Here is a 288,358-nt window from a genome sequence, read left to right on the forward strand (position 1 = left end):
TGATAGGAAGTGAGGGTCAGACGTGCCTCATTATACCCTGTCCCTTCTGGAGTGTTCAGGCACAACTGACTAGCATTAACATTAAAACAGAGATATTAAGACTGACAGAACAGACTCTTTGTAGCAAGAAGATACTAAATTCCAGCCTGACTCCAGTGTAGCATTACATGACACATAGCAGACCCTGGAGGAAATGTACATCCCAAAATATATTTCTTTGTCATATTTTGGAATGGACCTACAGAGCTGTCTCTTGTGAGGGAAATTTGAATTCTGTAAAGACTCTCCTTCCCTTGTTAGGTCTTTACCAGGGAGTCTGGCACCTTTTAAGGCCCAATTAGAGATATTCACATCTATTCTCTCTGAAGCCTGCTACCTGGAGTCTTCATCTACATAAGAACCTTGGCTTCCACAACTCCCACCACCCTTACCTTAACTCAAGCAGATTTAAACTCTTTAGACAAAGCTTAATTCTTTCAACCAACTGCCAATCAGAAAATCTTTGAATCTACCTATGACCTAGAAACTCACCCTGCACCCCCTTCCCAAGTTGCTTCAAGATATCCCACCTTTCTGGGCTGAACCAATGTATACCTTACATGTATTGATTTATGTCTCTGCCTGTAATTTCTGTCCCATTAAAATGTATAAAATCAAGTCGTAATCTAATCGCCTTGGGCTCATGTTCTCATGGCCTCCTGAGGCCGTGTCACGGGTCATGGTCCTCATATTTGGCTCAGAATAAACCTCTTCAAATATTTTACAGACTTTGACATTTTTCATCAACAGGATCTTCTTTAAAAAATTCTCTCACCCACAGGTAAGATAGGTACCAAGGCAGCTTGATCACAGTGGTTTGGAATACTTTGTTTTCTGACTATGTTATTTTTAGATATGTGGCCTTTAGATCACATTATACTAGCGAGTAATTATGCTTATATGTAGACTGAGGTTGGTTTGAGGGAAAACAATCATTAACAAAATAATGCATTTGTTACTTGGAATTCTAGAAGTTTTCTGAGCTCAAAGTACAGGGCAAGAGAAGTGGAAAGAGGTCAAATGTAGACATCTGAAGGTATACTCATCTCGCCACAGGTATGCTGGGATTTTAAAGCACCATCCTGCAGTTTACACTTAAGTTCAACTACCTGATAGGAGGTATATAGTAGGAAGAGCATGGAGAATACATGTTCTAACTTGGGATGAGATTGGGAATGTTCAGGAGATGGAAGAAGAGGGAGGTAAAAATGAGAAAGCAAGGAGGCCAAATGTACTTTTAAAAGCCAGAGGATTGTGCTCATACAAACAACCGGGCAATCCTCCATTATCAAGAATGCAAGACCCATTGTCCTTTTCTTTCTCTTTCAAGTTCCTTGTAACTTAAGCTCCAAATTTTTTCTTCGTATCTTAATTTCCTCTTTAAGTTTTTCCTTGATTCTCTTCGTCCATTGTCTTCATGTGAATGATATGTCCTTGCTCTGGCTGTATTTGCTATACACTCTTGAGAGATTTCTGAATTTATCCTCCATTTCTAACCTTGGAAATCTACAAAAAGAGGCTTAAATACAACTAAGCCATGCCATATAATGACCAAAACAAACAAACAAACTAACAAACAAAGCATGGCTAGGAACTGGTTTGTTTTGTTTATGTTTCCAAACAATTTTAGATTGTTTGGAAATTATGGTTTTATAAAAGGAAAATGAACCAACAGTGCTTTCTAGAATTTGTAAACATGAAAGACTTCTCAATGGAAATCAGTTTATAACTGTAACTACCCAACGGGTTCACCTTGCCCACTGCCTAGACAGAGCCATTTATCAAGACAGGGGACTTGCAATGGAGAAAGAGTAATTCACACAGAGGCGGCTGTGTGGGAGACTGGAGTTTTATTATTACTCAAATTGGTCTCCCTGAAAAGTCGGATACGGAAGGTTTTAAGGATAATTTGGTGAGTAGGAGCTCGAGAAGTGGGGAGTGCTGATTGGTTGGATTGGAGATTAAATAATTGGGGGTCAAAGTGAGTTCTTGATGGCTTCTGTTCCTAGATGGGATCTCAGAACTGGTTGAGCCAGATTACCCTTCTAGGTGGTGTCTGTCATCTGCTGCATTGGAATGCAGGGTCTGCAAAAGATCTCAAGCATTAATCTTAGGCTTTACAATAGTGATGTTATTCCCAGGAGCAATTTGGGGAGGTTCAGACTCTTGCAGCTGGAGGCTGTATGACCCCTAAACCATAATTTCTACTCTTGTAGCTAATGCGTTAGTCCTACAAAGGCAGACTGGTCCCCAGACAAGAAGGGGGTCTTTTCGGGAAAGGGCTGTTATCAAATTTGTTTCAGAATCAAACTATAAACTAAATTTCTTTCCAAGGTTATTTAGGCCTATGCCCAGAAATGAAAAAGGACAGATTAAAGGTTAGCAGGAAAATGGAGTTGGCTAGGTCTGACCTCTTTCACGGTCATAATTTCCTCAGTTATGATTTTTGCAAAGGCGGTTTCATAACTTTCAAACTTAATGCCCATATGCTTCTGTCAGATCAACCGTATAATCAGGGAAATAGTCTACTAACTAAGAATGCATGTCACTCTAAAATGGTACCTGAACCTTTTGTCATCCACAGCATAATTTTAACAGCTTTGATAAGGGACATTTTTCCCAATCAACCTTTGCTACTCTGAAGACATGATACAAATTTTTGAGTAAACAATGTCTAAATCAAAGTGCAATGTTTATTCTCAAATACATATTTAAGTCAATGTAGTCTTTTTAGTTTGATTAGATGTGAATTTCTCATACTTTGTGCTATATTAAGGAGTAACCATCCAAGTTTTTCTCTTTTTGTTCACTTAAACATTTTCTTCTCCTACATTAAGATACACAAAGGCAGTGAATTATAATTTGTTAATGGTGATCATAATAACTCAATACATGAGAAATTCAAATTTTTTTTCATTTCAATACAAATAAGTTTTCAGGACAGGCATACAGAGAAAAACTTGAGTGCATTCTGCTTTGTTTGGCTCATTTAGAAGAAAAACTGTAGCAGGTAAAATCGGTGGGGAAAAATTAGACAAGTTTATCTTTTAAAAATGATTTTCATTGTGGAATAATACATGTTCACATATAAAAGCACAGAAAGGCCTAAACAAGAAAAGAAATGTCTAGAGAACCATTATTAATATTTTTCTATTTCTGTACAGGTTCTTCCCTATATATACATACATATAGTGTGTACTTGGGTGCCTGTATTTCATATATATGCAAACACATAGATATACACAGAAACGCAGGATATGTATGTGTGTATATATGCATTCCTACAGCTATATATTCTGTTTTACAATTCTTAAAAATTAACAATGAAAGATTAGTATATTCTAATGCTATAATATACAATCTGGAAAAAAGAAAAATCAACTATTCCTTTACTGCACATCTTAGGTTATTAAGCATTTACTATATGTTGCTTCTGTACTCAGTGCTGTGGTCACAATTTCTGCCCTAGAGAGCCATCAATTTAACAGAAAGATTAAACAGACAATTTTGCAAGAATGATAAATTCTGTAGTAGAAGAATGCCCAGGATGATATGGGAACACACAGCAGGGAATTTAATTCATGCTGGAAGTAACCAGGATGTTTTTTCAGAAAAGGTTCACATCTGAGCTACGTATTTAAGGGTCAGTATGAGTTTTGGTGAAGGAGGTGGGTCTAGATATGGGGAGGTAGGTGGCAGATCAGCTTGAAAGTTATGAGAGTAGAGCACATTAGAAAAAGTGAAGGCAGTCTCCCATCACCACAGGATAGGGTAACGAGAGAGGTGTGGTGAAGTGATGAGTGATAAGGCTAGAGAATTAGGTAGGAACGGATAATTAAAAATCAGTGTAAGTGTTTGAATTTCATTCAGAAAGTACTTGAGAGCTAAGGAAACATTTTAAACTGGGGAGTGGTGTAATCAGATTTGCAATTTCGAATGCTCTACTGAGCAGTCTGGTGAGTGCATTGGAAAAGATGAAGTATAGAGTTATGGAGAGTAGTGAGAATTGATAATGATTCTGTGAAAGGAGATAAATACATACATATACTGAAGAAGAGGCAGTGGGGAGGAAGGGGAAGGGGTAAACCTGACGGTTAAGTTTTGACAGTAATATTGCTGGGACTGAGTGATTGTGTGTGAAGTATGAAGGAGAGGAAAAAGACAATGGTAATATTTGGATTTATAATTTGAAATCTAGATGGATGATTGAGCACTGTAGAGAATAAGATTTTAGAAAGAAGATGAGTAAAGAAGATGAGTTTCATTTTGAACAGATTGGGTTTGAGATTCATGTGGAACATTCAAAATAAGTCATTGGGTAGAAGGGCTGAGTTGAAAATTTAGAGTGGCTTGGATAACAGATCAGTGTATCTCAACTTTGCTATACAAAATAAACAGCTTTTAAAAAATTTTATCGTCTATGCTACATTCCACACCAATTAAATCAGAATCTCTAGGGGCAGGAACCAAGCATTGACATTTCTTTCTTTTTTTTGTTAACTTTTAAGTTTAGGAGTACATGTGTAGGATGTACAGGTTTGTTACATAGGTAAGTGTGTGTCATGGGATTTGTTGTACCAATTGTTTCATTACTCAGGTATTAAGCCTTGTATGCATTTGTAATTTTTCCTGAGCCTCTCCCTCCTTCCACCCTCCACCCTCCAACAGGCCTCAGTGTGTGTCGTTCCCCTGTATGTGTCCATGTGTTCTCATCATTTAGCTCCACTTGTAAGTGAGAATATATGGTATTTGGTTTTCGGTTCGTGCATTAGTTTGCTAAGGATAATGGCTTCTAGCTCCATCCATGTCCTGGCAAAGGAAATGATCTTGTTTTTTTTATGGCTGTGTAGTATTACATGATATATATGTACCACATATTCTTTATCCAATCTATTATTGGTGGGCATTTGGATTGATTCCAAGCCTTTGCTATTGTGAATAGTTCTGCAGTGAACATACGGGTACATGTATCTTTATAATAGAATGATTTATTTTCCTTTTGGTATATACCCAGTAATGGGATTCCTGGGTCAAATGGTATTTCTGACTTTAGGTCTTTGAGGAATCATCACTGCACTGTCTTCCACAATGGTCGAATTAATTTAATTTACACTCCCATTAACAGTGTATAAGCATTCCTTTTTCTGCACAACCTCTCCACCATCTGTTATTTTTTGAATTTTGAAAATAGCCATTCTGATTGGTGTGAGATGGTATCTCATTGCGGTTTTGATTTTCATTTCTGTAATGATCAGTGATGCTGGGCTTTTCTTCATATGCTTGTTGGCCACAGGTATGTCTTCTTTTAAAAAGTGTCTGTTCAGGTCCTTTGCCACTTTTTAATGGAGTTTTTTTTTTTTTTTGTACATTTGGTTAAGTTCCTCTTAGAAAGCACTGACATTTCAAAAACTCCTTGGATGGTTCCAGTGGGCATCCCAAGATTTAGAATCACTCTCCCAAAGAGATGACATAGACCAGTGGATCTCAATGTTGATTCCACAGTAGAATCATTTGAAGTGCTTTAAAAATTCTCAAGATGCAGGTCATGTCGTGCAAGCATTAAATGGGAGTATAAGGAGACAGAGCCCAGATAGTAATATTTTTGATACCAGCTTTATTGAGGTATAATTTGCATAATATATAATTCATCCTTTTGAGGTGTACAATTCGATGTTTTTTAGTATACTAAGTTTATATGGATAATTCATATCAGTGCTGTTATACGATATATGTTCTCAAATGTGGCTTTAATGTTGAATTGAAATAGGAATAACAAACATCCTTGTCTTGTTTCTGATCTTAGAGGAGAAGCATTCATTTTTTTATGATTAATTACAATGTTAGCTCTGGGTGTTGTTAGTTTGTTGCTATGGATGCTTGTTTGTTTATTGAGTTTCCTGAATTAATTGTGAAGAGTCTGATTTTCTGTCACACATACCCCTCAATATCTCTGATCAGTTAGCTTAGCGGTCAGCTGACTTCACATAGATTTCTTTGAATGCATTGAACCAGTAAGTTGCTGTCATTTTGCTGAAGGGCTTTGGGCGCGTGTGTTTGAGGGGAATATTTCAACACTCCAGCAGGCAGTTTGAAAACTCTTCTTTAGCCTTCATTTCCTGCTTGTGCAAAGCCTCAGACTTATCCACAGGTGAGAGATTAAGGCCTTCCCAGGTCTTTTCTGCGCTTGTGCACATCCTTGCAAGTGTATATGATCTTCTAGAGTTCCAGGAATATGTTAGCTATTTTCAACACTCCATGTGAAAATCCCATCCCCTGGTTTTTTCTTTTAAAGTTTTTGGTCTGTTACTTAACCCAACTTGTGTCACTGCCTCAGCTGCACAATTGAATAATTGCCACTGATTGATTTTAACAAATTCCTTAAGGACAGGGCTGTTCATACCAAATGAGCTGCTGCCTCAAATTTGAGTCAAATGTCAGTCACATCAGATAAAAACAAGCCCTGAGAATGAAAGTGCTAGTGAGGTGAATAGTGACAGTTCTATAGGGATAGGATTTTCCAGGAACTCCAAACCCATTCACTCCCTCCCAGTGGCTCCTAAGCTTCTAGAGTTTACAGTTTGTGTAGCTTTTGGTTGGAAGGCTACCATGGACATAGGGAGGGGGAATGGGGCAGATTTAAATGCCACACAGCTTGCTGTTTTTACCAAGGGTCAGTTGATTTTCTGGAATAAATGTTCCTCAAATTCTCGCAAGCCTTTGCTTAATTGCTAGAGTTCTGGCAAAATTAATTTTTTTCCTTTTTTAGTAGTATTTGCTGTCTTTTTTTTTTTAATGGAGGAGAGGATTTATGGAGGTCTGTACTTTGCCATTCAAAAAGGTTTCCAATTATAATTTGTATACCACCTTATAGACACCCATGTTCAGGAGAAGTTGAAAAACACTGGTTTTTACAGAAAAGAAGATCAAGGGCCAGATTCTAGAAAACACAAACATTTAAGACCAGGAGGAGGAGGAGGAGCAAGAGCTTATAAATAAGGCAGATAAGGAATGGTTCTGAAATGAATGGGCTTATAAAAAGTAAAAGAGAAAAGAGTTTTAGGAATAGAATAATTAAAGCTATTGAATGCTGCCTACACAGATTAGAAAGTTGATTGAAAAATACTGATTTGAATTATCTACAAAAAAGTCACTGAGATTTTTTTTTAGAACAACTTCAGTGGAGTGATGGGGCAGAATCCTGACTATAGTTAAGTTGTTACATAAATAGGAGGTTAAAAAAGAGAAAATAATTATAGGTAACTCAGAAGGAGCTGGACTGAGAAGGGAAGGGGAGAGAATATAGGCTGGAACAAGACATGAAGTAAAGAAAGTTGCATTCTCCCAGGGCTCAGTTTAACTGCTCTATTTATTATTCATAAATTTTCTTTTTGGCGTCTGTTCTAGACCATAGGGCTATCACTAGTCATTTGGACTTGTGGGTGAGGAGAGTGACCTTTCTCCCATTATGTAATGAAGAAATGTAATCCTAGACATATTAGTCATGGCTCTAAACAGATTCTCAATGAAATGGTGGCGACAAATAATAACTGGACCTATGAGGGGCAGTAGACTGAAGCATGCATGAAGTCTGAGAAAACTGAGATTAAATCCCTGCTTCACCACCCTGCTGGTGCCAGCTGTATGACCTTGACCTAAAATTACTTAGGCTCTCTTGACTTTGCTTTCCTCGTGTGAATAATAACACTAATCATTCAAGATTGTCGTGTGGGTTAATTGAGATAATGCCCAGTCTTGGCAATAAAGAGAACTCCTAGTTCTGCCTCTTGGATGCTGTGTTAGAATGGAAGAGTTAGCTTTTTAATATCTCCATTTTCTCATCTGTAAAATAAAAAAGTTGGGTTATATAATCTTTATGCTTCTTTTCAACTTTAACTATATGAGCTTCCAATTTCTTTTAGTTCAGAGATATTCTTCATGTACTTTGTGGGCTAGATAGATATTTTGAGTTGGCCTAGGACTTAAACCATTCTGTAGATGACAGTTTCCACTGGAAAAGGCATTCCAAAGAACTGACTTACAAACTGTGGAAGATAGCTCTGCCAAGCTGGGTAGTAGTTTTAAATAGATGGGCTCAACCTAGGATATATAATAGAAAGGGCTTACCAATGCATAGTTCAAATCCTTTAGAAATGAGCTTTGAAGAGAGGGGCAAGTGGCATAATATCAGATTTCAAAGTTAAGTCTCTGTTTTGGGGGCTCCTGGATTGATCATTATAACCAAAATCTTTCTTTGTTTATGAATGTTTATAAATGCTAGCTTTTGGCAGTTGAGGAGACTTTGAAGCAGCAAACCGCACAAGGAAGAAGGACAAGTTTGAAGCCAGATAGGGTTCAGTAGGGGTAAAGCAGAGAAAAAGAGTAAATCGTTGGATGCAGGATGATTAGTAAGACCAGCAAGTGATATGAGTACCGAATTGGATAAGGGACTCAGAGACTCAGGAAAAGGGAGAACTGGAGGCCCGGTAAGGCTGAGATGGGCCAGAACGGGAAGAACAAACCAAAAGGATTTGCCTTCTCAGAGACTGATTTATTTTTCCCACCAATGATTTCAGCTTGTTTTGTTGAATTCACCGATGCATTGTGGTAGAATTTTATCTGAGTAGATAGTATGTAATTTAACCTCCCATTTCAGGGCAATTAAAGACGTGCTCATTTTCTTTTAGCAGATTAGTGCTTTAAAGGTTAAGGAAAATTAACTTAGAGATTTAAAAGGAGATGAAATAATTAGGAAATAAAAACATTGAAAAACAATACCACATTCACTGTGATTTTATTAAAAATCAGTTTTTACACAACTTTTAACACATGGTGTCCTATCGTTTCTGTCTAAATTGTAAAACTATGTCTGCTTTGACATTTTTTTCTCCCCCTGCTTATTTCCTTCAGGTGGCCTGTCACATACATTTATGTTTAAAATTAAAGATGGCCAATTTTCCTTTAAGGCTGTTCCAATTCCACACCACTTCTCGAAATAACTGGAGCTGTCCAGGATGGGCTGGGAATACCCCATCTATGTTGTCTGCCTTACTGGAGGCTTCGCATTCTCTCAGAGACATTTTGCTCATGTATACCATTTGGCAAGAAAGAGTCATTGGCATGTCCTTGGATGACCCCTTGTCTAAGTGGACTTTTTGGACGGTACTGTTGATCAATGGGGGCTTTGTAGGCGGGCAGGCCCCACTGCTGCCCTGAAGATCTCTTCTGCACCCTGCAAATGACACTAACATTATGAAAAATTTCTCCAAAGACAGACATTTTCAATTAGCCAAATTACTCTAACAGTAATTTAAATCAGGAAGATTTAAGGCAGAGCTAGTTCCTATGCCAGCCAAGAAGACTGCTCTGCCAGTTGAAAGGCAAGCATATCCTTCCCTGCCAACTTGCAATGAGATGGTTCTTGCAGTGACAGCAGATCTACCATGCATGTTTGATTTAAAGCCCTCCATTACCATACCTTTGTAATTATCATCAGGCAATGATGAGTCCTGGGGAAAGTATGGATCTTAAATTCGAGGATCCAGAAGCCTAATCGAAATGCAGCACATGAAATTAATCTTTCTTCTTGGTATATCTCCTCTTTTCAACCAATTGGTCTTGATTTAAGTAAAATTGTAGCAAAACCCTGTGCCAATATTGTGATTCATTTTCACTTTGCCAATCAAAATGTTGTTTTGCAAGGCTCTGATGGTGTTCAAGACACCTTATAGGAGGTATGATTTTTCTTTAAGTTGGCTGGCATAGATCCTTTATTTCACATGAAGTCATGAGAACGATTTGTAAAGATTCCTTTGATTGGTAAATTCGCTTATTCTGGGATAGTGCTCTCACAATGATTCTATGAGGCAAATATTATATTGGTGATTTTTTTTATTTGCTGTTCCTTAAGGTTAATGATATGTAGATTACTCTAAATCTACCTTTTTCCTACCTAGGGACCGTATGTTACTTAGGAAACATAAATTTCAGAGGATTTGTAAGGATGAGCGAGGTTGCTTTTTCTTTATAAGATCTAACTTCAATTAGCAACATTTTGTTAAATATCTAACTTTGCCCATTGCCCTGTGCTTTACTTATAGTTAAGCAGCATGGTGTGAAGAAAGAGGCATAGGCTTAATTCCAGATCTCAGTACAAATCTGAATTCTTCTTTCTTGTAAATTGGTGTGACCGTGGATAGATATCTTTACCCCTCTACCATCCCAAATCTCTCCTACAATATGGTGGTATTGAAACTGACCCTCTCTAGTTCCTCTCCATCTTTGACACCTATGATTCTATGAATATGGGAATTCTCCTCTTGAAGAATTAACCATCAGCCCCCATGTTTAGTACTTAGTATATAATTTTGTTTAAACAGTTATTTATGACATTCTCGCAATGCAAATTTAGGAACCCTTTTCTTCCAGGACTTCTCTTCCACCTGTCTTTTATTATTTCAGATAATGGAAATTTGAAACCAAAAAGTGATATATCAGCATTATTCTTATATTCATAGACTCAGGGTTAGAATGGAATTGGTTCCTTTTGGTTTGGGGAATAGTATCCTTCACTGGGACACCTTTATCTAATAGGCTCATTTAGCCTTTAACACTTGCCCACTTTGTATTACTATATTAAATACAGAGTGCTGCCTTACCAGCTAGATGATAAGTTCTTGTAGGTCTGGGGTCATGCTTTTGGGCTCCAAATATCTCTAGCAGCTAGTGTGTAACAGCTAGCCCTCAGCTAATCACTTAATAAGTTATACACCATGATTTTTTTTTTCTAAGAAAAACCTTATGGAAAAATTGTACTAAAGATTTCCTTTTAATCACTGAAATGCAAACAATATTCCACAACATCCAATGAAAACAGAATGTATAAATGAATCATTTGGTGTACTGTAATCAACAGAAGTCCAATTTGGTGTAATTAGTGTCAATTTATTTTTAATTGACAATTCCTCTTATACATCATATAGTATATAGCTAAGTAGTTCTACTTCACAAATAGCTTACCTAGTACCTAATTTTATGCTAAGTATCTGTGTAGTCTTTCTCTTCTTAAAACAATACAATAAAAAAATAGAAAACACACACACGCACATACAACTGTATACTTTGAAAACCAGAATATCTCAGTTTAGAAGGCAAATATCCCAGTCTCATGGCTTTAGGGATGTCTCCCTTCACTGGGCTCTTCAGCTATGATTTGGCTCTATTGGTTCGGTACTGTGATGCATATGTTGTGATGGCATTGGGTTGCTATCATAGTCTTTGATATTGGTACTGCTTCTTCAGCTAGATTGCAAATTTATTGACAGAAAGGACTATGTATTTTATGTTTCTTTGTTCCAAGTGTCTAATAGAGTTTTATTTATTTAGAAAGTTCTCAATTAGTAGTTGCTGCAATCATGCAGGTAGGGCAATAGACTGCTTATTGAAAGCTCGCAATAAAATCAACAAATATAAATCTATTTATTAAGCTTCCTAATTTACAAACAAAGCAGAAATAGCTATTTTTATACTAATTAAACTACTGTAAATTTTGTATCCTGTTTGTCTTATGTGAAGAGGTATATTTTGATCTTTTAGATGTTGCCATAGAGTTTAATCTGAAATCTTACGTGGCATAGGATATTTCAAGAGTTAAAATGCTTTTAATTCAGCTAAAATAACAAATGTATTAGATAATTAAATGTTTCTATATCAACACTGCTGCACACATTAAAATGGGAGGCAGCTTTGAAATTATTGAAGAAAAGACAGATTTTTATTATAGTAATTTATATGATGTCTAACTCATGTCTCAGAAATGCACTTATAAATAATCCTTAAATTACATCTTTCACTTATATTTGAAGAATTTTTGGCTTTTTTCAGAGGAAAACTATCCTACACCTCTTACAGCACAGTAAATAAAACATTTATAAAGGTAGGTAGTAAAAAAGGGACAGTCTAGAAAAATATATATAAATCAGGATCCTGAGAGTTCTTTTTAAGATTGAGGATGAGAAGTAATTTTTCTCATTAAAGTCCCTTGTGTGAATAAGATAGTTCAATATTTTATAAATATTTAATAAATTATTATTTCCTACAACTTATGAGTGTTTGGACAATTGAAGCTATGTTTGGAATATGAGTATATGTCTGTCTATGTGGGGAAGAGATGATGATAAATGCCTGACACTATGTGTCTTGAAAAAGACTAGGCAAAAGAATTTCTCAGTTTTCCAGAAGGCAGAAAGGATGCTTCGTGGGATTCTTTATGGTACAAATTTGAAAGTGCCTGATGGAAGTGCTTCTTGATGCTTAAATCTTAAAAGTATTAATAATAATATTATATGATACAAATAATGAGCTGGGCAGAGGTAAAATCTTGCAGAAATCATGCTAGATGCTTTACTTGTTTAAGTTTCCCAACAACACTGCAATGTGGACATTAACCTCCCCTTTATAGTTGAATAAACTGGATCTTAGATGCTTAAGAACCTGAAGTAATAAGTGTTGAAACTAAGCATGATCCCAAATCCCTCACACGCCAAACTTTACTTTCTTGTATTGCATCATGTTGATTTCCTGTGCTGAGGAAAAAGTTATTTTTCCTTTTACTATCTATAATATAAGTAGTTATTTGCATACTGGTTCTGGCACTGTCTTACACAGGACCTTCCAATAACTGCCAGTCACATAGTGACGATTATGCTTGATTAAGCAGATCCAGTAAGTACTTGATCGACTTTTTCCCATAAATGCTGACATTCTGCAGCCAAAGGGAGAAGAACACTTGCCATTATTCTGAGCACTCTGTGCATCTCCCCTCGTCCCTCCCAATAATACCAGGCCCTGAATTTCCTAAGATCAATGTTCCCAGATTATTAGACTCAGCCCAGATTCCAGGGTTTCCATCAAATTCTTCCTGGGTAATTTGAGATTTTGAGTTCTGTAAGTACTACAGGCAGACGGGTAACAATTTGTGAGATTTGAGGGTATGTTCAGCAGGTATCATTGTTGCTATTCGTCATTCTATCCCAGATAATTCATTGTTAGCAATGTTGAAGTCCTCACAGTGCTCCAGAATCCTCTAGAAATACATAGGAAAGAGTGCTTTCAAAATTGTTAATGCACACTGTTATAAGAATATAAATATCCCCACAAGATAACCTGATAGCTATTGGCTAGCACATTGTTTTATAGTCTGCTGATTGGATGACTTCAGCCGTTTCTCAAAAGGTGGCCCAAGGTCCCTGTGTATCAGAATTGCTTGACAATCTTGACACCCCTCTGGGCCCTATCCCCCTGCCTCAGATTATCATACCCTCTAACTTAGAGTATTAGAGGAATATAAGTAGCTTAATGTAATAAAGTTTAATTTTATGTAGCGCTGAAATGGGGGTCAAGCAACATTCCCGAATGCTTTCCTCTAAAAATGACCCAGGGATTTGAGCTCTTCCTTTGGTGGGCTCCCTGTTTCAGTGTTCCTTGCTTGCAGCCATATAGATGAAGAGATGAAGGTAGCCAAAGAAAGAGTAAGGAAAACCTAGTGAGAGGAGGACATGAATCTCAAAGCAGATATTATGAGTCAGGCCCTACCATTGACGTGAACTGATTACAAGGACCCAACTGAATGCAAGAGGGCTGGGAATATACCCAGGAGGCTAATAAACACGGTTTGGGGAACACATAGCATTTTCTCTGCTTCGTAAGTTATGTGAGTAAGGCTGATTAGAATGGAGAAAAGCAAAGTCAAGTAAGCATGCCACGTTTTGATTGAAATGGAATTTTAATGGGTACTCAACAATGCCTTTATAGCTAATATAAGCCTGTGCAAAGAAGATGTGATCATAATGTGACTTTTAGGCAGGTTGTTTTCATTTCCATACATCTTCATTATGGTCTTTGGGAAAATTCAAATGGGAACTGTTGACAAGGAATATCTGAAATCAGGGCCAGCTTCATGTAACCTGTGTTGTTGCACAGGGCTGTGCTCTCACAAAGGTCCACATTTGGCTTAATGCTCTGCTACTGTATTGCTGTCTTAAAATTCTTAATCATTTTGAACAAGAGGTTGTGCATTTTCATTTTGCACTGGACCCTTTTTCTAAGCACTCAGGCTGTCTCCCATTACGTAGCTGGTCCTACCTGAAACTTGTGCCTTATCAGTGATTAAAATTAAGGCTTCAAGGATAAAATGAAGACACAGTCTTTAAGATGCATTCAATGCTAATTGACCTTTTAGAGAAGACAAGTTACAATAATAAAGTTCCAAGGGTGGGGGTGTGGGCTCACACAGGTGCATGTGAACATGGGCCTGTGCAAAGTTTATTAGGAGCAATTTGTTTTAATTGATATTCATTGGGCATCATTCCACTGTTTATTCTTACCTACTCATGTGAAGAGTTGGTTGATGTCAATTGCACAAACATTTGTTTCAGATAAATGGGTGTTTCAGTTGGATAAATTTTAATTAAGTAACCTTTACTGTACAAGTAGTTGCTTTTGAAGCCAGGAAAAAAATGACTATAATTTATTAATTCTATAATCCAGAATCTGAAGATATTGAATCTTGTCTACTCTAACCTTGAATATAATTTTCACTATGAATGTCCTAAATATCTGGCCACAAGAATAAGGAATACAAAACATTTCCAATGTATTGTTAAATTCTTCTCCTATTGCAAATGCCTAGGCACAATTTAATTATTCTCAGGCTCATATATACAGGACTTGATTGCTGATGCTGGTAAGCAAAGTAGCCAAAAGTCTTGAATTTCCAGATCATTTGGTTCTGAAATAATTTATTTGTGATTGCTGCTTCCACACCACTTGTATACATTACTACTGTAGTATATCACATTTCATAGGGATGTATTTATTTACACATATGCCAAAGGACCACACTGAACTCTTAATTCCTTGAGAACAGGTGCTGTATCTTATTTTTCCCAAAGCTTAGCAGATTTACCAGGTACCTAGAACATATTCAATGAAGAGTTGATGAGGGAGTGGAGAAACAAATTATGATATAAAAAATCACTTTTCTTTCAGGGAGTAGCAAAGTGTAGATTTACAGGTCTTCAAAGAATCTTCTGCTCTTAATAAAGCCAAAATCACAGTGTTTTTGCTTTGCAAGAATATTTTAAACTTGTATAATGCTCTTTATTTAGCCCATAACAGCTATGTTACACAGAAATTTAAAACATCTGAGGGATACAAATAGCATATACTTAACTGTTATATTCATAAATTCATTTTATTGAAGGAGTTTTCTGTCCTGTTTAGAAAAAATTTGTTGATTGAACACACACAACACATATACAAGAAAAAAAGAACAGGTCAGGTGCGGTGGCTCACGCCTGTAATCCCAGCACTTTGAGAGGCCAAGACGGGTGGATCACCTGAGGTCGGGAGATCGAGACCAACCTGACCAACATGGAGAAACCCCATCTCTACTAAAAGTACAAAATTAGCCAGGTATGGTGGCGCATGCCTGTAATCTCAGCTACTCGGGGGGCTGAGGCAGTAGAATCGCTTGAACCCGGGAGGCGGAGGTTGTGTTAGGCCAAGATCATGCTATTGCCATTGCACTCCAGCTTGGGCAACAAGAGCGAAACTCCATCAAAAAAAAAAAAAGAAAGAAAGAAGGAAAGGAAGGAAGGAAGAGAGAGAGAAAGAAAGAAAGAAAGAAAGAAAGAAAGAAAGAAAGAAAGAAAGAAAGAAAGAAAAGAACAATACACATAAATTTTAAGGGATATGGATGTTTATATCTATTTGTATTAAACTTACTGCTAATAATCTACTTTTTCTTATGGTCTACTAATAAATGCCAAGAATAGGGGGAACGATCCTCTTATTTAATGCTGGAGATAGCTTATTTGCTGTCTTAGTTTCCTGTGGTTGTTACAGCAAATTCACCACCAACTTGGTGCTATAAACCAACAGAAATTAATTCTCTCTTGGTTTTGGAGGTCAGTCAGAAATCGGTATCAATGGACTAGCATCAAGGTGTGTCTGCAGAGCCACACTTTCTCTAGAGGTGCTAGGGGAGAATCCATTCCTTGCCTCTTCCAGCTTCTGGTGGCTTCCAGCTTTCCCTGCTTCACTCCAATGATCAAGGCCAGCATCTTCAAATCTCCCTTTGCTCTGTCTTCACATGGTCTTTTCTTTTCCATGGGCTAAATCTCCCTCTGCCTTTCTCTTATAAGGACATTTGTGGTGGCATTTAGGGACCCACTCACTCCTTACTTTAAAATCCTTAATTTAGTCACATCTGCAAAGACCATTTCCCCAAATAAGGTGACATTTACGAGGTTCCATTGATTCAAATCTGCTGTCTTTGGGGGACAATGATTCAGCCTCCTACACTTGCTCTGCCCACTGTTTTCATTAATGACTAAGTAATGGGATTTTAGATGATGTACCCTAGTGTACTTTTCTCCACACTCCCTGACACAGGAATAATGATACTGTGTAATACTTGAGTGCTGGAAAACTATCAACTAAATAACACTATCAAGAAAACACTGCCTAAAGAAGCAGGCTTTGGCAAGTAGGGCTCAGAGAGGGAGCTCATAACTTCATGATAATACTTCCCATAAATTATAGTAATGTTAATTGTCTCCCTCAAAGCAAGGCCATTAAGCTGCTTACTGCTTCTACCTTAATAATTTATTTTGATATTTCTTGTGGCCCTACCTTTTCAATGGTCTTTTACTTTTTACCCAGAGGGGATGTAAACACCTCCCTGACAGTCCTTTGTTGTATATTTCATCTCTAAGTATAACAAGAGAGGGAAACAAACGACCAAATAGGTCCTGATAAGCTCTGCAGCCAACCAAGACAAAAGGCTCTAGAAGACTACAGTAGGAAGAGCTTCATTGGGAAATACAAATCCTAACACATGGAAAAAAGTAAGTAGATCTACATGCCCTATCTAAACAACTGAACTGTCAGTGACCTTGTCACTAACCAGGAAGAGATTTTCTATTTTATTTATTTCCACTGTGCTGAGGTAAGACCATCCTCAACATGAAAGAAGGCGTTTCATTCCTTCAACACATTTCTATGAATCTCCTACTATATGCCAGATATATTATGTGCCAAGCACTGATTAATTTAGCTGCTTTCTTTCACCCTCTCTGACTATAGTTTTTCATGTAATTTGCAGGGTCAAAACTTTGCAAAGTCCTATGCTTGGCCATTTAAATCTGAGCCAAGGTCACATAAGGACAATTTAGTTAGAGTGGGAGAGAAAGGAAAAAACAAGAAAGCTAAAAAGTTACATAAATGTCCTCTAGCAAGCAGGTTCCTTGTTCTGAGGGCTAATGTACTGTAGCAATTCATCAGTCATTCTAATAATCTTTTAACTTCTGTCAGAAAGTCTACTGAATGCTAACATTTTAAATGTTTAATATTCTAAAACATATTTTCATTAATCATGCAAATTATCTGGACATCCGTATTTTACAATAACCTCTTTTGAGACTAAGAGGCCTAAGAGTTTGTGTATGAGAGCCTGATGTTAGCAAGTGATACTGTAGATGAAGTATAACTTAGAATCAAAGAATTTTAGATGTGAAAAATTGCTAATGTAATTTCAGTATCTATGTGTTATCATATTTATACACACCCTCCAAAATGCTATTAATGTCAGATATTTCTAATTAGGTAGCAAGCAGCCTAAAATATGCACTTCCTTCATTCTGCTTTATCATATGGTTGCTGGATGCACATTAATATTGTTGGGTGGTACATTTTCCCAATAGAATTGACCCTGTGTTTCATAGTAAAGTGGACATGGATTTTGTTATTAGTAAAGGAGAAAAGAAGTGTTAATTGCAGTTAGGTTGGTCTGAACTGCAGCATGAAAACCTCCATTTATATGCTGCCAGTCACTCCAATTCCAGAAATTCTTAGCTTCTTGGAAAAAGGAGAAGTATGTGTCTGGGCCCCATGAAACAGGTGGATTAAGAATTGAAAGGGTACAAGACATGAATTTTGATGGAGTTAGTGGAAATTCTTTACCCTTTTTTCTTTTCTTTCTCCTCTCCTCTCCTCTTCTTTTCTTTCTTTTCCTGAAGCAAACTGATTGCCAGCAAGGCTGGTGGCTGGTAGTGAAATAGAAAAAAATGACCTGAGACCACATAAGTGTAGTTATACCAGAGTCATAGAGCTCACTGCTTTCAAGAACATGGCCTAAGTAATTCAAAGCCATGGCCGGGCGCGGTGGCTCACGCCTGTAATCCCAGCACTTTGAGAGGCCAAGGCAGGGTGATCACAAGGTCAGGAGTTCAAGACCAGCCTGACCAACATGGTGAAACCATGTCTCTACTTAAAAAAAAAAATACAAAAATTGGCCAGGCTTGGTGGTGCACACCTGTAATCCCAGCTACTCAGGAGGCTGAGGCAGAAGAATCTCTTGAACCAGGGAGGCTGGGCAACAGAGTGAGACTCCGTCTCAAAAAAAAAAAAGAAGTCATGAGGTCATGAGGGTTGGTGGATCACTGTACTCGTTCAGCTACCAGCAGGAAACACAATCAAATTAGGAAATCCCAGGAAGGCTTATTTATAAAGGGACTAATTACAAAGGTGTGGGCAGAGTAGAGGGCAGGGGAACCAATAAGGGCTGCACTGGTAGTGGGAGCTAAGAGCTACAGAGCTGTTACTCAATCTAGACCCTAAGAGATCAGGAGAAAGAGCAATTACTAGAATCTCAAGGAAGGAGAATCATGTAAAAGGTCACCTTGAAAGGACTAGCAACCTTTGATTAAGGGAAGCACCAGCACGAGGTGACCTCACAGGGAAAACAAATACCCTGACCTCACTCCTTAGGGAATGAGGGGACTTTCTGCTCACTGAGCCCAACAGGAACCTCAGGGCACAGAACTGGAATGTAGTAGCTTATACAGGTGAATATATCTGAGTGAATATCCAGGCATCACAAGTGGAGAGTAGATTGGAGAGGAGAGTCGGAAACATCTCATTTTGGTATGAATGCTACTTCTTTCATTGTGTGCTACCAAAACTCACAGCCACCCTTCCAATGATTTTATACAGTTTCACCATGTTGGCCAGGCTGGTCTTGAACTCCTGAGCTCAGGTGATCTGCCGGCCTTGGCCTCCCAAAGTGCTGGGATTACAGGAATGAGCCACCATGCCCGGCTGTACATATATATATATATATATATATATATATATATATATATATATATATATATATATATTTTTTTTTTTACCATTTCCTATCTTTTCTTTTCTTTGTCTAAACTAAATTTCTAGCAGCATTGCTGTATCTTCAGTACACCCGCATGAACCACCTTAGCCCCTGAGTAATCAGATATTTTTTTAAAACATACAAGCTTGATCCAGACAGTTCATTATTCTCCCTATATCACTATTTCAGTGTAGCAGTGTGCTTTTAAACGTCTGTAGTTTGTATTGCTAAAGGAACACTTAAGACTTCACTTTTTTACATTGTTTGCCTTCTAATTATATTTTTCTAGTAAAATATTTAACCATTACTTCCTGAATCATGGATTCTAAGGTGCAATAAAAATCCAAAGGGAAATATATTTGTTTCCTACAGAGACAGATTTTTTTTCCCAGAGCATTTTCAATGACTGCTGCAGAAACGAATGAGTAAAGGTTTCCGAAATGAATAGTTGCAGAAAACCAACTTACTGTCATACAGAAGTCCATGCAGCCCCCGGGTAAAAGTACTTATGTATCTCCTTTTGTTGAGTTCTCTATTTTTTTATGAATATGCATATTGGGGGATAAACTTCCATCTGCTCTCTTTTAGCTGATTCTATCACATTTTTGAGCTTTGCATCATTATGGAGCTTCAGAGAAAGATGATCATTTACATTACATATGGATATAAAGGAGAGAGGGAGTTGATGAATTGCAAACAAGTGTAATTTATATGGACAAAGTGTGCCAGAAGTGCTTTTCACCCCATTTTACTCTGCAACTGGAATGATTCCTGCCCATTCACTTGGCCTAGTGCCCAAGAACTCAGAAAGGAAACGATCCTGTTAGCCTTACACATCAGGATTCTACTCTTGCTCTATGAGGAAATGCTGCTTTGCACTCAGGCCCATCAGGGACCCCAGAAGGTCAAAAGAAACCACTGAATATACTAATGTCATTTTTTTACTTTCTTCCCTCATGGTTTCTTAACTTATAATTTATGTCACACAGACCTTCTGATACTCTAACTGTTGGTAATTCAAATGTGAGAAGTTTGCATGACGAAGATAGGGAAGGGAGAGTTATGAAAAGGTCATATATGTTCCTGGTAGCTTCTCAGCCTCTTTCTGCACTTCGATTTCTCATGGCAGATTATTTGCCTAAATGCTCTTAAGCTTTATAAATAGGTAAATATCTACATTTGGGCGGCCTTCCTGAGGGCTTCTCTGTTGCCTATAGCACAATGAGTTGTGACTCCATAATTTGTCAGAGACCAGGGTCCACGGTGCACTAATAGTAGTAATAACCCCAAAACTTTCATTTTTTCACTTCTTCATTAGGCATTTATTTATAAATCCTTCATTCTTCAAAAATGAGTACTCCGGCTGGGCACAGTGGCTCATGCCTGTAATCCCAGCACTTTGGGAGGCCAAGGCGGGTGGATTCCCTGAGCTCAGGAGTTCAAAACCACCCTGGGCAACATGGTGAAACCCGGTCTCTACTAAAATACAAAAGAGTTAGCCAAGCATGGTGCTGCCCACCTGTAATCCCAGCTACTTGGGAGCCTGAGGTGGGAGAATCACTTGAGCCCAGGAGGCAGAGGTTGCAGTGAGCCAAGATCCTGCCACTGCACTCCAGTTTGGGTGACAGAGTGAGACTCCATCTCAAAAAAAAAAGAGTACTCCTATCATGAGCTAGGTGTGAGGAATGAAAGCTAAATATAGCACAGCCTCTTCGTAAGCTGGTTAGGAGTAAACAAAGAAATATTCTTTCATGAAGAAATGGTCATTCATCTGAGAAGTTCTCTTAAGCCAGCTGACTCTCTCTCATTGCTTCTGACAAACACAGTTGTCATAGCTCTGAGACAATTTGCGTCTTAAGAATTTCAAATGCCTGCAAGTCCATGCCTGCATTGTGGCAGCATGTGCACTGTTTCCACTGAATGTCCAGACATCAATGAATAAAAATGAAGTAGTGGATATAATAGCAGTAGTTGTTTTTATGCACATACTACATGCATCGTGCTGTGTGCTTTACACACATTATCTCATTTAATTGACAACATTTTGTAGATTAAAAAGAAAAAAGACTAAGCTCAGAGGATAAACGACCTGCCCAGTCACACAATTCTCAAACCAGATGCTTCAACCCCATGATCTCCTCCAGTCTCCATGTTTAGGCGAACACTGGGTGTGATCAGAGGAATTCGGCAGTTAAATAGGAGGTAACATAAAAAGAGGGTTGCTTTTATCTCATTTCCATAGCCAAAAAACCTGGTCAAGTTTAGAAGCTGCTGTTCTTTTACCTACATTTAGTCCCTATTCGTTTTGCTCTCAACCTTTACATGATTGCAGCGTGATTTCCCACTCTATGAAAGAGTACTTAAAGTCTGTATGCAAATTAGTTATTCAAGTTTTTTGATGGTTGTGGGGAGGATGGAAGTGTGTGCGTGTGTGAGGTGATGGAGTATCTAAAATTTCTTCCTATTATTTTTCTCAGAACTTCTGCTTGTAACGGAAGTTTCTCAACATGAAATGTCATCAATTTGGCCTCACTCAGGAAGTTGCAGGGCACTTGACTGTAACCTCAGTAAATTGTACGTTTTCTGAAATCCTGATAATCTTTAGCTGCCTATCATTTTGAAATTTTAAAAGTTATTTTATTTCTGAACTAACTCCCTTGGCAATTTAATTGATTAAAAGAGAAAAGATTATAATGAAATACTTCAGAATGTAGATATATTCATCTTTACATTACAAGGGGAACTCAGAATTTAAATGATCTGATTTTTGTATTCATCAAAAAATTATTATGAGGATTTTATTTATTTATCTGGAATAAAATTCCTCTAACCATGCATATTGTCACAACATACTTGAATTTGCAAAGATACGGAATCTCTGGGATCAGAATAACGGTATATTCTGATCTGTGTATATATGACTCAGTGGGTTCCAATGAGAGAAGCTATGGTATGATTCTCATGCGGTTATATAGTTAAAAAGACCTTTGTTGGCATAGTCTTGGACAGCATACACGTTCCAACTTTAAATATTGCTGAGTGAATAAATAAACATATGAGACTGGGAAATGTCGTCAGAGTTCAACCTAGAAACACAAAGCCAGTATCATGATCTTGTAATTATTATAATGTTAATCCTTTAGCCATCTTAAAAGGCTTGGGCTCATGTCTCTCACTCCGCCAAAAGCAGCAGAAGGTCCAAGTTCCTCAGCTACCTCCCAACCTTGGATGAGCCGTTTCTTATCTTTCCACTGCTCTTTATTCAGCTTTCCATGGCCAAGGGAAAAACCTGTCTTCCTTCTGTTGATGTTCCCTCCCCCACGTTGAGGGAGCTGAGGCGAGAGCTGCAGAGGATCCGTAAGGAGCTGTGGGTAAGGTGAGGACAGCAGCCCTCCCTTAATGTGGAGTATACGTCCGCTATGCTTGTGTCCTTTTTAGTGCGGAACTCCGTGATGAGGCCTTCTTCCTGACCACTTGAGCCTCATGGTGTCTCCTCTTTTTAGGAATCCAATCTCTCTTCCTGTGCTTCAATCTCCTCAAGGGCTCTGCAGCACTTCCCCTCAAAAGCATTTCCCTAAATCCTTGACTGGGTACCAGACCTTCATTTTTAAGTGATTGAAGTTGTGGCTGAGTATGCGTCATGGGCAATTGCCACCGTTTTAAAGTCAAGTAGTTTGTTAGTTGCTCCCCAACTTATAATTTCCTGGCATCTCCATAAAGAAGCTATCCTGTCTTGATCTCCCTGAGGCAGCAGGTTGATTAAAGTTTTAAAATCATGGTTAGTGACTGCTGTGTTTAAGGAGGCCCCAGAATAATCGATTTGGAGTGGTAGCCATAGCAAGAGTGGGGTCATGATGGAGGCAGGACCTTGGAAAACTGAAATGAAACACCATTTCATGCTGTGAAGTGGGAGGAATAGAGGTAGACATGTGCTTTAGCTTCACCTGGGCACTGCATATGCGGTTAAATCTCAGGGGTCTGGAAAAATATGCCAGACGTTAGCAGTGTAATGTTGTCCTCCAGCATTTGAAATAACACTTTGTGTTTCCTGTTTTTTCCTAAGGTATTACGTTGTATTGGTTAAAAAAAAATAGGTCACTTTGGAAGGTACTTACCTACAGTACCTATATAAATTGAATGGATCAATTTAAATAGGAAGATGGAATCTGTTATATAGGAATAATCATCATGTTCAATGCCCTCTAGCAAATATTTCCTAAGTGCCCACTGTGTGCCAGGTATTATGTTAGGCACCAGAGATTAAAAAGGCTAAACAAAATAATCTCTGTCACAAGGAGGTCACAGTCTTACGGAAGGGCAATTGTCATACAAATATATAAAGCATAATATGACAAGTGCTATGACCCACAATTTACAAGTTGCTATGGAAACACAAAGAAGAGAGCACCAAAGGGAATCATGGAAGGCTTCACAGAGTAAGCGACCTTTAGGATGGAGGAAAGAGGGAGACTTCCTAATGTGGAAAATAGCAGGAGACACTCCAGGAAAATAAATAGCATATGGAAAGTCACAAAGGGAAGAAAATTGCAAGTATATTGTTATGGCTGGAGTGTAGATTGAGAGGTGTGTGTGTATGGTGGTGGTGGTGAGGGGGTAGTTACAATTCATAAGGTAGGTAAAAAGCAATTGGGGAAGACCTTATGCAGCCTGGAAGGAAGTTTGGATATTATACTAAAGACAATGAGAAGCCACACAAAACTTTCAAGCAGAAAAGTACCTGATTTGATTCGTGGGTTAGAAAGATTTATCTGGAGGCTGTGTGGAGGATGGATGAGAAGGTAGGGGGTCAGTTGGAAAGCTACTGCCGTATTCCGTGCATGAGATCATGAGGATCCAAAGCAAGACAACAACCATGGAAATGGATAGAAGGCCATGAATATGAAAGCATTTTTAGAGGTAGGATCCATAGGGCTTGATTACTTATTGAATTTGTATGAGGAGGATATATGTGAGATGAAGCAAGAAGTGATTTTCTGCTTTGATGACCGGCTGGGTGTTAGTAGCAGTAAAGAGGAGTTGGCAATAAAAAAGCAGAAGCAAATTTGTAGAGAAAATCGATGGTTTGGTTATGTTGAATTGAAGTTTCCTGGGGGTATCAAGTGAGTCAGATAAACATCAGCGGACAGAGGAGGTTGAGGAGGTTGAGATTATTGCTATGGGATGCACTTATATTACAAAAAGTGAGGGGTGTCTGGGAGGAGATATTTTCTCTAAAGTCCAGTATTAAAACCCCTAAGTAACATTACTCTGGAAAATGCAATATGCAAATAGTTCTTTTTATTATTAACATTAGGGTATGTCAAATTTTAAAATATTTACACTTAAAGACAAAACATCTGCACAATTATTACAATTGGTTTCACTAAATCAGAAGTGACTACGCATTATCTATACTTTTATACCAGAAAACAAAATGAAGAAATCAACAAAATATAATTACTGAAACTCCACTGTGGATCAGGATAAAATGTGTCCAATATTAACTCACACTTTCCCAATAAGTATAAAAATGAATATAACATTGCTTGGACATCTTGTTTCAACAGCGAATCCTCTATTACTATTTGTTCAATAACATATACAAATTCAAAACTGGCAAGTATGAAAAAAGGTTACTTTGTTTTTTGCAGATATTGTACTTGTAAAAAAAAGCCAAATAAAGCATATGCCACACATACCAAAGTCTTACATTTTGCCTTTCTAATACAGGCAAGTGAAATATTAACGCATAGCATTTAAAATAATAAATATATATTTTATTGACAGTAATTTGGAATGTTAGAGATACAAAATTTTATGTACAATTTTTCAGATTAAAACATTTAAACTTTAGGTTTTATTTACAAATATTTATCTTATCTTCCTCTCCTATTTGATGTTTTAGCTCAAGAAGAGTTAAAACGGAATGCATCTGTAGATATATAGTTGGGAATGTGTGTTCAGTCACTTGGCTCTGCGATAGTAATCTTATGTACCATGTCAGACAGATTTTCAGACTCCAGATCCTCTTTGCCATTATCTGAATTTCCTGATGAGATATAGCAACCAGAGTCCCTTGGGCAGTCATCTAACTGTGACTTATTTAAGGAGATGTCTGAGCTCAAGGATAGGGGCTCAGGTTCATTTTCTTGCTCTTGAATAACTATAAATGGAAAAAAAGGGCAGGAGTTAGGTAAAGCAACACAAAATCTTATTCATGTACTCATTCACTTTCAAGTATTATCCCATTTTAACTGTTCTAACCATGACTTCATTACAATGGAAAGTTCTGCAAGTAAAAGATATCTTTGTTTATTACAAAAGAGATATTTGCACCCAAATATTCAAGCTACTGTTTTATTAGAAGCCAAAATTTGCCCTTCATTGTTCACTTGCAGTTTCATGGAATTCATGTGAACTTCCTGCATAAGCAAAGATCAATATGGACTCTCATTTTACATTAATAATAAGTTGCCAGAGAAAGCAGATTGTATCCACAGTGTGACTGATGCCTTGCCCAAATACTCCTTAAAGTATCATTAGAAAAAGGCATTTAAAGTTTAAATGCACAATCCAAGTCAATAGTGATCTTTGTGAACAATTTTAGATTCATGATAATCTAGATTGATTAATAAATTATCACTATAAGTAAGAATGTACAGTAGGACTTCAATTATTTGGAAGTTAACTAATAAAACTTTAAATATCCAGAATTTTCCTATGTTTGCATGTATCACAAAATAGATATAAGAAACCAGGTTGCTTTTAGAAAGTAAAACACCAAAATTTCCACTGAATCTACTTTATGAATATTTAGTCTTCCATATCTTTGTCTGTAGTCCTGAAGAATAATCATTTATTTTCAGATTGATAATTCTGCATTCTTAAAGCAGTGTTCTATATTCAACAGGCATTATCTTTTAGAAAAAGATTACTATTAGGGATATAACAAAATATATTTTGGAAGAACCCCTAAGCAGCCTGAAGTTCACATGTTACTCTTCTCGATTCCTTTAGCGTCAACTTTCTCTCTGTCCATGTGAAGTTTCTTGATGGGTGTTTCTGCATCCTGAGCTGAGCTCCTCAGAGAAGAAATAGATCTCAGGTACTGCCTCTTAGCTGCAGTACCATATCTTCCTCTTTCCCCTTCTAACCTTGGGGCTTCACCACTGTAGGCATTTGAATAGCTCCACGTTGAAAGAGCCAGACACACATTTAAGGTTGGGACAAGAACTCTGCCTACAGAGGCTTTGCACTTCATCCCATTCCAGTGAGAATAAAGTAAATCCAAACCTCGGAATCCTTCAAAGGAGGAAAATGTATAATTTTCTTCAATAGGCTATTATAATGCTAATTAATTTATATCTAGGAAATCTCTATCTTATTTATTATATATATATATATCTTGCTTTAAAATGCATTTTGTAGTTTCCATATGTTTTGCTAACATTAGTTTATGATCCACTGTGTGTCCAATTGCCATCAACTTCCATTACAAATGAGAATTGTGCTGTAAGTTACCCTTGTGTTAATGAATTAACTTCTCTTTAATGTTTATAGAATGGTACTAGTTAAGCATCATCCATGGGAGAAATTGAAAAGTGTTACTTAAAATATCTCCTAAATTCTGTAGTTTAGAAGAAGAACACTGGTTGAGAAAGGCTGGAAGAAAATGATAAAAATTGCTTCTTAGTCTACCCATCTTCAGAATGAGTCATAACAGTTCTTTTAACCTTTTCCTTAAGGCTTGTATTTGCAACAGTGAAACCGTATTTATGCCATTCTTCTGAATCTTCACATTTGCCCCACAATTTTAACTACAGATTCAAATATCAGGTATTTGCCTAGTGATATTATAACTACTTCTAGATATAAGATGACAATTTTAATAGGCACCTATTGTGATTGTTATTTTTAAATTTTAGCTACCATGGAAGCATTTTGTGTGCATTATTCATGACAATCTTTAAGTTTGGGAGGGTTTACTTATTATTCACTAGTCTTTCTGAGTATCAGTCATTCACTCTTCTTTCTAAGCCCTTTTTTTTTATGAAAAGGCAGCACTAAAATGGGACCTCATTCTCTGAAGAATTGCTTTCTATCCTGCCTTGGCTTTTCTATCTTATTGCCACTGAAATGAAATGAGCCAGCTCTGTGTTCCATTATCCAAGTGTTTCTAGAAAAGGCCAGAGGAATTAGTGCTTTTGTATGCATTCTGCCACATCAGCAATGATCATCCTATTTGGAGTGTGAACCTCTTAGTCATAATGATTGTGGGGATAAGGCCAGATTTCCCCAGATTATGTTTGGGCCGATATTACCTCAATGCAAAATTAAAAGAACTGATCTACTTCCCTTCACACTGATATCCTAAACAAGACTTGGCATAATAAAAACTCTTTGTTCCCAACACTCTGTTCTATTTAGGTTGATTACCAATTGTGGGGCTCTCTTCAGGATATGAAGCAGAGTCTTTAAGAACTGTAATTTCCAAAATTAGTTCTTTTCCTTTAAAAAAATAAATATTTAGCTTGTTATTTCACCCTCAGAAGCCTCTGTGCATTCACCTCAATGGGGAACAAAGTAAATAAATTAAAAAACTGTCTTTACTAGAGAATATGTCATTGTGTAATATTAGTAATAAAAATGTATTTGTTTTTATTTCCACATGAGAAATGCTATATCACGTTCTCTAAATTCTAGGAATGGTTTTGTTTTAAACACAGGCCATTTATTGTAGAAACCTTTCATCTGCAATTTTTATGGAAAAAGAAAATAGTTTCTCAGTATGAAAGTTATGCAGCACAGTAATTTACAGAACAGCAGTAATTTGCTAAATGATTTCCTCGTGAAATGAAAACAAGACTGTGCCTCCTCAAATGCTTCCTACCAGGCTTGCAATAATTTCAGGCAGGTGATCAGCTGGAACTCTCAACTGTAACTATAAAAAGGCAGGTCATTATGTTATATTACGGAGATGAAAGCTATATTGCATTCACTTTTGTATTTGGAGGATCGAGATTTTCCTCTTCTTGTTTCTTTTCATCCTGACACTAATGACAGGGATTGACGCAAACCTAGGTCTTGTGTTATGGGTGTTTCTTTCCTGCAGAGGAGATGAATTCACATTAATGCATCCACATTTTCTTTCTAAGTCATTTGGTCCCTTCATGTGGCCATGAAACAGAGTAAAGCTAACTGGCCTACCCAGAAATTGAAACCATAACCTTCATCAGTTTTGTCCCATGGTTCAATCATCTGGGCTAACCAGGCAAGTAACACATTGGAATAAGAAACAGGTTTGCCTACAAAATTACGGACTTCCCATAGGATGTTTCAGTGCATCTTTTTATACTAAAACATTTCTGATAATATGCTAGGTTTAAAAAAGTATACATAATTCATGTATTCTATTATTACAATTATATGAAAACATACACATATGCATATAACTTACAAACAAAAGTGTTCAAATTTGTTAATTTTCCCTCTGTTTCTCAGGTCATCCACATTGTTTTTAATGAAAGAATTAAAATGGTATAATTTTTCAGTAAAGCCCCCAAATGGTTTTTAAATATCTTAAAGGACATACGTATCTAAATTAGAATACACTGAAGAATTATTAAATAATTTGAAAAAGGGTCTTTCTTATTGCTGCCAGCTGACAGCCGGCATACTAGGAACTCCAGAAAGCTGTATAATTCTGTAGTCTACATAATAAAAATAAAATAATATTAAAAAATTACTTAGGAAATATTTTATCATGAAGAGCTAATTTGCATATTAAAATAATTTATTTCCTACCAAAATTGTTACAGAATTGTATAAAGCCCATGTAAAAACATTTTAAGATAGTTATCAATGTTGAAAGAAAAGGGTGGCATGGTGATGAAAACAGAAGATGTCTAATATAATTATTCACAAAATAATTATATTGGAGTTTTGACATTTAATTAATTAAGAAAGGCAATCTCAATTATACTAAAAGTGAAGATAGTTTTAAGGAAATAAAACTGGATCCTTATTCTGGGAAAAAGTTCTACTCTAAGAAGAGAAATCTGCCCCACCTTTACATATTAAAAAATTAAAGATTCAAAAAAATGAAAACTAATTTTTGCTTGACTTTTCCAGATTTCTTTGCCCAAATCATCCAGATTTTGTCTTTACCATCTTGCTTGCCTTAGCTTTGAAGCCTCTCTTTCTTTGGGCGAAGTACTATAAAATAATGCAACCTTAAAGGCATAGGAAAATTCCTGGCTAAAGGAATTTCTCAATAAATAATTTTTTAATAAACACAATGATATTTAGATGAATTAAAGGAAATTGGAACTAAAAGAGAGCAAAAAAGGAATTTTGTTAAAATTCAAATGAGAATACCTCTCAGCTCCATCAATCATCTTCCCGTTTGTCTCTATCCTGGGGCCATCTCCAAAGAGGCAAAACCCAGGGATACACATCTTAGGATGACTCAAAACCTCAATCTCACGTTTTAACCTCACTGGAGTCACTCAAATGAAAACCCAGCCACTGTTCAGGTAACTACGGCTATATTTATTTGTCCAGAGGCAGCGTTATCCAGGGAGGAAATTTTAGTGGACAACATGGCATGTCTCTCAGTTATTTTTTATTTCATCTAAAGCCCATTCTTAAGTTACCTGAACTCTTTAATTCTAATAACAGTGAATATTTGGTGTTCATTTCACTTGAATACTAACCCACCTTTTGGAAACACAACAACAAATGAAAAATAGGATTCCGTTCATAGGAAAATAACTGGTGGCTTCTGTTCCCCTGAGGCCATGAGAGGATATGGAGTTGAAATGACTTCCCCTCCTCTTGCATATCTCTTTTTGGAGCCTAGCTTCTAACGAGATGTGTACCTGGAAATAGACCTTTTCGCTTTCAGCTAGGGCAATCTCCACTTCCACTGTGCTAGGAACTTCAGCAGAGGCAGAGGCATACTCACTCAAGATCACGATAACTCAGCACCTACCTGGGCAATCTCGTTAGACTGCTACTCTCCCCAACCATACACCATATGGAGGGCTTTGGTCCCAGGAAATATTTACCCTCCTCAGTTAAAGTTGTCATATTGTACTGACTATTTTCGTAATGACCAAATAACGTTTAAAACTGTCACACGTTATTTAATTAGGGGCCTTGGAAAGTCAAGTTCATATTTCTTATAGGTTAATTAAACCCATTTACATGATGAAGGAGTTAAGAACACATTACCCCAAAATATGCTGCTCTGGCATATTGACTATTTTGAGTTGAAGGCACTTGAAGAGAGCAGGTGCAAGAATATCACTCTGGCTTTCCCTTTTTTTTTTTTTTTTAAGAGAGAGAGAAATAGGGTCTGGCTAGGTTGCCCAGGCTGGTCTTGAACTCTTGGACTCAAGCAATCCTCCTGCCTCAGCCTCCCAGAGTGGTGGGATTACAGGCATAAGCCACCATGCCTAGTCTGACTTTCCTTCTGCTTCTTAAAAGCAGATGGCATTTCCATGTGAAAGCTACCTTCCCTCTACCAGAAGAAAAGTATCATTCCTATCATCAAGGACAGGAAGTTGAGGCAGAGGGAAATCTGTACAAACAAGCCATGTTAGACAAACCCTTATCTATCTAACCACTTCACCCAATTAGCTAGCCTATTTCAAGCTTCTGTGACTTGTCACATTTTCACAACTTATTATTCTTTGTCTAATTCAGTATACAAGTGTTCAACTCTAACTGCATCTTTGGGTCTTCATTTCCCATGAAGCCTCCCTTGCCACATGAAATTTGTGTTAAATAAATTTGTGTGATTTTCTCCTGTTGGTCTGTCTTATATCAATTTAATTTTCAGCTGTTTTAAAAAGCCTAAGAGGGTAGAGATAAAATTTTGCCTTCCCTATATAGATATGATAAAAAACTAATCTAATTTCACTATGTCTAAAATTATTACTTTTGACAAAAATAGGAATACCCTGCATATTATTGATCTACAATTTGCTTTCACATTTAACATATTTTTAAAAAACTTTAATATCAGTAAACAGCACGCTATATCATTTTCTTAACATCACACCTTCAAAACTACTTTATTGTTTGGGTATATCTTAATTTATTTAACAGGTTAATTATTGATGGAAGTCCCTATTGTTTTTAGTTTTTACCCAAAACTACTAGATTTTTAGCTAGTATTTTTGTGCATTTGTATCTTGAATTTCGTAGGACAAATACTTAGAACTGGAATTTCTGGATACAAAAGTGTGCATATTTTAAACTTTGATTGTGTTTCACGTTATTGCCCTCCAAAAATGTACTTATTTACACTCTTGCACACATGCATGCACACATGCATGGTTAGCATATTCATAAACTAAATCTTGACAACATACTCAAATACCGATCTGCTTATTACAAATACTTGTATGTGTGAGATGGGATTGCAGACAACTTTATTTTTATAATAATAGAATACTGACTTACTATTTGGGGATCTTTTGACCTCCTCATTCATCATTTACTCATTTTATGTTAACCATCCACTAATGCAAAGCACAGGACTAGGGGCTTTGGGAAAGCATATGGTAATAGAAGATTTGGTCTTGTTTGGCCAGGGTAATCATTACAAAACTATGTGTTGTATACAATCACAATGCAATATAAACACAGGTACAGGAGTGCTCTATATATACGGCCATTAGAGAGGTCCTTATGTGGCTAAAGTGAAAAATCTGTGAACACTTTTCACTGGAAATTTTCCGGTAGAAAAGTGAGAATCCTTATACTTTATTTTATAGTTTTTTGTATGATATAGAATATGGCATCCATCATAAGTGAAAGTTTGGAGGTAAAATTAAAAAGAAATTTGAAGAAATTAAATTGCATGAGGGCAAACAACTATGACTATAGATATTAAATACATACAAGTAAAATGCCTGCATGCTTTCTCTACTTTGTGTGGACAGGTAGCATAGCTTTTCTTTAAAGCTGTATATTTCTTGAATCTAGATGCAAATCATATGGCAAGTGGGTTGGAAACTCCAGGTACACATGTCAGGGGCTAGGCCCAGGCTATGCTGGCACACTGTTAGGCCAACTGCTGGACTGCTGCTTGGCATAAATACAAATCTCCCCTGCTGACAGCTCGTGTTCCAGGCTCCTGGCTGCGGCCCGCCATTTGCCCTGCATCGATTTGGGCAGGCAGGCGGGCAGGCAGGCAGGCAGGCAGGAAGGCACAACTGGGGATGCTTGAGCAATGAGGGGCTGCTGTGACCACAGCTGGTATCAACATTCTGGCACACAACCCACCCTTTCCCTTTCCTCCTCATTTGGCACTGCAGCCAGAGTTTGCAGGTACCTCAAATGCATTGTATACAGATTCTGTAAAGTTTGCTTATTCTGTTACTTTGTTTTCAATTTTAAATTTAATTATCCCTGTAATCTAGAGCAAACAAGGTATTTCCATCACCCATTTTCCCCAAGGACAATAGTACACATTCTCATAGACACAATTTTAAGACACATTGGAGTGCTTCTGAATGTGAAAAATGAGGAACAAGTGCAGAATAAAGACAAGATGTTTACTATAAACAACAGTAAACCAGCTTATTATTCTAAAGAGGTCTTCAGAGTAAGGCAAAGGGGCCTTGAAGATTGTGTTTATGGAACAACACACACACACACACACACACACACACACATATTCTCTGTTCTCTTTTTTATTTGGGAATACTGACTTCCAAAGTAAATGAAACATTTTTAAATTCAGATGATAAATAGAAAAACCTAAATGTGCACAAAATAAACAGATCCTGCTCTCTTGTCCCTTCAAGAGCTGCATCTCACCCCAATTTTTCTTCTCCCTATAACCTTATCTAGATTCCCAGTTGAGGGAACCGATGACCTAATTCCTCTCAGTTTAAATGCAACACAGGAGCAAATTCCAAATATCTATGCTGGTCTTGCTGGGATTGCAGAACCCCAGGGTGGTTATCCTCCTCCAGAGGTAATCCTGTGATCAGCACTAACACCACATACCAGCCCTTTCATCAGCTTGTTGGAGAAGCATCTTTACTTCCCACCGAGCAGTGACCTAGATACCATCTCACACCAGTTAGAATCAGGATCATTAAAAAGTCAAGAAAAAACAGATGCTGAAGAGGATGTGGAGAAATAGGAATGCTTTTACACTGTTAGTGGGAATGTAAATTAGTTCAACCACTGTCAAAGACAGTGTGGCGATCCCTCACGGATCTAGAACCAGAAATACCATTTGACCCAGCAATCCCATTACTGGGTCTATACCCAAAGGATTATAAATCACTCTACTATAAAGACACATGCACACATATGTTTATTGCAACACCATTCACAATAGCAAAGACTTGCAACCAACCCTAATGCCCATCAATGACAGACTGGATAAAGAAAATCTGGCACATATACACCATGGAATACTACACAGCCATAAAAAAGGATGAGTTCATGTCCTTTACAGGGACATGGATGAAGCTGGAAACCATCATTCTCAGTAAACTAACACAGGAACAGAAAACCAAACACATGTTCTCACTCACAAGTGGGAGCTGAACAATGAGAACACATGGACACAGGGAGGGGAACATCACACACCACTGCTTGTCAGGGGGTGGGGGGCTAGGGGAAGGATAGCATTAGGAGAAATACCTAATGTAGATGAAGGGTTGATGGGTGCAGCAAACCACCATGTCATGTGTATACCTGTGTAACAAACCTCCATGTTCTGCACATGTATCCCAGAACTTAAAGTACAATACAAAAAAAAAAAAGTGTAATCCAGTTTACATTTTCAAGGTCAAAGTGGGTACACTGCTGTCTATCTTGGGCTAAGAAGAGAAAAGGAAAAATTCTTGCTTTAAATCTTAGAAGTCTGGTTTTTTTCCATGTTTTGTACCCCATCCTCTTGGTCTCTTCAGATATATTCAAGACTCACATAGGACTTGTCTTTTCTACATTATCTCAAAATTTTAGCTCTTATCCTCAAGATATGTGCCCATTTTGCTCAACTTTTATATTGCATGATTAGCAAAGCAAATCCTTTTATGTTCTCAATCTAACAATGAAACACCAAACTAGAAATTTATGGCCATTCCTCAAACTGACATCATTCAATGATCAAAGTAAAATGCATCCATAATATCCTAGAAAATTTACATGTCCCATTCTTAAAAACAAAAGCAAACTATTTTTAACCTTTAACGTGACATGCATTTGTTTTTAAATGTCTCAGTTTTATATAATCATATACTCAAGGTCTTTATCATTCAAGGTACAGGAAGGTTGTGCGTTTAATCTTTAGCATGGTTGTAGGAGATATGATTCACAGAGTAGAAAATAGATAAAAATAAGCATGCAGCCAGTATGGTGCCAAATCATCAGAACTCAACATCTTATTGACAAATGGAAGTCATTCTTCTTTATTTCTTGAGCAAAGCAGTTTCATATAAGATAAATAGCTTTCAGTCAGAATAGCCTAACCTGCAATATGCATCTTTTTGACATGTATATTCTAATACTACTCTAGACCATAAGATTAAAATAAGAAAAATCTCAGGGTAGTGTGTTGACAAGAAGCACTGGTTGAATCTGTATTTTTTTTCCATTTTTCATCTCCCAGAATTTGGCTCTGTGTATGTTTGTACCTTACTGGCTGTCATTAAGTAATCAACTTCAAGTGACCTTCAAGCATCATTTTCTAAAGTTTTATGCAGGGGAATAATTTCTGGGACATGTCCTTTTTTATATCAAACATCAAAAACCATTTAATGCTTTGGAGATACTATGTTTTGTTTTCAGAGACCAGGATATGGCAGAACATGTTTCTGATAGATGTAAGAGACTGAATTATAGATTTGTGAGCCTGAGAAAGCCACTTAGCTACTTGGATTTTCATCTTCTCATCTTGCAATGGACGAATTTTGCATCAGGTGTTTCTTTTCTTTTTTTTCTTTTTAATTACACCGGCTCTATAAATAATTTTACCATCTATGAATAATTGTTCTTTTGTTAGCATAGAAAGGAGACAGGTGATGAGTGAAGTGGAATGAAAAAATTAAGGGGACGCAAGCCTTTGGCACTGAACCCATCTTCCCTCTGTGGGCCCCTGGGGATACTGTTTATTGCTGAAAGTGCTGCTTGCCCAGGTTCCCAGCCCCTTCTCTCCACAAACCCTGTTGACAGGCAGCCATGGAAGCCTCTCGCCTTTTACCTTCTGATACAGAAAACTGAACTAAAGCCCTTGAGAAAATTGGTGAAGTAGCAGAAAACTTCAATTTTCAAATATTCATTGCTTTCATATTGGCCAATTTGCACATGTGGAGGAGTTTTATAGTAGACTCCCTTTGATTAAATCTCCATCTCTGCACTCATCTAGCTGTTTGACTTCTTTGAAATTCATCTCCAAATTTTTGCCTCGTCTGCAAATTGGGCAAAATACCTAGATGTGTGCTATTATGGAAGAAAAGCAATCATTTACAAGTGCTCAAAAAATACTCTTCTCCTCCCTGCACTTCATGGTCAAATCATTTTGGAGAGTATTGGCAATGACACTGGACATTGTCCATAATAAAACTCTATAGAATCTACTTCTAAGCCAAACATTGTTTAGTGAGGAGCCATGTCTTCAAATGACAAGATGTGAATGAAACTGACTCCTTTACCTGAAAGAACTTACTATATCTGTTTACACTGATCAATTTTGTCTTGACTTGAAATATTGATTAAATTGGCTACTTTCTGAAGCTTGAACTTTGTCTCCCTCTGTGACCACATGTCCCTCTCTTTTGCATCTCCCAGCCCCACAACTTCAAAGAAAGCATATAATAACCTAGGCTTGATGATGAAATCAGTTCTGCTGATGTCAAATTAGTTATGCCTGTGAAAGCTCTTGGAAAAGGATGATAAGAATAAAGTAAAAACCAGTTTCTTAAAAAGTAAATGACTTTTCACTAGATAAAAAGCCAGTGTATAGGAAACATGTGCTCTACCTCAATTTTGTGGGACTTATGAGAGAGAGTGTAGAATAGCCCACAAAAGGACAATCAGGAGGCCTGGTCCCTAAATAACGCTTTCCTCCCTCCTCACTCTCCATCTGGGCTGTTACTTGTAGTGTTAGAAAGTATAACACAGCAGCACATACATTGGGTTGGAATCCTAACTCTACACTTCACTAAGGGAGTGTTCTTAGACAAGTTACTTGCTGTCTCAATAACTCATCATAAAAATGAGGGCAGTAGTGTCTAACTCAAAGAACTAGGGTAAGTACTCAAGAGAATAATCAGGAAAGACCCTGGCCGAGAGTCTTGCTCAGAGCACATATATTTTTAAAATGTAGTTAATAATTACTAGTATTATTTTTACTGCTGGGTGTGGTGGCTCATGCTTGTAATCCCAGCACTTTGAGAGGCCAAGGTGGGCGGATCACTTGAGGTCAGGAGTTCGAGACCAGGCTGGCCAATATGGTGAAATCCCATCTCTACTAAAAATACAAACATTAGCCAGGTGTGGTGGCATGCCTATAATCTCAGCTACTCGGAGGCTGAGGCATGAGAATCGCTTCAACCTGGGAGGCGGAGGTCGCGGTGAGCCGAGATCGCACCGCTGCGCTCCACCCGGGACAGCAGATTTAGACACCATCTCAAAAACTAATAATATTAATACTAGTAATTATTATTAGTAGTAGTATTTTTTGATAGAGAAGGCTGGATTTGATCATCTAAGTTCCTTTTTATCTTTAAAGTTAGACTTTCCCCTTTTGGTTGCTCACAAAATACTCCTTGCAGAGTTTGGCACACCCTAACCTCAGTGTTTGGGGGCCTGACCAGATTTGGCAGGAAAGGCAGTCTGGATGGATAATTATAAAAAATAAAAGCTATCCTATCTTTACAAGCCTGGTTGCTGTAGACAGTATTCTGTAAATCTCCATGATTATTTCATCTTCAGTTAATACTTACAAATACAGAGAACCATCTCAGATAATAAAGGTGAGTGCTGAATATTTTTGCAAGCTATTATAACATTTTGAAAGAGTACTATAAACATGTACAAGATGTGACTATGTGGTCATGAAATGAGTTTTCCTGTGTGCCATGAAGGCTCATTATCTTAAAGCCTTGTGTTGTTCTACAGAAGCCATGTGTGACATTTCGCACTAATGGCTTATGCTGTTACTAAATACTTGTCTCTAACTCCCTCAGTCTTTGGGAATGCAGGCATCCACTTGCATGTAAATTAATAGCTTTGCAGAATGGAAATGAGGTACCCAGAAAAGTCCTTTCATTTCCTGAGTCCAATAAGGAAATAAGTCCCTTTTCCTAATTACATATTTGACCAGTTATTGTTTTCAAACTTATATGAAAATACTTATTTTATAGGAAAGCGTGCTTTCATGATCTCAGTAAATAAAACTGGGGCTTTGTTTCTAATGATTATACTATTTACATTAAACTGATTATCAGCTGGGGAGAAGAGTAGGTGTGTACACTTACTTTCTTCTTCAGGGAAGTTTTCAGCAGCTGATAGTAACCTTCTTCTGTCGTCTGGGTTTTCAATATTTAATTCAATGAGGTGACTCTCTTTTATATCCTTTAAATCTTCTAGAGTCTCATAACCATTGAGCAAAAGTGTTGAGGTATATTCCTGTAAGACAAAAAATATAATGCAAATTAGTCAGATTCAAATATTTTATTTTTAGTTCTCTTTAGATTTAAAGAAAGTATAGAGATGGATATAGGAACCAAAGGTGCCAATAGAACTTTTACTTAACTTCACTTGTATTCGTTTCTGACATATGAACTCCAGGGCTCTTAAATGATTATGTTGTATAATTCTCGCCTTTTGGAAGGCCAAATGTAAAGAAGAAATAATTACCTTAAGCTATACAATTCCAAATCATGGATAAATTAAATAGTTGGGTCATGCATCCCATTTGGAAATGTTTCACTTCTCAACTAACTAAATTGACAGAACTAGCATTACTTTAAGTCTATCAGTAAAATGCCTCTAGCAGAGTAGCATGCTACAGTAATATTTCAGAATCTACATCTCTTCTTGTTTTCATGATTGCAAAAGCATCTACTCTCAAAACGTTCTTGGGGTAGGTTTAAAAATGAGTTTGAAACAGATGTAATTCTATACAAAAAAGTGGGTGTAGCATTTTGATTGAAAGGCATTATGTAAACCAAAGGAATTTGAGATTTTCTATTTAATTGGAAGCTTTTACTAAGCATAGAAGCATTGTAGTTGGGGAAAGAATTGTTTTCTCAGCATGTATACTTTGTCCATCATTTGAATCAATATGTATTAGTTTAAAATTCATAGGTTTCTGATTTCAAAGTCTGTATGTTATTTTGAAACCTCTATCCTCCCAAACAAAATAAAAATATTAAGTGAAGTTGAGTGCTTTTTCAACTTCCTCAGATTCCTCCTATTTTACTTGATCTAATTTCAATATCCTTATTTTAATTACTAAAATAGAATAAGAGGAAGTCTAAAAGTTTTAAGTAATCAGGAAGAACTTATGACCACCCGTTTTTAACAAAAAAAAAAAAAAGGAAGAAAAGCAAGAAGAGTGACAATTCTTTCTTTAAAAAAGTATATTCTTAGCACTGAATTAGAATAAAGAACACAAAATTTCCTGTTCTGACATAAAACCATTTAACTGTGCGTTCTTAGGGAAGTCATTTCATTCTCGTAGACCTTGGTTTTCTCGCAGGTCACAGAATGAACAAGATTCAGAGGCAAGATGCTAACCCGTACATTCTCATAGGAATATCCCATTTGAGGTGCACCAATAGTAATATACGAAGTCTTAGATACTGTGTTTACAGACAGGAACATAACTAGATAATTCAGAAAAAAAAATTAAGAAAAGTGTAATTGACTATTGTCTTGGTGAATTTTGAAAACTATCAAAGTGCTGCTGAGTTAATTTTAGAAATGGATTGCAAAACTATAAATTGATTGATACTAGGTGTATTGTATGTACACACTATTTAACAAGGTAGATATTTCAAAAGAATTTTGGTAATATAACAAGAAAATCATAATTGGGTTACAGATACAGACAACACGGTTTCCTTAACACAATCATTATGGGGCTTGATGATCACCGTTTCCCTCAAATTACTTTTAAAATGATTATATTCAGTTATCTTCTCTCAACTTGATTTTGATCTCTGCTTTGTAGAAAATACAATTCCCTTCTCATTTTTCCTTTCACTTTTTTAGACTTACTTTATTCCTTATACTCTCTTTACCATTCTCATTTAGACATTTTCTGAGGGCTTTTTATTCTCCTAGATATTTTTCATTTTTCACTGCATTTTCTCAACATCAATCTCTATTGTCACTGCTAAATACTATTAAGGTATAATCCAAGGGATATTATATCAAGACTTGTCCTTGCATAAAAAAGTAATAAAAGAGAAATAAGAGCTCTTCGAAAAAAACAGGTTTTCCTTTGCTTGTAAGTCTTGTATTTTTAAGCAACGCAACACAAATACTGATCCACTCCCTTCAGTGTTTCCATTTACATGCCGCCAAAAGCAAACAGGACACAGATTTGCTCACCTGCAGATCAATCCTCTCTAGGAACTCCTGCAGAGTCTTGGATTTTTCGTTGTTACTCCTTCGGTTTGCCTTTATTTTCTTGGGGGCTGCTTCCTCTTCTGAGATGACATCCACATAAATGAATTTGAAGTTTCCCACTTTATTGTTCAACATTCCCGTCCACATCCCCATTGGTGTTTTGCAAATAATGTCTATGATGTCTCCTTTCTAAGGGCAAAGAAATCCATACACATTAGATTTCAGAGAACCTCATTGATAGAAAGAATGAAATCATAGAAAACTAGAATAATGAGGACATTATGCTAAAGGGGTTCAGATATAACAGAAACAAATCTAAACATTCACTTGCTTCAAAAGTTCAGGCTGGTGGCATGGTGGGTCATGCTTATAATCCCAGCACTTTGGGAGGCCAAGGCGGGAGGATTGCATGAGGCCAGGAATTTGAGACCAGCCTGGGTGACAAAGTGAGATCCCATTTCTACAATTTTTTTCTTTTAATTAGCCTGGCATGGTAGCATGTATCTGTAGACTGAGGTGGGAGGAGTTCAAAGCTGCAGTGAGCTGTAATCATGTCACTGCACTCCAGCCTGGGCAACAGAGTGAGATCCTATCTTAAAAAAAATTCAAAGAAGTTACTTACTAGTTATAATGAAGAAAACTTCAACATTCTTGACAAAAAGCTCTCACATAGTTTGATGACATGTTTCTGTTTCTGTTATTGTATCAATTTATCAACTTATAACTGTAGAGTCTGCAGTATAATTTACAAAACACTTTTGCCTACTCTGTTATTTTTGCTCACAACACACCTCTTAGATACATAAAGGAGGTATCATCATTATTAATGTAGTTATTACAGAAAAAGAAACAGAGATATTAAATGACTTCTCAAGAGCTTGCAGGAAGTTAACGGCAGAACCAGAACTCAAGTCCAAGTTATCTGAACTAAAAAATGATGCTCTTTTTGTTTATACTGTCAAAGTAATATATATGTAACAAAGCTCAAGTTATCATTCCAGGAGGTGCTCCCCAGCTGGGGAAGGAGATGAAAGAGAAGTCTGTTACTCTATATATTTCTAGTGCATCTGAAAAATTTATCTATGGTATAAAATAAACCCATTTCAAGTATTTCATTCATCTAAAATAAAGAAATTTTGTGGAATTCACATAAAAGTATGTGTACACTAAGGATAAATTATGCTACTTAATTCTTTTTAAGGTATTCATGCTCTCCTCTTATTAAGAAGAGATAACATTTAGATTGAGCTCACAGCAAAGTTTAGATTGAAGTATGAATGAATCATATTAGTATGGACAAACCAATTGGTCTTTTTCTTTACTCACATCTAAGACTATAATTAACTATAGGCTGCCAGTTATTGGCAAGGGTAGAAAACCTCACGGGGATATTTATTTGTAAAGAAAATTTATTTCTATGCAAATATGATGCCTATGTTCAAGAGTTATAGTTCCTCCTTTGAGACTTAAAACTTTCTGCCCCAGAGAGGACTTTACAGATTCTAATATTTTTGCCCTTTTTAAGTGTCTAGCCTCAAACAAACTAAGCATCAAGCCTGCTACTAAAAATATTTTTTCCTGCTGCTCTGGGAATGTGTGTTCTTCCATCTAAAAAACAAGTTTTACTTGTAATGGTATAATTCACCATGACTGAACTATCTGGTCTACCTTGTGATCATCTGTCTGTCTAGTCCTGTGATCTGTTAGGCTGGGTCTTTCTGCCTTTAATGAAAGGGAATCAAATCATAGGTTGGATGGTATCAGCTAGGGAGACTGAGAAGCTCTCCTGAAGCTCTGGAAAGTTTCTAGGCATGGAAACCCTTCACTGCATCCTTCCTATTATCCTTGAAACTTGTAAATTTGCAACTTTATCCTTTAAAGGTATATACCTGTGCATTCCAGGAAAGCCCACAGGTCATCAAGCAAAGACTCAATTTCATTTTGGATAAGACCCTTGATGGAAATAATAGTATTTCAATTTTCATGGGTAACTGGGGAATTCCTACTGCGTCCTGTAACAGCTCCACAGAAACTCACCTCAGGCAGCAGCAGAAGCAGTGATCCCCTGGCATGGTATTGTAGGGAAGTTGAAAGGCTATCCTGAGTCAAACTGTGTTGTGTTTATTTCCTTCTACTGCTCTCTCCCACAGTGGTTACTAGGTTATGGGTATCCTTTCCCCAAGACTTGAACTTAGACATCAAATCATTCCATATACATAACTAAGGAACTTACTATGGGGAACAGTGCGTTTTTAATTCTCCAGTTGAGCTTACTCTGATTCAATAGCATGGAAGGGATCAAGAGAAGGGCTGAAGACATTAAATGTTAAATAATAATATAAATACTCCATAGTATAGCATAATTATTAGTTAACATTGGTTTAGTGTTAACAATATAGAAAATTCATACTTTGTGTCCTTTGACTTTTAGCACTTTGTGATACTAGAAAGGAATAATTTAACATCTATGAATTCTTTTAGCACAAAACTTTCTTCTCTTTGTGCTATTGTAACCGACCCCTCTCCTTGAGTGTGAGCAGGACTATGAAAATGATGGATTTCACACTCATGCTTATGTTACCCTTATATAATAGGAGGGACTTTGCAGATCCAATTAGTTTACTGAATTATTTGATTTTGAGTTAACTGAAAGGGAGATTATCTTGATGGGTCTGACAAATCAGGTAGGATCCCTTAAAAAAAAAAGATTAAGGCCTGATTGAGCTTTTTCCTGCTCATCCTGAAAGAGCAAACTGCCGTATTGTAGAGAGGGCATTGGCTGGTGGAAACTAGAGGCTGAGAATGGACTCCAGTTGATATCCAGCGAGAAAATGGGGTCCTCAGTCCTACAACCACAAGGAACTGAATTCTGTCAATAGCCAGTGAACTCAGAAGAGAACCCTGAGCCTCAGGTGAGATCACAGCTTTCTTAGAATTCAGTTGAGCCCACAATTATGACCTACAGAAACTGTGAGCCAACAATACATTTGTGTTGTTTGATGCCTCTGAGCTTGAGGTAATGTGTTACACAACAATAGAGAATGAATACAGAGGATAAGAGTAAGAAGAGGGAATTCAGGAGGGAATATCACTGGGAGAAAGGTCTCTGGTTACTCATAGCAACCAACTTAAAAAGTACTAGACATTTCCGGGGCATCATGGCAGATGGCAGGCAGGACCAGATTGCAGCTCCAACTCGAGCAGAGGAGTGTGTGGATGCTCACATCATGAATTTTGGCTCCAGAACGATTGCAGAAATAAATCAGAAAACCTGGGAGGACTCACAGATCCCCTGAAGGAAGTGAATTCCTCCTTCAATAAACAGGAGACAATCTAAATACTGTGCTGGCATCCACAGCTGAGAGGCCCACAGACAGTTAAAATCATAAGACTCTGTACAGACAACCCCTAGTACCAGCCTGGAGCCTGGTAGACTAGTTGGGTGGCTAGATGTAGAAGACAGGTAACAATCATTACAGATCGCTCTCAGGAAGCCTCATCCATAGGAAAAGGGGGAGAGTACTACATCAAGGGAACACCCCGTGGGACAAAAGAATCTGAACAACAGCCTTCAGCCCTAGACCTTCCCTCTGACAGCGCCTACCCAAATGAGAAGGAGCCAGAAAACCAACTCTGATAACATGACAAAACAACCTTCTTTAACACCATCAAAAAAAATCACACTAGCTCACCAGCAATGAACCCAAACCATGAAGAAATCCCTGATTTACCTTAAAAAGAATTCAGGAGGTTAGTTATTGAACTAACCAGGAGGCACCAGAGAAAGGTGAAGCACAATGTAAGGAAATCCAAAAAACGATCCAAGAAGTGAAGGGAGAAATATTCAAGGATAGATAGCATAAATAAAAAACAATCAAAACTTCAGGAAAAAATGGACGCACTTATAGAAATGCAAAATGCTCTGGAAAGTTCCAGCAATAGAATTGAATAAGTAGAAGAAAGAAATTCAGAGCTTGAAGGCAAGGCCTTTGAAATAATCCAAACCAACGAAGACAAAGAAAAAAGAATAAAAAAATATGAACAAAGCCTCCAAGAAGTCTGGGATTATATTAAATGACCAAACATAAGAATATCAGTGTTCCTGAGGAAGAAGAGAAATCTAAAAGTTGGGAAAACATATTTGGAGGAATAATCAAGGAAAACTTCCCTGGCCTTGCTAGAGATCTAGACATCCGAATACAAGAAACACGAACCTAGGAAATTCATTGCAAAGAGATGATAGCCTAGGCACATTGTCATCAGGTTATCTGAAGTTAAGACAAAGGAAAGAATCTTAAGAGCAATGAAATAAAAGGACCAGCTAACCCATAAAGGAAAACCTATCAGATTAACAGCAGATTTCTCAGCAGAAACCCAACAAGCTAGAAGGGATTGGGACCCTGTCTTCAGCCTCCTCAAACAAGACAATTATTAGCCAAGAATTTTGTATCCAGCAAAATCAAACTTCATATATGAAGGAAAGATACAGTCTTTTTCAGACAAACAAATGTTGAGAGAATTCGTCACTACCAAGCCACTAAAAGGAGCTCTAAATCTTCAAACAAATCCTGGAAATACATCAAAACAGAACCTCTTTGAAGCATAAATCTCACAGGACCTATCAAACAAAAATACAATTTAAAAAACACAAAAAACAAAAAAAAAATATATACAGGCAACAAATAGCATGATGAATGGAATAGTACCTCATATCTCAATACTAACATTGAATTAAATGGCCTAAATTCTCCACTTGAAAGTTACAGAATTGTAGAATGGATAAGAGTTCACAAACCAACTATCTGCTGCCTTCAAGAGACTCATCTAACACATAAAGACTCACACAAACTTAAGGTACAGGGGTGGAAAAAGATATTTCATTCAAATGGACACCAAAAATGAGCAGGAATTGTTATTGTTATATCAGACAAAACAAACTTTAAAGCAACAGAAGTTGGAAAAGACAAATAGGGACATTATACAATGATAAAAGGCCTTGTCTAACAGGAAAATATCACAATCCTAAACATGTATGCACCTAACACTGGAGCTCCCAAATTTGTAAAACAATTACTAATAGGCCTAAGAAATGAGATAGACAGCAACCCAGTAATAGTGGGGAACTTCAGTACTCCAGTGACAGCACTAGACAGGTGATCAAGACAGAAAGTCAACAAAGAAGCAATGGATTTAAATTATACCCTGGAACAAATAGACTTAACAGATACATACAGAACATTCCATCCAACAACCTCAGAATATACATTCTATTCAACAACACATGGAACTTTCTCTAAGGTAGACCATATGATAGGCCAAAAATGAATCTCAATAAATATAAAAAAAATGAAATTATATCAAGCACTCTTTCAGACTACAGTGGAATAAAACTGGAAATTAACTGCAAAAGGAACCTTCAAAACCATGCAAATATGTGATCCCTGGGTGAAAAATGAAATCAAGATGGAAATTAAAAAATTCTTTGAACTGAACAATAGTGACATGACCTATGAAAACCTCTGGGACACAGCAAAGGTGGTGCTAAGGGGAAAGTTCATAGCCCTAAACACCTACATCAAAAAGTCTGAAAGAGCCCAAATGGACAATCTAAGGTGACACCTCAAGGAACTAGAGAAACAAGAACAAACTAAACTCAAACACAGCAGAAGAAAGGAAATAACCAAGATCAGAGCAGAATTAAATAAAATTGAAACAAAAAAAGAAAGATAAATGAAACAAAAAGCTGTTTTTTGAAAAGATAAATAAAATTAATAGACCATTAGTAAGAATTCAAATAAGCTCAATATGAAATGAAACAGTGGATATTACAGCTGACACTACAGAAATACAAAAGATCATTCAAGGCCACTACAAACACCTTTGCATGCATAAACTAGAAAACCTAGAAGACATGGATAAATTCCTGGAAAGATACAACTCTCCTAGCTTAAATCAGGAAAAATTAGATACCCAGAATAGACCAATAACAATCAATGATATTGAAATGGTAATTTTAAAATTACCAACAAAAAAAGTTGAGGACCAGACCTATTCACAGCAGCATTCTACCAGACATTCAAAGAAGAATTGGTACCAATCCTATTGACACTATCCCACAAGATAGAGAAAGAAGGAACCCTCCCTACATCATTCTATGAAGCCAGTATCACCCTAATACCAAAACCAGGAAAGAGGATAACCAAAAAAGAAAACTACAGACCAATATCCCTGATGAACATAGATGCTAAAATTCTTAACAAAATACTAGCTAACTGAATTCAACAACATATCAAAAAGATAACCCACCATGATCAAGTGGGTTTAATACCAGGGATGCTGGGAGGGTTTAATATATGCACTTCAATAAATGTGATACACCACATAAACAGAATTAAAAACAAAAATCACATGATCATCTCAATAGATGCAGAAAAAGCATTAGACAAAATCCAGCATTTCTTCATGATTAAAACTCAGCAAAATAGGCATACAAGGGACATACCTCAATATAATAAAAGCCATCTATGACAAACCCACAGTCAACATAATGCTGAATGGGGACAAGGTGAAAGCATTCCCTTTCAGAACTGGAACAAGATAAGGATACCCACTCTCACCATTCCTCTTCAACACAGTACTGGAAGTCCTAGCCAGAGCAATCAGACAAGAGAAAGAAATAAAGTTCATCTAAATCACTGAAGATGAAGTCAAACTGTCACTGTTTTCTGATGATATGATCATTTACTTAGAAAACCATAAAGACTCTTCCAGGAAGCTCCTAGAACTGATAAAAGAATTCAGCAAAGTTTCTGGATACAAAATTAATGTACACAAATCAGTAGCTCTTTTATACACTAACAGTGATCAAGCTAAGAATCAAATCAAGAACTCAACCCCTTTTACAATAGCTGCAAAAACAAAAACAAAAACAAAACTTTGGAATATACCTAACTAAGGAGGTGAAAGACCTCCACAAGGAAAAGTACAAAGCACTGCTGAAAGAAATCATAGATGGCACAAACAAATGGAAACATGTTCTATGCCCATGGATAGGTAGAATCAATATTGTGAAAAGGACCATACTGTCAAAAGCAATCTACAAATTCAACAGATTTCCCATCAAAATACCACCATCGTTCTTCACAGAATTAGAAAAAACAATTCTAAAATTCATATGGAACCAAAAAAGAGCCTGCAAAGCCAAAGCAAACTTGAGCAAAAAGAACAAATCTGGAGGCATCACATTACCTAATTTCAAACTATACTATAGGCTATAGTCACCAAAACAGCATGGTACTGGTAAAAAAAAAAAAAAAAAAAAAAAAATAGGCACATAGACCAATGGAACAGAAAAGAGAACCCAGAAATAAATCCACATACTTAACGGCCAACTGCTTTTTGAAAAAGCAAACAAAAACATAAAGTGGGGAAAGGACACCCTTTTTAACAAATGGTGCTGGGATAATTGGCTAGCCATATGTAGGAGAATGAAACTGGATCCACAACTCTCACCTTATACAAAAATCATCTCAAGATGGACTAAGGACTTAAATCTAAGATGTGAAACTATAAAACTTCTAGAAGACAACATTGGAAAAACCTTTCTAGACATTGGCTTAGGCAAGGATTTCATGACCAAGAACCCAAAAGCAAATGCAATAAAAACAAAGTTAAATTGCTGAGACTTAATTAAACTAAAGAGATTTTGCATGGTAAAAGAAACAGTCAGCAGAGCAAACAGACAACCCACAGGGTGGGAAAAAATTTTCACAATCTATACATCTGACAAAGGACTAATATCCAAAATCTACAATGAACTCAAATCAACAAGAAAAAAAAACAAACAATCCCATCAAAAAGTAGGCTGAGGACATGAATAGACAATTCTCAAAAGAAGATATACAAATGGCCAACAAACACATGAAAAAATGCTCAACATCACTAATGATCAGGGAAATGCAAATCAAAACCACAATGTGATACCAGCTTACCCCTGCAAGTATGGCCACAATCAAAAAATTAAAAAATTGCAGATGTTAGCATGGATGTACTGAAAAAGGAACACTTCTACACTGCTGGTGAGAGTGTAAACTAGTACAACCACTATGGAAAACAGTGTGGAGATTCCTTAAAGAACTAAAAGTAGAACTACCATTTGATTCAGCAATTCCACTGCTAGGTATCTATGCAGAGGAAAAGAAGTCAGTATACGAAAAAGACACTTGCACACACGTTTGTGGCAGCATGATTTGCAATTGCAAAAATGTGGAACCAACCCAAATGACCATCAATCAGTGAGTGGATAAAGAAACTGTGGTATAGGCTGGGCGTGGTGGCTCATGCCTGTAATCCCAGCACTTTGGGAGGCTGAGGTGGGTGGATCACGAGGTCAAGAGATTGAGACCATCCTGGCCAACATGCTGAAACCCCATCTCTACTAAAAATACAAAAATTAGCTGGGTGTGGTGGCCTCCAGCTAGTCGGGAGGCTGAGGGAGGAGAATCGCTTGAACCCGGGAGGCTGAGGGAGGAGAATCGCTTGAACCCAGGAGGCGGAAGTTTCAGTGAACCAAGGTCATGCCACTGCACTCCAGCCTGGTGAAAGAGCAAGACTCCATCGAACAAGAAAAAAACAAAAGAAAAGAAAAGAAAGGAAAGGAAAGGAAAAGAAAACCATGGTGTATATATATACAATGGAATACTACTCAGCCATAAAAAGGAATGAATTAATGGCATTTGCAGTGACCAAGATGAGACTGGACATTATTATTGTAAGTAAAGTAACTCAGGAATGGAAAAACCAAACATCGTATGTTCTCACTCATAAGCAAGAGCTAAGCTATGAAGATGCAAAGGCATAGGAATGACCCAACGGACTTTGGGGACTTGGGGAAAGGGTGAGAAGGTGGTGAGGGATAAAATACTACAAATAGAGTGCAGTGTATACTGCTTGGGTGATGGGTCTCACAAATGACCACTAAAGAACTTACCCATGTAACCAAACACCACCTGTTCCCCAATAACCTATGGAAATAAAAATAAAAATAAAAAATACTGGAATTGCCCTGCCAAGTCTGGTTCCCAAGGCCTTTGCTCTGCTGGGCTCTTGCCTGACATTTGCACCTTCTCTCCCTTTCTCTTCATTATTTCTATTCCTGCAAGTATCAGGCAGAGTTGGGCACCTTCAGCAACTGTGAGGCTTTTGGTTTTCAGGAAAATGGAGAGAATTCCTTCCTCCTTGATAGACTCTGAACCTCAATCATCTACATAATAACAACTTACACTAACAGCCTGAACAGACTGATACCCCGACTCCACCTCACATATTTTATTCAAATTCTTAGCACGGGGCCAGGCGCGGTGGCTCATGCCTGTAATCCCAGCACTTTGGGAGACCGAGGCGGGCGGATCACGAGGTCAGGAGATCGAGACCATCCTGGCTAACACGGTGAAACCCTGTCTCTACTAAAAATACAAAAAATTAGCCGGGCGTGGTGGCGGGGACCTGTAGTCCCAGCTACTCAGGAGGCTGAGGCAGGAGAATGGCGTGAACCCGGGAGGCGGAGGTTGCAGTGAGTGGAGATCGCGCCACTGCACTCCAGCCTGGGCAACAGAGTGACTCCGTCTCAAAAAAAGAAAAAAAAAAGAAAGAAAAAAATTCTTAGCACTGTAAGCTAGCCTCCACTTCTACTGTTGGGAAGAACACACTCACACTGTCTTCCCACTGCTTATACTTGCTGAAACAGATCATATAATCAGCATTTGACAAACCATTCAGAAGGTGGGATATGATGTCCTCTCACCTTGATTTTGAGGGAGTCAGTGTCATAGGGACTTGGCGTGAAATCCGTATGCACTCTGGCACGGCCACAGAATGGTCCTGAATAGGGGCCATCGTCATCCAGTCGAAAGCTGTCCCGGTTACTTGTACCATCTGAACAGCTTGTTATGCCACCTGATGAAAGCAGAAGTTCACAGTTGTCATGGAAGACTTATAACATTCTGAATCATCATCTGGACACAACTAAGTATTCATAATGCTGGAACACTGAATGCCAGGCTCATGAGGAAGTTCTAATTGACCCATCCTGGTGTCTGTCTCCCAGTTACTCTCCATCAGTGACATCTGTCCTCCGAGCCATTTCTAACCTTTTTCCTGCCAATCTGGCCACTCTCTCCTCTACCACTAACCCAAGTACCCTCTCACTTCAGTCTCCATAATCGGATCCAGTACACAATGTACTTAGTATTGCACACTTGCCAAAAGCATCACATTACAAAGTTCCCTACAATTTCTTCCCCAGAGTTCCCACTGTGTACCAAAGGCCATTTTCAGGCAATATTTCTGTCATAACAGGTGGCACTTTTGCTTGTTGTATGAGTGTAAGGGAAGGAGAAAGTGTGTCTGAATGTCTGCATCCCCATGTGGTTTGAAACTTCTAAACTGGGCCTTTAAAACTGCTCCAAATCCTTGTTGTCTGGTCCTCTTATTTTTGATCTTAAACTTCAGGAAACAGAGAAAAGAGATAGCAATTTGTCACCTGTCTGGGAACAAGAATGGCTCCCAGTGGAAGTAATTCTCCTCCCCCACCCTCATACTCAGTCATCACTTCACATCTTCCTTCAGTCAACCTTTCATCACTCTGTTCAGTGAGGGAATAGCCCACGTTTCACTACCATGCATTGTGGAAATAAGGTATAGCTCCTTCAAGATGCTCCACATTGTATGTGAACTGATGTAAAACACAGATGAGTTGCATCTAATCACATAAATTAAGTGGTATACAGTAATGGTAAAATGGACCACCATCTCTTCACACCCTCCCTTCCATGACAACTCCAGACCAGGGCTTTTCACAGTCCATTCTAGTTAATAAAATTCTCCCCACATCCAGCATCACAATATAGAGTTTTTAAACTTCCAGGAGAAATTAATACTAATGAGATCTGAATTTCATACATGCAAAAAACATTCTTTAAATGTTTCTGTCTTAGCTTTTGTCACAAAATAACTCTTCTACAGCCAATAGGAAAATAGGAATAAAACTCAGGATATTTGAAACATCTGGTCTTGCCATACATCTTCAGATAACAGAAGCAGTTGATTTAAAAGGAAATGGGAAACAAACTTTGCAAAAACATTTAAAAACCCTGAAAAGATTAGAGAGATGTACAGCAGTCTACATACAAAAAGTCATAAGGCACCCTGCAATATCAATCGTTTCATCCAAATATTGTAGCTGGAAATTTGACTAAATCCTGAGTGATTTCCTTCTTAGAAAAAATATTAATCTTCATTAGAAAACTCTTGTTGGTTACTTATGGATCCCTTTTTGCCATCTAATTGGTGATAGTCCTACCATTTATTATTTGCATATTGCTTCACTCTTTACTGATTAATGCTGGGTTAAGATCTAAAAAGTAAATGTCAGTAAAAGTAAATTGATGCAAATGTGCTACATTTTTCAGAGTACTTCAGGAAAAAAGGAAAGTGGTGGGGGGAGAAAGAATGAGGGGGACGCAGGGAAGAGGAAGGGAGAAAGAAAGAGACAGAGAATGGAGCAGAAAATAAATTTCATTTATCTGAATACTTCAAGTCATTTTTAAATATGTTGACTCAAGATAAAGCTGGCTCGCTCCAACAAAGGTTTTTATTTTAAAGATGCAGATTTAATCTCCTAATATGACTTTTTTTGAGGCATATCCCCAGGAGCCCCGTTGACTACAGTGTTAAAAGTTTTAACACAGTATATGACTGTGTCAAATATATTATGTATTATTTAAACAATAGCAACTCTATATAGATTTAATATATCTTACATTTTTACCATTTCTCTTATCAAGTAGCTGGAACCTTGTGGCTGATTTAACCTGTTGTTTTTTAATTAATTTAACCCAGACCTCACACCCAGGATCTTGTCCCTGATTCATTAACCTTACTTGATGAGCTCTGTCCACTGTAGAGACTATCCATGGAGTCACTGGCTTTGAGGGACACCTTCTCTGTGTGGGTCCCAATCACAGGGTCACTGTTTCTATATGGGTGGGCATTCTCTCCATCTTCCTCATCCTTCAGAAAACATATCAGAGGTTAGGTACAGAGAGAAGATTTCCACAGAGATGTTCATTGTGCACATTGATTTAATAGACAGGACATATTTTAGCAATAAAATACTTAAGGATATATAAGGATAAAATGCGAAAGTAGTTCATCTTCAGTTCAATTTCTAGCAAAACCTTTTATAATATACTTGGAAAAATTATTCAGATGACACATTCTTTTTGTAAAATTCAGTTGAAATTATAATGGCTCATTTTTACAAACGAGGATGAATATCATAGCAATATTATTTAATCAAAAGTGTTAGATTTTTTGACATCTATGGTTTATCTTTTAAAGCACTTTTACTTCTTCATGTTGTCCTTATGCTCTATTTACCACCATTACTAATCCATTGAGATCTGATCCTACAAGCTTAAACTCTGCATAGTTGTTTCATGTCAGTTATTTGCATCCTACCAGATCACTAGATATGAATAAAACATGTACATTTTGCAATTCTAAAGCAAAGCTTATCTAAAAAGCTTTACAAATCTAATACCATGCTTGCCACCTAGTCAAGTGAGAAGCAAATCTTGCATAAAATTAGAAAAGACAGACAATTTCAAAACAAATTATATTTTCTTGAAAACATCTCCAATGTTTTCCATATTTCAATAGTTTGGATTAAACCTATGAATTTCTTAATATTCATCAGAATGTAATTCAACATTCTTTATTTGTGAGCATTTCTAAACATTGATAAAACTTCAGAATATACAAATGATATACACTCAGTTTGATTCTCCACTTTTATCCATTTCCTTTTTCATTCAGTCATTCAACACAATTTTATAGAACACCTCCTAGGTACTGAGCAGTGTTCTGGGAACTGGGGATTTTCATGGTAAACAAGATAACAGGGTGCTTGCTATAATGAAGGATATTCTATTGTGTTAGCTGTGTGTGTTTGTGTGTGTGTGTGTGTGTGTCTGTGTAGAGTATTTGGGGAGGTGTGTCTAAACACAATAAGACAATTTCAGAGAATAATAAGTGTTACGAAAGAAATAAAACTGGGTGATGTGAGAGAATTTGTTGCTGAGGTTAGGGTTAGGGGTTGGCTGATTTAAATGGAGTATCCTCCAAAGACCTCTGCCATACAGTAATATATGCCCTGAATTATTGACCTAAAGGATAAGAAGATGTAACTTATGTGAAGCTTTGGAGACAGTTTTCCAAGCAAAAGGAACAGCAACAGCAAAATAATTGAACTCAGAATTATCTTGGGTTGTGCAGGGAAAACAGCAAGGCTAATGTAGTGAGAGAAAGGAGAATATTAGTGTGTGAGTTCAGGGAAGTAGACTGGAGCCACATCAAGAAAAGCTTTATAGACCATGTGTGGTGGCCATGGAAATGTGCCACTTAGATCTCTTGCTGCGGGACCTTTCTTTACTGACAGCCCCAGGACTGCCCCTCTGTATCCATCACTCCATTTGCACTAAAGCCATGCTCCCTTTCAGTAACTGAAAAAGTAGGGGTATTGTTTGAGCCCGTTCTAGTGGAATGTAGGGTTCCTGTAATGGAAAACTTTAGTATAAGAATCCTCCATCAATCTGACCAAAGCTTTCTCAGTATTCTGCTGAAGTATGAGACTCTCTCTACCTGATTCTTCTTCCTTTTCCTTATCCTTTTACAGATGTCAGATTTACGTTGCAGTCTAAAGACTTTCTCTTTAGCCTTCCTAGCATTTCCTGCCATAAATCTGTGGTGTTTCTACTCTTTTTCTTGGGATCTAGAATGAACACACCAAGTAAAGAGGTGCACTATGAAGACACTGAAATTTTAACCATGACCTGATTTCCACTTGTCAGAGATATTTCTGGCTTTCATATGGAGAATAAATTTTATGGGGGAAAGAATAAAAAGAATGGAAAGCAATTAGGGGATTATGATAGTAATCCAGGGAAGAAAGGTTGGTTATTTAGTCTAAAGCAGGAATAGTTTACATGGAGAAATTAGGGAGTTTATATATACGTGGTAATACAATTCAGAGAATTTACTGATGAATTAGTGTGAAAAGTGAGAAAAAGAAGGAATTTAGGGTGATTCTTAGATTTTCTTTTCTTCCTCTTTTTTATATTTTTATTTATTTTGGGGATCAGTGTTGTCTGCTGCCACTGGGAATACTGGATGAGAAAACCATTTTTTTTTGTAAAAGTGTAGAGAATAAATATATTAGCTTTGGATATATTAGGTTTTGGATGTCTACTGGACATCTAAATGAAGATATCAAATAAGCAATTGATTGTATTAATATAGCAGATAAGCGAAGAGGTCATAGCTAGAGATATAGTTGTGAAAAACAAAATCATGAGAGTAGATGAGCTGACTTAAGGGGAGAATGTAGATTAGTGGAGCATCCAGGAACAAGCCTCAGGAAGATGTTTCAAGGGATGAGAAAGAAAGCAGAGCCAAGAAAGGAAGCTATGAGGAAGAAGAAAAGCCAGAAGCATGCCCAGTCAAAAAAAAAAAACAAGAAAAGTGGATGTTTTATATGTAAGGAAATCAGCACTTGGGTCAAATACAGTTGAAAAGTAGTAAGGAGAAAGAAAAGTGACCATTGGACCTGGCAACACAGAGGTCACTACTGACGGCGACAGCTATTTTAATGGAGTACTGGGGACAGAGCCCTGTTGAAGTGGATTGAAAAAGAGAATGGACATAAGACATAAAAATCAATAAAGTAGAATTGGGAGTCCATAAGTAAACTCACTTATTTATGATCCATATATTTATGACAATATATTTATGGTCAATTGATTTTTAACAAGAGTACCGAGACAATCAAATAGGAAAAGAATAGTCTTTTCAACAAATAGTGTTAGGACAACTATATATCTACATGCAAAAGAATGAAGGTGGACTCTTCCTATATACTGTACAGTAAAATTATCTTGAAATAAATGATACACCAAAATTTAAGAGACTATTGGCCTCTTAGAAGAAAACATGGGAATAAATCTTCATTACATTAGGTTAGACAATGGTTTCTTAAATATGTTACCAAAAGCACAAGTGACCAAAAAAGATAATTGGACTACAATAAAATTAGGAACATTTCTGCTACAAACAACACCATCAAGAAAATAAAAATACAATCCACAGAATTGGAGAAAATATATTATATTACATGTCATATATCTGATAAAAAACTTGCATCCAGAATATATAAAAAACATTTAAAACTCAACAATAAGAAGATAAATAACCCAATTAAAAACGAACAATGGATTTGAAAAACACTTCTCCGCAAAGATAGATAAATGGCTAAAAAGCACATGAAAAGATTCTTGACATTATTAGTCATCAGGGAAACGTAAAGTACAACCAGATGTAAATCAAAATCACAATGAGATTCCACCTCACATCCACTAGGATGGCTAGTATTAAAAAGACAGACAATAACAAGTGTTGGCAATGATGTAGAGAAATTGGAACCCTCATACATTGTTGATGGGAATGTCAAATGACGCAGCTGCTTAAAAAAACAATTTGCCAGTTTCTCTATTACACATGGAGTTACTATACATCCAAGAGAAATGAAAAAATATTTCCACACAAAAATTGAACAGAAGTATCTGTAGCAGCATTATTCATAATAGCCAAAAAGTGAAAGCAACCCAAGTAATCACTAAGTGATAAATGGATAAATTAAATGTGATCCATCTATAAAAGGAGAAATATTATTTGGCAATAAAAAGGAATGAAGTACTGATACGTGCTACAAAATTAATGACATGTTGTTCTTCACATTGTTCTTCACATCACATTCGAGATGCATGATCTTTTTTTTTGTTTTGTTTTTTGAGACGCCATCTTGCTCTATTGCCATGCTGAAGTTCAGTGGTGCAATCGGGGCTCACTGCAACACCCGCCTCCCGGGTTCAAGCGATTCTCCTTCCTCAGCCTCCCGAGTAGCTAGGACTACAGGCGTGCACCACCATGCTCAGCTAATTTTTGTATTTTTAGTAGAGATGGGGTTTCACCATGTTGGCCAGGCTGGTCTTGAACTCCTGACCTCAGGTGATTTTCCTGCCTCGGCCTCCCAAAGTGCTCGGATTACAGGTGTGAGCCACTGCACCCAGCCGATGCATGATCTTTCTGAGTGTCAGTTTCTTCTGTTAAAATGAAAGTAATACTTCCTTCCACCCAAGTTCTGGGCATAATGACTGAGGAAGAAAACAAATGCTTAAGTACTTCATAAAGTACCAAGCACTTCTATAGTCTAGTTGAATAGTTTAAGAAAGTTTTAGTAGAAAAATACAAATGATTATCAGAGAATATTTACCTTTTCCTCAGAAAGGGCTTTGATGTACTTTTTACCCACTTTTTTCTTCATTGTCCATGAAATAGCTCTCATTTTTTTACCCAAACCGCCTCCATTATTTGAAGTTTTACTTTGTTCTCCACTTTAATTTGTGGGATCTCCTTCACGTGCCTAGTTTAGAATTGTTTACAAAAGACAAAATAATAAAGCAATTAAAAACATTGATCTGAAATCACTGTTACAGAGAACATTCGGAGTTTGTGGATTTTGCATGCATTCTGTGCAGCAGCCTCCAAAATTTCTAACAATCTGGACATAACACATATTTTTAAAGTTGTCCAGGCCTGGTTGCTTGTGTTACAAACTCAGAAAGTAAAATTCGTGATGTTAAAGGACTTGAGCCTCACATCTGCAACTCTTTTAGAGAATTTTGACTATTTTTTAAATAGCTGTATTGAAGAATCATTTTATTCCCTCTTCTTGAGATGAACAAATAATATTAAACACCAGGTATAAGGAGTTCTTACGTCTACATAGATGAAAAATATTTTATTGGAAGCTTTAGATAGGCTGTAGCATCTATCTGTGTTGAATAGGCCTTAAAATATCCTCTTGCTTCTCATAGAAATTGAGATGATTGTGGTTATTTTAAAGAAGTTTTGGTGCTAATTAAATCCACTGAGAAATGTTAGAGTTTTTTTCATCTTAGCGTGCACATTTCCCATATTCTCAAGCAATAGCAAATAGGAACTAGTTCCAGCCATTAGTACAGAAATCTTCATGTAATTCACATGCTATATTAATCAAACATCTTATTTGGACTGCTTCAGTCTGTGCTTAGGAATTTTGTTAAACCAATGACTCAGAATAAAACACACTGTTCACAGCCACAAGACTCTATATGTCATAACATAAAATAATGTTCTGTCAATATAATTAATATATTATGTGATATATATTACATTATATAGAATCTATATGAAAGAAAATATCCTCACCACCCACCTTGCCCCTCGCTACTTCTCAAGTCTCCCTCGCTCACTAGATCAGTGGTTCTCAAAATATGATCCCTGGACCAGCGGCATTAACATCACTTGGGAGCAGTTTGTGCTTTGGCAAGCTCTTCAAGTGATTCTGATACTCGCTAAAGTTTGAAAACAACTGTAATAAAGTATTGCCATGCTAGCCCCCTTGCAGTTTCTCTATCAGGTTCTCACCAAGTTTGTATTTGCTTTTGCCATTGGCTTCCGCCAGATATCCAAGAATTTCTTCCTTCAGTCGTCCAGGTTTCTATTCACATGTCATATAATAGGAGAGTAATTTTCTGATAGATCACCCTCCACACTTCCATACATCCTGTTTATTGGCCCTGATTAATTATTCCTCTAAGCAGTTAACATTACCTGATAATATGTTTGTTCATTTGATTATTGTCTGCATCTCCCACTAAGATGCATGCTCCATGAGACTTGAGACTTTGTCTGTTTTCTTTGAGTGTCTAGAGTACTTCCAAGCACAGAGCTGGCACTTGATATTATCTGAATAAATGAAACTTCTCATGTAGAACGTTGCAGATTTTTTTTTCTTGGAGGACATGTTTGGGTTACACGTCCTAAAATACCTTATATTTGCAAGAAAGGAAACTTGAAGGACATCTAGTTTAACACTGCCCACCATTACTGATAGGTGGACAGGTAGTCATTCACTGAATATAAAAAATGATGGGAAACTTCTCTTTAGTGAACTTGAATATTTTAATATAAAAGTTTAACCACATAGTTAACATCATTATTAATCAATATTATATTTTGCTTCATATCTTACCCAAAATTGCCTATGATAAATAAGAATGGACAGCCAATTTAAACCCTCATTGCACTTTATTAATTTCTACATTCAAGGTTGAAATCAAGGCAAAGATTCTTTGCTTAATTCAAAAGCCCTGAATAAAATATAATTCGGAAGCCCTTTAAAATTTTAGAGTTAGCCTTTTTCTTCTCTCTACTTCAACTTTCTCTGTCTTCATTATAAAATTATTTTGCTAACATGAATAAGAAATGTTAATTACTACTTGTGTTACTCTACCATTTCTAAGCTTCAGAAAAATGTACCACACATATTTTTCAGGTTTTTCTAGCATTATTTACAGAAGCTACAAAGAAATTATGTTTATGTCTTTTGAGTGTTAACATTTTTCTATGCCTTTCTCCATAGCCTGAATTAAATTTCTGTTTAAATATTACTTATGGTTTTGTTCTTGTCTTTTTAAGATTTGTCTTCCCCTATAGACTCCAGGCATGAAGTAAGGATTTTCATGTGTTGTTGCAACAGTACTTCCTGAGTGTCTAACGGAAAACCTGTCATAGAGTAGTTATTTTTTGAATGAGTGCTGGATTGTTGAAAAATATGCACACTATTTTATTAGGTTCACTAAATTCTTTTACAAATTACTAGGCCACCATTATTAACCAATGAACCTGAATGAACATGAGCTATCTTGTACAGGTTAATTCCAGAATTATAAACTAAATAGCAGTAGAATATATGTATGATTGTGGAGAATTAAAAATTTATACAAAATGCCAACTGAAAATAAAATTATATACAGTTTCTCTCTCTCTCCATATATATACACACGCACACACAAACAAATATATGTGGCCAGAGAGAGATTTATATGTATATATTACATTTATTACTTACAATTATGTAAATGTTGATTGACTATATAGTTATGTACAAGTTTACTCATAAATGTGAATATATACATAATAAATTAATAAAAAGGATCATTACTGAAATTAAATTATTTTAAAATATTACAGATAGTTATATTTGAAAATAAGCATAAGATCTAAAAACCTATTGATCTAAAAAGAATATATTACCTGTAAGGTTGCTGAATCAGGTTCAATGGTAAACAGTATTTTCAGTTTTCTTAGTAGACACCCCTTCTCTGTACTATTTTATTAGTTGTTGTTGTACCTGTCATTAATCACTTAGCATATGTGGCCCCTACTTTATGAGATAATATGGCAAACTTTGGAGTCAGAGAAAAGGTTGAGTTCTGCCTTTGTCATTTACTCACTCTGTAATTTAGAAGTAATTTTATTTGATGAAGCAAGCATATTTCTGCAATGGCAAAATAGATATACTAATAGTTCCTATGTTATAAATAGGTAAATTGTTATAGATAGATAAAGTTAGCATTGTGCTTATTTCATCGTGAGTGCTCAACTAAATGAACATATTATTGAAATTATTATCATGTAAACTTAATTTTATGGGAAGTTTTTCTTAAGCTACAGTTAAAATGTTCATAGTGTACAAATGTGTATGTAGCACTCACCAATGGGATGTTTCAGTGTACATTGAAGTGTGAGAGTCCAATTGAGCAGCCGTATGCTCTCCTTAACAAATTTACAGTTGGGCCACTTAATCTTGTTCTAATTTAAAGCAATTACAACTTACATAACATTTTATATCTATCTATCTAATAATGTGTATAAATACAATGTGTGTATATGTGTACATATATGTATACTCACATTGTTTTATAGTAGAAATACTCAGGAAATTTGGAATTGTCAGTGTCAGTTTGAATTCTATCTTTTCGGGTTCATGTTTTGCTTTCCCAAACATCTGTTAGGCTTCTTAAAATAAGATTTTACTTTTAATGCCCAGCACGGTACTGGGTACTGATAGAGACAGGAAACAGCCAACGGTCCCTTGCGAAACCTCCCCTTCGAGCCTAAAACAGTTTGAAGGCTGAAAAACCAGACTGCTGATCCTGGATGAAGCCCACCCTTTCCCAACCGATTCTCTCTTAATAATGCCCACCTGTGCACTGGGGGAAGGGGATGGAGCTATGGGAAGGTCGTGTGGTTTGCTGCAGGGAGGAGCCTGGCCTCTTTTGTTGTTATGTGGTAGCCTGGGATTCAATCTGTAAGGTAGGGGCCTGCTAGCAGGACTCGTGCTTTGCTGAGAGTTCCTCTTTTTTTTTTTTTTCCTTTTCACCCAATATACCCTGCCCTACTCACCCTACAATGTGTCTGTGTGCCTAAATTTTCCTGGTCATGTGACAAGAACCCACTGCTTTCCACAACGGTACTAAATAATGGTTTGTTCATTTATCACAAAAACATATGCAAGGCTATAATTTTAAAATGTATTCATTTTTCTTATTTTACTTTGCAAAAGTGACATTGTCTTCATAATATTTCATGATGTGTTTGCATAACATTCATAAAAATGGAATAAACTACGAACCTCAGTTGAATCATCTGGTTTTGATAAAGAATTATTCCGAAAACGATCGAAATTCCCAAAACTGCTGCTTCGCTATAAAATAGAAAAGAAAAAGGAAAGGAAACTTAGAGTTTATTTTCACTGCCCAAACTGATAAGTATATTAGATTATAGTTTAATAAGCACCGTCTCTTGCAAATACAGGGTTTAAAAAGCTCTTCTCTCTGGAATATCCACAGGCTGTGAAGGTATACCTATTAACATTTTTATATTTACAGTTGATCAAATGTCTTTCTATGCTCTTTGTCATAGCGTTAAGTAGGCACCTTGGAGAAAATCTTGGTTAAATTGTTTTAAATTTTTTATTTTAATTTTGCTCTTTGAAGTGGCAGCTGAAGAATCCATGAATTCCAAACTAAAGCTTCTTGAAATGAGCTAACCACAAACTTAACAGCATGTAGTACTAACCAACCAACCAATAAACAAATAACAACAACAAAACACAAACAAAAAGCAAGCATCTGAGTAGATCCACCATTACGCCTCACAAAGATCAAGTTTGTTCACACACTGGGGCCTGTGGGGTGGAGGGCAGGGAGAGGGAGAGCATCAGGAAAAATAGCTAATGCATGATGGGCTTAATACCTAGGTGATGGGTTGACAGGTGCAGCAGAACACCATGGCACATGTATACTTATGTAACAAACCTGTACATCCTGTACATGTACCCCGAAAATTAAAATAAAAATGAAAATAAAAGATCAAGTTTGTTAAAAAAAAAAAGAACATAAGTGCATTCTCTATTACCAACTCTTGATCATTTGAAATTCTCTGCTTGGTATCAGAAAAAGAAGGCACACACAGACTTACTAATAAATTGAAAGCAGCATTTAGGTATGCACAGTCCAAGGTTGGGAGTAAAATGGAATTTTTCCACATTTAACATAGAATTACAATGAGATCTCTGGGTGAGTTTCATTCACTGGTTTTGAGAAAAAGCTCAGTATGTTAATAGAAGATGTTGCCTTGAATACCTTTTGCTTACAAAGCTGCATTTTTATTATGCAACTCAATGTAGGCAGGCAATTATAAATAATTTCTGATATGCAACAAAATAAATGAATCCCTTAAACATATTTTAAAATTCTTTTGAGTCATTGAGTCAAAAAATTGATATTTCCTCACTATCTAATTTTATGCATTGTTTGGGATGGTGGATATCTGATGTTGGGTTCTTTGTGTACTCATAAACCCCGAGACTATTTTCTTTCTAAAGGACTTTATCTTATTTCAAGTTTATCATATTTTAAAAACAAACTGGTGGTACTGACATATAATCTGATAATTTAGAAAATTAATAATGGGAGTCAGTAATCTATAAAACCTTGTACAACAAGGCCTCCCTTAATGCTCTCGATGGGATCTCGGAAATCGCTACCTTAAGCAAAACCAGGTGTAACTAAATCCACTTTACCATAGGCTACTTGAAATCACAAGTTCAAATAACAAGTTCCTGTGATCTACTTCTCATCGCAAAAACATTATCAAATTTCTAAATAAAGACCCAAACACTTCTAATGGTAAACACTGAAACAAATGCGATCCATACATACATTTAAGAAAAATTAATTTAAAAAATTAACATAATTATTTCCCCAGTTATTCCAGCTCAGGGTTGCTGTGAGTGGCCAGAGCCTATCCCCACAACTCAGGGCACAAGGCAGGAACCAGCCCTGGACAGGGTGCTGCTCCATCGCAGGGCACACTGAAGCACACATCCACACTCATCATTGTGGAACAATTTGGACACGCCAATGCCAATTGACCTGGAATGCACTTCTTTGGGATGTGGGAGGAAACCCACACAGAAATGAGAAGATTGTGCAAACCCTGCACAGACAGTGACCCTGGTCAGGAACTGATTGTTTTTTCTCCATCAATATTATAACAAAATGATGTTGGAGAAAACTATGTTTTTGGAGGACCTGCTATATTGTCCTTTCAGAAATCACAGCCCATTTTAGTACAAGGCAACTTCAAGGGCTCCTAGTCCCTAGAAGTTCTTATGTCTCCCTACCAGCTATCTTTAAAGATTTTTGTTTCCCTTTTAAAAGAACTGAAATGAAAAGATCCTGACCTCTGGCAAGGGGTTAGCTTGATAGACGGTGTGATACAGAATATTGCCCCAAGGATGATAGCTGTGTTAGACACAATTAACGCCTTTTGCTGACTTGCCACCCCGGCTGAACGAGCCCTTCAGCCTGTGGTGAGAGGAGCAGAAACGAAAGCTGAAACTGAGAACCACACTGGAAAATACAAACTCTTCTTATGTAGTACTTACTAGCCTACAGTGGCTTCCCAGAATATGAATCACTCCAACTTGCCTAGGAGGTGTTTCCATCTGGCTGTCATTGCTCAGCAATCACAGAAGGGAATTGAGCGTATTGTTGTCCTGCTTATAAACAATCTGAACACACAGAAATCTATTACTCTTTTATATACTTGAAACCATTGTATGGCTGATTGGAGCCCATGCCCAAGGCAATTTTGTAGCCTACATATAGCCTGTTAAATATTAATGAGAGTAAGTGTGTGATTTCCACAATGGGATAATGGGTCCTGTTGCACAGGAGGGCACAGAATAGACTCGTTTCAGCATTTTGCTACACTATCTTCTTCCATTAAGTGATCAATAGCCACCACCTTTTAAAATTAATTCTCCCCTCATTATATCAATAAAGAAAAGCAGATTTAGGAGTCGTGGTTTAAGAAGGACACTGGACTATTACTTTGGGTTTTGTCAGTCATCTCATCACTAATTACTCAATAGCTTTATGCCATAGGAGCACATCAATCCATGTTAAGACACCCTTAAGAAGAAAATCTAAATATTTAAAAGAACATTTACATTTGTTCATTATTCTCTAGTTTAAAAGTTAGTAACTAACTTTCTCAGATGGTTTTATGATGTATAGATTATGGCTTATGACAAAAAAGGACTAATGTCTACTGTGAGGTCTGGACAATGAACACATTTATGACTTCTGTTCTTGTAAAGTTTTATGATAACAAGGTGAATTATGTGGAAACAAAGCTTGCTTCCTAAATAATAGTACTTAATAAATGAGAATGTGTTTGAATATTGATAATGTTGTTTATATAATTGTAATGTATTAGACTTAGTAAATATTATCTTATGACAGAAGTTCTTATCAAGACAGAGTTATTATATAAATAAGCAGCTGTCAAAAAGAAGATGAGCTTAAATAAAAATGCTATATATATTTTATATAATTCTTTGTGTCTGTTGACTTTAGATCATATTTAGTCTTTATACTCTACATGAATGTTTCCAGTCTTTCCTTATGCAATTAGAAATGCATTTGTAAAATGGCACAATACCTATAGAGGGAAATTTGGCAATATCTAGCAAAATTACATTTGCCCTTTGTCCCAAGAATTACATTTCTAGATGTCTTTATCAGCAATATATTTGTATATGAATTGTTTACATTTCCATATTCACTGTAGCACTTTTATATTATCAAAAAGCTGTAAAGCCTAATGTTCATCAAGAGGATACTGATTGAATAATATATGGTACATCCACACAATGCAAATGTATGAAGCTGTAAAAAATTAAATACATCTTTTTATATGCAACAGAATAACCTCTAACATACAGTGTAAGTAGAAAAAGTAAAATGGAGAAAAGTGCAATATATTGAAATACATCTAATGTCAAAATTCATGAGTTCATAAGGATACTAAAAAGAAAAATGCATCTGTTACAATGGGAAATGTTATAATTATATTCTGAAAACTAACAAATAAAGGGACAACTTAGACATTTAATCTGCCTTTCCTGTATGAAACCTATTTCATCAACTAAATAGTTCATCAACTAAATAGTTGATGAGGGGAAATTGTTCTGTATATGTTCATACTTCAGCTAATCAATTAAAAATGATGAAATAATAAGATTACCATTTTGCAAACCCCTAATGCAATGTTGGATCCAGGCAATGATCATCAATGGCCACTAAAATCACACAAAAGGAGATAACCAGAATATGTGCTTTGTGATGGAAGCATTAAATACAACTAATGAGATATTGTTTATAAGAAAGAAAGGAAGCAAGAAAGCAATCACACCAAGCTCTGTATCTAGCTACCACATTTAAGGAAAAAAAGAGACAGAAGAGCATGTTAAATGTTACCAAGAAGATACAGTCAGTCGGAAAAAATACAGACAAGAAAATACAGAGCAAAACAACCCAGCTTCTTCAGCAAATCACTATAAAAAATTTTAAGAAAGAGTTAAAGTATAAACTAAGAGACTTCAGAAACATATTATCCAAGTATAATCCATGAATCTTGTTTAAATATAGATCAAATAAACCACTATACCAAAAACATCAAAAGACAACTGGGTAAATTTTTTAAATGACTAGCTATTTGATGTTAAGGAAGTAATGTTACTCTCTTATGTACAATTTGAAATAATCTAGTGAGGAGCAGCAAATGTGCGGCTATGAGGAAGAAACACAATTGGCCATTCTTGAATCATTAGCTGGACGGTGGCTATATGGGGGTAGATTTTACTACTCTCTAATTTTACATATATTTAAAATGTTCCATAATAAATTGTTGGGTTATCAAAAGAAACATTTCTATATAATAGCTAAAATGATTTATAAAAGTTAGTGGTCTCATAACTTTATTTATTTATTTACTTATTTTGAGACCGAGTCTCCCTCTGTTATGCAGGCTGGAGTGCTCCATCTCGGCTCACTGCAAACTTCACCTCCTGGATTGAAGCTATTCTCCTGCCTCAGTCCCCCCGAGTAGCTGGGATTACAGGCATGCACCCCCATGCCCAGCTAATTTTTTTGTATTTTCAGTAGAGACAGGGTTTGACTGTGTCAGCCAGGCTGATGTTGAACTCCTGACCTCAGGCAATTCGCCAGCCTTGGCCTCCCAAAGTGCTGGGATTACAGGTGTGAGCTGCCATGCCCAGCCAGTTTCATAACTTTAATAAGGAATCAATTTGTTTAAAAACAATCATAATATGGTTTAGGTCATGGTTGTTTGGAAGTACAGAAAGGGAACAAAATAAACTTGTGTTTCCTAAATTCATTTTAATACAACTAACTTTTCTGATATAAATATGTGCCCTTGGATTGCTGTTTTCAAGACCATCTGCAATCACATGGTGCAGTTAACCTTCTTCCACACAGTCCACTTGGCTTACCCAAAAATAGTACAGAACCAGGGTCAGCTGGGGTGTTTGAACACATTTGTGTATGTGTGTTTCTATGCAATCTAATGAGTAATATAGAAGAACTTAAGGCGATTCTTTTTTTTATTAGTCACCTCTCCAGTTTTGCAAAACAATCCTAATTATTACAGAATATTGTTTCATGATATAAAGCTGGCAGTGTTCTTAGTTATCATCTAGCTCTTCTCAATAAGGAAACTGTTGAAACCAGAACTTGCAAAAAATTTCTTTTTAAAAATTCTCCACTCTGATATACTCTTCCCTATGCCATTCCATTACAGAATCTAGATCCTGTCTTCTTTCCAAGAGGCTTGCTTTCTGAGCAGAATAAAAATTATGGCAAAGTTAGTTTGATAGAAAGAATGAAACTAACTCGGTTTCCTAGAATACTGACCAGCCTGCATTTACGAACATGAATGAAAATTAGAGGGTCTCTATGTAGAAATCTGAATCAAGCTTCTGATCAAAACCAGAAGAACTTGACCCTCATTTTCTTTCTTAGCCAGCCACTAACTTTGGGAGTCTTCAAATGAAATCTCATCTCCAGCATGACTTAATATTTGGGTAAGGTGCTGGTGGAAAAGTTTCACAGTCTATTTCAAAGAAAAAATTTGCATATGTGAGTCACACATCTGCAGTACTTTGAAATATACTGGCAAATTAAAAATTACACACACTCTCCCAACAAGTTCTTACCTCTTCTAAATATTGCACAAAGAATGTTGGTTAGTAATGTACTCAAAGATCAGAATTCTGTTTCAGCACAACCTTGTATGAATATTCTACTATAATAAAAGCTAAATCTCAATAAGCTTGTCAGCCTTTATCCAAAGACACTCGAAGATTTAATTGTTCTAACTAACTCGGGTACTCAGATCTTTTGAAGAGGTGAAACAAATTTAACTCTTAAAATAATCAGTTAGAATTGCCTCAGTGTGATGTGGTACCAGTGGAATACACTTCAGTGGGGTATCAGGAAACTGACAGCTAAAAGACAACTAGAGCTGTAAAGCCTCGTCTTCGACACTCACATTTTATCCAGGGATAAAGGCAACCCAAAGCTCAAACATATATCAATGCTTTAAATATTTTCAATGTACATCTGGACTCTAAGAACAAAAGCTGGTCTATTCTATCTCTCTGGTTCAGTAACTTTTCCATCAACTGCAAAATAGCTTCAAGAAGTGCAGATTCTGATTCCACCACGGTTTTACAATGTTTTGTCAAAATTTCCATGCTAAAGATTTGCTTTCAGAAGTTGCTGTGACACTAGAAATGTTTTCTGCAAATTGAAACCATCTCCAAGATTACCTGAAGGAAAGAAACTAGAACTAAAAAAAAAAAAAAAAAAAAAATGCAGAATGATCCATAACCTCTAAAAGTGGTTATTCATACCAGCCTATTTTATGCAACAAGTTTGATGAGTAAAAAAGACTCAAATGTACAACCATATCTCATTCTTATTATTTACATTGTATCCATAGACTGTAAGTCATGCTACACTTCTGGGAAATGAATAGAAATTATGATATTCTATTTTACTCGAAAGGAGTTCTTAAATAATATTTTGATATGTTTTAAATATTAAAATTAAATAATACTGTTACATGTTTTAAATATTGCTTTTTCAGGTAGAAAGCATAAGATGGCCAAAGAATTGGTATAATCAATTCTTTAAAAAACTATTAAAAAGGAAATGAAAAGCTTTAGAAAATGTGCCCATGATGACACTACCGTGAACTGCTCAATTTGTTTTCCGTATTGTGAAACTTCTGCTTGGCCTACTCACTCCTATAAAATTATGTTATTGTGCACTTTCTATTCCTTCTTTCTCTTCTTCTCTAGCTAATAAGCCCATAAATAAGTACCACTAAAATAAATACTAAAATAAATAAATGGTACTTCTTGGTCCTCCTGGAATTCTTTCATTATGCCAACACTTCCTTAAAATTCTCAAGAATTTCCCCAGGGAACCCAGTTTTATGCCTGCCCCAGCCCATAAGGCACCCTCTGCCTGCCTCTGGGCTGCAAGGCAGATGTACTAAAAAAAGGCTCTGTGCTTATGTCCTGCTCCCCTGAGGATCTGTTTTGGCCCAACCTCTGAACCTTTACCAGCCCCATTGGAAAATGGTATTTGCTCATTGCTCTCTTTGGAGAGTTTGGACACTTAATGTAAAATGTAACACACCACAAATGCACATTCTCCCAGCCTGTACATATGTTCAATTATTTCTCCAAACTTTATTGAAGGTATTTTTTTCATTACTTTTACTCAAGTGTGTGCTAATTCCTTAACCAATACAACAACTTTCAGATTATTTGTCCCCAAATTCTTGCCCCTCTAATCATCTAAAGTACCATGTCTCATCATCTCATTCTTCTTTCCAAAATGTAAAGCTTGCTCCACATTGCCATGACCGTTACCGAGAGCTTTCCATCTGCCAAACTCCATGCCATGCTATTTATCCGTAATTATTTCATTAGATAAACACAATCCCCCTCTGAGTTAGGCATTAACTTCTCCAATTCACAGATGATGAGAACTGAGGCTCAGAGTGTTTAAATAGTTTTTCCTCAGTCAACAAAATAAAGCTCATACTCAGCATTCAGTGCATGTGTGATTCTGTATAGTAACAGGTAACGCTAGTCAATCTGATTTAGCAGAATTTCTAACACTTCTTGCTGGCCACTGTGGACGAACTCACTTATATCTCTAAGCTTTTGCTCCTACTGTTTTTTGTTCAAGGAATATTGGTCTTCTTTTATTCCACCTACTCAAACCCAGCGCATTCTTCAAGGGCAGGATTAAGTCTCACCTCCCTTAGGAAACCCTTTTATGATGCCATTTAGTGAACGTTTTAGTGCATATTGATTGCTGTTATTACATGCTGTATCTCCAATGGATAAAAATCCTACAGTCGTGAGACCTGGGCAAAACCATGGCAAATGACAGATCCTACATTACTTTTCAAGTTAAATGTCAAAAATCTTACATCTCACAGTTACACAAAACTAAATTAGAACTTAATCATGTTGCAACTAATGACAATAATTTGTTGATGTTTAAGGACCATAAGGGTTTGCATCATGTAATTTAACATAAATACACTAAGTGGCTTCTATGGCTCAACTTAGTACTCAGAGTAAGGGCTGTCGGTATGAATAAATAAGAATCAACCCTGAGAGAAATGTATACTATATTAGTACCATGGACCAAATCATTTCAAACCATAAGAGCTAAATAGAATCCTGTTCAAATGAAAGATACACAAATATAGAATCAATTCCTATAAGCAGATTATATTCATATAGAAAATAAAAGAAGTTAAAATGTATAGCAGATGTCAACTTGGAAATCTGCATTCATTCATTTACAAATACTCATTTGTATTGACTACTTAGTACCTGAAAGGCATTTTGTGTGCCTATGCCTATACCTACTTAATTTATAGTTTGTCTACAGAATGGTACACTAAAATAATCACAGATTTTGGGAGTAAAATTAGCTGGAATCAATATAATTTGAATTCACTTAACCATTTTCAAAAATTAGTAGATTTGTATAATTGTTAAACAAGAGGCTCTTTAGAAATAATCACCAAATCTGACCAGGCGCAGTGGCTCACGCCTGTAATCCCAGCACTTTGGGAGGCCAAGGCAGGTGGATCACGAGGTCAGGAGATCCAGACCATCCTGGCTAATACGGTGAAACCCCATCCCTACTAAAAATACAAAAAAATTAGCCGGGTGTGGTGGCGGGTGCCTGTAGTCCCAGCTACTTGGGAGGCTGAGGCAGGAGAATGGCGTGAACCTGGGAGGCAGAGCTTGCAGTGAGCCGAGATCGAGCCACTGCACTCCAGCCTGGGCAACAGAGCGAGACTCCGTCTCAAAAAAAAAAAAAAAAAAGAAAGAAATAATGACCAAATCCGAAGATTGTGATTGCTAAAGTGATGATAAGTAAGAAAGGTAGTGGAACACATGCTATGTATAAGATGGGTCACTGGATGATAAAAAATGTGTCTAGTATCTAATATAATTCTCTCCCAAACTTTCATAGGAGAGAAATAAATACTGTCTCTAGTAAACATAATCATTTAGGTCACTATAAAAATGTTTTTTATTTGTTATAGGGATATTTCACTGAGATTTTTCATTGTCTGGATGAACTATCTCTTGAAACTAAAATTGGCAAAAAGTTTTCAACTCATGCACTAGCATGGATAGTTTGTCGAAGTTTCATGAAGAGCTGTGTTGAGAAGCGTTCTAAAGCCACTTTCAGAGTTAAAAAGTCATGATTAACTGTGTCCACAGTGGTTACAGAAGATAGTGGGTGTTTAGGGGAAGAAGAGAGGAACTGCATTTGCCACCTCTACTCAAATTATTTCCCTGAGCATATTTTGCATTACTAATTTTGTTATCTAGGTACCTTGATACAGGGAGGGCAATTCAAAAGATGGATGACTGAAATTTTCAATTTGCAAAAAATATACATTATTCTTCCATAAGTTTGGAAATTAACTGTCTTTTCTATGCATATTTTATTTTTCTATTTACTATAGAATATTAAATAATATTTTAACTAGCCACATCATTTTCAACTATTTTAATTCTATAACTAAACTTCAAAAACAAATAATTCTACAAATAAATAATTCTGCCTAAATAATACTGCTGTATAGGATATGGCAAATAGACAAAAGGTAATATTGAAGATGATGGTTTAAAAAAGCAACTATTAGTTAAGAGAAGAATAACTTTGAGTATTGATCTCAATAGACCTTACTACATTAACCATAAACTTAAATACCAGATTTATTCTGGTTTTCGTAATAAGTGACTGATTTTTCTGTTTGTTGTACTGTTAATAAGATTTATCATACGTATTTTGCATAGTGTGATTAATCTAAAAGACAAACTATTAAAAGTATAAAAGAGAAATTATGTCTATTCAATTTTATCATCAAAGGAGTTAAAAAAGAAAACCCAAGAATAACTTATTATTAGCTAAGTTAAATTGAGCAATTTCTTTCAGGATCTTAGATGTAAGCTTTTTTTTTTTTTCTTTTCAATAATCAGAGAGAGGAAATCTTGAAAATTTTTTATTATCTAACATGATGGAAGAATGTGCAGTACTTTTAAGCCCCAAAACTTTTAAACATATGTGATCATTGAGTATGCTAACAAAACTTTAGTTTCCTGAAATATTTCCTAACAGTTTACCCATCTCATCTTTACACTAGTAAATTCCAGTCACTCCAGTTTTTAAAATAAAATAAAATTATCACCAAGAGGCAAACATTTATAGTACTCATTACTTTGAAATTATGGTTAAATAAAGATGTAAAAATTAAGTTGGGAAAACAAAATCCTTTTAACCAACTTTCCTATCAAATTATCTGGAACAAAATCTCCCTTTTACTTCCATTAGTCTTAAAAGTCCTCTGCATTCACTTGGCCTCTGGGTACACAGCAACCTTTCTAAAGGTCTGCCCAAGGGATATTTTAGTCATTCTGTGATCTCCTTGAACACAACTAATGACAAACAATAAGCTAATTCTCAAAAAGTTTTTTTTTTGAGTCATTTTTACTACTTTTAAATGAATGTGTCTGATACATGAATTTGGGCCCCCTGATTAATGGTCACCGCCAGCCCAGCTTCTGGAGTTGTAATGTTTCCGTGAGCTTCCCTCCAGCAGAGCTCGACCATTAATCCAGTGGCATATGTCAGCTCAGCAGAGCAAGGTCACTCTTCTGCTTCAAGGGGAACCTTTTTAGAAATAATAAAACTGACAGAAAGTTCTTTTTTGCATGCTTTATGCCACCTGAGGTTGAGTGCTGCAGTTAATATCATAAAGCTTATAAACATTCCCATCCCAGGAAGCACCCGCTGCTGCTGGTCTTAGGAATTTAAACACTTTTTTTCTTAGTAAGAACAGACATGTTTATGTGGGGGCAAATATATGGTATGTAATCCCAAATAGAGGAAGAATGGGTGGGAAAATAAAACAGTAAGTTCATGTTAGGAAGTTTGGAAGAGATGTTAGTGTCCTATAACTATTTTTATTGTCAATTACATTTATTTACCTTTTAGCAAACTGGGATTTGGTTAGATGAATACTTCAATCTCTTGAGGGGGTTAATAGCAGAGTTGAAATATAAGAGTAGTGGTAAAAAGAAACTCAGTTTATAATCACTCCTTGACCTATAATAATGTAATGTTCAATAATTGTAGAACATTTATCTTTGAAGGAACTGTATTTTTAAAGTTATAAACATTTGTTTTATTGGTAATGACTTTTTCATAATTGATAATTAAATACAGTGAGATAGTCATAATCTTAAAGTAATTTGAAATTTTTAGATGTCCTAACATACAAATCAAACAAAAGATAAAAGATGATTGCTATGTAATAACTTACAATATAAAGAAACTATAATCATAAGTATTACAAAATGTATATATTTAATATTTTATTACTTTTATTATGTAATTATTTATTTATTTATTGAGACAGGGTCTCTTGCTCCAGGGTTGCCAAGACTGGAGTGCGGTGATGTGATCATAGCTCACTGTAACCTTGAACTCCTAGGCTCCAGCAATCTCCTACTTCAGCTTCTTGAGTAGCTGGGGCTACACATGTGCACCACCATGCTCAGCTAATTTTTATTTTTTTTATTTTTTGTAGAGACAAAGTCTCACTATGTTGCCCAGGCTGGTCTTGAACTCCTGTCAAGCGATCCTCCCACTTCAGCCTCCCAAAGCATTGGGATTACAGGTGTGAGCCACCATGCCCAGCCACTCTTATTTAATTAAAAATAGCAGTAGCATAACTGTAACCACGTAAAGTATTCAGGGGAAAAAAAACCCCAGATAATTCCAATTTGCTCTTTTTAACCAAATACTGAGACGAATGCCATATCACTATGTAGATTTTGATACAAGGTAAATTTGACTTGACTCTTACTCCAGGAGTTTAAGCTGTTAAAACTATAAAAAATATAGTAAAGAAACTGAGTTATTTAATTGTATTCATTTTCCTTTTGTAGAGAAAACGCACCTGGAAGTGAAGCCAGTTAGCAACTTAGCTCAATCCTTTTAGGAAGCCAATACATTGGTCAGGTATCACGTCTCTATGTCCAGGGTCAGGCCCTCACCTCAACAAGTATGGGAACTTTATTTTTTAAGCTTGCAGAAATATACAACTTCAAGGTGACTAATTCATAAACCAAACTGATAAGATATCAAAAATGGCAATACTAACCAAGCGAGCATTGATTTGCTGTGGGAAATTCATCTGCCAAGAAAAATGCATATTCATGTTGACTGATCAAAAAATTGTTTCCCCTGAAAGAAACACTACACAGGACACCAGATCATTGCTGGAAGTTTGCTTGATTCATGTGGTGGTCAAAGTAAAGTCAATTAAGTGGTATTAAGACTAGAGACATGAAGTTCTTCTCCTAGCCTTAGGTACACATCTTACCTAAGAGAAGTCTGTCCAGCCAAAAGGGATATTTGCTTCAGCTGTTTTGCATGATTTGCAGACACGGTGGCAAATTTCTACTCTCCCACCTATTTCTAGGCTGTCTGCAAAGCAACACCCTTTTGCTAATACTTTTTGTCTTTAAGGCAGATTACATTACAATGTGTGATTATTTTGATTCTAGGAATGGTTACTTTGTTTTGATGTGGGTGTTACCCAGATCTTTATCAGTGACGCATCTACAAACTATCTTCTGGAGTAGACTACTTCTGTAGATGACTAATATTATCCATTAGTCATTTCACACTCATTATACATATATTGAGAAATCACTACTATGTTCTATACTATCAATGTTTTCAGTGGTAGCCAAAGTGGTATAAAAAGCACACAGAATCTGAAAGTCATGTAGACCGGGTTAAATCCCTCTTGAATCCTCAACAAAAATCCCAGGGATGCAAATATGAGTCAGCTACATCCCCTGATCCTCTGTTCTTGATGGTGAATCTAGTTGGGAGCACATACTGAAAAACTGTGAGTTTAAACAACAACAACAACAACAACAACAAACAGAGAAATGTGGAACAAGCACAATGAAAATAGAAAGGAGGGAGAGATTTTTTTTTTTTTTTTTTGAGACGGAGTCTCGCTGTCGCCCAGGCTGGAGTGCAGTGGCGCGATCTCGGCTCACTGCAAGCTCCACCTCCCGGGTTCACGCCATTCTCCTGCCTCAGCCTCCCGAGTAGCTGGGACTACAGGCGCCCACTACCACGCCCGGCTAATTTTTTGTATTTTTAGTAGAGACGGGGTTTCACCGTGTTAGCCAGGATGGTCTCGATCTCCTGACCTCGTGATCCGCCCACCTCGGCCTCCCAAAGTGCTGGGATTACAGGCGTGAGCCACCGCGCCCGGCCTTTTTTTTTTTTTTTTTTGAGACGGGGTCTCTCTCTGTCTCCCAGGCTGGAGTGCAGTGGCGCGATCTCGGCTCACTGCAAGCTCCGCCTCCCGGGTTCACGCCATTCTCCTGCCTCAGCCTCCCAAGCAGCTGGGATTACAGGCGCCCACCACCAGAAGGAGAGATTATTAAATGGACATGTACTACCAGCTAGGAAGCTTACATATGGTAATTTTCTTAATTCTCACATCAACCGTATGTGACATGCTTTAAGACTTCCCCTTTTCCTGATTACCACAATGAGGCTCAAGAGGCTTAAGAAAATGTTCAAAGTCCCCTGGTTAAGAAAGATCAAAGTAAGACATTCACACTCAGGTCTCTATGCCTTTAGTTCACGTTACCTACTGCTCTGCTAGACTGACCCTAATACACTACCCTGGGGTAACTGATGGAGGCTTTCTTGAGGAAGTGACAGTCCACCTATAAATTCGAATAGATAAGAATTCATGAGTTGGAAAAAAAGCACAGAGCATTTTAGGCTAAGAGAAGCACAGACAGAAATGTATGAGAGTGGTCAGATCATCAGGAACACGGGCCTCACTCTACCAACCAAACCAGAAGATCTGGTATTAGGGCCCAGAAATAGGTATTTTTATAAAACACCCCAGATGATTTTAATATTAGGTTGGTGCAAAAGTAATCACGGTTTTTGCTATTATTTTTAATATGCAGCCAGAAAGCATGGGTCAAGGGGGCCAAACAGATGTTTTACTTTTTAGTTTTCAAATGATTCCTAATAGAGGTCTAGTGGGTTGTGGCAGAGTTACATTTGGATGCGAGGAAGGAAAGAATAACAAAGACTGGAGAGTGTAGGTAAAGGCAGTCAAGTCAAATGTGGGGCTGGCAGCATGAAGGGATTGGTCAACTGGAAGTGGAGAAAGATCTAGAGTAATTGGAAGGAAGGAAACAACTAAAAACCTAATCCTCACTTCCAATTAGTACAAGCTCACAGACTATGTTATGAGCTGAATTGACTCCCACAAATTCGTATGTTTGAAGCCCTAACACCTTGTACCTCAGACCATGACTGTATTTGGATATAAAGCCTTTAAAGAGAAAATCAAGTAAAAAATGTGACCATTAGGGTAGGACCTAATCCGTTCCTACTGGTGTCCTTATAAGATGATGTTTGGACACACAGAGAAAGACATCAGGAGCACACAGACACAGATGAAGAGGCAATAAAAGGGCAGCCATCTACATGTCAAAAAGAAAGGCCCAGAACAGATCCTTCCTTGAAAGTTCTCTGTGAAACCCACCCTGCCAGCACCTTGATCTTGGGTTTCCAACCTCCAGAAGTGTGAGAAAGTGGATTCCTGTTGTTAAAGCTACTTAGACTCTGATATTTTGTTATGGCAGCTCTAGCAAACTAATACAGACTAAGTGAAGGAAGGAGGGGGACTTAGCCAGCTGTGGTGACAAATGGCTCTCTCTATCTATGCAAGAATCACTTCATCTACCAACAGAGATAGTTTAAAATCTTCTGCTATTATTAATCAATTCTTAATGGAGGACATTTTTATTTTCTACTAAGAAGCTAATATGAATGTCTTGTTTCTTTCTGAAAGTTCATTGAAATCTTTAACACTAGAAAGGAGGAGAAATGGATCAGTTTGGTAATGATAAATTTGGAAACGGATATGTAAAGCATGGACTTGATTCCATTATTGTAAAAACAAACAAACAAACAAAAAAAACAAAAAAACACAGTTTTCAGGGATTTTGAAACTATTTATGTCCAAAGCAAGGCAAAGAAAGACTAAAGAGATAAGTGTCTGATTAAATTGATTTTTAACAAATCCAGCATCTTGGTAGTCAAGGTAGTGACCTTATAAAGCTTCCTATAAAATATAATATCCAAATTTCCAAACAAAGGGGAGGCTACACTTCTGTCATTTCTCTAGCTATTCATCTGATCTTTCTGAATATTATCTGAACACTTTTCAAGTATAGCTAATACATTTGGCCCCAAACATTTTGCTACCTGCTTGGGATAAAACTTGATTACAGATTCATATTCTGTAAAATGGAAAAGCTAAAATGTATTAGTGCTTTGTTTGGAGAGAAGTGGTCAAGGCTAAAAATTATTTAAAAGGTGCACTACAAATTAAAATAAAATCCAATGGAAAATTATATGTTTAAGAAAGAAGAAGAAGCCTTTGGAAAGTGAGACATCAATTTAGGGGTGAATTTCTGGTGACTGTAAACAATGGAATGAGGCCATTTCTCCTTGGCATGCAAGCACCAACTGGAAGCAAGAATGGGACAGGACAGTGGAAACTTTCTGTCTGCCATCTTTAGACAGCATGTAGTAAGTTACCTATAAATATCCAAATGGATAAAGTAAGTACAAATATATCCCAAATTTAGAGTCTTCTCAACACCCAAGTCAACTGGGCCGTTCCTTTGTCTGAACCACAGTTATCCCTTGCCTGGTTTCTGCAATAGTCTGTTAACTGGTCTCACTCCCTTCAGTATATTTGAAACACAAAAGCCAAAATAAACCCACTAAACTGTAGGCCAGATTCTGTCACTTCTCAAACATCTTTCAACACTAGCTAAAATTCTTTTAATGGCCTAGAACGCCTTCAGTGATCCAGCTCTTTGCGGCTGCTCTTCCCGCTGTGTACTCTGCCCCACTGCTTCTCAAACACACCAGAGACAGTCCCATTTCAAGGCCTTTGCACTTGCTCTTCCCTCTGCCCAAAGTACAGTTTCCTTCACCAATCCCAAGACCAGCTCCTTCACTTTCTTCCGGTCCTTTTTCCAATGTCCCATTCTCACCAAGGCTTCTCTAGTTCTTCATATTTCAAATCCTTCTTTTCTGTTAATTTTTTTTTCTTCTTGGCACCTATCATTATCTAGCATACTGTATATTTTACTTATTTATCCTATTTATTGTCTGTCATCCCCAGTAAATATGGGATCTTTTGTTCACCTTGGTATCGCCAGTGTATTGTCCATAATAAGCATTTAATAGACATTTGTTGCACTGAAGGATAAATGAATGAATGAATGCATGGATTAGTGAATTAACTTTTAAGTCTTTTGAAAAGTAGAAAAAAGTGCTGCCAGGTTGGAAAACTTTAAAAATTCTTGATGTCCAGTCACATTTTATATTAGGTATATAAGAATATTTGGGGATGGAACCCAATCATCAGTTTTTTTTTTAAAGCTCTTTAGTGATTCAAATATTCGGCCTAGCCTCCAAAAACCATCGACCTAGAGCATCATTTCCAAATTATGAAGTGCTCACAGAACTGCTGAGTATCTTGTTAAAATGTATGTTTTCATTTCATAGGCCTGGGGGAGACTGGAAAATGCACATGGCTAACAAGCTCCTGGAATGCCCGTGCTGTTGCTCTATAGGACCACAGTGAGTAGCAAATTCTTAGATTCAAGTCAGCCTTGATGAACCTTGAGACACATTTTAACATGTTCTAGACTTCATTTTCTCCTGACTTGTCTTATTTGGTTTTATGTTTGCATTATAGTTTATCAAAAATACTTTTTAAAATGCTATAAATGCTACATAAACACAAAAATGAAGACAACCTTTTGAGATATCTGGTTTTTTGTTTTGTTTTGTTTTTGGAGCGGACGGAGGTAATAACTAGAAGTTAAAATAAATATTTACTTATAGCCACCGTTTTTTAAAGGGGAAAAGAGTAAATCTAACATATTACCTACATTTTATATCACGTATTTTATTCCAGAAAACTCTGTTTGAAAAGGCAAACATTCAACAAAAATTGTACCCCAGATGAAGAAGTAATAGAGAGTAGAAGGAGAGAGACACAGGCTTAGAAGCAGAAAAACTGTGCCATAAATCCCAAATCTTTTAACTTGTGGAAAATTTTTGCATCTACAGGGCTTTTTTCTTCTTTGTAAATTGGAAATAAAAATAATGTCTACCTCCTGGGGTTTTGAGAAGATTAAACATAATAATGGACATGAGCACTTTGGACAAGTACCTGGCCTCAAGTAAGCACCAGTGCATATAAATACTTCTTCTCTTTCTTATACCTGGTTAGATAAGAGTTAAAAATGTATCCTAGCAGTCTTGATACAAAAAAACAGTGAAGAAAGCTCTTTAATGGTACAACTATGTGTCATCCTTGTCTAGGAGCATAAATTTGCACAGCAGGCAGTGCAGTGAAAACAGCTCATAATCAACTCATCACCTCTCATCATTGCTAGGATCAAATGCAAATGGGAAAGAATGCCACTTCAGTCATTGCTAGTGAAAATTAGCATCTGTGACACTAATGGTGTCTCATTTAGTATGCACTTTAGATTAAAAAGAATGGTTAAAAAAAAGGCTATTTCCAGAACTGTCATTATTCTAACGTTTCCCTCAAAAATAACAATGGTACTTGAATCTCCTTTACTCAAAGAAAAACCTGCTAAAATTTATTAACACTGATCATTAATCCCTCTCAAGTAAAGGCCAAGATGTTCTAATTACAGTCACTAACTTTAATTTGTGGGATCCATGTCTTTCTATTTTCAAAATTTCTTCCATATTCTTTAACCTGGACCAAGGTCTACCCTTAGGTAACAATGGGATTCTTTCATAACATTGGGTATATTAGAGTTCTTAACATAAAGCTTAAAATGAGTTACAGTTGTACTTATATACAAACATTTTTACACACATATTAACAGACTTGCTACAAAGAAACAATAAGACAGGGATGCCCTCTCTCACCACTCCTATTCAACATAGTGTTGGAAGTTCTGGCCAGCGCAATCAGGCAGGAGAAAGAAATAAAGGGTATTCAATTAAGAAAAGAGGAAGTCAAATTGCCTCTGTTTGCAGATGACATGATTGTATATCTAGAAAACCCCATTATCTCAGCCCAAAATCTCCTTAAGCTGATAGGCAACTTCAGTAAAGTCTCAGGATACAAAATCAATGTGCAAAAATCACAAGCATTCTTACACACCAATAACAGACAAACAGAGAGCCAAATCATGATTGAACTCCCATTCACAATTGCTTCAAAGAGAATAAAATACCTAGGAATCCAACTTACAAGGGATGTGAAGGACCTCTTCAAGGAGAACTACAAACCACTGCTCAATGAAATAAAAGAGGATACAAACAAATGGAAGAACATTCCATGCTCATGGGTGGGAAGAATCAATATCGTGAAAATGGCCACACTGCCCAAGGTAATTTATAGATTCAATGCCATCCCCATCAAGCTACCAATGACTTACTCCACAGAATCGGAAAAAACTACTTTGAAGTTCATATGCAACCAAAAAAGAGCCCACATCGCCAAGTCAATCCTAAGCCAGAAGAACAAAGCTGGAGGCATCACGCTACCTGACTTCAAACTATACTACAAGACTACAGTAACAAAACAGCATGGTACTGGTACCAAAACAGAGATATAGACCAATGGAACAAAACAGAGCCCTCAGAAATAATGCCACATATCTACAACTATCTGATCTTTGACAAACCTGAGAAAACAAGCAATGGGGAAAGGATTCCCTATTTAATAAATGGTGCTGGGAAAACTGGCTAGCCATATATAGAAAGCTGAAACTGGATCCCTTCCTTACACCTTATACAAAAATTACTTCAAGATGGATTAAAGACTTACATGTTAGACCTAAAACCATAAAAATCCTAGAAGAAAACCTAGGCAACACCATTCAGGACATAGGCATGGGCAAGGACTTCATGTCTAAAACACCAAAAGCAATGGCAACAAAAGCCAAAATTGACAAATGGGATCTAATTGAACTAAAGAGCTTCTGCACAGCAAAAGAAACTACCATCAGAATGAACAGGCGACCTACAGAATGGGAGAAAATTTTTGCAATCTACTCATCTGACAAAGCGCTAATATCCAGAATCTACAGTGAACTCCAACAAATTTACAAGAAAAAAACAAACAACCCCATCAAAAAGTGGGCAAAGGACACTTCTCAAAAGAAGACATTTATGCAGCCAAAAGACACATGAAAAAATGCTCATCATCACTGGCCATCAGAGAAATGCAAATCAAAACCACAATGAGATACCATCTCACACCAGTTAGAATGGAGATCATTAAAAAGTCAGGAAACAACAGGTGCTGGAGAGGATGTGGAGAAATAGGAACACATTTACACTGTTGGTGGGACTGTAAACTAGTTCAACCATTGTGGAAGACTATGTGGCGATTCCTCAAGGATCTAGAACTAGAAATTCCATTTGAGCCAGCCATCCCATTGCTGGGTATATACCCAAAGAATTATAAATCATGCTACTATAAAGACACATGCACATGTATGTTTATTGCGGCACTATTCACAATAGCAAAGACTTGGAACCAACCCAAATGTCCATCAATGATAGACTGGATTAAGAAAATGTGGCACATACACCATGGAATACCATGCAGCCATAAAAAAGGATGAGTTCATGTCCTTTGTAGGGACATGGATGAAGCTGGAAACCATCATTCTGAGCAAACTATTGCAAGGACGGAAAACCAAACACCGCATGTTCTCACTCATCGGTGGGAATTGAACAATGGGAACATCTGGACACAGGGCAGGGAACATCACACACCAGGGCCTGTTGTGGGGTTGGGGGAGGGGGGAGGGATAGCATTAAGAGAAATACCTAATGTAAATGACGAGTTAATGGTTGCAGCTCACCAACATGGCACATGTATACATATGTAACAAACCTGCACAAGTACCCTAGAACTTAAAGTATAATAATGGAAAAATAAAGAAAGAAACAAAGAAAGATAAAACAAACAAAATCCTGTAAAAAAAAAAAAAAGTACATAGCTTGAGTGAGTATCCATACTTGAACCAGGCTGTATGTAGTAGACCAAGGGTGTATTACCCTGTAGCCCATGATGGCTTTGAATGTGGCCTTGACGGCTTTGAATGTGGCCCGACACAAATTCATAAACTTTCTTAAAATATTATGAGATTTGTTTGTGATTTTTTGGTTTTTTGTTTGTTTGTTTGTTTGTTTTTAGCTCATAAATTATACTTAGTGTTAATGTATTTTATATGTGGTCCAAGAAAATTCTTCTTCTTCCAGTGTGGCCCAGGAAGGCCAAAAGATTAGACACCCCTAGAGTAGACTGAAGAAACTTCATTCACTTTACAAATATTTATTGAGAGTCTACTACGTTGAAAGTATTATGCTAGCTGCAGAGGGAGGATATGTGGTGCTTACTTCAATATTAGGTCATTTTTTAAAATATTTGAATATTAAGAAAGTTGTTAGCCTGGACAACCTAGCAAAACCCCCATGTCTACAAAACATATAAATACTAGCTGAGCATGGTGGTGCAGGACTGTGATTCCAGCAACTCGGGAGGCTGAGGCAGGAGAGTCACATAAGCTCAGGCATGCTGACGCTGCAGTGAGTGGTGATTGTGCCTGCACTCAAGCCTGGGTAACAGAGTGAGACCCTGAAAAAAAAAAAAAAAGGAAGGAAGGAAGGAGAAAGAAGGAACGAACAGAAAAGAAAGAAAGTTTTTTTACAATTGTAGGTGTTGACATGTGTGTGGACGCCTAGAGAGATTTCTTTGATGAACTTCCTGCATAGTCAGAGACAGGAATGACGATTTCTAAACTTACAGACGCTCTTACAGACATGGTTTCCCTGATCTCCATAAACTTTAGCTGGCAATTCAGGTGGAAATAGAAATAATATCTACAGTCCTGTTGCTTATAAAGGCAGTATATTAAGAACAGAAGTATTGGAAATTAACATATTTCATGTCAGTTTCATTTTTCATCTAACTCTGTGTCTTCTTCAAGGTAATTGACCTTCCTTATGCCTTAGGCTCTTTACATATGAGGCTAAATAAGAGTCATTCTCTCACAGTTGTTACAAATATTAAATAAATTAGCGTACAAAAAGCTGTAAGCACAGCAACTGACATGAAAATAAACCAATGATAAATATAGAAAAATAAAATATTTCAGTTGGAAAAACAGACAAGGAAAATTGTTATGTTCTATAATTTAAGCATTTATAGAGTGTAATGCAATAACATCTCATCAAATCTGAATACTGTATATGCTTAAAAGTTTTTAAAATCACTATCAGTAATGGGCACTAGTAGTAAGAGGTAAAACAGCCAGTTGTGGTTGCTCATGCCTGTAATCCCAGCACTTTGGAAGGCTGAGGTGGTTTGAGATGGGAAGATCACTTGAACATAGGAGTTTGAGACCAGCCTGAGCAACATAAGGAGACTTCATCTCTATAAAAAATTAAAAATTAGCTGGGCTGGTGGCATGGTGCCTGTGGTCCCAGCTACTCAGGAGGCTGAGATGGGAGGTAGCTTGAGTCCACCCAGGAGGTTAGGGTTAGGGTTAGGGTTATGTGATTGCACCACATCAACTCCAGCCTGGGTGACAGAACAAGACTCTGTTTCCAAGGTAAAAGCAAAATTCAAGAATAAAGATAACAGTACCTTGCATGTATGTTAAGCAAGCCTATTTTTAACTAACCTAAGTACAGAATACTTAACAATTATTCTCCTATTTCTTTTTTAATTTGGAATTTATCTGTCTACAGTAGAGAGTTCTGAGACACACATTAAAGCCCTTAGAAGTTATTAACATTCCAGTACATGCAATGGGTTTCTTTTGTAATAATTCTGCAAGAATTTACCAGTTCCTGTTATAGAATATCTCTGGTCTCTGCCTCTCAGCCTATACTGTAAATGTCTTACAATAAATTTGAATGCTACTCTTAATTATGAGCTATTCAAAGGAGAGAACCTATACTAAAAATAGAGAAAGAGACAAATAAAGGATGAAAAAGAGGGTACACTAATGATAACACTACACATGGTAAAACTGTATTTTAACATGTATTTGGATTTACTCTTTAAATTCATGAACATGTTTATCAATAAGTTTTAGGAATATAAGAAAATAATAAATTATTTTTGATATAGGACTGAAAATCTATTGCTACATATTATATAAATGAATGTTTTGAACCTTCTCATAACTGTAAGACCTATTTGAAAATACTAATAACAAAATCTTTCTCCATTAGCTTTCAGTTGGAAAGTTTGATCATTTTTAATTGAGGTAACATTAGTTATAATATGCATTGCATTTGAATTGCCCAATAGGTCACTTGAAATAGAACCAATGACAGTTAACAAAAGCTAAATGGTTAAATATTTTCTTCATTTTTTATATTGTCACTTTTTACCCTACTATAGGATTTACAATTAAAAAAACCCCACAAAAACAAGAAAATCCCTTTCACAAATTCTGAGAGTATAGTACGAAGAGTTTATGTTTCTGGGTTAGGAAATTTTGTAAACTAATATCTCGTATGTAGTTAATCAGTGAAGACAGTGATTCTGTATATTTCAGACCAATTTCTTGATGGTTCTGTTTCTAAACATAGACCCTTTCTAGACACAATTTCTTTTCAGTAAATGAAAGGATTTGCACTCCTTTTTCTATGAGCCTTTTATTTGTAGGGATTATCACAGCATCCACCTCTGCCAATTTTTTTTTTCTTTTTGGGAAAGGGTCTTGCTCTGTTGCCCAGGCTGAAGTGCAGTGGCACGAACACGGCCCACTGTAGCCTTCAATCTCCTGGTCTCAAGCAATCTTCCTGCCTCAGCCTCCTGAATAGCTGGTACTACATGCACGTGCCACCATGCCCAGGTAATTTTTGAATTTTTTGTAGAGATGGGGTTTTGCCACATTGCCCAGACTGGGCTAGAACTCCTGAACTCAAGTGATTCACCCGCCTCAGCCCTGCAAAGTGCTGGAATTACAGGTGTGAGCCCATGCACCTGGCCAGATACTGCTCTTTATTCATATAATATGCAAAGAAAATTACCCACCAAAATAAATGTGAATTATGAGGAAAGAAGAGTTATTTTAAGACATAATTACAAATGGAAAAATATCACTTCCATGTTAAAAGGAAATAATCCAACTGAATGTATGAAAAGCATGCCTGTGCCTCTATATTCACATCTCTTTAAATTCATGCAGAATGAAACCGTCTGTCTAATGAAAATAAGAATTAATTCACAACAAAACTTAGCGTTTCCAATGTGACCATTTTCTGTGATATGTTTTGTTCAAAGATGTATATTTTTTCAAATTTTTTTTTATTTTATGAATAAGGAAGTCAAGATCAACAATATTCCAAGTGTATTATAATAGTTACTGCTCTTAAGCCAAATGATAATGATGGAGTAAAGTATCATTTTGACAATAGTTTAATGTCGTAAATATGACTCTAACTCACTATAAAATACAGGCTTTATTAAATACTCTCTCTTTAGATTTTAAATACTTTGAGGTATATCATTCTCCATATTAACTTTTATGATCTTCCCTAAACCTACTATTGTTGTACTTAATCAAGTAAATATCATATAAAATTAATCTTAAATGGAAGCACAAGCCATGCTTTTAAAAACTTTTCTGTATTATTTAGAAAATGTTACTTTGAGTTTTTCTTATATTAGGGAAAAAGAAATCGTGATACGTTATCTAGCTACATTTTAAACTAAAGATGCTTGTCTATCCATTATTATGTATATGTGTCAGAAAGAATTAATATTCAAAATCATTTATTCTCAGTTTCCAAAGATAGGAAATCATTTATTTTTGTTTCCTTCAGAAAAACTTGGATGGTAAGTTCCAAAGAGTTTCAAATATTGACCATTGTTCAATGTCTCATCAATTCAAAAGGTCATAACAAATGAAATAAACCAATCTCTTTCTCTGAAAATGGGTGCCTAACATATAAAGACTGATAGACAATAAATCAATCCTTAAAAAAATCTGGACTCAGCTATTGTTTATCTCAGAAAGAGACTAAAAATTGTATTTACCTGAGAAAAGAAATGTACAAGTATTGGAGAAATTTTCTGACATTGGTACTTTGTAAATAGTTGTTTTACATTATTAATAAATCTAGAGTTCTACAATAGAATTTGAACTTTATCCCATGTTATACTTTTTTTTTTTAAAGTAGCACTTATTGCCAAGACAAAGAACAGAGTAACATTCCACATATTACCAATTTGTCAAGTCTACCATTATATGGTGTTTTGATGCTTCTCAAAACACAGCCCGATTTTTTGTGTAGTAATAACATTAGTTCGAGAGAATAGCAAATATACATCTTTACAACAAGCTATCATAATTTAACATTCAAAAATGAGAAAAGTCTTATATTTAATCATAACATTTCCATTGTACAACTTTCTTATAACTCTGTTTTGAAGAGCTAATTTCTTAAGAGAGAAAATTCATTCAGTAGACTGTTCAACAGACGTTGACAATCTCATAGTCATTAAAAAACATGCAAGAAGATTTTATAATAACAAACACTCAGAGACCACTAAATTGATTTTCTTGAAGTTGAACTGAACTCAGACTTCACTTACAGATGTAAATGTTCCAATATGCACCATAAGACAAAATTACAGAGACAATAATTGCTAGGTGTGATTGAAAATCTAACTTTGCAATTTAATTTTTCCGTATTTGCCATGAGGCATTAAACCCTATGTTTGACTTATGACTGACAGATGAGAACATTGTATGTGTTCAAACACACATATGTGTTTATTTTCTATTAAATAGTTTGATTTTATTTAACTATGTATGAAATTACCTTACCTTTGGTTTTTGATGTTTCTCCTTCTCTGAAACATTGGATGGCTTTCTCTTGAGCATTTTGAATTCTGACTACTCCTAGTGAGTGCACTTTCTGCTGTTACAGAAACAACTGAAAACAGTCAGCAGTGTGCTGTCTAATGTACAGCATCAGATAAGGTTGAGCCCAGGGACCTGCCACTTCCTCCTTCGGTCAGGATATGACTTCAACATTTACATGGGTAATTTTTTTTTTCTTACAGTAATTCTTTGGTAACTCTTTATTGTCTTGCTATTTTCTATGAGGTATGTTCCATATCTCATATTTAGACATGCCTGCAGTTATGAGAGCCATAAGGATTTCAAAACAAAACTCATTTTCTTGGTTTATATAAAAGTAAAAATCTACAATGCATTCCATGGGTAGAAAAAAGAAAAAATCGGAGCCAATAACTGAAATAAAACTTGAGATGTTGGCGTTCTATTATTTAAAAAAAAAAAAAGAATACTCAAGGTAGTCAATTTTGTATATATTTTTTCTTTTTTTGATACGGAATCTCACTCTGTCACCCAGGCTAGAGTGCAGTGGCATGATCTCGGCTCACTGCAACCTCCACCTCCCGGGTTCAAGCGACTCTCCTGCCTCAGCCTCCCAAGTAGCTGAAATTACAGGTGTGTGCCACCACGCGTGGCTAATTTTTTGTATTTTTAGTAGAGATGGGGTTTCACCATGTTAGCCAAGATGGTCTCGATCTCCTGACCTCGTGATCCGCCCGCCTCAGCCTCCGAAAGTGCTAGGATTACAGGCATGGTATATTTCTAAATAAACGCAGTTAGAAGATAAAATAAATAAACAATGTTAGAAGATAAAATAAGTTAGAACTTAAACAATACTAATTCTACATAAAGCATGTATGCATATATTTTAAAATATGGATTAGACCCATTCTAAATATAAATGGGAACATGACTAAAAGTAAATGTTTATCATATGTTACTTTTCTAATGTATTAAGATGTTATAAAGTCCTGGTTAACAAAGAGATCAATTAAACAGAACCCCCAATTAACCATATGTCTTTGTGCTACAAACGATGCCATATACTGATAATTGCTGCCCTGGTGATGAGCCAATGGATCAATGGTTTCTTCAAATAAAACACCCAGAACCTCTATTTAATAGTCCTGGTAGAGCTAATATGACTTATTAAGAGTTTCCCCATGGTTTAAAAATGTTTATGATAATGAAAAAAGCAAAATACCCAGAAGTAAAAGCAAGAAGTTCAAGCTTTATTGTTAAATGGGGATTTACCAAAGGGAGACTTGCAAAATATATGGAACTCTGGTTCCATTTGAGCAACCCAGATTACGAAAATAAACCTAGATTTCTGTTTATAAATCCTCTGAATTGAAAAGTGTAGTGCCATATTCTTAATCAGCAGTTTTTCCACATGACAAATCAACTGACTCTATTTCTCAAACTTCCCTCACACTTCTAAGCTCCACCCCAAGGCCCAAATTTTACTAATTCATTTAACAAATGAGATTCAAATTTCACTAATTTATTTAATAAATATTAAATTGATTGTCTATTATGTGCAATTTGACAATATTTCAAACCTCTTGACTAGCTAAAAACAACCTGTTTTTGTTCTATAACAGAATTGAAAGAATATACTTTTCAAGATTATGGTTAATATGCCTATTATTTTATTACCAGATAATAAAAGCAGACTTTTATTTTTGAGAATTATTGAGTTAGTGTTTTCAAAATACTGACACAGACAGAGAACACTGGAAAACCTGAGAATGTTGAGGTGGGGTAATTCCCCAGAAATACATCTTTTAGACTTTCAGTTTGGGCTTGGGTTAAGAAAGTTGGCTAGGCAGATCTTTTGCTTCATCTCTTAAGAAATTGAAAGTCATAAAAATACGTTTTTAAGTGAACCATTTGCACCCTCGACACCCTCTTTTCTTCATCTATGAATAAAAATTTAATTATGGAGTTCAATCAGTAATAAAATGGAAATGATAATGCTTGCACTTATTACATGGTAGAGTTTTGTTGATAGTAAAATGAAATATCAATAAAGGACATACTTATTAGATGATTCATCATTTCAGTAATGTTTTATGTCAAAAAATGTTTTGAACTCTAAAAAGGCATGAAGTTTCAGTTTGAGGTGGTGCTTGCTATAGATTATATTTCTCCAATGTTTCTATAATACAGTGCTAAAGAATAGAGAACACTCACGTTTATGAGACCCATATCTGGACTAGATGCAGTTTTTAAAAGTGTTATACTCAAGCAAACAAAATATATATATCCATTTATGGATCTCTAGGCACTTCGCAATCTTTAACATTACAAGAAATATTTAAAATGTAAACAAAATAAATATTTTCCTTCAAGTACAGGTGGAAAAGGAATTTTCCAATCTTTCTTTCACTCAAGAAAAATGTTTTCTGGGGCTTAAAAGACAGATATGACATTTGAGGTCCCATTCATTATCTAACTATGTTAAACTTCTTGATCCCCAAAAAGATCAAGTGACAAGGTGACAAATGTTTTTATCAATTATCTACTATTTTATGGTATTTGGAGGACACCGAGATATTTAGTGAGTGACACAGAGTGACCCAGCAAGCTCAAAAGTCACAGATGGACAGAACAAGAATGAAGCAGAGAGTCAGTACAGAGCACACCTAACTACTGACCATGATTAAACCACTAGGAACCCTGTTGCTTAATATGTATTCTGAAATAGGGAAATTGCAAAAGCACAGTCTTGGTGCTTTACAATACCTTAATGGTCTTACATCCCAGACAGAATGGAACTTTGTGTACTATCTCTGTGTCATGAATCATGAGTAAAAATTTTAAAGAAATTGCGGTCAAATGACAAAGATTGAGGTGTATTTTTCGGGAAAGTAAGGTGAGCCATAAAAGGATTGCTTCAGCAATCCAACAAATATTTATTTAGTGTATTGCTAAAACACAAATCATAAAATTCGAAGCATAGATAGAAGGAAATTAGAGATCATGGGACATTCAAAGTGATGTCCTCGATTCTGAGACATTGAGGATCTCCATCTACATCTCTCTGCCTTCTGCCATCAGGTTGAGGAACACAATTAGATAGTAGTTTGGATTAATCCTACTCTACATTTTATTTTAGGACATGTACACTTGTTCAATGGATGAAGGGTTTTAAAATCAAATCTTTTAGAATGAAAGTAGATTCTCTGCATTGCTTTAATAGTTAAAACTTCTCTAACATGAAATGTTGGTTGGGCACAATCTTATGCATGCCCCTGTGTATTGCTGGGTCAACCAAGACCAAGGGATATTTTATTAACTCTAACTGAAAATACTCCTGACTATACCTCAAGTGTTTTGTTACAGGAGGAAAACAGAGAGACCAATTTCAAGAATTTGAAAATAAGCAAAATAAGGTTGACATCACAGAACCCAACTCTGAAATTAAGATTTAATGTAAGAATAATCATTTTATAGAAAAAAGAACTGTATTCCATTCAAACCTGCAGAATTTACTCATCTATGATTAAGAAAAGGAGTCAATCATAAAAGTAACTTAACCTTGATAATTCCTCTCTTCTTTTTGGCCCCCTCAGAGTAGACTTCTTTCTATAGTACAGGGAAGAGAATTTTATTCAAAGAAGTTGAGTGAGGATATTGTGTTCCTACCTGTTTGGGGTTTCGTGGAAGTGGAGATCCTACAATATCAAAAAAAAACCTCTTTCTTTCTCAGTGTTTCCTGAAATAAGTACACATTGCCATCTGATGACGTTCTCTGCAATTCTGTATTTAATAATTCAGATGTTGGTGCCAAGTTATATAGAGGGGCCTTGGTGTTGTACCCTCCTCTAGTTATCTAGCTTATTCTTACCATAGGTGGATTAAACATCTCAACACCTCCTTGTTTGGATTTGGGAGTTTAAGAGAAATGATGGGATGGATATTCCCCCTGGCCTATGGGAGGAGTTAAGGAAGTGGGGGGACTGTTTCTTCCTTGTGAATCTCCTATATTTCCTAACTCTCTAAAGTCATTTACCCATTCTATGTCTGGAGTTCCTGTTTACTAATTCCTTTCTCTAAGGGACCCAGCCCCTACCCAGCTCTTGAAATCCCTTCTAATGTGTTACTAATTGAAAAGCTGTGCAGTGACTTTTCTGCTTCTCCTGGTGACCTGCTCCAGGAAGTGACAAGCTCATGTTTTGGGGAGATTAGGAGAAGATAAAATTCTGATTCTATTAACAGGAAGTGGCAAGAAGATGGGAGCTACTGAGGTTTGCCGTTTCCAACAAGACGTGAAATCAAGCATATCTATCACCAGGATTAATTTCTTCTGAAAACGGACCTGAAGTCTACATGATAAATTAATATTCCACCTGTTGACTTCTCCTTATAAGACCCTGCCTGAGTTTCATTGCCTGAGTTCCCATACATTCAACTAACAATGATGAGGTGATGCCCAAACAACTTCTAAATAATTAGGAAGGTTAGGGAGAATCTGAATTCATTTTACCTCAAATAGAAAAAAGACAGTAACACAGACAAATACTGGAAAGTTCCTTTCAAGTTGCTGAGTTAAAGGAAAAGAGAGCTTAGTGAGCTGTGAGTATCTTAATTCTCCAGACAAGATAATCTATTGCATGGAGATGAACACATCATGCAAATTTTAGCTGGATTTCAGTAAACAAAAAATGTGTTTAACTATTTTCCTTTGTTTTTATTTTAAGCTCTATGCATAAATGATGATTTGGCTCCTTGGGTAGATATGTCTATACGAGACAAAGGCAGCATTCATATGGACATCAAGTACCTGGAATCTGAGATTGTTATTTCTCATTACAAATTTAAATACTGCCATCGTGTTTAATTAGAATGTATTGCCAGAAAAGGATCTACCCTTGATGTGCTCAAAATATTATGTTTCTGAGAGGTTAGAGTTGCTAGTCATACTCTAGATATCTTGGGAAGCCTCTTAGAGAGCCTGGCCTGGCGAAATTACTGCTTATTTTAAATTTCCAAAGAGATAATATAACACATTATCTTGTTATCTCGGTTATAGAAGAAACAGATCATTGGGATAAATAGAAGGGACCAATGACCTAAGATGAATGGTGAACCTAAAGAATCATACAGGATAAAACTGCCTTGAAGAGACAAAGAACTTCATAAATTACATCTACGTCTTACAAGATGTTTGAATGTAAGAGAAGACTGGGTACCAAGAATGAGTAGTATCAGTTCAAAGTGACTGGAAAAATTAGGGAGGCTGATGAAGTTTAAGATTCAAAATAAATGCAAATTACTCAGATTACTTCAATAAATTATAAGTATTTCCTTTCTAAGTGGTTTTAAAGTCATATAAGGGCCATATTGTGGTTGGCATAACAAATAATGATAAAATTTAATCCATTTATGATTAAAAGTTATCATTTTCATGAAGTAATATTATTCTCCAAGTTAATAAGATTAAGAATAATGACTGTCATCTTGAGTGTTTATTACATAACAGAAATTATGCTGTGTGCTTTATAAATATTTTCAATATAATCTTCACAAAAATCTTCATGAGCTGGTACTAATATTATCATTCTCAGCTTCCTGGTGGGGTTTGGTAACGTGTCTAGTTTGCACAGCTAGGAAGTGGTGGAGTCAGGATTCAATCCAAAGCCTCAGCTCATAACCATCACTCTATGTCATAAGTAGGTCTTGGCATACCTAAATACCTGGCATAAAATGGGAATGATTAATTTGACTGTTCGGGTCAGGAATGCTAAGGGCTAGGGGGAGGGTAATGTTGAGTTGCTGGCTTCTGGTTGAAAAGAGAGTTGGTTCAATCATTACATGTGTAAAAAAATTTGAAACCAGTAAATCTGCAACCAATCCAGAACTCTTTTCTATAATTAAGATTCAGTATCATGGGGACAAATCTGCATTTCAGGCCCCTCTCCAATCCAAGCTACCTTGTTGAGACACTTATTGGCCCTCAATTCTACCCTTGATAATAATCATTGTCTCTAATTTTATGCTTACAAAAATGGGTGTAGGTAATCAGAGTAGAAGCACAAATGAGACTTATGCACACTTTATGAAATTCCTTTCTATGAAGTTCCTTGGTCTGACTGTTTGTGTGGTCCCAAAATTCATATGTTGGAATTCTCACCCCCAAGGTGGAAGGCAATAGTAGGCAGGGCTTTTGGGAGAATTAGGTCATGGGGACAGAGCCTTTATGGATTGCATTAGTGCCCTTATAAAAGAGGCTAGAGAGACATCCCTCCACTCCCACTTTTCCACCATGTGAAGACATAGCAAGAAGGTGCCATCTATGACCCAGGAAACAGGCCCTCACCAGAAGAGAAATCTGCTGGTGTCTTCATCATGGACTTCCCAGCCTCTAAACTGTGAGAAATGAATTTCTGTTGTTTGGAAGCTACCCCAAGTTTATGGCATTTTATTATAGCAGCCCAAATGGACTAAGTCACCTGTTTTTGATAAGGCATCTATCCGTAAAGTTACTACCATAAGCACATTCCATTTGCTCGAGTTGGAGGTTTAGCTCTCCAATTTCTATTTCTAAAGAGCATTTATTATTCCCTCAATCTTTTGCTCTTAATTTTGTGTTTTTGCTTGCCTCAATATCAAATCCAAATTGTGGTTATCATCTTCTCATTTCTACAATATTGTTCTTTTCTATATTTCTAAATGTCACTTAAAGTTTTGCAAATATAAAAATGCTTACACTAAAAAAGTTAGAAAACACAAGCACCCTCTCCCATCCTTCTCTATTCCTAGACTTCCTATTTCAACTCTTTTTCTGATCCTTCCAATATTTAAAAAAAAAATGTTTCTAGTTGGTTAGATTTATTTTTCTAGATAATAGACCAGTATTTTCTTGATTTATGCATTAGGCATTATCTATTTATTCCTTTTTTTATCCTTGAGGATTTTGTACTCTTCTTACTTCCCAACTCCCTTATAATTATTTTGTTAAATCATTAGTCACTATTAACATTATCATGGTATAAATAATATTATTCACGGCTGAGTTAAATATTGTTTAATGCTTTATGTTCCTCTTTTGCCCATTTTTGGAATTAATAACTGTCTTTCTTTTTATATGAGTGGTTCTCTATATATTGTTAATATTTCACCAGTAAATACTCTGACAATTATTTCAAGTGATTTGTTTCAAATATTTAATTTCAAACATCATACTTTTCATTTCAAATGCTCAAACACTTTAGATGTTTTTTCTGTTCTAATGTGTTCTAATGTGGTTTAGCTGTTCTCCGTTGAGGATAGAATGGAATTTCTCCTTAATCACTTCCAATTATCTCTGGTCTAAGTCTCACATCATGTTTCTTTTTGTCTGTTCTCTCATTTGCAGAAACATATCTCCTTAACAGAAAAAGGGCACTTACATCCTTTTAGAACCTTCACATTTGAATACTATATTGACTTGAAATCGAATTCTAGCCTGGAAATCATTATTTTCTCAATATTTAGAAGGCTTCTCCAATTGTCTTCTAGCTTTCAGAGTGTTGAGAAGTCTGCACAAGCAATTGTGATTCCTGTTTTGTTGTGTATGGACTGTTTATTCTTTCTTTTTCTCTGCCTCTTTCCTCTGGATTTTCTTCGAATCTTTGGTATATCCTAAAATGTCATATTATGTGTGTTGATATGCGTTATTTAAAAACTTCTCTTCAGGCCTATGTTCCCTTGGTAAGTTCTTCATCTCTCTTTGTTCTCTCCATCTGGAAACGGATTAGTCCAATGTTGAACATACTGGATTGATACTCTCATTTTATTATATTGCTCTCTGATTTCATTTATTTGACCTTTTATTTTCCAGGAAAATTCCATTACTTTTTCTACTAATTACTATAATAAATACAATAAATATTTTACTTTAGCTAGATTTTTAATTTGCAGAAATGCTTTCTGATTGTTCACTTTTCATAACATTCTGTTCTTAAGTTTTGGAAAGGCAGTGGCATGTAATGGTTATGAGGGTGGACTTTAACCACACTGCCTAGGTTCAAATCCTGACTCTGTCATTTACCTGGGTGCCCTTGACAAGTTATTTAGCCTTTCCATAAAGTGCACACGACAGTAATGCTTGAAAGATATTGCTATGAGAATGAAAAGAGACACTATTATGGTGTTGTTGGAAAAGTGCCTGGTACATAATAAATACTAGATAGTAACAAGCAAATACTTGGAATATATTCCATTATCTTTCTGAAGTTATTAATTATCATTTTTACAATTTTCCTTCTATTCCCTTCATTATCTTGTTTTATTCTGACTTCTTCTGTTTGCTTTGATTTCAGTCTTTCATATTTAAGCTGTTGTCATATGTCTGGAGATTGTGCTCTCTGGATACATTACTAAGATCATGGTATGAAAAAACCCGACTGGAAGTTCTATGTAAATGGGTGGGCTTGTCAGGTGATCAAGTAACACGTAAGTCTTTTGTTTTCTTTTTCTTTTTCTTTTTTCTTTTTTTTTTTTTTTTGAGACAAAGTCTTGCTCTGCCACCCAGGCTAGAATGCAGTGGCACAATCATGGCTCACTACAGCTTTAAACTCCCAGGCTCAAGCAATCCTCTCACCCCAGTCTCCTAACTAGCTGGGATTACAGACATGCACCATAATGTCTGGTTTATTTTCTATTTCTTGTAGAGATGGATTCTCACTGTCTTCCCAGGCTGGTCTTGAACTCCAGGACTCAAGAAATTCTCCTGCTTGGCCTCCCAAAGTGCTGGGATTACAAGCATGAATCACCACACCTACCCCAAGGAAGCTTTTTCATCAGAAGACCCTCAAACGACAGTTTCTGGAGTTCTTTTCTTTGAGACTGTTCAGGTCTGCAGATACTAACCTTTCCATGCCCTGCTGGGCTGTGGGGAAAAGAAAGTAGTTTCCTTGCTGCCTTCAAAGGCTGAGCCTCTCAGGGCCTCTGTGATGCATACTGACTCATTTCATTGCAGCCTCCTCGTCTACAACTTCTGAGATTGCAACGTGCTCCAACTCTCCATTCACCTTTTATTATCCAAAACATTAGTTGACATCCTTTCTATCCTTCTCCCAAATCTCTTTGTCTCTTTAGGTTTGCATCTTCTTGGTAAGTGTATGTAGCTATTTAAACAAAATCTAGTTTTGCCAACTATATTCCTTCACATTTTTATTAACTCCAAGTCTCTTCCTTCACCCTGCCTTTTAAAACATTTGGACATATTTATCTTATTTGCTCAGCTCCTAACTATATGAAACATATAGCAGGTATTGATTCCTGTCAATACCACCCCTACCTTACAGTTTTCAGATTGGCATAGGGACATGGCAGAATGACACAGTAGGAAGAAAGCAACACACACAGATGAAGCCTTTCCATTGAAGCCCATTCTTACATGTGATTGTGCTCTCTCCACGTTTTCATATTCTTCTCACAAGCACAAAAATACAGTATTCTGTGGAAGAGCTTGCCTTTTCATTCTTTATAAACAGGATAAAACAGTCAAAGCTCAAGTTTTTATTAAAAATCTTCAAAATAACTTTTAAACTTAAAATATTATTCAGTACCACTGAATCGTGCCTCATTTGGCAGAAAGGCAATTCTGTCCATATTACAATACTGACAGAACAAATTGATCTAAATTTTGCACAGAAGTGCTTTGTTATTAACTTTTTTCTGAACATAGTACACCTCGTGTATAATATTAAAATTGCCTGCTTAATTCATACTTTATTCCCCAGAAGCAAAGAGGAAAGTAGATTGTACTGATCAATAGACCATGATTTCCTGTCTCTACCTACTGAAGAAAAATGCAATTAGTATAATTTCATTGAAGATATATATATGAGCTTCCTTTCCTCAGAAACGCTATTCTTAAACAGGAAGAACAAGATCATTTCTATTTCCTTTCTATTTTCACTCATCAGAAAAATTTATAGCAGATTCAAGAGTGACCAGATTATTTTTCAGCCCTGATCATTTGAAAGTACATCAAAGTTGTAAAGCTATAGGAGAGGGTAAGTGTATTGTCTACTTCTTAAAACAATCAAAAGCCTCATATGATCTTCATGCCATCATCTCTGAGAACAATATAATTATAAGATGAAATACTCCAATTGCATGTCAGTTTAATTACAAATAAATAGAAAATAATTACGGTGGATGTTTTTAATGTAAAAATGTGTATCACAGCAAAATCAAATTTCTTATGTATATTACATAAATCTGCATATATACTTTGGTATATATGTATGTGTCTATGCATGCGTGTGTTCATTCACATACACATATTAGGCTGTTTCAATTAAATGGAATTCCACCTTTTCTTTTTAACATAAAGGGTAATAAAAGAGCTTCTTAGGAGACTGAGTATATTGTAAATAGATGCACATTGCCTTCTCCCACCCAGCACACACAAAGTGAGGTTTATACATGAAGTGCAAAGCCACAGTGAGGCGTGCTGCCTCAGAAGCCTACCTGCATTCTAATTGAAAGCATCTGCATGTGTCATTTGTGGGAAGAGGAAACAAAAATCAAGTGATCATTGACAGGATTTTAGAAACATGTTACCTGCAACTCAATTCTATTTTTTCTCAAATAAGAAAACTTTTCCATAACATTTGCAGCCATGTTTATGAGAAATGAAAGAAAGATCTGGTTTTGTCAACTGAGTATACAATAAACCAAATATCCAAGTTAACATCTGTGCCCAGCAACACCCTCTCCAACCAAAATAATAATAATCATAAAATAATAATAATAACTGATTAACTACAAACCAATATCTGGTTGGAGAGAAATCAGATTTCTTGTTATGTTTCCAAGGGCATGTAATTCTGACCTCCTGAAGTGGCCCCTGCAAGCAGTGAAACACTCAAGACTATTAGTTTTCTGCTGAGCAGGCCTGGTAGAAGGGTCTGCTTTTCCTCGTTCTACCCATCCACGGAGGCCCTGTGGTGTGAAGAGAGCATATGGACTTTGGAGGAGTGATGTAGAGTTGAGTTCAGACAAGCTACATGAACTTGAGCCTGACACCTGTCCTCTCCAAGTCTCAAATTTCCTCATTAATTAGAAGGAGAAAATAACATTTCCTCATGAGATTATTGTTGGGATTAAATTGTGCAAAATGTATAAAATTCCTGACACAGAGACAGTCTTAACAAATACTAATTTCATCCTCTCTCCTTCAGGGACAAAGGTAGAAAGCATGAGATTCCTAGGAATTCACGCCCCATACTTCTTCTAGGACGTGGTCATAGTGTGACCCAGGTTCCTGGGAACATGTTCAACCCCTGTTTTCAAAACCTGTACACACATCATTGCTCTTTTAACCTGGTGTTTTCTTGTTGTCACATGCTCTAATGATATTTGAATATGCTATTTATCCCCGGCTACCAGTTAAGGGAAATTTCTACGGGGAATTCACTTCTGCTTTCACTTAGAGTTAGCATTTAGCTGTGGATTTGCAATTGCATTTGACACAAACTCCACACTCTTTTCCATCACCAGGAAGGCTGGAACGTCTCTGGTCTTTGCCTATCTATGCCATTCTCCTCCTTTCTTTCTCTGATCTGGTCACGCTGATCTCTCTGCACTTGGACAACCAGTCAGTTCTTACCTGTCCTGGGATTTTGCTCAAGCTCTTCCATCTGCTGGAAGTGCTTTTCCCTTTACTTTTGACATGGGTGGCTCCTTGTCATCAAAGCCTGCCTTCCTTCAGGCCACCTGTCCGTGGAGGTCCTGTGGTGTGATGAGAGCATGTGGACTTTGGAGGAGTGATGGCATGTGCCTTCATGTCACCTCCACAAAGGGCTTTCTCCAAGCAAACACATATAGGTGCTTGATTGTTTTTACTGTTTTGATGATTTGTTGTGTTGTTGGTTTATTTTGGTTACTGGAAGGCAGAAGTTAGGCCTATCGCTAGCACTATCATAGAACCTGGCAGACAGGGGCTCAGGAAATGGTTGTTGAATAAACGAATCGTCTCAACTGTATAGGTGTGCACGTTTTAGGCCACCTCCTTGGATTGACAAGTAACAGGATTAAAATTGCAGAATCTGTACCCCTCAAAACTCAAAAGGATTATGGCAGGTAGAACAAATGTTGAATTAGACAACATGAGAAAAAAATCCAGCAAAAATTTGGAAACACACACACTCCGAACTATTTAAAAAAAAAAAAAAAAACGCTTTCAGCTGGGCGCAGTGGCTCACGCCTGTAATCCAATCACTTTGGGAGGCCGAGGCAGGTAGATCCACATGAGCTCAGGAGTTCCAGAGCAGCCTGGGCAACATGGGGAAACACCATCTTTACTAAAAACAGAAAAAAATTAGCCGGGCGTGGTGATGCATGCCTGTAGTCCCAGCTACTCGGGAGGCTGAAGCAGGAGAATCGTCTCAACCCAGGAGATAGAGGTTGCAGTGAGCCGACATCGCATCACTGCATGCCAGCCTGGGTGACAGAGTGAGACTCCATCTCAATAAAAAAAAAAAACAACAACAAAAACAACAACAACAACAAAAACTTTCTCCTGTATGGAGAAATTCATAAGATATGTCAAAACTTTCCTAATGATGATAATGATCTATTATTGATCTTTATAACATTCTGTCCCATGGCTTCAACATCTTTTAAGATAAATTATTTTATTCTAACAGCTTTCCTGTGAAGTACTTATTCTGATTTTTATGCATATGAAAAACTATTTGAATTTCCTTTTCTACCGACTCAGCTCCTGATTCCAGGACTTCTAATTCTGAACCCACAAGTTTTCCTGCAAAGCATTAATTGAAATGAAATATCTCCTCACCCATTGAAAGAAATTATGGCGGTCCCATCTCCACTAAAATCCTGGCCCTATAATTCTCTGAATATTAGAGCTTGACTTGAATTTGCCAACTCCTGTTTGTGCAGATAGTGTTTTAGAAAATTAACACTTCTCCTTTGAAAAAGAAAAGAAACTTTCTTTACAAGATAATAAATATATAGGGGAAAAACATGGGCTTTTGTTTTTCTAGTTTATGATGCAATCAGTATGTCATGTGGTTCATGCAAAGGCAGCTTCTTTATTTCAGACAGCAAAGGTCATCTCTTCTGACAACCAGTAGATGAGCAGAATCCACTCAGTAGTATCACCTTACCAAGGCAGCAATGGGGAAACTACAGAAGTTTGTTGCTGGTCTTTAAACCAGCACAGCTTTGATCACCACCTTGGAAAACCCTAACAAGCTTAAGAGTCTTTTCTATGACTGACTAATGTCTTGACTAGTGAAGATCCCTTGGGAGAATCTGTCTCTTTCTGTCTCTCTTCTTTTTCCAGAGATTGGGGCTCTCTCAGTCACCCAGGCTGGAATTCAATAGCATGATCATGGCTCACTGCAGCATTGAACTCATGGGTTCCAGAGATCCTTCTAGTCCTCCTGTATTGCTAGGACTACAGGTGTTGGCCACCATGCCTGTCTAATTTTTTTTTTCTTTTCTGCAGAGACAAGGTTATCCCTATGTTGCCCAGACTGGTCTTGAACTCCGGGCCTCAATTTATCCTCCCATTTCTGCTTCTCAAAGTGCTGGAATTACAGGTGTAAGCCACCAAGCCTGGCCTCAAAATCCCTCTTTTAGGCAGACAGAGATAAGAATGAATGGGATTTGAATTCCCCACAGGCATAATATATTGTTTCTGGGCTCTTCCCAGCATTCTTGTTATGCTGCAAGATTTGGAAGGAAGTGGTCTAATCTTACTTGTTTAACAATTATTTACCAAATATCTATTATGGGCCTGGGACTCTGTCAGGTGTCCAAAGACGGAAAGGTATGAACTGTGCCTTCCAAGACTTTATAGTTTAGTGGGAAGACAGGCAGATCAACAGAGAGTGAGAATCCAATGTAACATGTTCTGTATCAATCTGAGGTGTAATAAGCAGTGAAAGCATAGAGGGTAAATTGTTAATTTGCCTGGAGAAGTTAGGAAATGTTTTACTAAAAAGGTAATTCTTGAGAAAACATTTAGTGAAACAGGAATTTGTCAGGTGGACAAGAAAAATGGGGGGCATATTCTAGCAATGGGCAGAGTATATGATATTAGAGGCATGAAATTGTTTGGTACTGAAACCATCTTTGCAAGATTATGACAGCAAGAAATCTGACATGGCTGACTCCATCTTGCTTCTGACCTCCAAGCTGTCCTTGATCATTCCTGAGTGTAGGCCAAGCTAACTTTAGGAAGAATTTAGTATATAGTTTAATCTTAAAGCAAAGATTAAACTTCAAAACATGTCTCTTTCTTTGTTCAGGTAACATTATGCAGACAGGAGAGCTCTAATATAACATTTTGGACCAAACTGAGAGAGGAGAGGGGTGATCTTTTCTGCATTCTGTGTGTCTGTTTCATAGACAGGAAAACACTGAGGAAGTTTAGTGATCAACAAGCTTTAGAAATTTTGAAAACTGGAAGAAAGGTATATCTCTCTATTTCCCATCTCTACTCCATGCTCCACATTTCAGCCAGTGCCTTTTATCTAACCACAGATCTAACTGTGTCCCTCTCTTGCTTCACAATGGTTCTTCAGTGGTTCCCCACCCCATGTAAATGTACACATGCTCACCTTACATTCAGCTCTACGCTATTGAGCATAATATATTAGTTTTCCAAGGCTGCCATAATGAAGTCATACAAACTGGGTGGCTTATAGCAGCAGATATTATTGTCTCAGTATTGGAGGCTAAAAGTCCAAAACTAAACCGTCTTTGCAAAACTAATGAAAGGCCACATTGTTAGGCTTTTATGAGAGGGTCTTGAACACTGATAAGATAGACACAGTTTCTACAATTCCTTACTGCTCAGGGGTCATGTAGCCAGAGGTTACAATATTTGTGACTTTCCTAATTTCTCCTGCAGATAACATCACTATTGTAGAATCTAAGATTGGTTTTTTGAGGTATCTTTCACACTGCCCCACCCAGACTCATGACTCAACTGGTCATGTGGCCTCATCCAGAGGCAGACTCAGTGCCCGAGGACCATTTTCAACACCCTGTGATTTCATTCCCCAGCCAATCAGCAGCACCCATTCCCTAACTCCCTGCCCACAAAATTGTCCATAAAAACCACCTGCAAGCCTTTGGGGAGCCTGATTAGAGTGATAACTCTAGTTCTTCTGCACGGGCTGGCCTCAATCAATTAAATTCTTCTCTACTGCAATGCCATAGTTTCAGTGGATTTATGTTGTTTGCATAGTTGGCAGGAAAACCTGTTGGGCAAATACAGTATGGTCTAGAACTGAGGAATAATTCCCTACATCAAATGTGTATGATAAATAAGGAGAAAGACATGGGAGGGGGATGACAGGTGTTAGTTTACAGCCAGATTCTGAAGCATTTGGATGGCATGTGTTATGGGTTGAACTGTATGGCCAAAAAAGATATGTTGAATTCCTGACCCCCAGCACCTCAGAATGTGACCCTCTTTGGAAATACGATTGTTGCCAATATAATTAGTTTAGTTAAGATGAGGTCATATGAAGTAGGGTGAACCCTTAATCCAATAAAACTAGTGTCCTTGAAAGAAGAGGGAAACTTGGACACCCATATGCACAAAGGGATGACCATATAAGAACAAACAGGGAGAGACTGGCCATGTGAAGATGGAGGCAGGAAGTGGAATTATGCCACCATGAATCAAGGAATGCCTAATGCCCAGGGCTATCAGAAGCTGGAAGAAACAAGGAAGAAGTCTCTCCTAGAGGCTTTGAAAAGAGCATGGCCCTGCCAATACCTTGATTTTGGACTTTTAGCCTCCAGAACTGAGACAATAATATCTGCGGCTGTAAGCCACCCAGTTTGTATGACTTTGTTACGGCAGCCTTGGAAAACTAATATACTATGCTCAATAGTGTAGAGCTGAATGTAAGGTGAGCATGTATACATTTACATGGGGTGGGGAACCATTGAAGAACCATTGTGAAGCAAGAGAGGGACACAGTTAGATCTGTGGTTAGATAAAAGGCACTGGCTGAAATGTGGAGCATGGAGTAGAGATGGGAAATAGAGAGATATACCTTTCTTCCAATTTTCAAAATTTCTAAAGCTTGTTGATCACTAAACTTCCTCAGTGTTTTCCTGTCTATGAAACAGACACACAGAATGCAGAAAAGATCACCCCTCTTCTCTCTCAGTTTGGTCCAAAATGTTATATTAGAGCTCTCCTGTCTGCATAATGTTACCTGAACAAAGAAAGAGACATGCTTTGAAATTTAATCCTGCCAGGTCCCCTTATTTAGTGATGGGAATGTCACAGTGAAAAATGATAGTACTAATACTATCTATACTATATATAAAATACTATATAATATGGACTCAAAATGATTTTGATATTGATATTTTTATGATTAAAAAATTCAGTTGAAAACTCATCACCATGAAATGAATAAAATTAATATTCCAGTATCAAGCAATTTGACTTCCCAGAATTGTTTTTCTTGATCTTTATCCTAATTGGAAAAATGAATTCATATCCATATCTTGAACTATCTACTCCAATGCAAGCAAAAATCCTAAGAAGCATTCTCCAAGTAAGATCAATACTAAGGATACTGTAATACAGCTGTAATTTTCTGTTACGTGTATTTCCTCCAATGTAATGAACTTTTATGATAATTGGTAGCTTTAATGAAAGCAAATGACTTCTTTCTAATTTGGGTAGGTTGTATTCCAAGCTATGATGTTCCTAAGTCTATGTACTCTTTAGCTGTTTCTGGTCTTAGATGGTTTAAATAGTTCTTATTATAAATGCAGAAAAATTGAGTATGTTTTCAGTATTTCCAACAACATAAATGCACATGCACAAACTTTACAAGTCATATATCTTTACTGAAACGACCAGATTCACTAGAGAGCAAAGAGACACTGCTAAAGCATTCTGATTCATATTCTGCAATGTCATCATAACCTCCTGAGACACAACATGTCTTTGCATATATGAGTAAATAATTTAACAACTATAAGATATGTCCCAAAATATCTTTCATTTGATTTACTGGAATACCATAACTGACACTGATGCCAAAATATTAATTATATGACATAGCCAAAAATGTAAAGTATATGTTTCTAATTGAATTATATTGAAGGAGAAATTTAACATGACTTCACTTTGTTTTGAATGCAAATTACACAATGATATTATTAAATTAAGACTCTGTAAGTATGAAAAACTTTTGTGTACACAATTTAGTATTCAGTTGTCTTTGGAATTTTTATGTAAAATCATAAAATTTATTTGGGAAAGTTAAGGCTCAGAGAAGAGCTGAAGAAGCTCAATTTAAGGGGAAAAAAATAAAGCTGAGAGCAGCACTGGGTCTAGAGCCCAAGTGTCCCTACTTGTGGTAGAAATGTAGTGTAGTCTTACCATGTGAGTGAGCTTCTTCCCCAGTAACTAAGCCCTGGGTACAAAAACAACAGTGGTTTCTATACTTCGTGATTCATACAAAGTTATATTTTAGAGAGATTAGTGGCCTTAAACAGAATTTCACAATAGTTTCTTACCCTGCAAATCAAATGTTCTCCAAGGAAAGAACAGGTATAAAATACTTGGAAGGAGCTGTGAATGCCCCGTGTCAGCAATTGACATATGTGTCAGCATAAGTAGTGGTAGAATAACCTAAGTAGGAAAAGACTTAACAAGAATATAGGTACAATTAAGAATGGTAGCAAAAGTGAACCAAAAACAGCTTGTATCTGCATGGGGTGGCCAAGTTGGGTATACATACCTACCTACTGGCATTCATTCATTTTGTCATTCCTTTACCCCAACACCATTTTCGAGTTCCTACTATATGTCTAGCATTAGTAAATACATTCGTTTTTTAAAAGTCTGATTTGCTTACACTATCTGGATTTTTAAAATGAGTAATGTCTGGTTCTGAACCCATGCAATTGATTTCAAATCAGATAATCTAAGAGGACCTTAGATGCCTACGCACTGACTTGAAGAAGGGTTTTATGGAGACGCAGATGGAGAATATGGATTATATGTTTTAAAGCCACCATTTCCCATACTCTCATACTCAGTCTCATTCATTATTAAAGCCTAGAAGTAGATGAGAAGAAGGGAGATTTCTTGGAAGAGAAAAAATGAGCAAAATGAGCAAACATTTATTGATAATCTGCTATAGATTACTGCATCTGACTAAATCCGCTTAACAACAGTATCAAGTGTTATTGTCTCCTGTGTTGCAAAGAGAAAACTGTGGTACAAAACAGCTAACTCACCTAAAGACAAAAAGCTAACAAGTAGTCAAGAGTTAAACCCAGGCCTGTCTGACACCACTATACCACACAGCCAAACCTGTTATGCAGAATAAAACTCACAAGCAAATTAGTGGAGAAAGATGAAAGCCAAAAGCAACTCCATGCATTTCTTTAGCAGTTGGCTGTACATCTAAAGCTTGATTTTATAGTCAAAGAAGATCGTCTCTTTATCCTTTCCCTCCTTCTCTTCCTCTGGTTTCTTTCAATTCATTTTCCACTTTGTAATTCCTTTCCAAGTGCTCACTATGCTGTCACCTTCTCCTAAGACCCAAGGGAGTATTTTTAGGAACAGTCAGAGGAAGAAACCAAAGGCTGGGGAGGATCACTCCAAATCCACTCAGCAGGAAAAGTTATGGCATGCATAATTTCCAAAACACGGTTCAGGCATCAAAGGGATGGAGAAGCAACTGAAATTGAGCAGAGGGGCAACAAAAAGGGCACACCAGGGAGCTTGTAAAACCAAGAAAAAAGAACATGTTTTGGGCTGGGAGTGGTGGCTCACACCTGTAATCCCAGCAGTTTGGGAGGCTGAGGTGGGTGGATCACTTGAGGTGAGGAGTTCAAGACCAGCCTGGCCAACATGGTGAAACCCCGTCTCTACTTAAAAATACAAAAATTAGCCGGGCATGGTGGCATGTACCTGTAATCCCAGCTACTTGGGAGGCTGAGGCAGGAGAATCACTTTAACCTGGGAGGCGGAGGTTGCAGTGAGCTGAGATCACACCACTGAACTCCAGCCTTGGCAAGGCTCTATCCAAAAAAAAAAAAAAAAAAAACATGTTTTGGTTTGTATGCCTCACGGAAGGCCTCCAAGATGCAGGGAAAATATCTTCAATGACTCATCCTCTATTGATAACACTAGCTTTTACACCAGGAGTCATGCTGAGAAGTTCAGAGACAGTGTTAAACTGCCACAACAAGTCAATGAACTCAACAAAATGCATTTCTTACACATAAATCTACAATTGCCTTGCTGGTTTTGTGATGCAGCTTTCTGAAATATGTATTTGTTTCCTTTTAACATGGGTTCTTGGCCTCCATCTATATACCAAACAGAGATCTAAGCACCAGCACATAAAATATCTCTTAGCATCCTAACAATAAGTCTGAGAGAAAGCTTTCTTTTTCCCACCACACAGAAAGAGACCGCGGATCAGAGAGTAGTGTGACTGCGGATGTCATCGATTCCAAATTTAAACTCAGGATTCCTTCCTTTAAAGTCTAGTGGTCTTTCCGTTATACCACGCTACATAAACTTCTCAACATCACAATGAATAAATACAATGCTAGCCACAATAAAAGTGCAAAAATGCTCTGAACATATGAGGAGTTTAATAAATATTTGGGGATTGGTAGATTTGTAAAATTTCAAAAGGCAAACCAACGAACCTTGTCTCCTTGCCAATGGGACGTATGTCTTGACAATGAAAATAACAGGAACACATAATTTATTCACTTCCAATTACCTATCTGCAGATGGACTTGCTAAGTGGTTCTGTTTTCGTTATTAGTAAAGACATAATCTTACCTTTTTAACAATTTTCCCAGATACACAAAGGGCAAGCTGCTACTCTCATTGACAACTCATTGGCAGTAACCACATTTAAAGTCAGTTGTGTTTTAGTCAAAGAAGACTTTTCTCCACTTGCATCTGAATTGAAGTAATGCACAACAAATATAGCTATCAAATTTACTAATTGTGTTGAGTAAGGATATCCAAGTGTTGCAAGACCATCAGAAAAAGCACACTACAAAAGCTAAGTAGACAATTTCAAAAAGCCTTTTAACATAAGTATTTCAAAATCATTAATTTTGTTACCATTTAACACCAGTGATTTTCATTTCCCACAATCTATTCTGACATTTAAAGGAAGATTTTTAAAGTATCTCTTGCATCATATAAGACTACCACCATATAATGCCACTTAAAAATTACTGCATTTTACAAAGGTAAAGGCAGGGGGAGGTTGGCCCATGAAAAAATCTAATAAAACCTTCTCTCTCTCTCTCTCTCTCTCTCTCTATATATATATATATATATATATATATATATATATAATTTTTGTTTTTTTGAGACAGGGTCTCACTTTGTCGCCCAGGCTATAGTGCAGTGGTACGATCTTGGCTCACTACAACTTCTGCCTCCCGGGTTCAAGCTATTCTCTTGCCTCAGCCTCTCAAGTAGCTGGGGTTACAGGTGTGCACCAACATGCCTTGCTAATTTTTGTATTTTTAGTACAGATGGGATTTCACCATGTTGGCCAGGCTGGTCTTGAACTCCTGATCTCAAGCGATCTGCCCGGCTCCACCTCCCAAAGTGCTGGGATTACAGGGGTAAGCCACTGCACCTGGCCTTTCTCATATTTCTTTTTGAGCCATGTTAGTGTTATCCAGTACAAAGAAAGACACACATGCACACCACCTAGAGACCTATTGTCATGGTTCAAACATCTTAGGATATAGAGATCGTGACCAAACAATATTGGAAACTCTTACTAAAGTAGGTAGGCTTTATGATTAGTAAACTGGGCATTTTCTTTGATCCTCTGACAGAGGAGATGACTTTTGCTCCTCAATGATTGGGTTGAATGCTATGTCAGGTGCCTTAGGTCATACAGAGTGGTATTGACAGAGGGTTTCATGGCTCCTAGAACCACAAGAAGGCAATCCACTAAAACATCCGTACCAGGGAGGCGTTGTCAGAAGAGAGAAAGGAAAATAACAGTAAAGAACATAAAAGAGTAGCCATAAATAAGAGGAAGTTGCACGAGTAAGTCAGGTGAATGGTTTTTAATCCAGCTTGGATGGCAAGCTTGAAAAAAAAAAACACAAAAAATGACCCAGTCCAGACCATCAGATTTTATTTACATAAATATCAAAAAAAGATTATGTTAAAATGATAAAAATTATTTAATTTAAAAGCATTTTGTAAAATCTGGAAGATATATGCTAAGTGAACTTGTGGTTTGTTAATACCCTTTGCTTGGGGATTTTTCTACTCCACAATTTATGAAAAGTCCCAAATATTCTCTAATGGGATTTTTAGCCCAGTCGGTTGGAAAGCACAAAACTACCTCTGGGGATTTATCCACTGCACCCATTAGAGGCTCTGTACACTCTTCCAGCTGATCATAAAGGCCTTGAGTACTGAGCATTACCAAGGGACACCCAGTCCATTCCTGGCATCCTGGTGTCCTTTTTTCTTTTCTGTGTTCTTAGTGTGAGGTCCTAAGGTGATGTGTATGGCAAGAATGGGACTAAGAAGACCTTGACTGAAACCCCACCTCAGCCCTGAAACTGACTGACCTTGGGCAAGTTCCTCAATCTCGGTGCCCTGTTGCCTCTCATTTGGAAAATTCAATTGCCTACTTTACAGGACTGTTGTACCTTCTGGATTTAATAACTTGTGAAAATAATATACATATGAGAGATTCTCAAAAAGACTTCTTGGATAGGTGAAAATGAAACTGAAAAATCAGAGAATAATAAATGGTGTTCCTCTATTCAGAAGTTGTTCTCAAACTTTGGTGAGCATAAAATATCACCTAAGCAGCTTTTGAAATGATGTCCATTCTAGAAATTCTGATTGAGTAAGTCTGGATTAAGCAAGCATTACTAATCATGGAACCACACATTGGGAAATACCGCTTTAGAACATAGCATTCTATCAAAATTGTAAAACAAATATTGGTTTTATTTGAAAACATTACATGAAGTGATTCTTTCTTTAATGACATGTCTCTCACTTAAGTGTTCAGGTTTATAAGGCCTCTGACTCTCAATTAGAATGAGTTCCCTATATCCCCCTCGTAAATAGAACTATATCAACCTTTCACATCTAAGCAGCACTGAGCTCTAATAAGTGTGCCACTGTATGACAGCCAACTGTGGAATGGCGACTGGAAAAACACCACATATTATTTCTTGCCTATTTATTTTAAAACTGAGTAATAAAAGGTGTTCAGCATTTTGCCATATAAGGTACTAAGTTCAGAAATATTTTCACGGGAATCAGGTCTTCCCCCCAGTGATGGCTTAATATAATCCACAACTACTCTTCATTCCTTCATAAAGTTGATCCATGAATATTTATTCATGGAAGAGGTCTTAGTGGTCATCAAGTACTATCCATTTATTTTACAGCTAAAGAAACCCCAGCTAATGTCAGCTGTCTTGTCCTCCAACCCAGAATCTTCACAAATGAAGAAGTTTCCTTCCCAAGGGAAGCCTAATTGAGAGCCAAGTCTACACACAGAAAGATTTCTCCACTGAACCTAACTTTGCTATCCAGTGTTAAAAGGGAATCTAGTGTCTTAAATCATAGTATTAGTAGTAATTCCTTCATGTAAATAAATGCACAACATTTGGGTTAACCTCCTTCATAGTATCTTACCGATAATATAAGAAAGCAGGATGACAGATTCATTTCACACAAAAATGCACTCCTTCAAAATAACAAAAGTAACCAGAATTCATTTTACTTCAGATCCTGAAAGTCCAGCATTAAAAAACATTAAAAAGGCTAGGCATAGTACCTTCATGCCTATAATCTCAGCAATTTGGGAGGCTGGAAAGAGGATCACTTGAATCCAGGAGTTCAAGACCAGCCTAGGCAACATAGCAAGACCTCATTTCTATTAAAAAAAAAATAAAAATAGCTAGGCATGTTGTTGCATGCCTATAGTCCTGTCTACTTGGGAGGCTGAGGTGGGAGGATGGCTTGAGCCCAGAAGATAGAGGCTGCAGTGAGCTGTGACCGCACTACTGCAGTGCAGCCTGGGCAACAGAACAAGACCCTATCTCTAAACAAAAACAAAATGCATTTAAAAGTTACTTCTTCTGAAAAGATAATTCTCTCCAACATTACACAGTAAAATAAATGAATTCATTTTGGCTGACTGCTGTTTTGGGTTATTTCCCCATTTTGCTGTTTTGGGTTATTTCCCCACTTTCCTTAGATGTGTAAAAAAAATTAGTGCTGATGATATTTTTAATCTTAACCCTCATCTGCTTTTTTGATAGATTTTTTCCCAGATTTTTTTCTGTTAACCCAAGCCCACACAGCCAGAAAAACTCCCAAGAACTCTTGCCACCAAATTTTCCTTTTCAATTGTATAAAGCTTTGAAAGTTATTGATTCTGCAAATGTGAAAAATTAACTTATCAAAAAATAGCACACATAAAATGGGAACTGGCCAAAGAAACACAAAGAATATTGTTTTAACTGGAAGTTCTATCATGAACTGCTACGACTACTGTATTCCTGATATGGTTTTTTGCGATATATTTATCACTATATGGGAACGATTTAATCTGCTCCATACAGAGAGCAGTAGGAGCTCTCAGTGGCCTCAAAATATGATGGTTCTTACCACAAACAACTAATTTAAATTTCTTGCAGACGGTAGGCCTAACTTTTTTTTTCTAAAAGGAAATAACTCTCCTCTAAAAGTCAAATTTGTTTTTAAAACTGTGGTGTCTTTAACCACTTTTCCCCCCCAGTTTTTCACTTGACACCTTGTCATGAGTTACAGTGGCTTGCATCAATCATTCTGGGTTCACAAAGAAAATATTTTGTGGTGGTTGACGATCACATGCGAGAAACTAAGTGCCCTTTGCGGGTGACTGCGCAGGTGCCTCTGATTTCTTGCCAAATCATTCAGAATGCCGCAAATCCATTAAATCTCTCCACAGGGAGGAAAAAATTCCCGCATTCTAGAGAGAGAATTTATGAGTTCATTTCAATCACCACAAATGAAAGCCACCCTTAATATTCATTAGAGATTTTACAGTGGCAATATGCATTATCTATTCATATGCCCCTCTAAAAGGCCAATTTCCCTTGAAACCTTGCATGGCTCCAAGCCACTCTTTGTAGAAACAATGGCCTATGTCCAAGTGGAATCAGGGGAGGCAAATGGATGACATTTCCTTATCCATTGGTAGTAATTCCACTAAGCCACTATGGTGGCTATGAGTTTCTGAGCTTTAAAAATTAAAGGACAGATTTGGAATGTGCAGTCGTGTCATTGTATCACTTCTCTGCTGTCATCTGTGACCATATGTCCTAAATTGAATAGAGCTTTTCGGTTGGCATCACAAGAGATGACTTTTGAAACTGACATTTCTTTCATTTGGAGAAATGTATATGTTGGAGACATAATTCTATGAGCCCGAGAGCTTTTCATTAATCTCTGTCTTTCTACCACCATAGTTCACGCCACCATCATCTTTCATCTATTTTTCCCTTCAAATCTATTTTCTTCACTCTATGTAGAGTGATCTTTCCAAAATATCAACTTAAGCCTCATATTCTCAACAAATCAACAAGAAATGTCAAAATAAGCCCTTGGCTTAAAACAATTTTTGCTTAGCTTCCTCATTGCTTTTAGGGAAGACACAGCAAAACAGCATAACCTGTAAGACCATATGTGGTCTGACTCCTTCCTCAGGCTCACCTTATCCCACATCTCCGTGTTTTCTCTCCCAGCTATTATGAATTCTCATTGTCCTTATTTTCAGTTAGTTAACTCTTCTCTTCCATCACATTTGAACTCTATCATCACTACCCATGAAAGCATTTTCTGACTCCTCGCCTATTATTGGCCTTCACAGAACCATGTAACAATCATAGCTCTTATCAAAGCTGGCATTTCATGTTTATTTATGTGATTAAATATATTTTTGTTTCTAATTAGACTATAAGGTTCACAATAATCTGTTTCTACCCAACAGTTTGTCCTTCTTATCTGGCATGATGTAAATACTCAAAACAAATTGTTGAGTAAATGAATAAATCAGTTCTTGATTTTAACGTATCTTGTGCCCTGGATAAAAAATCCTTTCTATGGGTGAGACATGGGCTTCCACTGGGGTTGGGCTTGAGGTGAGCTGCAATAAAGCCATATTTCTAATCCAATTATTCATCACTATGGTTGTATTTAATAGCTGGGAACCATGAGATGCATAAAGATCTTACACTGAATATTCATAAGGGTTTTTAGAGTGAATTCAACAACTTGCTTTACAACTTCCCAGGAAGGAGAGAGAACATGAATTTCTTTCCTTCATTTTTCATTCTTTCTGAAAAAGGTGGTTATGACTGAGCGATATATTATGACTTTGAAATAAAATATCATGAAATGCCTATGTGATGTGGCTATGATAAAATATATGAGAAGAGTTTTAAAAAGCTAACATCATTTTACATATGCAAGACACTGTCAATACAGTCACAATTCGGGAGGTCAGAAAAGGGCAACGGTGATGCCAGCATGTGCACTCCAGCCTCTTCTTCTTTTTGTCTGTTTTCCCCAGTCTCTCACATGCATAGGGTCAGTAGAGTACCCCCAAGAAGCTAAAAGTAAACTCTCACCCGTTGCTCACTGTATACATTTCAGTGAGTTAGCTCCAGCTTTTTTAGTTCCGGGGAGATAATTGGGCAAACTATATGAAATAATCTTAAAAACTACTGGAAACCAGTAATGTAAATTCAGTGCAACATTTTCTCATGTAATACAGAATTGCTCAGAATTGTTGATGGTGACTTCCTAATGCAAGAACCTGTCTTTGTCACCATTGTGGCCACACAGCTCAGGGAAATACCTGATATATCATCGACATTATGCTGTTGTTACTGAATGACAAATAATTAGAAACATATAATAATAAATTATAATTAAATGATAAAAATTTCCCTTGAAAATAATAGCTTTTCTTCATTAAGTTCCAATTAGGTGTCAGGTACAGTTAAAGATGTTACATACATTATCTAGTCCAATTCTTAATAGAATTCCACAAAGAAGTCTTTGTGTTTTCCATTTGGTAGATAAGAAACTGAAACTCTGAGAAATGAAGTGACTTAACAGTTGCACAGACAGTAAATGGTGAGGCCACAGTTGAAGTCCAGGCTTATTTGACTCACAGAGTTTCCACCATATGCTGCTTCTCTTTACTGCCATGGTTATTTATATATCTGCTGCAAAATTTAAAGACAACTTAGTGATAGGAAAAGTCAGGACTAAGAGTTAGGAGGATTCTGTTCAGCATCAGCTCTACCATCATGTGCTGTTTGGGATCTCAGGTAATTCACTTAATCTTCATGCACCTCAATTTCTGTATCTGTAAAATGGCAGTAATGCTTTGCCTAATTCATAGAGCTAGTAGAAGAGCAAATGTGAGAAAAGTTATATTGCACCTTGAAGGCAGGGTCTCTAATTATCAAGCTGTTAAACCCTTACTTTTAATCAGCCCTTTCACATCCAAGGTGTCATTTTATACTGCAAGCTGGGAGCTGATGTCTCCATTTTTATAGATGAGATAAGTAAGGGTAAGTTACTAGCCTAGTCTCAAAAATTACAAAGCCATGATCTTTGCAGAAAAACTTTGGATTCTATGTAGATTTCAGCTTAAAATCCTACTCTTCCACCTGCATAAATCAGTTATCCTCTTTGAGCTTCAGATTTCTACATATAAAATAGAAATAATGATACCATGATACCATCTTACTGAATCATAACACAATTAAAAGAATATGTAAAAGTACCTGAAATAAAGTCAAGTGCTAAGTCAGTGGTGACCATGATTATCACAATGTGTCTCTGTGCTGAAAACAGGATTTCAAAGGCATGAACCACTCAAGGTGCCACCTAGTGTGTATGTGATGATGGGTGGGAGTCAGGGTGATGGTGGCAAAAGCAGATGTCTCTCTCCAACCAAGCACTCTTTACACCGCACAGACCCAGATCTTCTACTCCCTTCTACAGTCTTACTTAAACTTCACCCATCCATTTTTTCAAAGCAGACTTTACTCCTCTGAAATAGCATTTAAAAGGATTTTTAAAGTACTTCTTGTTAGAATGGTGAGAGCTCCTGAGAATGAAAATGAAAATTCTGGTTCATGAAGAAGTTTCTGTAGCCCTGAAGTGAATTCATATGCATACTTGTTGGTTCTGACTTACGTTGTTTAAGTCATGGCTGATGCATCCAGAGACCATGAGGGAGAGAGAAAGGAGATGGGATAGAGGAAGTATAGTTGTTCAGAAATCAAAACAAAAACAAAAACAAAAACCCTAAACCTAAACCAGCTGAGGTAAAGGTAAAAAATGTAGAAATAAGGCCAACAGGCATCATCTGAAGAAAATTGCTTTGAAAAATTAGGAAGAAACCTTTATATACAAAACTTTTTCTGCACATATAATTTATCTTCCTCATTGTATCCTTATGACCCAAACTACTGAAGACAGCAAGGATCTTAAAAATCATTGACATTTTCCCCCATTCCAAAGATGAGGAGGTAGAAGCCCATGGAGATTAGGCAATTTGATCCAAAGAGATCCTACTATGACAGAGCTAAACTCACAGCTGACTCTTCTGGCTTTGAGCAGTATTCCCTTAAGGGTATAACACAGCTTCTAACACACCATGCTACACATGCAAAATATGTCTTTTCTATAGTTTGCTTAGCAGTATTTGAATTATGAACATATTTCTTTGCAATAAAAGAAAATTTGGCAACACTTGGAGCATTTGCCAAGGCTCATTAGATGTTCTAATGAGCTTGTTCAAATGTTCTAACATTCAGGCTTCTCTCCTGCCAAAGATTGATGTCCAGCTTTGGTGATTTGCTTCCTTCTGTTGGAGCATGCAAGAGAGGCTCTAAGTAAAAAGGACATTTAGGTCTCTCATGGCTAATAAGCATATTGGGCCCCCACCTCAGATTGTCCATAATTCTCTTTCTCCTATTTGAGAATCCAGTGAAACGTATTCCAACTGTCTTGTGAAAGCCAAAATGTAGTTATACTTGATTATCATTGATCTTATTTCATGATCATAAGAACTCATCTAAATTACAAATGTTTTATGATGACTTTAGGAAGATTTTACTATAAGGAATATCAATTCAACTTTCTCCTTAATATGATGCCTTTGAGTAAATAAGCACAGAGTGAAAACACATGAAGAGAGAAAAGGAGGAAAATCCTTAGGGTAATTCATGAAGAAGAGGGATTCTTGGTTTCCATAACAGTTCTATAACTAGATCACAGGACTATTATTTTCACATATGCATGAAGTTTGTGTAATTGGGAAAAGCCAAACATCAACCCAAATAATTTGACTGGTTTGAATGCTACATTGCTGTGTCTCAAAAGTCTATTTTAATATTACCCCTATTTATCCTGGGTTTCTAGACTAATACTTCACACTTACAGAGAAATTACATTTTCTCATTTTATTTTTATTTTTATTGTAAAAGATTGTATTGGAAAAGACACTTAAACATTTTATGCACATTTACGATTTACTTTCTTCATATTCAACCTAAGGAATTTCCATAAACCTGACATCTTCTACTATTATAATATCTCATATTTTATGTGTTTATTCTACAAGCTCTTCTTTATCTAATAAAAAATGTGTTTGCATGTCTGGCGAGACCTTTTTTCAGGCTTATTTTATATACAGGTACTACAAAGTGTTTGCCATTTTACTGAATTTTTACACCAAAAATTGCTATTACTTATTCTTCCGTTTTACCATTTTCTTTTAATAAGATCATGTAAACTCTCTTGTCCACCCCTTCTCCTAACACACATGCATACTTCTAAGCTCTCAAGTTCATAGACTGGATGGCTTAGGAGGCACCTTACGTGACTTTGCTAAATGAGTGAATGAATGGATAAATGAATGAATAAGCCATGCAGAATCTCCTAATTTTCAAATTCTTCTCTTGGGTAAATGCTGATTCTCCTACCATCAAACATTAAATTGGTCATAATTAAAATTTCATCATGTAAAATTGTCATAATTAATGATTATTTTCTTGCTCACTTTAAGTTTATAAAATTATTTTTAGAATCTTGATTGTCAAGTATATTAATTTTAGCACAGACTGTAGTGAGTATAGATATGTTTTGGCATTTTTGTATCACATTTTCCTATTTATCTTTTCAAAATTCTCAGTCCAGATTACCATTTATGATGCTTTCTTTTCCATAAGTGGTCCAAACATATTTGCTGAAACTTTTTACCTTTCCATCCCACTATAATTCCACTGCAAAAAAGTAAAATTTAAAGCTGTTCCAACAACTGATTTTTGACGTTGGAGATGAAACACAAGGATGTTAAATTATGAGGAATTATGCATTGATAGTTCATAGTCTACCTTCTTCCGGGTGAGTGTGTGAGCTTTCTTCTTAGTATGTCTTATTATTTACCAGGTCCAAAAATACTACTACTCACCACAAATGGGAACACAGAGGTTTTTTGGCAGGAGCCTAACATCACTAAAGCACAAAGAAAATGAGAATGGAATCCATGAATTGTTTTTCCTTTTTCCTAAATCATGTGCCTCCTTACTCACTGTCTTTTTACTGGTCCTCTCTAGCCTTAATTCTTTCTTTGCATATGTCTATTTTTCAAAGTCTACATCATGGATTCTTACTCATTCACCTACACTTTTAAACTTTACTACTGTTTACCAAATAGGTAGAGAAGAAAAGAAAGGCCAAAATGAGGAAATAGTATGAAGATGTGAAGATGGAAAAAAATATCATTGTGCTTGATGAAAGGATGATACTCACTTTGTCTGCAGTAAAGAGTGTGTAAAGAAGACCTCTGTGCATCTGGTTAGAAGGAAGATTAGGTGAATGAGTTTAGATTTGACCCTGTAGGTTGTGGGGGAGGCGTTTAAAGGTTTGTGAGGGGAGCAGCGACATTATTAGATTTGAGCTTCAGGATCATTAATCAGGGCAGCATTTATCAGTTAGAATAGTCAAGAAAATTAATCTGTTAGATTAATCTGATAATGGTGTGTCATGTTGATTGAAGGGGGAAGACCAGGGTCAGAGAGACCGAGGGAGACTGCCAAGGGAGAGAATAGAGAGACAAAATGGAGGACAGGCACAGACAGCTTACCCCGGTTAAGCTGTCTGTCTCCAGTTAAGTCGTCTGTCTCCCAGAGACCTCTGGTTTTCTTGAGACATATTAAAACTTTTATACAACTCAACAGTGAAGCTGTGTATCCCAAGAGCACTTTCCCATGTCAATAATTAGCATCCACTGCTGCACATTTGAACTGAAAGAATTGTAAAACCTTTTGTTACTCTATTTATTGGTGAACATTAGCAGACCACCTGTTCCTCCAACTGAAACAGTTGCGTAAAGAATTTTTCCATCATCCACACGGTTTGTCACCATTGTGATGAGTTCATGCAAGATTCCAAAAAAAGTCTTCTCATACTTGCCTTAGATACCTTTAAGTACAGCTTTGTTTATGTTCTCACCTTCAGATGCTGTATATCAACTCCACTCATTTTTCTTTGATTTTTGTTATATGATTCTGTCTCTCACTATTACAATTTTTCTCACTATACTGTTTGAATTCTTCTGTAAGCAGGTCTCTGTTCTGTTCTTTTGGGTCTTTGACTTTGCCTCTTCCTGAAAGATCTTTTGTTACTGTCACTTTTTAAACATTTTCACACTATATAAAATGGGTTTGAAAATAGTTTAGAAATTTGAGAGGAGGAATGGATATTTGCTCCTTGTTTATGTCTAGATTGCATCCGTTTCTTTTTCTTTTTTTTTTTTTTTTTTGAGATGGAATCTCACTCTGTCTCCCAGGCTGGAGTGCAGTTGTGCAATCTCGGCTCATTGCAACCTCCACCTCCCCGGTTCAAGTGATTCTCCTGCCTCAGCCTCTCGAGTAGCTGGGATTACAGGCACATGCCACCACGGTGGGCTAATTTATATATATGTGTATATATATATATATATATATATATATACATATATATAATTTTTTTTTTTTAGAAGAGACAGGGTTTTACTGTGTTAGCCAGGATGGTCTCGATCTCCTGACCTCATGATCCGCCTGCCTCAGCCTCCCAAAGTGCTGAGATTACAGGTGTAAGCCACCACACCTGGCCCCATTTCTTAATCTTATAAAAATAATTTGTTTATCCTTATAAATCTGAAAAAGTCTCCCAGATTTGAAAAATATATGTGTTATTATAAAAATATATGAAAGGAAGACTTTGTCTCCTTCACAGCCCACAAACTCTATCCTTTTTTACCCTCATTCCCTACCAAGCCTATGGCTCATTTTCCTCCTTTTGTTAAGATGTTCCATGCTCTTAGCTTACAGAGCTTCATAAGTACTCTTCAGTTATTCTTCTTATAAATTGATTTGAAACACTTAGCTTCAAAGATTATTTTTGGTCATCTCCACTATTCCCTTTCTTAAGATGCAGCTGAAATCCCCTCTCAACACCACTCATCTCAGATGTTAGAAAAGATCATCATCCTTGGTTTTTCCTTTCCCATTTCTCTTGTGGAGTATACCCTTTCATAAATCTGATCTTTTACCTTTCTCAATTTATATCAATTCCATAATCACAAATATTTCTTCACTCCCTGATCCCACAGACATTACAAACAACTTAACTTCATGTTAAACATCTCTGTATCTCATTTTCTGTTGACTTCTGTGAAGAGCCCTTCACAAATAATACATCTCCCTGTCTGATTCAGTTTGTTTATAGTATCTCAACGGAATAAAATGTTCCAATCTTACAGACCTCTGGGTGCTTTGATTTTTGCAATAAATATTACTTACTATAGATGAATCCCAACACTATTTCATTAAATTTTTCTAATAGATATTAATAACCTTGCTTAACTACTGGGTGTTTTTGGTATGCAAAGAGTTACTCAGAGGAAAGAGAGTGAGTAGGACTGAAACCACCTTACAGAGTTGGAATTAGTGGGTGAAAGAGGGTAAGGAGTTTACTCAAGCACACTCTGCTGGCAATGTCAGAGCTGCATTAAATCCATCAGCACCCACCTTGAGAGTGGGAGGCTACAGTGGGCTCAGCAGGAAGCATATCTGGGTGAACAAGGACTTCCTCAAAGATGAGTTAATTTCAGGCCACCTAAAAACTCTGATGTAATAATAGAATCAAAGACACCAAGCGGATCACAAGGTCAGGAGTTCGAGACCAGCCTGGCCAACATGGTGAAACCCCATCTCTACTAAAAATACAAAAATAAGCCAGGCATGGTGGCGGGCACCTGCAATCCCAGCTACTAGGGAGGCTGAGGCAGGAGAATCATTTGAACCCAAGAGGCAGAAGTTGCAGTGAGCCAAGATCATGCCATTACACTCCAGCCTGGGCGACAGGGTGAGAATCCATCAAAAAAAAAAAAAAAAAAAAAAGACACCAGAATGTACTATTCCTAAAATTTTTGAAGTCAAGGAGAAACTAGTGTCCTTGTAGATTAGATTCATTTCCCATGAAATGTGGGGTTTAGGCCCAGCTCCATCATATCTGCATATCTTGGCACGTATATTTTTAAAAATATAATCACACTCTTACCCTTTTAAATTGCAAAAATGTCGCCTCTGACTACCTGCCATTAATAGTAAGTAACATTCATTACAGAAGCACATCTTTTCAAACCCCAACACTGCCTCCTTTACATTCTATAATATGAAAGTTAAATAACCGAAATAATAACCCTGCAATTACTATTGAAAAAAATACCAGCTATGCTAAAATGAAACTGGATATTTTTCACTTGTTGTTGTTATAGAATATATGTGTAGAATACAAAAATAATAATTTGCACTCATCCAACTTCTTTCACTTTAGTGTCTCAAATCCCGGAGTGTAAGTGGTCTCATTAAGTTTACCAAACCAATTTAACTCTAACATGCTCTTGAACCCTCTCTCCAAGTCCACTGAGGCTTTTCTGTCACGAATGCTGAACAGTATCATCTGAAATTCTGAGCATTCTGTAGACATGTTTGACCTTCTGCAGATAAAACTCACTTAATCGTTAAGTTATATATTAAAATAGACAAAACTTTCTAAATAAAAAAGAAAAAAATGACTATTGTGTATTTCCCTACACCTACACACATCCACAAACACTCATATGTACAAAATAATTTATCTATAACTGGATTTATTAGAATGAGGAAAGCTTTGGCTATAAGAACAGCTAGAAAAACAAGAAGAAATATGCTTTATCTGGATCTATGGAAACAAAGTCCATTGGTTTCTAAGCTCCATTTATTTAGGCAACAAGTGCTACTCAGATATTTATTTATTTATTTCTGTTCTACACTTCATGTTAGAAAATGCTCACTTTTTTTTTTTTTTTTTTTGAGGCAGGGTCTCACTTTGTTTCCCAGGTTGGTCTTGAAATCCTGGGATCAAGTGATCCTCCCACCTTGGCCTCCCAAAGTGCTGGGATTAATGGTGTGAGCCACCACACCTGGCCACTTGTTCAGATATTCATTGAGGACCCATTACATTATAGGAACTATGGAGGATACAAAGATAAATTATTCATAGGAAGTATACAAATACTGAACTAATTCCAGCACAAGTGGAGTATGGTAAGTTCCATGAAGATGAGGGCAGTGTAGATATGATTTAGCTCTGTATCTCCAGTGCCTGATATTGTGAATAGCAAATAGTAGGTGGCAGGATGTGTTTCATGGATATGGAATGAAAGAATAATGCCCTCAAATAATGTAGAAGTTCAAAGGAAGGAGGGACTACTTCTGTCTGGTGTTACTCAGAAAAGCTTTCTAGATGATGAAGTATTTGATCTGAGTCTAAGGGATGATGGGATGGGTTCTAACAGAGAGAATTCACATACCAGGCAGAGGCCATCACACTGTCACAAAGATAGAGGGAAGAAAGTGTGAGACAGCCTTTAGGAATAGCAAATCATTCAGTTTGGCAGTTCGGCATAGGAAATCAATAAGGTGGGGGTAGTGCACAGATAAGACTGAAAAATTAGATTGAGTCCAGACTGATGAAATCCAGAAATGCCAAGTTAGGGAGTCCAGATTTTATTCTTGAAGAAAACTCTGACTATTTGTGTTCAGATGCCTACACAACAGCTTAGCCACTTGCCAAGGAGTCATCAGCCTTGATCCTGCTTCTGAAGACATCAGAGGGAGTTATCAGAAGAACGTCCTAATTATATTACCAGCTACTCTCCAAGAAGCTACTCTAAGAGAAAACCTGCAAAGTGCAGCAGTCCCAGAAAAGAAGATGAAGACTAAAAAGAAAGAGGATATTTAGAAATGGTTAATGTTGGTCAGTTTCATCAGTTCTGTTATCAGATACCTGTTATATTTACCATGGCACTTTGAACACAAGTTACTTTAATTGTAGTCTTTACAGACTTAATGCACAAATCTTAAAAGGCAAAAAAAGCTCCAAGAGAAAATATGCCTTTTCAGAGACCTCTAAATATGTTATGAAATGTAGCTTCTGTCTAAGAAGAGACTGATTCTTTGAGGAAAATGGTAGAGAGTAGGCTCCCTGGATACACAAAATTGTCCCATTCATTCACTGAAAACACACATGACCAGAGGAGCTGTAGGGAAATAAAGTTATAAAACATGCCTTGAGCAATTTACAATGAAATTGAAAAAAAAGTACCACTCTTAAGTACTAGAAGATTTATAATATTTGACTTTAGCTTCTTATTTCCATTTTTTAGTTAAGAAAGTTATTAAAAGGTTTAAATAACTTGTCCAAGCCAAAAAAAAAGTAGCACAGCCAGAATCCATCCAAATTTCTTTGACTCCAGAGAGCATACTCTTTCTCACGTATCACATAATAGCCTTAGAGTCTGCCCTCGTATATGGAAAACACTCTAATGTAGTAGCTAAAAGCAGGACCTCTAGCTAAAAGCAAGACCTAGGTTATAGGTCTTGGCTCTACCTCCTGTTAGCTGTCTGACTTTGCATCTGTTACTAACTTTTTGTGCTTCCATTTTCTCAACTGTAAAATGAGGGGAAATAATATTTCTTCTTTTTTTTTTTTTTTTGAGGCGGAGTCTTGCTCAGTTGCCCAGGCTGGAGTGCAGTGGCGCGATCTCGGCTCACTGCAAGCTCCACTTCCTGAGTTCACGCCATTCTTCCGCCTCAGCCTCCCGAGTAGCTGGAACTACAGGTGCCTGCCACCACGCCCGGCTAATTTTTTGTATTTTTAGTAGAGACGGGGTTTCACCTTGTTAGCCAGGATGGTCTCGATCTCCTGACCTCATGATCCTCCCGCCTCGGCCTCCCAAAAGTGCTGGGATTACAGGCATGAGCCACCATGCCAGGCCAAAAATAATATTTCTTAAGGTAATATTTCATAATGTAAGTCCTTACCTTATAGAGTTGATGTGAGATTTAAATGAGATAATACATATAAAATGCTTAGGAAAATGGCAGGCCCAAAGAAAATGCTCATTAAAATTAGCTATTATTTTTCAGTGAAATTTCATTATAATTGCAATAATTTAGACAGTTCACTTCACATTTTCTTGATCTCAGTCAACACACGAAGTCTTCCTTCAATCAAAAAGAAATCCCTGGAAAAATTTTATGCAGTCATTAATTTGTACACAAAGGAATATATGAAATGTTAACATGGGTAAAAGTCACAAGAGTTTGGTTGCTTTTTGGAAAGACAACTCTTGCTCTGGTAACTTTTCTGACACTGATAAATTTGACTGATTAGCACTTTTGCTATCTGTTTCTTTCCCGACAGTACAAAACCCCAGATAAGATGACACATTTCCGTAGTCTGCAAACTTACCCATGAATGTAGGAGATCCATATCTGAGCAGGAAGACTTGAGACGTGTGTGGCGAATACAAGAGGAGCAGTGGTCCCAGGGTCCAGCTTGTGCTATTTGGAAATCAAGACATGTCCAGAGAGGGTTTTCAGGAAAAGGCTTCCAGTGATGCCACATGTAAGCTTCACCTTCATACCAAGCTAATTTATCTTCCAAGTTGCAGTCATTTAAAGTGCTGGATCTACCCAGTGGTGCAGAAAGAGTATCCAATCTAATCTCCATTTCTTCCTTCCTCCTCGTGCTAACACTATTCACTTTCTTTTCTCGGGACTTGGTTAATTTCAAACAAGAAATCAACGTGTCATCTTCATCTTCTGAATGACAAAGAAATAGGTTAAAAACTATGATTATAATTCTTCACATACAGAAATTATTCTTCCCTTTATATAAGAGAAATAAATACACCACAATGGATAAACCAAGAAGTCATTCAATTTTATAAAATTATTTACAGCAGCATTTATTAAAAAGCAAGTTATTTTGCTATATAAAATTTTTTGTTTTGTAAAACTCGCATTTTTCTGACATTTTTGAAACCATAACAATTGATTAAATTCTATCTCACTGGAAAGAATGGAGGCCACATACAAATAATATGCTGAAAGATATTTGAGAAAAAGATACAATTAAAAAACCCACCTCTTATGTTTCTATTCTTAAATATTTTTTAATTTTTAAGGTCACGTGTATAATAAAGAATTATAAGGAAATAAATAAAATTATTTGCCTTACTTAAAAGAATAAAATCTCAGTGGGTTGGACTGAAATCCTACTGACATTCTGAAATTGTCTATTTTAATATCAATCTACCAAGAGATTTATGGATGCAGTGTGTCTCACAGTGAAATGGTTTTCAGAAAACAAGAATGACAAAAATTTAAAAAAGCCATATCTGTAACACTATAAAGTTCATTTGCGAGATCTATATTTACACAATATGGCAAAGACTCTGATGAAATTTCTAGTAATGTAGAAAACAGTTACAGAAAATAGAAATATATATCACCCAGAGTCAATTGCTCTATGTCATGGAATCCCTTTAAATCCAAATGTTTAATGGGTATTTTTAAAAGAGTTCGATTAATTAAGGCATGCTATTATAAATAAATGAAAATCAAAGTTGCATGCCATGGACATACCAATTTGCTATGCTTACATCAAAATTCAAATACATTGTTTTCTATGGCCAAGGAATGGCGACAGTGGACACTGCTGAGCTTCCTCCATTGCTCTCTCTCACTGTGTCTCGGAGCCCGGTCTTGAAGGCAAGGAGAAACGGGGTGGTGCATAAATACGGGGTAAAATTCAGGAATAGATGGGGATGTCTGTTTTAAAATAACTTGGCAATAAAAAAATCCTCAATGTTTAATGATTATCTTAAGACTTTATCAAAATGGGCTTCATTAATGTATGCTTCCTTAGTTCTCCCTCAAAGGAGTTTTAACAGCTTATTGAGTTCTTACTTACGGAGGTTTATTAATGTCGGTTTCACCTCATCCAGATTCTGCACTCTGGCTTTCTTGGTCCAAACCAGTTTCTGTAGTCGCTTTAATGTCCCCATTGATTCCACAGGGTCACTGCCCGATTTTATGGCCTAGCACAAACACAGCTCTAGGTAAAGACAAATTATTCCTCACAAAAGATTAAATATGAAATATGTTGAGATCATAAATGTGGAAAAATTAATAATGTGACCTTAAAACCTGAAGCCTGAGTCAATTTAAGCACTAACTTGAAAGCACACCATACTTTTTGGGTTCAAAATTATAAAATATGTCACAACTGGCCAGTCATACTAAAGCAGAGTGGTTTTACCAATTTTTTTTTTTTACTTCAAAATACAGCAAAATGGATTGAATTCAGAAATATCTATAAATGACTCACTCCTGCCCACTGTGAAACAGCGGAAAAAAACAAGATCTTTGCAGTGTAATATAGATGGAACAAGAGGTTCAAAGTTGCTATTTGCTAGTATTGGAATAGACTGATAGTATACAAAGTCTACCTGCTAATATTAGATAAAGCAGAATTTAAATTGTCTTCATTTTCTTTTTGGAAATTTGTGGACAAACAGCATTTGTTTCAAGTATGAAAATTTTTCAAATAACATACTTTTAAAAAAATAGCCTCTTGCTTTCTAGAAGATACGCACTAAGTGAAACAAAAGATAGCCACAGAATACCACATCATGTTTTAGAATATGTGTCACTTGTTTATTATGACAAAATATGGATAAAATATAATTAACATTGCATTAATGACTCTTGTTTTCTTTAAAAGATTCAGGAATGTTTCCCACTAGTTTACTGTTGAATTTGTATTTATACAGCTTTTACTTATTATCTTACGGATAGTTCCTCTTAAGGATTTCAAAATACTTTGGAAATTAACTCTTTGTGTGCTAAGTTTTATATGAATTGATAAAAATCATTGTGTTCTTGAATTCACTAGATGTGATGTAATACATATAGGAATACTTTTTCATCCAGAAAGTTCTAGACTCAGAAATATTTCTCCACCTGCTTTTGTCTCATTCTTTCCATTGAACAGCTGATAAATAGCATCTGCAAAGACACTGCAGTTTTCAAAAGGTGAATATTTGCTTCCTCATTAGTGTTTGAATGAGACATATTTATAATAATGCTTTCCAATCCTTTTAAAGAGACTATAAGCCCAAATAAATGTTTGGAAGTAAAGAATATCTGACATGCAACATTTCCAATCTTTATACTCAGCTATTATCTTTGTTCTTTAAGAATGACTTTGCACAACCAGTATAAACTTGTTGTTCTGTCTCTGCAAAATAGCACTTACGTAGGAAATGTGACGTTTTTGTCAGAGGAAGCCATACCTTTTTGCATTAAATAAGTGGGAAAATATTGAAATCATTTTAATCTTTCAGAAAGGACTGTGATGAGATATGCTTAGAAGCACAAAATCTTCCCTCTCTTTCCAAAGGCCATGCTCTGCTCAACACAATTTCTATTGCTGTTTATTTTTTTGTATTATTTCTCAGTGTTTCTTTTAGTGCTTTCTGAGTTACTTGATTTTATAGACCCTTTACAACTCAGGAAAGGCCATTTTCTACTCTTTAGACCCTTTCAGAAATAATAAGATGACATTGCACAACCATTTTTTCTTTGTTGTGCTTCTATTCTTATGGCAACTTCCTGTTACAGCCAAAGCTTAATTGCTCCGCTGAAACACTGGCAACAAAAATCGTCTTCTCTTCTCCCTTTGTGAAAAAGGCTTTCATTTAATGTAGAGAAAGGTATTATATACCAGGGAAATGGAACTTTGTATAAATGATTTTCCCCCAAGAGGAACTAAAGCATTTGGAAGGTATCTGAATTCAGGTAAGTAAGATCTCATGGCCTAGAGGTTTTAAAACAAACTGACCTTTCATTATTTTGTTCACATTCTATTGTAGCCTTTTTAAAGCATGATATTGTTAATTTTTGTATCTTTATTCACTTTGAGTTACTGGACATCAGTCTACTGCATTTTATTTATTTTTTAAAATCCTATGTGCCTCGGATTGTACATGGCTTAATAAATATGTACTGAATGTAAATACAATCCTAATTTTATACATGTTTTATATACAAAATGGGGTATCCATAGTACATGTTTGATACTAGACTCATTACTTTCTAGTAGCAAAGTATTTCTGGACAACCTCCTCTTGTTAATAGGTACTATATATCCAAGGGATGAAATTTAGAGTTAATATTATTATAAAAGATATAGAATCATTACAACTATGTATTAAAAAGAAAATGTATTCAGATTAAAAATACAGCCAGGTGCAGCAGCTCATGCCTGTAATCCCAGCCCTTTGGGAGGCTGAGGTGGGCGGATCATGAGGTCAGGAGATGGAGGCCATCCTGGCCAACATGGTGAAACCCTGTTTCTACTAAAAATACAAAAATCAGCTGGGTGTGGTGGCATGCACCTGTGATCCCAGCTACTTGGGAGGCTGAGGCAGGAGAATTGCTTGAACCCTGGAGGCAGAGATTGCAGTGAGCCGAGATCGCACCACTGAACTCCAGCCTGGGTGACAGAACGAGACTCCATCTCAAAAAAAAAAAAAAGAAAAATCCTCAAATATTTTTCAAATAATAACCCTATTTATCTCAATTCTCTTATCCATTACCTACATATTTGTACTGAATGTGATTAAGTTTTATAGTAACATACCTTTTAAATTTTAAATGTGTTCTAAGAAGATTATCCCATAAATTAAACCTAGCATTCAACAAATCAATAAACTTTTATTTGAGCACCTACTAAATGCCAAGCACTATCTCACATTCTGGGGATATGGCATAGAGGAAGTAATATGAGATCACAGTTTTTATCAAGTCTCATTCTAGAGGGAGGCGACAGGCGATAAACATATAAACAAGTATATAAACATAAGAATGTGACATAAGAAATGCTATATTAATAATTAACAGGGTGATTGAGTGAGGATGCAAAAAGAGGGTTTATTAATATACTGATCAGGAGGAGCTTCACTGAAGATACTAAAGCTGAGGCCTGAATGATGAGAAGGAACCAGATATGTGAAGATTTAGAGAGGGTTTAGAATTCAGCAGATGGTCAGAAAGAATATTTCACCTGAGACTTGAATTGGAGAAAAAGTCAGCCAGGCAAGTAGCAGAGAGAAGAGAAGTCTTGGAACACAATACAGTTTGTAAAGGTTCTAACGCTGGAATTTCTGGAAGAATGCTTAGTATGTGCCCATGAAGGGAAAGAAAGGAAGAGTACCAAGAGATGAGCCCAGAGAATAACAGAGATCCTTCCAGGAAGCTTCTGTAGAGCAGGTTGAAGAATATGGAATATCTAATCAGAGGATGATACAACTTGGTTTACGGTTTTGTTTTTCTCTCTCTACTGAATTTTGATTTTCCATTTCAATGGACTCTTCCCAATAGCATTCAAACGTGCTTCATGTTATTCATCTTTACCTCACCATCTTTTATTTACCACTTTTTCTATTCTTCTTTGATCCTACACATTTGTATCAAAAATGTGAACTATGTATGCTTCCTTTAATTCTATTAACTTCTCATCCTTTTAATCTATCTCATCTATCAGCTTTCATCTCTACCATTCCCTTTTAATTGTCCTTTTGATCTAATGAGCCATTCTTAAACTCCTTTACTACTTGATATTCAGCAATGTTGACCACAGTGACCTTCTGGAAACGCTCTCTTTTCTTGGCTTCTGTGACACCATGTTCCTCTGATTTTCCTTTTGCCTTTTTTGGCCCTTCCCTCTATAACTCCTATATGCTGACAGCTTCCTCTTCTTGAAATTAAATTTTGAAATTACTTAAGGATTAACCCTGGCCTTTTATCTGATATCACCACCATTCTCTACTCATGTGCATGCATGCACACATACCACTTTTAATATCACTTATATGCTAATGACTCCAAATTTATTTCTTTCCCCAGGCCTCTCTGCAGAGCTTCAGACTCACATATCCAACTATGTATTTAAAACAATTTTTAAGCACAGTCAGAACTGACCTCTAGAACTATGCTCCAAATATGATGCTGATCCCATCTTCTTCAACTCAGTGAAGGCCATCTTCAACCACCCAAGTGCACATTCCATAACTAAGAGTTTCATCTATTCTATCTTCAAAATGTATCTTGAATGTCCATAACTAAGAGTTTCGTCTATTCCATCTCCAAAATGTATCTTGAATGTTTCTTTTTCTCCATCTCTATTGTTACCAATCTAGTTTAATTTTCTTTCATTGAAACTACTGTCAAGTCTCTAATTGGTTTTCTTTTCACTTTTGTCTTTGTAATTTAGTCTTCTTTGAAAGATATAAATTTCCATCAAAATGGTAATTATATGTTAATGTAAATGTAATTTTTCATGTGTATATATTTAACATGTATATACTATATATTTCATATATTTGTGTCTATAAACAGAAATATCTTTTAGTTCATTTTGCTCACTCTTCCTTAAATAATACAAAAATTTTGTTAGAAGTGCTTGGTTAAATATATCTCATTTTCTGACACTTTGCTTGAATATTAATATTAGAGAATACTTTTTAGAAGATAGCATCAATGAATTATTGAACTGGATTAGTCCTACGATCATATTTTATGAGCTAGGATGGAAATTATTAGACATCTAGTCTACCAGACTATATAAAAAATGAGAAAACTCAGAGAAGTTAAGTGGCTTACTCAAGGAAAGATAATTTATTAATAATAGAGTTGGGATGGAAATCAAGTATTCTGACTTTTAATCCAACGTTCTTTCTTACAAGATCTTTAAATGCCAGCATAATTACTAGTTATCTAGTATTGACAGCCAAATTAAGACCAACCAAATTCAGGGAATTTATTTGGAGGTTAAATATGGCTTTCCAAAACAGAGGATAAGTATCAGGTACTTTCAGATTTATAGGCCTATCCTCTTAAATATACATAATTAAGAAGGAAATATATAAATATATGTGTGTGTATGTATGTATATACCTACATATATTTGCTGGAAAGGCATTTAAAGCTTTTAAATCTCTCTTGATTTTATCACTTCCTTTTAAAGAAGGAAAATTTAGGCTTATGGAGACTAACCAAACCCAGATTGCATTATCTGTCTGAATTATGTTCTCTTTACTCCACTAATGAAAAGATAGCTGAGTAACACGTCAGACTTGAATGAAGTAAAAAACAAAACAAAACAAAGCAGAAAACCCTTTGTTCTTGCTTTTCTTCTTAATTTCTGATTTGGAAAAATTTTCCTCTCTAGTGTCATATTTAACAAGCACTCAAATAACAAATCCTAATAACTTTATGTCTATCTCACATAATTTCTTCAACAGGAGAAATGGAGTTTTTCAAAAATTAATATTTTGGTTTATTTTTAAAGAAAGCTGTAATGGAAACCGAAACTTCAAGTAGTTTCATATGTATCACATTGACAGTTTTCTCTAAGTTTTCCGGTCTTATGACTCGTTGTTTCATTATTAAAACTGTGCCAGTGTATGCATAGGGCTTAGAAATTTTTTAATGCTCCCATGTATTAAGTGAAAAACCGGAATGTAAATTTGTATAAAAAGTACAAACACCATTATATGTGGCCTTTTTCTTTCTTTATATATTCTACTCTTCTTAGTTTTCTACAGTGAAGATGTGTTAGTTCTGTAATTAGCATAATTGGGAGAATTTTTTTTTTTTTTTAAGACACAGGGTCTTGGTCTTGCTCTGTCCGCCAAGCTGGAGGCTGGCGTGCATTTGCATGATAAGAACTCACTGTAGCTTTGAACTCCTGAGCTCAGGAGGTCCTCCCATCTTAGCCTCCCAAAGCGCTGGGACTACAGGCACGCACCATCATGCCCGGTAATTTATTTTATTTTATTTTTTGTAGAGATGGAGTCTCACTATGTTGCCCAGGCTTGTCTTGAACTCCTGGCTTTAACCAATCCTCCTGCTTCAGCCTCCCAAAGTGCTGGAATTACAGGCGTGAGCCATCACATGTGGGAAGAAATTCTATAAACTACAAAATGTGTTTAGAAGGCAGATTTCAATAATCCAATCTATCCTTGCTAAGGACAGAAGTATTCAATTTTTTCTACTGGGAATTTGTTCTTAGCCACTTGAACGGGAAGGTGCTTAGAGACAGGATGAAGAGAGCTACTTTCATGGTAAAACAAAATAAAGAAGAGGTTTTAAATGTTGAATTATTAAACCCCTAAATCTATATCTTCATTTCCTCCTATATAAAAGTGACTAGTCTCTATTCATGACCTAAAACATATATTCTAAAAAGATAATTTTTAAGGTCACAATGATCAATAAACATTTAGAAACTCAATGGACAGTAATAAAACCAATGGGATTATGAACTAGAATTGATCAATGCAAACACATGAAACCAAATACATTTCACTTCAGAGGTTTATTTTATTGCTTTCTTGGAAATACAATTAATTAAAAAGACAATTTAAGATAATTTATGCAAATGAAATATTGATTGAACAAATAATTACAGTTGGTGGGAAAATTGCCATGTTGACATTAGATATTCATGTATCATTATAATTTTAAAAATTATTATTTTTCAGCGATAGAAACTGAACTTAAACTAAGATTGGAAAAACACAATAAAGCTAGGCAAAATTTTAAGTCATCGAATAAATGAGTAATTGAATGAATTAGTTAATAAAATCAAATATATTCTCCTGGAAGGCTTATAAGACATTTATTTATTCATTTATCAGATGAGGACCTAATTTATTACTGAGGACCTAATCTATGGGAGGTGCAAAGAAGAATGAAATATTGTGTCTGCCTGTGATGCACATTGCTTAATATGAATACTAAGAAAAATAGTCATCTGTTTCTGTTCCTGTCCCCCTCACTGCAAGGTGATCTCTTTGGGGTTCTAGTACTGTTTTACACATATCACTTCCTAGAGTCAGTATGGTCAATAAATACATTCAATCTGAACAGCAGGCCAAAAATACATCTGGAGGAAAAAGTAGATGTGTCATATGAGAACTACAAATAAAATTCAACGATTATTCACAGGAGAGAAAGATTGCATAAGGTGAGAGTAGGGAGAAGAAATGTGCTTGGCTAGAGGATTAGCAGGTATTTAAGAAGCTAAGCAGTATAATTTAGGTTATCTAAAAAAGCCATTTATATAATAGTCTCATTCCACTGTAAAAACACTAAAACCCTTTCGAGTCCTAACATAATGTTCTAGCTCCTCCTTCCTCTCAAGCAGATTTTGACGTGCATAATTCTGGTTTTGGAATAACGTGCCCTCTGAGAACACAGTAAAAAAAGAAAGGAGGCTTTCAGAAGCCACACAGACCCAATTTTCCATAGTATAATGAAGTCGCAATGCCACGGCCATTTCTCCACTTCTGCAGGGGAAGCCAAGACTGCTTTTTGCTCACTGACCTATAGCTTCGGGTCGGTCTTTGAATGTGGACACACTGCCAAGCTAGCTGGGAGTTGCCAGGATTACACAAACCAGCATTGCAAATGGGGGTTGTGTTGATTTAAGAGAAAAGGCCACAGAAGCCACATCTTTCTTACTTCCTGCGTAATATCCTCTGCTCTGAAATTTTGAAGAAGTTTCTAGAACTACTCATAAGAACATTTCTCTTTCTGGGTACACCTCCTAGCTGACCAAAAATTATGAACAATGGGAAATGAACAATAGGAAATTAAATTGCCAGTATGCAAATTAATTAATTTTTATTAAGTATCTATCGGATTCTTAGCAAGAAGAGGAGCTATGGATGGAAAATTACACAGTAAAAAAACATTTTTATCTAGTATTTATTTCATATACACAAGAAATGTTAAGAAAACCTAGAGTAAGAACCTGCCCTTGTGTGCCGACTAATGATTGTTCTGCTTTGAAAATCTGCTTTGTGACTGGCCATGTGAACTTGAGTGAGCCACTTCTCCTCTCTGCACTTCAGCCGTTCATCTTTAAATTGAAGGATTGGATCATAGGAATTCATTGTTCCTCAAATATCCTTGGGGACATTTGACTAGATAAGTATCTTCTTTTGTTACTTTACAGAAATTCTTGAGCCTTAGAAAAATATCAAGGAAAAAGTGGGAATGACCTACTGTTAATCACAGATTATCAGAGTCTAAAGAAATATTCTCTAGTCCAACATTTTACTTCAAAAATGTGGAAACGGAAATGCAGAAATACGAATTTAGTGGCCTAAGAGCACAGTCCGGGGTAGATCCAACTCCTGCAATCTAGTTCTCTTGCTTCTGTTTCTAATTACGGAATTTCATAATCCTCCCAAATGTATAGCTTTATTTTCATCTGAAAGTCCTGTTAGTATTTACTGAGGTTCATTTGTTTGTTTCCCACAGCTCTTTGATATTTAACTAGTCATTAAAAACTCAGATAGCATGAGAAATAGCAAGGGCAGAGCTCAATAATTTTCTTTTAGGGAACAGAAGTAATATTTAAATCATAACTTTCCATCACCTCTTCCTCCTACCTAGCACAACTTAGACATCTCTTAGACAAAAAAATATATATAGTTGAAAAGAAAACTATTATAAAAACTTAGATGTTAATAACATGTTAATAATATTGGGGAAGAGAGAGCTATAAATAAAGATATCAAAACTTTTGTATTCATACCTACATAAAGAAACATGATTTACTAAGAGTAGTTATTTCTCACAAAATTACAATTACATTTTGGGAAGCAATAGTCAAATAGGTTGCAAACATTAGCTTGTAGTGTTCTGAAGCCATCTAGGACAAGAACTACAAATAGGACTTATAGTTGTTTCATATCAGTAATGCTATAATACGTGTTGATGTATGTGAATATCCTGGAAATTTGCCAGACCTTCTAAAACATGTCCTTTCCATGAACCTCTGTTTAGCAATATCTCAACAAGGAAAGGAAGGCAGTTGATGTGATTTTAATATTATAAGGGAGAGCTGGCACACAGAGATACTTTTTAAACAATGGTTTTACTATATTTCATTCTATGGACTATAATCCAATTAATTAATTGATTTCCTGTTATGGCATACTCATGCTGTTTCCAAGTTCTCTTTTTTAGCAATGCTACAATGATGTACACTTCTCCCAGAAACATGAGATAACACCTATTTCCCCCAAAATCAGACGACATGCTTTTTAACATTATAAATTTTTTCCTATCTCAGGAAAAATTGCTAAATTTTAGGGAAAATTTTTTATATAACAACCTTTCCTTCTTTGAAGGAAATGCTTTATGCTCCTTTTAGTTCAGAAAACCACTCAATAAGGACAAGCCTCTTTTTATGTTCTTTAGAAACACTTCCATGTGGCAGCTGAAAACAGAAGTAATAAAGAACTATAGAAAACAGTGCTTGTGGCATTAAAATGAGTTGAAAAGAGATGGGAAATCCACTTAAATAGTTGCATCTGGGAAGAAATGTCTCACCAGTTCATCAACAGTGGTCTCAACATGTCTCTGATAGTGAAATGGACTCCAACATTCAGAGGTCACCTTAGAAATTAGAAAAGGAAAAAGAGACAACTAATGTTAACATTCTTTAAAAAACAAAACAAAAAAACTCCACAAAGCTACCAAACTAATTGGGAAAGCATTCGCTGTCTTAATTAGAAATAATTATCTTGTTATCAAAGTACACTGATTAATGTTTCATCAGTGACTTCATCTGCATATATACACATATATAGACAAATATGGAATATGTGTATGTATACATAGTATATACACATTATATATCCATATATGTGTGTGTGATATGTGTATGTGTCTATGTGTATTAGATTCACTCCTCAGCCCTCACATAGAGCAATTCCAATCCATGATCTCACATTTAGAAGGGTTGGTGGAAAGGGGGGATCCCGAATGTTTTATGAAGCAGCCCACTCTAATCCCTTAGTGCTCTACATTATTAGGTACATAATGGGCATCCATTTTAGATACTCTAATTGAGTTTAAACTCAAACCAAATATACATTTGGATTAATATCTCAAGTCATAGTGTGGGATGTCTTTTATTACATTTGGTACCTGTCATTGTAACCTTCTAACTGTCAGCTTCTACTCCTTTTGAAAACTTTATGTACCTGATATCAAACAATTTCTACCTAGGGCACTTCAGGACTGCAGCAAAGGGCATTTGATGGAGTCTATAACAGGTAATAAAATGGTGCTGTGGTCTGAATATTTGTGTTGCCCCTAAATTAATATGTTGGAATGTAATACACATTGTGATAGTGTATTAGTCCATTTTCACGTTGCTGTGAAGAAATACCTAAGACTGGGTAATTTACAAAGAAGAAGTGCAATTTGCACACAGTTCTACAGGCTGTACAAGAAACATAGTGGCTTCTGCTGTAGGGGAGGCCTCAGGAAGCCTCCAGTCATGGTGGAAGGCAAAGGGGGAGCAGGCTTTCTTACATGTCAGGAGCAAGAGCAAAAGAATGAAGGCGGAGGGGCTACACACTTGTAAACAACCAGATCTCATGAGAACTCACTTACTGTCATGAAAACAGCTCCAATAGGGTAATGCTAAACCATTCATGAGAAATCCAATCCCAAGATTTAATCACCTCCTACCAGGCCCCACCTCCAACACCGGGAACCACAGTTCAACAGGAGATTTGGGCAGGAACACTTACCCAAATTATATCAGATCGTATTAAGAGGTGGGGCTTTTGGGGAAGTAACTAAGTCATGAGGGCCCTCATGAATGGAATTAGAGCCCTTATAAAAGAGGTTGAGGGGAGCTGCCTTGCTCCCTTTTTGAAGCAGACACTGAATCTGCTGGTGCCTTGTCTTGGACTTCTCCACCTCTAGAGCTGTGGGAAATACGATTCTGTTTTTACAAATTACCCAGCCTAAGGTACTTTGCTATAGCTGCCTGAAAGAACTAAGACAAAGGTGATTTCAAATTTTATTCTGAGGAGAGTCTGCAATGAGATTAAGAGGAATTTAGAGACAGGGAAATATGAATATTCATTAAACATCTTGAGGGAGTATGCTCCTTTATTTAAATATTTATGACAATTGCAAGAAGTTTTATTGTCACTATTTTACACGTAAGGAAATTGAAGCACAGAGAGTTTAAGCAACAAGTTTAAAGTCCAGTGTTTTTACTCATATAAATGTAAGGCAAGTTTGGTTTCTATAAAGTCTAAACCCCAGCAGAATTCTGGAGTTCTAGCACACAAAATACAGCCAAAGAGCAAGAGGTTTGAAGCAGAAAACTGACAAAGTAGCTGAAGTGACTGCAACAAGTACTAAGTGGTTGGATTTTATTTTTGACACAGTATATAAGAGTGCATTTACTAGCCATTTTCTGGGTCGTGAAATTCCTTTTTAAAAATGCGTGAGAATGATGCTAAGGAATACCAAATAAGTCCTCTCAATCTTTTAGGGAAATCAAAAAGTAAAACACCCATACATTTGTGGAGTTCATTCATAAAAATTATTTGTTAGAATCAAGTATTTCCTCTTTTTAAAATAAAAGCTAAATGTAGAGTTGCTTAAACTCTCTTCTTTAAAAGTGAAAGTACACATCATGAATGCAGTATAACTTTGGATAAGGAAATGAGAAAATCCAATATGATCTTAATTTTATTTCACTGGAAACAAGAGATTTGGATTCCATTTTAGTAACCTGTTTCTTTAATACCAACAAAAGCCACTCTTGAAAGTCTTCTACTATTAAAGAGAGGAGATTAGATTTTTTTTCAAGATAATGCAATGTAGCCCTATATTCTTTCTATCTGCAAAATAAGTTATAATCCTGCTCTTTGGAAGTAGAAAACTTCTCTGTCTATAACCTCAAAATAGTATTAGGTAGTTCCAGTGGTTTTAAAATACACTCACAAATTCTTTTACACTGAAGAGGTCTTCAGAAGGTGGAACATAAGACTGCCCCTCACCCTTAGTGTGAGCTGGATTTAGTGAGTTGCTTCTAACAAATAGAATAAAATGGAAGTGATGATGTTTAACTTCTGAAATTAGGTCTTAAAAGGAATTGTGGCCTCTTCTTGTTCTGTGTCTTAGATACTCACTCTGGGGAAACCAGATGACATTCTACGAAGACACTCAGCCTCATGGATAGACCAAAGTGGCAAGGGACCTATCCCTGCAGTCAATTCCCATCAAAAAACTGAGGTCACCTGCCTATAGCCATGAGAGGGAGTTAGAAACAAACCTTTCAGCCCCAGTCAAGCCTTCAGATAACACCTTGAGAGACACTAACCACCTGAGATTATAACCACATGAGAGACTCTAAGCTAGAAATGCCCAGCTATACCACTCCCCAACTCCTGACCCACAGGGACTGTGAAATAATTTTTTTTGTCTGTTTTAAGCCGCTAAATTTTAAAGTAATTTGTTATGCATCAATAGATATGTAATACAATAGTTAAAAGTCATATAATGGATAAGAAAGTACTTGAAATAAGAAACATTGATCAATACACAATATCATTATTTCATCATAATATAATCACGTCATACATAAAGACTATCATTTGGTTGACACTGTCACTTTGGACTCTTTTTGTTTGTTTGTTTTCCACCTTTTAGATTGTTCACACTTTTGTTTAGAACTCCCTCAAATCTGTCTGATAAAACCTAGTGAAAGACCTGTCTGTCCTGCTTGTTAATATATCACAGCATAACCTTAAATTATTTCTCCAGTGACCCAGCATTGTGACCTCAGTTAAGCTCATGAAAAACTGGTCCCATTTTGTCCATTCTACATGCATCTCCCAAAAATTGTGTGCTATGTTGGATACAGTTTTAATTCTGTATATAGCCAATGGGATGTGTATGGCCAATATTTTATTTGTTAGTAATCCAATTTTCATCTTAAGGACTAAATGACTAACTCTAAATGCTGGTTACACTACAAGAGAACTGAAGGAGGCTAGTTTAGTTTGTGCAATAAGAGGTGAGTCTAGACACTGTTTAACTGTGGACACAGTTTTGTCTGATTGCTTACATAGAGCAGAGTTTAGCATTAGCAAATGTGATTGTTTTAAAAATAAGGTATCAGAAATGTATTCAGCTTTGAGGAAGAGAATAACCAACAGTGGTGGCTTAAACAAGTATGGGGCTTATGTTTCTGTAAAATAGAAGTGCAGACATAGGGTTTCCAACCCGGGTGCCGCTTCTCAAGGATGACCTCAGTGAATCAGGCTCTATGCATGTGCCTGCTCCACCGTCCTTCATGTGTGCCTTTGCCTCACGGCTGGAAGACAGCTGCTGACTTACCAGGTATTACATCCAGCTCCAGGCAGGAAAGAGAGCAAAAAACAAAGCTTTATCCTCATGAGACTCTGCCTTATTTTTTTTATTTTCCAGAAAAGAAAGTCCTCCTCCAGAATTTCTGGCTATATTTCACTGGCCACAACTGGATTCCATGGCCATCCCTAACTACCGGGGAGGCTGAGAATTCAAATGCTGAAAATTGCAATCTCCATAGTGAAAGACACGAAGAAAGAAATTGATTGAAATGGGTTAATTAATTCAATTAGCAACACTTTTTCTCAGCAAAGGAGCTGAGAAAGAAAATGTTTTGGTTCAGTCATGGGTAGGGGTGCTTGACAGTGCTTAATATCACCAGCACTGAAGGTAATAAATATTATCTCTCTTTTCTACCATGAATATGAATGATACTCTGAAGGCTGAATGCAACCTCAGAATTTAAGTGAGAAATGAGGCATGCAACACTTTTGAAAATATATTAGCCCAAAGTCTGTATTACTGCATATTTTATTCCCCTTTTAATATGCTACAAAAGGTTTGAGCCATCAGCTGAATGCTGCCAGAGAAGAACAAACAAGAACAAGAATGCAAAAATAAATGCTGGGAGTCAAGTTTTCCCAAGATGTTCTTTATAGTTGGTGTATGATCACATTTCTAAGCAGACTGCTTTGCTTCAAGCTCTACCCATCAGCACTTCTTCCATAAGCCTGGTTCTCCAGGAAGTTTATCCCGGGCTAACTATGCAGAAATATACGTGGGGCAAAGTGGGTACTGGAGAAAGCATTCCATGAACTCCTTCTTTTGCCCTGCTACCTGATTCTGTGTAACTTCTTCCATGCCTGAGATCTTCTCTTCCATTTTGAGAACATGAAGGAAACACGTTTGCTTAAGTGCGTTCTGGTTGGGAATTAAATATTTAATTCTGATCATTTTTAGTGTCTGAAATATATTTCGTAAGCATGGTCATATGATAATTATAACTATAAAATGTTTTACATTCTACAAACTTTATCCCATGTTACTAATATTCAGGAAATGATCATAGGAAAATATTAGCGCTAGGATACTATTCGTTATTTTAACTCTTTCTATTTATATATAGTTTTAAGAAATTCTACAATGAATTTATATCATCTTCATAATAGGGAACAAAAATAAATTTCACTTTTTCCAGGAGGCTGTTGTCTTCCAAGACCATACCTAAGCCAAGTTTGGGTTTATAAAGTTAAAATCATGAGATATCCCATCTGTGAACAAATACTCATGGCTATAATTTGGACGTTTATTGTTTCCAAACTTCATGTTGAAATTTGACCCTCAATGTTGGATGTGGGGTGATATGGTTTCATTGTGTCCTCACAAAAAATCTCATCTTGAATTGTAATCCCCATAATTCCCACGTGTCAGGGGCGGGATCAGATGGAGGTAACTGGATCATGGAGGCAGTTTCCCCCATGCTGCTCTCATAATAATGAGTGACTCTCATGAGATCTGATGGTTTTATAAGCATCTGGCATTGCCCTTGCTCGCACTCACTTCGTCCTGCCACCCTGTGAAGAAGGTGCCTGCTTCTCCTTTGCCTTCTGCCGTGGTTGTAAGTTTCCTGAGGCCTCCCCAGCAATGCAGAACTGTGAGTCAATTAAACCTCTTTCCTTTATAAATTACCTAGCCTCGGGTATTTCTTCATAACATTGTGAGAGAGGACTAATACATGGGGCCTAATGGCAGGTGTTTGGGTTATGGGGCTGAATCCTTCTACAATAGGTTAATGTTCTCCCTCAGTGGTGAGTTCTCACTCTATTAGTTCTTGCGAGAGCTGGTTGTTTCAAAGAGCTTGGGGTGCACCTCTCCCTGCCTTGCTTCCTCTTTTGCCTTGGAATCTCTGGGTCCCTTTCACCTTCAGCCATGAGTGGAAGCAGCCTGAGACCTTCACCAAATGCAGATGCCCAATTTTGAACTTTCCAGCCATCATAATTGTGACCCAAATAAACCTTTTTCTTTATAAACTACCCGGTCTCAAGTATTTCCTTATTTTGTGTTTATTATTGTTTCTTTATTTTGTGTTGTATTATTGCAACACAAAATGGACTAAGACACTCACCAACTCTCTTGAATTCAAGAGTTTCATGGTTTGTGTACTGAACATTGTCACATAAAAATACCACTTCCTAGGCTCCAGTCATGATGATCCAGGTGAACAGGAGTATGGCACCAAAGTCTGCCTTTTTAAGTAATACTCCAGTTGAGGCTGATACAGACAGTTCTCAGATACACTTGGAAAAACACTTATCTGATAGTCATTTGTTCACTGATGGAAGGCCAAATTTCATGCCATAGTCCACTCTTACGCACACTGACAAGCCACTTTGCTACTCACACCAGCTTCTCCATTTGACAGTGGCTCCCTCTCTTCCCCATCTTTCAACAGATAGTTTGCATCTCCTTCTCCTGAGTCACAAGGAGTTAATAAATTAATATTTTGCATAACACTCCTTGTTAAACTATTCTGTCATATAGATAAGTGTTTCTTAGTTAAATTCAATTGAATGTCTACTGTGAATAAAATTTAGAGAAGACCAGCGCCTACTCCCAAATGAGGATTTTTAGATTAGATGGCTCCTGCTTGTCTGTCACTAGGTATGAATTCCTTCGATCTTTAGTGATACACTACATGTCACAGTTGAATGGTTACCATTTGGAAGCACCATTTCTTGCCCAATTTTAACCTTCAGAAGCATTGTTGTTAGGGTAAAGATTTATCTTTAACCATTTTATTCAAAGAACTTTCTATGTTACTTTCTTCTTTCCACGAAACGGGTCTATTTTTTCTACTAAAAACCTACAGAAGGATTTCCTCTTGGCAGAAGGCATGTCTAGTGAGCTATTCCAGTAAACCAGCTGTTATTTTTCTCCTGGCCAGCAGACAATGCTTCACTTAGATATTATATCTGAGGTCTCATCTGAATTTAGGAAAATGAGACTGCTTGTTTCAGAGATAATCTTCCAGCTGTGCTTGTGCAAGTCTTATTAAGCCCTTGAAAGAGTAAGAGGAGAAGGAGGGTGAGGGAGAAGAGGAAGAAAAGAGGAGGAGCAATGACAACAAATGAATTTTTAAAAGTATGTCTTAACTACCAGACATAGAACTATAGTGTTTTAATGACAGGTCTCACTGAATCCCATGAAAGTACTGAGATATTTTTTATAGATGTATTTTACAGATGATAAAAACAGAGGCAGAGAGAGTCTAAGTAAGTTGCACAATGCCACATAGCTACTAACAGTCAAAGCAAGATTCAAACTGAGCTCTGTCTGATATCGGAGCTCTCATCCATGCACTGTGGGAGAACCCACTGGGAGATACTACACAGGCAATGTGTTACCACGTCTTGTAGCATAGGCCTATCACTCTGGTAGCATCAGAGCAGCCAGCAGAAACTCTAGTGGATCAAAATCATGATCTACCATCTAATTTATTGGAGGGCCTCCAATAGCCTCAGGAATCAGGCTGGATTTAGGAATGTGAGCCCCCCCTTCCTCACCAAATGAGGACTTTATAATTCATATGCTATGTACCTTCTATCTACTGCACCAAAGAAGTTCAGTTCTAAATTTTCTAATGAAACTATCAGAATGATTAAAGAGAACCTCATGGCTGTCAGAGAAAATATCAAAAGTCAGTCTGATGCCTGAATTGGCCTTGTTGACTCATATATCCTCTCTTGTTACAGGGTGAATAGCAAGTATTTGGCCATTGATTAATGTTACATTACTATTATTAGTGAGGCCAAATATTCAGACATTTTTAATTATCCAAACTCCTGGGCTAATTAATGCAATTTTGAAAGGGATTGGTCAGGACTCACAGTTTATGTTTTTATATAAGTGCTTAGCATAGGTCTTGACAGAGAACATCCCAGTATATTAATTTAATATTCCCAGAGTTACTTATCAAAAGGCTGTACAACATGATGTTTTGCAAAATCAAAATAGTTTATTATCTTATCATCATTGAATTTTTTTCATTTATATTTCAATTCACAGGGACATAAGCATATTAATTATAAAACAACCTATAATAACTAAATAGAAACTAGCTAAAAGGCTGTGTAAGTATTGTACACTATGCCTAATATATTACAGAGCTGAGTAACAGGACGATTTTCACAAAACATGCAAATGCTGATTATTCATATTACCTGATAGGAAGTTCCTTGTAGAGTTTTTCCTTGATGAGTATGTATGTTGTTACTTAGAAAATCATCTTCATTTAGATCTAAGAAAAGAGATAACTGTTACATACAGAATATCAGACATTACAGGATTTAGGAAGTTTGGGTGCAATTTAACACTCATGTTTTTATTTAGTCTGTAAGACATTACATTGGCTACGTCAAAAATATTTTTTTTTGTTAAATATATGCTATTTTTCTTTTTTTTACAAGAAACAGATCAAAATAAAATAGAAATTTAACAAAATAGGGATGCCGCTGACCATCTGTGTCCCCGAGGAAGTGATGGAAATTCACTGTGACTCCCTTTCTTGGTAATAATAGGATTGTGGACTAGCTACAAAAGCCACTTCTAACTTCAACATGCTATGACTCCATGCAGTTATCACCTCATCTGTTTCTATTAAACTAAGCTTTCCACCCCTGGCATTTTGAGCTTCATTAGCTTAGGTCTTCTCAACATGAATTATTTATGTTGAAATTGTTCTATGCATGCTTTAGTGAAAGCTTTGCAATGTAGCATCCATTTGCTTGCAGCTAAATGAAACCTTTTCAAATGTAGCAGCACTTCCCTTTTAGCTCCTGCAAATGGGAGCTTCATTTATTTAAGTCTGAAATATATGGTATGGTAAAAGAGGACAAGACTTTATGGGTCACTTAATCCAAGCCTCTTATTTTACAGATAAGGAGAGTGCAACCCAACATCACCTGGTCAGCAGACCAGGGCCGTTTCCTTTCACTTTCACTCCTATTTACTTGCAACCATTGCTTCAGTTTTCTACTATTCCTCATTCTCATATTCTGCAGTGGAAGCAGGGACAGGCAAGTCCTATCCTCCATGCACAGTGATAAATAGATGCAGATTTTTCTCCAGATCTCCCTCATAGCTACAGTTAAAAGATATGTTAAATTCACAGCTCAGTCTCAAAGTTATTTGCACCAATAACTTAATATTTAAAATGAGAGTAACCATACAACAGAATTCCAGAAAGTACCTAAATTTTAAAATGAGCTGATTTCTTGATCTGGTTCTTTGAATCAAGAATTTATGTCACAGGGTCAGGCTGCTAGAAGCTGAGCTTTTGCAGCTTGGTTTTTAGTTTCTGAATTGGGAAAAAAAAATATTGCCTCCCCTCTTATTCCTTTCCATCTTGTCTCTTTTAGTCACCTTTTTACAGGAATTTTGAATGACTCCTTCTATAAGCATTCTTCCGGGTATAGAAAAAGAACAGTAAAGTGGCCTCCTGTGTTCTAGAATCTGGAATCAAGCTGAGAAAATAAGATAAGAATATGTGCAATGCACTTTCATAACAACACAAGGCAGAAAAATGAGTGATTCACACACAATACTATGGAGAGAGACCACTATGACTCAGAGAACTTGTGGAAGAGACAAGGCCAGAATGGAAGCTTGAAGAATGGATACAGTTTGAAAAAGTGGAAGGAAAGGAAAAGGTGTAAATATAGCAGTGATGCCATGAACCCTGGCCTATTATGCAGCATAAATGGAACATGTTTAATTAAGTGTAGAGATTGAGGCTGGTTAGGCCAGAGGGCAATTCTGGATATAGAGTAAGAGGAGGTAGGGCTGGATAGGTGACTGAGGCCAAATTGTAATGGGCCATGAGTACCAGATGGAAGAATTTGGGCATAAACCATTAGACCAATGTTGTAAATATAAATATCTACAGGAATCAAATATATAACTAAATGAAGTTAATTAGATCAAGAAGGCAATGGGAATTCTACAGTGAGCTTAAAATCCAGCTCCACAGCTAAAGAGTAGCCATGGCTCTGAGCTCTCTCAGTTGAAGTCACCTGAGACTTTGGGTCCTGGATTGGAACTTTCCCTCATGTTTTTCAAGGATATACAAATATACGGATTTTAATGTAAAATTTCCTGATTTTTAAAACAACATATGGCCCCAAACAAGCTTTTCTTCTGAATAAATTCAGCTATAGAGGTACCACTTTACAGCCCCTGCTGTAGAAAATGGGGGACCTTTAAGGGCTGGGACTAAATTAGGCACACTTAAACCTTTGGTGTCTGGTCTTACACGTTTTTGTTTATTTATGATTCCCAAATATTACTCTCCAAAAATGTTTTATAAAGACAGAATCTATTTGGTCCTAAGTAGCAGCAAAGGCAGGAGTTGAATTAGACAATATGCAGGCTATATTTTCCAAAGTTGGCCGCAACCATGCCTCCCATTCCATGTGTTTTTTTGCAAAGTGACTTTCCCATTCCATCAAGAAATGGAGTCTAATTCTTCTCCTGTTGACTCTGGGGTGATCTTAGTGACTCACTTGTCACAGTAGAGTGCAGTGGAAGTAATATTTTGTGACTTCCAAGGTTAGGTTAAAGAAGCCTTGTATAAGCCGGGGGCAGTGGAGGACCTATATCCCAGCTGCTTGGGACGCTGAGGCAGAGGAATGCTTGAGGCCAGGAGTTTAAGATCAGCTTGGGCAACAGAGTGAGGTCTTGTCTCAAAAAGCAAAAAACAAAAAACAATTACAAAACAAGAAACCTTGCAGCTTCTACCTTGTGTTCTTGGGATGTTCATTCCTAGATGCTTCTTCCTGTGATGTGTGAAGCTCCCTTGAATGTTGCACACACTTGAAACCCAACACTGAGGCTGGGAGAAGATGGAGTGACATGAAAAGGCCACATACAGGTTCTGTAGTTGGCTGCCCGGCTGAGCCTGGCCTAACCTAGACTAGTTGTCAGACATGTAAGTGAAGGAGCCTCTGTATGACTCCAGCTACCAGATGTCGAAGTCCTCCCCAGTCATTCAAGTCTTCCCAAATGAAGCCTCAGACATCACATTGTGAACCAGTTCCCCAACTGAATTACTGACCTGCAAATGTGTGAGCCTAATAAGATGTTCTTTTATACTACTAACTATTGGAATGGTTTGTTTGCCCCAATAGATTATCAGAACATGCATGAACTACATGGTAGATTACCAGCATCAATGTGCATAAAAATATGCCATCCAGCATAAAAATTGAGATTACAAGTGCCCTTCAAATACAGAGGCAGCAAGGGATGATGTAAAAAAAGTTTTTATTTCTAATCAGCTTTTAGGTTATTCTAGCATAGATACTTCTGACCATATTAATTTTCAAATAGGCAACTATAATCTCAGGAAGAACTCCTCTGAAGAACTGAAGGATCCTAAGATTCATTTGTCTAAAACACTAGAAGTCTAAGTGGTCTCATCGTTGAATTCAGAAAGCCTTCCTTGGCTATATGAGGCATCACACCATGCAGTGGGCACCCTTTCCTCAGGGAGTTTATTCCCACCTTGTAAGCAAGCATTTAGAGGTGTGAAGTAGGACTTCCCTCTGGTATTCCTCATGTAGTCTAGTTTGGCCAGAGTTAAATTACCTGCTCTTAGGAAACAAGTTTTTCTAAAATTAAATGTGTGTTTCCTGAAAATTAACCAGAATGGTGAATATATTTGTGAATTTATACCATCTTTTGCCATCTTAAAATTAAGCTACTTGGCATAAGACCAACGAAGAAAAATAATTAATAAGATCTTGAAAAATTAAGCCAAAATATGTATATGCTTACATTGAAGAGGCTGGCCAAATAATATTGACTAGAATTCAGGAGAGAAATTAGGTTTCAAACCAATGGTAATTCAAATGGTGGACTAGAGTAGAAGGCCTTAAGAACACCTCTTCTTTCCCACTGGGTTCCTCCTTTTATAATTAATCTCACTAAGCCATACGTAAAGAAGATTTATTTATTTATTTATTTTTTATTTTATTTTTATTTTTTTTGAGATGGAGTCTCACTGTGTCGCCCAGGCTGGAGTGCAGTGACGCGATCTGGGCTTACTGCAAGCTCCGCCTCCCAGGTTCACGCCATTCTCCTTCCTCAGCTTCCCGAGTAGCTGGGACTACAGGCGCCCGCCACCACGCCTGGCTAATTTTTTTGTATTTTTAGTAGAGACGGGGTTTCACCGTGTTAGCCAGGATGATCTTGATCTCCTGACCTCATGATCCGCCCACCTCGGCCACCCAAAGTGCTGGGATTACAGGCGTGAGCCACTGCGCCCGTCAAGAAGATTTATTTTTAAAGTAAGTTTGCAGCAGTATAGATGAAGTTAATGTTTCTCTTATTACTAACATTGTTTTCTGACTTTGTCTGGTCCCTCACTTCCCTTACTAACATACGCCATTTTTCCCCAGCTTTTTCTTGTGGAATAGTCTGTCACAGTTACACTGATTGATTGAAAAATTTCTGAATCTCCAAATATGTTTTGTTTCCTTTTTATTATTTTTTAAATGTTGATTTATTTTTATTCTTTGTACTTCTGGTATAAAATATGAAAACTCTGTTCTTGAAATTATCTTTAATTAAATCATAACTTAATCTTAGGTAAACTCCAATTCACAGATTCAAAAGTTTGTTCTTCTCAATTCTTTTTTATAAACTAAAGTCAAAATAAATTTAAATATTTTAAAATGGACTTTAACTTACTAAAATAAATATTATAAATATTCTTCCTATCTATAATGCTGAAAATTTAACAATTAACCTGAATTATAGATTAATTTCTCCTCACACCTAAGCTATGCCAATTTTTTAGTTGTAAAGTCCTAAGCATTCAATTTATTCTACATTATTTTACAGATGTAGTCTCTTTTAATAGAACAGATGTAGGCTTAGATAAAAATCTCCTTAGAAGAAGGAAATGGACTAGATAAACTAAAAATATTATGCATATGGAACTCAGCTTATTCTGATAAATTTGGTCTTAACCTATATAGTACAGTCATGTTGTTGAGCTATGGATTAATACACCAGACAGGAATCTTAGCTAAATATAGCCTATGGAATTTTTTCATCAGGTCCCAATACTCTTTAGGGCTGAAATGCTATTACTATAATGTGTTAATGTAGAAATATAATTTTGAAATTGAAATTGAGGAAAATTACTTTTTTTGGCCTTGAATTTTATATGATTGCTTAGGAGTTAATGTCACTCCTACAGTTTATTTCCCTATATATTTTCTTCTATTTTATTGAAGCTATCTTTACAATTTCATTAGTATCTAATAAAATCATGTGGGTTGTAGATGACAGCAATGATGTACTTTCCTATCTTTATCTCACTGAACTCCACAGACTGCCTATCCTCAGGCACAGGAAACTACTCTTAAGTAGTTATGCAATTAACAGCTAAAAAGGAGTGTTTAAAATGAGAAAGAAATATTTTAGGTTGATACATAGGTCACTAATTACTTAGAAATACTCTGAGCCTTCCAATGAAACCACTATACCCATAAAATTTGAGCCTACAACTTGTGGTCTTGAATTTCTCCCTTCAATTTATAATGTTACAGACAGCCTTGGTCTCTGGCCATCAACTCTTCCTAGCATGGCATTAATCTCTAGGAAATGTCCAGTGACTCAACTGCTACTACTGAAATGTCTGCTGAGGTTCTTGGACACACACATGCACACGCACTCGCTGAACATGCATGGTCACTCAAGACCCTGAGAAATATCAAAGCTGGGAAAAATTCTGTAAAACCTTTCTTTCTTCCTTCTCTGACAAAGCAACCAGAAGTAACTCATCTAAGGTCAGGATTCTTTGCTGCTTTTTCAGTGTAGCTATAATAGAATTCCCTGCCTATTATTCCCAAATTAACAAAACAAAACAAAAAACATACATAAGAGAAAGGTAGTTTTAGGAAATAGAATGCTTGAAGAAATTTATGGAAAAATTTACATCTAAAATAATCTGTAACACCATTATACCTTCTTTATCCATAGATCAACATACAATAATCTAAAATACAACATGTGCTTATAGAAGGATTAATAGATAAATGGAATGGCGGATGAATAGACAAACTGATAGACGAATGTTTGATTAACTGACTGAAGGTGTGGATGCATATAGCTGGCATCCATGTGGTAAAGACAGAGTCCAATCCAAACATGATAGAGAGGGAAGTGGAGCAAGGTGGCTGAATAGAACCCTCAGTAATCATCCCTCTCACAGGAATACCAACTTGAATAGCTATTCACACAAGAGAGCACCTCCATAAGTAACTAAAAATCAGGTGAGTGATCACAATACCTGGTTCTAACATCATATCCTTGAAAGAGGCACTGAAAAAAGTAGGAAAGGTGGTTTTGGATTGCTGACTCCACCCTCCTCCTCTATCTCCTGGTAGCATCCTCATGGTGCTGAGAGAGAATCTTTGTGCTTGGGGAAGGGAGAGCAAAGTTATTGTGGGACTTTGCATTGACCTCAGTGCTGTTTCTCACAGTGGAAAGCAACACAGGGCAAAATTCAGCTGTCCACTACAGGGGGAGCATATAGACTTGCCCCCAAATTCTGACTAGCCCCTCCACAGTGGGCTGAAGCACTTTGGGGTCCTAAGTAAACTTGAAAGGCAGTCCAGACAACAGGGCCTGAAATTCCTGGGCAATTCCTGGTGCTGTGCTGGGCTCAAAGTCAGTGGAACTGAGGTGCACATGATCTAGTAAGATATCAGCAGGAGTGGCCAAAGGGATGCTTTCATCACCCCTTTTCCAATCCCAGGCAGCACAGCTTGCAGCCTCGGGAGAGACTCCTTCCTTCTGCATAAGGAGAGGACACAGGAGAGTGAAAGGACTTTGTCTTGCAGCCACAGTAGAATAGGGCACTAGGCAAACTCCTAAGGTTCCCAATCCATTCTTCACTCCCAGGTGAAATTTCTAGACTCTTGAATCATCAATAGCTAAAATAATCAACTTTTTTCTCATTCCAATAACACTTGGGGGTGAATACCAAGCAGATCAACTTTTGATATGGTTTTTCATCTTTGTAAACTCTTAAGACTTTCTGTTTTATTACTTGCCTTCCCAAAGTTAAGTACTTTTAATTATGAAATTACATACTATTAATATGTTATTCTATACCTGACTGCTAATTTGCTCTCCTGGAAATTTTTACATTATAAAATGACTCCATTTTATATTCATAATCAAGGTTATTTCTCTTAAATTTTTTAAGAAGATGTAAACATAACTATTAACATATCGATGTTATCTTTAGAGAGTTTTTTCGTGCTCTAATTTTTAATATATTTTCAAATTTTTTGTACATTAAAACTTTCAGTTTTCTTTTCAATTGCTTATTTGCTTCAGCAGGCAACTTAACCAGATTCCACTTCCTTTCTGTACATGTGTCTATATGATATATATACACATATGTATTTGTATACATGTGTATATTAATAGTTTATAATAATGCATATTCTATTCTATCTTATTTGGTTTTCCTTTTTAAGTAGACCACAATGGTCTGCCTATTTTCATGGTGAAAGATGTGAATTTTTCTTACCTGCCCTTTAAACTACTTTGGGGAAATGCAAAGTCAGCTGAACTAAATTTAGCGATTACCTTTTAGCTGACAGGGCCTTCTGATGTGGGAATCATTCTTATGCTTGCTGTGTTCCTGCCAGATTTTGTCATTCACAGTTTTTCCTTCTAAAGTGAAGCAGATAATTGGTTAGCAGAATTCATAGTAACATTTGTCCGGTAAGTATAAGACATTTGAAATCAAAGCAAGTTCAGCACAGGATTTGCAACTTGGTAAGTGGTATCTTAAGAGAGCTCTAGTTCTAGGTGATGCAGGAAGTCAGGGACCCCGAACGGAGGGACCGGCTGAAGCCATGGCAGAAGAACATAAATTGTGAAGATTTCATGGACATTTATTAGTTCCCCAAATTAATACTTTTATAATTTCTTACGCCTGGCCTGTCTTTACTGCAATCTCTGAACATAAATTGTGAAGATTTCATAGACACTTATCACTTCCCCAATCAATATTCTTGTGATTTCCTATGCCTGTCTTTACTTTAATCTCTTAATCCTGTCATCTTCGTAAGCTGAGGATGTATGTCGCCTCAGAACCCTGTGATGATTGTGTTAACTGCACAAATTGTTTGTAGAGCATGTGTGTTTGAACAATATCAAATCTGGGCACCTTAAGAACAGGATAACAGCAATTTTCTGGGAACAAGGGAGATAACCTTAAAGTCTGGCTGCCTGTGGGCCGGGCACAATGGAGCCATATTTCTCTTATTACCGAAAATGGGTAAGAGAAATATCGCTAAATTCTTTCCCCAGTAAGGAATATTAATAATTAACAGCCCTGGGAAAAGAACGCATTCCCAGGGCAGGGCCTCTAAAATGGCCGCCCTAGGAGTGTCTGCCTTATGTAGGTGTGGATAGGGATGAAAGATGCCCTAGTCTCCTGCAGTGCCCCCAGGCTTGCTAGGATTAGGAAATTCCAGCCTGGTGAATTCTAATCAGACTGGTTCTCTGCTCTTGAACCGTGACAATGCATGCACAGCAGGACATGGAGGTTCATTAGTGATTCTAGTTTCACCCTTAACTTCTGCCTTGTGATCTTTTGTTGCCCTTGAAGCATGTGATCTCTGTGACCCACACCCTATTCGTGCACTCCCTCCTCTTTGAAAATTGCTAATAAAAACTTGCTGGTTTTGTGGCTCGGGGGCATCACAGAACCTGCTGACGTGTGATGTCTCCCACAGATACCCAGCTTTAAAATTTCTCTCTTGTGTACTCTTTCCCTTTATTTCTCAGACCGGCTGACACTTAGACAAATAGAAAAGAACACACATTGAATTATCGGTGGTGGGTTCCCCCATATCAGGGAGTTCTAGTCCTTCATGGGCAACTACAGGTATCCTGTGGGCTACCCACTTATTCTCATGAACTACATAGGCACCTCACCATATATGATAGAATGCTGTTACTCTAACGTCTCTTGATAGCTTATGATTGCATTATTCTTTGTAGTTTTCTTGAATTCATAACCAATTATTATTACTTTTCTGAGACAGCGTCTTACTCTGTTGCCCAGGTTGGAGTACAGTGGTGTGATCACAGCTCATTGTGGCCTCAAATTCCTGGGCCATAGCTATCCTCCTGCCTCAATTTCCCAAGTAGCTGAAACTACAGTCATGTGCCACCAGGATAGGCACATTTTTTTTTTTGTAGAGACAGGGTCATAATCAATTGTTTTTACGCATCCTGAAAAGGTTAAACTATCCTTACCCTCTAGATTCTCCATCATTTCTAACAAACTAATTGTGTAGAAAGAACATTGAGCTGTGATAGTTTCAAGAAACTCTAAGATCCTTGAATGGAATATAAATTATTTGCTCAGCTTTGTCCTCCCAACATCTAAAGCAGGGCCTGGACATGTGAATAAATGAATTGCACCAAATGGAAAATTGGAGTCCCTTCTAAATTACTTACTACAGATAAATCATTCTACGTGTTGTATCATACATTGATAAAACAAATGTTGAATAATGCAACCTATGCGTAGCATGAAGACAAACTCAGCATGCTGTGTTGTTTCTAAAGTCACTATTTGCTCATATGTTTTGATTATAGAAAAGGCAGTTGATCATCAAGAACTGTGTTAGGATAGAAATATTGGTTGTACTGTATGTGCATGCAGAATAGACTGAGAATGGATCTAGATGAAAAATAAAATGTTGCCTTACTTCCTTTTAGTTAAGACTGTGCACTATTCAAATTAGGGCTGATATTCAAAATATTTAACAACGAGTGACTGCAGGACCCTGATAGGATCCAGCACCTATAGATGCTACTGCTGGGAGAATTGGAACCTGATTAAAATGCAGATATCCTTCAAAGTTGTACCCATTGTGGGGTATCACCTTAGTCAGAATGAGCTTTTCAGATCCTACCAGGAAATTGGTTTTTAAAAAAGAAGGAAATGAGTATGAGCACCTGACTCCTCTGCTGGGGAGAAGGAAAGGGAAAAGGGTACCCAAAAGTTTGGCACACTACATTAAAAAAAATTACTGAGGCCAGGCATGGTGGCTCATGCCTGTAATCCCAGCACTTTGAGAGGCCGAGGCAGGCGGATCACGAGGTCAAGAGATCGAGACCATCCTGGCCAACGCAGTGAAACCTGTCTCTACTAAAAATACAAAAAATTAGCTGGGTGTGATGGCACGTGCCTGTAGTCCCAGCTACTCTGGAGGCTGAGTCAGGGGAATTGCTTGAACCCGGGAGGCAGAGGTGGCAGTGAGCCAAGATCGCACCACTGCATTTCCAGCCCAGCAACAGAGTGAGACTCTGTCTTAAAAATAACTAAATAAATAAAATTATTGACTGGATGATCCAGATGTTTCACATTGTGAATGTTTTATAATTACTGACTCCCTATTTGCTGTAAAGTAAAAAGAGAGATAATCTATTAACTTTCTAAAAATAATGAATAGAAATCGATTTTTACTTTAGAATTAAAGTACAAACCAAACTGATTGCATGTATTATACTATGAATGCTATCACAGAAACTAAAGAGAAGATTTGGTGTGTGAAATGTTGTAGAAGAGACTTTTATAATGAAACCACTTTCTGCTAATTTTTTATTGTCTCCTAGATTCACAGATCTAAAAAGATCTCTGACAAGTCACCTTGACCACGGAGCAGCCAAGCTACACATGGAGAGCTGGAAGATGAGCAGCCAATGAACTACGAAAGAGGATTATTCTGTTTAAATATAAAAGGAAAATATTGCAAATAAATCCATGATTTCTTTGTCATAGCCATTTAAAGTTAGAATGAAGCCACTTTAAAAAAATGTTCTTCTATATAATTCAAAGACAACTCAGTTTGACTTTCATTAATCAGTTTTGTTGCTTTGTGGCAGGAGCAGGAGAAAAGAACTTTTGGGGAGACAGAATACATCGTTTACACTTGTAACCTTAGGAATCACTAACCAAATATTTTATTTTCAGACATAAATCTCCGGAATAACCTGGAAGAATAAAAGAAAAAGATATTTAAGTCTAGATTTAATAAATAACATTTTAATCAAACAGAAATTAGAATATGTGCAACACTTTGGGAGCAGAAATAAATTCTACCTCTAACCGAGGTCTACCTATGGTCTTGAATTTTCCTAACCCTAGGTGGCAAATTACAGTAAATACAAGTACAATTTGGGTCTGTAAATTTCTATGCAATATGGAGAAACTGATATTCAAAAGACCTGAAAAAAATAGTAAGTCATTTTACGTGAAGGTATCCAAGGATAACCAAATAGTTAATGGGGGGGGGGGGGGAGTGCTTTTGCAAATAATTATGTTAATAAATACAGAACGAAGTATGTAAATTGTATATAACCATTATGCAATCTCTAATAAAATAAAAGATCTGGAAAATAATCACCAATTATTGATAAAGCCTAATTGAAAGGCTGATGGGCAACTTTATGCCAATGGATCCATGTGATACCATCTGAACCCACTGAGCAATATCACTGTCATAAAAATATGATCATGCTAATCAATTCATGTGTGTGGGTGAACACACACATATCTCATAACTAACATTGTTATAGCTTAAGTATTTTCTACTATTGATATTCTTTATTGTCATTAAATTAAAACCGAGGTTACCCTTTTTTCAAGCTCAAAATTGTGGGCAAAAACATGCATAGATAAGGTTTCCTTTTTGTTAATTTTTTGTTTCCTTTTCATTTTTTAATGCAAAATGGTTAGGACATCTCTTGGCACATAGCAAGCATTCCAAACAAATAAAGCTATTTATAATATTGTAAAGTGAGGTAAGTGAATAACAATGAGACTAGATGTAAAGCTTACAATACAACAAAACAGAAAGTATGCAGTCACTGAAGACCAACTTTTAAATATATATATAAATATACATATTTGAACCTTTTCATACTTTATATGTATTTGAATCTTATCACACTTTGAGATTTAACTAAAAGTTTACAGGAAACATATAGTAGAGAAAAACATGCTTAAAAAAACACAAGGATTCAATCAGCAAAATTCAAAAATCTGGGAAATTCTTCAGGACACAGACTCCAGTTTCTTCAACAAATAAATGAAAAGGCATAAATTAAGAGACCTGAACTGAATCCAGCTGAGCTTTTTGGATCCTGATTTAAATAAACCAACTCTGAAAAAGCATTTGAGTCTGTCAGAAATATTTTAATAGTGACTGTATATTTGGCAATTTAATGTCATTTGTCTTGTTTTGTTCTAGTGCAGTAATGGTATTGTGATTATGCTTTTTAAAAAATAATTCTTATTTTTTAGTAACATACACTGAAGCATGAAATTATGTGTCTGGCATCTGCTTTATTAATACAAAAACAGTGGGGATGCAGTTGAGGGAGTAGAATGGGTAGAAATAAAATTGACTACAGGTTGATCCTTGTTTAAGTTTGGTGATATGAGTTTATCATTAACTCTTCCCCTATGTATGATTGAAAATTTTCATAATAAAATGTTTTGAAACAGAAACAGAGGATAGGACTATGCTGACTTGACTGCTAATCAATTCATGTGTGTGGGTAAACACACATATCTCATCACTAACTGTTATAGCTTAAGTGTTTCCCACTATTCATATTCTTGATAGTCATGTGCTCGCTTCGGCAGCACAGATACATATTCTTGATAGTCATTAAATTAAAAGGAAGGTGACCCTTTTTAAGCTCAAAATTGTAAGCAAAAACATGCATATATAAGGTTTCCTTTTTCTTAATCTTTTGTTTGTTTTTAATTTTTTAATGCAAAATGCTTAGGACATCTCTTGGCATATAGCAAGAATTCCAAACAAAGCTGTTTATAATACTGTAAAGTGATGTAGGTGTATAACAACATGAGACATCATTTCCATCAGGAGAGTGGTAGGCAAAAAAATAAAAATAAAAATAAGGAACTGAAAGCAGTCTTCAATTTTATTTTAATTGCTTGAAATCTGAGGCCCACCTTAACTGATCTGGTTTATGTTTGAAAAATTGTAAATTGGTCATCATCAGACACTTTCCTGCTTCTGTCATCTATGTTTTGGTAGCCTATATTCTGCAGAAGCATCAATCATAAGCAAACGGCTACTATTTTGTTTAAGTACTTTCCTTGGAATTAGTGATGAAAGGAGCCGGGCACATTCCCCAGCCCTGGGCTCAAAACAAACAAGCCCAGTACAAACACATCCCATCCTCCCATCTCACCACATATCGCCATACATCTCTCAAACTTCCTGAGCCCAGTACAAACACATCCCATCCTCCCATCTCACCACATATCGCCATATATCTCTCAAAGTTCCTGAGCCCAGTACAAACACCACCAGGAAAGTCTCCGATAAGGAGACAGCCGTTCAAAGTTTTACTGAAAAAGCGGGAACCAAAAGAATTCCTTTGTTCCCCTGTAACTCTCAGGCTATAAAAAGCAAACACTCGCATTGTTCAGGGCCCTCTTGTATGCTGTGGAATGGAGGGACCAGGTTCGAACTTGTAGTAAAGATCCTTGCCGCTTGGCTTTGACTCTGGACTCTGGTGGTCTTCTTTGGGGAACAAATGGTCTGGGCATAACATCTGGGGGCTCGTCCGGGATTCCCCAAGCCCACCAGACTCCTGGTCAACAGATCTGCTAGGATCGATCTACTGATAGGTGAGCTGGCTCGTCTCCGTTTGTCTGTCTGTGTCTATTGTCTGTTCTGAATCCGAATCTGTGACTCGCGAGGTCTGAAACTGGAGCTGGCACAGTCCTGGCGGACGCGCTATAGGACAGCCAGCGGAGACCAGTGGGAGACGTCCCCTGGCTCTCATCTGATCTATATTGCGGTCTTAGCTGCCCCGGCTTGGCGGGCAGCAGCTGTCTCTGATCTGAGCTGCCCCGGCTTGGCGGGCAGCAGCTGTCTCTGATCTGAGCTGCCCCGGCTTGGCGGGCAGCAGCTGTCTCTGATCTGAGCTGCCCCGGTTTGGCGGGCAGCAGCTGTCTCTGATCTGAGCTGCCCCGGTTTTGGCGGGCAGCAGCTGCCTCTGACCTGGGCTGCCTCAGCGCGACCGGGACCCAGGCAGCTAACTCTGACCCGGGCTCCCGGTGCGCGCTTGCGATCTGAACTGCCCCGGTTTGGCGGGCAGCAGCTGCCTCTGACCTGGGCTGCCTCAGCGCGACTGGGACCCAGGCAGCTAACTCTGACCCAGGCTTCCGGTGCGTGCTTGCGATCTGAACTGCCCCGGTTTGGTGGGCAGCAGCTGCCTCTGACCTGGGCTGCCTCAGCGCGACCGGGACCCAGGCAGCTAACTCAGACCCGGGCTTCCGGTGCACACTTGCGATCTGAACTGCCCCGGTTTGGCGGGCAGCAGCTGCCTCTGACCTGGGCTGCCTCAGCGCAACTACGATCTAGGCAGCTAACTCTGACCAAGGCTGCCAAAGTGTGCCTGCGATTAGATATCATTAAGAAGTCAAATCAGATTTCCTTTACAGGGATTCAAACCCACATTCCTTTATAGGAAGAGACTACAAATTATTACAGGATGGGTAATACCCAGAGCACTCCCCTATCTCTCCTTACGAGTAATTTCAAAGAAGTTAGAGCAAGGGGCCATGATCTTGGTATAGAAATCAGGAAAGGAAAGCTAATTACTCTGTGTCACTCCGAATGGCCTGCCTTTGATGTGGGGTGGCCACCCGAAGGGACCTTCCGACTTGCTGTCATCACTAGAGTAAAGTCCAAGATTTTCCTACCTGGGCATGCGGGCAACTTAGATCAAATCCCATATATCCTCATATGGCAGGACCTTGTTGAGAACCCGCCTCCTTGGCTGTCCCCTTTCCAATTAGCCTCTGAACCCTGTAAGGCACTGGTTGCTCGACCACTAAAATCCAAGCAGCCAACTGCCCCCCCCATCCTGTTCTACCTGACAGCGGGGACCCACTGTTCACAGAACCCCCTCCATACCCCTCCGGGACCCAGGCCCCAGCCCCCCTGGCTGAGCTGCGGGAGGGAGCAGGCGGACGGGAGGCGGCCGGCACACACGGGCCCGCTGAAAGGGAAAGTAACTTTGAAGGGCCGGCGGGGTGGACGCGAGGGTGCACTTCGCGGACTAGCCCCCCTCAACCACCTGACTCCATGGTGGCTTTACCCCTTCGGGAAATAGGACCCCCAGATGACATAGGAATCCCCAGGCTCCAGTACTGGCCATTCTACACCAGTGATCTGTATAACTGGAAGACTCAGAGTGCTCGGTTTTCAGACAACCCCAAAGATTTACTGGCTTTACTGGATAGTGTCATGTTCACCCACCAGCCCACTTGGGATGATTGTCAGCAGCTTCTCCGAATCTTGTTCACCATGGAGGAGCGAGAGAGAATACAGATAGAAGCTAGAAAGCTGGTCCCGGGGGACGACGGTCAACCGACTGCCAACCCCGACCTCATAAACGCAACCTTTCCTCTGACCAGGCCGGCGTGGGACTACAATATGGCAGAAGGTAGGGGACAGCTACATCTTTATCGCCAGACTCTAATGGCAGGTCTCTGGGCAGCTGCTCGCAAGCCCACTAATTTGGCTAAAGTATATTCTATTCTGCAGGGGAAGACAGAGAGCCCAGCTACCTACTTAGAAAGATTAATGGAAGCTTTTAGACAGTACACCCCCATAGATCCAGAGGCTCCAGAAAGTCAGGCAGCTGTTATAATGTCTTTCATAAATCAGGCAGCCCCAGATATTAAGAGAAAACTCCAGAAATTAGAAGACTTGGAGTGAAAGCAGATTCAGGACCTCCTTCAGATAGCCCAGCGGGTTTACAATAACAGAGATACTCCAGAGGAAAAGCAATTTAAGGCCACTGAAAAAATGACCAAGGTCCTGGCAGCAGTGGTACAGAAAGAGCATCTACAGCCAGAGTACACCCAACCTAGGCGGCCCCCCCGGCATGATAATCTGAGCAAAGACCTGCAGAACCGCCCACTTCCTGACGCCGACCTCGTCTGGTTCACTGATGGGAGCAGCTTCATGCATCAAGGCCAGAGGTACGCTGGAGCGGCAGTAACTTCAGAGACTGAGGTAATCTGGACGGAACCCCTGCCCCCGGGGACATCGGCCCAGAAGGCCGAACTGATAGCGCTCACCCAAGCTCTTACCTTAGGGGCAGGGAAAAAGCTGACAGTATATACAGACAGCCGATATGCTTTTGCAACGGCGCATATACATGGGGCCATTTACAGGGAGCGAGGGTTACTGACGGCTGAAGGAAAAGAGATAAAAAACAAGCAAGAGATCCTAGCCCTGCTAGCAGCCCTATGGAGGCCAGAAAAATTAGCCATTGTTCATTGCCCAGGGCATCAGAAACTAACTACTCCAACTGCTCAAGGCAACTTTCTGGCAGACCAAACTGCAAGGAATGTGGCGAAGGCTCCCAGCCAACTCCTTGCACTCCAGCTCCCTGACCCGGGCCCCCAGGACTTGCCATATTTCCCTGAATATTCAGAACAAGATCTCCAGTGGATTGACAAACTTCCCCTGAAACAAATCCAGAATGGGTGGTGGACTGATACTAATGACCAAACCATCCTACCAGAAAAATTAGGACAACAGGTGTTAGAACACATCCACCGAACCACCCACCTGGGGGCCCGGTGGATGAAAGACCTGATCAGACGCTCCAAGCTCAAAATCAGACATATAGCTGAGATGGCCAGCAGTATCGTAACAAGTTGCAAAGTCTGCCAGCTTAACAACGCATACCCCCAATCTCAAGCTGCAACAGGAACAAGGCTCAGGGGAACCAGGCCCGGTATCTACTGAGAAGTAGATTTTACTGAAATAAAGCCAGGAAAGTACGGGTACCGGTACTTACTTGTCTTTGTAGATACTTTTTCAGGGTGGACTGAAGCATTCCCAATCAAAAAAAGAAACTGCTCAGGTCGTAGCAAAGAAAATTCTGGAAGATATCCTTCCCAGGTATGGCTTCCCCGTCCAGATAGGGTCAGATAATGGGCCCGCTTTTGTCACTAAGGTAAGTCAGGACTTGGCTTCCATTCTTGGGGCAAATTGGAAACTACATTGCGCTTACAGGCCCCAGAGTTCAGGACAGGTAGAAAGGATGAATCGGACCTTAAAAGAGACCTTAACTAAATTGACTATAGAGACTGGCGCTAATTGGGTAGTCCTTCTCCCCTATGCTCTGTTCCGGGCCCGTAATACCCCTTACAAACTGGGCCTTACCCCTTACGAAATCATGTATGGCAGACCTCCACCCCTGGTTCCTAGCTTAAAAGATGACCTGCTTAAGTCTGAAACAGAAAATGTCTCTGAATTCTTATTTTCCTTACAAGCCTTACAGAAAATTCACCAAGAAATCTGGCCCAAGCTGAAAGAGCTATATGAGACCAGTCCCCCACCGACACCCCATCCGTACCAGCCGGGAGACTGGGTCCTGGTTAAGCGACACTGACAAGAGACCCTAGAGCCCAGGTGGAAAGGACCACTCCAAGTACTCCTGACCACACCCACCGCCCTGAAGGTAGAAGGCATTGCGTCGTGGATCCACTACACCCACGTCAAGCCAGTGGACCCAACCTCCGACCTTCTGGGGCCAATCATGGCGGTGGCTGAAGCACCGGACACGTGGACTGTGGACAGAGCTAAGAACAACCCCTTAAAACTCACCCTGCGCCGGCAGCATAGCTCACTGCAAACATGCAGTTAGGTAGTCTAACTCTAATATTAGTCGCCCTAGTGGCCGCTGGGGAAAACATAAAGCCAGCTCCTTATCCCTTTGTCTGGAGATTCTGGCTTTATGAAAACCAAACCCACCCTGGGCAACCTCATAAGCCCGGGAAATTAGTGGCCAGTGCAGATTGCCCCTCCTCAGGGTGCAATAGCCCAATTTTACTAAATTTTACCGATTTCCCAGTAGCCAAACCAGTGGCACCAATAATATGCTTCGAGTATGATCAGACTGAATACAATTGTAAGCACTATTGGTGGCACCAAAGTGCCAGCTGCCCTTATAACTATTGTAACATCCATAAATACCGATGGTGGGGTGGAAAAGAACAGATAGATCCCAGATGGCCCTTCCATCGCAGACGAGATAGAGACCTTTCATATACATAGATAGTTAGAGACCCCTGGAACTCCCGCTGGACCACGCCTCAACACGGGGCTGTATACTACTCCTCCGCCTCCACATGGCCTAGCAGTCACCTCTATCTGTGGCGGGGTCTAGTGCAGGTACGGCCCCTGGTCCATGGAAATATCCAGTGACAATAAAACCGCCTGACACAAGACTTACATCCTTTTTCCTGGTTAAAATTATTGCAAGAAGGATTAGAACTTGCCAACCTTACAGGACTTCACAGCCTGTCTGGCTGCTTTCTGTGTGCCACTCTAGGGCGTCCACCGCTAACCGCTGTCCCCCTGCCATGGGGATCCTCCACCTCAGCCCAAGCTAACAACCACCGAACCCTCTCATATGCCCCTATCCCTAACGTGTCACTATACCTAAACCCCAGTCAAGAAAAGTTTCCCTACTGTTTCTCAGGAACTAATTCCAGCCTCTGCAGCATCACTGCAACGCCCCCTAACATCACCTTAAGGGCTCCGTCAGGCATATTCTTCTGGTGTAATGGAACATTATCTAAAAACCTATCAAGCCCCTCTGTTACCAACCTACTGTGTCTTCCCGTCACATTAGTTCCCCGGTTAACTCTGCTTACTGCTGGCGAGTTCCTAAGGTATACCGGTAACTGGACTAGTGCTGTTATTCACCCAGACCCTAGACCGAGACCTGCACGAGCCATATTTCTCCCCCTCATTGCAGGAATCTCCCTCACCGCATCCTTCATGGCGGCCGGACTGGCTGGGGGAGCCCTAGGTCACACCCTTATAGAAAGTAACAAGCTGTACCAACAATTTGCCATTGCTATGGAGGAGTCAGCTGAGTCCCTGGCCTCCCTCCAGCGGCAGCTCACGTCCCTAGCACAGGTAACCTTGCAGAACCGGAGGGCCTTAGACCTACTCACTGCTGAAAAAGGGGGAACGTGTATGTTTCTAAAGGAAGACTGTTGTTTCTACATAAATGAATCAGGGCTCGTGGAAGACCGGGTCCAACAGTTACGCAAGTTAAGCACAGAAGTAAGAACACAGCAGTTTGCTTCAGCTGCAGACCAATGGTGGAACTCATCTATGTTTTCTCTGTTAGCCCCCTTCCTTGGACCCCTGCTGAGTCTACTATTTCTGCTTACCGTAGGACCTTGTGTTGTTAACAGAATTTTGTGGTTCGTTAGAGAAAGGTTTGACACTGTACAACTCATGATCCTCAGAGCCCAATACCAACCTGTAAACGCTGAAAGAGAATCAGACTTATAAGACCCAAGATTGGCTCTAAAAATACCTGAAAAGAAAAGGGGGGAATGAAAGGAGCCGGGCACATTCCCCAGCCCCAGGCTCAAAACAAACAAGCCCACTACAAACACATCCCATCCTCCCATCTCACCACATATCGCCATACATCTCTCAAACTTCCTGAGCCCAGTACAAACACATCCCATCCTCCCATCTCACCACATATCACCATATATCTCTCAAACTTCCTGAGCCCAGTACAAACACCACCAGGAAAGTCTCCGATAAGGAGACAGCCGTTCAAAGTTTTACTGAAAAAGCGGGAACCAAAAAAATTCCTTTGTTCCCCTGTAACTCTCAGGCTATAAAAAGCAAACACTCGCATTGTTCAGGGCCCTCTTGTATGCTGTGGAATGGAGGGACCAGGTTCGAACTTGTAGTAAAGATCCTTGCCGCTTGGCTTTGACTCTGGACTCTGGTGGTCTTCTTTGAGGAACAAATGGTCTGGGCATAACAGTGAATTTCTTATTCATGGTCAGAAAAACAGCCTCACATACATGGCGATAAGACTGAGAAAGGCCCTGCCAAAGCCCCTTCTTTACTCCACCTCGTGCTTCAAATGCCAGTGTTGTAGTTTAAATAGTTAATTGTAACTAAAATACAACTACACCAGCCTGAGAGGTCCCTAAGCTGTTAATCACCCAATTACCTACTTACTATGGATGTGTTTTATATTTTTAACTGGGAGAAAGCTTTGAGCAGGGGGAATAAAAAAGAAAAAAAAAAAAAGAAAGAATATGAAAAAGCACAAGAGCTTTTGAGAAAAAGGACACCCAGAGAGAACATCACGTAATTCACAACTGGCCTCAGACCAATCCAGAGTGCAAGGAAGCCATTCTTCTGTATCCTCGGCAACCAATCTGAAAGTTTCCCCATAAACCGGCTTCCTGCCCGTGTGTAGTTCCTGCTTATCAATTAAAATCCCATTACCTTATGCAACATGTGTATGTCATGTCCTCTGGCAGCTGGATGTGCTGAATGTAAAGCCAGGCCTGACCTAAATAACCTGAAACTCTTTGCAAACACATTTTTATGTGGATTAGAAAAATACTTCAGAAGATTTATAGGTCACTGATAGAAATATGGTTTTATGGAGGCTCCCACTTTAATCTAGGCCTGGTTTAGACACATGTTTCTTCTGAAAATTTAATTTGCACATCCCTGTCTACTGGAATGTCACAACACAGCTTTCCCATGCATCAGCATAAACAGAGAAATGATAGCAAAGCAATCCACATCTAGATTTGTACATGACAGCTGCAAAAAAAAAAAAAAAAGTACTTTGGCACGAAGTCCACTAAAAATTCACATTCAACATTACAGAACCAAGGGAACATGAAGTTTACCAAGTAAATTTGACTTACTTTCTCTTTTTTGGTTTTGCATTCTCCAAATTAGAAACTCCCTGTAAAATAAAATAAAATGAATAAAATAAATAACATAAAATAAGACAAAACTATATCAAGAGATCTGAAAGAGAATTCATTCATTTTCTAGTATAATCCAAATGTAGTTCCTTTTGCCTTTTCCCTAGTGAAAAAGACTGATATGTCCCCCGTTGTATTTTAGTAATGTGTCACAGAAGTTTGACTCACATTTTAACTTTTTTTTTCCTTTTGTCTTTGTAACTTTGAGAAAGGTAGGATATTTCCTTTATTAACGAGGGCTTATATCTTATTTTAAGCCCTTGCCAGTTTAAAAAGAAACAACAGGTCTTTTAAATCAAAACATCCAATTAAATCCTCATTATCTAAACCTTCTGTCCCTCCATCAATCCACCAAAACCAAGGAGAGAGACACATACCTGGGTGTGTTAGTTGTATCATAGAGTGCCTTCATTTGAGAAAAATGGAAAGTAGCCTATCACAATACCCTCAGTGTGTTGAAATATATCTGTGATTCATCTGACCTTTTTCTTCAGATCAAGTGACCACTGTGTAAAATCCCTTACACTTTTGGGGTAAGAATTTGTCATATTTTTCGCCATCCTTGAAACAGCTTAAACTGCCCTAGACACCTTTAAAAGCGCTTCAGATTCTGTCTTTATTATTCACCTGCTCCTCCATTTAAAAAACATTTACTGAATATCTACATGAAAGGCAACCGATTGTGTTCTGGAGAGGTTCATTTGTTCGGCATGGTAGGAATTTAAGTACTAAAGAAAATTGCAACGAATATTCCACTTTTGAGGGGGAAAAACACAAATGCTAAGGCTAAAAGGAAAGGTGAATGGGAACCAGAAAAAGGAAGTTTGATTCTATTATTCAGGTCGTTAATAGTAACAGCCTGAGCACAGTGAAATCCAAGATAAACTTTCCCCAAGATAATGATTGAAGGGGCCATTTATCTAATCTTTATTTTGTTTGTATCAAGATTTTTAACTGCAGAGGACAATTTGAATTTTTTATTTTCCTAGTGGTTGAGCAGAACGTTACTAAAACCCCACACACTGAAACAGTCAGTCCCTGAACTCGAGGAGCACATATTACCAAGTTTGAAATACTTGTGCATGACCCATAGGACATTGCTTGTAGGGAAGAGGTGGTGGATGGGGGTTGTAAGTAAGGATGTGGGAAGCATGAATTAAGCCCTAATGTGAGTGAGGATATCAGCAGGCCTTTGAGGAGTTAGTGGTCAGATGGACCACTCCTTCCATTCTCTATGCTTTGTCATCCTGTGCCCTAAAAGTATGCAATCTCTATTCAAGCTCTTTTTCTGAAATTGTTTAGGTCTTGGGCCAGATCTCTCCAAACCTCAGATTAGAAGCTAATTGTGTTCCTTGCCCCACAATCAGTAGCCACTCACATTTAACAAGCTTTGTGACAATCATGAGGAAAGAGGATGGCCATCCATCTTTATAGTAGTGTTTTTCTGTTATGTGTATTTGGAACTCACTAGGAAAGAACAAGCAAGCTCCATGTTCCACAGCTATGCAATCGGGACCAAATATGTCTCAATAGTCAAAATCCATCATCCTGAGTCTCATTAGTTTGTCGTATGGGTTTAGGTAAATCTCTTGGGATTATGAATGTTGCCCTCTTCAAAATAGTCTACCTTTTGTGAAAACAGACAAGATTTGCAATAAGGAATATGGGAAACATTCGATACCTTTTAATTTTTAATTATTCAAATCACAGTATTTTGGAACCAACTTCTTATATCAGTATTCCTCTGCCTTTGCTATCAAAGAGATTAATTCCAGATGGCTCACAAAATTTATATGCAATTGAACAAGAGAGTTTGAATCTGGAAAGAAGACATATTATGCAAACATAGTCTCCCGTATCACCTGGGTGAAGCTTTTGTTAATACAATTAGGTATGGGACCCACACAAAGCTTAAACACTTGTAACAGCTGATTGTGGTGAAAGGAACATAATTAGCTTCTGGTTTGAAGTTTGGAGACATCTGGGCTGAGATTAAAGTAATTTCCTAAGACCACAAATAGAGATTGGTTACTTTTACTATGTATGTTGTCACAATATTCTCTAGGGACTATCCACTTTGTTCTGGTTTTACTGGAATTGGGGTCATCCAATTTTTCGTCATGATGAATCAGTTTAGGTTTGGGAAATTTTGTTAAAAGACTTTCTTGTAATGAATATTTTGGGCAAAAAATTGAGCTGAAACTTCTTTTTAATCTCTATGAAGATGAAAGAGTTAATGTAGTTCTCCTTAGGCAACCTGCTTCCTACAAGGGTAGGGAGAGTCAGGCACATTAAATGTGGGTCTGGAGTGTGATTATATGAGGAAGAGGGATTACTTAAACAGGCCACCATCTACTTAATTAGAATAATAGGTCTATTCCCTCGGTGTTGCCTAGTTGTAGATTACTACTGAACTGGTTAAGCAATTTTTAGTACTGCTTATACCAGACTCAAAGCAGCTGCGGAAAATGTAAATGGCTTTCAATTCTGACTGCTGCTTACATAAGCAGACTGTCACGTATATTGGAGTTCACACCCTGGGTACTTTATTCCTAGAGGGGCAAGTCAAAGAAAGACTACATACACTTTTATTTTTAGAACCACAGCTGTGTGTGTGTGTGTGTGTGTGTGTGTGTGTGTGTGTGTTCTACTCTGAATTCCAAAAGAAAGATACCACTTTGGAGAGTTATTTCAGTGAAAAAATGTCTAGTCCTTTAATTTGACATTTGCCATGAATGCTGGGTAAAACTTACTCCTGTTAGCCTTCACTTCAGTATCCCCTAACTTAGGCAGTAATCATTCTTCTTACCTTTCATTCACTAGGGAATGTGTGGCTTAATTTTATTTTTCTCCCTAGCAATTGTTAGAAAATAAAAAATGAAATGTAGAAAAATTATTACAAATGAACCAATAGAAACTAAGAAACATTTCCATGCTGTTTTATTTTTAAGGTAAATGAGGGTAGACTCTAAGAGCAAAGCACTTCCGTATATATAGGTCAAAGTTTTAAAAAATAGAAAGAGAAGATGTACCTTAAAAGAACAGATAAATTGTAGATATCAAATATATTTCTATTCTCATGCAGAGGTTACAGATGACTATCCTTTGGGATTCAGCCTAATATGTGCCTGTTTCTTGCTTTATTGGTTTGTAAACCTCACTTTCAAATTACAAAGTCAAAAGGAAAAATGTAAATATGTCAGGAGTTGTTGTTGCCTAGCTAATGGAAATGGGAAAGGTGATTCTGTACCAGAGAAAACTGATTGGCAGCAATTGATGATGTAAATCCCGTGGTGAATTTTTAGGACTGTAGAGCTGATGCAAACTTTGACTTGAAAATGAAAAAATTGAGGCTCAAAATGATAAATGGACTCATTTAGGATCAAGCATAGAGTGCTTTACCTTAACTAAATACTGGTGGATTTAAAACATTTCTAATGTATTTTTTTTGGAGTTGCACAAGTCATTCATTTCTACATTCACATTTTATTCAACAAACACTTATTGAACATCTACTATGTACCAGACACTGTTGTAGGGGAGAAAAGATTTATTTCCTCACCTATCACAAAGTTCATGGCTGATATTCCTATAACAAAAGAGAGATTAGCAAGATAAAATAATACACGCTTATTTATTAAAAGTTTTATGTGGCATAAACCTTCAGAAATGAAGTCCCTAAAACTCAGAGAAAAGTGTATTTTTTTTTAATTGCCGTGTAGAAATACGATTGGAAGACAAAAGGTATGATCTGATGCTAATAAACTGGAGGGAATTTAGAAAGGCCTGTTTGTTCGGCTTCTTCTTGGCGTCTCTGTGTGACATCCCTTTTCTTTGAGTACAGAGCAGAATACCTGTCATTTGAGAGCCTTCAGAGGAGGAGAAGGGGAGAGTAATTCAGAGAGTGATCTTAGATTTTATGGCCTGCTTCAGCGTAGAAGGAGAGAGGGGGAATTATAATTCTATGGCCTGTTTCAGGGGAGAAAGGGGCAATGGAAATTTCAGTTTCTATGGTCCACTTTAGGAGAGAAGGGGCAAGAGAAAGTCAGAGATATCTTCCTGCTTCTGCTGTTTTCTTAATTTCCTTCACTTCAAGATAGTCAATGATATGGTTAGGCTTTGTGTCCCCACCCAAATCTCATCTTGAATTGTAATCCCTAGGTGTTGAGGGAGGAACTTGGAGGGAATTGGGTCATGGGGGTGGTTTTCCCTATGCTGTTCTCGTGATACTGAGTGAGTTCTTATGAGATGTGATGGTTTCATAAGTGGCTAACAGTTCCTCCTACACATGCATTTCTCTCTCCTGCCACCATGTGAAGAAGGTACGTTCTGCCTGCTTCCCCTTCTGTCATGATTGTAAGTTTCCTGAGGCCTCCCTCACAGCGGTTTGACTATGAGTCCATTAAAACTCTTTCCTTTATAGATTGCCCAGTTCTGGATATTTCTTTATAGCAGTGTGAACATGATCTAATACATTCAGTATGCCAATGTGTGATATTTTAAGGTAGCATTTCATGTACCCCTCATTGTTTTAGATGCAAAAAAGAATTGCAAGTAGTCTTTCTTTCAATTATCTATCACCAATGACTGTTGATCTCAGAATCCTATTGAATTCCATTTTTTTAGCTTTAAAGATTAAATGAGTTAACCTATATAAAATCCTTACATGATGTCAAACACACTGGAGATACATATAGATGACATTTCTCATTAGATAAATTGTTTATGAATAGTTACATAGAATTCGGATTTTGAAGTGAATTGACCATGGGTACAAACACATATGTAAATATGTATAACACACATAAATTCCTATTAAAATAAGCTAATTCAATTTCTATTGTGTTTAATTCATTCTCTTGCAAAAATGAACTGTTCACTTGCATAACTAAAATGGTTATATTAAAATTAAAATACAGTGATTCCAAAAATGCCACACGCAAACTGAATAAGTATGTTTCCGGATATTTCTTGGCTTCCTATATTTCAACAAATTTCCTACAGATTTTCAAAGAAGACATGACAGTTCATTTTTAAAATTCCAGTAGACATGTAGCAAAGAGGATGATTATGAAACTTCAAAGGTAATAGACAGGGTGGTTCCAAGATGGCCGAATAGGAACAGCTCCAGTCTACAGCTCCCAGCATGAGTGACACAGAAGATGGGTGATTTCTGCATTTCCATCTGAGGTACTGGGTTCATCTCACAGGGACTTGTCAGACAGTGGGTGCAGCCCACTGAGTGTGAGCCGAAGCAGAACGAGGCATCGCCTCACCTGGGAAGCACAAGGGGCCAGGGAATCCTCTTTCCTAGCCAAGGGAAGCTGTGACAGACGGCACCTGGAAAATCGGGTCACTCCCACCCTAATACTGCACTTTTCCAACAGTCTTAGCAAACGGCACTCCAGGAGATTATATCCCACACATGGCTCAGAGGATCCCATGCCCATGGAGCCTCACTCATTGCTAGCACAGCAGTCTGAGATCGAACTGCAAGGTGGCAGAGAGGCTGGGAGAGGGGTGCCCACCATTGCTGAGGCTTGAGTAGATAAACAAAGTGGCTGGGAAGCTCCAACTGGGTGGAGCCCACTGCAGCTCAAGGAGGCCTGCCTGCCTCTGAGGACTCCACCTCTGGTGGCAGGGCATAGCCAAACAAAAGGCAGCAGAAACCTCTGCAGACTTAAATCTCCCTGTCTGACAGCTTTGAAGAGAGTAGTGGTTCTCCCAGCATGGAGTTAGAGATCTGAGAACGGACAGACTGCCCCCTCAAGTGGGTCCCTGACCCTCGAGTAGCCTAACTAGGAGGCACACCCCAGTACGGGCAGACTGACACCCCACATGGCTGGGTACCCCTCTGAGATGAAGCTTCCAGAGAAAAGATCAGGCAGCAACATTTGCTGTTCAGCAATGTTCTCTGTTCTGCAGCCTCTGCTGCTAATACCCAGGCAAACAGGGTCTGCAGTGGACCTCCAGCAAACACCAACATACCTGCAGCTGAGGGTCCTGACTGTTAGAAGGAAAACTAACAAACAGAAAGGACATCCACACCAAAACCCCATCTGTACATCACCATCATCAAAGACCAAAGGTAGATAAAACCACAAAGATGGGGAAAAAACAGAGCAGAAAAGCTGAAAATTCTAAAAATCAGAGTGCCTCTCCTCCTCCAAAGGAACGCACCTCCTTGCCAGCAATGGAACAAAGCTGGATGGAGAATGACTTTGACAAGCTGAGAGAAGAAGGCTTCAGATGATCAAACTTCTCCGAGCTAGAGGAGGAAGTTTGAACCCATCGCAAAGAAGCTAAAAACCTTGGGAAAAGATTAGACGAATGGCTAACTAGAATAACCACTGTAGAGAAGTCCTTAAATGACCTAATGGGGCTGAAAACCATGGTATGAGAACTACGTGATGAATCCACAAGCTTCAGTAGCCAATTCGATCAATGGGAAGAAAGGATATCAGTGATCGAAGATCAAATGAATGAAATGAAGCAAGAAGAGAAGTTTAGGCAAAAAAGAGTAAAAAGAAATGAACAGCCTCTAAGAATTATGGGACTATGTGAAAAGACCAAATCTACGTCTGATTGGTGTACCTAAAAGTGATGGGGAGAATGGAACCAAGTTGGAAAACACTCTGCAGGATATTATCAAGGAGAACTTCCCCAACCTAGCAAGGCAGGCCAACATTCAAATTCAGGAAATACAGAGAATGCGAGAAAGATACTCCTCAAGAAGAGCAACTCCAAGACACATAATTGTCAGATTCACCAAAGTTGAAATGAAGGAAAAAATGTTAAGGGCAGCCAGAGAGAAAAGTCAGGTTACCCACAAAGGGAAGCCCATCGGACTAACAGCGGACCTCTTGGCAGAAACTCCACAAGCCAGAAGAGAGTGGGGGCCAATATTCAACATTCTTAAAGAAAAGAATTTTCAACCCAGAATTTCATATCCAGCCAAACCAAGCTTTATAAGTGAAGGAGAAATAAAATCCTTTACAGACAAGCAAATGCTGAGAGAATTTGTCACCATCAGGCCTGCCCTACAAGAGCTCCTAAGGAAGCACTAAACATGGAAAGGAACAACCGGTACCAGCCACTGCAAAAACATGACAAATTGTAAAGACCATCGAGGCTAGGAAGAAACTGCATCAACTAACGAGAAAAATAACCAGCTAACATCATAATGACAGGATCAAATTCACACATAACAATATTAACCTTAAATGTAAATGGGCTAAATGCTCCAATTAAAAGACACAGACTGGCAAATTGGATAAAGAGTCAAGACCCATCAGCATCAGTGTGCTGTATTCAGGAGACCCATCTCACATACAGAGACACACATAGGCTCAAAATAAAGGGATGGAAGAAGATCTGCCAAGCAAATGGAAAACAAAAAAAGGCAGGGGTTGCAATCCTAGTCTCTGATAAAACAGATTTTAAGCCAACAAAGATCGAAAGAGACAAAGAAGACCATTACATAATAGTAAAGGGATCAATTCAACAAGAACTAACTATCCTAAATATATATGGACCCAATACAGAAGCACCCAGATTCATAAAGCAAGTTCTTAGAGACCTAAAAAGAGACTTAGACTCCCACACAATAATAATGGGAGACTTTAACACCTCACTGTCAACATTAGACAGATCAACAAGACGGAAAGTTCACAAGGATATCCAGGAATTGAACTCAGCTCTGCACCAAGCGGACCTAATAGACATCTACAGAACTCTCCACCCCAAATCAACAGAATATACATTTTTTTCAGCACCACACCACACCTATTCCAAAATTGACCACATAGTTGGAAGCAAAGCACTCCTCAGCAAATGTAAAAGAACAGAAATTTTAACAAACTGTCTCTCAGACCACAGAGCAATCAAACTAGAACTCAGGATTAAGAAACTCACTCAAAACTGCTCAACTACATGGAAACTGAACAACCTGCTCTTGAATGACTACTGGGTACATAACAAAATGAAGGCAGAAAGAAAGATGTTCTTTGAAACCAATGAGAACAAAGACACAACATACCAGAATCTCTGGGACACATTTAAAGAAATGTATAGAGGGAAATTTATAGCACTAAATGCCCACAAGAGAAAGCAGGGAAGATCTAAAATCAACACCCTAACACCACAATTAAAAGAAGAAGTAGAGAATCAAGAGCAAACACATTCAAAAGCTAGCAGAAGGCAAGAAATAACTAAGATCAGAGCAGAACTGAAGGAGATAGAGACACAAAAAACCCTTCAAAAAATCAATGAATGCAGGAGCTGTTTTTTTGAAAAGATCAACAAAATTGATAGACTGGTAGAAAGACTAATAAAGAAGAAAAGAGAGAAGAATCAAATAGACACAATAAAGAATGATAAAGGGGATATCATCACCAATCCCACAGTAATACAACCTACCATCAGAGAATACTATAAACAGCTCTATGCAAATAAACTAGAAAATCTAGAAGAAATGGATAAATTCCTGGACACATACACCCTCCCAAGACTAAACCAGGAAGAATGTGAATCCGGAATAGACCAATCACAGGCTTTGAAATTGAGGCAATAATTAATAGCCTACCAACCGAAAAAAGTCCAGGACCAGATGGATTCACAGCTGAATTCTACCAGAGGTAAAAGGAGGAGCTGGTAACATTCCTTCTGAAACTATTCCAATCAATAGAAAAAGAGGGAATCCTCCCTAACTCATTTTATGAGGCCAGCATCATCCTGATACCAAAGCCTGGCAGAGACACAACCAAAAAAGAGAATTTTAGACCAATATCCTTGATGAACATCGATGCAAAAATCCTCAATAAAATAGCGGCAAACCGAATCCAGTAGCCCATCAAAAAGCTTATCCACCATGATCAAGTGGGCTTCATCCCTGGGATGCAAGGCTGGTTCAACAAACAGCAGTCAATAAACATAATCCAGCATATAAACAGAACCAAAGACAAAAACCACATGATTATCTCAATAGATGCAGAAAAGGCCTTTGACAAAATTCAACTGCCCTTCATGCTAAAAACTCTCAATAAATTAGGTATTGATGGGACGTATCTCAAAATAATAAGAGCTATCTATGACAAACCCACAGCCAATATCATACTGAATGGGCAAAAACTGGAAGCACTCCCTTTGAAAACTGGCACAAGACAGGGATGCCCTCTCTCACCATTCCTATTCAACATAGTGTTGGAAGTTCTGGCCAGGGCAATCAAGCAGGAGAAAGAAATACAGGGTATTCAATTAGGAAAAGAGGAAGTCAAATTGTCCCTGTTTGCAGATGACATGATTGTATATTTAGAAAGCCCCATAGTCTCAGCCCTAAATCTCCTTAAGCTGATAAGCAACTTCAGCAAAGTCTCAGGATACAAAATCAATCTGCAAAAATCACAAGCATTCTTATACACTAATAACAGACAAACAGAGAGCCAAATTATGAGCAAACTCCCATTCACAGTTGCTTCAAAGAGAACAAAATACCTAGGAATCCAACTTACTAGGGATGTGAAGGACCTCTTCAAGGAGAACTACAAACCACTGCTCAATGAGATAAAAGAGGACACAAACAAGTGGAAGATCATTCCATGCTCATGGATAGGAAGAATCAGTATCGTGAAAATGGCCACACTGCCCAAGGTAATTTACAGATTCAATGCCATCCCCATCAAGCTACCAATGACTTTCTTCACAGAATTGGACAAAACTACTTTAAAGTTCATATGGAACCAAACAAGAGCCTGCATTGCCAGGACAATCCTAAGCCAAAAGAACAAAGCTGGAGGCATCACGCTACCTGACTTCAAACTATACTACAAGGCTACAGTAACCAAAGCAGCATGGTACTGGTACCAAAACAGAGACACAGACCAATGGAACAGAAGCGAGACCTCTGAAATAATAACACACATCTACAATCAACTGATCTTTGACAAACCTGACAAAAACAAGCAATGGGGAGAGGATTCCCTATTTAATAAATGGTGCTGGGAATACTGGCTAGTCATATGTAGAAAGTTGAAACTGGATCCCTTCTTTACACCTTATACAAAAATTATTTCAAGATGGATTAAAGACTTACATGTCAGACATAAAACCATAAAAACCCTAGAAAAAAACCTGGGCATTACCATTCAGGACATAGGCATGGGCAAGGACTTCATGTCTAAAACACCAAAAGCAATGGCAACAAAAGCCAAAATTGACAAGTGGGATCTAATTGAACTAAAGAGCTTTTGCACAGCAAAAGAAACTACCATCAGAGTGAACAGGCAACCTATAGAATGGGAGAAAATTTTTGCAATCTACTCATCTGACAAAGGGCTAATATCCAGAATCTACAAAGAACTCAAACAATCTTACAAGAAAGAAACAAACAACCCCATCAAAAAGTGAACAAAGGATATGAAGAGACACTTCTCAAAAGAAGACATTTATGCAGCCAACAGACACATGAAAAAATGCTCATCACTGGCCATCAGAGAAATGCAAATCAAAACCACTATGAGATACCATCTCACACCAGTTAGAATGGTGATCATTAAGAAGTCAGGAAACAACAGGGGCTGGAGAGGATGTGGAGAAATAAGAACACTTTTACACTGTTGGTGGGACTGTAAACTAGTTCAACCATTGTGGAAGACAGTGTGGTGATTCCTCAGGGATCTAGAACTAGAAATACCATTTGACCCAGCCATCCCATTACTGGGTATATATCCAAACGATTATAAATCATGCTGCTATAAAGACACATGCACACATATGTTTATTGTGGCACCATTCACAATAGCAAAGACTTGGAACCAACCCAAATGTCCATCAATGATAGACTGGATTAAGAAAATATGGCACATATACACCATGGAATACTATGCAGCCACAAAAAAGGATGAGTTCATGTCCTTTGTAGGGACATGAATGAAGCTGGAAACCATCATTCTCAGCAAACTATCACAAAGAGAAAAAACCAAACACTGCATGTTCTCACTCATAGGTGGGAATTAAACAATGAGAACACATGGACACAGGGTGAGGAACATCACACACTGGGGCCTGTCATGGGGTGGGGGTAGGGGGAAGGGATAGCATTAGGAGATATACCTAATGTAAATGATGAGTTAATGGGTGCAGCACACCAATATGGCACATGTATACATATGTAACAAACCTGCACATTGTGCACATGTACCCTAGAACTTAAAGTATAATAAAAAAAAAAGCAATATAAACACCAGAAGAACTTGATAAGACTTAGAGCTAATGTTAGGTGCATAAATGCATATACCCCAATAAAAGTCATATAAACATTTAGTCTTCCAAAATTTTTCACCAAATTTTACTTCCTCATAGACTCCTGGAAAACAAAAGGACTCTCTTGTTCTCTGAATACTCTCCATCCTTGCCTCAATTTAGATATGCTCAAGATGGAAGCACTCAGAGTGTGGCTTGATCTGACTCCAAACTGATCTAGAATTGAAGGCTGTTAGGAAGACTATTCTCCCACATACTTGTACTTTGAAAGGTGGCTCTACAAATTGTCTGGAGGCCCGTGGCCAATATCAACAGGGCTTTGTGAGGAAAGAGATCCCCTTAGTAGCAGTGAGCATTGTCATGCACAGCATGAATGCTTAATAAATGTACTAAATTGAACTAAAATTTTTAACAAATATGAGGATACACTAACATCAAATCAAAAACAAAAAAAAGTAAAATGATGCTGCGAGCTTATCAGGGCATAATTAGTAGAAAGCTATTTCATATTATCTTCTTAAGGCTAAAGGAAGCATTTTGGGAGTTAACTACTCGAGGATAAGTGATTCCAGGAAATGTGATACAGAAAAGGGGTTTGTGTCCCTGAGACTTCTCCCTTGTCTGGGGAGCACCATTTCTCCTTCCATGTTGAATATCCTCACCCAAAAAGTGAGACAAAGTTTGCTCTAGTCCAGCAATAGACAGGATGGTACCAGGAGCTGAAATTATTTTTATAGGAATAGAAAGAAAGTTCTGCAATAAGACTTAAAAACATCAATTAAAACAAAGACAAATATACACGATGAAACACAACAGCATCCAATCAATGGGATAGAAGATTGAAATCATTTCATTAAAGGTTACAAATTATGCTGGATAGAAAGAATAACTTCTAGTGTTCCATAGAACTATAGGATGATTAACAATAATATATTATAGTTTCAAACAGCTAAAATAAGGATGTTGAGTATTACCAACCCAAAGAAATGATATTTGAGATGATGGACGTGCTACTTACTCTGATCTGATCACTATACACGATATATATTGAAATACCACTGTATACTTCCCAAATATGTACAATTATTGTGTCAACTAAAATATGAAATAAAATAAAACAATTTTAAAATTAAAAAAAGAAAAAGTTCATAGACTAATTTTTCAGTGTATCTAAGGCAATCAGAGAGATGAAAAAATATATATTGAGCTATCAACTGTATTCTCAAAACAAGAAGATTTATGTGACTGGTAACAAGTCATCACAAATGTGAAAAAGTCCTACTGCCTTCCTCCATACCTGATTGCAAATGAATGGAAAAATTCCAGTGACAGAAAAGTCTTCCAAGTTATGAATGAGATCACTATGGCAAAGGGGAATGTTGGTAAATGTCAGAGCCCAGTCAGTTAAAAAGCAAGTTACTAAGAATGACAAGGATAAAATCCTATCCTTTTTGTGATTTCTTGATTTTACACATTTGCAGAATAATAACGGTGGAATACATACAGTATCAAGCATAGTTCTAAATGCTTTTTGTGTAGTAATTAATTTAATCCTCACAACAATCTGTAGGGTTGATACTATTACAATTAACCTCAATTTATAGGTAAATTTATAGATGGGTAAACAGAGGCACAGAGCAGTCAACATTCTTGCCTAAGCTCACACAACTAGTAAGTGATAAAACTAGGGTTTTGTGCGTGGTGTCTTCACTACTACCTGATACTACTTCTATGCTTGACGGCATAGATACAAAATCTACTGATCATCTAGGTCAGAAATTTCACAAAGAAGCACTATTAGCCAGAAGGGAGATCAGCTACAAAAATGCAGAGAAATGTAATACCACATGTCACTACTAAATAACTCAGAAAGAACACCCTTCTTCAAGCCCTAATACTAATAATTTAGTACTATTTGAAGACAAGTGTGTAAACAGCACACTGATGTGTTTTAAAGGTATTAATTATTTTGTAGCTGTCATCATCATCATCAAAGAATGCCCAGCAATTTATGACAGCACAATTAATTAAAAGCGGACACTTCAGGAACCAATGAATTTAGATGACAGTCTGTGCATTAGAGAGCCCCCTCAGCATATTACTGTAATAATGTTATGGTTCTCAGGGAAAACAGATTTTATCCTCCTGTGAGAATAAAATGAAGAAGGAAAAGCAACAATCAGCTCTTTCTGATGGGAAAAGTAAGGCTTGCTTGCCAGCCTGTCCAGTTCCTGTCTTCAAGAAACAACCCCATACAGCTAATGAATTCTGCTTTCTCTAAGAGGGTGGTGTACAGCATCCACACACAGCCTCTCATCGCAGGGCAGGTCCTGTAGCTTATAGCGCCTGGAGAATGCACGGGGCCATAATCCATCAGGAAGAGGGCTGGTAAATTGCACGAACTTTGCCATTTGTCTACTAGTGTGCGAAGAGAGCTTTATATCAATCCTAAAGCAACAAACTCTTCTCAGAGCACTATAAATATCCAGGATGGCAAAACAGGTTACCTAGAGGATGGTTATTTGCATTATAAAAGATTCCTCCTTTGCAAAAAGATTCCCTTCCAGATGTCTTAAAACAGAGGTCTCTTAAGTGTCCTTAAATGTGATTTACAAAATTATATTTACACAAGATTTCAGACAAGGAAAGAACAACTAATGTTTATTAAGTGCCATGTTTCCTGCCACTTATTATCTTCTTTAATCTTCATAGCCACAAATGAAACAAGAGCAAGCCAAGCAAACTTGCAAAAAAATGTGATAGGAAATCCGATGGGTAAAAATGTCAAATTCCATCTTTGCAATGGAAAAGCACTGAACTGGTACCCCAGAACCTGGCTTGCTCTCCCAGGGCTGCTACGAAACTGGAAAAGACCCAGGAACCCCCCCACAGCTCAATCAGGTGTCCATGTATAAAACGAAGGCTGATGAACAGAAACTTTAAAATCCCTTTCTGTAGAAACAATCCATGCTTCCTGATCTATAGTAGTTCAGTCCAGTGTCAGTAGTGATGACAAATGCTTTTAAGAGAAAATTAAAGTAGGAACAGGCTTTTTTGCTTTACAGCTTTTTTTTTTAGAGATGATTAAAGAGATAACCATGGCTTTCATCAGATTCAATTAGTAGTTCTCCCGTAAGCCTAGGAAATAAAAAAAAGAACAGAGCACAATTAACCTTCATCTATTGATTTCATTTTATTTTAACATAAGTCTCTATTTACGGGAGGAAACCAATTAAAACTACCAAAAGGTGTTCATATGTGAATTGGTGGCAGAAAAACAGCTGTATGTAATCATAGATATGACAGGAAACAATAAAAATGAAAGAAAAGTGCAGTCTTTTTAGTCAACGTAATCTGTGTTTTACATATTGGCTTGTTATGAGTCATTATACAATCTCAAAGTCAAGGAAAGGATTACGTGCACTGTTTTGACATTGACTCCCCTTGTCCATAGTTTGATGAAGACCTAGCTGATGGATGCCATTGTTAATCTCATTTTCTCCCTTTAGTGTCTATGTTATTAATAGCTATGTCAATGTTGATGATAATATAAGACAGAACAAAAAACTCTCAATTTTAATAGTTTAAGTCAAGTAAGAAATGCAGTTAAGTGGTTAGAATACCAACTTGGGAGTCACCTACTTTGACTTCTCCATTACTCACCTATTCTAAGATGACATGTCACCTTTCAATGTGTCCATTTACCCATTTATAAGACACTAGACTCTAAGTGGTTTTTTAAGACCTTTTGTGAAAGGTTCTGGGACACTGTGCAGTGACAACATCTTAAACACCTCTCTTTCATCATTTTTAACTCTAGTTCTTCCTTTTTAAGCTAAGCTTAAATCTCATGTTCTCCATGGGACTTGTACCATTAAACTACGAACCACAGTTATGTACTTAGGGTTAACACCTGCTATTGATCATTTACCTTGTCCCAGACTTCCTGCTAATAGTATAAAATACATTGTCACTTTTTATTCTCACCTGATAATTAAGAGGTAACAAATCGTTTTCTCATTTTATAGGAGAAGAAACAAGGGCTTAAAGAGTTTAAAGAACTTGTCCAAGGTGGGATTTGTTTGTTTGTTTGTTTTTTTCTTTGAAACAGAGTCCTGCTCCACCACCCAGGCTTTCTGGGTTCAAGCGATTCTCCTGCCTCAGCCTTCCGAGTAGCTGGGATTACAGGTGCCCACCACCACACCCGGCTAATTTTTTGTATTTTTAATAGAGACGGGGTTCACCATATTGGCCAGACTGGTCTCAAACTCCTGACTTCGTGATCTGCCCACCTCCACCTCCCAAAGTGCTGGGATTACAGGCGTGAGCCACCATGCTCCACCCAAGATGGGATTTTTACAATGTTTGTTTGACTTCCTCCCCCCGATTTTGTGCTTCTAATTACTGTATTGCATTATTTTTAGGAATTCCTTCTGGGGATTCTTACAGATGTTAGGCTTGATACTTATAAATCAGAATTTAATCACCATTACTTATGTTACTCTCTAGATATTTTGAATATATATTTTCTTGCTGAAGTGGACATCTGTCTTTCATTGATCTGAAGATCAATGTGTAGAAGAAGGAATAAGAAGAGGAAGAGAAGAAAAAAGAGAAGTAGGAAGAAGGAAGGAAGGAAGGAAGGAAGGGAAGGAAAAAAACTCATCTAACTTCTCTTGCTACTAGAATAAGATATGCTGTTTAGGTCACGTCTATCACAGATGCTAAATTAAGACACTGATACAAAACCTGACTAACATAGGGAAACAGCAAGGTGTGTGCATCTATTTTTAATGTCACAAACTTCAGTGGAGAGAGTGGTTCTGGATCCAGCCATTCTGATAGTAGCTGCTTGATTTGGCCACTTCCTAACTGTGATGGAAGCAGCAGCAATCTTTGGTGGCTGGTTTATACTGTGCCTTCTCGGTGTAATCCCTGCAAGCTTAGAGTATGTGTTTTGAGTTCCCAATAATTCTGGGCTCTCTATAACCTGTAGTATATTCCTTTCTGCTTAAATTGACTAGCATTCATTCGTATATCTGCAAATAACCCTGATCAGTATCTTGTCACATTAATTTTAGTTCCCATATTAGTTATTTATTGTGCAACAATAAATTGTGCACAAATTTATACAAATAATTGTGTATTATTTGTATAATTGTAATACAAATAATTGCATTTGTATAATTGTATTTGTATAATTATTTGTATAATTGTAATACAAATAATATTGTAATACAAATAATTGTGTATTAGTTATTTATTGTGCAACAGTAAATTGTGCAACAAATTACTCCCAAATTTAATGGCTTAAAAAATACATGTTTATTATCTCAGAGTTTCTGTGGGTAAGAATATGGGCCTGACTTAGATGGGTTCTCTGTTCCATGGTCACTCACAGGATTGTAATCAATTGTGGGCCCAAAGGTGTAAGGTTTCATCTGAAGGTTCAGCTAGGGAAAGGATTCTCCTTTAATTTTACTCAGTGATCGTTGGCAGCATTCAATTTCCTGAAGGCTGTAGGGCTGGAGGCCTTACTTTATTGCTGGCTATAGACTGAATGCCTTTCCTAGTTCCTTATCATGCAGGTCTCTTCCACTTGGAATCTGGCTTCATTATAGTGTGCAAAACAAGAAGGCAACAGAGGCAGTCTGCTAGCCTGTCTTTTGTACCCTAATCACAAAAGTGACTTCCTGTCACCTTTGCCCTACTCTATTGGAATCAAGTAACATGCAAGGATGAAGATTACACAAGGACATAAATACCAAAAGTCAGATGTTATGGTTAATTTATTTTATGTGTCAACATGGCTAGGCCACAGTACCCAGATATTTAGTGAAACACCAGTCTAGATGTTGCTCTCTCTCTCTCTACACACACACACATACACACACACAGACACCATGCACACCCCATTAGTTCTGTTTCTCTAGAGAACCCTGATTAATACAGTGGTGTTCACTGAGGTCCTTTTAAAATTTTGCCTTCTGCACTACCAAAAGGAAAGTAATAGAGTTTAATGTTGGACAACGCTCCACTCCAGAAAAATCTTGAATGTATTTATGGGGCCATTTTAGAGCAGCATGGGGCCTTAAAAAACATCTGGTCTAACTCTGTTAGTTTATAGAGGTAAAAACTGGGTTCTGGATTGGGTAATGACTTAATCAAGTTCTATTTAGGAACCAAGCCAGGAGGAGAACTCAGTTTTCTATTTTAATGCTTTTACTATTGTCTGGTAAGTTATCCCAAGTTGAAAGTGGAGAATTATGCCTGGTGGCCTAATATGATTATAGTAAAGGAAAATCTTCATGGACAAATGGAGCAGGGTAGTTCTACCCTTCAGTTGTTCTTCCCATAATGGGCAATGGTTTCGTGCTGGTGCCCTCTATCCTTCAGCCGAGACTCCCTAATGATCAATAGCGTGCATATCCAAGTCAGCTATCTGAGGTCATGGATGCTGCCTTTGGCTATGAAATAGAACAAAACTAACTAGCCATGAGGGGATTAACCCCTGACCTTGGCCTCATTAGTGCTGAGCTCTAACCAACTGTTGGACACATATCATATTGTTTGTCTTTAAAACTATGCTTGAATCTGCTATATTACTTTCTCATTAACATCTAGTAGCTGGGAATAATTTAATGGATTTTTCCAGTGCTTTTTATCAGTACAAAATGCTGATAAGTATATAAAAAATTAAACTTGATTTTTCAAATATTTAATTTTATTATTATCATTATCCCTATTTTACAAATGGTGCTGGGAAAACTGGCTAGCCATATGCAGAAAACTGAAACTGGACCCCTTCTTTACACCTTATACAAAAATTAACTCAAGATGGATTAAAGACTTAAATTTAAAACCCAAAACTATAAAAAAAACCCTAGAAGAAAACGTAGGCAATACCATTCAGGACATAGGCACAGGCAAAGATTTTATGATGAAATCACCAAAAGCAATTGCAACAAAAGCTAAAATTGACAAATGGGATCTAATTAAACTAAAGAGCTTCTGCACAGAAAAAGAAACTATCATCAGAATGAACAGGCAATCTACAGAATGGGAGAAAATTTTTGCAATCTACCATGTGACAAAGGTCTAGTATCCAGAATTTACAAGGAACTTAAACAAATTTCCAAGAAAAAAAATAAACTGCCCCATCAAAAAGTAGGCAAAGGAGATGAACAGATACTTCTCAAAAGAAGACATTTATGCAGCCAACAAACATGAAGAAAAGCTCAACATCACTGATCATTAGAGAAATGCAAATCAAAACCACAATGAGATACCATCTCACACCAGTCAGACGGTGATTATTACAAAGTCAAGAAAAAACAGATGCTGGCGAGGATGTGGAGAAATAGAAAGGCTTTTACACTGTTAGTGGGAATGTGAATTAGTTTATCCATTGTGGAAGACAGTGTGGTGATACCTCAAGGATCTGGAACCAGAAATACCATTTGACCCAGAAATACAATTTGACCCATATATCCCATTACTGGGTATATACCCAAAGGAATAAAAATCATTCTGTTATAAAGATACATGCACACTTATGTTTATTACAGCACTATTCACAATAGCAAAGACATGGAACCAACCTAAATGTCCATCAATGATAGACTGGAAAAGAAAATGTGGTACATATACACCATGAAATACTATGCGGCCATAAAGAGGAATGAGATCATGTCCTTTGCAGGGACATGGGTGAAGCTGGAAGCCATTATCCTCAGCAAACTAACACAGGAACAGAAGACCAAACATCACATGTTCTCACTCATAAGTGGGAGTTGAACAATGAGAACACATGGACACAGGGAGGGGAACAACACACAGCAGGGACTGTTAGGGGGCAGTGACGACGGGAGGGATAGCATTAGGACAAACACCTAATGTATGCGGGGCTTAAAACTTAGATGATGGGTTGATAGGTGCAGCAAAACACCATGACACACATATACCTATGTAACAACCCTGCATGTCCTGCACATGTATCCCAGAACTTAAAGTGAAAAAAATTTAAAAGGAAAAGAAAACCCTGAAATATGAATTAGTAGGTGAAAAAATACCACTATAATAGATGTTCTTGTTTACAGCTGTCTACATTTGGTGGGAAATCTAAGGCTGAATTGTCAAACACTGCACTATACCTAGGTGTTTGAGGCAATTTGTGGAGATTAAAATCTTGGGTTTTCTAATGCGCATCAACACTAAATCCTGTTGCTTCTTCTTGTCCAGTAAAAATCAATACTTTTAGATAAGAAGCATTGATTGCAAATTATTTTAAGCAGTTATTTTAAAATAACATCCAAGATTAAGTGAGAGTTTGACTTAAAGTCATTTAATCAAGGATACTAAATTTAAAGATTACTCTGCCTGGGTGTGGTGGTTTGCAGAAGGAAAGGCAATGATCATTAACATGCACCATGCCAGGTGCTTAAAGAGGGTTACAACATTTGATGCTCGCTGCAAACCAAGACACAGAATTTATTATTATTATTATACTTCAAGTTCTAGGGTACATGTGCGCAACGTTGTATACATGTGCCATGTTGGTTTGCTGCACCCATCAGCTCATCATTTACATTAGGTATTTCTCCTAATGCTATCCCTCCCCCAGTCCCCCACCCCACAACAGGCCCCGGTGTGTGATGTTCCCTGCCCTGTGTCCAAGTGTTCTCATTGTTTAATTCCCACCTATGAGTGAGAACATGCAGTGTTTTGGATTTCTGCAAGAGACATAAATTTTTATCCATATTCTATTGCTCAGAAAACTTAGGGTCAGAGAAATTCAATCACATTCCCACAGACACAGTTCCCAGTCTGAGAGCAGAAATAAAATGTAAGTTTATTCACCCATCTCAAGTTCTTTTCACTGTGTTCTCTAGATATCAGAATATATTTAGCACATGTATTATAAGGTTGGGTTATTTTTCCTACCATCGTTCCCTCTTCCTCACTTCTCATCTCCCAAAAAGACACTCTTCTAATCAACCCCTCTTAATCTCTCTCACTCTTGTGTACACGTGCATGCACATAACTCCCACCCCACTGCCACTGCACACACTTGTGGCAGAGAGACCAAAAAACAGGGCTACTACTTGGGATCCAGAACTCCAGCCTAGACTCCATCTGTCACTGCAGTCAAGTCACTAATCTCATCTTCCTCATTGGTAAATGGATGTGTTTCCTATAATTTTATCTCTAAGGGTATAACTGGCCAGGCGTGGTGGCTCAAGCTTGTAATACCAGCACTTTAGGAGGCCGAGGCAGGCGGATCACGAGGTCACAAGATCAGGAGATTGAGACCATCCTGGCCAACATGGTGAAACCCTGTCTCTATTAAAATACAAAAAATTAGCTGGGCATGGTGGCACACACCTGTAGTCCCAGCTACTCGGGAGGCTGAGGCGGTGGCGGAGTTGGGGGTGGAATTGCTTGAATCCTGCGGGAGGAGCTTGCAGTGAGCCAAGATCCTGCCACTGCACTCCAGCCTGGGGGACAGAGCGAGATTCCGTCTCAAAAATCAAACAAAAAAAAGTGTATAACTGTTTATTATCAAGTATTGTTATACTTTAACATCTGTGCTCTTTCAAAAAGTTTATAACTAATTGCCTATCATCAAACATTTTTATACTTTAACATCTATACTTCCCTAAGTGAAGAGGAGAATTGATATTATCTGGTTACTTTTATGCCTCTGCGCCATCAGCAATTTCAAGCCTTCAATCCTACCTTGTCCAATATGGCAGCCATCCATAGTCTCAAGTGGCTATTGAGTGCTTAATATGTGGCTGATACAACTTAGGAAGTGAATTTTGATTTAATTTAATTTTAATTTTAATTTAAAACCAAAGGTGAGATTTTTTCGTTGGGACTGATTGCACTTTAACCATTGAAGTTTCAGCATCGAACTGAAATGTGCTCTTAACTATAAAATACACATCAGATTTCAAAGTGTTAGTTTAGAAACAAGCATACAAAAATCTCATTAATTTTATATTGATTACATGTTGAAATGATAATACTTTAGCTATATTGGCTTAATTCAAGATATTATTAAAATTAATTTAACCTATCTCTCTTTTTAAAACAGTTTATTTTGACAACTAGAATAACTAAAATGTGTGAGTCACGTTATATTTCTAACGGACAGGACTGCTGTAATTGTCTTTTAGCAATGTAATAGGTCCAAGATGGGGTTTGGGTATCTGTTTGTCTTCAGGTAATCCTTCAATTCAGCTGCTATTGAGAATGACTGCCAGAAGTTGCAGCAAAGATTTTGTGTATCAACTCCTTTGTGATTTATTCTCTAAAATAACGTGATTGAATAATCTTGCTTTTTTTGGTCATCAGTCTGTATCTTAACTGAAAAAAAAAAAAGGTCTTAATCTATTAACAGTTTACAGGACCCAGGTATTGCAGAGGGGTTGTTATATCCAACTCATTTTAAATGTTACCATAAAGCTGTGCCTGGGGCCGGCTTAACACAAATTATATTCTCTAGAGACAGAAGAGAGCCACCTTCTGAAAGCCAGCCATCCTTCACGTACACTGCAAAGGAGTTCCAATGGTGAGATGGCACTGTTTTTGTGTGTGTGTGTTTTGGTTTGAGTGTAGTGACACCAGTTATGATAAGGATTAAAGATCCTGGGAGGGGAGAGCGGTGGACATAGTAGACTTCCCCTTAACATTCCCCCACCTACCTTCTGGTGTGTCTTTCTCTTTGCAAAAACCAGAAGACTAAAAACCACATTATATACATTCCCGCGAAGCTTGGATAGCAGGTATGATTTAGACTTGGCAGATTATACGCATCCATGTGAAATTTGGAAAGTGGGATGTGAAAGTGGAGGCCACATCCAGGAGCCATGTTAAAGGAAATGAGCAAAATTTCCTTTTTACCTAAAATATATCAAATATTATCACTTCATCAAATCATCATTACAAAATTATTAATAACCTATGTTTTACTCATTTTTTATATGAAGTCTTTAAAACATATTATATATTTTACACTTATTGTCCATCTGCATTTGGACTAGTCACTTTTCAAGTACTCAATTGCCACCTGTGGTTGTACAGTGTAGCTCTAGGGCAGGGGTTAGCAAACTTTTTCTGTGAAAATCAGATAGAAATATTTTAGGTTTGTGAGACACAGTTTCTATTGCATTCTATTGTCTCTTTTGTTTTTGTTTCTGTTTTTAAATATACTTTTAAAAATATAAAAGCCATTTTTAGCTCGTGCATGATACAATTATGGGCTGCCTAAGGCTATGATTTTCAGTCCCTACTCTAGAATGAAAATCAGCCCTTCTGAGGGTTCTCTAACTTCTATGCTAAATCCTGCCTGCTTCTAGTAGCAAGAGTAGATTCTGTTTTCCACAGTTGAATTTGGCAAATTTATACAGAACATTATTCACCTTGTTCTACAGTGTAAGGAAATGGAGACTGCAAGACTTTAAGCAACTTTCCAAGGTCATATAGCTTCTAAGTGACAGAGCTAGAAAGAGAACCCACAACTGCTCAAATCCAAAGCTAACAATTTTATCCGCTGCATCATTGGCTCTCCATTATTATTAAGACTTTCTTTAGCTTGAGTAATGAACCTTCACTGATCCATTTATTTAGCCTACACATATTTATTGAATGACCACTATGCAAAAGATATGAATAATAGGAACAATGCCTTTGACCCACATTTAAGCACATTTTTTAAAAGTCTCAAGTTTTCTATTAATTTATGAGATACAAAATGAAGTGGAAAATTGACAATTATTTGCTTACTTCAGTCAATATAGACAGCAAGTCAGATAATTCAGGCTTGATCCAGTTAGCCCCAAATTGGCAGAGATACAAACATTTTATGTTCTCTGTCTTAATCTGTTTTGTGTTGCTGTAACAGAATACCTGAGACTGGGTAATTTATAGCAAACAGGAATTTACTGGCTCACAGTTCTGGAAGCTGAGAAGTCCAAGACAGAGGGGCCACATCTCGTGAGGACCTTCTTCCTGTGTCACTCCATGGCAGAAAGCAAAAGGGCAAAAGAGGGCAAAACAAAGAAAACAAGAGAGGGCCAAACTTGGCTTTTATAACAAACCCACTCTTGATTACAAACTCACTCTCATGATAACGACATTAATTCATTTGTAAGATTAGAGCTTTCATGATCTATTAATCTCTTCTTAAAAGTCCCACCTGTCAATATGATTGCACTGGGGATTAAATTTCCAACACGTGAACTTTAGGAGAGACATTCAAACCATAGCATTCTCACTCTTTTTCTAATTCAAATACTTTGTGAGCTTCAGACATAAGGAGATACTAAAATAGATACAGAATCAAGCAGTTACAGGCTACATTTAAAATAACACTATGGAATGATCAGTCCTTAGGCTAATATGTTAGTTGTTTTTCAGCGCATTTACTTAGCCGCATGCTTGTTCACTCCCGCTAGTTTTTGGCAGTTGTCCTCCAACACTTTATGCCTTTCCTAATATACTGCAAGTGGATCACTTATTATTTCTCTTCTAAACATTTAATAATGTCCCATATCTTAAATTGGTTTCTCTTTGGACGAGCTATCCATTATCAACCTTCCTGAAACTGCAATTAAAATACAAACTAGACATTTATGATGATGGATGATATTCTTCACTTAAAACCCCCAAATAAACCTCTTTCTTTTCAATGCCCCTACCCCATAATTGTACATATGAACTACACTGGATCGTCTCCTTTGAGAATATTGATGATCTTATGTTCATCTATGGAACTCCCACTATGTTCAAAGCAGTGATATCCAAAGGGTGAAATTCCTAGTAAGTATGAATAAATAATATATTTCATAAGGGAAGCCAAAAGCCAAGGATTCTTCTCTCATTTTGATTTTCCTTTTTCAATTCATGTGGCAACTGACATTATTTTTATTATGGGCTATAGTTTCCTCCGTAACAAATAGTTGTATTGTCAGGTTGGTTCTAGAGATTTTGGGAGTAACTCTCTTCTCTGGAAAGGTTACAAATACCCAGATTGAGGACTGGAAGCTTGAGCCATAACTCCATTAGCTTTCAGAGTATTTCAGGGTGATTTCAGAGTATTTCTGAGGAACCAGTCCCAATGGAATAATATTTTTTTCTGGTACTGTTAAGTCTGGTCCACAACTTTTTTTCCTTACATCAAGATGAGGGAAGGAAGTGCCAATACCAGGAGAAAAAGAAAAAAAATCTATTCTTCAAAGGCTGAGAAAGAAATTTAGGAAAGCTCCAAACCGTTAACTGGGGATACTAAGAAAGCAGGTACTTAAAATACCTTGATTTAATTATTTAAAAAATTAACTTTATTCATCTAAGCTGTGAAATAATTTTCATTAGGAATATAATAAGTATTAATAATACTTTGAAGGGAATGACATAATTCAACAACTAAAAAGTGAAATTGAGGGTTGAACTGACTTTTCAGTATGCCTGTATACATACATACATGTTTGTATGTATACATATATTTTTAATCAAATGCTGAGAAATTACAGAGAAAGACAGAGCTGTAGCAATTTAAATCATGTTTTTATCATTCTCGTCTTCTTTTGCAATATAAATGAAGTTTTAAAAAATTTTACTCGACTAGTTGGCCATGAAATGGTTTGGTTTTTATGCATATTTACTAAACTCACACATTTAAGAAAATATCTTCAGGCTCTTCAGCCTATTCAATGTTTCTTTTTAATTATGGGGTGAAAATGCTTATGAACAATTTGCAATGTCAATTGACAGCCTCCATGTGAATGGTTTATATCTCTCACACTAATATGTGCAAAATATTATTGCCCCCTCTTATGCATATCTAGCAACACCAACATCTTAGAGACATTAAAAAAGGTGTAAAGGTAAGGGAAGAGTTTCCACTGCATTGAAAAATATTTTTGTATTATTTTTATGTTACTGAGACTTATTATTAAACTTGCTTTCTAACATTGCTTTCTAATTGCTCCAAGCTTTCAAAAAACCAAAACTTTGAAAGCTATGATAATAAGCCATTTTTAATGTACCCAAAGAACAAAATAGGTATATGTGAAGGTAAGCGCAAAACTTAAAAGTAATTTGTTGTTACCCTTTCTCTAAAGCAAAAAAGATCTGAGTTTGTATCCTGGTGCATCCTCTCTTTGAGCGGGCAAGTTATTTAACCTTTTCAACATTTCTAAATCTCTCTAAAATTGTAGTGAGAATAAACATAAATAATTTCATGTATACATATATTACCTTACAAAAATAAGGCACTGAATAAATGATCATTATTATTTTTTGTGTTATCAGGAAAAGTGTGATTTTAAGGACAGGAAGTGGCATCTAAATCTGTAAGTATATGGAAGTTCTTTATCTGTAGTAGACATAGGCTGTTTTATATTGTCCTAAGCCACAACAATAGTAAAAGAAGTTTATATGTATTAAATTGTAGTTGACCCTTTAACAACATGGAGGTTAGGGTTGCTGACACCCCATGTAGTCCAAAATTTTCATACAACTTTTGACTCCCTAAAAACTTTACTAATAGTCTACTATTGACTGGAAGACTTACTGATAACATAAATAGTCAATCGATACACATGTTGTATGTTGTATGTTATATATATTATATACTATGTTCTTACAAGTAAGTAAGCTAGAGAAAAGAAAATGTTAATAAGAACATGAGCAAGAGAAAATACGTTTATTATTCATTAAGTGGAAGTGGATAATCATAAAGGTCTTTATTCCTGTCACCTTCACATTGAGTAGGCTGAGGAGGACGAGGAATAGGAGCAGTTGTGGCGAAAGAAAATCTGTGTATTAAGTGGATCTGCACAGCTTAAACCCATGTTGTTCAAGGGTCGACTGTATTTTAAATACAGATCAATTGCACAAGAGTTAGAATAGCCAGCACTGTTAAACAGGGACAGGTACAATTTTGTATAATGCAGAGAACTCTATCTCTAATAATTTTAAAGATAATTCACAGAACAATTTGCATTTGCCTGTTTGTAACACTTACCTTTTATAAATGATGGTGTGTATCCATAAATTCAGGAAACAGTTTATTACAGTGGTTAGAGCATAAACTTTGAAAGCAGCCAGTGATGTGTCAGAATCAGCTCTTGAGATAATTATTAACTAAATATTCAGATACTGCAAACCTGTAGTTAAACTATGGGTAGCTTGAAATTGGCCATGGCGGAGCATTTACACTGTGGAAATTGACAAACGCATAAATCTAGGTCTCCCCCACAACCACCACCTGATTTGCCAGAAACTACTGATTCAGATATGTTCTGTTTAAATGTCAACTTTAACACTTAGTAGTTTATAGCCTTTAGTATCTTATCTTGCCTTTCTTTCTCGCAACTTCCAAATCTAGAAAATGATATAATTATTTATAGTCATAAGGTTGCTTTGAGGATTGTGTTAACTTATATAATCATCTAGTGCACATTCAATAAATGGTGGTTCATATTAATAAGCCAAAATCATAAAAAAGACAACAAGAAAGAGAAAAGCAGAAACTAAAGGAAAAGGAATAACTTTCTGAGAACAGTGAATTTTTGCTGTATTAATAGGTATCATTAGGCAAGAGATTCTAGAACTATAATAGAGAAAAAAAAATCCACTCCAGTCAATGCTTCACTCACCACGAAGAGATTGTTTGGTGTTTGTTCACTCTCTCCAAAGGGTGGGATAGGAGAATCAGTTCTACCAGACATGTTTTCTTGGTTAGCTTGTTGCTCTGGGATTGGCTCATATAAGCTATCCATAGAGCCCTCCTGCAATACAGAGATTTATAAGTCAAGGAATAACAGAATAATAATTTTCCTTGAAAAGTTACCTAATTTATACACCCACCTTTATATAGTACTTTATTTAAATTATCCTGGGCATAGGGATTAAGAGTTTACAGTATGCTAACTTTCAACAGTGAACAATACAGTAAAGCCAGGAATTATTACACAGCCAGGAATTATTATTACCACCATTATTATAGAGCCAAGAATTTAAACAAGAGTCTAAGTGTTGCAGAGGCAGGCACACAATGAGGGAATTCCTCAAGAGGTATGTTGAAGACATTAAGTTCAAAAAACTAAATAAATGCCTTTTGAGACACCAATAAACTGTGTTGGTCACAGATTTGAGTTACATGTATGTCTCTAATTGGTACCACCTCCCTTTATAAGAAATACAGTCTGCCCTACTTAGCTTTCTCAACTGTAAAGTAGCAGTTTCAAGGGCAGAGGAGGCGAAGTAAGATGGCAGAATAGAAAGCTCCACTGATCGTTTCTCCACAATAAGGACACCAAGTTAACAACTATCTACACAGAAAAACAACACCCTCATAAGAATCAAAATTCAGGTGAGCACTCATAGTACATGGTTTTAACATCAAATCACTAAAAGAGGCACCGAAGAGATAGAAAAAACAGTCCTGAATCTCTGACGCCACTCCTCCCCTACCGTGGCACCTGCAGCCTGGTGTGGAGAGCATCTCTGGGCTCTGGGGAAGGGAGAACACAGCCTTTGTGCGGCATTGAACTTAGTGCTGTCCTGTTAGAGAAGAAAGAAAACTCAGACCAAACTCAGCTGATGCCCAGCCATAGAGGGAGTGTTTAAACCAGCCCTGGCCAGAAGGGAATCTCTGATCCCAATGGTCCAAAGTTGAGTGCCTGCAAACCTTGCCGCCCAGGGCTGCAGCACTCTGTGTCTCCAGTAAACTTGAAAGGCAGTCTAGAACACAAGGACTGCAACTCCTATGTGTGTCCCAGTGTGAACTAAGCCCAGAGACAGTAGACTGAGGGGGCATGTAACACACTGAGACACCGGTTGGGGCAGCCAAGGGAGTGCAGGCATCACCCTGCCCCTAACCCTAGGCTGCATATCTTGAGGCTCCAAAAGAGACCCCTTCCTTCTGCTTGAGGAGAGACGGAAGTGTAGGGAGGCTTTTGTCTTGCATCGAGGGTACCAGCTCAGCCATAGCATAATAGGGCACTGGTAAGAGTCATGAGGTACCCCCTTCCGGGCCCTAGCTCCCAGATGACATTTCTAGGCAACTCTAGGCCAGAAGGAAACCGCTGCCCTGAGGGAAAGGGTTCAGTCCTGGCAGTATTCATTACCTGCTAACCGAAGAGCCCTTGGGCCCTGAATAGCCAGCAGTGATACCCAGGTACTACATCAAGGGCCTTGGGAAAGCCTCTGAGACTTAGTGGCTTCAGGTGAGACTGAGCACATTACTAGCTGTGGTGGCTACAGAGCAAAACTTCTTCTGTTTGAGAAAAGCAGAGGGAAATGCAAAGGGGACTTTATCTTGCACTTTAGATACCAGCACAGCCACATGGGGGTAGAGCACTGACTGGGCTCTTATAATCTCTTATTCCAGGAGTGTATGCTTGGATGGCATTTCTGGACATGCCCTGGGCCAGAGGGGAGTCCAGTGCCCTGCAGGGTAAGTCCCAGGCCAGGTAGCATTCACAAAAAGCTGACTTAAGAGACCTTGGGCCTTAAGAGAGCATCTGTGGTAGTCTAGCAGTACTCCTTGTACCTAGGGTGGTATGGCTACAGAGTGAGGCTCCTCTGTCTTTAAAAACTGGAGAGAAGAGTGGGAAGGCTGGTGTGGTTTGAGTGCCAGCTCAGCTGTAATACAATAACACCAGGTAGACTTCTAATGTTTTAGACTCTAATCCCTGACTCCTGGACTGCACTTCTGGACTCACCCAGGGCCTGAGGGCCTTCAGTGCCCTGAAGGGAAGCACAGAGGCATGACTGGATTTGCCACCTGCTGACTGTAGAGCCTGAGCGCTTTGAGTCAACACAGGCAGTAGCCAGGGAGTGGTTACAGCAGGCCTTGGGCAAGACCCAGTGTTGTGCTGGCTTCAGGTCTGACCCAGCACAGTCACAGCAGTGGTAGCCAAAGGGGTGCCAGTGTCATTCCACTTCCAGCTTTCAGTAACTCATAACACAGAGAGAGACTCTGTATGTTTGGGAGAAAGTAATAAAAGAGAACAAGAGTCTCTGACTGGTAATCCAGAGAATTCTCCCATATCTGGTTGAAAACCATCAGTGAGGTACTTTGAGTCTGCAAGAACCACAGTGCTACTGGGCTTGGGATATCCCCTAAAGCAGACACAGCTTAGGTTACAAAACACAAGTCCTTTCAAATATCTGGAAAGCCTCCTCAAGAGGGACAGCTACAAATAATCCAAGACAGTGAAGACTAGAATAAATACTTAACTCCTTAATGTCCAGACACCGAAGAACATCTACTAGCATCAACACCATCCAGAAAAATAGGACCTCACCAACTAAACTAAATAAGGCACCAGGGACCAATCTTGGAGAAAGAGATATGTGACCTTTCAGATAATTTGAAATAGATGTGTTGAGGAAACTCAAAAGAAATTCAAAATAACACAGATAAGGAATTCAGAATTCTATCCAATAAATTAACAAATAAACTGAAATGATTAAAAAGAATCAAGCAGAAATCCTGGAGCTGAAAAATGCAATTGGCACACTGAAGAATGCATCAGAGTCCTTTAATAGTAGAATGTATAAGCAGAAGAAAGAATTAGTGAGCCTAAAGACAGGCTATTTTAAAATACACAGTCTGAGGAGACAAAAGAAAAAAGAACAAAAAACAATGTAGCACAACTACAGGATCTAGAAAATTGCCTCAAAAGGGCAAATCTAAGAGTTATTGGCCTTAAAGAGGACGTAGATAAAGAGATAGGGATAGAAAGTTTATTCAAAAGGATAATAACAGAGAACTTCCCAAACCTAGAGAAAGATATCAGTAGCCAAGTACAAGAAGGTTATAGAACACCAAGCAGATTTAACCCTAGGAAGACTACCTCAAGGTGTTTAATAATCAAAGTCCCAACTGTCAAGGATAAAGAAAGATTTCTAAAAGCCACAAGAGAAAAGAAACAAATAACATACAATTGAGCGCCTATATGTCTGGCAACAGACTTTTCAGTGGAAACCTTACAGGCCAGGAGAGAGTAGCATGACATATTTAAAGTGCTTAAGGAAAATAATTTTTACCCCAGAATAATATATCTGGTGAAAATATCTTTCAAACATGAAGAAATAAAGACTTTCCCCAGACATACAAAAGCTGAGGGATTTCAACAACGCCAGGTCAGTCCTATAAGAAATGCTAAAGGGAGTACTTCAATCAGAAAGAAAAGGACAGTAATGAGCAATAAATAATCACCTGAAGGTACAAAACTCACTGGTAATAGTAAGTACACAGAAATACACAGAATATTATAACACTGTAACTGTGGTGTGTAAAATACTCTTAAGTAGGAAGATTAAAGAATGAACGAATGAAAGATAATAACTACAACAGCTTTTCAAGACACTGTCAGTACAATAAGACATAAATAGAAGCAATGAAAAGTTAAAAAGCAGGGAGACAAAGTTAATGTATAGAGTTTTAATTAGTTTTCTTTTTGCTTGTTTGTGCAAATAGTGTTAAGTTGTTAGCAGTTTAAAATAATGAGCCATAATATTTGCAAACCTCATGGTAAACTCAAACCAAAAAACATACAATGAATATACAAGAATTAAAAAGCAAGAAACTAAACCATGTCTCCAGACAAAGTCACCTTCACTAGACAAAGACAGGAAGGAGAGAAAGAAGGAAGATAAGACCATAAAACAACCCGAAAACAAGTAATAAATGGCAAGAGTAAGTCCTTAATTATCAATAATAACATTGAATGTAAATGAACTAAAATCTCCAATCAAAAGACATAGACTGGCTGCATGAATGAAAAAACATAACCCATCAATCTGTCGCCTGCAAGAAACACACTTCAACTATAAAAGCACATATAGACTGGCTGGGTGCAGTGGGTCACATCTGTGATCCCAGCACTTTGAAAGGCCACGGTGGATGGATCACCTGAGGTCACGAGTTTCAGACCAGTCCGAAAAACCTGGTTAAACCCCATGTCTAATAAAAATACAAAAATTAGCCAGGTGTGATGGCACACACCTGTAATCCCAGCTACTCGGGAGGCTGAGGGAGGAGAATCTCTTGAACCCAGGAGGTGGACATTGCAGTGAGCCAAGATCACACCACTGCACTCCAGCCTGGGTGACAGAGTGAGACACTGTCTCAAAACACACACACACACACACACACACACACACACACACACACACACACACAGAAAGAGAGAAAATAAAGGGATGGAAAAAGATATTCTATGCCAATGAAAACAAAAAAAAGAACAGAAGTCACTAAACTTATATCAGATAAAATAGATTTCAACACAAAATCTATAAGAAGAGACAAAGAAGGTCACTATTTAATGATAAAGGGATCAATTCAGCAAGATGATATAAACATTTTGAATATATATGCACCCAACACTGGAGTACTCAGGCATATAAAGGAAACATTTTTAGAGATAAAGAGGGATAGGACCGAATACAATAATAGCTAGAGACTTTAACATCCCATTTTCAGCTTAGGAAAGATCTTCCAGACAGAAAATCAACAAAGAAACATCAGACTGAATCTTCACTATAGAGTAAATTGATCTAATAGGTATTTACAGAACATTTCAGCTGAAAGCTGCAGAATACACATTCTTTTCCCTAGAAAATGGATCATTCTCAAGAATACAACATGTGTAAAACAAAAAAGTCTTAAAACATTAAATAAGTTGAAATAATATCAAGCATCTTCTCTTACCACAATGGAATAAAACCAGAAACTAATAAGAATAGGAATTTTGGAAACTATAAAACATGAAAATTAAACAATATGCTCCTGAGTGACCAGTGGTCAACGAAGACATTAAGAAGGAAATTGGAAAATTTCTTGAAAGAAATGATAACAGAAACACAACATACCAAAACCTATGGGATACACCAAAGGCAGTACTAAGAGGGAAGTTTATAGCTATAAATGACTACATCAAAAAAGATGAATAACTGCAAATGAACAACCCAACAATGCATCCTAAGGAACTAGAAAAGTAAGAGCAAACCAAACCCCAAATTAGTAGAAGAAACAAAATAATAAAGGTCAGAGCCAAAATAAATGAAATTGAAGTTTAAAAAAATTCAAAAGATTAATGACACAAAAGGTTGTTTTTTGAAAAGTTAAACAAAATTCACAAACTTTTAGACAGACTGAAAAAAAGAGATAAAGCCCAAATAAATAAAATCAGAAAAGAAAAAGTAGACACTACAACTGATACTGCAGTAACTCAAAGCATCATTAGTGGCTACTATGAGCAACTATATACCAATACATTTAAAAAATCTAGAAGAAATGGATGAATTCCTAGATGCATACAACCTACCAAGATTGAACCAAGAGGAAATCCAAAACCTGAAAAGACCAATAACAAGTTACAATATCAAAGCCATGAAAAAAGAAATCTCCCACTAAAGAAAAGCCCAGAACCTGACAGCTTCACTTCTGAATTCTACCAAACCTTTAAAGAAGAATTAATACCAATCTTACTCAAACTATTCCAAAAAGTGGAGGAGAGGGGAATACTTCCAAACTCATTCTATGAGGCCAATATTACTCTGATACCAAAACCAGACAAAGACACATCAAAAAAAAAAAAAAAGAAAACTACAGGCCAATATCTCTGATGAATATTAATGCAAAACTCCTCAACAAAATATTACCAAACTAAATTCAACAACAATATATTAGAAAGATCATTCATCGTCCAAGTGAGATTTATCCCAGGGATGCAAGGATAGTTCAACATATTCAAATCAATCAATATGATACATCATATCCACAGAATGAAGTTCTAAAACAATATTATTATATAAATTTATACTAAAAAATCATTTTAAAAAATTTGACATTCCTTCATGATAAAAAAATACCTAGAAAATCTGAGTCTAGAAGGAACATACCTCAACATAATAAAAGCCTTATACAATAGACCCACAGCTAGTATCATACTGACTGGGGAAAAGATGAAAGCCTTTCCTCTAAGATCTGGAATACAACATGGCTCACCAGTGTTATTCAACATAGTACTGGAAGTCCTAGCTAGAGAAATTAGACAAGGAAAGATATACATGGCATCCAAATTGGAAATGAAGAAGTCAAATTATACCTGTTTGCAGATGATATGATATGATTTGGAAAACCCTAAAAATTCCTCAGGAAAACTGTTAGAACTAATAAACAAATTTAGTAACGTTGCAGGATACAATTTCAACATAAAATACCAGTAGCATTTCTATGAGAACAGGCAACAGTATAAAAAAGAAATTAAAAAGTAATCCTATTTACACTAGCCACACATAAAATTAAATCCCAAAGTGAAAGATCTCTATAATAAAAGCTATAAGATATTGCTGAAATCAATTGAGGAGGACATAAAAAATTTGAAAATATTTAATGAAAAATAGTTTATCTTCATAGATTTATTGAAAAATAATATAGGTTCATGGATTGAAAGACAATTTTGTTAAAATGTCCATACTACTCAAAGCAAACTACAGATTCAATGCAACCTCAGTCAAAATACCAGTGACATTCTTCACAGAAATGGAAAAAATATCCTAAAATTTATATGGGACCACAAAAGACACAGAATAGCCAAAGCTATCCTAAGCAAAAAGAACAAAACTGGAGAAATCACATTACCTGACTTCAAATTAGACTACAGAGCTATAGTAACCTAAACAGAATGGTACTGGCATAAATACAGACACACAGACCAATGTAAAAAATAGAGAACTCAGAAACAAATCAGCACACTTACAGTGAACTCATTTTTGACAAAGATGTCAAGGACACACACTGGGGAAAAGACAGTCTCTTCAATAAATAGTGCTGGAAAAACTAAATATTCAAATGCAGAAGAATGAAATTAGGCCCCCATCTATCACCATATATGTAAATAAAATCAAAATGGATTCAAGACTTAAATCTAAGACTTCAAACTATGAAACTAGAAGAAAACATTAGGGAAAATCTTCAAGACATTGGTCTGGGAAAGGATTTCTTGAGCAATTCCCCACAACTATAGGCAACCAAAGCAAAAGTGAACAAATCGTCTCGTATGTTGAAAAGCTTCCGCACAGAAAAAGATATAATCAACAAAGTGAAGAAACAACCCACAGAATGGGAGAAAACATTTGCACAATATCCATCTGACGTGGGATTAATAACCAGAACATACATGGAACTCAAACAACTCTATAGGAAAAAGTCTAATAATCTGATCAAAAAATGGGCAAAAGAATTTGAATAGACATTTCCAAAAGAGGACATACAAATGGCAAACAGGCATGTGAAAAAGTGCTCAACGTCATTGATCATCAGAGAAATGCAAATCGAAACTACAATGAGATGTTATCTCACCATAGTTAAAAATGCCTTATATCCAAAACACAGGCACTAGTAAATGCTGGTGAAGATGTGGAGAAAAAGGAACCCTATTTCACTGTTGGCGGGAATATAAATTAGTACAACCACTATGGAGAACAGTTTGGAGGTTCCCCAAAAAACAAAAAATTGAGCTAACATATGCTCCAGCAATCTCACTGCTGGGTATATACTTCCCAATTTGTTGCAGTACTGTTACAATAGCTAAGATTTGGACACAACCTAAGTGTCTATCAACAGGTGAATGGATAAAGAAAATATGGTACATATACACAATGGAGTATGGTTCAATCATCAAAAAAGAATGAAATCCAGTCATTTGCAACAACATAATTAGAACTGGAGATGATTATGTTAAGTGAAATAATTCAGTCACTGAAAGACAAACATCGCATGTTCTCACTTATCTGTGGAATCTAAAAATCAAAACAATTGAACTTGTGTACATTGAGATTAGAAGGATGGTTACCAGAGGCTAGGAAGAGTAACGGCGTTCTGGGAGGAAGCTGGGGATGGTTAACGGGTACAAAGCAATAGAAAGAATGAATATGAGCTACTATTTGATAGCACAATAGGGTGACTATTGTCAATAATAACTTAATCGTACATTTTAAAATAATTTAAAGGGTGTAAGTGGAATGTTTTTAACTCAAAGGATAAATGCTTGCGGGAATGGATACCCCATTCTCCATGATGTGCTTATTTCACATTGCATGTCTGTGTCAAATCATCTCATGTACTCCATAAATATATATACCTACTATGTACCTACAAAAATTTTAAAAATTTGAAAGAATGAAAAAGCATCAAGGGCAAATGATACACATTGCAGCACACACACACACACGCAGCAGGAAGCTATAAGGATAAAATAAATTCAAGGCATGCTTTGAAATAGCAAAAATATTTTACAAGTACAGTCAAGGAATTAATATTAATGTTTAGAACATTAATAATAAAAATATTATTTATTCATTTTTATCCTTGTATGAAAAAATGAATTTAAAATGCATGGGTTTGGATTTAAAATCATTGTGTAATGTATTATAACTTCTTTGTATTTGGGAAGCAAATTTATTAATCAAATTGACTTTTTCATATAATTCGTCTAGTTATGACATCATCTAGAAGCAGTCTTAAAAGAGAGAGGTAGACAGTATACACTTAGCATATTGAAAAGTTCTAGGTATATTAACACATAAGTAAAATGAAGATTGGATGCCTTGTCTACCTTTAGAACATTTGGCCAATATGATTTGCTGTTTCCTCTTTTAAGTAACCTCTGTTCCAAACACGTTACAAACTACTGGGAAAATTATTAAGAACTAAGTAAGTCATGAGTGCTCTAAAATATGTAAACATGTAGGGAAACCTAACAGAAATACAAAGTAGTGAGTGAAACTAAAGTTTTAGACATATTAAGCTCCCATCCCAAAACAGACAGCACTGGACAGATCTTAAACCCTGAGGGGGAGAATGCAATCGATGTCCTCCACATGAGGCAAACTCCATGACGGAAATACAGGGCCTATGGTAGCAACCACTGCTATAAAAGGGGGCTGAAAAAAGCTTCTGCCAACAGCTGCTAGGGCTCTTGCTTACAAGAAGATATGGGCCAGAGAAGCAAAATTTAACAACACAGCCAGCAAAACAGAATATGAAACAAGCTACCAATAGTTCAGTGTCTAGATTAGTAATAGTTCATATATATGCTTGGAATAAGATCCCTGGACCACCAATGTAAGCCCTGGTTTTTAAATGGGGCATCAGGAAGACATGAGATTTTTTGCCTCACTAGTAGATAAAGCAAGGTGAAGAAGCCAGTAAAGAAAGAAAGAAAGAGAGAAAGAGAGAGAGAAAAAGAAAAAGAGTTGTCATTCTAAATTAGCCAAAGCACATGAAGAGATCAAATGCTGAGAAAGAGAGCCAACTGAATTGACAATCAGAAAATTAAACCATTTAATTCCAGATGAAATTAAAATCATAAAACAGATGGAGAGATAATTTAAGAAAGAATATATATAATCTCCAAAGAGCTAAATAAAAATGTAATATTAAAGAAATAATTTATGATGAAACCAAAACAGAAATGAAACAAAAATCATTAAATAGGAACAAAAAACAATTACAAAGTCTTGAAAATGAATAATCACAGAAATTTATATTAAATAATCAAAAATTGAACCCTAGACCTTTCATAAGAGAGAATTAGAAAATGCTGAGTTCACTTAGGGTGCAGCATAGAAGGATAAATAGAAAACATGATACACACAGGTAAAAGGTTAGAAGATATATTAAAAGATGACAAAATACTACTAATAGAAACTCTAGAAAAAGAAAATGATGGAATATTCCTATTAATGCAAGAAAACAACAGATCAATTTTAGGTATTAACATAGTTTTTTAAATCCTAAATAAAATATCAACAAAATCAAATAGTACGTATAAAACTACATTAAGACCAATTAGTGTTTAATATAGAAATTTAAGAATGCTTCAATATTTTGATACAGATTAAAATATTTAAAAGGAAGTTAATCTCAATAAATATTTAAGGCATTTGAAAAATTTTAAAGTTTACCCACGTCAAAATCTTAGCAAACTGGGAAAAGGCAGGACTTCCTTAACCTGATTAGAGTTATTTAAAAAAAATTTCCTCATGAAGACTGAATTATAAATAATTATATGAGCATTAGAAATAAGAGTAGGATGGCTGATATCATAGCATTCCTACTTGTCAATATTATGGAAGCTAAAGAAGTTGAGAATAACATAAATGCTAAGGAAAGGAATACTTTATAGATTATTTGCACAGAAAATCTGAGAAAACCACAGAGTATCTCTCAGAATTCTTCAAGATCAGAAAAATTATTTATTTGGATATCAATATACTAATAATGTGTCTCTAAATCAGCATCAACAAACTTGGAGAAAAATTCACAATGGCATCCAAAATTCTTGGATGCCTAACAATAAATTTATCAAAAGGTAAGCAAGATATCATAGAGAAAATTACAAAATATTATTGAAGGCTATGAAAGAATTGAATAAAGAGTTATCTGTGTTTGTGGATGAAAAGACCTAGCACCATAATGCAGTCAATTTCCCCCAAAAATGGTGTAAAATTCAAGTTCGTTTCAGTCAAAATCCCATCAAAGGTATTCATATAATTTGACAATATGAACCTAAGTTTATATAGAAAAAAGACGAAGTCCAAACTTTCAAGAAGGACAAATGGGGAGTAGGGTATTCTTCTGAGTAAGACTCACTTGGCAGTAGAATTATTAATATTTTAATAAGTACTTAAAAGAACAAGTAAAATGAAAGGGATAGAAATGAACCAATGGGAAAGAATAAAGAATCCAAATAATGACAGAGGTAGCATTTCAAATTATTGAAGAAATTGTGCAGGAATAATTGATTTGTAACCTCATGGGTTACAAAGACATGTTAAATGCAATAACTATATGATGAGCTCAACAAGAAAAATCACTGTGCCTCAAATGAGCAAGTTTTCTAAAAGCCTCATCATGACGTAAAACTCTAAGAAAAATTGTGGAGTCAGAGTGGCATGTATAAAAGGATATTTCTGCCTCCCTTTTGAAAGATAGACCCCATTTCAAGTTTATAGATCCAAAATAATAGCAATCACCTTTAATGGATTATTTATAGTATCCTTGGTTCAGAATGGGTAGTTCATTAAGTTTCTGCCTTTATGTTTCTCTTAAAAACCCCATTTACTAAAAGATTTACAATTTTCCCCTACACTTAAATAAAAGATGTTTAACTCTTTCATTCTTTCGTTAGCAGTGATCTTTATGTGACACGTAATATTTAAAATCACCTGCTTCCCAGAGATTTAAAGGTCAGTGTTTTTACATACACCTTAATTTTTTTTTAATTCAAGAATCTTTCCATTAAACCAGTGGTTTTTATTCTCTTTTCTTAAATGCAGTGTCCCATATGTTCACATTCCTACAGCCATGGATAAAATATGTTTTGGATTTTGCATAAGTTCCTGGCAAGAGCTGTATCCCCACCCCTTTTTTAAAGGTTATAACAGCACAGTAGGGTGTCACAACACTGTGGTTGGGAACCTACACTAAATTATTTTATGTATTTATTCCACAAGAAGGAATAAAAAACACCTAAGATAATGTTTATTTTTTAAGTACCTCATACACATTTTCTTATTAAAGCAATTGAATTTGATAACATAAACTTTGCAATGATTCAACAAAAGACTAGGGTTCTTGATGGTTCCGTCTAATGAAATATGTTTCTGAACAAGTAACTTCTTAAGAACAACTTTAACAGACAGAAAAGAGTTACAGTCATATTGAGTCCATGAGTCAGGACTTTGAGGCAATCCTTTTTAAGTATGTGCTCCCTTCCCTATATCACAGAGGAAGACAATCAAGCTCATTATATGGTTATATGTCTTTAGCAGCAGCATTACAAACATATGTCACACCACGCTGAACCATGCTATGTTATAGAAACATTAGCATACTGATTATATTACCATTCAAAATGGTTTCAGAAAGCAATCGTCTTTGGTGCCACACTGCCTATTTCCATGGGAAGTATATTCATATAAACCACATATAGCTCTTTCAGATCAACTAGAAAAGTATGCACAATACCACTTAAATCACCTGAAATGGGATTTCTGCCATCAGATTTATACGGCACAAAGCAAAGTTGAGAGCTGGCAGTTATTTTGTAAATTGGACTATATAGGCAACAAGAACTCGATGATTCAGCCTCCCACAACTCATAATTGCATTTTATTTTTCAAGATTCTCTAAGATTAAACCCCTTATCTTGGCTTAAAATGCCTCCTGTTTAGGTATTACAACGTATGTCAGCACCATCTCTACTGCTTATGTTAATCTTATGTGCAATTAGGAAAGAAAACAAACATCAGAACTAGGCCATTTTATTTCCCCAAATGAGAGGGATCTCCCATCGACATCTTGAAAAACCAATGAATAGACATAATGCCCTGCTGTAAACACAGATAGAAATGAATAAAATTATTTTTGAAATCCATTTTTAAGCATTGGCAGATGGTCACAATTGCAGGTTAGAGTTATAAAGTATTTTCAGATCCATGACTACCTGATAACTTTCACTGATCCACTTCAGGCTAAGGAAAAAAAAGTAATAATGTGAAAACGAATTTGAGAGGTGCTTATACCCTTGAGTAAGCACATCTCCAGGACTGGATTAATCTATCGTACCTTGCATTTACAGTGTGGTGCAACTCAGAAAACTACCTCCATGGAAGTTTAACCAAGCCAGCATTGAAAGGAATTCATTACTCAAGGAACAAAGAAGAAATTTTGATTCCTGGGATGTCTCAAAGCAAAGCAAGCGACACAAAGCCTGCATATTTTGCAAAATTTTGTCTCATAACAAATAGAAGAAAATTATTTCTCAAAAATACTGTTCCCAGAACATTATACTTAAAAATTCAACATCAAAATGATAAATAACTAGTAATTGTTGCAGAACTCTTTTTAATACTTGTCTTTGAGTAGAGTTGGCTTAAGTGCTTTAATGAAAGCATCCTTTCTCACTGTTCTTTGTGATGTGAACTTTCTGAGATGCTAAGTGTATGAATATCATCACATAAGAAGTTTAGAATATATCCTAATTTCATTCCTTTTGACACAGTAAAATTAAAATGAGAACATAAATGCTGCAAATAAAGGAACTTACCAGCGAAATGCAGAAAAGATTCATTTTGACCAGCTTCACTCTCTTGTTGCCCTGCTTTGAAAAATATGATTGCCTCTTGTAGCTCTCTCTTGCCTTCACAGCTGTTTGGCCAGTTCTCATGGGAGATTATTACAAAGTAAAATCCCTGCCATAATCCAGGGGATTCAGAGACCATTATCAAATAATATAGGCTTTTGTTGAACAATTTCCTAAATTAATGAAGAACGCTGACGCATAACATGAGAGAATGAGACTTACCACGATCTGTGTAAACAGATTTCAAAGGTGGCAATGATAGTCCTAAAACCTGTAGTGAAAATGCATTGAAAACAACTACAGGCAAACCTGGAGAAAATATTCTTCAGGTTAAAAGTAACATCTTCCTCTTAAAGGTGGTAGGTCAAAGGTCCATCTCATATTTCTTCCCATCTCCCATTCCTATTTTCTCTTTCAACAATTAACAAAACGTTTGATTCCCTACATGACAAGATATAGAGATGAACACATTTTTAAATGGCAAGATATACAAAGTGCATAAACCTAAAATGTACCACTTTAACCATTTTTAAGTAAACAGTTCAGTAACATTAAGTACCTCTACATTGTTGTGCAACTGTCACCACCATGAATCTCCAGAACCATTTCATCTTTCCTAACTCAAACCCCATACCCATTAAACACTAACTCCCCATTTCCCCTGCCCCTCAGCCCCTAGAAACAGCCTTTCTACTTTCTGTCTCTCTAAATTTGACTACTCTACATGCTTTCTGTAAGTGGAATCAATATTTGCCATCTGGTGGCTGACTTACCTCACTTAGCATAATCTCTTCAAGGTGCATCCATGCAATAGCATGTGCCACAGTTTCCTTCATTTTTAAGACTGAATAATATTCCTTTTTGTGTATATATCACATTTTGCTTATCCACTTGTTTGTTGATAAACACTTGGATTAGTTCTACCTTTTGACTATTGTGAATAAGACTGCTATGAACATAGATGTACATATATCTGTTTGAGTCCCTGCTTTCAATTCTTTTGGGTATATATCCAGAAGGGGATTGTTTGATTTTTTGTTAATTCCATGTTAAAGAGGAAACACCATATTGTTTTTCTCACTGACTGCGTCATTTACATTCTCACCTACAGTACACACAGGTTCCAATTTCTTTGCATCCTTGCCAGCCCTTGTTATTTTCTGTTTTTTGTTTGTTCGTGTTTTTTTTTAATAGTGGCTACCCTGAATGTGAAATGGTATCTCATGGTTTTGATTTGCATTTGCCTAGTGATTAGTGATGATGGGCATCTTTTTATTTGTTTATTAACCATTTATGAACTTTCTTCGGATTAATGTTTATACCAGCCCTTTGCTCATTTTTAAAATTTGGTTCCAGCCTGGGTGCCAGAACGAGACTCCATCTCAAAAAAAAAAAAAAATTGTTTCCTTTGGTTTTTGGTTTTGTTATTGTTGAATTATAGGTGTTCCTTACATTTTCTGGATATCTCTTCTCAGATATGTGATTTGCAAATAATTTCTCCCATTCAATGAGCTACTTTTTTACTCTGCTAATAGTGTCCTTTGATGCACAGAAGTTTTTTTTTCTTTTTAATTTGATAAAGTCTAAATTATCTACTTTTGTTTTTGTTACCTGTGCTTTTGGTGTCAAATAAATCATTGCCAATTCCAATGTCAGGATGATTTTTCCCAATGTTTTCTTCTAATAACTTATAGTTTTAGCTCTTTGGGACTTTGTCAATTTTGAATTACTTTTTGTATATGCTGTAATGTAAGGGTCCAACTTTATTGTTTTGCATGTGTATATTCCATTTGTCCAACACCATTTGTTGAAAGGCTGTACTTTCCCCATTGAATGGTCTTGACAGATTTGCTGACATTTGACCACATAAATGAGGGTTTATTTCTGGGCTCTCCATTCTATTGCATTGGTCTACATGTCTGTTTCTATGCCAGTATCACACTGTTTTAATTACCGTGCGCTTCGAACTAAGTTTTGAAATTAAGGACTTTTGCATATTGTCTCACTCCAAAAAAAAAAAAAACCTTAAAAATGTTCTTTTTTTTGTTTTGTTTTGTTTGGTTTTGTTTTTTGATAAGAAAATTGAGGCTCAGAAGAATAAGTAACTTGCCAAAGCCAAAACTAGAAAATGGTAAATTCTGGAATCTAGTCCAGGAATATCTAGTTCCAAATTTTATGCTTTTTATATTAACTATATCATCTTGTGTAAACTTGAGGATGATACTTAGCTTCTGCGTCTTCAGTAAACTCATCTGTACAATGGCATGTTGAACCTAGCTATTTGAAAACATCAGCTAAAACTAAGTGATTTTTTTTGATATTCATTTAGGTCTTTTATTTCTTGATATGCTTGAAATCTAATTATCTTTTAAATGCACTAATAGTTCTGAAAGTTAAATTTATTTTTAAATTTTTTATTATTTTTCATTTTTTAATTAACAAATGAAAATTGTATATGTTTATGATATACAACATGATGTTTTGAAATATGTATGTGAAATGGTTAAATTAAACTAACATAAGCATCACCTTACATATTTATTTTTGGTAAGAACACTTAAAATCTACTTTCTTAGCAGTTTTCACATGTACAATATACTGTTATTAACTAAAAGCATCATGTTGTACAATAGATCTCCTGAACTTAATCTTCTGTCTAACTAAAATTGTGTATCTTTTGACCATCATCTCCTCCAATTACTCCTCAAATGCCCCAGAGCCTTGTAATCATCATTCTGCTGTTTGCGTCTATGAATTCGACTTTTTAGATTCCGCGTTAGTGGGAACATGCAGTGTTTATCTCTCTGTTTCTCGCTTATTTCACTTAACGTAATATCCTCCAAACTCATCGATGTTGTCATAAATAACAGGATTTCCTTCATTTTAAAAACAATAGTATTTCACTGTGTATAATACCACATTTTTCCAGCAATCCCACTACTGGGTATATATCTAAAGGAAATGAAGTCTGTATGTTAGAGAGATATCTGTACCACCATGTTCATTGCAGCATTATTCCCAGTTGCCAAGATATGGAATCAACTTAAGTGCCCATCAACAGATGAATAAATAAAGTTAAATTTAGATCTTGCAAATAAATTTCTTCATCACCTGGTCCTGGACTTAATTTTGTTAGGTAACATTTATTTCCAATAACCTTATTAGAAATAAGGTATTCTAAGGGAGTGTATCTATAGCCCCTTGATCTTAATTAGCAACACCTGGAGATTTACATTGGTACCTTCTGCTTTAAAGTGTTATCAGTTAAGAATGCTTTCAGTTGCAGGTAATAGACTACATGACTAAGAGTGTTTAATCAAGAAGGATTATTGTTCACATATAAGAACAGGTCTATGGATTGACAATTGTCACTGAAGGAGAGGGTCAGCAAGATCAGTCATGAGTACTGTCTATAATTCCCTTGCCCTTCCTTTCATGATTTGAAGATGGCTACAGAAGTTCATAGCGTTAAATCCTCACACAGTTGCTTTCAAACACTGGAAACAGACATCACATGCACCAACGTCAAGCAGCCCTTCCTGTTTGGCCTCCTTTCCATCAGGCCTCCCAAGAGCCTCAGTACCCCTATAGGTTTCAGTATTTCTGCATACTTTTCCAAGTTAGTACTTTTGAAGTGTATTATTTAAGAAATATTTTGAGATACAATATTAAAATTTAATCAAAAGCAAAACTAAATGAAACTAGGACTTTGAGTTTCTTCTTTATAATCTTTTATTTTAGGAGCTATAATATTATTTCAAATTATGATTTAAAAAAAGATGAAAAAATTTTCACATATACTCAAAAGTAGACTATAATAATTCCTTTATATGCCCCTCACATATATTCAACAATTATCAAGATATTGCAAAAGTTACTTCATATGTCCTGTTTTATCCCCTTTTTCTTTCCAGCTAAAGTATTTTAAAGCAAGTCTCAGCTTCATGTTATTTCACTCCTACATACTTCATTCATCTCTAAACGTTTTTCACTTTTTTTAGGCAATCAGAATGCCATTCATTAATCTAAAAATTGTTTCCTGATTACTTCAAATACCTTCCTTTGTCATTCCCCTCACGGAAAGGTATGGTCTGTTTCTCCAATCTCTTGAATGTCGGCTGAGACTATGACTAACTGAAAATTGGACTATGGCAGAAATATCACTGCGCTAGTTATAAATCTACCTTTTTCCTTTTACACATTTATTTGAATTGAAAAATAAAAATTGTATGCATTTATGGTGTCCAATGTGATGTTTTGACATACGTATACATTGTGAAATAAATAAATCAAACTAGTAACATATCCATCACCTCGGATACTTATCAATTTTTTATGGTGAAAACATTTACAATCTAATCCCTTAGCAATTTTTAAATATACAAAACTATTATTATTAACTATAATCATCATGCTGTACAATAGGTCTCCAGAACTTATTACAAAGTTTCAGTTAAGCTTAGCTTTTAAGAAAGCTTCTGGCTTCTATTTTCTCCTCTTTGGAACCCAGCTGTCTTATTGTGAGGAGCCCAAGCAGCACGTAAAGAGACCCACATGAAGGAGAATTGAGAGCTCCGGTGTCTGTCCCATCTGGTCTGCATGATGACATGGGCACCAGTGTGCTCACCCTGGGAATGAGGTCATCTTGAAAGTAAGCCCCAGATGAGCCACCTTAGCTGATAGCAGAGGAACCCCATCCCCAACCCCTGAGAGCCCTGACCAAATTGAAAAATTGTGAGAAAATAAATGATTGTTATTTTAAGCCACTAAGTACTGGGATGGTTTGTTATGTGATAAAATAAAAAAAAGTACTGTCTGTAATTAAAATTTTCAGTGACCTTAAAGAAAGCAAGAAGGACCAGAAGGAGGAGGAAGGCGAAGAAGAAAAGGAAGAAAAATCGTCTCATTTGCTCCATGTGAATCAAAATCCAAACAATGACCACATTTGACACTTGGTTGTCATGCCTCTCAAGTCTCTGTAATTCAGAACTCTCACTCTCTCTTCTTTCTCATTAATTTTTTGCAAAGGATAGGTCTTGTGAAATGTACATCCTGAATTTTTTTCTGGTTTCCTTCTTTGTGTATCACTTAACTTCTTCTTCTATCTCTGGGATACACTATAAATGGAAATTAACTCTTTCCTAAATGGAAGTTGATTCGATTCTGAGTCAACCTTAAAAAGTGCAAAAACTTTTGATAAGTATTGGGTACTGTACTTGACATCGTATCAGGAAGCACTCAATGTTTCCCATATTTATTAATACTAAGATAATTTCAACTATTAATTACCTTAACTTAAATTGCCTAATTAGGAGCTACAATATGATGATTTTTGTTTTGTTTTGTTTTTTGAGACAGAGTCTTGATCTGTCACCCAGGCTGAAGTGCAATGGCTCGATCTTGGCTTACTGCAACCTCAGCCTCCCAGGTTCAAGCAATTCTCCTGCCTCAGCCTCCTGAGTATTTGGGATGGGGTTACAGGCTCGTGCCACCACGCCCAGCTAATTTGTGTATTTTTAGTAGAAATGGGGTTTCATCATGTTGGCCAGGCTGGTCTCGAACTCCTGACCTCATGATGCTCCTGCCTCGGCCTCCCAAAATGCTGGGATTACAGGTGTGAGCCACCGCACCTGGCCCAGAATGTTTTCTTTTAGTTATGGAAGTGACTGCACATCAATTACCTGGAAAATATGGTAAAGTAGAAATTTTTCTAATCAACTAGTGCTATGGTTAACCTAAAATACAGTTTATAGAGGAACAATTATAACGTGAAAATTTTCAAAAAGTTTGTGCCTGTGTAAGTCCGTTTTCACACTGCTATAAAGAATACCTGAGACTAGGTAATTATTGAAGAAAAAAGGAGGCTTAATTGACTCACAGTTTCACATGACTGGAGAGGCCTCAGGGAACCGACAGTCATGGTGGAAGGCTAAGGAGAAGCAAGCACCTTCTTCACAAGGCAGCAGGAGAGAGCAAGAACAAAGGGAGAAGTGCCACTTTTAAACCATCAGATCTCGTGAGAACTCACTCACTATCAAAAGAACGCCATAGGGGAAACTGCCCCCATGATACAATCACCTCCCAGAAGGTCCCTCCCTGGACATGTGAGGATTACAATTTGAGGTGAGATTTGGGTGGGGACACAGAGCCGAATCATATCAGTGCTCTGGTCATTTTTTCAATGGTGTCCAATAAATTGCTTTTTCTCCTCATCCTCCTCTTTCTCTTCCCTCTTCTTTCTCTCCCTTTCTCTGTCTGCATGTCATGACAATATGAGCTTATAGACTTTTATATGTACAATGTGCTTCAATTGATACACCCATATTTTTCATGATGCTCAATTTTGTCTTTTATTTGGCCATTGACTTTCAGTGAGTGTGTTCCTATGCCCCTTTGAACCAACTTATTGTTCTTTGAGTTTCTTGAATTCTAGCACAACAGGATGTCTCAGCCTCATTTTGTAAGTTTTCTTCTTCAGATCTAGAGTCAGCAATCCAATCAAAAAAATCTAAAATATTTTAATAGTTTCTGAAAGGCCACATCTATGTGCCATTGTATTTTGCTGTTCTTTGTTTGCTCTGATTCTTGCTTCAGTGTCTTAAGAATATCACTTTTTTCTCACATATACAGCCTCATGTATGTTTTAAAGAGCTTATTTAATTAAACTATCTATTGGTGGAAAATGAATATGGAAGAATAGAGAATAAGACAAGACCTTTGGTTAATATTGAATAAGCAATAACTTATAATCCTTTCTTAATGTGCACTACTGTCATTTGGGAGGTGGTAGCTATTGGTAGAGATAATACTGCAGTAGACAACTTTAAAAATCTTTGTAAACATTTATTTCCCTGTAGTTATTTTGCAACTTGAAATTTTCCTTACTTCTGTGCCTGGTAGAGGCTATACAAACAATAAACTATCTAAACATTATTTTTGCAAAATTCTCTGACTTGTTTAAAATTACTCCCGGATACCCATTCCTCAAAAGCCATTGCTTATTCAAAGAGGAGAAGAGTTCTGGTAGCTACAACAAATGCCCCATTGCATTTCCTAACAATCTTCTCTTCTCATACACTGAAAATCAACTATTTTGTATCTATTTCCATTACCTCATAAGAATTCCTATACCTTGGAAGATGACAATTACTTTTCATATTAACACGCAGTTGTCACGACATTGTGCAAGGCCACAAGCTTTGGAGCCAGGCAGACCTGTGTGTGAATTCAACAACTTACTATGAAGTCTTTGACAAGTCACTTAACTTCTCTAAATGTAAATTTCCACTTTTATTAAAAAAAGATAAATCTATTTTGAAGCCTTTCATGAAAATTGACGTCAACGTATGCAAAGCAAAATTCAGGAAAAATTTAACAAACTGTTATTATACATTAGTGTGGTTATAACTTTCAATTAAACTAAGATGCCAAGAGCAGACATTAAATTCCACCATCTGATTCAAAAAGAATGAAAGAAGTGTGTCACAGCCAAAGTGCAGCAGAGCAAAAGCCACAAAAATCTGGATTCTATACCTAGCACTACATCAAAGGAATTCTGTAGCAAAGCCTTCCAAACTCAAATGGTTTCTTCTTCTTCATCTACAAAACAAAACAGATATAACTAGTTTTTCTCAACATTTGTCATATAACAGAACAGAAAACCAAATGGAAGGTGGCTAAAGGGCCCACTGGTAATCACCAAGTTCCCAACAGTTGATAATATGTCAACTGTTTAACATAAAACATCCACAGCCATTCATGGAATATCTGTATGTAACCACATACAAGATGTGAAGCTCTGGTCTGGAAGACATCTGAAGTCCCTCTAGCTCAATGATATTTGTGATGGAAATGTAAGAGCAGGGAATGGCAACATTAGAATAGGAAACAGGGAACATGTTTCAAGCTAGATAGAGGTCAATGTAATCATTATATTCAAATCTTATAGATTGCTGCATAAAATTATAGCATAGACCTCAGACCTCACCATATCCCCAGATAGCACTTCTTAAAGTTAGACTGAAAAGAGATAAATCATATAGTCCTTTTTATTGCAAAGGAATGAGTCTTAGCTTAATAAGTAATCATTTATTGTCCCAAGTCTATTGCCAAAATTTCCTGAAAGGTAGATGTAAAGTTATGAATTTCATAGAAGCATAATTAACACAATTAGAAGCATAATTAGCTAAACACAAAAATACTTATTTTGGAAATAATTCATAGAAAAGATTAACATCTTATCTATTATTTGGTAGATCTAGGTAACATTTTATCCCCATTTTTAAACATCCACTACCAAAGGAAGAGAGAGAGAGACAGAGTGAGAGAAAGGGAGAGAGAGAAACTCTAACAAGATGCACATTTTTGTGACAAACAATAAGTATCTTACCTTTTCAGAGACTGATTTTGAATGATAGTTAGGTAGAAACATATTTGTTAGGTAAAGACTTACAGAAATATGTTGCTTTTGAAATACTGAAATTTCAAGCTTTATCTGGTGATAGCTTTTACTGTTTCTTGCAACCAAAGTAGAATTTGACAAGGGATATATATATATATATATATATATATATCCCTTGTCAAAGATGATAGCTTCTTTTGTTTTATGGAAGCTCTTTAGTTTAATTAGATCCCATTTGTCAATTTTGCTTTTCGTTGCAACTGCTTTTGGTGTTTTAGTCATGAAGCCTTTGCCCATGCCTATGTCCTAAATGGTATGGCCTAGGTTTTCTTCTAGAGTTTTTATGGATTTAGGTGTTATGTTTAAATATTTAATCACTCTTGAGTTAATTTTCATATAAGGTGTAAGGAAGGGGTACAGTTTCAGTTTTCTGCATATGGCTAGCCAGTTTTCCCAACACCATTTATTAAATAGGGAATCCTTTCCCCATTGCTTGTTTTTGTCAGGTTTGTCAAAGATCAGATGGTTGTAGATGTGTGGTTTTATTTTTGAGGCCTCTGTTCAGTTCCATTGGTCTATATATCTGTTTTGGTACCAGTACCATGCTGTTTTGGTTACTGTAGTCTTGTAGTATAGTTTGAAGTGAGGTAGCGTGATGCCTCCAGCTTTGTTCTTTTTGCTTAGGATTGTCTTGGCTATATAAGCTCTAAAAAAAGAGCAAATTTCATATGGTTCCATATGAAATTTAAAGTAGTTTTTCTAATTCTGTGAAGAAAGTCAATGTTAGCTTGATGGAAATAGCATTGAATCTATAAATTACTTTGGGTAGTGTGGCCATTTTCACGATATTAATTCTTCCTATCCATGAGCATGGAATGTTTTCCCATTTGTTTGTGTCCTCTCTCATTTCCTTGAGCAGTGGTTTGTAGTACTCCTTGAAAATATTCTTCACATCCCTTGTAAGTTGTACTCATAGGTATTTTATTCTAACCCATTTTATGAGTCCAGCATCATCCAGATACCAAAACCTGGCAGAGACACAACAACAACAAGAAAATTTCAGGCCAATATCCCTGATTGACATTGATGTGAAAATCCTCAATAAAATACTGGCAAGTCGAATCCAGCAGCACATTAAAAAGCTTATCAGCCAGGATCAAGTTGGCTTCATCACTGGGATGCAAGGCTGGTTCAACATACACAAATCGATAACTGTAATCCATCACGTAAACAGAACCAATGACAAAAACCTCATGATTATCTCAATAGATGCAGAAAAGGTCTTTGATAAAATCCAACACCCCTTCATGCTAAAAACACTCAATAAACTAGGTGTTGATGCAACATGTCTCAAAATAATAAGGGCTATTTATGACAAGCCCACAGCCAATATCATGCTGAATGGGCAAAAGCTTTAAGCATTGAAATCCGGAACAAGACAAGGACGCCCTCTCTCACCACTCCTATTCAATTTAGTATCGGAAGTTCTGGCCAGGGCAATCAGGCAAGAGAAAGAAATAAAGGTATTCACATAGGAAGATAGAAAGCCAAATTATCTCTGTTTGCAGATGATATGATTGTATATTTAGAAAATCCCATCATCTCAGTCCAAAAACTCCTTAAGCTGATAAGCAACTTCAGCAGTCTCCGGATATGAAATCAATGTGCAAAAATCACAAGCATACCTATACACCAGTAATAGACAAACAGAGAGCCAAATCATGAGCAAACTCCCATTCACAAATGTTACGAAGGGATTTTGTTTTCTTTTTTTAAAAATTATACTTTAAGTTCTGGGTTACATGTGCAGAACACATAGTTTTGTTACATAGGTATAACACATGCCATGGTGATTTGCTGCACCCATCAGCCCATCACCTACATTAGGTATTTCTCCTGATGTTATCCCTCCACTACCCCCCCAACCCAAACAGGCTTGGTGATGTTCCAAACACCTGTTCCAAACAGGTGTGTGATGTTCCTTTCCCTGTGTCCACTTGTTCTCATTGTTCAACTCCCACTTGTGAGTGAGAAAATGTGGTGTTTGGTTTTCTGATCTCGTGATAGTTTGCTGAGAATGATGGTTTCCAGCTTCATCCATGTCCCTGCAAAGGACATGAACTCATCCTTTTTATGGCTGCATAGTATTCCATGCTGTATATGTGCCACATTTTCTTAATCCAGTCTATAATTGATGGACATTTGGTTTGGTTCCAAGTCTTTGTTATTGTGAATAGTGCTGCAAAAAACATACATGTGCTTGTGTCTTTATAGCAGAATAATTTATAATCCTTTGGGTATATGCCCAGTAATGGGATTGCTGGGTCAGATGGTATTTCTAGTTCTAGATCCTTGAGGAATCGCCAAGTTTTTAAGAAGTTTAAGAAATGTGTTTTAGAAATTAGTAATTTGCAGATACAATAGAGAAGAAAAATGTTTGCTAGTAGGGAAAGGGTCTATAATTTCCCTATAATGCTAGTAGGGAAAGGGTCTCTACACCTCAACTTCATCTGTAAAAGTATGTGGCATAGGACTGGTTAATCTCAAGGTTTTTACCTCTTTTTCCAAATTCCTGTAGAAAACTACAGTGAATAAAAGATAGCTTTAAACTTTGTAATCAAACTAGAATAAATTACATGTTTAAGCTGTCTGATGAAATGAAACTAAATGAAAAAAAGGTATTTAATTTAAAAGAATGTTTTATGAGTACAAATAAAATTGTCATTTTTTTAAAATTAGTAGCCCTTTAAGGTTTGAATTTAACAGATATAAGTCGGTATCAACAGATATAACTAGCGTCTTCTACAAAACAGATTTCAGGAGAAGGCCTGATCACCAGCCCCAGAGAGCACTCCACATGAGCTCCATCATGCTGATGGCTCCAGAATAGTGCACTTTTTTCCACCTAAAATGAAATTATTTCCCTGATAAGACTTTGATATGGTTTTGCTCTGTATCCCCACCCAACTCTCCTCTTGTAGCTCCCATAATTCCCACGTGTTATGGGAGGGACCTGGTGGGAACTGATTGAATCATGGGGGCAGGTCTTTCCTGTGCTGTTCTCGTGACAGTGAATGGGTCTCATGAGATGTGATGGTTTTAAAAACAGGAATTTCTCTGCACAAGCTCTCTCTTTGCCTGCTGCCATCCACATAAGATGTGACTTGCTCCTCCTTGCCTTCCGCCATGATTGTTAGGCCTCCCCAGCCATGTGGAACTGTAAGTCCAGTAAACCTCTTTAGTTTGTAAATCGCCCAGTCTCAAGTATGTCCTTATCAGCAGCATGAAAACAGACTAATACAGACTTCATGACACTAGGAAGGGCACATGGCTCTAATGTCTCTTTGCATTCGGTACAGTACAAATTTGGTATAAAAAAAGACATGCCATGAGAGAACCAACAATGTCAGCTCTCCAAATTTCTCTTTTTGTTGATGCAGCATTTATATACCAAGTTATCCAGAATGGCCTGAGGCTGTATCAGTCTTTAGCCTGATGTTTTGTGTGATAAACTAAAAACAATTTTTATGCAATTGGCCAAACCAAAATACTCACACACTGATATATTGATTCTTCCAGGCCACCAGGCACAGCCTGGAAGGGCTAGAGATCTTAGCTCTCTCTCCTCCAGCTGTGTAATATGTCAATGTGTCATAAAAATATCAGATTATCTATCTACTATGATGAGATAAAGATTGGGAGCCATGGTGCTGGGATGACAACCTCTGAAGAGCAAATGTTTGAAGCAGTTTTTAGAATAAAAAAAATAAGAGACAATTTTCTTCTCAATTTCTTAATGGTAAGTGTTTCTTTTCAGGGAATAACATCACTGTCATTTTTTTAAAAATTGAGACAAAACTTACATATAGTAAATGTACAATATAGCTCAATAACTTTTTACTATAGACACATCTATAGAACCACCATCCAAATTAAGATACAAATTTCTAGTGCTTCAGAAGACCACCTTGTGTCCCTCTCAGCCAGTACCATCTCCACCCCCAACCCAAGGTAATCACTATTCTATCATCATGTATTGTTTTGCCTGTTTTATTTTAATGTAGATTGTACCACGCAGCATATACTTTAAAAATCTGACTTCTTTTATTCAACATTATGTCTGAGATTCATTCATGGTCTAGTATATTCTTCTTCATATGATGTGGCATCCTATTATGTAACTATTCCATAATTTATTTACCCATGCTACTATTGATTGAGAATGGTTATTTTCCCCTATTTCAGTCCTCATGAATGAAGCTCCTCTGAACATTCCTATATACCTTTTGATGGAAATATGCACTAATTTCTCTTTGGTTTTATACAAACATATATATACATATGTATATATGTATATATAGACACGTATATATGTATATATGTGTATATATACACACACAAGTATATATGTATATATATATACACACACGTATATATGTATATATACACACACACGTATATATGTATATATATATATACACACATGTATATATGTATATATATACAAACACATACATATATAACTAAGATAAGAACATGTCTATCTATCTATCTCCATATATAAGAATAGAAAATTGGGTCATGGGTTAGGTGTACGCCTAGCTTTTGTAGATATTGGCGTATTATTTTCTAAAGTGATTGCATCCCATCAAGAATGAAGGAGAATTCTAGCTGTTTCATATCACCATCAAATCTTGATATTGTTCATCTTTAATGTTTTGTTCTGATATGTGTCTTAACTGGGGCTTTACCAATATTGAGGCCCTTTTCATATGATTCTTAGCCATTTTGACACTATGAAATGTGTGTTAAATTGATCACACATCTCTAATTAAGTTATCCGCTTTTTTTTATGAATTCCTTATTCTGTTGATAAGTAATTTGACGAATAAATACATGTTACAAAAATCTTTTCCCAGCCTGTGGCTAACTTCTCATCTTCTTAATTTTATCATTTTATAAACAGAAGTTCTCAACTTCAGTGTAATCCGATTTGTTAATCTTTTTTTTGCATTTTTTATGTCTTATTAAGAAATCTTTACTCATTTCGAAGTCGTGAAGATATTCTCCATGCTTTATTCTAGAAGCTTTATTGATTTAGCTTTTACACTTTAGGTCTGTGATCCATCTCAAATTCACTTCTGTGTTTGATGTGAGGTGGGAGTTGAGGTTCTTTTTTGTTTTTCATTGATATATCCAATTAACCCAGCACAATGTTTTAAGAAGACCACTGATTCCTATAGAAGTTCATGACACGCTTATCATATCAAGGCACTATTTTAGTGTGGATATATTTTTGGAATATCCATAATTCCACTGGTCTATCTTTGTGCAAATATTATACTTTCTTAATTACTACAGCTTTAGAGTAAGTCCTCCTATCTGGTACAGCTCTGCTCTTTTTCCTTGATAATATCTTGGCTATCTTAGGTTCTTAAGTATATATTTTTAAAGCATTAGATTAAAAATCTAAAGAAAAGTTTGAGTTTCATTTAGCCACTGACTACACGTTACCTCATGAAAGATAATTTAACTTCCCTTTCTGTTTCCTCACTTGTAAAATGTTCAGTGCTTGAATTAGACAATCCCAAAGACTTCTGCATTTGTGATTTTCTGGCCCAATTCACACAGAAAGGGACAGCAACTAATATTCATAAATAAACCACAGGAAACCTCCATTGAACGGATGATGGCCTAAATGCAGTCAATTTTTTTCTTCACAAATGTTATTTCACATTTAAAATAATGCATTTTGAAACTGGGGTTAGAGACTACTTGTTTAATATAATATCAACAGATTTACAAATTCATTATATTTCGAATTGACTCTTTAGAATGTGACAAAACACATTGCTTTTATTGTAAAATTTTGATAATATTAAAAACGTTGGCTCACATATATTTCTCTGTTCCTAGGACAAAAATGAAAGTCTGCAATAATCAACACCACTCTACCTCTCCAAATAGGATCTTTAACCTCAAACCCATCCTCTTCATTTTACCAGACTTATACCACAATGCCATACTTTGTTTTGCTCTCAAAATTTTCCTAATTCCTCATGCCTAAAATATTCTCCTGCTTTATTTTCACCAATTCACACCTAATAGTTTCTTCACAAATCATATCTGCCTGTCTTTCTTGAGTAACTTTTTTCTACTCACTTTTGTACTTTGTACTCATCCACCTGCACTGCATTACATAGTCTATCTCTATACACAAATTTATTAAACATTTTATTCTCATCTCCCTACTTAGATTCTAAGCTTCTATTTTGAATGGTCAGATGTGGAGTACTGAGTTTAGTATTATGCAATTATAGCTAGATCTTTGGGAAGAACACTTAGGTTGTGAGTACCTCCTCTGTGCCAGTCATGTGTTCTCTCATTTCACGATAGCCCTGTGAGGTATATCCGTCTCATTTTTAAAATGAGAAAATGACATTTATTAAAATTAGGTAACATCCTCAGTGTCACTTGTAGCATCTGAGCCTTTTCTGCCATCATGGAAATGGGGATGCTAACAAATTGGCTCAGAAGGCCCAGCTGACCTTTGGGATGGGGAGGAGGAGGTCCTACAGGGCACAGACTAGGAACAAAGGAGTGCTTCTTATCAGAGACAAGAGGCAATGGGGCCAGAAAAGCAGACTAAGCAAGAAGTGATACAATCAGGTCAAGGTCTGGGCTGAGAGATATAAGATAGATGCCAAAGCCAGAGGAGCAGAGTGTGAAACAGGGAGATAAAATGGAGCAAAGCCTGCTTTGAAATGCAGAGATGCGATTGAAAGAGGGAGGATGTACAGCAACAGAAAAGGCAGAAGGTGATTAATAGGCATTTTCTGGATGCAAAAATTAATAAATAAATGAATAACTTATAAGGGATAAATGACAGAGTGGCAACAAAACCATATTTAAACATTTGCAACCTGGGTAACTGGCAAATTATCAGTATGATTTAATAGAATTAGAGAATTCGGAAGAAAATGAAAGCTTGAGTAGTGCACATCGAAATGCATTTTGGATGGGACATCTAGCCATCAATGTTTAACAGGCAATTGAAAATGTATGGAGCTCAGAAGAAAAGTAGATACTGGAGTCTGCAGCTTACAAAATGCTTTACAATGTTTTACCTTATTCTCTAAAATAACTAATAAAAAAACTGGGGTTGAGAAAAGTTGAGTAGCCTCCCCAAAGTGGCACAGTTAATGGGTGGATAACCTAGAATTCGAATTCAGGCTTCTTATCATAAAGTTGAGTGACTTCCCCAAAGTGGCACAGTTAATGGGTGGATAATCTGAAATTTGAATTTAGGCTTCTTATCACAAAGTTCAGTGGTGGATAATCTAGAATTCGAATTCAGGCTCTTACCATAAAGTTCAGTGCTCATTTTATTACATTTTACTGCCTTTCATATAAGAATGAGCAAGTCATCTAAAGAAAAAGAGGGTGTCAGATACATGATTCTATTTGGGCTGCAAATATGATAATGCCTTATACTAATGTGCATAGCTTCGGGTGACAACAAACTGAAATTTATCAAAAACAGGTTGACCTCCCCCTTGGTTAAGGATTTTTTTATTCATTCCAAGAGTTGCTTGCTTATTGCAATTTTGCCTGCTGGTGTGGACATAGCTGAGAGCATCACCTGCCTGCCAAAAAAGTAAATATGCTGGAGGCTGTTAAGTGGATTAAAACTTGGTGCCACAAAGTGGTGCCCAATAACATAGTCAGAAATTCCACCTCAGCCAAAGATGTTCCTAAAAACTCAAAAACAAAAAGGAGAGGAAAGAACATTTTAGGAGGATTTATGAGGTAGAAGATATGAAGAAATTATACAATACACAAGCAAAGAAAACAAATTTTTGAAAATTTGCCAGATAGCTGGAAGCCAAAATTGTGAAAAGAAAAATCCCTATGAGAACTGCTAGTTTTATAAAATATTCTGGGAATTTAAGAAAAGGTAAATTAAATAAATTATGCATTAGTTATATTATAATTATGCTGCTGAGCTGGCATCCTTATTTTCTCCAAATTCTATCAATCAGTCAAAGAAAGTCACAGTGCATGGTCAGATTCAAAGTCACATTGCAATGGATGTAAACACAGACACCAAGAACAACTGCAGTCATTTTGTTGTCAGCCTGCAACTACCAGTAACCAGTGGTTTGATTTCAGGCAGTTCATTTCTCTTGGCCTCAGTTTCTTTATCTCCAAGATATGACTTAGGACTTTCTCTGTAGGATTCCTTACACTCCTCTGTTCCTAAGGCAACAACTTTCAAAACTGCCTTACAGGCAAATTAGAGGACTTTTCTGTATCTCAAAAAATATATATATATAAACAAAGTGACATGTAGTTGCTTCAGTATGTGTAAAGTTACTTATTAAAAAGCAAAAATGCCATATAGAGCATAAAAAGTGAAATAGGAAGATGAAATAAAATCAAATAACATTAAGTTACTATTGCAAGTTGCAAATGATTGAACATGGCTTGTTTAGCTGTTTGCCAACACTAAACCAAACTGTCCACTTCATGTCCTAAATGGCCCAGCTTGGCACTGGCTCATAACCCATATTCCACTTTATAGATTTTTCTTCATCAGTAATTCAGGGTGTGAAAGTGATCGATATTAGAATTACTCAGACTGTTAATATCGTTTAAATTAAATGGTTAATTGCTTCATTTTCTATTTCACTTGGACCATGAAGACTGAACCAATTTTATGAAGCCCAAACTTTAGACAAGCAGGTAGTAAGTGAAGGAAGTCAGTCACCAGCCAACAGCACTTCCTGTTTTCATATGCGGATAAGCAGACTCTCGTTAGAAACCCCAACTGCCAGAGAAGACAAAATGCTTTACTTCTCTCAGACTGACGAGGAAACAGTGGCTAACATAGAAATTGTTATTGTCCAGAAATAAAAACAAGCTTTCTTTAAATGCTAAGGAAAAAAAATAAAGATTTAGTATTTTCCTTTGGTTTCATTTGCAAACATCTGTATGCACTGTTTTTCTTCAGGATACACAGTTGAAATGTCAAATTACTGGAATCTGGAGATTACTTTGATTAAATTTTGCCTTGCATAAAGCAGGCTAAAAGAAGTTAACCCTAACTGCCTCCACCAATAAGAAAGAATGTATCTGAATTCAGCACAAATGGAAACTTGTAATGTTCTACAGTCAGGCGAGAATGAGGAAATGCTCAGATCTAAAAGGAGCTGTTGCTGTAAGGAAACCATTTCCTTGATATCTGCATGTTCATCATCTTAAGTCTCAGGCCCCCAGACAGCTGTCTCTTCAACTTCAGGAAATTTGACGCCAAAAAGAAGACCTGAAAAACTGAAACCTGCTAAGCCTGTACGTTGCACAGGGGCCAGGCAAAACTATATTTAGGATTAATTTTGAGAGCTCTGGGTGGTTTTTGTTTTCTGTGTTGTGTTGTGTTGTTGTTTTTAATTTGCAGGGAAGCCTGGATGTTAGAGTGATTCGTGTACACATCTTAGGTAGAGAAGCTACTAAGTATATGTAAAGAAGTAAAACCGAATTCATTAAAACCTAGAGCATTCATTGACTTGTTCATTGCTGAGTGCTGAGTAGCAATCCACACACGGTGCAGTATTTATTTTTTTCAAAACAGAAACCCCCATAACCTATACGATGTTAACAAAGGGAAATTGCAAAACAATAACAAAAAAAGCATTTTGGAAAATAAATTCATTTTCTTCACATTCTTCTTTCCATTGCTTCTGAAAATGTTTGAAAATCAGTAGCATTATAAACTTTACAGTCTCATTTCCCAAATTGGCTTTCTTCTTTTTCTCCTCCCAATCCTTGGTTATATTTGTCACCTTCTGTTTCTATAGCACATGGCTGAAGACCTAGCATTGCATCTGCAACAAGTACTCTGACTTTCTTCATGAATATAAGTTTACAGGAATGCCTGTATAAAAAAAAAACCATAGTAAGAGATTACAAATATCACATCCCTCTTAAATCAGCTTCCTGACTTCCTTTATCCCTTCATGGGTCTGGTATGTCAACAACACTTGACAATGTGAGCTTACACTACTTGCTCTGCTTATGATCTCATTCCCTCCTGCTATCTCTTTCAGAACAAAGACCTTATACTATCAGTCGATGAATTTTCAGCCTCTTTGCCTCTACCTGTTATATCACTGCCATCTACACATCAGCTCAAGCCATTCCTGTCTTTAAAAAACACCATCTCTGACCTTAAACCTTCCTCCATTAACCATCATTCTCTTTTTCCTTCCCCTGAAAGCCATGTTCTTGCAAAGACTAATTTATAATCACTTGGTCACTGCATTTATTGTTCAGTCTACCATAATTAGAATTATGTCCCATCATTCTATGGAACATGATTTGCTGAAGGTTATTAACGATTCAAATTTTTCCAATCTAATACACTCATTGCGGACATCATCTATCTGGAGCTGGTAGCACAGTTGAGAGAGAGCTTCTTTACTCCTAGAGCTGGCTCCTCCCTTGAATGGATAAACCATTCTCCTGGTCTTGTGCTACCTCTTGGACAGTTCGCTCTCAGTCTTCCCTACGGCCTCAATTCAGCTGACTCTGTCTACTGCTTAACATCCCACAGCCACCACTGCTGTCTAGCTGCACTCCTCGATCCCCAGTCCTTGAAACCAGTCTTTGAAATCTTCCCTTTACTCTGGCAATTTTCTCCTCACTCGTCTTGCTGCCTCTATTCTCTTTCACATCCACTTTATCTATCCCCTCACTGTCAGCGTGATCTCTCAAAATATGATGAAACTACTTTTACCTAAAACCTTTAAACTCCTTCCTGGAACTCCTTATCATGTTCCCTTAGCACAAATTTCCCCAGTAGCAACCCTGAATAAGGGTTTACACGCTGATAGTTTATTTGGGAGCACAATGAACACCAACAAGGGAATGGGGAACTGATACACAGACAGGAAGGCAGGGAAGACTAGAGCTTAATCCTGCTAGAATATCCTGAGGAATTGCTACAAAACTCATGTCTCCGAGTTATCCTAATGAAGGGGGAAGGTTGTGGGATACATATACAACAAATCTAGTCAGTCTGCTTCTGGGGATGGGGGGACTCACTTCCGCAGCACTTCTGGGAATGGGACGCGGGGGGGACTCACTCCCTTCAGCACTTCTGGCCTACCAAGAATGGCCAGAGAACCTTCTAGAGATCCAGCAAAGCCCCAAGGCACAGCTTGAAGTTGGCCCTGGAGCACAGTGAACTGGGCAAGGTACAAAGATATGGTGAGACTCTGACAGAATCCCCAACACATGGCTTACAAATTTTATTTATGTCACATTATCTTACCCTATCTTTTGTGGCACCCTGACTCGCCTTCTTGCACACACTGTAGGGAAAACCTTGGATCTTGCATGATGTATTGCTCTGCTCTAGTCTGTGCATCTCTAGAATGCCCTTCTCCTCCTTGCTCACTGGTCAACACCTGATAATTTAACAGCCATCTCAATTGTTACCTCTGTCACAATCCCTGTCCTGAAATTCCGGTGGGTACTAACCAATGCTTCCCTTGAATTCCCACGTGCTATGATCATGATTTGATTCCCTCCTGCTGTATAAATATCGATACTACAGCCTTGAACACTTCCCTGCAAGTTATGTTGCTGTATGCTGCTAAATAAGCCTTTGGTGCTAAAGCAGTGAATTTAGGTCACAGAAGCTCCAAATATAAAAATAAGATCATGTATTTCAGGTGAGCAATTACTCCCATAACTATTTGTAGTGAAGTTGCCTACTATACTGATTTACCTTGTTGAGCAAAGTAAACCCCTGAACATATGACTAAAATTCAAAGGTATAAAAGTCAAACAATAGAGTTGGACCTTATAAGAAGAGTTTCATCCCAAGAGTTAAAATATTTTATAGAATTTTCAATTAAACTTTGCCCTTTGGAAACACCCACTTTTATGACATAATAAAAAAATGCAACAATAAAAAATGTTGACATAATTAGCCAATCCCCACCCCTACCCACACACCCACACTACATACAAGACAATGATGGTGTAGCCCGAAAGAAACTCATGACTGTGGGACAGCCCTACTTCACAAGGGCTGGTGATATTCCTTAGTTAGAGGATGACATGCATTCTGCATTTGACGTATGCAAGACGGATCAGGGATATTTCAGTAAAATGTATGAAAAAGCAGGTTGTGTGAAAATTGAATGTTGCTATAGCAAACAGCACTTGGATTATATTAAGGAGGAGTCTCTGGAGGTTAGAAGCTTGTCAAATTATTACTGTCAGAACAAAGAGATCAGCATGGCCTCTTGAAGCCAAAGTCAAAAACATCAATTTGAGAAAAACTGGATAACAAGAGGGGTAAACACATTTTTTTTTATTGAATTACCTCGTTTGCATGTCGGGAGGGCATATTTTGAACTAATATTATGGATTCTCAGGCCCTTCAAGGTACAATGGAAAGAACGTTAAACTTGCAGTAAAGGATTGTATTAGTCCCTTCTTGTGCTGCTATAAGAAATACCTGAGACTGGGTAATTTATAAAGGAAAGAGGTTTAATAGACTCACAGTTCCACATAGCGGGGGAGGCCTCACAATCATGGTAGAAGAGGAAGGAAAAACAAAGGGGCATCTTACATGGCAGCAGGCAAGAGACAGTGTGCAGGGGAATTCCCCCTTATAAAACTATCAGATCTTGTGAGATGTATTCACTTTCACGAGGACAGCATGGAAAGACCCACCCCCCCATGATTCAATTACCTCCCACTGGGTCTCTCCATGACACGTGGGGATTATTAAAATTCAAGGTGAGGTTTAGGTGGGGACACAGAGTCAAACCATATCAATGACCATGGCACCTACTTGCCTGCCAACTCCTTTCAATCAATAGCATAATCCCTTCCTTTTAGGAACTGGTCAAGGATCTAATTTTAAGTTGTCTTTTTTTCAATGCCCTGTCTCAAGCCCAACCAAAGCAAGTGATATTAAATAGGGAAAGTGTAAAACAATGGTATGCAACCTCACTGCACATTAGAATCACCTGGGGAACTCATAAAACCTATGGATGCCTGGACCTATCCAAGATTAATTAAAAGAGATAAAGCCCAGGAATTTTAAAATTCCCTCCAGGTGATTCCAATGTGACTTCAAGTTTATGAACCACTGACCCAGTGGCATAGGCATTGCCTGACAACTTGTTAGAAATGAAATTCTTGGGCACCATCCCAGACTCACTGAAACAAAAATTCTGTGGGTGATGTCAAGAAAGCTGTGTTTTAACGACTCTCCAGGTAATACTAATACTAAAATTTGAGGACCCATGTCCACCTATTTTCACTGATGCTTTATCTGCGTGTTTTTAATCTATATTCTAGCTCCCCAGAGAAATAGCTAACAACCTCACATAGATATTATGCCTAACCTTATACTTTTACTAAAGTTCACTACAGAAACCCAATGAAAAGAGTGGGCTATATGTGATTTAGAATTCAAAAGCCATAGATTCCAAACCAGTTTGCCCATTTGCTAGAGAGGTTACGTTCAGCAAGTTCTTAAAAGTCTCCAAGTGTCAGTTTTCTCAGCTTTCAATAAGAGTAATAGTAGTACTTATAGCAATGAGCTGTTGGGAGGAAAAAATCAGAATACCGATGTAAAGCTCTAGCATAACGTCTCATATATAATAGCACTCAGGAAAGGCTGGCTCTATAAAGAAACTTTCTGAAAATTTGAAAATATATAAATAAATAGAGAAAAACCTGGAAAAGATTGTATCAATTAAAACAAATCATTCTCAGGATTTAAGACTAGAAAATATCCTGACCATATTAACTTCTATTAGTCTATGAAAGATGTACGATAGCTCATTGTTTCTTTCCCATCAGAGGTGGTTAACATGAAGGTCAGAACTGGGCACCAAGCTATAAATTGGTAGTAACTTTACTGAACTTAGTTATTATTTTTTCATATTACATGCACTCATTTATAATATAATTTAGCTCCTTATCTGTAATGCTTGTTTCAAACAAATCTGTGTATTATTTTAAGAAACCACAAATCCTTTTGAAACAAAGGCAAAATGTGAAGAAATGATTAATCGTGTTGCCTTAGAAAAATCAAGAACCGTGGAATACTGTGCAGCCATAAAAAGAATGAGTTCATGTCTTTTGCAGGGACGTGGATGAAATAGAAACCATCATCCTCAGCAAACAAACACAGGAACAGAAAACCAAACACTGCATGTTCTCACTTATAAGTGGGAGTTGAACAATGAGAACACATGGACACAGGGATGGGAACATTGCACACCAGGGCCTGTTGTGGGGGGAGGAGAGCAAGGGGAGGGATAGCATTAGGACAAATACCTAATGCATGTGGGGCTTGAAACGATGACAGGTTGATGGGTGCAGCAAACCCCCATGGCACATGCATACCTATGTAACAAACCTGCACATTCAGCACATGTATCCCAGAACTTAATAAAATAAAATAAGAAAATCAAGAACCACTATGTCCGTATCTCATAAAAATCTTTGAGTCTGTTTCATAATATTCCTTCTTGGGGTAAATTTTGTTGCTAGAAAATTTACTTTCAATGGTCCCTCTTTAACAAAAAACAGTAATGCTCACTCTTTTAAAAAAATAAAGTAAAAAAAAATTATTTCTGCCAACCCGCCGGATTTCACAATGGTAATCTGGGCCAACCACAAATCAGTTATTGTGTGCTCCTTCAATGTTCCCCTCTGTGTATATTTGAACTGAGATTACTAAAATAGATAAATGTGCATTTTTATTTTATAAATAGTTTGTACAGCTCTGTATATAGTATTCTTTGTCTATATGTGTGTTTGTATTTAAGGATATGTTTACGTTTTTCTCTCTCTAAATGATAGAATTGTGGATTTAATTTTCTACTTTCTAATTGCTGTATTTTCAATTGTTTTCTGAAACAGTATATGTTGCTTTTTAAATCAAGGGAAAATACAGATAATTTAATGCTTTTTAGAATTTACCATTAAAATAATTTCTATTCAGGAACAAACTAGAGAACAGTCTGAGAATGTGTGATGGTTGTGGTCATCCCGGTACTCCTATTCAGATGACAGGCCTGATTCATTCTCCTGCAAAGAACTTCTGGGTACCATTGTCTGGCATGGGCTTAAGGAGTCATGATTCTCTGCCCATGTTTTCACAAAAGTAATTCTCCACTCATACTTTCTGAAAACTCTCTACCTTACTATATGCAAGTTGGGTGGATATTGTGTGGCACATGGAAAACTCTATTGTTTTGCAAAGAATATGGGAGAAGATCATTTAGGAACAAAAATGCTATTAATTATTCTGTCAGATATACAGGTGAGATTTATCTGAGTTTAACATTGTCTTTTTCACAGCAGTGCTATCCCTGACCTAGAATTCTAGAAATAATAGATTGCTAGATAAAAGGCTGATCATGCATCTCCACATCTACTTTTTGCCAAGCCTTTAAAACTAGGCCAAATATCTTACTCTTTCAAAAAGTTGTCACATTATAAGTGAAAGCTCTAAAGAAAGGCTCTTGTTTTACAGCCTAGATGACTGAGTGTATCTAACATGTCTGTACATAAACGTAGTTGTATGGGTACCATTGAACCAATGTTCAAATTAGATAGACACTTCAAAGACATTAATATGTTATTGTAACCTAGAATTAAGAAAGGAAGTTCAGACTAAAAGTTTATACAGAAATATTCAGTAGAAAACTGAAAACATTTTTAGTTATTTAAATTTGCCTTAAAAATAAACCTACAAAATGTGAATCAAGTAGGGGGAAAAATATATGACAAGGAAATAATATATTACATATGTCATACTTTAGTGTCTCTGAATATTTAGAATTAATAATTGTGGCTATAAAATGGTTATAAAAACTGTTTTAGCTAATTAAATTTATAATTTTAGACAATATAGGGTTACATTTTTAGCTTAACTAATCTGTAGATTCCTCTTCCTGTTAACAAAAGCAAAAGAAAGAAAGGAAATGAGGAAGAAAGGAGGGAACAGGGAGAGAGGAAGGAAAGGAAGGAAGTGCTGTGGTCTGAATGTTAGTGTTCCCCCAGAATGTGTGTTAGGACCTAATACCCAATGTGATAGTATTAAGAAATGCAGCCTTTAGGAGGTGATTAGGTCACCTCTTAAATTAGGTTAGTGCTTATAAAACGAGACTTGAGGGACCTTGTTTGGCCGTTTTACCAAGTTAGGACACAGAGAAGGTGCCATCTATGAGAAACAGGCCCTCATCAGACACCAACTCTGCTGGCACCTTGATCTTGGACCTCCCAGTCTCCAGAACCATGAGCAATAAATTTCTGTTGTTTATAAATTACCCAGTCTAAGGCGTATTGTTATAGTAGCCTGAATGGAGAAAGCGAAAGAGAAAAGGAGAGAGAGATAGAGAAAGAGAGGAGAGAAGAAGGAAGGAAGGAAAGAAGAAAGGAAGGAAGGAAGGTAGGAAGGAGGGAAGGAAGGAAGGTAGAAAGGAGGGAAGGAAGGAAGGCAGGGAGGGAGGGAGGGAAGGGAAGGGGAAAAAAACAAACAAGTGAGAGGGAGGGAGGCAGGGAGGAAGAAAGGAAGGAGAGAAGGAAGGAGGGTAGGGGAGAGGAATCTATTTCTTTTCTTTGTTTTTTGAGACAGAGTCTCAGTCACTCTGTCACCCAGGCTGGAGCGCAGTGACATGATCTCCACTCACTGCAAACTCTGCCTCCTGGGTTCAAGCAATTCTCATGCCTCAGCCTCCCGAGTAGCTAGGATTATAGCTGCATGTCACCACACCCAGCTAATTTTTGTATTTTTAGTAGAGACGAGGTTTTACCATGTTAGCCAGGCTGGTCTTGAACTCCTGACCACAGGTGATCTGCCCTCCTAGGCCTCCCAAAGTGCTGAGATTCCAGGCATGAGCCACCGCGCCTGGCTGGGAGGAATCAATTTCTTAAATGTAGCAAGGGCCTTTTGAAATCTAAATAAAACACAAAAGGGCAAAACATTGACTAGCCGTACACTGGTCTTCTGACCCATCTGGGGTCTCAGCCTGGGCTACACTGAGCTGACTTCTTGTGGTGCCTTGAAGTCAGTTAATTTCACTTCCTCTTTTCTGGGCCACTTCACCTCTCCACTATATCCAATTAATCAATACTTTCTAGTAATACCACATCGAATAATAAAACTCACATCAGAAGCCACCATCACTTCCACCTCATTTTTAATGGCCCATGCCTTATTGACCAGCTCCATAATTACTTACCAGGCTCACTGCATGCCATTTACTTTAGCACCAACAAACTCATTTCCTTGCTGACCGATGTGGATATGCCACTCCCCTACCTAAGTCAGTGCTTTTTCTTTATCTAAAGTACCATATGTTAATCTGGAGTTTGAGTCTTGAAATACCTTCTAAAATCTATATAAATTTGGGTTTTTCTGCATCAATGCTTATTTTTCTTGATTGACAATGCACTGCGTCCTTCATATTCTAAAACAGGCCTGGAATTCATTCAAGATGAATATCTTCAGAACAAAGCCAAAGACTTTAGCATAGACTGCAAGAATTTTTTTTGAGATGAAGTTTCAATCTTGTTGCCCAGGCTGGAGTGTAGTGGCACGGTCTCGGGCTGCCCAGGTTCAAGCAATTCTCCCACCTCAGCCCCCAGAGTAGCTGGGACTACAGGTGTGCGCCACCACGCCTGGCTAATTTTTGTATTTTTAGTAGAGATGGGGTTTCACCATGTTGGCCAGAATGGTCTCAAACTCCTGACCTTGTGATCTGCCCACCTTGGCCTCCAACCGTGCTGGGATTACAGGCATGAGCCACTGCGTCCAGTCAACTGCAAGACTTTTTATGATCTAACCCCAAAAGACCTTTGCCATTCCAGGGTCACCATCTGCCCTAAACACTTAATGCCCAGCCATATCATACTCCTTTTAAGGTCCTCTAACTGCACCAACTTTCTAACTTTTCCATGTTTTTGCACATGTTGCTTCTCCTTGTATTTTGGACTCTTCACCATCATTTATTGTCCAACTTCAACTCCCTTTTCAAAATCAACTTAGAAGTCACTTTTTCTGTGAAAGTTTCTCAGCCTCCACTATGCTAATATGCAGTTGATAGCTTTATCTTAGTTTGCCGTGGTACCTGGGCCTATCTCTATCATGACACTTTTCAAATAATATTGTAGGTGTGTTTGCAGCTGGCCCACTTTGAAGAGTGGGCTACCAGAAAAAAGAAGTTGTATTTTATTCTTGTTGGTAATCTCAGAGTCCAGCAGTATCTAACACTTAGTAAGTGCTCAGTCAAACTTTGATGAGGCAAAGAGCATAAAGTCAGCTGAGCAAGAAGACAGAGACTTTTGATGGAAACAGAAAACTTCAGGGCCATATTTCACTCATGATAACCATCCCCAGGGCAATAACTAATTAATAGCAGGCATTTGGTAGAGGCGTGTTGCTGAGAGTGAACCCCTTTAAAAATCGAAATGATAGAAAGGTTTTAGTTACATTATGCACTGACAAATTACTTGAGCAAAAGCTGAGAACTAACTGTCTGCTTATAGCAAAAGGAACTTGAAATAAGGAAGTGACATCCCAGGGTGAAATCACATGTTACTTAAGAAATTCAGCAGAATTTTAGCAGTAGAAAAATTTAGCAATTGAAACCAACCCTGAATAGAATTCTTTTCTTAGTTCCAATTGGCTATGTATAACCATTTACTCACAAGGCAAAATTGGAAATTAATATTAGAAATACCTATCATTCCATTTATAGCAAATAATTATGCTGGATTTTACTGTATATTGAGTTGCAGATACAGTTGTTCCCAATCCATAATTATTAGTTTTTTTTTGGTTTTTGAGATGGAGTCTCGCTCTGTCACCAGGCTGAGAGTGCAGTGGTGTGTCTCGGCTCACTGCAACCTCCGCCTCCTGGGTTCCAGCGATTCTTGTGCCTCAGCCTCCTGAGTAGCTGGGATTACAGGCACGCACCACCACACTCAGCTAATTTTTGTATTTTTAGTAGAGATAGGGTTTCACCATGTTGGCCAGCATGGTCTCGATTTCCTGACCTTGTGATCTGCCCACCTCGGCCTCCCAATGTGCTGAGATTACAGGTGTGACATAATTATTCTTAATTAACGATTTTGTTGTTTGTGGTCTTATAAAATCTTTAGTTAAAAGAAAACCTGACTGTCACAATCAAGGTTCCAGGCCCCGGAATGAGGGACGCCAGATGAGAAACGAGACTTAGTGATGATTTCTATAACAACATTTATCCCAACCACACATTACATTTGCAATCTCTTAGGCCTTGTAAAGGGGATTTTATTAAAACTACAAAAAGTAAACGTATATGGATCTAAATAATTAAGACAGAGACGATAAGGTTAGCATCTGAGGCTGCAGGTAGGATGGATTTCAGCTGAGCTGGGGAAAGTTTTTAGGAGCTGGAACTAGAGCAGAAGCAACCTTTCTGTGAGAAGGGTTATAGGCAGACGTGGGAAAGAAGGTGTTTAAGAAGTGTTGCAACTTTCATTTTCACATTCTCAATGTTCTCACTCTGGTTTTTGTGTGACCCCAGACTGATATGTCTTCCAAAGCAGTACCCAATGGCTGGAATTTGTGTACATTATCATTTATTATTTTAAATGTTTTCAGAGTTATTGTGATCTCTTCTGCCACACCAAATTTATGCAGAGTCCTTGGCAAAGAATATACCGGACTTGCCCACATTCCACTCCATTCCCTGTCCTCTGACCTTCAGCACAGACCACAGAACAATGGTTGAGAATGCAGACTATGGGAGCCAGACTGTCTGGTTTCTGGTGTCCGTGACCATGAGCAGACTGTGTGCTTTGCATTCTTCCATCTGTCTAATGGGGACAATAATAGTTCCTCCCAGGCTTGTTATCAAAGTGAATAGTTACTGTCAACTCTAAGCGAAACTCTCAGATCAGTTCCTGGAGCATCACAAGGCCCTGTATGTGCTTGCAAAATAGATAAATAGCTCCACTTTGGGCAGGTAAAGTGAAGCGTTGAGTAAATTGTTTCTTCACAGTGAATAAAGAAACAGTTATGGAATGCCCAGCATAAGCCTTAAACACATCCACTCTTCCCCCTGGGTAAAGCCAACAATGATACTAGGGGGATAGTTATCATTACTGCCTGCAACCCAAAACTGACGAAAGAGGACCAGGAAGAATATCAGGGCTCCTATAACCTTACCCTTTATTTTTGCAAATAAAGGAACTGAAAGAGTTTAAAGAGTTTGCTGAAAGCCACACCACATATTTAGTATCAGAGTCACAAACCCATTTCTTGTGACTATCAGCTTAGCTCTCTCCATTATATTCATGTCATTAGAGTGGTTATGACAGGAAAGCAGAAGAAAGGCCAGGAGTCCAGGGGTTCCTTGAAGAAACACCATGGAGATGTAACAGGCAAAGAAAGGAGAAGCTGGGGCCCCAAAATATAACTTTCTCTACCAGTTCTGCCAGAACATCTCAGGCTGGCTTAAGCAAATAACTTTTCACAATTTTTTCATCAGCTAAGAGAACAGTTTATGAATGCTTTAAATAAATTTGACTATTTTTTAGCTTAATTGATAAGAAAATGCATTTCCATTTATAGAAACTAAAAGTAACCTACTTGAAAACTCAGTCCTCAAGCTTTAGAGTTTGCATGCACTCTGTAGGAATGCATAACTGTAGGAATGGGGTTATGATTTGCCTTTGGGAATTCTTGAAGTGAGTCTGTTTACTCTTGTATTTCAGCACCTAGCCCAGTGCACAGCATTCAGTGAATATTTCTGATTTCCTATTTTAGTGTATATCAGCGGCCCTCAAACTTTACTGAACATGAGAATCACTTGGCAGAGCTTGTTAAAAAAAGGTGGATTCCCTGAATACAACCCCCAGAGGAGAATGACCCAGCAGGCCTGTGGGGCATTTTTAACAATGTGCTCTTGATTCTGAGGGAGGCAGTCTTACATAATGCTCAAATTGGAAATATAAATAATAAGCTCATATCAATTTGTCACCTTTATCGTTTGAACCAAAATTTCCCCCACCTACACCTGCCTCACAAAGCTATGTTACAGGTGCTCTCTAACTCACACGCCTCAGGGATCCCATCAGCACCATGTTTTTTTCTAGCCAGAATTCTAATGAAATGTAAGAGTAGTATTCTCCTCATGCAAAACAATTCTGTCAACTCTTTCTCGATTTTTGGTTATTTTTGTTAGTGAGACTTAATTGCAGAGAGCTGTTCAGAGAAATGTTGAAGGGCTAAATTTGACATTTTCAGCACAATGGAAGATTTTTGACCTCCTGGACTAGAGACTTAGTCAATATATCTTCAAGTCTATCCTTTTGCTTGTTTTCAAATACTTTAAATTAGGACAATGATCTCAGAGTAGGGCTCACATCATGAGAGGCAAGGTGACTGCGGAGCAATTATATGACTGATACTAGCCTTTGAGGACAGGTTTCCACCAGAAGGTTGTCTGGAGTCAATATGAAACATTCTGAAAACAAGTGATATTTCACATGCCCACAGATACACATTTAGGCCCAAATTCTCCATATTCAAGGGTCTACGGGGTTCCAGTGCTCACCTCTGGGGGCTTTTTTGTTAGTAGATTTGGCTCTCATAACAAGTGACAAGATTATGGCTGACACTCAAGTCTCTGGCTTATGTGGAAAATGTCATTATTTACAATTTTCCTCCTTTGGAAATATTAATGAAAGAAAATACGTTTGGTGGTTTAATTATCATCAAAAAGTAATTGAGGGAGACTGGGTACATAGAACTATAGTAGGAGTTAGAAAGTGTAAATTAATCTATAGAAAAGTGATAGCTCTAGAAGGCTGTGCTATAAACAAAGTAACAGACACACTGGCCACTGACAAGTTAAATAAGAAAGAACCTAACATGAATGTAAGTACAGAGTCAAGTATCTGTTGAGTGGATGGACGCAAAGGAATTTGTGGATTTACTACTTTCCTTACACCCTCTACACTTTCCAAAGCGTGACCTGGCACACTTGAATAGATTCACTGTGTGCTTAAAGAGACCACTCTTATTGCTATTTCAAGGGAAATATTTTAAGACTTGAGATATTATAGAAACCTGAACAGATAGAAAATGGAAAAAAATAATCGGAGAACAAAGTGATACAGTCTGCCCAGGCTTGAGTGAAAATCAAAGTAGCATGGTGTATTAGTCCGTTCTCATGTTGCTAGTAAAGTCATACCTGAGACTGGGTAATTTATAAATGAAAGGGGTTTAATGGACTCACAGTTCCACATGGCTGGGGAGGCCTCACAATTATGGCAGAAGGCGAAGGAAGAACAAAGGCTTATCTTACATGGCAGCAGGCAAGAGAGGGTGTGCAGGGGAACTGCCCTTTATAAATTTGATCTCCTGAGACTTATTCACTACCACAGGAGCAGCGTGGGAAAAACCCACCCCATGATTCAATTACCTCCCACCAGGTCCCTCCCACAACACATGGGGATTATGGGAGCTACAATTCAAGATGAGATTTGGGTGGGGACACAGCCAAGCCATATCACATGATATTCATTGATATGTAAATGGAACCAATAATCAACTAACAATGATAAGCCTTGTACTGAGAAAATGACAAAGAAGAAGTATATAGGGCCCCTGTTTTTAAGAAACTTACAAACGATTGGTGGTGAAGACAACATAAATGCATATAGATTACAAAAGTGTCAGAAACAGGTATGTGCATATAACATAGGACAGTGGCAATAAAGTTCTAAAAATTAAACAAAGTTTGGACAGAGATAAATGGCCTGGTTTCATGGAAAGGGGTGTGGGCGATGTTTTAAGTGAGGGCAGTGGCAAATCTTAAAGTAGGAAAATAATAAGGCAAGCAGGATGGCATAGTTTATGCCTGGCTGCAGACGGGAGGTGAGAGTGGTGTGCCACACAAAATAAGAACAGCAAGGTACAGGATGAAAAAAGAAAGTCAGAACATTTTATTTTGATGCAAATTAAAACTAAGAATTCTTTTCAAGTTATTTAAAGACAGTGACATAATCAAAAGGATGATTGCAGAAGATCATTCCTTCTACTTATAATTGGAGGAGGAAAAGGAAAAAAAAGAGTTGAGCTCTGCTGACGTTTTTAATCCATTAATTTTAAGGCATCCACAAAGGACAAAGTTAGATCAAAAACTTGAAAGAAGTTCACAACATTTCATCAGATGCCCAGGAGGTCTTGGCAGTAAAAGTGAGGACACCTCTGCACCAGACCATGTCGCCTGATTGAAAAAACACACAAACAAACAAAAAAAATCGCCAAAAAAACTCTTCTTCCATGGAAACAAATAATGTGTTCCACTTCTGCCAAGGTCATTCTGCATATACAGATGGCTTAGGTGGCTCAGTGTAGTTAACTCCTCTCCTTTGGCAGGGGAACAGAGATTTCCATCATATCCTTCTCTGCTCACTGATATCTGGCCCCCAGCCTTGCTTGATCTTGATACTTTGGGAAAACTGTTGTCTGTTGTGGTGGTTATTTTGGTTTCTCTAATCTTAATGTCTTCTATAACAATTATTAGTGGCAACATATAGATGAAGCCAATTCAACATTACCTCGAAGAGATGAAATGCTTCATGTTTGTCTCAATTGCCAAAGTTAGGTGGCTGGGAGAAGTCTGTTAACACAGCTCCCCTTGGCTGGGATTCACTCCAGTGTTTGTAATTTCTCTGAAGACCCATTGAGCAACCTGGCCTGAGTTTGAATTTGTGCAAAAAAGCCTCTAACCAGGTGAGTTGCACATTGTTTCCAGCTCATTAGAGATGTTTTGGACAACTTTTCTAATGAGGTTTGACATTTGACTACCATGGCATATGTGTCTTTCTCCACCATGTCACCCTCCCCCCACTCTGTGCTTCCTTTGCTCTTGCTCAATTTTGTGAGTGAATCATCTGATCTGTGCCTTATATGACCATGCTCTAGTTTGATTAATCTCTCTCATCAACGCTCCTTCCTGAATCCTCTGATTAAATCTGGTCTTCTCTCTCCCCACTCCATAATACATGGGACCTTTTAGCAGCTATTAATTATTTAAAAGAACGTTACTTTCTATCATGCTCAAGTTGGTTGCTGCAGTTTTCTGTCCACCACATGGCTTCTGTTAAAAATTATTGAACCCAATTAAGAAAGACTTTCAAACACCAAGTTCTAAAAATCTATAGAAGATATTCTTTTCCTGTTACATTGACAAACTTGATAGGTTGGGGGAGGAAATAGATACAATATGTCTCACCAAAATATACCTCTTTATTTTATCCTAAATGGCATATGGTACTCACCAACAGATTGAGAAAGTGTTATTTAAATCAAATTATCAGCAGGTGACTGTAAAACTTCTAGGGGTCATTCCCAAGGAGGATTTACTAATGGGTATTTCTGATCCAAGCAGTCAAAATTCTGGCAAAATTCTACATATGTAAGTCCTTTATATAATGTTATTTTTTAATTAACCCAGTTCATGAATTACTGAAAAGTGACACAATAAATTAACTAGTTGTTTGGCTCAAAACACACACACACACACACACACACACACACACATACACAAAACAAAATGGCTGGACTGATTTTTCACCAATTTGACTGAATTAACTGAAAGTTTGGTCGTGGTATAGATAGAGTCTTTAGTAAATCTGCTCACTAATTAATTTTCTGATGGTGATGAATTAGCTGATAACAGCTAAAATAAGACATGACCTTTATAAGCTGAAATCGCTTATAAATCGCTTATAAAGCTGAAATCCTAAAGAGGATGAAGTGATAATATAGTGCCAGGTGCAGCTCGCATCAATTAGGTAGAAAAAAATAAACGATCCAGAGAGAGTTAGACTGGCTTGTCTAAGCCAGGTAGGCTTCTGAAGTCAGAGCTGACCCCACTTCAAACGTGGCATAATAATATGGCAGTGTAACTAAGAGAAGCACGGTGCTTAGCTGTATTAATAGAAAAACAGCATGTCAGGAAATGATGAAATTCTCATTAACAGTTTCCAAGCAGGGCTGATATTCAGCTAGTAAGTACCAGGGTGGCATTCAGGTAAGAGTGTTTATGCTGATCGGTCAATGTCCATCAGTGTTAAATATTTAAGATTCTGTGTATATGAGGAAAGTTAGTGTTATAGGATACTATTTTGATACCAGTTAAAGGGAAAGTATGATCACTGTAAAATTTACTGAAGATATGGACTCTACTCTTGCCTTTTCCCTTAATAAGAGCCCAATGCAAGTTATCTCTGTAACCCTTTGTTTCAATACAGAAAGTTGGACGAAATAATATTGATTACCACTTCCAGCTCTAAAATTATGACTCAAGGAAACCTTGTCTCTGAATTTTTCAAACTGAATAGTTTCATATTTAATTCAAAATACAAAATAAGGTCTACGCCATTTATACAAGAATTGTGTCTTTAAAAAACCCCAAATCTTAGACATTTAGTAATATTTAAAATTTTGCATTACTGCTATGTGAATGTGAATTGTATACCTCTCCATAACAGTAAAAATATAAATGAATAACATAAAAATAAAACTTTATCATCACTCGAAAAACCAAGACATCGGTTGGGGACACTAATGTGAATGTGTAATTTTACCTTTCTTCCTTCTCTTTTTATTTTTTTAATTTTTAAAATTTATTTTAATTTTTTCAGACAAGGTCTCACTCTGTCACCCAAGCTGGGGTGCAGTGGCACAATCACAGCTCACTGCATCCTTGACCTCCCAGGCTCAAGTGATCCTCCCACATCAGCCTCCCAAGTAGCTGGGATTACAGGCATGCACCACCATGTCTGGCTAATTTTTTGTGGGTTTTTTTGTAGAGTTTTGCCATGTTGGCCAGGCAGGTCTCAAACTCCTGGGCTTGAGTGATCTGCCCACCTCAGCCTCAAAGTACTGGCATTTCAAGTGTGAGCTGTGGCACCCAGCGTCTTTTTTTTTTTTTTTTGAGACGGAGTCTCGCTCTGTCACCCAGGCTAGAGTGCAGTGGCACCATCTCAGCTCACTGCAAGCTCCGCCTCCCGGGTTCACGCCATTCTCCTGCCTCAGCCTCCCAAGTAGCTGGGACTACAGGTGCCTGCCACCACGCCCTGTTAATTTTTTTGTATTTTTAGTAGAGACGGGGTTTCACCGTGTTAGCCAGGACCAGCATCTTTTTTAAAAAACCCATACTTATTTTTGATCCATTCAAGAGGTTGTATATTTGGCAGGGGGTGAGGAGAAGTGACTACATTAGTTTGAATGAAGAGAGAAAGAGAAGCCACCCAAAGTCAAATTCACAGAAAAAAAAATTTTATTTGCTTTTGATTGTTCAAATGATCATTCTATATAATTCATTAACCACATCTCAGGCCATTAGAAAGAAGAACATGCAGTATTGATGCCAAATTAGAACAGACATGGCCCACGATTTTCCTGAAAACACAAAGGTACACATTATTATTAGTGTAGATCTCACTGAATGTACGTAGAGCTGAAATTTTTATTAGAAAAAAAAGGAAAGCCTCCACACGCTGCTCCTCTCTGGTGCAGCTCATCTGCAAAGCAGAAGCGAAAAGTCTCCTGAGCCTTTCATAATCCCATCTAAATGCTTTCTCAGGCATTTTCCACATATTGCTCAGAGGTGTGTTGATTAAACTAGGCTTATTAGACTAATTGCTTTGTTTATAAGCACATGTGTTAGTATACGAAATGGAGAGTGAAGTCAATATGAAGAAAAATAGTTTATATAGTAAACATTTGGCCAGCAAACTGATTCTCCTGACTTTCTTCATCCATTATATAACACACACACACACACACACACACACACACACACACGCAATGTGATGAAGAATACCAAATAGAAAGAAACAAAATCAATTCTGGTAAGTAAAAATGCACATTTCTTTTGAGATTCTTTTCTTTTTGAGATTAGAAGAGGTGAATGAGGGGAGGGATAAGACATTTTCTACTTAAGAACGAAGAAGTACTAAACATGGGGGATTTATTTAACATGAAAACTCACATTATTGAGATTAGACATCTCTTTCTCAAGGTGCTCCTGGGAGATAATGGCTCTCATACCTATAATTCAGGGAAGGCATTGGTTTTGTCTGGTAACATAAAAATGAATCTGAGGACAGACGTTAACACCTTCATCTCTATCTAGCCATGATGATTTTAAGAATAACTCTAGAATATATTTGTTCTTTTACATTATTGTTATTTCTAAATTTTTTAAGTAGTAGACTCTGTATGAGTTGATTTTCTTTAAAACATGGTAAACTTAAGACAGTTAAAAAACAGAAACTATCAAATATTTTCTGTATTCTGTAAATAAATAATTTAAAGTACCATTATCTCATGCCTGTAATCCCAGCACTTTGGCAGGCTGAGGTGGGTGGATCACTTGAGGTCAGGAGTTCAAGATCAGCCTGGCCAACATGGTGAAACCCTGTCTCTACTAAAAATACAAAAATTAGTCAGGCGTGGTGGAGGGTGCCTGTAATCCCAGCTACTTGGGAGGCTGAGGTTGGAGAACTGCTTGAACCCCGAAGGCAGAGGTTGCCGTGAGCTGAGATTGCACCACTGTATAATCAAGGCAGGAAAAAAAAAGTTTAGCATAAAACAGGCAGAAGAGTTAGAAAATGATTCTTCATTTGTATAATAGGTATATCTACATTGTTTTAAAATAAACTTTAAAAAAAGCAATGTTTAATATTCATTTTCACTCTCTATATTTGCTTATCTCAGAAAAAATGAATAGAAATAGATAAATGTTGATTTTTAATAAATAGATATTGAGCATACTCATAGCATCTTTGAATAAACCATGACCTCATCAGCAAACATTCCCAGCCTCGGCCCCTACCCTGCCTTTTCCTTTCAACATTTGGCCCACTACCATCTGTTTTTCACCTTCATTATATGATGATTATAACCAAATTTTAACCTGCTTAATCTGATCTGTTTATGGGCAGGGAGTGAAGTTGTAAGCCCTTCTTGTCCTTGACCCCACTCCTTGAGCCTGAGCTTCATGCAGTATGGCACCTGTTCCAAGTGCTATAGCACACTTTACACTGTCTCATCTTGAGGCATTGAGTGTGTTTGTTCAAAGTCTACCTCTTCGTCAGTGCTTCATTCTAATTCCACTTACTCCAAAAAGCTTTCCCAGATTTCTCTAGCTCAGAATGGCTGCTTCCCCAGTACTGTAAGTCCTTTGCCTGTAATAATTTTACCTGGCCTTTTGATATCTATCAGGTGATATTATATACTATTACAGGTGTCCTACATCTCAACTTTGCAATTAGACTGAAAGTTTTCACAGATACCATTTCTGAACGCCTATTTATACGCTAAGGGATATTTTAAATTTTTACATGAAATTGGCACAGTGGTTATTATCCTCATTCTACAAATGAGTAAATGAGGCACAAAGGTTAAGTTACTTGCCTAGGACTATATAAATACTGTGTACTAGACCTGAATTGGAATTGTATATATTTAGAAGGCAGGGATCATTGTTGGAATTTGTGCCTATCTCCTTGGCCATTTTAATAGTGCTTTATGTACATTAGATACTGAAACACTATTTTCTGATTGATTGGTTTTAAGCACTGACTTAAAACTGTCCAGGTTATTATAAGTAATGTTTTATGGTATCAACCAAAACTAATATTTAGTGCTGTCTAACTGGGCATGCAGTAGATTGGCAATAGGCCAATGCAATCAGTGATGGTAAGAAATATAATTCCTGAGGAGGAAAACAAATGCTTACATGGATGGCTGATCAGGTACATATGCTTCAGAAATAAACAACGTTTTTGACCAAGACTGTCTCTCCTTGAAATGCTACAAAACTGATGAGAAGAGACATTAAGATTAAGGATCATCCGAGAAGATGATAGCATTCTCTTCAGATTTCAAGACCAAGGTTCAAGCACCCCTGGAAAAAAAATAGTTAATTAAAATGGCTGTGAATGGAGGTAATAATGAAAATAAGTAACAACTAGAAAAGGATGAGCATGCATCAACTGGGACAGACAAAACAAGCATTCAGAACTGACACCAACAATGAAGAACTAGTCCAGCTGTCGCAGTGTATGTTAGCTGGGCATCAGTTCTGATTATAAAGTATGGGTTGGCTGAAATACTTATTGAACAAATGCTTCTTTAATCCCTCCACATGGATCAACTCTAGTCTGTTGTGACTGTCCTATCCCTGGAATTATCAGACCTTGCAACCATGTTATTTAGACCATCCTGATCTGTTCAGCTGTATTGATTACCTACTCTGAGATAGGCACTGTACTACTAACTCCATAGACAAGACAAATTAAACACCAGTCTTGGTATATATGTACAATTTTGCAGACTCTTCACCAAAACTTATGCTTGGTGCAATTCTAGGAGCGGTTTTACCACTAAAGGATGAAGACACACGCTTTCCTAACAAGTCTATATTTTAGGTGGCTTCTCTCCAGTTGCAGACCCTGAGGCAAGGATTATATGCACACTTAGCTGTGCTTAATCAGTAGGTGTTATGGACTGAATGTTTGTGTGCCCCCTAAATTTCTATATTGAAATCTAATCCTGAATGTGATGAAATTTGGAGGTAGAGCCTTTGGGAGGTGTATCATTCAGGGTTCTCTAGAGGGAGAGAACTAATGGAATATATATAAATATTTACTTATATATTTATATAGTTTATATATTTATATATAAACTTATATATATATTATATATTATATATAAAGCATATAATATATATTATCTATTAAATTATATATAATATATAATATATATAATATATAATATACAATATATATAAGTTTACATGTAAAGTATATAATATATAAATACTTTATATAATATGTAAATATAATATATATACTCTTTCTATATATAAAGTATATAATATATAAAGGAGTTTATATATTATATACATATAAACTCTTTTTCATATATATATATATATATATATATATATATATATATATAAAGGGGTGTTTGTTAAGTATTAACTCACATGATCACAAGGTCCCACAACAGGCCATTTGCAGGCTAAGGAGCAAGGAGTGCCAGTCCGAGCTCCAAAACTGAAGAAGTTGGAGTCTGGTTTTTGAAGGCAAGAAGCATCCAGCACGGGAGAAAGTTGTAGGCTGGGAGGCTAGGCCAGTTTCTCTTTTCACATTTTTTTGCCTACTTATGTTGTAGCCCCTCTGGAGGCTGAATAGATTGTGCCCACCCGGATTAAGGGTGTGTCGGCCTTTCCCAGCACACTGACTCAAATTTTAATTTCCTTTGGCAACACCCTCACAGACACATCCAGGATCAATATTTTGTATCCTTCAATCCAAGCAAGTTGACACTCAGTATTAAACATCACAGGAGGTAATTAGGTCATGAGGATGGAGCCCCCATGATGGGATTAGTGCCCTTATTAAAAAGAGGCTTAGAACTCTTTGACCCTATTTCCTCCATGTCAGGATGCAAGGAAAAGAGAGTCATCTGCAACAAGGAAGAAGATCCTTATGAAAACTCAACTAGGCGGCATCCTGATCTCAGACTTCCAGCTTCCAAAACTGTGAGAAATGCTTGTTTAAGCCATCCCCTCTATGATAATTTGTTATAATTGCCTGAACTGACTATACATTGTACTAGTAACTTGATAGACAAAAAAAAAAAAAATTAGACAAGTCTTTGGCAACCAACCTGGAAGTCAACACCAGTACCCTACCAATATTACCAATAAATTCCTCTTTTTTTATGCTTTAGGCCTCTACTTCAAATTCCCAAGGGTAGCTGTGTAACAAAAATGCTAGTGGTGTTATTTCTACTGAAATAAAAAGAGGATCCAAGAGGAAGGGTGACATTCTGATGATGTCTACTGCAGTCTTTTATCTTTATGAAAATTAAGAACTATAAGTAATTAGCACAATAAATGTAGCTATTGTCAAACAACAAAGATTAATATGCTAGTAACCGAAAGAGAAGGGATAACTCAAAGTAAAAAGCTTCTTTATTTCTACATTATTTAACATTAGCCCCAATATGACAAATTTTCTGCCTTTCAAAAATGTATAGGCTAATTTTATGGGACAAGTTACACACAAAATGAGCTTCCATAAGCACGCATGATAATTCATGATATAATTAGTAATTTTTACTTGCAGGCTACAGAATTTAATTTCATCTAATTTATCCAGAAAATTAAAAAGGGATTATTGGTTGTTTACTTGTGCTGACTTTTGGATCCCCAAAAGACAACCAGAAAAACCTATAGATCAAGCAAATCTTAGTTTACCATATCTCCTGTACTAAATAAAGTCAACAACTTGACAGCATATTAGTATTATCACTGAAGGGCTATCTTCAAGGGAGGATAAATATGAGATTTTAGGGCCTGGATATAGTCATTTTAAAGGAAGTAATCAAGGTGGGGAATTATTTGATTAGAATTTATAATAGATTGGTGGGGACAGTGAGGGCCTTAAAATGAGCTTTGATAAGCAAGCTGTTAGTCTTGGTTTAATTGTCTCACGATCTTATTTTCTGGAGACAAATATACTGGATCAAACAGCTAAGCAATATTTGTTCCACATCAGTACTGCCTAATGCAGGCACAGGGAATTATTTTGGCTTTAGTTCTCAATAAATAGCCTATAGACTCAAAGGAAGAAAGAAACAACTGATTTCCAGAAGGTTAGGAACTGGGGTATCTTAAGGAACACAATGGCGTTGATCCCCCAAAAATCTCTAGGGCTCCGCCATCTGGAGCCTTGATTCTTACCACCTTTCATCCCTGAGTATCTTAGTTTAAGGATCAAATTCTCAGTAGGATGCCAGTAATTGGTCTAGCATAGGCTATGTGACCTGCTCTGTGGTCAAGAGGGACAGGGTCTCAAGTTTTATCCTCCAAAAAAGTCACATGGAGAGGTAATTTCCCAAAAGAAGAGAAATTAAGAAGGCAGTAATAAAATCTATCCCTTATAATGGTCAAATCCCTCTCAAACATCTCTCTCCTCATAAGTGTTGAATTTTGGCTGAAATTGTTTCTTTTAGTTGTTGCTGAACAATTTAAATGTATTTTTTAAGTCATTTCTTCTTTCCTCTCCTCTGATTGCTTCCCTACAACTAACTCCCGGGGTCAAAACTTGTCAATTGTACATGTGTAATGAGTTTCTCTCACCCACCCTCTTCCTTTCTAGTCTACCGATATGTGCCCTAATCTGTTCCTACAGGATATTTTTTTCTAAATTCCTGCAATAGCCTCCTACATGTTCTCTACATTTATCGAATCTCTTATGTACTTCAAACTATTAACGTTCTTGAAGCACAGTTGCAATTCTTTTATTCTCAGTTTTTCATGAGTCAGTCATTCCCCATTCCCTATCACATAAGTGCCACGTGCTTTGGTCTCACATCAAAGGCCACTTACAACTGCCAGCAGCTCTCTATCTGGACTTACTTTCAGCTACTCACATTCATGTTAGCTTTGTTCTAATGAAACACATGGCAATGTCGCCAGGGTATTCCCTTTGATTTCTTAACTCCAAACTTTTTAAGAACAAAATGTGGGCCTGATTCACCTTTACAGTCCCCACTTCCTTCTATGGCCATTGGAGTAACTACTCTCATCCACTGAAACTGTTGCCTTCAATGCTACTGATCTGAAAAAGATCATGAGGCCAAGTTAGGGTCCAGTGGGCAGGAATGTTGTGATTGATTATTAATGTCTGTCATGGGCAGTGGGTAGAGGACCGTAGCAGTATCTGTGCCTGGAATTTTCCATCTTTCATTGTATATTTAACAAATATTTGTTGAGTGAAATTCAACAAGAATTTAGAATAAAGAGATCCTAGGAAAAGGCTCTTTGAGTCTCCTTTGGTTTGAGAAAAGACACCACCTTTGTCCACAGAGCCTAGCAATTGTCAGTAAGAACTGAAGCCACCTGCATTAACATGACAAATATTTGTTCCTGGAAATTCTTGCTCAAGAATATAAGGTTATAAATCAATAAATAACTTCACTATTTGCTTTAGGAAAATTCCTGCAAACCAGCTTGTCTGGGCAAATATTTTGCTCTCCTATCAGGACAGTAGATTGCTCACCTGGGTAAACAAATCACTTATCCAACTTCAGTTTACTTATCAGGATTCACGTTAAGACTCTCCCGTCTCGAGTCCACCAACATGAAAATATTATGACACAAATATTTCCTAGGCATAATCAGTTCTCCATCTTAAACCACACACCCTAAGACCCACTTAAGCCCAGATTCTATCCAAACTCTATATAAATATCCTCTCCTGACATTTGCCTTCTTGAAGCATACTAAGCCTCAATAAAGTAATGTTCTCTGTTACTCTAGTAAGTAAATCAACTTAGTTTTGTTTGCCAACATATTTTGTGGGTTTTTTTTTTTGATATTTTACACTTGGTAGATTTAAGGAATACCACAATGTGATCAAATTTATGAAACTGAGAAGCCTTCTGCAAACACTAAGTTGTGCCTTCCTAGCTCTTGAACAGTTTCAGTGACAGTTTGAGAAAAGGTGAACTGTTGTCTGGTGCTTTGCAAAGCAACATGACATCTTTACACTTCTACAATGCAAGGAAAAGAAGATTAATTAGCCCTAGTTACTGTCTAGAGGTCAAACACACAAGACCCGTTGGTTCTAGAGTAGGAGCATGTAGAGGTTTCCAAACAATGATGTATGTTAGAATTTCCAGGGGACTTGTTTAAAATGAGGATAAAGTCCCATCTTCCAGAGACTCTGATTCAGAAGTCTATGGCAGGGCTCAGGCATCTGCATACCACATAATGTTGCAAGGGGATCATGGCCCACATTCTTTGAATCTACACTGTATCTGAAGTCCAGTCACTTAAGACCATTTCTACTACTGGTCAGTTCAATTAATGGCCCTTTTATCTAATATTCAACTTGCTTTTGACAAGTTTTATGTTTATTTGACTGTCTTCTTTTTCATCTTGTCCTTTTTTCAACTTTAAGAATTTCAAAAATAATGGAGGAAGATGGGAGGAGAGAGAGAGAAAAGAGAGTTTCATCTTGCCTAATTTTATTCATCTGATATGTTTTCTGTATTTTATGAATAATGATAATATATTTCTAATTTTTACATTAATTTTTTTGTGTTTGTATTAAAAACTAGTTTTAACTAGGCTTTTGGGAGACACTTCCTTAAAAATATTTCCAGCAATGTTAATTTATTGATAATACATAAAACATAAATTATAATCATTATGCAATGAGCATAATGATCCCTAAAGAAAATGTAGTCAATTTGTCAAATATTAATTTGGTTTAGGAGATGCTTTCTGTTAATGAGCTTATTATATGGATGATGTCAAAAATAGCTTCTTCTTTCCTGTAAAAAACATTTGGATTTTCATAGTAAATGAAGACAAACAGATCCCCCCACACATCTTCCTGACAAGATTTACACTGAGGGCTAGAAAGGGAGTACAAAGAGAGGATATGGTGAGAAGGAATTGTAGGTTATTGGACAGCAAATTTTCCTTCTTGACAGCTTGCCTAGGACTTGCACTGTGACCCTGTTTGTGCTAAGCTCTTAAGCAGTTCTTCTGAACAACTGATAATCAATGGTGAAATAACTCAAGGAATATTGCAAGTAATGTCTTTTATACATACGTATACATATATATGTGTGTGTGTGTGTGTGTGTGTGTGTGTCTAAAGTAACTGTTAACAACTTTTTTCTAGCAAAAGCCAATGCCTTATGTTGTTCATCTTGACAAATTCAAAAAAAGACAATATTTACATATCAAAGATAGTATCTTACTTGCAAAGAGGCCTGTTTCTCCAGATACCTTTTTTAACCCCTTTGGATGAGATTTTTATTGTCAAGTTTATTGGACACCAGCTTTTCTACAAGCACATTGTATTTTATTCATTCAGCAGGAATTGTACCAATTAAACTTGCCTTACAACTTTTTGCATTATGGTTGGACTTGGTGATTGGCATTAAAAATATATACTTCACAGCTTTTATTATACATAAACTAGATAAATTGTTAATGCTTTAGAACTCTCTAGGCAATATGAATGATGGAGATTTCTGTGCTATCCTTGATAAAGTTGAGGATACAGAAAGCAGTTTTAATCCTCTTTTTATACTCTGCCTGTCTGCCTGTGGAACAAGTTCAGGGAGCTGCTGTTTAGCAGGAACGGAGCCACAGGCTTAATTTTCAAAGCCAGATAAAAGTACATGGTCATATATTCTAAATCTACTTAAAATATAAAATAACTAAATAAACTGACCTAACTAAAGTAATTGTTGTCCTTAAACAATGAATAAGAGTTTTTTTGTTTTTTGTTTTTTTTTGTATTTTTTTTTTTAAGGCTGAATTCAGGCCAGATAAAATTTCCATTTGTTTGCATTGTTGTTGTCTGAAGTGCCAATGTTTTGTAAAATTTTAGTCTTTCATTAAAAATAAACCACCATTTTTTATGCAAGAAGGGACAATGATAAATATAGCCAGAGCCAATCTTTTAATTGTACCTTAAGTGTTCTGTCACCTATCCCTAATGTCTTCACTTCAGCTTTACACCTTGGATTCTACTCAACCAGATGCATTTTTTCTTCTAATTATAATCAAGATGTGTCTACATGAAGTGGAAAATGTGAGCAATTATTTAGATTGTTCAAAAAAAATAAAAGCACATTTCAACTGAAAACATGTCAGTAATTGGAGTAGAATGAAGTATTTTTGAGATGAGAATTCTTTGAATCTTACGTTTGTAAATAGTTTCTCTTCATTTTAAATTTCTTATACTTTGTGGCTTTGTAGATCTGGCTACAGACCTTTTTAAAGTCATCAGAAGGGCATTTTTGTTTACAAACATAGCAAGTTTATCTATGCCTTTAAACCTCTACTCTCAGAAAAGTGAAGGTTTCTGAGAATGCATGGCAAGTCTGCTTTACATACCTTGTTGGCAATGTTCACAGAAATAAAGCTTTGGTCAAAGGAACCAGTTTCTCTTTGGCATACAGATAAATGACATTCAGAGGCATCCTTTACATAAGAAGACACATAAAATTTTCTGTACCTGACAATCCCCCAAATTACCACCCTTGTGTCTCATTCCTTCAGAACCCTGTGGGGATGATCCATTTCTTAACTTCTGGTCCTCTTATTCCACACTTCCTGGTGTTCCGTTTTAGACCAGTGTTTGCAGTGTAATATCCACCTAGTACTTGTTAGAAATATGGAGTGTTGGGTCCCATCTCAAACCTACCAAATCCAAACCTGCATTTTAATAAGATCATCAGATATTGGTGAGGACATTAGCATTTGAGAATCTTGGGATTAGATCTCAGTAAGCCATAATGTGACCGACTGTCTGCTAATTAAACCACGCTCATACTGGATATGCAGCAAAGGGCCTCCTCATACTCATGTAGGTTTCTGTATTCTCGATGAGACTTGACCTCATCTTTCCCAACTATTCATTTTCACTAAAGAGCCCAGCAATATCTTCAGTGTCTTCTCCCGACACCGGCAACTTCTTACCACAAATGCAAGGTTCTACTACAATGGTGAGAATTTTTAGACACCAGAAAGAACAGGGGCAGGAAAGGGTTTTTTGTTTGTTTGTCTGTTTGTTTGTTTTTGAGATGGAGTCTCTCTCTGTCGCCCAGGCTGGAGTGCAGTGATGCGATCTCTGCTCACTGCAACCTCCGTCTCCCAGGTTCATGCCATTCTCCTGCCTCAGCCTCCCGAGTAGCTGGGACTACAGGCCTCCACCACCAAGCCTGGCTAATTTTTTGTATTTTTAGTACAGACTTGGGGTTTCACTGTGTTAGCCAGGATGGTCTCGATCTCCTGACCTCATGATCCACCTGCCTTGGCCTCCCAATGTGCTGGGATTGCAGGTGTGAGCCACCGCGCCCAGCCAGGAAAGTGTTTTTAATTTGCTCTCTAAACCATGTGATGTAGGCAGCAATTCACCCTATCCACATGCGAGGAATGTGTTGTTTATATCTACTTTCCTTATAGAGGAAATAAATTGGTCATAACTCATGGGCAATTCTCTTATATTGTAGACCAGTCTTAACAGTACTTTTCAGAATCATTTCTCTGCACAGACTTTAATGAAGACTAGCCTGCGTTTCTCCATGTTGATTCTGAAATGCTCAATAGAATTCTTCTCTAGGTTCTTAGACTAAACATACTTTTGATGTACAGAAGACTACCAACTCTTCCTACTTTATGAACATGACAAGTAATTATTTGTTAAAGTAGTGAAAATAATTCTGTCAAGAACAATTCATTCTCACTTTGCCCAAGCTGAATGAATATAGATAAGTCTATGGCAGTCCCCTTCATCCTTACACCTGAATACTTCCTGAAAATATTTTCTCTCTTGTTCGTTAGGGAAAAAATTATTCAATGGACACTTGTTAAAAATGGTAAAGCCGATTTTATTCAGAGGGAGACTGTTTTGATCGGTGTAGGGCTCACTGGAATGGGCCTTTGCAATGGGGGGAGAGATTGGGCTCAACTCTAAATATAACAAGAAAAAGTGGGAATTTATAGCCAAAGATTAAGATGGAGGCCAGTACATAGAAAATTACTGAAAGAAAACATAAGGGTAAAGAGGAAATTCTGGCTAAACCAACCACACAGGATCCTTCCTGAAGACAGGCTAGGATGTTCAGACACCACCTTGGGGAGGGTGAAGGATAAAGAATTTGATCAGAAATCAAGGGTGGTGAGATACATGTTAAGGATGAATAAACTGGCTTTTTAGGATTCTTGCTAAAATTAGACAATGCAGAGGCAACCACAGAGTCCAAAAGTTAAGGCATAGTTGAAAAAGAGTTGAGAGAAGCTTGAGTAATGTTTGAACAAGGAGATAACCTCTGTTATTTCTCCCTCTCCATTGTCATAGTCTGAGTTGTAATATAGACTATTACAATAGTCTCCTAATTGGTCACTCAGACTCTGGTTATAGTCTTTCTTCACTCATCACACTGTCGAAAATATACATCTAACTATGTCATACTCTATTCAGAATTATTCAATGTCTCTCACATTGTCCCCACAATGATACACAGGCTCCTCCTTAGGAAGCCACGCAAGGGTTTTCTTGGTGAGGTCATTGCCTTCCTGCTCAGTCTCATAGTCCCTTCCTATTCTTTCTCCAGAAATAAGTTACTTTATAAGCTCTACTATGCCTTGATTCTTTTGTCTAGGATATTCTCAAACTTTCCTGCCTTTAAATACTACTCATTCATTAAGTTTCAATTCAAACATTGCTTCTGTGAAGTTATTCTTAGTGTAATCCAAAAAAGTTAAATTATCTTCCTACATTTCTGTTGGACTTTACATATCCCTTTACTATAGCATATATTTTTGTAACTGTCAATGAACCAGACTTTCAATATTCGGAGGGCAACAAAAAATGTTTTCCCCTTAATTCCAATTTTCTGGCAAAAGGGAGAATATAAAAGTTCAATAAATATTACTGATTGAATAAAATGCATTTAGGTAATAATTCATTTGGATGAAGATAATAGATTCTTAGAGATTGGGAAATGGGAATTGAAATACCAAATTTCTATCTACAAATATGTATTCAACAAGTATATACAGTGGCACATAGATAGAGAACTCTACACTTGATGCTGGATAGGACATATAATTTCATTCAGCACGTACTTATTTAGTGTTTACTTCACATCAGCACCATTCTGGGTATTTCAGAAACATTGCTGAAAGATATAGTTTCTATCCTAAATGACTGCATGGAATTGAACTCAAGACTTTGTTTATCATAATCTGGCCAACTCTGTCCTAATTCAAATTATCTGAATTCAAATTAAGAATATAAGACAGGACTCTTTCAATTCATTTATCTTTTAGTAGCATAGTATAATGCTTCTCAAACTTCAATGTGCATATGGATGCAGATTCTGATTTAGAGGCCCTCAAGTGATGCCCATGCTACTGGTCCATAAGCCACAATTTTATTAGCAAGGGTTTAAGGTTCAATAACAATGCCGACCCTTCCTAGGAATGAACCTCCCTTACATTACCAAAGCTCCAGAGTGTACTTATTAAGTTCCTCTGATCCATGGGTCAGGGTGGGGCAAACATAGAGTAAAGCTAAATATGTGGGGTGCTATGCCAGGAAAATCTAGAGACAATACTTTCTAAGAAATTTGTGTGGTTTATCTGCCTCTAAATGGAGGCAAGGAAATAAAGAAGAAGAGGTCCTTGGATGATACTGGAAGTTGTTTCAAAAAGTTGCAGTAGCAGCTCTCAGGAAGTAAAAGCTGGCCACAACCTGGCCTAAGTGATGGAGAAACAAGGATCTCTAGTGAAAAACTTACTTTGAATAGATATGTCCTTGCCCAGCTTCTGTAGGACAAAGCTGTATGTAGATTCCTTTGCATTTTTCACAATACTTAGAGTAGCGTTCCACATAGAGGCTACATATATGTGGAATTAATGAACGACTGAATGAATTGTCTTTATTTTACAAGATAATTGGAAGCTTTCAGGATATAAGTGAATTGTCTGACCTATTAATTATGGAAGAATGTTTACACTTTTATTGAAATGCTATTGTTAAGCATTGAGTTACACCGGCTTGTGTAGGATAAAAAGATTTAAGAAAAGTACACATAAAATAGGCTGCTTTTCACTGCCTGGGAAAGCTGTCATATAAGCATTGTGGTTTTCATGTTCTGTGGTGGTTGTCTGCCACAGTCCAGCAGAAGTTTAACAGTAAATAATGTTAAGCATGTGAATTGGGGGGGGGGGGGGGTGGCATTTGCATTTATATCTCATATGGTCTGTTGCCCAAGCAGAATTGAGTGGCTACATTTTTCTATTTTTTGATGTCTTATTTTGTTAATCATTCCAAACACATTTGTTCCATTCCATAAAAATGAGCAGCTTACCTTCTACCTTTGTGAAATTACTGTTAATCATTCTCTAATGTCTGCATTATCCCATTTAAACCGTTCCCCTGTGGTTTTACAATTCCTTCTGCTCACTAATCCAACAGGAGGAATGATGTGCAAACAAGCAAATATAGAGAAACAAATAGGTTTTCTTGTGAATCGTCCTTATAAGCCTCATCAGCGACATTAGAGTTTCTCAAAATGTTATTTAAGAATCAAATAAATCTATAGATAAAGCATTCAAGCCAGTGGGCTTGAAATTAATCCAGGTGATGATATAAGCTCAATATAAAATAAAGGATCCTTTTATATCCATGAATCTTCCCCGCTTCCTGCACCTAGCCTTAATCTTGACTGATAGAACGACATTCTTAAAACTTGACTATAATGAAATAATAGTCAGCAACATGTGAGGCATATAATGGAAAGAGAAAATGCATATAATTTCCTAAGACTTACATCCCCATTGCTAGCCAAACTTACATCAAATGATAAAGGCCTGGGTATCTCCATGTGTATTAGTCTGTTCACTGCTAATAAAGACATACCCAAGACTGGGTAATTTATAAAGGAAAGGGCTTTCCTCCACATGGCTGGGGAGGCCTCACAGTCATGTCAGAAATCAGAGGAAAAGCAAGACACATCATACGTGGCAGCAGGCAAGAGAGAGCTTGTTCAGGGGAACTCCCATTTATAAACCATCAGATCTCATGAGACTTATTCACTACCATGAGAATGGTATGGGGTAATCCGGTAATACACCCCTATGATTCAATTATCTCTACCTGGCCCCATCCTTGACACGTGGGGATTATTAAAATTCAAGGTGAGATTTGGGTGGGGACAGAGCCAAACCATATCACTATGTAATTGTTACATGAGCAAGCCCTTCAATAAATATTGCCACATATCTGCATTGAAGATTAAAAACATCCAATCAGCTGGCTATTTCTGAATAGTTGATGTTACACAAGTAAAATATTCAGATATTCAACTGCAGTTTATCATTCTCATGTATGTTCCATACTTTGTATATAGTACTTGAATATGCATTTTGGACCAATATTTTATTTGGCTTTCTGGAATTATATAACTGTAACATTGTATATCCATGGTCATGTCACATTAATTTTTATGAGTAAATACTACAATTTATCTGATTGGTAAATTAGAGATAAGCATGATCAGGGTTATATTGGCCCCATTTAGATGCTAAACCAGTATTATCTGATAACAATTCACTGAACCAGTATTATTTGATAACAATACAAGCCAATATTATCTGATAACAATTCTGCTTCCTTTGCCAGCTTCTAAGATCTGGGGCTGGCGAAGGAAGCAGAATGGGAACACTGAGTGTACATCTCATTTGATAAATTTCTTTCTATCCATCCTCAGGATATCAAGCACAATAAAAAAGAATGCAAAGATAATGAAACAAGAAGCTGACTAGCTGCCCAAAGTAACAATATCAAGTTGTGAAATAAAACCTTTCTCTGCTCCATCAGTTAGGATAGAAGCAACTTTCCCTCTTCAATTATGCCACAATCCTAATTTCTCAATTTTGGTTCTACTTGTCTAGGGTCCTTGCAATGATGTCACTCTATCATTAAGTTCAATTGTGACTGAGTGGGAAGGGAGAATATTTCCCAGTCACCTTCTCCTTGCCTTGTGGGAAGTCACAGAAGGATGTCAAATATTATCACATGGATTATGTCATGCTTCTGTCAGTTAGGCAGCCCACTTGACTACCATCATAGGAAAAGTTGATCGAAATATACATTAAACCATGGTTAATTTTTGCCTTCACTGTATATGCAATACCGATACAAGATACACATGTAGGCTGAAGACTCCTTCATCTTCAATGGTGTCCTTAATTGTGATGTTCTTTTTTTAACCTACAGCACCTTTGATACAAACCCTTATACTCCTGCTCTTATTTCTACTGAAATATTTTATAGACAACCCTTTTCTATGATTTATATCTCATTATAAAATCAAATTTCTAGGCTGTCAGAAAGAAATTGAATGCAGCAAAGTAGGAACTAGTTCTGTGACATACTGAGATGGCATATCAGCTTGGAGGCATAAGTCCCAAAGCAGAAAGTGGGAATTATAGATACCACCTACATTCATTCATAAATAGGAGAAGAAATAATGATGGTACAGAACGGTGATTTTCAAGTCATAATGCAAGAGATTCTTAATAGTATTTTAAATTTTAAAAAATGGATTTATGATTGAAGATATCAAAATTTACCAGAGCTCATTTCCCTCTTGCACTATAAATTAATATAACATTTATCTTATTGAAAAACACAGATATTAATTAGTTATAAAATGAAATCCAGTGGCTCAACTCTCTTCAGAAGGAGGGTCTACCAGTGTCCTTAAAGCTCTACTACTAATCATGATAACACTAGTTATTTTTGCTGTTTGAACTTTGACCTGTTCTTTTGACCAGTTCAAGGAGATATGTGAGCACAGCATGTAACACTGATTTGTACCTAATTATGAATAAAAGTTTCTTAAATCATTTACATAAATTTGTATAATGTGGAAAGAACTGAAAGTTAGACTTATGAGCTTCGCAAATCATTTCTTCTACCTTAACTCTTTATTAATGTGTCTCTTTTTTGAAAAAGAATCAACGGATTCTTCTTTGACTCAACGCTCTCCACTTCTCACGCTCTAACCCTCAGCGTCTAACAAACTGCTTTCAAGTGTTCCGGAAATGTATGTAATGAGTGTATGTGTGAGTGCGTTAGTGTATGTGTGTGTTTCCTTCTCATTGATGAGAAAGGGTATAGAATGCTCATCACTAGAGAGCTTCATGAAGCGAATAAAACCCCTGTTTCCTATGATGTTATTATTCCCCTCAGGAGCTTGGGCCAGATGATCTCTTAGAGTCATTTTTTGATCTATAACTCAGTGATCAGTGAGCCAGCTTTAGGTCATCCTGTACTCTTTAGTACACAACACTATTGCTCAAGAGTACTATATGGTGCCCCTGGGCCCTGAAAAACTTAATGTACAACTCTAAGAGTCTAAATTACTGCCAGGGAGTGATGTAGGTAGTGAAAATAAATTCCATTAATATCTTGCTAAGTAGTTAATCAGCAAGTCAAATAATAATAATAAAGTGTTAGATCTGTTTTCTCATTCTGTCCTTTATGGACAGAAAGAATACCTGTTAGGTGTGTTCCTCTTAAATAGCCTTTAATAAATTTTAAAGTAGTGATCAAGACTTCCCTTGGGTTTCTTATCTCTAAACTAAATAAACCCTATTCCTTTCATCTTTACAAGTAAGATCCGTTTTCAACCCTTTAATCATTTTCATTGTTCTCGCCAATGTTCTCTTCAATTTATTCACATCTTTATAAATGTGATGAACAATAATATTTATCTGAAGAAGTACTAGAATATAATTTAGGTGTTCCTTCTTGACTATTTTTTGTTTGTTTGTTTTTGCTTTTTTTTTTTTTGAAACGGAGTCTCGCTCTGTCGCCCAGGCTGATCTGGTCTCACTGCAAGCTCCACCTCCCAGGTTCATGCCATTCTACTGCCTCAGCCTCCCGAGTAGCTGGGACTACAGGTGCCCACCACCACGCCTGGCTAATTTTTTGTATTTTTTAGTAGAGACGGGGTTTTACCGTGTTAGCCAGGATAGTCTTGATCTCCTGACCTCGTGATCCGCCCGCCTCTGCCTCCCAAAGTGCTGGGATTACAGGAGTGAGCCACCGTGCCCGGCCCTTGACTGTATTTTTAAATGACACCTTAATCTTAATAAAGAGATTAATGCCAAAATCATAAATGGAAAATCTAGAGATTTTATAATGACTGATTGCAATTATGGGCAACCATTCTAGCCAGTTAAGAGAGTATTCGAACACTCTCTGGTTTGCACATCAAGTTTACAAACCAAGTTCTGTTTAAAGATAACAGTTTTGGTAACAGAGTATTTTGCTAACTACAGAAAGGTAGGGAAGTTCAAACAGCAATATTAGATAATCTACTAGAATAAAGGATTATAAAAACATACATACAAGTTTTCCAATTCAGAGATCAACTGTCCGTGCTTAACCATTCTAGGCTTCTCCCTTAGTAATTGGATCTGTCTCTGAAAGAATCCTGAATCTAAAAAAAATACACAAAATCTAATGTATTCTTCTCTGTTAATATGGTACCACAGCTTGGTACTTCTTACTTTCATAGTTTTATTAAGTTTATCAATAATGTGGCCAATTGGAAATGACCACTAATGCAGTTAAAATAAGACAAAACAAATACAAGAGTCAAATGGAGGAGAGTCCCATGACTCACATTCTCATTCAGTTGTCGGTTGTTTTTTGTTCTCTCTTGTACTAGCATTCCCTGAAAGGCAGGAAATACTAGTCCTCTGAACATATCCAGCCTCCCTAAGGAAAGTGACAAAAGACCACTACAGAACTATGTGCTCTATAAACCAATGCCTAGGATCAGAATGTCAGAAGAAATTCATCCAAACCTGTTTATCTTTTCATTTGTGAGACTCAGGTATACTCAAAGTTCCACACCACTTATCACAATCCCTCTCCTTCCAAAGGGTAGAGTTAATTTTAAAGTTGGATGCATCATTTAGCACAGTTATTTCCAAAGACAGTTTACCAGAATATGGCCACACTGAAGTCTGCTGTTGGCAAGAACAGAGGAAAAGAAAGCCAGTCAATGAAGACCAGAAACAGATGTTCCCATCCTTCTCCCCAGTTCATGTCTCTTTACTACTGTGATACATTCTAATCTCTTTGGCAACATAATTATGTTGTATTAATGCATAGTAATCTCAATCACTTCAAAAAGTTCTCTAGCTCTTGAACTTGTCACCTTCATTATCAATGCAAGAAAGAACTTGAGGGAAAAGCAGTCAATGAGAGAAAGAAAGTCACTGGCTTACTTCCATAATGCTGAGCATGATGCCATAAGTTTTATTTGCATAAGGACATTTGATTCTTCTTAGAAGAATGGCAAAGAAAACTTTGCAGGACAAATCATTGAATCTTCACCAAGAGGAGAGATTAGAAACAGTCTGAATACTATGAGGAAAATAACCCAGATGGTAGGTGAAAGTCAAAGGAACTGACATATATCCCGGGGCAACAGATGTGGTCAGATCAGACAGATACTATTTATATGTCATTGAGGAAAGACACAGACATATTTATGTACTTAGGCCCAAAGGAATGTAAAGCTACACTTGACCTTAATGAAAAGAGCTGTAACTCTTTTGGTGTTCCATAGTAAAATTAGTGGTCAACACAAGTTTTGTTGGCAATGTTACATAACTACACTTAAGTAGATCATAATAACTGTTGAAAGACGAGCATTCAGAAATAACTTATTATGTACAAGAGATATGCATTAAGATTAACAGCTAAATTATTCAGAAACCATGGAGGCCGGAAGGAACTGCAATGACATATTCAAAGTTCTGAAAGTAAAAGATTGTCAGCCAAGAAGTGTGTATCCAGCAAACGTACTTTTCAAATATAAGTAAGAAATTAAGACTATCCCAGATAAACAAAACCTGAGATAATTTATTACTATTGCACAAGAAATACTAAAGAGAGTCCCTCAGGCTGAAATAAAAGGACTAGATAGTAATGTGAATTCACATGAAGGAATAAAAAGCCCTGGTTAAGGTAACTATATAGGTAAATATCAAAGAGATCATGTATTTGATATGTTTAAATTTTTTCTTCTCCTATTTAATTTAAAAGATAACTATGCAAAGCAATAATTATAAAACTCAGTTGATGGGTTTATAATGTATAAAGATATAACTTCATGATAATCCCAGAAAGAAAAGTGAGGGAACAGATTCAAATAAGAGCAAAGTTTTTTATACTATTGAAATTAAAAAGACACTAATCTTTTTCGCTTCCCCTCAAGATGACACTATTCTTAACTAGATTATTATAAATTAAGTGTTCTTTGTAATCTTCAGGAAATCACTAAGAAAGTGAATCAAAAAAATAATGAAATAAATGACAGGAGAATTAAAATGGTACACTAGAAAATATCTACTTAACACAAAAGAAGGCAGTAATATAGGCATAAAGGAGCAAGAAGACATAGAAAACCACTACCAAAACATCAGACATAAATCCTGCCATATTAGTAATTACATTAAAGGTAAATGGAATAAACACTGCAATAAAAAGTTAGAGATTGGGAGATGGACAAAAAAAACAGATCCACCTATCTGCTGTCTACAAAGACACTCTTTACATTCAAAGACACAAATAGGTTGAAAATAAAAGGGCATACCATGTAAACAGTAACTAGAAGAAAGCTGGAGTGGCTATACTAATATCAGACAAAACAGATTTTATTTGAAGCCATTCAAGGTAAAGAAGAAGCATGAAATATAATTCCTAAGCTATTGATCACTTCATTCTACAGTAGTGGTTTAGAGACCAAGGAGCATCTGCCACCAATTCCTATCTCTTGATTATTGTCCCTTCTTTTGCTGTCGCCTTGGAAACAGAAACTTCATAAACAGGTAAAATTGATTATACATTCTGTCTAAAATGTACTTGTGTTTATTTTCTCTTTAAATAAAATTTGATTATATTTTAGAATATAATGATCTTACTAAACAATCACTTATGTACACAAAATAATACAAAACAAATGTAAGCTCAATTAAAAGTGTGACACACTCATGTAACCAACACTCAGATTAAGAAATGGAACATTATCAGCATTCCAGGACCTACACTCTTATCCTCTCTTTCAGTCATTTTTTCCCTCAAAAGATAACCACTACCCAGACTTCTAATGCAATCGGTAACTTTTGTCTGTTTCTAGATATTACATAATGTAATTGTATAGTACGTGCTTCTTTGTGTCTGGCTTCTTTCATTTGATTCCATGTTTATACAGTACAACCATATTGAAACTGTAGTTCTAGTTTGCTCATCCTTATTGCTATATACAATTCCATTATGTGATTATACCATAATGTATTTATTAGTTCTACAATGGATAGACATTTGGTGGTTTCCAGATTGAGGCTATTATTAGTAATCCTGCTATGAATATTTTTGTAGATATCTTTTGGTGGATATATGCACACATTTTTCTTGAATATCTGACTAGGATTAAAACCGTCGGGTCATAGGATATACAAATGTTCGGCTTTAATTACTACTGTCAAATATTCCCCAACATAGTTGCACTGATAGACACCCCACTAGCAATATATGACAGTTAGTTGCTCTATTTGCTCACTGATATTTCATTGTCTGTTTATCATTTTAGCCATTCTTATGGGCATGTAGTAGTATCAAATTACGATTTTTCATTTGCATTTCTCTAATGACTGACAAAGTTGGACACTGTATCATATGTTTACTAATCATTTCGAGATCTTCTTTTCTGGATGCTCATTTTTACATTTGGATTTTCTGCCTTTTACTTATGATTTGCAAATATTTTTCCCAGTCTGTAGGTTTACTTTTGTTTTCCAAATGGTCTTCTTTGGTGAAGAGATATTCTTAAAATGGTAACAGTTATCATTATTTTTCTTTTGTGGTTATTGATTCCGGTCTTTCTTTAAGAAATATTTGCTTAATCAAGGATCTTTAGTATATTTTTCTATACTTCTTCTAAAAGACTTATTGTTTTGCCTTTTACACAAGTCAGCATTTCATCTAGAATTTTTTTATGTGTAATGAGTGATATGTGTAGAGACCTATATTTAGATAAATATCCAATTGACTAAGCACCAGTTATAAAATGGTCATCTTTTCCCCCTTGACTTCTAGTAACACTTTTGCTGTTTAATTTCTTTCTCCTCTTTTATTTGGCCAACTCTAGTTCTAGAGATGTTACCTTGTAAGCACGGATGTACAGAAAGCCAGGAGTCTAGCGCAAGAAAAAAAAATCATGTAATTATTTCTACTGTTTCTCAGCACTTTGTAGTCTAGCCATGCTTAATAAATGTTTTTCTTTTCTCATGTTTCCTCTTTTACCTTTGCCGAATAACATGTTACTGGTGGAATAAGTAATATTGTTCATAGAATTTTTTAAAATTGTAGCATACAGAAAGTAAGAATAACCCACAATTTCACTACCCAAATGAAAACTACTAAAAAGTTTTCATGAGATTTCTTCTCAGTCCTTTTCCTAATAAGCCTATTCCTAATTCAAAATCTCTAAGTACCTAAAAGCAGAGGGTTTGTAGGGAAAACCTAAAAGATGACTTCTGGCTTATCAAAATATGTGTTCAAGGACGTTTAAAAATGCAGAAGAAAAACATCTGATATGAAGAAGATGGTGCAGATTCTTCTTTCTCTGTTTCTCCCCAACTAAGTACAATTACAAACCCTGACAATTACATACAGCAACCATAGAATGACACAGAAAAATGATAAAAGAAAGGTGAACTGGCTAGAGCCACAGGAATGAAGGAAAAACACAACAGCCGGGCATTTTCTGAACACCACACCTTTCATTCCATTTGCAGAAGGAGAACCCAGGCCCAACATCTTCTGACCTAAACCTATGGCAGAATGTTGTCCAAGTAAGTAGATTCCTTCCCCCATTCCCTGCAGATTAAATAAGAGTCTCCAACAATAAGCAGCCTTGGAAATTGTTCTCTGCTTCCAAGATCAAGACTCTCCTTCTTCCCTCTCCCTGACCCCCCATTAGAGACACTGGGCAATCATGTCAGGCAGAAATTAAATGGGTACCCTACCAACAACAGAAATCCTATGAAACTGTATCAAACCCATGACCGGGGGTCTCCCTCTCCTTGCTTAAAGACTCTAGGTGGCCTGACCTGGTGGCCAGCACAAAGAGAATCTCAGGAGGCCCACTAGCACCAAGCAAACCAAAGAGACCAAAATTGACTCTTAAGGCTCAAAAAGCTAAGTTGAAAGAGTAACTGTAGCCCACAAAATGTAGGCTAGGGCCTATCACTTATAGAGGATGACTGCTTAATATAGCATAAAACTTAAATAGGATCCAGAGTATTCTAACATAACCACCAAAATACGCAGGATGTAGTTTAAAATCACCTGCAATACTAAGCAATAGCAACAGGAAAATCATGACTTGAATGAGAAATGACAGCAGTTGACAACATTGAGAAAAGTATGATATTGGAATTAACTAACAATAATTTTCTCATAGTCATCATAAAGGTTATTCAGCAAACAATTATGAATACCCTTGAAGCAAATGAAAAAAACAGAATATCTAACTAAAAATCAAAAGACTAGAAGGAAATTATAGAACTAAAACTACAATAACTGAAATAAAAATTTCACTGGCAGTGCTCAGTAGCAGAATAAGCATGACAGAGGAAAGAATAAGTAAATTTGAAGATAGAACAACAAATTACTCAATCTGAACAACAGAGAGAAAACTAACATATACACACTTATGTACACACAAGGCTTCAGACATCTATGGGACAATAATAAAAGATCCAGCATTCATGTCATCAGCACCTCATAAGAGGAGAAGAAAGGAAGTGGAATGAAAAAAATATGTTAATAAATAATAGCTAAAAATTTTTACAATTTTGTGTAAAAATCTATCAACAGTTTCAAGAAGCTAAGGAAACCTCAAGTAGAATAAACTCAAAGCACTCCACATAAGACACATATAATTGAAGTTCTGAAAACTACAAACAAAGAAAAAATCTTGAAAGCAGCTAGAGAGAAACAGCACATTACCTATAGTGGAACAACAATTAGAATGACAGCTTTCTTATCTGAAACCATGGAGACCAGGGAGAAGTCTGATATTTTTCAAGTGCCTAAAGGAAAGAACTGTCAACCCCAAATATATCCTTCAAGAATGAATGGGGAAATTCATACATTCTCAGAAAAAGGCAATCTAAGAAAAGTTATCATCAGCAGACTTATCCTTAAAGAATGGCTAAAGGAAGTTCTCCAAACAGAAGGGAAATGATAACAAAGTAAGATGTGGAACTCCAGAAAGGAAGGACAAAAAAATGCAATGGGTAAAAATAAGAGTAAGTAGACCAGCCTCCTCATGAGTTTTAAAAATCATATTTGATGATTGAAGCAAAAATTCAATTAATAAAGAGAAAATATTCAAGTTAGTTGTATTTCCAGCGTGGGAGGCTAAAGAGACCTAGGTGGAAATAAGGTTTCTACACTTCGCTGGAAGTAGTAACATGTCAATACCAGTGGACTGGGTTAAGTTTTATATGCAGATTATAATATTTAGAGCAACCACTAAGAAAACTATACATTGGCTGAATGCAGTGGCTCACACCTGTAATCCTAGCACTTTGGGAGGCCAAGGTGGGAGGACTGCTTGAGCTCAAAAGTTCATGACAAGCCTCAGCAACATAGTGATACCCCATCTCTACAAAAAATACAAAAATTAGATGGGAGAGATGGTGTGCACCTTTAGTCCCAGCTACTCAGGAAGCTGAGGTGGGAGGATGGCTTGAGCCTGGGAGGCAGAGGTTTCAGTGAGTTGTGATCATGCCACTGCACTCTAGCCTGGGCAATAGAGCCAGACTATGAGAAACTTTAAGGAAAAAAAAAAAGAAGAAAGAAAGAAAGAAAAACTATACAAAGAAATATTGTATTAGTCAGCTGAGGATGCCATAACAACATATCATAGACTATGTGGCTTAAACAACATGAATTTATTTCTTACAGTTCTGGAAACTGGGAAGTCCAAGATCAAGGTGCCAGCAAGGTAGATTCCATTCTGAGCTTTCACTCTTCTCTTGGTTTGTAGGCAATGATTATCTTGCTGTGTATTAATGTGACCTCTTATTTGTGCAAGAGCTGAGAGACAGGAAGACAGCTTTCTCTCTTCCCCTTGTATAAGGGCACTAATCCCATCATGAGCTTGTTGTCACCTTTATGACCTTCTCTAAATCTAATAACTTCCCCAAAGTCCCATCTCCAAATACCATCACACTGAAGGCCAGAGCTTCAATATATAAATTGGAGAGGACTCAATTCAATCCATAGCAAATCTACTCAAAAACTTAGATAAATCAAAATGAAATCCTCCCAAAATGGCAAACTCACTCACAGGAAGGCAAGAAAAGGGAGACACAGGGATGAGAAACAGATGGACTAGAAAACAAACAAACAAACAAACAAACAAACAGTATGGCAGACTTAAGCCCTATCATATTACCTATAGTGTAAATAATTTAAATAATATAGTAACAGAGGTTGGCAGAATGAATAAAATATATGATTCAACTAGATGCTATCTACAAGAAACTCAGTTCAAAAACAACATATGTAGGTTGAAAGTAAAAGAATAGAAAGAGATGCACCATGCAGGTGTAAATTTTCAAGAGCTCAGAAGGGACTCTTTGATCCCTTACACACTCATGATGCTCAGATACTTTAATACACAGTGAGTCTCAGTCTTCGTGAAATTCATAATTACTGTTTGTCAGACTTTCTTAGCTTTTCCTGAACCAGATTACTCAAATATTAATGGAAGATCTTTACAATATATTTTTTAAAGAGTAATAGCTAGACAATCATCTAGATAAGCACACAGAGAGGGAAATTGCCGATTGGAGGAGCAGCCAAAGCTAAAGAAAACATGTAGGCAAGATCAGTTATTTGAATGAGGGCCCTGCTTCGTATTTTGCATTTAGAAGAAAAAAATTCATACATTACAAAAATAGCAATGGAGAAAGGATAAGTGGAAAGATAATTTTTTATCTTCAGTTCTATGGTGTGGCTTGTGGTTCTGCTCTTTTTAACATCTGTCAGCCTCCATCAATATATGCCTGCATAAGAATTCAGGCAATTATCATTTGAAAGGTTACAAAATTGTCCACACAGTGAAATTCACCTTCCGAGTTGTAGTTTGACAGCTACGTTGATAAGCTAAATCCAAATAAAATTAGCCTTCAGTTAGATGCTCTCTAATAAACTTCAGTTAGGTGCTCTCTCTGTAATAAACTTCCTGGGACATACAGTGTCCTTTGGAGGACCAGGAGCCTCACCCAAACAGCCTTGAAAAACTGTTGACCAGACTTGACAGCATGCAGTCCACAGAAGTGCCTGAAGCCCCAGGGGTAGGTTGGTGGGAACAAAAAACAAAACCGTTTTTATCTTTTGCATTCTCCCTTTCTCCTCTACGCCATTGTTGAAAAGGGTAGCTTTTTTTTTTTTTAACATAAAAAGAAATATACTATACTTTCCATATTTTGGGCAATTTTAGGATGTTTTGTGGAATCTAGAATCTACCAGTTACCCTGAATGTACTGGAAAATCTTTTGATTGCTCCCAACTTACTTGTAAACCTCTATGTAAAAGTGCCATAAATACAAACCTACAGACGGTCCTGAACTAGACCCTCTATAATATGATAACAGGAGCCACAAGACAGCTCAGTGTGACATAGTGTGGAAATAAGATATGACCCTCCCTCATATATCCCTTCCACGATATTGCATGATCCATCATCATTATCATGAGAAATACTAATTTAGATGTTTAATCTGACTGCATCCTTTTTTCTCTTAGCCACATTCTCTCCGTAGCCAGATGCAGTAAAAGGACATTCACTATGAACAGAGTGATAAGTAAATTGACTTCATATTTCTAACACTAGATTATACAACGACCTTGCAGTGGTTTGGGGTGGGGGTAGCAAAGGATGGGCTTGGATAATCTTTCTCAGCATTATTAATATTCTTCTTTTAATTCAGTTCAATTCTATTCAATTCAACAAATATTTATTAGACACTTGGCATAACAGGCATTCCACAGTGCCAATAAACCAGGGGAAGACTATAAGTAGCTGTCAATCTTCTAAAGGAATATATTAAATGCAATAATGACAATATCACAAGATAAATCCCGTTCTCCTCCTTTCTTTCCTTCTTTTCTCTTCCTTTCCTACTTTCTTTCTTATTTTTGTTCTTTTCTTTTGTTCCTGAGGGATCATATTCTTCAAAGTGACATTAACAAATTCAAACCAAGGTTGACTTCAACCTGTCATTTCTATAGCACATTTCATTTACCAGTCTAAGACATCAACACCCTCTTACAGTAGATACTATAAAAGCAGTCACTTCCTTTGCAGAGACCTAGAGAGCTAAGAGGACTTTCTCAAGGTCACCCTTCACTTTTCTGATGCACACAAAACAAGCACTAGCACCTTTGCTCTTTGGTTAAAAGCATCTCTCATACTGCAGTTTTCTGTCGCCAACTATAATGCACTACTGGTGATTTTCATCTACCTCTATATGAACACAAGACAGAGTGCGCCTCTTCCCTGGGTTATTTCCATAGCTACTGTATTTATTATATTAATGTTTATCACTTGGATGTCATTTAATGAATGTCGGCAGGGGGGAGGGAGAAGATAGAATGTTCAGGGAAAGAAGCTGTGCTATTAATTCAAATGGATAGTAAAGACAAGCATGTACATTCACATTGCCATATGGGGGCTGTTTTAGGGCACTGAAGCAGTTAATTTTGTTTAAAGACACAAGCTTAGATAAAATAGATCTTTTTGACTTTGTTGAGAATTGAAATTATAAAGCATGCAAGGCTTCAGATTAAAATGCTATATTACTCTCTCCTCCCCACCTTATCTGAGGAGTGTAATGCCCTTACAATAGCCCACTTCTTGAACTCTTTCCAATTTCAGATATTTCCTATCTCTTTTAATACCTCATTGCTTTTGCATCAATTACAGCCTGACCTAAAGCTGCACTGGAAGTGGAAGTGATATATAGTGGAATCCATTTAAATGAATTTCTGATGAAAGAATAAAACTGTTAAAGGAATAAATTTACTGCACACAAATTTATACAAATCCCATATATGCTGTGAAATCCCCTGAAATGAAAAACTGATGCAAGATTAAAATGTTAAATGAATTAAAATCCACCATCCCAGTGAAATATAATGATGATTTGACCTACTAAATGAATGGCCTAAATGAAGATATAAATTTGAAGTGCTCCAACGTATGTCAATTTTAAATGTGCGGTAAGCCAGCATAACACAAAAATATGGCTCTCACTATTAAAGGAACACATTTTTTTGTGGAACCAGCCATTATTTAGAAACATCTGTGTTGGTGCTTTACATGATGAGAAAGGCAAAATATTCTGTTGCTCATACAAGGTAACATCATGTATTAACCTTTCCCTCTTTCCTAATCCTTTATCTCTTGATCTCTTCACATTATATTTGTATATACTGCCTTAGGGATGGGTAAGAATTGGGATACTCCTATGGCAATTTCTACCTTTCAGCAGGGGTCCTTCCTAAACTCAGTTTATATCATGCCTGAAGAATATAGAAAAATAATATTAGGATATACATTTTTAGTGAAACATAGGAAGTTAGCCAAGCAATTTTTATTAACAATTACTACCCTGCACATCTAATTCCCAATTTAACGTTAAAAAATAAAAACTATGTTGAAAAGCTCCTAGCAGTTAAAATAAGTTTGCAAACTATTTTATTGCCCAGGTGAATTGTACGTTCTAACTCAGTTTAGGGCACAGGTAATGTGTGTTTTGTTGATAATAAACTTAAGTTTCAGTCACTGAAAAATCATATTCTCTAATTAGGCACAACTAGAAGCCTTTCATCATTGGCACGAAAAATAAAAATGCAATTGCACTATGGAAAACTGTGCCCAGTGATTCTCTGACCTCTAGTCAGATTATGGTATTACAGTCATTTGCAACTGGAAGCTATGGCCAGGATAGAGGTCATTATCCTTACTGGCACCTCTGGCAGTGTCCAAATTTTAGAGCATATGGCCAAACGCACATGGTCATTAATTCGCATGGATCCACTGACCAACATGAAATGATATATAACTTGCCTTCATGGACCAAAGCAGGAGGAGTTTCTATGCTAATTAAGTCTGGCCAATCCTGAACCTATTTCTCTCTCTCTCTCTTTTTTTTTTAATATATATTATTTTATTTTACTTTAAGTTCTGGGATGGATGTGCAGAACGTGCAGGTTTGTTACATAGGTACACATGTGCCATGGTGGTTTGCTGCACCTATCAACCCGTCATCTAGGTTTTAAGCCCTGCATGCATTAGGTATTTGTCCAAATGCTATCCCTCCCCTTGCCTCCCACCCCCCAACAGTCCCTAGTGTGTGATGTTTCCCTCCCTGTGTCCACATGTTCTCATTGTTCAACTCCCACTTATGAGTGAGAACATGTTGTGTTTGGTTTTCTGTTCTTGTGATAGTTTGCTGAAAATGATGGTTTCCAGCTTCATCCATGTCCATGCAAAGGACATGAACTCATTCTTTTTTATGGCTGCATAGTATTCCATGGTGTATATGTACCACATTTTCTTTATCCAGTCTATCATTGATGGGCATTTGGGTTGGTTCCAAGTCTTTGCTATTGTAAATAGTGCTGCAATAAACATACGTGTGCGTGTGTCTTTATAGTAGAATGATTTATAATCCTTTGGGCATATACCCAGTAATGGGATTGCTGGTTCAAATGGTATTTCTGTCCTAAACCGATTTCTAGGGAGAAATAAAGTTGCTACTAAACTTCAGCTTCTTAAATTTTTATCAGCTCTAGATATATTCTGGTAGAAAACTGCCCAAGCTTTATTGGAATTCCTAAAGAGGAAGGATTCCTAGGGTACAGCTATAAATGGCCCAGGATAGTCTGCAATAATAATTGGCATAGCCTTGAAATAAATATCTTGGGTGCTGCAACACCCCTTAAACCACACTCGTCTAAAAGGCCACGTTTTGCCTTTAGGGGATAACTTTGTTGTGTTGATCACCTGCAGGAGTTTCCATACCAATGTCTAAATGCTTCAAGAGGAAGCACTTAGTCTCAGTTATCTTTGTAATTCTAAAGAAACCCACAGCACTCAATAAGTGTTTGATGAATTAAACTGAAACAGTAGAGAGCAATTTTACTCTGGCTGAAGTTATATATAAACAAGACTTGGGGTTTTAGCACCCCATGGGGATGCCATAGTTGGCTCCCCTTACATTTCTTTATGTATTCCAGAACACTTTTGGAGTGCCTCTTCTGAAGTGTTAGGTACCAGGAATGGGTTTCCTGTCCTTAGGAGGCTTACTATCTGTCAGAGATGCTCAGGTGCCTTGGCTAATTGTTATCTGGTTATTATTTATCAAGGAACAATTACTACCAAGTCCTGTAGGAGGCATAGATTTACGTAGAAAACAAGGTGTAGTTTCAGTGTGAAGTAGAACTGATGGGTAAAGAAGCAGTTAAAATTGAATACAAGGAGTTACCTAAAGGGGTAAGCAGGGAATGGGAAGGAAGAAGTTATATCTAAACTGGAACCTGAGGCCAGGTGCGGTGGCTCATGCCTATAATCTCAGCACTTTGGGAGGCTGAGGCAGGCAGGTCACTTGAAATCAGGAGTTTCAGACCAGCCTGGTCAACCCCGTCTCTACTAAAAATACAAAAATTAGCTGGGCATGATGGTGCACACCTGTAATCCCAGCTACTCTGGAGGCTGAGGCAGGAGAATTGCTTCAATCTCGGAGGCAGAGATTGCAGTGAAACGTGATTAAATACTTACTGGCATTACTCTTATCCCTAATATCACCTTAAAACTTAAAGACTGTCAATAATTGTTAGAGTCAGAGTGAAAAAGAATTCTGACATCACTGAGTTAAACATAGTGGAAATTAAGTTAAACATAGTGGAAATTCTGACATCACAGAGTTAAACATAGTGGAAATTAAGTTGCTGAAAATAAAAAAATTCTTTAAATGATAACTAAAAGTATGCATACATACCCTTATTAGTTTTTAGGGATATTCATTGAAAATGAGGATTTATCTTCACTCAATTTTAACATAAAATCTAAAGATTACTTAGAATTATAAAACATAATTTAAATAAAATAAAAATATATATAAAATAAACATTAAAATCAACATAAAAGGCAACTAGGAAAGTTTAACAATTAATTTCTAACATTTCAAAGACTTCTTTTTTCCCTTATTGTTTTTTCCTTATTGTTTGTCAATTTCTAATTTAAATACATTAAGAATTAGGGCCAGGCGTGCTGACTCATGCCTGTAATCCCAGCACTTTGGGAGGCTGTCATGGGCGGATCACGAGGTCTAGAGATCGAGACCACCCTGGACAACATGGTTAAACCCCGTCTCTACTGAAAATATAAAAAATTAGTTGGGTGTGATGGCACACACCTGTAGTCCCAGCTACTCAAGAGGCTGAGGCAGGAAAATCACTTGAACCTGGGAGGTGGAGGTTGCAATGAGCTGAGATTGTGTCACTGCACTCCAGCCTGGGCCACAAGAGAGAGACTCTGTCTCAAAAAAAAAAAAAAAAAAAAAATTAGAAAATCACACACATCTCAAATTCTACATTACAGATCAAACTGTCTTTCAATAATTCTTTGGTTTATCTTTATCTTAGCCTCTTTTATCTATTGTTATTAAATTCCATTTGATTTTCTTATCTTTTGTATCCAATAGAATTAGTTTCTACTGTATATCATATACTAACAAAAAGTAGCACAGCTTAAACAAAATAGAAGTCTATGTCCCTGCAATGCGAAAAAATCCACATGTAGCTAGTCGTTATTTTCTTAGAGAGGGTACAAAAAATTATCATAGTTCCTGATGACTTCTGTCTCACAGCTCTGTCAAGTTTATATTTGTTTTTCAAGATAGCTTCCAGGATTCTGACATATGTGAATATTCTGTTGACTGTATAGCTACAAAATAGAAAGTTTCCTAAGAGTTTTAAAAATATAGTAATCTGTACGTTCCTGGTGCTGTATGCCCTAAGGTCAAAAAGACCTTTCTTTTTATTTACTTATTTTTATTTTTTTATTTTTTACTTTTGCGGGTACGTAATATGTGTATATATTTATGGGGCACATGATATATTTTGGTACAGGCATGAAAAACAGCTTTCTTCAAAACAATTTACAACCTATTTCTATATGCATATCATTGCTAATATTATATTGATCTTCTTAGATTGCTTTCTGGGTAATGCAGGATAAAGCAAAGAGACTGATTGGTCTTTTGCTTATGGTAGTTTGATTTTCTCATGGTAGTTTGATTTTCTCATGGTATTTTGATTATAGCATCTGTAACATACCTAAGAACTGGGATTCTCTGTGCGGGATAAAGAAAATATACAGTTCAGATGGAATAGGTTACGTATACACTGGTAATTGTGAATTTGAATTAGAATTAAAAGTACAAATTCTTAATGTGTTTTGTGTTTAAATATATATATTATAATATATAATACATATATATTTTATATGTATACATATATATGTATTTTTAATACATATATTTTAATACATATATTAAATACATATTTAATACATATATTTTAATACATATATTTTTAATACATATATACTTAATAACTCTGAAACTGCCTAGAAAAAAATGGCCCACCTGGTAGCAATAACTACCTCTATCGTGCCAGGCATGGTGGCTCATGACTGTAATCTCAGCACTTTGGGAGGCTGAGGCAGGAGGATCACTTGAGCTCAGGTGTTCGAGATCAGCCTGGGCAACATAGCAAGATCCCATCTCTACAAAAAATTAAAAAATAATTAAAAACACCTCTATCATGATCTACAGATACCATTTCCTACAGGCTGATTCCAGACCTGGGGCAGAAAATGTACAAGATGAGCCTGGATACTGTACCATACCATAGAACAAGAACACTATTATATATGACTAGGGTCCCATCAAGAGGATTTAGGAGCTGACTTAAAAGGACTCCCACTGGCCAAAGATTGTTATGTAAAAGAATAAAAACTGCAAATGATTCAAACACATTAAATATGTTTGTTCATGAGTTCATAATGATGCAAAAATACATACATACACATGCACAGAGAGAGAGAACCAGAGGGAGGGAGGACAGAAAACATCTATTGTGTCATCCTTACCAGATTCTAGGGAAATAATTTATTATTTTGGGAACCAGTAAATAAAGAAAAGGAACAAGGCATTTGTTTGCCTTGTCTACATAAACTATACCACTGGATAATCTAATAAAAGATCAGGAGATGTTTTTCTTTATACAGATATTCTAACTAACAAAAAACAAATGAATGATAGATTAGAAATTCGCAATTCACAAAAAAATGCATTTATGACTTTTATGAGACTATTGAGAATTTGAACACTGGATATTTGATTATGTTAAGAAATTATTAACTTTAGGTGAGATACTAATATTTTGGCTATATTAAGGGAGTCATTATTAAAGAATCACAATAAATATTTATGGATGAGATAATATGGTCTTTGCAATTCACTTCAGGATAATAGGAGGGAGAAAATGGAAGAAAGTATAGAGGGGCGAAATTGGCCTTAGCCTCATATTTCTTGGAGCTGAGTGATGGAACTTCATTATAGTAGGTTGATGTGAAAGTAATTGTGGTTTTTGCCATTAAAGTAGACAAAAACCACAATTACCTTTGCACCAACACAATACTATGCTTTCTCCTTTTGTATGTGATTAAAAGTCTCTATGTTAAAGGAAAATGTTAAGAGAGGGTATAATCATGACTTTTATAAAACTATTAAATGAACCTAGGTCAAAGATTGTTTGTAGTTTATTAATTTATAAGGAAACCAATAAGATGTTACTATTAATTTTTAAGGAGATTATATAGTTTATAGGAGATGTCGAAGAAATAAATCTTTGTAAGCATTAAGTGTGCAGAAATGAATTTACAAAACTCACTTATTCTATGAAGCGTGTGGTTGTGGGGGTGGTAACAGGAAAGGAATTGTATTTCCTCTGGACAAAATATGTTCACATGTCTATAGTCAGGAATCCTTTGTTGGTATCACTTATTTGCAATTTACAGAGTGGTTAAAAAGCTTAAAGGCAATGAAAGTTGTAGAAACACCATAGAATCAGATGACCAGAAAGAATATGTTTAGGCAGCACTTACTTTTCATTCTTTCTCACTTTTCAGTGATCTTTTCAGTCTTTCTCACTTTTTCCTATCGTCTCTGTGCTACGCAGAATAATGCCCACTCCCCACAACCCGCAGAGCCTGTGAATATGTTAATTTACATGGCAAATGAGACTATGCAGTTGTGATTAAATTGAGGATCTGGAGGTTGGGAGATTATCCTGGATTATCTGGATAGGCCCAATGTAATCACAGGAATCCTTATATTGAGAGAAAACACAGGAAAGTCAAAGTAAAAGAAGGACATGTGATAATGGAAGGAGAGATTGAATTTATGCAATTGCTGACTTTGAAAATGGAGGAGGCAGGCCTTGAGTGCAGGAAGGCAGGTAGCTTCTAGAAACTGCAAAAGTCAAGGAAACCAATTCTTCTCTAGGGTTTCCAGAAGAATGCAGCTCTGCATTCTGCAAAATGATCTCAGTGAGACCCATTGATTTCTGACCTCGGAACTGCAGGATAATACATTCATGTTGTTTTGAGCCATTAAGTTTGTAGTAATTCTTTACAGCAGCATAAGAAATTAATACAGTCTCCAACCACGCTGAGCTTTAAGATCATATTTATCTCAAACAAGGAGTATTCTTAATCACCAAAATACTTGGTCCCACCCACGATTTTTAGCCTGATTGATTGCTAATAAGATGTAGCAAGAGTGTTGGCAAATCTCTTTGAGACTGTTTTGAGAATCTAGAGCTATGCAATGTGGAACAACCAGTGAGAACACAAACTTAACTTCTGTTTGTATGTTTCCATAAGAAATAATTTCTTTCTCAGCATTTCCTGCCTCATGCAAGTACCAACATTTATCTCATTATATCTGGATTATTTAACACATGACTAATTTCTGGATTTCTGTGTATCAACTATTGTATTTGTGCATTTAGAAACATCTCGTATTCGTTCTCCTAAGACTAGAAACTCAAGCCTAACAAATACCTATATCACATTTCATCTGTATAATTTACAAATCTGAGGGAATTCCTGTCTTCTAGGGGTCGCTCAAATTTTTTAAAGCTTTTACTCTACAGAGAAGTGACCGTCTTGCCATCTGTAAGACCAAAACCCTGTAAGCCAATATTTCCGGGTGGGCTTTGTAGGCATTAGCTCCACACATAAAATCAACATTAGTTCCTTAAAAGTGACTTATCCTGTCTAATTACATTTGTATTATTTTCAAAGATGATATTCACCTTGGTTGCATAGTTGACTTGTCCAAACATAACCTGGTAAAACAGAGAACAGATTCTACTGAATCTATTCACGTAACTATGTTACTACGAAAAGTAATGATGCTTAGTAAAAGCTTTGAAATACAAAAGTCATTATAAATAAGCTACCTTTTACAAATTTTTTTTTCTGTTTACAAAAGCAGTTTATTAAACTTCTGTGGGTCGTTAATGGCTTAAGAAAAGATAGGACTTCCTCATATATTCAAAAAATAGAAAAACAAAACAACACTATTTCAAACAAACAAATTATTACAATACAAATTTCCTCATTAGCTCATTTAGAGCTATTTAATTAATTCTTGTGCTGCTGAATCTTGTGTTACCAGTTTCACAAAGCTGTCTTGTTTTCAACCTAAAATAATACAAGAAACCCAGCCCCATCCACTGGTAGAATCTGAGAGCAAATTATCTCTGTAAAATCTCAGAGAGTAACTATTTTAGAATTTGCAGGCCAGGCCAGGAGCAATGGCTCACATCTGTAATAATGGTGCTTTGGGAGGCTGAAGTGGGAGAGCACCTTGAGCCCAGGAGTTCAAGACTAGCATGGACAACAAAGCAAGATTCAGTCTCTACAAAAAATTAAAAAATTAGCTGAGCATGATGGCATGTGCCTACAATCCTGGCTACTCAGGAGGCTGAGGCAGGAGGATCTCTTGAGACCAGGAGTTCAAGGCTGCAGCGAGCTGTGACTGCACTGCAGCATGGGCAAGAGAAAAAGAAAAAATAATAATTTGCGGGCCAGATTCTCTCTGTCACAACTACTGAGCTCTGCCATTTTAGCAAAAGAAAAGTCACAAAAGACAATACAAATGTAAGTGGACATGTTGTGCTTCAATAAAACATTTACAAAAACAGGCAGTGTCTTTCCGGGGAAGCAGGCCATCCTTTGCTGATCCCTGCTCTAATCAATACCAGATCAGCTTTGATAAGTCAACAGGTTGCAGTACAAGCCTTTTCCTGAAGGCTCCGAAGCTCTCGTTCTTGGCTGAACTCACAAAATCTTCCTTGTAGCTTATAGCAGAGACTCCATGGGATCATCAGAGTAAAACAAATACTATCTGAAGATAGAAGAGAATTAATGGCTGTAGTTAATTTATTACTAATAATTTTCAAATGTGAACATTTTATGAGATTTTTCTATATAGTATAGAAAAACTGTAGAGTTGAATAATGCAGTTGACAGGAGTATATGATTATTTCAGTGACATGAAAAACAAAGATAATAAAACCATTCCAAAAAAAAGTTTCTGAGAAAAATGATCAAATCTATTTTCAGAAACATCACTGAATGCTATATCTGATTTACAAAATTGGATGAATGGCTTTAATGAGAAAAAATCTTGAAATATAGCATATAATATACATAATATGCCAAGAATGTCAAATAAAGAGATTCAGTAAGTCTAGAGTGGGGCCTAAACATGTAGAAAACTCCTTGGGCAATCCAGTGTGCACCTCCAATATAGAACCACTAGCCTAGAAGACTCTAGCTTTTGTTGGGTATGGGAATTGATTACACTCTACTTACAAACCATTAAGATAGCTCTAAGATAAGCTCTTACTGTTTCTTGTGTACTAACAGAAGACATGAGACTCCTAGATCAGAGACAGAGGACTTTATTACTTACATCACAGCAAGCAACACAAATGAATATAGTTGCATTTAGTTTCTCTTGTACCTAAGTCCCACAGGGGTGACAAAGAGGGTCCGGATAGATGCTGTGCATGCATAGGGTTTATGTCACAGTCTGAAGAACTCTGAGTTGGAGGAAATCCATCACTTCTGTAGTAAGCAGTAAGCAAGCCTAATCTCTGCCTCAGATGGAAGTTTTATTTCATCCCTCAAAGAAACTTATGAGAACACAGCCTTGGGAACTGGCCCAGGTAAAGGAGCAACCAGGGCCTTGAAATCTCAGCAAGGAGTATGAGAAGCCCATGAACAGCTATGTCTCCCGACAGATTCAAATGAGAAAAGTAAGGTTGTAGACAAGTGAGCATTTGAAGTAAAACCTGAAATTATAACAGATAAGTATATATTGTTTTTGCTTAATGTCATCACATAAAGCACAATAGGACTCTGATAAATATTCAAAAATCCGACAGAACTAGTTCATCATAATCTTGATCAGGGTTTCACCAGAGTTGAAATATATTATGAAAAGGAAGGTATTGACAAATCTCTAAGGACTTCACATAAAGCATACAATTTCTGAAATATTTGGATTAATAACATTAACCTTTACAAACTGAACCTAGAGAAAAGTGTGTCTTTCCAAATTTGACAATTTTTCCCATGCAGTTGTTATAATAGTAGCAAATCAAACAAAACTCAGTATTTCTAGTGCCTCTTTTTATGAGCAAAAGATCAAATTTTTGTGATTGTTTCCCAGGAGCCCTCTGGGAAACCTCAAAGATAGTTTATGTGTAAAAGATAGTCTGAATTTTTATTTTATTTTTTTCTATAGTTAGGACCTGAATTTGAGAAGGCTAAAATCACAATGTCTTCAGAGATTTGGAACCAAGATTGAGATAAGATGGTGGGTGCCTGAGAAATAATAGTTACCTATTAAATAAAATGACAATAAAACAAAAATAGACATTGAAATTAGCAGGCCGGGCGCGGTGGCTCACGCCTGTAATCCCAGCACTTTGGGAGGCCGAGGCGGGTGGATCACGAGGTCAGGAGATCGAGACCATCCTGGCTAACACAGTGAAACCCCGTCTCTACTAAAAATACTAAAAATTAGCCGGGCGTGGTGGCGGGCGCCTGTAGTCCCAGCTACTCGGGAGGCTGAGGCAGGAGAATGGCGTGAACCCAGGAGGCGGAGCTTGCAGTGAGCCGAGATTGCGCCACTGCACTCCAGCCTGGGCGACAGAGCGAGACTCCGTCTCAAAAAAAAAAAAAAAAAAAAAAAAAAAAAAAAAAAAAAAAAAAAGAAATTAGCAGGGTAGTGAAAACCTTAGTTCTAAGCTGGGCACGGTGGCTCATGCCTGTAATGCCAGGACTTTGGGAGGTCGAGGCAGGTGGATCACCTTAGGTCAGAAGTTCGAGACCAGCCTGACCAATATGGTAAAACCCTGTCTCTACTAAAAATACAAGAATTAGTTGAGTGTGGTGGCGTGCTCCTGCAGTCCCAGCTACTCGGGAAGTTGAGACAAGAGAATCACTTGATCCCGGGAGGCAGAGGTTGCAGTGAGCTGAGATCATGCCACTGCACTCCAGCCTGGGTGACAGAGCAAGACTCCATCTCAAAAAAAAAAACAAAACAAACAAACAGAAAAACACACAAAACCTTAGTGAGGTTATAAGTGAGGAAGCGTTCTTCTTTTTTTTCATATTACATAATTAAGAAATTTAGTCAACAAAAACCACATAAAATAATTCTGGTAAAATAGAGAATCTCTGCTGCTATCCACATGGATTACACAGAAGGTAAAAAAGAACCTGTCAAATTGTTGGCAAAGATCATCAGTAACCTAAAAAAGGAAACTCATCAAGATTTAGTATATTTTGTTAAAATTTCAAGACTTTTAATAGCTTGTTTTACACTCAAGTATTATGAACCATAAGGAAAAAAATCACTTTTCTTTTTTTTTTTTTTGAGACGGAGTCTTGCTCTGTCGCCCAGGCTGGAGTGCAGTGGCGAGATCTCGGCTCACTGCAAGCTTCGCCTCCCAGGTTCATGCCATTCTCCTGCCTCAGCCTCCCGAGTAGCTGGGAGTACAGGCAACCGCCACCACGCCTGGCTAATTTTTTTTGTATTTTTAGTAGAGATGGGGTTTCACCGTGTTAGCCAGGATGGTCTTGATCTCCTGACCTCATGATCTGCCCACCTCGGCCTCCCAGAAGTACTGGGATTACAGGCGTGAGCCACTGCACTCGGCCTAAAAAAATCACTTTTAAAATTTCAATATTATTTATATTCTTTCACATTCTGGAATAAATTGGCATTTTACTTTAGGACAGATCTCAGGAGGCTCATGAGTAAAAACTTATTTCACAATAATACTAAGATATTTATGTTAGCATGCAATGTATTCATCATGGCTATATTTAAATAAGTCCATAAATGTTTAAAACTTGTTTAAATTTTGAATATGATAAATATTGATATGTATAGCTCACAGAAGCAAAAGCTCTCTGAGTTCCTCAATAGGTTCCAAAAGCCTGAGAATTGTTACCTTAAAACGAAAGTATTCTTTTTTTCTTCCAAAATACATACACAGTTCATTTTTGGGTCATCATCGCTCCAAGGGTAGTTTCTGTTACTCGTGTTAATTTTAACATTTAATAAACTCTCACAGAGAAAACGAGGGTAGCCGAGTGTCTGTCATACATAAGTATTTTAGCCAATTAGCAAAGCTCATGGACACACAGAATATGTCTTTCAACAGCCACACAAATACATTTTATACTTTTTTTTTCTTTTTTTTTTTTTTTGGAGCCAGGGTCTTGCTCTGTCACCCAAGCTGGAGTGCAGTGGTACATGGCTCAATCATGGCTCACGGTAGCCTCGACATCTTGGGCTCAAGCAATCCTTCCATCTCAGCCTCCTAAGTAGCTAGGACCACATGCATGCACCACCAAGCACAACTAATTTTTTTAATTTTTGTAGAGATGGGGTCTACCTATGTTGCCCAGGCTCATCTCAAATTCCTGGACTCAAATGATCCTCCTGTCTTAGCCTTCAAAGTTCTGGGATTATAGACATGAGCCACCTCGCCCAGTTTACACTTTCTTGATTAGACAAAAATGAATACGTCCATTAACAGGGACAAAGATAATAGCCTTTCTGTAGCATTAAAAAGGAATGCACATACAGTCATGCTTCGTAACCATTATTTCAATATTCCACATTACCTCAAAATTTCTGGATATCCAAAGATTATCCACGCAAATCAATCCAATTTAATCAATTTAATGCAATCCACTCAGTCCATGAGCTTGGAAATTGTATTGTCTTCCAGCTGGCACATTATAACACAATTACTGTTCAAACAAAACTTTGTTAGAATAATTAAATATATACAAATGTGTCCTTTTTACAATATTAAACATTATATAATAGTAATGTTAGCTTATTTGATCAGTAAACTTGGGTAAGTTTAAGAAAAACAAACCTAAATAGAATAAAATGCATGCTTATATATTAGCATTGATAAAAAGGAGAAGACTGCTGTTGCTAGTAAACTAAAATTATAGATCTAGTTTCATTTACCAAAGATTTACCTTTATTATAGAAATTGGAGTTCTTAAAGCATTTCCAAGTTAACTCACGTAAGAATGTTTTAATTCAAGCAATTTAAAGTATTAGAAGTTTATTTTTTATTATTTTTCTAGACATTTTAGTAATATTCATTTTTATGTATTTTTAGTCTACTCAGAATACAGCTCCTGTAACTTTAGAGGCTTTGCAGTCTAATTAGTATCATCTAAAGATAGGAAGTTTTTTTTTTTTTTTTTTTTTTTTTGAGACAGAGTCTTGCTCTGTCGCTCACGCTGGAGTGCAGTGGCAAGATCTCGGCTCACTGCAAGCTCTGCCTCCTGGGTGCATGCCATTCTCCTGCCTCAGCCTCCCGAGTAGCTGGGACTACAGGCACCCGCCACCGCACCTGGCTAATTTTTTGTATTTTTAGTAGAGACGGGGTTTCACCGTGTTAGCCAGGATGGTCTCGATCTCCTGATCTCGTGATCCGCCTGCCTCAGCCTCCTAAAATGCTGGGATTACAGGAATGAGCCACCACGCCCGGCCAAGAAGATAGTTTACAGTTAAAGTTTTTTCTGAATTATAGAAACATAAACATACAGAGTCACCGAGAGTGTATAGTTTCAGATTTAAAACTTTAGCCACAGGTCAACTGTAAACAGAGAAACACAAAAATCTCAGTCCAGATATCAAATAGCTGCACTCCTTTCTAGTGAGCACAAAATTCTTAAGTATTCTAAGCACAAAAATAAACAAGTTAACAAACAAGCAAAAACATTAGTAAACGAGTTTACCTCTTGTCTCTTACCCAACAGAGAATATATCTCTGTCTACCATCTACAGAGACCACAAATAATCAGACCATAAAAACAAATTCCCAATTATTGCTACCACCAGTGCATAACTCATTGGCCATGCACAAACCAGAAACAAAAACAAAACAAGAGATCATTAGAAAGGAAAAAGAATTACAGAAACAGAGGTTAAGTAAATGTATAGTTCTATTGCTGATTGTGATTCACTTCTGGGAGTCAAGAAGAGAGGTGTCTGGGCTTAGGCTGCCTACAAAGTGCACCTCTCCAGCAATGTGGCTTACCAGGCTATGTCACATGAATTTTGAGCATCTTGGTGGAAACTTCAAAACTATTAAAGGGTAATTTTTAAAAGAGGACATAATCATCACTCTCATACAAATATCAAGTGAACAGATGCTCAGAGAGCAGAGCCAAGAGTCTTGATGACATTTGTGTACCAGGTTTTCATTATTCCTGGTCCCAGATAAATTTCTGTTCTTGGGGTCTGTGAGTCACTGTGTATCTTGACAACTTCTTCTTTTTTTTTTTTCTAACATAGTTTGAGTCAGGTTTCAGTTACTTCATTTAGGAAGCATTTTTACCGGGGCCACAATGCAGCGCTACTCTAGGAGGTGCTGTTCAATACAGCAGCCATCAGCCACATGTAGCTATTTAAACTTAAATTAATAAAAATTAAATAATATTTAAAATTTGGTCACTAGTCATATTCCAAATGCTCAATAGCCACATGGAGCTGGTGGCTACTATGTTAGATACCACAGACCCACAGGGACTTTCTCGTCCCCAAGCCATATTGTAAAGCAGAGTCCACAGCAAATAGTTGCTGAGTTTACATCTCAGTTCAGTAGACTGAGCAAGAAGCATTCTAAGAAACTTAGAACAAACTGTGATCAAAAGATGGTTACTTTAGCAATAATGTAAAAGAGAGTTTCTATATAAAAGTGGATGCAAACAAAATCATATGTCAAGTACAACCAAGATTTTTATTAGATCAAAATCAGGGAGATTTAGTGTCTGTGAGGTTGCTGTTTAAATTATTTTCTTACATTGCAGTGGAAAGAAATAGATTGTATGAACCAAGTTTCTAGTATAAGAAATTGTTACAGGTTGAATTGTGTCCCCCAAAAAAGTATGTTGAAGTCCTAACCTCCAGCATCTCAGGAAGTGACCTTATTTGGGAATAGTGTCATTGCAGACGTCATTAGTTAAGATGAGATCTTGCTGGAGTAGACTGGGCCCTTAATCCAATATAAATACTGTATTTAAGAGAAGAGACACAGAGAAAACATAGGGAGAAAATGGCCCTATGATGGTGGAGGCAGAGAATGATTGGAATGATGCATCTATAAGCCAAGGACAACCAGCAAATAGCAGAAGCTAGAAGCAAGGTAAGATTCTTTAGGTTTCAAAAGGAACATGGCCCTGCCAACACCTTGATTTCAGAATTCTAGTCTCCATAACTGTGAAAAAAAGAAATTTCTGTTGTTTAATCCATCCAATACAATAAAATAAACATATCTGAAAGATTTTATTTAATTCATCAATTAATGAGGAAACGTCTACAATATCACAAACCTTCAAAGACTAAATCAAAGCACTACACATGTAAAAACAACAATGCTTAAATAAATGTACAAGTGAACACAAAAATGGCTTATTCTGTGGGAGTGAGAGAAGGATTTGGAGAAGGAGCTTAATTGTATTTCCAATGGGCAAAATTTACTTGTATGGCTAAGGATAAGGATCATTTGCATTGCTGTTAGTCATATACAATTGAGAGAGTTGTAAAGTAGCTCAAAGACAACAAAAGGTACAGACAATCCATGGATAGTCGTGGAATAGGAGAACCCAGAATGTATGAGTAGACATAACCTTTTTGGTACATTTTAAAGTCTTTCATGATTTCTTCCTTTATCCATAACAAAAAGCTTTTAAAACCAACATTCATTTTTAACTTTATATTCTATTTTTTGAGGCCAAAATGATTTAGAAACTTCAAAAAATTATTTACGAAGGAGTAGTCTAAATTATAAGAAACTGTAAGTTTTCTGAGAAACAGAAATTAAAACTCTCAGGTGAGTGGGAAGGTTCCATTTCTTAAATTAAATCCACTTTCCATTTTTCTTAAATTTTACTTATGATTTATTTCAATTCAAATGTAGACAGACCCAGTTAAAAGTATAGTAGCTAAATGAATTTACAGATAGTCTAAGACAAAAATATGAGTTTGAATATAGTTTATTTGATTCCTATATTAAGATAGAAATGTTAGCTGCTCTAACAAACACCTATCTCTCAGTTTTAATGAAATAACATTTTATTTCTTGCTCATAGGAAGTCCAAAGGTATTGGGCAGCTTTATTAGATGTCTCTCCTTCAAAGCATAACTCAGGAATCTAAGTTCCTTTCATTATATGGTTCTGCCATTTGGGAGCCTTTCACTTCCACACACACAGAGAAAGCAAATGAAAAACCTCATGAGAGATATTAGGTACTAAGCCTGGGTTTGATTTTCAGTTCTTGTCTGAACTAGGCATGTGGCCCTAACTCAACTGCAAAAAATTCTAAGAAATATATTCATCCTGAGTGCACTGAAAAAGACAACAGGTTTCTCAGCAGCTAGCCTATTACTTCTATTATCCTTCTTACTTATATAATTAATTGCCAGTTAAAACTGTTCCTCGTAAACCATGATAATTGATTTGACTTATCTTTTTTAAATTCTTTTAATTTATCTCTATTAATTTATAGCCAATGGAAAGTTGCCCAACTTTCTGACTTTGTCACTCTGAAGACCCAGTATGGAAGGTTCTTAACAGCAAAAGCTGTATCACATTCAGAAGAGGACAACCACACGGAAATAAATGAGCAGTGAAGCTGACAGGGGTATCAATGTGTCTTTCAATGCTTCGTGCATCATCAGCTGTTTATTTCAATATTTTGTATGTCATCAGCACTTTGTCTGACAGCTCCATTTGTTCACTTTTCATACTTCTTTTGAGTAAACAGCATGTATAAGAGCTCCATTTTGGAACAGCACATTAATCTTCCCTAGTTAAGGGATGACTTGTTCTCACGCTTATCATTGCACCTCTCTTGTGATATGACATCACCCCCTCATTTGCTGAGATAAATGCCAAACAAAAAACATCACACCGGCATCTGAATTTCTACATTGTCTATTTGATTTGTATCACAACTTTGAAATATAAGGAAAGGAGGACACTAGTCATTAATGAAGCTACTTTTTTTTCTTGGCGCTTTTATATTTTCTACAAGATTTGTACTTAATATTGAGAAACTCTGACACTCCTAAGCCAATTCTGTGGCTTGCCCAGTAGGTTAAATCAAGTTGTGCCAGAAAACCCAGACATATACCCATCTCCCACACAATGGAGTGGCAACCAGCCTCCCTTGTCCTTCGGCACCCATGGCAAGTTTGTCCTCTAGAGCACTGAGTTATATGACCCATGAGCCAATGGCTGCATTTAAAACAATTCTGGAAGGTTTCCTTATAGAAAAAAGACCCGTGAAAGTTGTAATTCATTTACAAATAACTCATGAGTTCAGTCCTGTCCAGAAGGTGATGCTGAAATACTGCACAATAACAATGTTTGTTTGCCTAAAAAGGACATTCAGCAGCAATGGTTCACTACAGGTTAGGTACCATATTTCAATTCCTAATCAAATTCTATTTGGACCTTTCATTTCCTGAAATGACCCTGAAAATGTTATCTCTACTCTAGCTGTCACCCTTCCTGCTTGTGATCTCAGCTTGAAATCTAAGTATTAGAAACCGTAGAAGACTGTGACTGAATTTGGCATTATTCCAGTTCACTATGAAGACACATTTAAACTGAAAAACTTACATAAACTAAATGAGATGAACTGGTCTCCATAACAGGAGAAGGTAATACGATGATGGCTTATAATTTGGAATAAAAATCATGTAGTGTCTTTAATATCTTTCACCCACAAGACATTATGTGTATAAAGACTTAGAAAATTAGAAAATTATGGGAAAACATCCAAATGTCCAAGAGCAAGAGAATAAATAAATAAATTATACTATGCTCAAATAATGAAATAATATGCAACAGAGAAAAGCAATAAACTACAGGCATGACTGACAATGTGTAGGATTCCCATGAACAAAAATGTTGGAAGAAAATGTCAAATGAACACAGAACAATATGGTATAAGATTTCGTATACAAACTTTTAAAACGTACAAAAGGATATTATATACAGCTAAGAGTACCTGCAATTATTGTACTAAAAACACAGTGGAAGATAAATACCGGTGGCTCCCTCTAGAGGCAAGGAAGAAATGAGACGTGATCAGAGAGGAATGCTTAACGGCACTTCAAATGTGCAGGCCGTGTTTTATTTGCTAAGCTGGTGTTCACTTTATTTTTCTTTATACTTTCCTTGTATGTGTAAATATTTGCAAAATAAAATGTAATAAAACCATGTAGGTGGCGATCCCTGCCCTTAGAAATTAAAAAAATCTTATTATGGAGAAAAGACACTTGCACATTTTTTCAACTTTACATATATTTTGTTGTTGCAATAATACAGACTACAAGAAATTAGCTTATTAAATAAAATCTACCTTCATTCATATATATATAATACTTTGAGTTCTGGAGCACGTGTGCATAACGTGCAGGTTTGTTACATACGTGTATGTGTGCCATGGTGGTTTGTTGCACCCATCAACCCTTCATCTACATTAGGTATTTCTCCTAATGCTGTCCCTTCCCTATCCCCCACCCCCCGACAGGCCCCAGTGTGTGATGTTCCCCTCCCTGTGTCCATGTGTTCTTATTTTTCCACTCCTACTTATGAGTGAGGACATGCAGTGTTTGGTTTTCTGTTCTTGTGTTAGCTTGCTGAGAATGATGGTTTCCAGTTTCATCCATGTCCATGAAAAGGACATGAACTCATCGTTTTTTATGGCTGCATAGTATTCTATTGTGTATATGTGCCACATTTTCTTTATCCAGTCTATCATGGATGGGCATTTGGGTTGATTCCAACTCTTTGCTATTGTGAATAGTGCTGCAATAAACATACGTGGACACTTGCACATTTTTTAAAAGGTAGACGACAACACAAGATGACAAATGTGTAAATTCCAAATGAATCTTACAGATAACCTGGTAATATTCCTGGAGTCTTCAGGGAAATTTTATTTGTGGAAATAAAATGTCTTATTATCAAAGAAGCAGATGGAAACAGGGAGAGGACTAAGAAGAATATGATCCATGTCCATACAACTATAATGTATATCTTCTTACTGGAATGTTATCTCCATGAAGGCAGGATCATCTGTTGTGTTTAGTGCAAATCTTGAGTCCCTGGTATATCCTAGGTAAAACCTACATACAATAACTTTCATGGAGGGAAGACTGGCATTCTCTAATACCAGTATTCTTGAGATAGAAAACACATAAACATTCTGACAGGTTAGTAATATACAGTGTTTTACACAGCAGTTCTCAACCTCATAGAACTCCTTTTTCCAGAGAAAACATATGGTAGACATTTTAGGTTTAACATTTGTGGCTGACAGATCAGTATTGCATGAGAAAGAGAATGTAAGGGTATATCTGATAAAGCAACTAGTTTGATCTCTTAACCTGAACCATGATGCTCCTGTAGCAAATAAAAATTAAAGTGGAACAATAACAACTAAATCTAGGACACTTCAACCACTGATGTCAAAAATACTGAATTGAGAATTAGTACACATAAAATAAAATTTACTCTGTTGTTTGCACTTGATCTAGAGGTTGTATGGAAAAAAAATAAAAACAGAAACAGAAAATAGTGATGGATTTTAAATAGTTCTTTGTGTCCTAAAAAGCCAACCAAACAACAACAACAACAAATGTAGATCTCAGAGGCCTTTGCAGGCTGTACATTTCAAGACCAGATAAAAGGTGAGAGGTCTCAAGTGACAGACCAAGATGGGTCACAGGATGCCTGAGAAACCACATGATTAGGTGCAGTCAGACGAACAATTGTAGAGTCAGTGAAAAATCAATCTGGTAGTGACAGAAGCCTATGAGTGAAATGTCTTTTCCATATTTTTTAGCTATCACTCTGTCAATACACGCACTTGAAATTGGATGCACTTGAGAATTAAAAGATGTTAGATCTATAAAGCATTAGAACAGTGTCTACTAGATACTAACTTCTCAATAAATACTGTCTACTTTGCTGAAGTAATAAGTATATTAATAACAAAATTTTTAAATATTGAATTAAATTTTTTTATCGTATATACAGAAGCTCCTTCAATGCTATCTTTTATTTTCACCATGGCTTCACATTAGCCTATCACAAAATTCTACTCCTTACCTATGATCTCAGTGAGGGGTTCTTGCACTAGGATGTACTAAGAACACCAAAGAATCTAAAGAACTCACGGTTATGGCAATTTCTACAATGAAGATAAACAGGGATTATGCAGTTTGGTTGACATTCAGGTCTTCAGTGTGTGCTCTTTGGCCTTTCGTGGTCACACTATGTGCTGCTCTGCTTCTATTTATATCATCTCCATCAAATAACAGGCCTAGTAGGAGAATTGGAGGCAGGGGGTGAAGGAAAAAACAAAATGTATGAAACCTTCAACCAAACACGACGACTTTATATTACCAGTACTGGTGGGAGATTTGTTATAGGACTAAAAAAGATGCAGAAGAATTCATATAAGAATCAGGAGATCCAAGGCCTACTCTAATTTGCCACTAACTATCTGGGTCACCATGGGACTAATTCCTTAACGTCTGTGAGTACAATACTATACTCAAATTAGGAAATCTTCCAGATCCCTCCCATTCCATATTTATGATTCGTTGATGTTGTACCTTCCCAGATAACCAAGAATCACCTATAAATAGGAAGGGGCAGGCATTTCTCCTTTCTCATCACATTCTCTTTTCCAATAGGTGCTACTACCCTCTAATTTTTTTTTTAATATTATCCTCTAGCAAAGGCAATGATTCCTCTATTACTCATCATGAACAAAAGTGCCAGATATGTTTCCTGACTGATAGAAATATCTGAATAAACACGTGGTGCAGTGTCAAAAGCCCTGGACATGGAAGACCTGCAGCTAACCTCTGATTTACTGCTTACTAGCAGTTTTACTTTAGAAGTGATATAGAAATTATAATATTGGTGGCTATTGTCTTGGAGATTTTGTCTTTGATTTCACTCACTTTAGAGAAGAGCAAACACCCTCAGTGAGACAGGATAGATACTGCTGGAGACATGATGGGAACCTAGTGATTTTTCCCCCAAGACTTTGAAAACAATTTTTTGGTTTCAAAGACTGAAAAAAAATTTATTAACTATAACAAAAAATTCTTCAAGTAAAGCCCCATGTGCAACTTTAATATATTATCAGATCGAAATTATATCATTGTGGTGAAGAGAAGCAAGAGCCTTAGGGACTTTCACCTGACTTCTCCCACCTCCCTTCCCAGCCCCACAAGGCAGTAAAAACTCTGACTCCTAGGACTCTTCCAAAGCTCCTCCTCGAAGTGGCCATTTGCATCACCTGAGAGCATGAAAGCCTTGAAAAATCTCAGGCCCCATTCCAGGTTCAGTGAATCAGACTCTACCATGTGACAAGATCCCCAGGTGGTATGTGTACACAGTGAACTTGAGAAGCACTGATCTAGAATACAATTTTAAAACTACCAAATTACCCCATGCTGTTCTTCCTAATTGAAATCTCTGGCTTAGCTTTCCCAATGCCTACTTCGCAGTGTTGTTAAAACCATGAGTGTGACTCATTTTGTAAAGTACACATTCTATAAACAAAAGGTACTCTTATTAGTTCCAAGTTCCTGGAAGTTTCTGCTACCTCTCTGCTTGTGTTCTAGCTTAAAATCTTGAAATTTCCATTAAAATAATTCTATATGATAAAGCTATCCCCATGTCTTAGCAGATATTCACTAGGAAAACAATCCTTGTTTGATTTGCTTATAGAATTTCTGTGTAACAAATAATTCCATATCAGTTGTTTCTCTGATCTCTGCTTATCTAAGTCACTTTCTATGATAGAAGTATTTAATTGTGTGTTATTTGCACTGTGTACTGGGTGAGCTGTATTTGATAAGTCAAGTGCTTTACCCAGTAATCACACTTAAATCCCCTTCCCAATTAGTACACCCCACCTTAAATATTTCAAATAATGAAGTAAAGTCCATTTTAAAAAATTAATATGGCTAAACAACATATGAACTAATAGGTTATTAATAAATGATGGACACTCAAATATATTGAATGAATGAATTAAAAATTTGAAGAAATAAATTTCAAGGAGGTTCAGCAAATTCCTCACCAACTATTGTATTTAATCCTTTGTTTTTACCTGAAAATTCATTTCAGCGAGGCTACTCTGTAATGCTAGTTTTTTTCCAACTTATAATGTGATATGTAAAAACTTATTTTGGCAAGTTTCCAAAAAGCTCAAAACTATGCAGCTAACCTAAGTTTGTGATGAAAAGATTTGACTCATTGTGCTTTTTGTGTGTACGCTCCCTGGTTAATTAATTTAAGAAGAAGTCTCACTTATGTAACTGAGATGTTAAATGGCTGGATGATCTCATGATTCCCATTTCAGTACATTGACTTTTTTTAAAAAAACTTAATTATAAGAGTTGTCATTAGATTACTTAGAAACAAGAGTATTAGAGTGTGGATTGATTCCTCTCTCTGTTTTCTTTCTATAAAAACTCTACAGATATATGCATCTCCTGGAAGGAAAAGAAATAAAATTAACCCCATATCTATGTTTAATTGTCTTAATGTGAAATATATGATATTTTCAATCACCAGTATATCGTATATTCAATCATGTCATTTTACAGCTGGATCTTAGAGATTACTATTACATATCTCACACTCATGCCCTATTTTCTCTCCAAACTGGTTGCATTTCCTTCCCTATTTCTGTATATTTTATTTTATTTTTTGCTTTCTTGCTTTCTTTTTACAGTACTTTGGAATTTTGAAAACCAACATTAAGGTAGCATTTAGGTTATGAATTTAAAATGCTGGAGGTGAGCATAGGCAAAGAGTAAGTTTCTTCAAGTAACACTATATATGATTAAAAACAAACTACATGCTTTCAAAAATGCATGCCATAAGGAAGAAATGAGGGGTGGGATGCTCACTGTTATATTGTATGAAAAGAACACATTAAAAAGAGTCATATAATTTGTTTTCTAGGGTATAGACCATGAAAAAGGTATACTTAAACTCTTAAATGCAGTATATTATTCTTCCCTATTAAATACTTTAGTAAAATTTAATCCAAATATCCAAAATTTTTTAGTTTATTAAGATTGTAAGTGGCTAATAGCTTCAGACTCAGAGGGAACAAGGGGGTAGAGGGACAGCCCTTCATAGGCAGCTACCATTTAAGTGTTCCATTGTCATCCTTAGTGTCAGGAGAGCTAGGACTTTTAGGTTACAGAGGATTTTCCAAGTAAATAATACTGAGTAACTCTGCCAACTGAAGTCTACACGATCTGAAAGAGAAAATAACACAGAAGTCCCCCTTTAGGTTTAGTTTTAAATACAACATTCACTGAGATAATAAGAAACTACTAGTGTTCCAGAACTGTAGAGCCTAGAGCAGCTTGATGCTGTCTCACAATAAACTGACAGAGTTCATTTGGAGGAATTCAAAATTCGCTCAGAAAAATTTCTGAATCTACTAATTTTTTTCAAAGACTATAACTTGTGATTCTAGCATAAAAGATAAAAGACAAAAATATCAAAAATAACTATAGCTACAACAATTTGTTAATGGATTTATAAAATTAAAAGATATAAGGTGTGACATAAATAGCATAAAATATGGTGGGGGTGCAGAGTGAGAGTGTAGACACTTTGTATGCAATTGAAGTTAAGCTGTTATTAGCTTAAAATAGACTGTTATAACCATAAAATGTTATGCATAAACTCCATGGTAACCACCAAGAAAAAACTTCTAGAAGATACAGAAAAGATAAAAAGAAACGAATCAAAGCATAACACTATAAAAATTCAACAAATCACAAAGGAAGACAAGTCACAAAGGAAGATAGCAAGATTGGTAGAAGGGAACAAAGGAAATAGTAATAAAATGGCAACAGTAAGTTCTCGCATGTCAATAATTATCTTAAGTGTAAATGGATTAAATTTGCAATCAAAAGACACGGTAGTTAGATGGAGTAAAATTTTGTATAAGTCTATTTTCACGCTACCTGGCCAGGCACAGTGGCTCACACCTGTAATCCCAGCACTTTGGAAGGCCAAGGCAGGCGGATCATGAGGTCAGGAGATCAAGACCATCCTGGCTAACATGGTGAAACCCTGTCTCTACTAACAATATAAAAAAATTAGCCGGGTGTGGTGGCATGCACCTGTAGTCCCAGCTACTCAGGAGGCTGAGGCAGGAGAATCGCTTGAATCCTGTAGGCAGAGGTTTCATTGAGCCAAGATCACACCACTGCACTCCAGCCTGGGCAACAGAGTGAGACTCCATCTCAAAAAAACAAAACAAAACAAAGCAAAACAAAAAACCTACCTGAGACTGGGTATTTTATAAAGGAAAGAGCAGTTCTGCAGGCTGTAGAGGAAGCATGGCTGGAAAACCTTAGGAAACTTAACAATCATGGCAGAAGGCAAAGGGAAAGCAAGCACATCT

At 36.9% G+C, this 288,358-nt stretch overlaps 1 protein-coding gene across 1 annotated transcript; it reads right to left on the reverse strand.

Moving 5' to 3' along the window:
- Positions 1–24,523: 24,523 nt before the first annotated feature.
- Positions 24,524–161,954, reverse strand: SAMSN1 (SAM domain, SH3 domain and nuclear localization signals 1). Its single transcript, XM_063702748.1, is given in 15 exon segments — positions 24,524–25,412; positions 37,762–37,912; positions 39,845–40,051; positions 49,665–49,816; positions 51,802–51,931; positions 56,250–56,399; positions 60,498–60,569; positions 121,789–122,141; positions 123,295–123,421; positions 132,795–132,860; positions 140,807–140,883; positions 148,254–148,340; positions 151,645–151,682; positions 161,467–161,507; positions 161,907–161,954. Coding segments are annotated over 13 exon segments (1,797 nt in total). The 5' UTR covers positions 151,667–151,682; positions 161,467–161,507; positions 161,907–161,954; the 3' UTR covers positions 24,524–25,209.
- Positions 161,955–288,358: the final 126,404 nt, after the last annotated feature.

The sequence above is a fragment of the Gorilla gorilla genome, chromosome 22 (assembly GCF_029281585.2).
Source record: "Gorilla gorilla gorilla isolate KB3781 chromosome 22, NHGRI_mGorGor1-v2.1_pri, whole genome shotgun sequence".
Classification (NCBI taxonomy): Eukaryota; Metazoa; Chordata; class Mammalia; order Primates; family Hominidae; genus Gorilla; species Gorilla gorilla.